Below are 288,358 nucleotides of genomic sequence, written 5' to 3' on the forward strand. Positions count from 1 at the left end.
ACCAATGGGCCCGAGACAGGTCCGTGGACATATCCATGGAGGCCATAACTCAGGTTATCCATGAATGTGACATCTGTGCCACCATAAAGCAAGCCAAGCGCATGAAGCCTTTGTGGTACGGGGGAAGGTGGTCAAAGTACAGGTATGGGGAGGCCTGGCAGATTGATTACATCACTCTGCCTCGGTCTCGTAGTGGCAAGCAGTATGTGTTAACCATGGTGGAGGGAAGCACGGGGTGGCTGGAAACCTACCCAGTACCTCATGCTACTGCCCGTAACACCATTCTGGGTCTGCAGAGCCACATCCTGTGGAGACACGGTACCCCAGAGAGGATTGAGTCAGACAATGGGACCCATTTCAAGAACCACCTTGTAAGCAACTGGGCAAAAGAGCATGGGATAGAATGGGTTTATCACATCCCATACTACCCACAGGCTGCAGGAAAGATTGAGCGACACAATGGTCTGCTGAAAACCACCCTGAAGGCTATGGGAGGTGGAACTCTCAGAAACTGGGAGAAGCACCTTGCAGAAGCCACTTGGCTGGTGAACAGCAGGGGATCAGTTAACAGAGCTGGTCCTGCTCAGTCTGCCCTACTGCCCATAGTTGAGGGAGATGGAGTTCCTGTAGTCTGTGAAAGGAATCTACTGGGAAAGACTGTGTGGGTTGCTCCTGCCTCTGGTGGGGGAAAACCTATCAAAGGGGTGGTATCTGCAGAGGGTCCTGGTCACACATACTGGGTGATGATGGAAACTGGTGTTATCGAGTGTGTCCCTCAGAGAAATCTCTCTTTAGCTGAAAAGGTTTTGAAATCTCAGAGTTGATTCCATGTGTTCCAGATACTTTCAGGTTATCTTGTATAATACTTGTATCATAGTTGTGCAATACTTGTATCATAGTTGTGCAATACTTGTATTATAGTTCATAAGGGGTTACAAGTTGTTTTTGTAGTTATACCCTCACCACTACACGGCGTCCAACAGAACCTACATCACAGCAGCAGCTATCCAGAGTCCTACAACATCGCATCACACCACGGCGTCCAACCAGAACCCTGCATCTGATTCGTCACTGATGCCCTGCAGTGAGAGACTGTTCCTGACTTCCCTCCAGAGGATGTCTACAGCCATCTCATCTACACCTGTTCCCCTGATGCCAGACACCAAGAGAGACTGTTCCTGATGTTTTCTTCACAGAGGGAAAAGACTTTCCTGAGTTCCAACAAGAACTGTTCCTGTTTCACTGACTTTTCTTCCGTTCCTGCCCTGCTCACATCTCAGCAACCTGCACCGGACCAGAGGAGCACATCGCCTTGGGATACAGCCGGGAACCAAGAAGGACTTTAAGAACTCTTAACCCATGGACAACTTTTTTTTTTTTCCCATCTTTGGAGAAGAAGACTGTTCTTAGGAAGGTGGAAGTGGTCTAACCAAGGGGTGGAATGTATAGGGTTAACACTCCTGGGGGAGTGACCCTGAACCTGACCCTAGGGGTCTTGGCCCCTCCTCAGGGGTGGGCCACACTCCAGGTGATGGTTAGCCCACTCCCCCCACTTCCTGTGGTATAAAAGACAGGAGTTCTCCTGTCTCTTCCTCTTTTCGCCCTCTTGCTCCCTACCTGCGTTCATGACCGCACACACACACTGATACTGCATACCAGCCACGAGGCAGAGACACCATCACACTACTCGGGTTGTATCCATCCCTGTTTTGTATTTTGCTGTTTTTCCCTTCCTTATCCTTTGTAAACTCCCCTACCTCCAATCCCTTTTTCTAAGTTATTGTTAAACTTTTCCTTTTTTAACTTCCAAATCGAGTGAGATTGATTTATTGGGGTGTCCCTACCTTTTATCTCTCTCCCTGTCTTTTGGGGAAAGGAGGGGGAGGAGGGGAGGGCACTCTATAAACTCTATAAATCCTATAAATTGTCATTGGGTCTACCAAATTTATAAGAGTCTCTGGGAACTTGCATTTGAACCCAAGACAAAAATATTTTGGTTAGCCTCAAACCAGCACACCAGATCATATATGGTTTCGGGATGAACTTTGTAGAGTAGGATTAATGGTTAGACTTGATCCCAGAGGCTTTTCCAACCTGAATGACTCTATGAATCTATGAAATACAGTGTCACATAAGCTCTGGCCCAGGACACGAGGGCAGTGAATTGGCTTCTACTGTTTCTACCTGCATATCAATTTAGGACAAAAATATTTAATGTTGGTTTTTGTCACAAAGCTAAGACAGAATTGTATATCCTATGGCAATCTGCATATTCTGGTATTTTTTTTAATGTTACAGAACTTGCCTTTATGTTGTTGAATGTTGGCTCTATTATCAAACAAGACACTGATTGTTCAAGACATAAAAATCACATTTCCATGTGACTTTTGAGCACTCCATTGTGGCAGCAGCATTTAAGTCTTTGTGAGGACTACATGAAGAAGGAATTTTATACTAAAAGTCAAATATACAGAGTTCTGTTAAGGGTTATGAAAAATAAACAACATTATTTTCTCAGACTTCCACCTCTTTAGGGAGGATGCCTTTTCTGCCTCTAATGAATATCATGTAATTATTGAAACTCTTATGATGATCTATCTACACTACTATAACATTCAGCATGTTCTTTATTCCAAGCCTGATATTACTTTATATATATTCATTCTATTTTTAAACCCAACTTTAAAGGAAAACTTCAGTGCTGAAAATGGTAAGCACTAAACTGTGTTGGTGTACACTTCAAACAAAGGAAAAAGTGGTTTCTTAATTTGCCTGGTGACTTCTTCATGCTGCCTAGGCGCAGTACTTCCTTCCCCCAAAAGAGTTGCTTTAGCTCTGATATAAATATAAATGCATGCTCGTGGTGAAAGAGAACAGCTACTGTCTATGCATATTCCTGGTACATGAAGGAGACCAGACATGTTGCAAACTTGCTGCCAATTTATCCCCATGCTTTTCAGAGAAAGGGAAATGTATGGATCCTCATCTGGTATGAATTATCAAATGTAGAGGAGGGAATGATGTTATAATCACTAACATCAGCCTTTATTCCTGTCTGTCTAGGAACTGTCTCACAGAATCACAGAACCACAGAATTTTAGGGGTTGGAAGGGACCTCCAGAGATATCAGATTCAATCACTCTGTCAAAGCAGGACCACCTAAGGCAGGGTACACAGATTGGCTTCCAAAGGAGGAGACTCCACAGCCTCTCTGGGCAGCCTTTTCCATCGCTCCATCACTCTCATCATAAAGTTTCTCCTCATGTTGAGGTGGAGCTCCCTGTGTTCTATCTTATATTCATTATTCCTTGTCCCACTACCAGATGCCACTGAAAAGAGCCTGGCCCCTTTCTCTTGACACTCACCCTCAGATATTTATAGGCTTTAATAGGATCTCCTCTCATCCTTCTCTTCCCCAGGCTAAACAGTTCCAGTTGCCTCAGTCTTTCTTCATTGGAGATATGTTCAAGTCCCTTAATCATCCTCAAAGCTCTCCATTGGACTCTCTCCAGCAGATACCACTATCTTATTTATCATCAAATTAGGATTGCTCTTTAAAGTTGAAGTATGCTCAATGAAGTAGTTTTTGTTCTGTTTTTTTTTTTTTTTAACTTATTATACCTGCAATCTCAGTATATCACAGTCTTTAAATCAGCAATGCACAGAGGCATAAAAGTAGTGTTTCTGAATGTGATGGTTTGGGGGTTACCCCGCCCCCCCACACTTTTGAATTTGCCCCAGCTAGCTCAGACGGACCCTGGGAATATAGATGAAGCAATTTATTTACAGCTAGCAGAATTTACAAGCAGCTATTTACAATACATACAGTTATATACAATTATATACAGAAATATACAAAGGATAAACAATACAAAAGCACAACTCCCCTCCCAGAAACCTGAGTCCCCAGGAGGGGCTCTCAAACCACCCCAACACCTCCCCCCGGCCCTCTCAACCTTACCCCAGTTCTCAGGAAGAAGAGAGGTGCAGCCAAGAGGTTAGGGAGCAAGGTTAGTAGGAGCAGGGTTAATGAGATGTGACCAGGTCTAAGGCCAAAGCAAGAGTGAGAGACAAAATGGAGAATAAGACTTTCTTCTTCCCAGAGTTCTCAGCGAGACTGTGAGAGAAGTTGACATCAATTGTTTTTCATTTCACTGCCTGTTATCTAGTTCTGTTACCAAAACACTCCAGCTTGCTTCAAACTAGCACAATCCACCCCTGTCTACTTCGCTCAGAGTATCGCTGAGAATTATCCAATCTAATCTAAACCAATATTTACACTAAAACAATATATACAAGTTCAGTTCACACTTCAATCAGATGTAGGTGATTCAAAAGCTCAGAACAGGGACTCCCAGGTGATGTTGGGTTCGTGCTCACGTACTGTAGATGCTATCGTAGATTCTCTCAGTGTTGGGCGCCGATGTTATCTAGAACAGAAAACTCCTAACAACTTGAATTTTAAATTCTCTCAGCTAAGGTTAAATTTCTCTGTGGAATACACTGGATTTCACCATTCTCCTGCATTACCCAGTATGTATGACCAGGACCTTCAGCAGAAACCACCCCTCGGACAGGTTTCCCTTCACCCGAAGGAGAAAATACCCAAACAGTTTTCCCTAACAGATTCTTCTCACGTACAACAGGAACTTTATCACCGTCTACTGTTTGGACCAATTGCAGTTGCTCTCAGGAGCTGAAGAAGTGACAGCTACTTTTCGGGCATTACTGCCTCTGTTTCTGCCACTCTGCAGATCCCTGACTCTCTTTGAAAGAGCTGAAGTAGGTTTACCATCCCATTTGTTCATGTTCTCCCCGTATGTGTCACGCAGAAGTATCCACAGTGACGCACGTGATTGCTGCTGTCTGGGTGGAATTTGTCTCCTCCTGGGCTGGAATTGCCTTGCAGGAGGTGGGCGTCTGTTCCTGATTGCAGAAACATTCACCCATTCAGATGATGCAGGAACGGTATCCTTTACCAGATTTTCGAGATCCTCCTTCAGTTCTTTCATGCCATTTCTAATGCCATTCTCAATACCTTCCTTAAGCTCTGTAGTCATAGTCTTTATGGCACAGATTATACCAGAATGTGACAAGCTATCCTCTATCTGCCTGAGCTGATCAGTGAATTCACCAACAGTGAAAGATCTTCCATTATCACTCCTTGCTAGAAATTTACTGGCCAAGATGTTAGCATAGGATGAAGGAGCAAGCTTAATCAGCTTCTTCATGAGACCTGTTCCCAAAGGAATATCATCAGGCTCATGAGTGCCATGATCTCCATAAAGCACTTCCTTCACAGCAAACTCCTTCAGAAGCTTAATTCCCTGCTCAATGGTGTTCCACTTCTTGGCAGCCCATGGCAAATCATCTCGGGAAGGATATCTCATAGCCACAGCCAACAGAAGGCGTGTCCACAAGCTAACCCTACCAAGAGGACTTGCTAGGTGTTTGTCCACTCCACTCTCCTTAGTGAGTGGTCCCAGATGCTTGGCAGACTTGTCTCCTACCTGCAGGGCATTAGCACCAATGCCACGGCATCTCACTAGCCAGCTTAAGATTGGCTCACCTGATTCCCTTGTGTATTCCTTCCTAACTTCCCTGACCTCTCTGAGTGGATCCTTGGAGCCTTGGATGTCATCTTCCTCCTCTTCCTCCTGTTGTTCTGGTGGTGCCGGGCCTAACACAATCTTCCTCATAGCATTCCTAAACTCATGGGAACCATCCTCTCTCTTGGCAGCTAACCTCACAGCACTCCTCTCACTTGAGTATTGTTGTCTCAGCACATCTACAAGGTCTCGTAGACTAACTGCCTCCTCTTCCTCCTCTTGCTGCTGATCACCAGATGTCCCCTGTCTTACATCCTCCTGTGAACCACTCTTTGTCTTAGCTTTTGCCTTAGCAGGTGCCAGAAGGGCCTGAGCAGCAACAGACTTGGATGTGTCTGCTGGAGGATTTGAATCTTTAGGAGTCTGACTTGGAGGGTTTGAGTCCTTAGGGGTCTGACCTGGAGCTTGTGAGTTCAAATCTGCCTTGCTTTTAACAGGAGGATTTTGGTTCTGGTCTGCTGGCTGGGGGTTCGAATTGGCTGAGCTGGTGTCATTAGGATTTGGACTGACTGGGCTAGCGTTACCAGCACTAGTAGTATTATTAACATTAGTGGGATTATTTGCCTGTCCTCCTGGGATGCCTGCCAACCCTGACTTGTTTTCATTTTTGCTAGGAACATTCTGATTTTGGGTATTTGCCTGTGCTCCTGAGGCTCCTGCTGAACTCTGCGGCTTGTTTTGGTTATCCTTATCATTGTTTACGTTAGTGGCGGGAACACTGGCTGTGTTCCCAGAACCTACAGAGGAGGGTGGAGAGGCTGGCATGGGGGAAGCCGATAACTGTGTTCCCTTGTTTTGCTGTGAAAGAGACTGCTTCTGAGACACAGAAATTTTCCTAGCTCTTACAGAAGCTGGTTTTGAATTTTTCACACATAATGCCAAAATTAATATGAATATTAAAATCATAAGAGCCAGATTACTGCAGACCAAACCCGTCACAATCTCTTTTCTGTAAAAATCCTTGCATGGACTTGACATTTCAGTTTGGGGCTGGATGACCCTCATGAGAGCAGTAGATAAAGCAGCATTTTGACTGATCGTCACATTATTGACAAAAACTCTTGTAATATCACTAGTAATATTCTCAGTGACACTAAAACCAGCATAACCAAGAATGAAATCACCCCAGCTCCAGAACATGTTTGAAAGCTTAACTTTAGCCTTCTTAAAAACTACATGAAGCAAGAAATAACCAATTTGATCTTTGATCCAGTTGTACACAAAAAACCAGAAAACAGGCCACACAGCAATCCCCACCAAGTACAATAGCTGCTTGATTAGCTTCATCTTAATTCCCAGAGCTAATTTCCACTCACTGAAATATCTAGCCCCACGTTGGGAAAGCCAATTAAAAAATGTGATGGTTTGGGGGTTACCCCGCCCCCCCACACTTTTGAATTTGCCCCAGCTAGCTCAGACGGACCCTGGGAATATAGATGAAGCAATTTATTTACAGCTAGCAGAATTTACAAGCAGCTATTTACAATACATACAGTTATATACAATTATATACAGAAATATACAAAGGATAAACAATACAAAAGCACAACTCCCCTCCCAGAAACCTGAGTCCCCAGGAGGGGCTCTCAAACCACCCCAACACCTCCCCCCGGCCCTCTCAACCTTACCCCAGTTCTCAGGAAGAAGAGAGGTGCAGCCAAGAGGTTAGGGAGCAAGGTTAGTAGGAGCAGGGTTAATGAGATGTGACCAGGTCTAAGGCCAAAGCAAGAGTGAGAGACAAAATGGAGAATAAGACTTTCTTCTTCCCAGAGTTCTCAGCGAGACTGTGAGAGAAGTTGACATCAATTGTTTTTCATTTCACTGCCTGTTATCTAGTTCTGTTACCAAAACACTCCAGCTTGCTTCAAACTAGCACACTGAATGTGAAGTTCAACTTCGGTTTATATAATCAGGAATTATCTGTCCTTAGCTCTTCTAGAGTATTCTTCTTAGAACAAAACAGGAAACTTTAAAATATTGGTATATTTATTTTAAAATCCAAGAGTAGCTATGAATCACAGCTCTCCATACTATGGCCAGCTATGGGCTAATAATTTATACATTAACCTCCGTTTGCCTTGCTATACTGACAGTAACGTGGAAATATGTGATTTAGGAGGCAAAGAAAGTTTAATCCATTAGAAGAAAAACACTAAGTCAAACACACCACACTGTGGGCTGAAAAATAAAAAAAACTCTTTCCCACTAGATTTTCATTTCTCTCTGGATCAAACGTGTCTGGCTACTAACTGTCCACACACAAAGATGATAAAGGATTGTGTCAGCGTAAATCTTAATGCAGATCTAGAAGAGAAGAAGGGATACTGGCATCTGCAAAAAGGGAAAATTTACTCAGAATGTAGATCAGATTTTTTTGTATAATTCAGTTTGTTTCAGGCTATTACCTAATAATTTGTACTGCTGTCAGAAAGATTATGGAGCAAACAGATTTTCTCAGGAGGATAGCCTAAACCATTCCTTGAGGCCCCTTTCCAACCCTATTTTTCTACATTCCTACAATTTCGGAAAGGTGTTAAAATTTTCATACTGTAGCTGGAATCTGAAGCAGAGTATTGCTTCACCACTCCAAATAGCAGAAGAGCAGCCTCAATGCCAGACCATCACAGCTGAGCAGCAAACTCCATGACATACAGCAGGGGAAACGTTCCATCCAACTCCCTTGTGTCCAAGCTGGAATTCTTGAAAATCCTGGCATTGTTTCCTACTTCAGAAAATCCTGCTAATACTAGGAAACCTCAAAAACCCAAAGAACCACACAGCAGTGTGATTAGCAGCATGCTTTATACGCCACACAATGAGTACTTAGGCACACATAGAGGAGAGGTAACCGAACTCCCTGGATTCCTGGGGTAACTTAGAGCAAGTCACTCAAGTCAAGTCTAAAATGCTACTTTTGTTACTTCAGATTGCTTTTGTGCTCTTAGTCAACGTCCCAAACCCATATCAAAGCAAAGTTCACACCCTCTGTGCCTTGCTGTTTCACAGAACCAGCTAGAAGGAGCATCACAACTCATTCCTTCAGGATAGCACTGTCCAGAGACATTGAAACTCCAAACCTGGAGGTCTAATAGATATCTTAATTTGAGAAACAGTACTAATTAGTCCTACTGTGGTGCTGTAACAAGACAAATATATCATCTCCAGGGCCACAGCAAATATTGCTAATGGCTTTAAGCTGAGTATTTCCACAAGACAGTTTAGCAGAGCTGTCTGGAGATCCGAGGATTGTTCTGCACTGCAGAAGGTAAATAGATCCTTTATAGTCTAATTCTTAATGAAATACAGGATGTGAATTCTCTACCTCATAAAAATGCAACTGCAATAAATATTCACTAAAAACTTTGCTGCACTCAGGTACTAAATTATTGAGAGTGAAGCCAGATACTGTAGGATGAGAAAGCTGGTATACAGGCATTTAAAAATACACTGTATTTGGAATGGGATAATAGCAGCCATTCTGGTAAGCTTCTGCTAATTAAAACTAGATACCAGTAACCACAGGAAGTCCACAGCACTACCTACAAGACATAGGAGCTCTCTACAAAAGTATTAAGAATGCCTCCATTAACAGAAGATAAAACAATCACAGAGGGGAGACTAACATAGTATCAAAGGAAATATCAATCATCATAGCCTTTGGTTAGCCAGTCATTGTTCTTTTAGTGCACTGAACAGTATGCCCACAGGTAAAGCTGTGTTTAGTCTACTTTCTGCCCCAGACTCTGGGAAAAATAAAAAGAGGTGGTATTTTCATTCCAGGTTTCTGGTTTAGCTCCAGCCAAAAAAACAAGCAAGCAAGCAAACAAAACAAAACAAAACAAAACAAAAAAGCAGGCAAGTTTCTGAAGTGGAGCAAATCCAGAAAATCCAACAGTCTGATCAAACTAGGCTGCCTCTGATCATTGTCAAAGCCATGTGAATTGAAACAAACCAATAAACAAGAAAACAAAAAACACCACCAATTAAAAAGAAAACAACCAAAGAACAAATGAGAGCAAACGCTAACGAACGGTGTAGGGCTTCGTACCAACCCATATCTCTCTGCTGCAGGGTTGTGAGCAGATCGATACAGCTCTGCTGGGATCAATTACACTGTGTGAATATACTAACATTTGTCAGAATCTCCTTGGACTTCAAGATGCATTTATCTGTAGTCAGACATCCCTCATAAACAAATCATCCCACCCCAACCCACATACTTCACTGATTCTAAACCACAGATATTCTTTGGTGTTATCATTAAGTGCAAAAAGAATCTTGCTTTATAAGAACTGATGCAAGACACAGAATGCTTCTTCCCAGCTGACACACTATATAGCCAGAACATCTCATTGATTTTAGAAAGAATTATGAATAATATGATGGGAGCTTTCAGAACATAATGCATCAATCAAGTTCTGCGTGAGTAATTATAATCATGTTTTATAACATCATTAATTTTGTCTGCAGGACATGTCTCATTTCTCAAATACAGGACTTCTTTCCCAAAGGACTTTAGCCCTCAGCGTAAGTTCTTGGTAAATTAATATGACTCTGCTGAGTACATCCAAGTAGTAGAGAAACATTTGTTTCTGGACTAGGATTTGGATGTTGAGGTCACAGAAGGTACTGTCTGCAAGCTGCTATTGTTCTTCTGTTGCTGTTTTGAAAGACTTTACAAATGTGTACAAGCTGTTAGGTGATGTCAGTAAGCATTACAATTCTTTTTTCCTTACAGAGTGAAGCCAGCTCACCTCTTTCTCCTTACTGCTACTTGAACATAAATCTATCAGTTTCTTAAGACCCTATCTTGGGGTTTTTAATTTATTTTAATGTAAGTATCATAAAGAAAGGAATTCATAATTTCTCTGCAGAAGTCAACCAGTCAAGTTGAGCTTCACTTTAACAAAACCCCCAAGAGAAATAAGTAAGGCTTACTTTCAAAGGGCAGAAATGGGAACTAGTTTCTCACAGATCACATAAACTGAGAGAGCATTCAGAAATTATTACAGAGGTTTGTATAAGCAAGGATCCCTCAAGTACTTCATAATTAGAGTGAGAAGGAAAATATAAACTTTAGAGAAAGGCAAGACAGAAAGAGGAAAACAGATGCAGAACTGAAATGGGGAAGGACTGGAGAGGAGACAAGGAGCGCATAACTTCTATCAATGACAGATCATCCATGGAGGATATCTCAGAAATATGAGATTGTTGTCAGTAACAGTATGACTCTAGGATAGTGTCACAGAAGGCCAAAATAGGCCTAAACATGTCCTGGCTTGTCCAGATGTTTTCTGCTCTCCCTTCTTCTGCTTTTGGGAGAAGCAGCCATGGGGAAAGAAGACAAAAGCCTGTTGCCATTGAATCTCTTCTTTCTTGTAAACAGGGTACAGCAGGTATTTATACACTTGTTTGTGTTCTGCCCTAAAAGGATAAAAGCAAATCCTGACTTTACCCAATATGGTCAAGTTTGGTAAACTGCCATTCTGATTAGCTAATCTGTGGCCAAGGAGCCATTAGTCTCCGGCTTCATTGATAAAAAGAGATGAGCAGGAAAACACAACGTTCTCTCTCTGTGTTCCTTTGCCATTGCTTCTGCCTTAGCGTGCTTCTGCCTCATTGCTCTCTGCCATTGCATCCTGCCATACTCTACCTGCTATGTACTAACAAGCCCTGATATTTTGGGTTTTTCTACCTGGAAACTTGCCCTGCCTCAAGTTTACCAGGGAATGGGCATTAAGTGCCTCACACAATGGGCTCACTTAGGCAGCATGATGTTGTGCCTCTCTGCACATCTGCCTGCACCTCCGTAAATCTCTGTGCCAAGTCTGGAGCCAAAGAGAAACCAGGATCAGATGAAACGTGGTCTGCCCCGTTCCCAGCATCCTGCTAGAGCCTGGGAAGATTCAGAAGTCTTAACAGCTATTAAGGCACTCCCTTCAAGTGTTTGGGCAGTGTCTGGAAACTGTAGTTAGCCGCAAGAATCTGGAGATAATATTTTGTGAGTAAATGCTTAAAGCCTCTCTCTAACTGAATCCAAGTGCCTTTTGCATTAAGCAGAAAGGAGCTTCTAGAGTCACTCTAGTGGGCAAGCAGTATAATCGACTGCAAGAACCTCTCTTCCATTTATAATAGTTTAATGTTTGTTATATTATCGCTAGTTATTTCTCAAGTGTTCTAAATCACTTCTGCTTTTTCCTCCGTGTAATGTTTTTCATGATCATGTGTAGTGGTTTGGGAATTAACCCACTCATACCAGCATCCCACCCCCAATTTCACCAGACTAGACTGAGTCAGCTGTAAGTTAAGGAATATTTACAGCTTATCCCAATTTACAAGCATATTTATATATAATATACACAGATATTTACAGTTATATATAAATTTAAAGTAATACAGAAACACAAAATCCCTCCTGAAACAGACAGACTACCCAGAAGGCTCCTGAACCAATCCCTCCCCCTCCTTCTTCCCCACCTCCATCCCCCCCAAGATGTAACCAGATCAATCTCCATATAGCTCGCACGATAAATCTGCAGAGATCTCAGGTGGGATGTCAAAAAGATGCCAAGCATGTTAGAGGAAAAGTTTAGATCAGATTACATAGATCATATGCAAAGGATCTAAGGCAGATGCAACCAGCCACAGACTGACAGAGAAGAAATAGTGGAAACTAAGCGAGAAGTGCGGGAGAAGTGAGTGCCTTATCTATATTTAGACTACTTGCATCTCTCAGCAGAAGAAGAGTGATATAGGTGTCACTGTTATTTTTCTTCTCACAGCTGAGGATTTAATTTCTCTCATTAAAATATTCCAATTTGCCTCAAGCCATCACACCATGCAAAGAACCTGATTAAAAATAAGTGATGCAGTGAGATCACATATATTAATAGCAAAATAATAAACTGCGTTAATTTTTACAAGGAAAATCTCGCACCAACCACTGCTAGTGATAGTTTTTAAGCAAGACAGCCATAGAAGGAAGCCTTCAGTTTTCTGAAATGAAGCAGGTTCTGCTTACTGTATCTGGGTCTGTCTTAACACATAAGAAGTATGATCAGGCTGACTAAGAGGCACTTGGGATATTTGTGAAATGGAATTCCTTTTTAATGAGGAGTCACGCTAAATCTTTTGTAAATTATGCCAACTGCAGTTCAACCAGCTCTGAATTAGCAATTTTACCAGAGTTAACAAGCCACACTTTACAAACCAAGAAACTTATTCTGCCTTATTTTTCATTATTTGAATGCAAAACAAAGCACATCACATGGCAAGAATAAACCAGATCTGTTGACAAGGAATTCAGTTCAAATACAATATTTGCTCTCTTGCAAGAACTGAAAATAATATACAGGATTATTATTGTCCTCAAATTCGTATTGACTTCCTTTCCCATCCATTCAGACTTGTTACCTTCTTTCTCGCTTACTGTTGCAATACAGCCCCAAGATACAGTATGGAACACACATTTATTTGGCAATGCATTAGCATGAGAGTGAAAAATTTAGTACATTTTTAACCTTCTTTATTTCAGCCACAAACTTTGCTGATGGCAAGCTGTGGTGGAGGGTTGCACAGGCCTCAAATGACTATGTTTACAAACCTATTCATGCCCGGATATGTTGTTCCCCCAAAGGGTGTTGCCCTGCCTAAACTTGGGGTAAACAAGTTAAGGGGGACAAAGGGACACAATAGCCTTGGTGCCTTCCAGTCTGGGTTGCCTCCTCGAAGGTTGAAGTAAACAAGTTGTGTAAGCTCACACGCCTAGGGTGGGGAATCTACCTGAGCCCTCTCCATATTTGGGGGTACCAGACCCTCAGACTTCACCTTATTTGGTATGTTTTGGCCTGTTGCCAAGCCCTTGTTGGACAGAATTGTGGCCCAAGGACCATCAATCGCGGGGTCAAAACTCATAAAAAGGGACAATTCAGTATCCCTGCTATCTCTCGCTCCTCACATCTCGCACCTCACTCCTATCCTGCCACCCTCCTCCACCTGCTGCCCCTAGCTGCTTCCAGATGCTTTTGGGGACCACCACCGCTGCATGACTCCAGCCCACAGCACCAGCCCAGGGAAACTGACCAAGGCACTCCCGGCCAGCCGCCACTCCAGCCGCCGCTCCCAGCTTGACTGTGCCCGTGGAAGCTCCAGGCAGCTCGGCCCAATAACCCCTGAGCTAATCTATTCAAACCCACAATATTTGGGACCATCGAAACTGACTCCAGCCAGTGAGTAACTGAGCAAACTTGATCTAAGCCAGCATAAACTCTCAATAACTTACCAGTGGCACTTTCATGCCACAGACTCTCTTCCTAAATCCTTTCAAACTTTTGCTAAATTCCCATTTTTGCTATATATTTGCTGTAATATTTGCTGACATTCTGTAATATAATCTCAAAACCGCATACAAAGAACTTGTGTGGGGTAACTGTAAATAAGTTTGGGGAAGGGGCAATTCCTTGTGTATATAATATTAAATTATTTAAACCCTTTTAAAATTTGGCCTCATATTTCATTCCCCCAAAACCCAGACGAACCCCTCCATGACACAAGCTTGATGGCTTATTAGGCATTTTTCTAGTAACTGTGAATGATCAGGGAGTTGGAACATCAGGCTGAGGGAGATGGGGTTGTTCAGACTGGAGAAGAGAAAGCTCTGAGAAGACCTGATAACAATCTTCAAGTACATAAAGAGGTACTACAAGAAAGGTGGGGAGAGACTTTATAATAGCCTGTAGTGATAGGATGAGGGGCAATGGCTTCAAACTAGAGGAGAGGAGATTTAGATTGGACGTTAGGAGGAAGTTCTTCACCATAAGGGTAGTGGAACACTGGAACACATTGCCCAAGGAAGTATTTGAGGCCACATCTATGGACATAATAAAGCTGAAGTTTGACAGGGCTCTAGGCAACCTGGTCTAGTTGGGGATGTCCCTGCTGTCTGTAGAGGGGTTCCAACTAGATGACTTTTGGACATTCCTTCCAACCCAGCCCATTCTACGATTCCGTGATTTCTGTTGCTATCTTTCTACTGGTTGTTTCACAGTCATGCATATATTGCTTGAGACAGTATTAAAATACTCAGGGGACAAAAAAGAAAAGCATCCTTCCATTCTGTACTTCTTCAGTCTCTCTACATATCACATAGAAATTCAGAAAATAAGGTTCATTTGCAAATGTATAACAAATATTGCTTCATGGAACAGTATGTCCTATTAATGCTGGTCACATGGAACCTATATCTGATGACTTCTAAGTCTTCTATGTTTTGTGTTAGTAAGGAGCACAACTGTCTGCCTTTCTTAGGTGTGGTGAAGCTGTATCATTACAAGTACAACATTTTAGAATAGTGAAGTGTTCAGCCCCCAGAAATCATAATGCCTTTCAGTTGTTCTCACTTGGAAAAATGGAATCAATAAACATAGCAAATATAACAACCAAATGCCTCCAAGTATTATTCTTCCCTCTGTATATCATTGATCGTCTTACACCAAAAAAAAAAAAAAAAAAGCCATTTAAATCAATTTTTAGCCATCAAAGAAGGATAAAAATCTCATTAGCATTCAGTTTTCATTTTTTGCATGTAACAGTTGGCTACTAGAATTACACACAGAGGAAAATGTACTTTTATTTCTGCAAGTCACAGCCTCTTCACATTGTCTGTCTGTTAGATTGGACATATGTAAGATTTGCCAATCTGACTTATTCCTTACTTTGTCTGTGGAAAGACCTTGGGTTGTGGTCTCCATGGCAATTCAGGTTGTTTTTAATTACAAGATTGTTAAACTACTTCCAGTCTGAAGTGTGCAATAGAAAAGGAAATTGACTTTGAAATAGAAAATGCTTGTGCTGAGAAGATTAAACAAATAGCTCTTATTTAAAAAATATAACATTCTCCTCCTCTTCATTTATAGTTGCTTTGGTTCTCTTGCTAAGTTACTTTATACAAATTTTATCTCTCACTTTTGTAGGTAAACCACAAATGGAACTAATTCCATCAATAAATCTACCTACTGGATATTGAAAAGCTTGCCAGGGCTTGAATAAAACTTGTCCACAAAGTCAGGGACAAAGTCTTTCATCTTGTCAAACTACTTAGTTTTGAATCACTTGTGAGCAATAAACCAATGCTAATTTCACAAATTACACCAGAAAGTGAAGGGGTAGGCTGCAGTCTCCTATTTCCAAAGGAGTATTAGTGCTGCTGTGGTACTCCTAAGTCACTGTTCACACTCCGTGATTAGTTAGTTACTCATGTTGATGGAAGCGGAACAGCAGAAAACAGAGACTTAGACCAGAATTCAGTCCAGGACATTAAATCAGAAGGTGATCACCTAGCATCCCAGAAATCTCTCAGACTAATCAATTTAGAGATGTCAGGCTAGTAAAATACAAAAAAAATTCACTTCACACAGCACAGTTAAAGTAAATACAATTGTGTCCTTGGAACATGCAATCCTTTCAATTTCAGCACATCCTGAAGCATATGGAAGGTCTCCCGATGAGACTTTTCCTCCCTCTGTGTAGGAGTCCCTCACATCAAAACAGAGTTGCCTCTTTCCTGTCGCTCATTGTTTCAGCCCCGTGGGGTTAGGAGGTGGTTTTGCCTAGCAGGGCACCTCTTTAAAGATATCCTTCTGGGAGATAGCTCTGCAGCATCTTCTCAAGGGCTAGACTGGGTGGGGTTTAATCAGGAATGGCTGATTTTGACGAAGCATTTCCCCTTCAAAAGAGCGCCTACGGCATATAAAAGGGAAGCACTTCAAGCTGTGTCTGCTTTTGTAGGCATGTGATTACCAGAACTACTGACTTGGCAAAGCTGTTTTCCTGATGCTCATACAAGCCTTTACTCTAAGTCATATACTTTGACAGGAGGAACTCAAGGCTTGCACTTAGAGATCTGGATTTAAATAAACATAAAAACTGGAATCACTGATCTAACAAAACTTCTAGAGATAATAGAGATCTCTTTTTAAGTGCTCACTTTGCCTTTTACCTAAACCTGGATTCCACAATTTCATAACTATGTCTTTTCCCCATAAATAATTAACAGCTTTCCTTTTAAATGATTTAACATCAAATGAGAGGTAGATTCTGTTCATCCATGGGTTTATACTTTTTTTTCCTGAATTTAAGTGGCTGGTTTAAAACCCATCTGTCTCAGCTGCAGAAACAGGTCAGATGGAAAATTGGTATGCACTGCAAGAGACTGAGTTTTGTGATGTCTTTACTGGATCCGCTCTAAACAGTTGCTTGAATTGACCATACCAAGATACTCCTGTACTTAAAAGTTTGTTTTTGCTGCAGAGTAGTGTAGAATCATGAATTACTCATGGATTACTCAAAAGATTTCTCACATTTCAAAAAATCTGCTTTTGAATTTTGTGTCTGTATGTTAAAAAAAACCCAGCCAATCAAACAAACAAACAAACAAACAAACAAAAAACCCAAATCAAAGCACAACACAGATATCTTTGCTTGTGGCTGGAAGTATTTCACAAAGCTGCACTATTTAATTAGGAAATGTAATCAGAAAGAGACCGTGTGCTTTAATATCTAGCTGTGCAATAAAAATTGCAGCCCATTTTTTGTGTTATGTTTGAAGATAAAATTGACTTGAAATGGTGGATCCTTGCTGAACCACTCAATTGTGTGCCCTTCATATGGTATGCTAACTTTAGAATACAGGTCCTCAGAGCAAAACCTTTATTGAAAATGCTTACCTGCCATGTAAGCAATATGGACAAAGTTTACCTTACAAAGTAATGACATCTAACAGTTGACACAGTGAAATATACTAGAAAAGCAGGATGCTATAATGGAAATCACAGAATCACAGAAGCATCCAGGTTGCAAAAGACCCTCAGGCTCACCAAGTCCAACCTATAACCCTACTCTACAAGATTCACCTTAAATCATATCCCCAAGCACCACATCCAAACGGCCCTTAAACACACCCAGGGTCGGTGACTCAACATCTCCCTGGGCAAGTCATTCCAGTCCCTGACCACTCCATGAAAAACTTTTTCCTACTCTAAATCTACCCAGTCTCCGCTTGAGGCCATTCCCTCTTGTTCTGTCTCCAATTACCTGTGACAAGAGATAAGCAGTAGCCTCTCCACAATGTCCCTTCAGGTAGTTGTAGACAGCAATGAGTTCTCCCCTCATCCTCCTCTTTTTCACACTTACCAGCTCCAGCTCCCTCAGTTGCTCCTCATAAGATTTATTCTCTAGGCCATTCAACAGCTTCACTTCCCTCCTCTAGACCTGCTCTAGCACCTCCTCTTGTATTGTGGTGCCCAAAATTGAACACAGTCCTCAAGATGTGGCCTCACCAAAGCTGAGTACAAGGGGAAAATCACCTCCCTACTCCTACTGGCCACAGTATATTTAATACAAGCCAATGCTTATATGATAGACATTATCAAGAAAAAAATGAGAAGAAAAAAAAAAGTGAAAAACATTCTTATCCCATTGACTGCTTGGCATAACCTTCAATGAAATAAGAGAGAAGCCAGTGGAGAACCTGCTGGTGAAAAAGCAAAATGTGTATGGCTATCATTGAGGTCAAAGATAATTCTTCAATTTTTTTGGCTTTCACAAGCAATATAAACCCATGTAGCTAAATAATGCTATGCAGTTCAGCATGAGTAGCCTTTAGGACTGGTTGTTGTGAGTTAAATATGTCTAGTTTTGGTTTTAAAGCACAGGTGAGCCTCAGAAAATTTAGAGGCGAACACAGGGAGATCAGCAAGAATTAGTGCTACCAGAACAAATAATTTCAATAACCAGCACAAGTACACTGAAATAATCATGGCCACAGTGCAAGCAGAGAGCAGCACTTGGAGCAAGGCTGGAAACTTTTGTGTCTGTAGTTATTTCACATACAACTGCAGGTATTTTCTTTGGAGCAGCTGAGTCAGTTCTCAGTGCACTACTGTCTTTGCCCCTTGGTCATTTCAGATGTGCTCAAGTTATTTTTCTTTCTCCCAGGAGAATGCAAAGAAAAAGCCTGTAGTCTTGCCTGTCACAATAGGAAATCATGTACTTGCTGCAGGCCCTTATTAGTGCCTTGCTGAAAAGAAGTGCAAAATGGCAGTACCACACAGTAATCAGATGTTTCACACAACCTTCTCATACAAACTGGCACTCTGGATACGTGGCCAAAGAGGGGTTCAAGGAGAATAGGCTGCTGAAGAGCCCCATTCTGAACCTATCAGCCATGCAGGACCAAACTCTATAAAACATGGTATGTACCCAGAAGCTACCAAGAGATTTTGAAGGATCAAACACTTCAAAGAATAGCATCCACTACTTGCAGAACTGCACTCTGAATGCACCACCTCTTTCAGAATTCTCTGGAACAGTAGACTCAGAAAATTCCTTTATTTGGGTTCTAACTTACTTTGCAGATTGCCTTTTGCTGAGCAAAGGTTCCAAACCATAGGGGATCAATGGTGCCATTTTCAGTCTCTTATTCAGAAAAACAAATAGTTCCAGGAAAGAGAATTGCAAGGCACGCATGATGATCTGTAACAATGATTTTGTTACATGTTGTTATGCATTTGGTAGGAAAATCATAATATTGCTTAATAAACTGCAGGCCAAAAACCACCACAAAGATATCCAGTGTTAACATTAGACACAATCTCTTAACTTCAAATTGCAACAGATTTTTTTCTAACACTCCAGATGTTCATATGTCTGCAGGGAAGAGAACAGGAGTAAACACAATCTCTGTTATATCACAGTAAAAAATAACATTAAGCGAACAGTGCATGTGTCTGGATTATTTCAAAGTGCAATTAACCAAGCTTGAATCTCATGGGGGTATATTTTCCAAATCCCTTTGATAAATCAGCCAAAGGCTTTAGTGGATACTCTTAATAACAACCATCAGCTAATGAGAACAATGTTTTTCTTTCATTCGTAAACCCCACCAAACTCATAACTTTGAACAGAAAAATGAGTTAATTCTTATGTATTTATTTAGAGAAACTACAGTTGTTACTTACTGTAAACTGTACATGATAAGCATTATCTTAATATAAATTGTTATTAGCTTCCTGGAAATGCCACAGTTTATATTTTCCCTCTAGTCAGAGAGGTAGCAAGAAGGCTGAAGAGAAACAGTTACAGTATTAACATTGACTAACTGCTACAGATATACTCTCCTCTAAGGTACTACAGAGATGCAGTTTTACAGGGTGCATTAGGGAATTAAATGGTCACTCTGAGATACTTAGTGACATTGATGTGCGAGCTTTACATCGGTAGAGAAAAACTGAAAAACTAAAATGATGTAATTATTACATGTAACTGATATAATCAGTTATAGGCATGGATCATTAATCACTAAAAGCTTTTAATATTAGGAGCTATATGATCAAGAAGGAAAACAATCTGCCAGAAGAAATGTGTCTGAGCTACATTCACACTGCAGCATATTCGATGCAGTGGCAGAAAGGTTTCCAGGAGTGCTGATAAATACAACATTTTAAACACAGTTTTCTGAAGCAAAAGAACTCTTTCCAGAAGCCAGCCCTTTCTCAGACCATTACTGTTTCCTGGCACATGTAGTTGCAACTTAAAGCAAAAGGCAAGCACTGATGCTTCCAGAGGCTGCCCAAATCCCACACAGGGCATGAACAGCTTGCTTAAGACTCTGGGCATCCTTCAAGGTAAGCCCTGAGTACAATTCTAAGCCAGCAACAGCAAATTACTTCAGGGGGACAGAGAGTCAGCTTAGTGCGTATACAGACCACCAGACAAGACCATGTATAATAATCATCTTTTATCCCAAAATGAACAGAAGTCAGTCTGCTAAAGCTGTTGTTTCCTATGATTTACACTTTCTTTTCATGCAAAATCATGCTTTAGTGAATTAGGTGAGGGGGTTTTTGTTGTTTTAAATAATTTTGAATCAGCACCCAAGATAAATCATTCATTACTTCCAAAGAGATGTTTGAGACTGTGCAGGTGTTGTGGAGGGCCTTTTGGCCCAAAAAGAGGCTTATTTATGCCTTGCCTTGCCTGGACATGTCTTTCTGCCAGGACCTCTGGTTGTAAACAAGTTGTGTAAGCCACACGCACCCAGCTTGTGTCTTCCTGGGGCAAATCCATGTGATCCCCATATTTGGGAAAGTCCAGGCAAGAGCCTTCTGCCTATTATGGTGAGGTTTGGCTGACTGCCAGCCTGATTGGTCATTCTAGTGGCCAAAGAGGCCATTAATCTCGGCCCACAGTCAATAAATAGGGGTGCACAGGGAAACAACGTCTTCTGACCCTACCCGCAGCTCAGCTCGGACCACACTGCAGCACCCTGCTGCTCTGACTCACCTGCATGGCTCAGACACAGCTCTGACCTTCACTTGCAGCACTCAGCCGCTCAGACCCCCATGCTTGGATGCCATTGCATAGCTCCGATGCTCAGAGGCTCAGACCTCATGCTTTGATTCAATTGCAGCTCACCTGCCTGCATACCTTTCTTGCAGAGCTCATTTAAGCCTGCACATAATATATATATAAGGAGCCTATAGCCTCCTAAGCCAGCTGTGCACATCTACACGCTATCGTGGTACCACCAGGATCAGATCCTGCATTGCTTTACCTACGGAGCTCAGACTCCTAGCAGCACACAGACACATGGCTTGAAGCCATGAACAACCATGCCAGAGACAGCATGGATATTCTCCTGCTCCTGAAATACTGACAGATGATATCCCTGGACACAGCATCCAGAAGAAGACAGCAGCACCACAGGCAGAGATCATCCCTCGCCAGGAGGAAAGGTTAGAGGAAAACCTATTTCCCCAGAAACTGGGAAGATTTATCATTTCCCCTCAAGCCGAGAAGATTCCAGCCTCAAAGAGTCCACAGGCAGAGACCCTGGACATTAGGCACAGTCTGTGACACAGCCCCGGAGGGTGATTAATAATTAATAACACTTGTGCGTAAAGCTTTGATACCTCTGTAAATATAAGTAACCTCTGCCGTAGAGCAGAATCAGTTTCCAGCCCACTCTGCTGGGCAAATAGCATAAAGATCCCAAACAGCATTAAGCCGCAGGGAAAACTCCTCTCTCTGTTTATAGTTTGAATGTTTACTAGTTAAATAACAAACCCCTGTACATATTTTATCCTAAATTGTTTTCATAACCATGTACTGAACTGAATATTAATATACAGTGGTTGGGGATGGCGAGAGTTCAAAATATTAAATTTAATAAATTATATTTTTATATAAAATTTATATCTCCCCAAATTAATTTCTCTCCTCCACTAAATAGGCATAGGTACTGAGAGCCCCCTCCACAACAGCAGGATGTACATTAGAAAACTTTGTTATCACCTATTCAGTCATCTTCAGCATTTCTAACATTTCTACTTCAATATGCTGAGGACCAATAGAGATAGAGCTGCTAGTCTGAGGAAAACACAAGAGCAGGGAACTCTGGTATCAACATCTCTGTTCAGCCTGGACAGATGTGCTGACAGGCACAAGTAACTTTCCAGTAGAAGGGATACCACATTTGCTTATACACCCTGAAGATAACACACTAGTTACAAAACCTAATTTGGTGGGGGATCTAACAGCCACTATGTGTAACAGCATTAATCTATGGCAGTGCATTGTTTATCCAAACAAAGAAAAGTCTGAAACAATTAAGAATCATAGAATCAGTCAGGGTTGGAAAGGGACCACAAGGATCATCTAGTTCCAACTCCCCTGTCATAGGCAGGGACATTCTACCCTAGAGCAGGCTGGCCACAGCCTCATCTAGCCTGGCCTTAAACACCTCCAGGGAGGGGGTCTCAACTACCTCCCAGGGCAACTCATTCCAGGCTCTCACCACTCTCATGCTGAAGAACTTCCTCCTCACATCCAGTCTGAACCTGCCCATCTCCAGCTTTTCTCCATTCCCCCTAGTCCTGTCACTCCCTGATAGATTAAAAAGTCTCACCCCAGCTTTTTTGTAGGCCCCCTTCAGATACTGGAAGGCCATAATAAGGTCTTCTCTGAGCCTCCTCTTCTCCAGACTGAACAGCCCCAACTCTTTCAGTCTGTCCTCATAGGAGAGGTGCTCCAGACCTCTGATCATCCCCGTGGCCCTTCTCTGGACACACTCCAGCACATTCACATCCTTCTTGTAATGGGGACTCCAGAACTGGATGCAGTACTATAGGTGGGGTCACAACAGAGCTGAGTAGCAGGGGAGAATCACCTCCCTCAACCTGCTGGCCACATTTCTCCTGATGCAGCCCAGGATCCGGTTGGCTCTCTGGGCTGCAAGTGCACACTGCTGGCTCATGTTGAGCTTCTCATCCACCAGCACCCCCAAGTCCCTCTCCTCAGGGCTGCTCTCCAGCCAGTCACTGCCCAGCCTGGATTTGTGCTTGGGATTGCCCTGACCCAGTTGCAGCACACTGCACTTGGTCTTGTTAAACCTCATGAAGATGGCTAATGCCCACTTCTCCAGCCTGTCCAGGTCCCTCTGGGTGGATCCCTTCCCTCCAGCCTATCTGCTGCACCACACAGCTTGGTGTCATCAGCAAACTTGCTGAGGCTGCACTCAGTGCCTCTCTCCATGGCGCCGACAAAGATGTTAACAAACAAGAGTGGTCCCAGGACTGACCCCTGAGGGACTCCACTTGTCACTGGCCTCCACTTGGACAGGGGCCCACTGACAGCCACTCTTTGGGTGCTGCCATCAAGCCAATTGTTTATCCATTTAGTGGTCCACCCATCAAACCCATGTGTCACCAGCTTGGAGACCAGGTTGTGGTGTGGGACAGTGTCAAAGGCCTTGCTCAGGTCCAGGTAAATGACATCAGTTGCTCACTCCTCATCTATGAATGTTGTGACCTGTTCATAGAAGGCCACCAGGTTTGTCAGGCAGGATTTGCCCTTGGTGAAGCCATGCTGATTGTAGCAAATCACTTCTTCACTATTCTGTCTCAGTAGTGCCTCCAGGAGGATCTGCTCCATGATCTTACCAGGCACAAAGGTGAGACTGACTGGCCTGGAGTTCCCCAGCTCCTCCTTCCAACCCTTTTTGAAAATGAGAGCTATGTTTCCCCTTTTCCAGTCAGTGGGGACTGTACCAGACTGCCATGACTTTTGGAACGTAATAGATCTACCAGTTCATCCACCAGTTCTCTCAGCATCCATGGGTGTATCCCATCAGGTCCCATGGACTTGAACACTTTCAGGTTCTTCAGGTGGTCATGATCCTGATTGGCACTTATGATGGGCAGCTCTTCCTTCCAGTCCCTGTTGCAGTGAAGACCAAGGTAAAGAAGTCACTAAGAACCTCAGCCTTTTCCATGTCACTTGTGACCATTTCACCTGTTTCCTTTCTGAATTTGCCTGCCTTGTAGATTTAGCAAGCTTTGAGGAAAATTCATACGAGCCAGTGGAAAAAAATTCTATCCTATAAATCAGAAATCAGCTCACCGAACCATTGTTCAACTGATTGTGAGGCAGCTTTTGGGCTGCTGTAGTAGCTCTTGAACAAGAATAATGAGTGGATGTTTGCATTTTCTTCTTTTCTTTTTTTCTTACTGTAGGATATTGATCCATTCTTACGTGCTAGTTTGAGGCTAATTCAAATATTTTAATGAGAAAATTAGATCATAAGCTGTGAAAAGGAAACAATGTTGATGATTACTTCACTCATGGACTTGCTGAGATGTATAAAAATGAGGACACAAAATATAGATACGACAGAGCAGGAGAGTCAGAGTGTGTGTCTCTGTCACAGTGGCTGCATCTGTGTAACTAATCCTTCTGCTTTCTAACCCCCCTTGCTGATCCTCCAGCCTCACCTTGTATGTAAGGCAAACTCTGGGATATGGTAGAGGGGTGGAAAACAGGTGGAAGGGTGGTTGGGAGCCCCTCCTGGGGACTCTGGTTTCTGTGACGGGTGTTATCTTTCTGTTTTACTTTTAACTTGTATATTTCCGTATATAGGTGTAAATATTGTAAATATCTGCTTGTATATTGTGCTAAGCTGTAAATATAAAGCTTCATTCCTTAACTTCCAGCCAGCTGAGTCTAGTCTGGGTGATTTCACAAGAGTGGGGGGGGCAGGTGACTTCCAAATCATCACATTCTTGTGACATCTGCATTCCCTTTGTAGGCTTCTCTTTCTGTTAGTTAGTGCTCTAATGAAAAATACATTAAAGAGAATAGCTGCTAGCAATTGAATTTATATACCTAGTATTCAAATGTGGTATTACAAAGAAAAGTCTTAATGAAAGCAGTCTGGTTAGAAGTCAATGTTTTATAGTCATGTCTAAAAATTAATTTTAAACAGGGTGCCTCTGTAAAATTGAGGGAAAAAAGGCAGTTTAGAAATTACTTTATGTTCCTATGTTGACAATCAACAGCCTGTTCTTAAATCAGCTTTAAGTTCCTTGGGCATCTTAGAAAGAATAAAACAGTAACCTTACACAAAAGACTCTCAAATTCATGTGGTCCAACTGGCTTCCATCCAGATATCTGACTGTTCCCTTGGGAACATCAGGAAAAGCTTTTCTGTAAGTCAGAAACCTCCTCTTGTGTCTACTGTAGCCTAAAACAAACAGTTGCTGCCGGCTGTAGCTGCTGGGAGAAGACTATTAGTGAAAGAAGCACAGGACCACAGGATCACAGGATGTCAGGGGTTAGAAAGGATCCAAAGAGGTGGTTGAGTCCAACCCCCCTGCCAGAACAGGGCCATACAATCCAGGTCAAGTCACAGAGGAACACATCTAGAAGGGCCTTGAATGGCTCAAGGAGACTCCACAACCTCTCTGGGGAACCTGTTCTAGTGCACTAGGACCCTTATAGTAAAGAAGTTCCCTCCTGTGTTGAGGTGGAACCTCCTGTCCTCCTTCAGAAAAGTAACTAGAAGGAAAGAAAATGTGCTTCAGGGAGATGGGAGCAACATCTAGATCTGGATTTCACTGTGTGAGGTTCAAGCACCTTCATCTAAGTAGTTCTAGGGCCTGGTCTTATGAATATTTAGCCTAAAATGAGCTTCAACATTGTCTGTCAGGACTGCATCCTACATTTCAGTTCTGCCTCATGCGCTATGCCAGACATGAGAGTCTTCTCATTGAAAACTGAGAAACACCAGCGAAGGAACAAACCTGAAAAAAATAATCTGTAATAGTCTTTATTTCATGTTTCCAGGAGAGAGATTAAACTGAATCTGCTAATAATTTATTCACGTGACTCTCATCTGTCACAGAAATTATTGAAAATTCACAGCAAGGTTGCAATGTCAAGAGAAACTCTTACTGATCCTTGCTTAAGGATCCTTGCAGGCAAAACAGGGGCCAAATAACACCCACAAAATGTAAGTGTGGTAATTAATATTAGCTTCCTTTGGATCCAAATATCAGTACACTATAGAAAAAAAAATAGAGATTTCACAAGGCCAAGTGCAGGGTTCTACACTTTGGCCACAACAACCCCAGGCAGCACTACAAGCTGGGGAGAGAGTGGACGGAGAGCAGCCAGGAAGCAAGGAACTTGAGGGTACTGGTAGACAGTAGGCTGAATATGAGCCACCAGTGGATCAGGAACAGTGTGGCCAGTAGGAAAAGGGAGGTTATTCTGCCCCTGTACTCAACACTGGTTAGGCCATACCTTGAGTCCTGTGTTCAGTTCTGGGCTTCTCATTTCAAGAGAGATGTTTAGGTGCTAGAACATGTCCAGAGAAGGGCAACAAAGCTGTAGCCAAGTGGAGTTGGTCTCTTCTCCCAGGCAACCAGCAACAAAACAAGGAGACACAGTTTCAAATTGTGCCAGGGAAGGTCTAGGCTGGATGTTAGGAGGAAGTTCTTGCCAGAGAGAGTGATTTGCCATTGAAATGGGCTGCCCAGGGAGATGGTGGAGTCGCAGTCCCTGGAAGTGTTTAAGAAAAGACTGGATGGAGCACTTAGTGCCATGATCTAGTTGTTTGGACAGGGCTGGGTGATAGGTTGGACTGGATGATCTTGAAAGTCTCTTCCAACTTGGCTGATTCTATGAAAAGCATAACTCGTGACAGTATCTAATGACTTTCTAACACTATAATGGCATAACTGGGCATAAAATACATATGTTTTATACAAATACATGATTGATGTGACTACCAAACTGGCAAAAACAGGGGAGTGAGTACATGCAGTATATGAGAGAGTGGGAATTAGAATCATATAATGGTCTGAATTGGAAGGGACCTCCAAAGATCATCTAGTCCAATCCAACTCCCTCTGCAGTAAGCAGAGATACCCTCAACCAAATCATGTTGTCCAGAGCCCTGCTGAGCCTCACCTTGAGTATCTCCAGGAATAGCAGATAGCATAAGAACATCACACACAGTCCAGAAAAATCAGAGAATAAAGCAGGGATTACCTTGATCTCAGAGATGAAGAACCAGCATGGATTTCATGATCAGACATATATATCTTATATATAGATGTATATACATCTATATATAAGATATACATATACATCTATATACAGATGTATATGTATATTGGTACATATGTATATACATATATGCCTATGTAAAATGAGCTCTGTAATGTTGTATGCTCAGTGCTGATAGAAATGCTATAAACCAACACTTCTGTATCATTAACAAAGTGTTAAGAATTAATCATTATCAAGAAGTGTGGTGGCTATGCATTTTAGTAGGGTTAGTATTCTAAATACTCACTACAGCAATCTGTCATTCCCAATTCTCTATCCACTTATATCCACCTGCAACAGCATTAAAGATACCTTAGGTGAGATTACAGAATTCAAGTATAAAAGTGCTGCAAATAACATGATTGGTTCTGTCAAATGCAGGAGAGTGACTTCTTTTAACAGGTGCAGCATTAGAAATTTTTTGTTATCATGGGAAGTTTTAATGTCAGATCTTAAATTCTAAGTATTTAATGTTTCAGATAATTGGGGGGGAAAAATCACTAGAACCATAGAACTGCAAGTGACATTAAAATTCCACCACATATTCACCTTCCATCAGTTAAAACAAATTAACTCTATCCAATACACAGAGCAGGTCTAAACCTATTAAATTTATTACCCTGGATATCTCATGCTGCTATGATCTTTTATGGTACACTTTGATGTCTCAGGAGTCCCATAACTGTAGAAAATCTATTCAAAATACCAAGATAAGAGTTAAGGAACCCATTCCCAAAGTTTATCCGTAAGCTTTCTGTTCAGTGTCAAGATAATACTTTCGTATCTTAGATTATCTCTTGTGACTTAATTTGAAGCACAGTGACTTGTTCTAAGCAGGAACAGCATGATGAACTGGTTTAAAGACAAAGTAGGCCCCGATTAGGCAAAAGTAAAATGTTGTGGTAGCAACAGAGAGGAAACTACCAAGCCCTGTCCAATTCAGCCTGCACAGGTGACAGTCCTCCTTAGAATTGGGAAGGAAAATAAGGAGAGTGGAGGCTACATCTGGCTGCATGTGTTTCATTTCTCAGCTGACAGGCCTGTTCTCCAAGTAAGCTCAACACAGGGACTCAACATTAGAAAGAGTTGGGGGACAGGGTCTGAAGAGTCATGAACAGAGAGAGTTACTAACTATAGCTTTAAATACTTCTGTCTACAGTAGCTGTAAAATGTGAAAATAACAATGTGAGAAGGTCGAAACAGTAGTTGTGTCCTAAGAACTTAAGGACAGGGAGAAGGAAAGGCATTCTTTTGATTTCTATTTCTTGCTACTTTGCTTTTTTTGGAAATTCTCCCAGGACATTTCGGGTTGGTCTCTTTACACTTCCTCAATTGGTCTACAGGGATTTCTAAAATCCAAGCTACAAATGAAGATGTGTATTTTATGAACACATGTAACACTGGATACTATTAATAAAGGAAAAGTTGATGTTCTTCTATTAGTCATGATCATATAATTCGGAGAGGCAGGCATAGAAGTTCACATGGACTAACAAACTGTCTTCTCTGTTGACATCAGGCAGATTAAAACGTTGAACACTTCTCACACTCTTTCATAGTATTTGGCAGAGGGCTGACTTCATAGTTTGAAGACTAAAAAGCAATCTCAATAAAAACTCTGCTGGTTCCTTCATATTTCCTCATGCCATACACAGAGAAGACTGAATTGGTAAGAGATCACATGAAGTCATCAAGCTTGCTGTTGGCTGGCCATGAGAAACTGTTCAAGTGACTAGATCTTAAAATAAATTGTTTCTCTGAAATGCTGAAGGTTGACAATTTTATGGTTTCTGCTCCTGGGAAAATGGGATAAAAGGCTGCCCAGGGTTTCAGAGCAGGTTTCTATATGTGCACTTCTAAAGGATTTTTTTCACCTGTAATCTTGACCATTGAATTCTTCAACTGCACATATCTGCTATCTCTCTTCTTACACGTAGATGCAAACTTTTTAAGGAAGGGCAAATCACTTGCAGTGTGTGCTGCTCTATGTGGCACAATGGATACAGGGTCCAAGTACCATGTTACTAAACACTGGAGAAACACCACAGAATCCTATCAACAGTCGTCAGTGAATCTGTGTCTCAGTGATGAACATACCATGTCAACGTAGCTTAAAATGAATGACACAACACAATCCAACTGAAGATTACAGCTTGAGAACAGTGCTTTGAGCCTTGATTCCAAAGCTGTGTTGGGATCCAGCGTGCCTAACACAGTGACCCCAGAGTTTCCCATGAAGGTGTCGATGCTCCATCACAATAGGAATGAATATGTATTGAATATATTCAATAGGCATTAATTCATCAAACAGCTTAGGGTGATTTTTTTCTGTTTCCTAAAGAAGGAAGAGGTCTTGAAAGGAAGTCACTCAGGCTGTAAACAAGAGTTTATCACATTCCACTTCCTTCAGAATTGTGTAATATTTTTCTTTTTGTGGTTACCTGATTTATGGCACCACACAAAGCTCAGCTGCTAACTAAAAGTTAATCTCAGCAGCCACACAGGCTCCTTCCCCAGATTTTAACTCCATTCTCACTGTGCCCCACAATGTCCACATAGCAAATGTTTGCAAAAAGCAAACTCAGCTCTATCTCAAATAAAGCTAATCACAGCACACAATTCAGCCTTCAGGAGCAAGACGTTCTCTTCCCACATTCTGAGGGTGTGCCTTCGCAATGAAACAGGAACAAGCCAGAGAAGCAGCACCTCTAATCCTTTTCTCACTCAAATTCTATGGTAGGAAGGAAGATACAGCTTATGCCAGTGTATCTAACATCTGAACTTTCAACTCGCGCTGATGTTAAGGCACCTCTAGCCTGATCATCTGTATTTTTGTCAGATAATAAGAACAGATGGTGATATTTGATACAAAATAATCAGCTAGCTTAGCAAAGTGTTGGGTATATCTTTTCATAACAAGGCATCTGATGAGGCTGATAAATGAAACTTCCCATGGGAGCAGAATTCTGGAAATAACACTCTTATAATAGAAATCCAGAATTAATTTTTAAAAGAGCAAGTGAAGGTACACTTAATTATAGAAACCAGAGTGCTCATAACCTTTCTGCTACTGGAATTACATTTACAAATCATAATTGTGAAAAGGTGACTTTCCCATGGCTAATAAATGTCAGCAGACAAACTGCTCTTGAGTGTACTGTTCTTTACTTGGAGAACCATTTTGCAGTGGTACAGATATTATCAAATAAGATAATCAAAATTAAAGCTGGTCAGGTTTTTTTTTACCAAGTGCTCCTCTTCAGAAAATAGTAATTTTTGTTGCCATTAATACTGAATTTTTGGCAGAGAAGGCTTGGTGGATTTCTTCTCCCTAATTTTCTTTTCATGAAGTATCCAATTTTTATGTTATCTTTCACAGAGAAAATGAACCCATTTCTCATTTCTTGTTGATATAAAAAAAAAACAAACCCAACAGTCTAAATATCTTTCAGCTAACAATAGTGAGCTAACTTTGCTTGCTGATTCCTCTTTATTAATTTTAGACTAAAACACATTGCAGAGACTATTTTCACCCTTCCTTTTGCATGTATTTTTACTGGAAAAGAAAAGTATTATATTTACTATAATGGCATTTCAGTTGTGCTGAAAATGAGGAAAGAAGCTTACTTAACAGAGCAGGATAACATAAAACTGGCTTAGTTTTGTCGGATGTGTGGCATATGAGAAAAGACTGGTTATAGACAGTGGGTCAGTAGTAAGCTCAGCTATACTATGAGTTAGCTGCTAACTGCACAGCTCAGAAAATAAAGTTTTGGGTTATTCTGTGCAGTTTTTAAAGGGGTTTTCTGAACTACACTGTATAGTCTGTATGATTCGTGGTATATATGCTAGTAATATTACATTCCAAAACTATTTAAATTGCTCTTACCATAAGATCATAAAATCATAGAATGGTTTGGAGGTCTTCAAGAAAAGACTGGATGAGGCACTTAGTGCCATGGTCTAGTTGATTGGATAGGGCTGGGGGATAGGTTGGACTGGATGATCTTGGAGGTCTCTTCCAACCTGGTTGATTCTATGATTCTATGATTAAGTCCAGTCGTTGACTCTACCAAGTCTAATGCTAAACCATGTTCCTCAGCACCACATCTCTGTCTCTTTTGAACAACTCCAGGAATGGGGAGTTCAACCACCTCCATGGGAAATCTGTTGCGGTGTTTGAGAACCCTTTCAGTGAAGACATGTCTTCTAATATACAATCTAATATCCCCCTGGTGTGACTTGAGGATATTTCCTCTCATCCTACCACTTGTTACTTAGGGAGAAGAGACCCACCCCTATCTTGCTACATCCTCCTTTCTGGTAGTTGTAGTGAGCAAGAAGGTCTCCAGTCAGCCTTATTTTCTCCAGACTAAACAACCCCAGTTCTCTCAGCTGCTCCTTAGCAGTCCTGTTGTCCAGACCCTTCACCAGTTTTGCTGCCCTTCTCTGGACCTGCTCCATGATATGGATCAAGGGACCTGCTCTAGGATCACAGAATAACATTGCTTTGGTGGCAGTGCAAATTCTCTGGGTTTTGATATTCCTGAGCCACACACTTCAGTGTGCCAGTATCACTCTGTTTGATTTATTGCTCAGATTGTACACAAGCCTCCCCTGCAATTAATAAGACTCCACACTGCAAGAGTTCTGGCAGTATGCAGACGATCAAAAGACAGCACAAAATCAGTAATGATGTAACAGGAGCCACAGCTGATGGGGCCACCTGGTCTTTTATCAAGCTTGCCTGTTTAGGAGTAACTATCTCCTACACAGATTAATAAAGTCACTCATGCTGGCAGGAACTTAGAGTTGTTATGTAGACCAACCTCATTCTCAAAGCAGGGCCACCAGAGAAATATTTGTACTGGTCAGATACAGACTTGCCTTAGAAGATGCAGAAATCGGGTAAATTCCCATGTTAATTTTCACTCTTCTAAGTTCTTTAATGTTTACTTGATATTAAAGGCAATAAGCAAAACTAACATCAGCAGTAGAAAAGTTGTTCAAACAAAATGCTGTTCTGTTTGGTAGCGTAGAACACCACCTGTTTCTTTGGGCTTATGTACTACTTTCCCAGCAGGAAGACATGAAGCAGAGGTATGTTTATTTGAACAGCTGAAGAACAGTGCAAAGAGTTTACCATGGGAAGGCTGTGACCTACAAGAATCTTCTCTGTTACCAGCTGCTTTAAAAACCTGTGTACATCTGAAACTCTATCACATATAAAACAGAATGAGAAATTTCTTACTTGGTAAAGTGAAAGATCCAAAGTCCCAACCTCACTTTTCAAACAGAAATTTAAAATCATATTAAAAAAAAACAATCGTTGTCTTTTGCCTCTGTGTGTCTGTTTCTAAGAGATAGTTATCCCTGCCAAAATAATAAGCTTTTAAAAGTCTTCTTCACATCTTTCAGCTAAGGAGCAAAGTCAGGATAAATAAACAACTAAGAAGAGGTAAACAGGATGCAGGCTGCAACTCATGGTGGACAGGCAGTGCCTACCCTCAGACTTTGAATTCTTGGTCATGGGAAACAAACACTGAAGAAAATACGCAGTTTCAGGCTGTGTTCTAAAGAAAAACATTGTTGGGGAAATAAAGGGGGAAATAATTTGAAAAATTCTTCAGTGGACAATCAATTGTTAATGTAAGGAAAAGCATTTCTGACATAGAAAACAGAACATGGCCTCATTTTACCGACAGGAACAGAACAGAATTAATGGCAGTATCCCATAGAAGTCCAATTATGAATTTGCATCATATCTGGGTTCAAAACTATGTATCTCATCTGAAATACAGAACATCATGATGGTCATTAGTAACCACTATATAGATTCATTCAAGTGTGGGAAAAAGAAAAGTGTGGGAAAATCCAAATGGGAGGAGTAATGAAACTTGTGCTGAACCTAGTTCAAAGTTCCCAAGAGTAAACACAAAGCAAATTGCAGCCTGCATTGTGGCAAGTTTTTATGATCCCTGCATTTGATCTGTGAACTTGGCTGTGCTCAGTAACAACAGTAGAAACAGATATAGCCTCTCCTTTGATTCTTTTGTGTTTTTAAGACATAACCCACTTTAATGTAAGCTTTTTTTTCCCAGTGCAATGCCCATGAGATCTTTTTTCTTTTATTATCTTTTTTTCCTGCCATATTTTTCCATTTCTGGTTGGGATCTTCAAGAGAATATCCAAGTAAACAAAACAAAGATGAAAGGAAAAAGCTGTGCTTCTTTTCAGGGACCATAATGCTGTTCCAGACAAGGATGCAGACGGTCTTGTGACTAGATCCTTTTTTTATGTGTTAACAAAGTTTAAAAAAATGTTCTTCCTGCCACTGCATCTATTAGTGCTATTTCTTAGAGTGAATGAGGTGAAAACCATTTCTCTCCTAAAAAATACTGCTTTTTGGGTTTTTGTTCTACTACTTTAATTCTAAGCAAACTCATGTAATAGATATTCTCAGGCTCTGGAAACATAAAAGGTACAAAACAGAAAAGGAACTAGAACAGCCTCGCAAAGCCACTCCTACAGAGATCTCCCAGAAGCGTTGCTGATCTTTTAGAAATTTTGAGTTGCTGACAGACATGCAAGATTTTAATTCAGTTCATTGCTGCATGGTAATATTTAGAGAGAGGTCCCCAGCACTCATGGTGCTTACAGGCAGGCACAACACAACCCAAACACAAAATGCAGATAATGGAGATATGAGTGAAAAAGTTTTTCTTAGAATTAAGGGCATATAAGCAAATACTTCAAAGAGGAATTACTACATTCTTCCTAGAATCAGAAAGGACAAGGAGGTTCAGATTTCCCCACAGACAGAAACACGATTTCTGCATTATCTTTCTTGCATCATAATAATTCATTATGGATTAGAACAGCCTTTGCAATCATTTACCACCGAGACAGCTCTTTTCTTCTCTAGGTGTGGAGAATAAACCTCTCTAAACCTTTTCCTCGCCACAGGTGAAGGACACCATATCCTCAGTCAAATCATCCTATTCCATTATGAAAAATGCAGGCTTAGCCATTTTATAGCATTTTTATAGCACTGTCTATACTTCCCTCCAAGCATTTCCAAGACTGTACTCCTCCTCCTGGATCTGCATGCTTGGAAGTGAATGAATGAGCCAAAGACATATAGACTCCCCTAACTTGTTAGATTCTTCAGAGATTATCCATACGGGGGGAATGGACTTAGAATTCTCTTCCTTTTCCAAAACCTGTTCAGAGTGAGGATTCTGAACCAACACAGTGATACTTGTCAGTCCACCACAAAACAAGGAGATCCTTTATACAAGGTGTTGCTATCCTACAAACAGCAGCATAAACAGGGGTAGTGTCTCAAGGAGACAAAGAATCATGATTTCATTTACTTTAGCCTGGCAAGATGATGACTTGCACTAAGGTAGGAGAGCCCTGCAGAGGGACCTGGACAGGCTGGATAGGTGGGCAGAGGCCAATGGGATGACATTTAACAAGGCCAAGTGTAGGGTTCTGCACTTTGGCCACAACAACCCCAAGCAGCGCTACAGGCTGGGGACTGAGTGGCTGGAAAGCAGCCAGCAGGAAAGGGACCTGGGGGTACTGATAGATAGTAGGCTGAAGATGAGTCAGCAGTGTGCCCAGGTGGCCAAGAGAGCCAATGGCATCCTGGCCTGCATCAGGAACAGTGTGGCCAGTAGGAAAAGGGAGGTTATTCTTCCCCTGTACTCAGCACTGGTCAGGCCACACCTTGAGTCCTGTGTCCAGTTCTGGGCTCCTCAATTCAAGAGAGATGTTGAGGTGCTGGAACGTGTCCAGAGAAGGGCAACAAAGCTGGTGAAAGGCCTGGAACACAAACCCTATGAGAGGCTGAGGGAGCTGGGCCTGTTTAGCCTGGAGGAGAAGAGGCTCAGGGGTGACCTCATTGCTGTCTACAACTACCTGAAGGGAGGTTGTAGCCAGGTGGGGGGTGGCCTCTTCTCCCAGGCAACCAGCAATAGAACAAGGGGACACAGTCTCAAGTTGTGCCAGGGTAGATGTAGGCTGGATGTTAGGAGGAAGTTCTTCCCAGAGAGAGTGATTGACATTGGAATGGGCTGCCCAGGGAGGTGGTGGAGGTACCGTCCCTGGGGGTCTTCAAGGAAAGACTGGATGAGGCACTCAGTGCCATGGTCTAGTTGACTGGTTAGGGCTGGGGGATAGGTTGGACTGGATGATCTTGGAGGTCTCTTCCAACCTGGTTGATTCTATGATTCTGTGATTCTGTGATGGCTCATTAATAGAATGAAGTTTCTCAGAGCAATTTTGTCTGAACTCCCATTTTATGAATTTCACTGTGCAGCAGTACAACCATGTCTGAGAATGTTTTCTACATCATAAATGTTGCAATTACATATTTGCCATCAAAGATCAAAATTGAAAAGACAAAACCAATCAGGAAAAACTGTGTTCTTCCTAACTGCTCATCTTGACCTGAATTTTTCAACAATTTTCTATTCTATTATTTTAAAGCACCACAGTTCAACAACAAGCCCATAATAATTTTTTTAATCCTCCCAAAACCCCCTCCACCAGCCGAAACTCTCTTTCCTCAGCACGACAGCTCTTAGAAATTGCAAAGAACTCCAACCCCCTCTTGTGACAAAGGCTCAGAAAACAAACAGCTTCATAACCTGATAGTGAGCCCTTTGATAGAGCTTCCATCCCGATGAAATTCCTTTAGGAAGACTGTGAGACTGAGATGAAATCACTTTGATTAAAATATTTTTTGTTGATTTCTTCCCAACATCCGAAGTCACATAGCGAAAAGCAGCATAGTACAGGTTCCTGCTTGCTGTCTGGGTTTGCTGTCTGCTTTTAGATATGATTCTCTGTCTTCACTTAGATAGATAGAAAGGTAGCCAGCAGATAAAGTTGCACACCACAAGAACAAGAAGCATTTATCAATCAGTCCTTCCACCGCTGTCACTTGAGAACTGTTTGTGGGCCTGCTATACCTCCAGAACAGGATGCAAAAACCCCACAAAACTCTGCTGGCCTTATGCCATTTAGGATTTTTTCCGTGCCACAGAAATCATCAGGCACAATCCAAAGGTCTTATGGATACAAAAAGCAATTTTGGTGCAACTTCTTGTTCTAGTGATGCATAATAAACATCACTTTCAGGGCCACCACAATATTATCAATTTCCCTTTAATTGAAGCACTTTTAATATAAAGTCATCACTAACATAATTTGGAGAAGGGGTAGAAACTGAAAATGGATGAACTAAAATGCCCACTAAAATTGGACTTGTCCTCTTAACATTCATCTAGATGCACATAGGAAACTACTCACAGACTTCGTTTCTCAAAAAACTACATTTCATCAGTGAACAGAATTCCACCTTATGCCCAACTGACTTAATGCCTCTACAAATGCATTTATTCAGTGACTGTATAATATACGTGCTCTGGGAAACCATCAGCACCAATTTTCACTATCAGTGGTAATTATTCAGAGGTTAGTTGATAATTCTAGCAGCAGATTCATCCTTGTCTCAGAGAATGTCAAGATTTTAGGACAAAGCCTGAAAGCACTTTGTTTCTGCTACAGGATCATCTGAGGTCCTGAACATAATCAGAGTTTAGAGCTCTAACAGGCTGTGCAAATTTACTGGTCTAAACTAGGATGCCTTCTGCTAAGCGTAACTGAGAAAGAGACTATTATTTCCAATAAACACAGCAACATTTTGAGTGCCTGTGCAAACCACTTTCAGAAGATTTTCAAGATAGAAATGAAATTTTTCCTCATGCACTGATTCTATCCCTGAGTTATTCATATAAACTTTCATAAAGTCTAGACAGAACAGTACCCTTACTTGTTTCTCCAGACAGATAGTTATGAAACTGCAGAGTCATCAGATGTATTTGAAAGCCTTTTTTTTTTTTCTTCAAAGCTTCTCCAATACCTCCAGTGTGTGAGTATACAGAGCTTCACTGGAGGGTACAGACATCTGTGTTAAGCAATACAAAGCTTTGAATAGTAGTTACAAATCAGTCTTCCAGAGTATCAGGACTAGAAGTGCTTAATGGCATCTCTATGGACAGCAAACAAAGATCACAAGGTTCTGAATAATTAAGATGATCAATTGTACATTCAAACCGCTCCTCTCCTCAGACCTTATGTAAACCAAATTACTGGATCTCAGCAGTTTGCCTCAAATTAGCACACTGATTGTCTCTGCTCAAAAGACTAAGAACTCCAAAATATTCAAAGCCTGTAGAAGAAAAATACCAGTCATGTTTCCTGTAGAACCACAAGCATGGTCCTCTAAATATCTCATCTTTGAGTGGGTCATCTGCTCTGAATGACAAGTTTAAATAACAAACAAGTAAGAGGTCTTCCTCAGTCCCATCTCTTCTTTGCCTAGTGTCACCCTAAATCTAATCCTGGGCATTTCCGCACAGACATCGTTTACATTTTAATCCATCAAGAGCACAGATTTTTGGCATTTGAATTTCAGACAAGAAAGGATGCCAGGTATGACTTACAGGTTGCCATAGTGATGAAGTTCTCGTTTTGAAATGGTGGAAAGGTATATTTGCTTTAGATTTACAATGATGTGGCCATACTATTGGCTAAACACATAGCTCTCATTTAATTTTTGCTTCAATACCCTATCTTCTATTCTGTTGTCTTCCCTTGTTCCTACCTGTGCTAGTTTGAAGCAAGCTGGAATGTTTTGGTAGAAGAACTAGATAACGGGCAGTGAAATGAAAAACAATTGTGTCTACTTCTCTCACAGTCACGCTGGGAACTCTGGGAAGAAGAAAGACTTTTTCTCCATTTTGTTTCTCACTCTTGCTTTTGCCTTAGACCTGGTCACATCTCATTAACCCTGCTCCTACTAACCTTGCTCCCTAACCTCTTGGCTGCACCTCTCTTCTTCCTGAGAACTGGGGTAAGGTTGAGAGGGCCGGGGGGAGGTGTTGGGGTGGTTTGAGAGCCCCTCCTGGGGACTCAGGTTTCTGGGAGGGGAGCTGTGCTTTTGTATTGTTTATCCTTTGTATATTTCTGTATATAATTGTATATAACTGTATATATTGCAAATAGCTGCTTGTAAATTCTGCTAGCTGTAAATAAATTGCTTCATCTATATTCCCAGGGTCCGTCTGAGTTAGCTGGGGCAAATACAAAGTGTGGGGGGGCGGGGTAACCCCCAAACCATCACATTTTTTATTGGCGCCCAACGTGGGGCTAGATATTTTAGTGAGTGGAAATTAGCTCTGGGAATTAAGATGAAGCTAATCAAGCAGCTATTGTATTTGGTTGGTGCATTGCTCTGGTCTGGTTTTGTTTTCTTGGCATTTAGTTGGTTAAAAGGTCAAATTGTTGCTTATTTCATTGATCTGGCTTATAATAAGGCTAAAGCTAAGGTTTCAGATATGTTCTGGAGCTGGGGTGATTTTATTCTTGGTTATGCTGGTTTTAATATCTCTGAGAATATTACCAAGGACATTACAGGAGCTCTGGTCAATAATGTGACAATCAATGGAAATTCTGCTTTAAATATGGCTCTAATGAGAGTTATTCAGCCTAAGACAGGAATTCCAACTGTTTGCATAGGTACATGCTCATGTAAAACTGTTTTGCTTCTCACAGTTTTTAATATTTGCCTCATGATTTTAATATTCATATTAATTTTGGCATTATTGGTGAAAAATTCAAAACCAGCTTCTGTAAGAGCTAGGAAAAATTCTGTGTCTCAGAAGCAGTCTCTTTCACAGCAAAACAAGGGAACACAGTTATCGGCTTCCCCCTTGCCAGCCTCTGCCCCTCCTTCTCCAAGTGCTGGGAACATGGCCAATGTTCCCGCCACTAACGTAAACAAAGATAACAAAAACAAAAACAATAACGGGCAGAGCTCAGCAGGAGCCCTAGGAGGACAGGCAGGTACCCAAAATCAGAATGTTACTAGTAAAAATGAAAACAAGTCAGGGTTGGCAGGCATCCCAGGAGGACAGGCAAATAATCCCACTAATGTTAATAATACTACTAGTGCTGGTAACACTAGCCCAGTCAGTCCAAATCCTACTGACACCAGCTCAGCCAATTCGAACCCCCAGCCAGCAGACCAGAACCAAAATCCTCCTGTTAAAAGCAAGGCAGACTTGAACTCACAAGCTCCAGGTCAGACCCCTAAGGATTCAAATGCTCCAAGTCAGACCTCCAATAATTCAAATGCTCCAGGTCAGACCCCTAAGGATTCAAACCCTCCAAGTCAGAATCCTAAAGATTCAAATCCTCCAGCAGACACATCCAAGTCTGTTGCTGCTCAGGCCCTTCTGGCACCTGCTAAGGCAAAAGCTAAGACAAAGAGTGGTTCGCAGGAGGATGTAAGACAGGGGACCTCTGGTGATCAGCAGCAAGAGGAGGAAGAGGAGGCAGTTAGTCTGCGAGACCTTGTAGATGTGCTGAGACAACAATACTCAAGTGAGAGGAGTGCTGTGAGATTAGCTGCCAAGAGAGAGGATGGTTCCCATGAGTTTAGGAGTGCTATGAGGAAGATTGTGTTAGGCCAGGTACCACCAGAACAACAGGAGGAAGAGGAGGAAGATGACATCCAAGGCTCAAAGGATCCACTCAGAGAGGTCAGGGAAGTTAGGAAGGAATACACAAGGGAATCAGGTGAGCCAATCCTAAGCTGGCTAGTGAGATGCCGTGGCATTGGTGCTAATGCTCTGCAGGTAGGAGACAAGTCTGCCAAGCAGCTGGGACCACTCACTAAGGAGAGTGGAGTGGACAAACACCTGGCAAGTCCTCTTGGTAGGGTTAGCTTGTGGACACGCCTTCTTTTGGCTGTGGCTATGAGATATCCTTCCTGAGATGATTTGCCATGGGCTGCCAAGAAGTGGAACACCGTTGAGCAGGGAATTAAGCTTCTGAAGGAGTTTGCTGTGAAGGAAGTGCTTTATGGAGATCATGGCACTCATGAGCCTGACGATATTCCTTTGGGAATAGGTCTCATGAAGAAGCTGATTAAGCTTGCTCCTTCATCCTATGCTAACATCTTGGCCAGTAAGTTCCTAGCAAGGAGTGATAATGGAAGATCTTTCACCGGTGGTGAATTCACTGATCAGCTCAGGCAGATTGAGGACAGCTTATCACATTCTGGTTTAGTCTCTGCCATACAAACTATGACCACAGAGATTAAGAATACCATGAAAGAACTGAAGGAGGACATTACAACCTCAATTTCTAATCTGGTAAAGGATACTGTTCCTGCATCATCTGAATGGGTGCATGTTTCTGCAGTCAGGAACAGACGCCCACCTCCTGCAAGGCAGTTCCAGCCCAGGAGGAGACAAATTCCACCTAGACAGCAGCAATCACGTGCGTCACTGTGGATACTTCTGCGTGACACATACGGGGAGAACATGAACAAATGGGATGGTAAACCTACTTCAGCTCTTTCAAAGAGGGTCAGGGATCTGCAGAGTGGCAGAAACAGAGGCAATAATGCCAGGAAAGTAGCTGTCACTTCTTCAGCTCCCGAGAGCAACTGCAATTGTTCCAACAGTTGCAGTTCCTCTCACAACACCACCAATCATTGTGTACACCCCACATGCCATGTTCAGCATTAGGGGTGCCCTGCCTCCAGCCAGGAGGAGGAAAGGGATAGTGGAGAGAACCGAATCTATTGGAATGTGTTCATTAGGTGGCCTGGCAGTTCAAGAGTTCGGAAATACAGGGCTTTAGTTGACACAGGTGCTCAGTGTACTTTATTGCCATCAAATTGCAAAGGGACAGAGTCCATTTCTATCTTTGGAATCACTGGTGGATCTCAAGAGTTAACTAAGGTACAGGCTGAGATCAGTTTAACTGGTAAAGAGTGGAAGGCACATACTATTGTAACTGGTCCTGATGCGCCTTGCATTCTGGGAATTGACTTTTTGAGACAAGGTTGTTTCAAAGATCCTAAGGGTCATAAATGGGCTTTTGGAATAGCATCTGTAGAGACTGAGGATGATAAATTGAAATTGTCCATTAGACCTGAACTTTCTGATGAATCTGCAGTTGTGGGACATCATGACATAGAGGACCTGGAAGTGCCAATTGCAACTCAAACTGTTCATCATAGGCAGTACAGAACTAACCGTGACTCTTTGTTGCCCATTCATCAGCTGATTCGTCAATTGGAGAGTCAGGCTGTCATCGAGAAAGCTCATTCACCTTTCAACAGTCCCATCTGGCCTGTGCGTAAACCTACGGGCGACTGGAGACTGACAGTTGACTTTCGTGCCCTCAACGAGGTGACGCCACCCATGAGTGCAGCTGTGCCGGACATGCTGGAACTCCAGTACGAGCTGGAATCGAAGGAGGCTAAATGGTATGCAACCATAGACATTGCTAATGCTTTCTTCTCTATTCCCATAGCAAAGGAGTGCAGGCCTCAGTTTGCATTCACCTGGAGAGGAATCCAGTACCAGTTCAATCGTTTGCCTCAGGGGTGGAAACACAGCTCAACCATCTGTCACTCAGTCATCCACAATGCACTGGAGAAAGGTAAAGCTCCAGAGCACATCCACTACATCGACGACATCATTGTGTGGGGCCAAACTGCTGAGGAAGTCTTCGAGAAAGGTAAGAAAATCATTGACATTCTGTTGTAAGCAGGTTTTGCCATTAAGAGAGACAAGGTCAAAGGACCTGCCAGAGAAATTCAGTTTCTGGGAGTGCGGTGGCAGGATGGTCGCCGTTACATTCCTCAGGATGTGATCAACAAAGTCTCTACCATGGCAGTTCCCACCAGTAAGAAGGACACACTTTCTTTTCTTGGTGTGGTGGGATTTTGGAGACTACACATTCCTGGTTTCAGTCAGATTGTCAAACCTCTGCATGATGTGACTCGTAAGAGAAACAATTTCGAGTGGGGACCTGAACAACAAGCAGCCTTTGATCAAATCAAGCGAGAAGTAGTCCATGCAGTGGGCCTGGGACCTGTGAGATCTGGTCCGGACATCAAAAACATTCTGTACACGGCTGCCAGTGACAATGGTCCAACTTGGAGTCTTTGGCAGAGAGCTCCAAATGAGACACGTGGTCGTCCACTTGGTTTCTGGGGACGTTGTTACAGAGGTTCAGAGACAAAATACACTGCAACTGAGAAAGAGATTCTAGCAGCCTATGAGGGAGTGAAAGCAGCTTCTGAAGTGATTGGAACTGAGTCACAATTGCTTTTAGCTCCTAGACTGCCAGTTCTTAACTGGATGTTCAAGGGCAAAGGTTCATCACCACATCATGCCACAGATGCAACCTGGTCTAAATGGATGGCTTTGATAACCCAACGAGCACGAATGGGTAGTCTTGACTGACCTGGTCTGGTGGAGGTGATCACCAACTGGCCGGAAGGCACAGACTGTTCCAAACCTCCAGAGGAGAAAATAACTCATGCTGAGGAAGCTCCTCCCTATGGTGATCTCTCTGATCAGGAAAAGAACTATGCTTTGTTCACAGATGGTTCCTGTCGTCTTGTTGGGAACAAGCGAATATGGAAGTCAGCAGTTTGGAGTCCAACCAGGAGAGTTACCGAAACGAAAGATGGAGAAGGAGAATCCAGTCAGTTCGCTGAGGTAAAAGCTGTTCAACTTGCTCTTGATGTGGCTGAACATGAAAATTGGCCTATCCTTTACCTCTACACCGACTCGTGGATGGTAGCCAATGCTCTATGGGGTTGGCTGAAGGACTGGAAGAAGAATGGTTGGCAGAGGAAAGGAAAGCCTATTTGGTGTGCTGATCTATGGCAGGACATTGATGCACAGCTGGAGAAAACTCCAGTGAAGGTGCGGCACGTAGATGCACACATGCCTAAGAGCAGAGCCACTGAGGAACATCACCATAACCAGAAGGCAGACCAAGCTGCTAAGATTGCTCAAGCTGATACCAACTCTGAACTTGACCTTGACCTTGATTGGAAACACCGAGGTGAGTTGTTCTTAGCTCGGTGGGCCCATGACTCATCTGGACATCAAGGCAGAGATGGAACATACCGATGGGCTCGCGATAGGTCAATTGACTTGTCCATGGACGCTATCACCCAAGTCATCTATGACTGTGACATTTGTGCTGCTATTAAGCAAGCTAAGCGAATCAAGCCCTTATGGTATGGTGAGAGATGGTCAAAGTACAGGTATGGTGAAGCCTGGCAGATTGACTACATCACTTTACCTCGATCTCGTTCTGGCAAGCAGTATGTGCTAACGATGGTAGAAGCCAGCACTGGATGGTTGGAAACCTATCCAGTTCCACATGCTACTGCACGTAACACCATTGTTGGTTTGGAGAGACAAATCTTGTGGAGACATGGAACTCCAGAGAGAATTGAGTCAGAAAATGGTACTCATTTCAAGAACAATCTTGTGAAAAACTGGGCCAAAGAGCATGGTATTGAATGGATCTATCACATACCCTACTATGCACCAGCTTCAGGGAAGATTGAACGCTACAACGGTTTGCTGAAAACCACCCTAAAAGCCATGGGGGGTGGAACTCTGAAAAACTGGGACAAACATTTAGCACAAGCTACCTGGTTGGTAAATAGTAGAGGTTCAGTAAACAGAGCAGGACCTGCACAATCAGATTTGGTCCAAACAGTAGACGGTGATAAAGTTCCTGTTGTACATGAAAAGAATCTGTTAGGGAAAACTGTTTGGGTATTTTCTCCTTCGGGCGAAGGGAAACCTGTCCAAGGGGTGGTTTCTGCTGAAGGTCCTGGTCATACATACTGGGTAATGCAGGAGAATGGTGAAGTCCAGTGTATTCCACAGAGAAATTTAACCTTAGCTGAGAGAGTTTAAATTCAAGCTGTTAGGAGTTTTCTGTTCTAGGTAACATCGGCGCCCAACACTGAGAGAATCTACGATAGAATCTACAGCACATGAGCACGAACCCAACGTCACCTGGGAGTCCCTGTTCTGAGCTTTTGAATCACCTACATCTGATTGAAGTGTGAACTGAACTTGTATATATTGTTTTAGTGTAAATATTGGTTTAGATTAGATTGGATAATTCTCAGCGATACTCTGAGCGAAGTAGACGAGGGGTGGATTGTGCTAGTTTGAAGCAAGCTGGAATGTTTTGGTAGAAGAACTAGATAACGGGCAGTGAAATGAAAACAATTGTGTCTACTTCTCTCACAGTCACGCTGAGAACTCTGGGAAGAAGAAAGACTTTTTCTCCATTTTGTTTCTCACTCTTGCTTTTGCCTTAGACCTGGTCACATCTCATTAACCCTGCTCCTACTAACCTTGCTCCCTAACCTCTTGGCTGCACCTCTCTTCTTCCTGAGAACTGGGGTAAGGTTGAGAGGGCCGGGGGGAGGTGTTGGGGTGGTTTGAGAGCCCCTCCTGGGGACTCAGGTTTCTGGGAGGGGAGTTGTGCTTTTGTATTGTTTATCCTTTGTATATTTCTGTATATAATTGTATATAACTGTATATATTGTAAATAGCTGCTTGTAAATTCTGCTAGCTGTAAATAAATTGCTTCATCTATATTCCCAGGGTCCGTCTGAGTTAGCTGGGGCAAATACAAAGTGTGGGGGGGCGGGGTAACCCCCAAACCATCACACTACCTTTAGCCACATTTGTCACTACTACAGTTACACATCCCACTCATTCAGTCCACACAGGCACAAGGTCTATCACATCATGTGCTCACACATGTGACAGCAATGTGCCCTGGTCACCAAGAAGGCCAATGCTATCCTGAGGTGTAATTAGAAGGAATGTGGTTAGTAGGTCGAGAGGGGTTCTTCTCCCCTCTAATCTGCCTAGTGAGGCCATATCTGGAATACAGTGTCCAGTTCTGGGCTCCACACTTCAAGAAGGACCTTGGAGAACAGATTCAAGGAGTCCAGTGCAGAGTCACAAAGATGCTGAAGGGAGTGGGACATCTCTCTTCCGAGGACAGGCTGAGGTTGATGGGGCTCTTTAGCTTGGAGAGGAGACTGAGGGGTGACCTCATTCATGCTTATAAAGATGTGAAGGGCAGTGTCATGAGGACAGAGACAGGCTCTGCTCAGTGATGCCCAATGATAGGACAAGGGGCAATATGTGAAAGCTGGAGTAGAGGAAGTTCCATGTGAACATGAGAGAAAACTGTCACTGTGAGGGAGACAGAACCCTGAAGCAGGCTGCACAGATTGGTTGTGGACTCTCCTTCTCTGGAGACATTTGAAACCTGCCTAGATGTGTTCCTGTGTGATCTGGTCTAAGTGAGCCTGCTCTGGCAGGATGGTTGGACTGGATGATCTTTTGAGGTCCCTTCCAATCCCTCATGTTCTGTGATTCTGTGATATTGTAAATAAAAACAGACATTTACACATGCACAGTCCATAGTAATGCTACAGGTCATAGTACAAAATCATGTGAAATTGTTTTAGTGCTCTCACTGATGAGTACAATGGAAGAGAGTGACGGGACCACAGCAAGACAGAGTAGAGGCCAGTTGCTTATGTTTACAGCAGTTACTCTACAGCAGAACAGTAACAGTTACTTGCCACAATGATCTGTTTCTCATAAGCCATGACTGAAAGTTCAAATCCTTCTTCTCCACCACAGGACAGTGACCTAATGTGCTGCTTACTGCCAGTCATCATTATGGACAACCTCTGATCCAAACTAGTTCCATGCTTTAGGTTAGATTAAATGCTTTGCTGTGGTCTCTGAGCTTCAGGTGCTGTGAATGCCCTGTTCCTTGCTCTTAGTGTCCCCTGCTGCATGTACAGCCAGATTAGGAACTCAGAATTTTAGCACTGAGTTGTGGCAGGGTCCTATTCACTCCTCTCTCCCATGTCTTCACCAGACTTTCATACCTGCTTTCTGTTTCCATTCACACAGCACTCCACAGTGGCAGGCACTGGCACTGGATGCTGGTTCTATACTTCTGGATAGCTAAAGCTCAAGTGTTCATTTCACATTTAAAGTAATATAATGATCTCAAGAGAGGAAGAAAAAACATTTTAAGATTCTTCTAAAAGCAGATTTAACTCTTGGAATAGCCACTGAAGTTGTGAAAATAAAGATAAAGGAAATAGTGGTAGGACAAATCACAGTAGGGCTGTTCACTGATGCAACGCTACACTCACTGGCACATCCTACAGATGTATCTGGATGTGTTATTTAAGAGGTGGTCTAGAACTTCCAGGTAAAAGCAGTATATCATAGGAGAGCTTCAACTGGTCTAAAGAGACAGGAGTTGGAACTCAGTATGCCTGCCTGACCTGGTTTGTTCTGTGATGAGCAAAAGCCAAAGGATGGGAACTCACACAATGTATTGGGAAGATTTTCCTGAAGCTGTAAACAATGAACCTGAAGCAGAAGACAAGCTGCAAGCTGATCCAAAATTAGCATTCATGAATGTGGTTCCAAGCTACTGGTTATCAGGGATGAAAACATAGAGCTTCTATAAAGCATATTTCAAACACCAAAATCACAGAAGTACAAAACTCACCTTTACCAACACTTAGATGTCCCAACCCATGTAATTTCATTCTGAGCTTCATATGTACTGTAAATCTTGACATATGATGTTTGTATGTTAAAATGGAGGAATCTAGACAAATCCTAAGGCAAGCCAGGTTCTGTTTATTCATTAGCAATGGGAAATTATATGTTCAGATGAATTTCACATTCAATTCATTGTCAGTTAATCCCACTGCAGCTTTGCTCTTTATGAATAAGTAACTATTCTTTTAACATTATGCATTATACAAAAGGTCTTAAGTGGGTACCTCTTCTTAGGTTATTATAATATTAAACTAATCAACAGTCAATAACCACCATTCCCTAATAGTAGCACACCAAGAGCTTATACAACAATGTTATTGGGCTATAGCATTATTAGCAGAACTCCATCAGCTTTTAACTAGCCTGACACTCTTCCTGCGTTTGTACTTTGTTGAACACAAGCAGGCTCACAGCTTCCTGTGTGATGGTGATAACATATGTTTGACTTTGTTGGTGGCAGCTGGAGAGAAGGGGAAGACAATGCCCTTTGACCTGTGAAAAGCAGTATAAAGCTTATCAGATTGTCTCCAGATATCAGTGAAGGAAATGGGCTGGAAGAGTTGGCCCCCTGTAGGAAATATATATAAAAACCTGTCAGGACTAATCTTTTTGTAATGTCATTGAAAATATACTTTGGCAAATCTCAGCCCCTGCTAGACAATGCCATCTACCCACACTGGACTGAATTAAAAATGGAGAAGAAGTATTATATACCACACATTAAACTTAGGTTCAACCACTTGGAATGATTCAGAAATATCAAGACTGATTCACTTTATGGTGCCAAAATAAAGTTTTCATAGTGATTGTTTCTTGCTGCACTTATGAAGTAGACCTTGAAAGTTCATGTGTCATATAAAACCATAGACACAGCTTCTCCCACTAACCAGTTCATTCGGGGGGTTATCTTCAAGGCCTTCCAGATGAACTCTGTTGAAGATCATGGACTGACCCCCACCAAAACCCCATACCTGATGAAAAAATTATTTGTAGCTTAGTGTTAGGATAATAATGTCCTTACACTTCTGAAGCCAGACACTGCTGGCAGCACTAGTACATCAAGCTTTTAACAAGATGCTGCTTTAAGTGGGTAAAACATCTATCCACTTTACCTTGCACTATATAGGTACAAAACCAGTTAATGGTTAGTGCTTATTAGTAGTAAAGCAGAAAACAGCTAACCAGGACTCCACTGTGTCACTATCAGTAAGCATTGAGAGAAGGTAGTATGTACTGAGAGCTCTGAAGTCCCTCCCTTAAAGGTGTGATGGACAGACAGCCTAAACAGATAAGGCAGGAAATAGGAGAAAGGAAGCATCCCTGATAGAAAACTGAGACACTGAGCAATTTTGCTCAAAGTCACTGAGAATCATAGAATGGTTTAGGTTGGAAGGGACCTCAAAGATCATCCTTTTCCAACCTCCTGCCATAGGCAGAGACATCTCCCACTAGAACAAGGCTTCATCCAACCTGGCTTTGAGCACCTCCAGGGAGGGAGCATCCACAACCTGTTCCAGTGTCTCACCATCCTCACTGTAAAGAACCCTTTCCTAACATCTAGTTTGAATCTCTCTTCTGCCAGTTTAAATCCATTACTCCTCATCCTGTCATTACAAGACATTGCAAATAGTCCTTCCCCAGCCTTCTTGTAGGCCCCCTTCAGACAGTGGAAGGCTACTATAAGGTCTCCTCGAGGCCGCCTCTTCTCTATGCTGCAGAGCCCCAACTCTCTCAGCTTATCCTCATAGCAGAGCTGCTGCAACCCTCTGAACATCTTCATGGCCCTCCTCTGGACTCGCTCTAACAGTTTGGCATCCTTCTTGTGCTGGGGGGTGCAGAACTGTACACACTTCCCTTGCCCTGCTGGCAACACCTGTCTTGCTGCAGGCCAGGATCTGGTTGGCTTTCTGGGCTTCAAGAGCACACTGGCAGCTCATATTGAGCTTCTCATTCACCAGCACCCTCAAGTCCCTCTCCTCAGGGCTGCTTTCCAGCCAATCACTGCCCAGACATATATTTGTGCTTGGGATTGCCTCGACCCAAATGCAGGACCTTACACTTGGCCTTGTTGAATGTCATGAGGTTGGCCTGGGCCCACCTCTCCAGCCTGTCCAGGTCCCTCTGGATGGGTCCCTGCCCTCTAGTAATTTGACTGTGCCACACAGCTTGGCAAACTTGCTGCAAACTTGCTGAGGGTGCACTCAACTCCTCTGTCCATGTTGCTGACAAAGATGTTGAACAGCACTGGTCTCAGCACTGACCCCTGAGGTATGCCACTTGTCACTGGTCTGCAGGTGGACATTGTGCCATTGATCACAGCTCTCTGCATGCAACCATCCAGCCAATTCCTTATCCACCCATCAAGTCTGTGGTTTTCCATTTTGGTGACCAGGATGTCATGTGGAACAGAGTCAAATGGCTTACTCAGGTCCATGTAGATGATGTCAGTTGCCCTTCCCTTGTCCACTGTTGCTGTGACTTCATCATAAGAAGCCACTAAATTTGTCAGGCATGATTTGCCTTTGGTGAAGCCATGCTGGTTACCATCAATCACCTCTGTTTTGTTTTCCATTTGCCTTAGCAGAGCCTTCAGGAGGATCTGCTCCATGATCTTGCCAGGTACAGAGGTGAGACTGACTGGCCTGTAGTTCCCAGGGTCATCCTTTATTCCCTTCTTGAAGATGGGTGTTGTGTTTGCCCTTTTCCGGTCAGCAGGAACTTCACCAGTGTGCTAGTTTGAAGCTAGCTAGAATGTTTTGGTGAGAAGAAATAGACCACAGGCTGTGAAAAAGAAAACAATGGTGATGTCTATTTCACTTACAGGCTTGCTGAGATGTGTAAGAACACAAAGGTAAATATAGATAACACAGTCACTCTCTGTCTGGGCTTTGGGCTGCACCTCTCTTGCCGTCTCTATGATTAATCCACCTACTTCCTAACCCCCTGGCCAAATCTCCAATCTTCTTTGGGCATAAGGCAAGATCTGGGGTGATGGAGAGAGGTGGGGTGAGGTGAAAGGGTGGTTGAGAGCTCTCCTGGGGACTCAGGTTTCTGGGAGGGCTGTTGTGTTTCTGTATTACCTTTTAACTTGTATATTTCTGTATATAACTGTATATATTGTAAATACCTGCTCGTATATTGTGCTAAGCTGTAAATATAAAGCTCCATTCAATTTCCAGAGCCGCTGAGTCTAGCCTGGGTGATTTTTCAAAGTGGGGGGAAGGGCAGGTTACACCCAAACCATCACAACCAGTCTGCAAGGACCTTTCAAATATGATGGACAATGGTTTAGCGACTTGTCTTGGGTTCAAAGGCAGGTTCCCAGAGACTCTTATAAATTTGGTAGACCCAATGACAATTTATAGAATTTATAGAGTGCCCTCCCCTCTTCCCCCTCCTTTCCCCAAAAGACAGGGAGAGAGATAAAGGTAGGGACACCCAAATAAATCAATCTCACTCGATTTGGAAGTTAAAAAAGGAAAAGTTTAACAATAACTTAGAAAAAGGGATTGGAGGTAGGGGAGTTTACAAAGGATAAGGAAGGGAAAACAGCAAAATACAAACAGGGATGGATACAACCCGAGTAGTGTGATGGTGTCTCTGCCTCGTGGCTGCCACGTGTTGTGCTGGTATGCAGTATCAGTGTGTGTGTGATCATGAACGCAGGAAGAGAGAAAGAGTGTGAGGAGCAGGAAGTGCTCCTCTTTTATACCGCAGGAAGTGGGGGGAGTGGGCTAACCATCACCTGGAGTGTGGCCCACCCCTGGGGAGGGGCCAAGACCCCTAGGGTCAGGTTCAGGGTCACTCCCCCAGGAGTGTTAACCCTATACATTCCACCCCTTGGTTAGACCACTTCTACCTTCCTAAGAACAGACTTCTTCTCCAAAGATGGGAAAAAGTGTCCACGGGTTAAGAGTTCGTGAAGCCCTTCTTGGTCCCCGGCTGTATCTCAAGGCGATGTGCTCCTCTGGTCCGGTGCAGGTTGCTGAGGTGTGAGCAGGACAGGAATGGAAGAAAAGTCAGTGAAGCAGGAACAGTTCTTGTTGGAACTCAGGAAAAGAGTCTTTTCCCTCTGCGAAGAAAACATCAGGAACAGTCTCTTGGTGTCTGGCATCAGGGGAACAGATGTAGATGAGATGGCTGTAGACATCCTCTGGAGGGAAATCAGGAACAGTCTCTCACTGCAGGGCATCAGTGACGAATCAGATGCAGGGTTCTGGTTGGACGCCGTGGTGTGATGTGATGTTGTAGGACTCTGGATAGCTGCTGGTGTGGTGTAGGTTCTGTTGGACGCCGTGTAGTGGTGAGAGTATAACTACAAAAACAACTTGTAACCCCTTATGAACTATAATACAAGTATTGCACAACTATGATACAAGTATTGCACAACTATGATACAACTATTATACAACTATAATACAAGATAACCTGAAAGTATCTGGAACACATGGAATCAACTCTGAGATTTCAAAACCTTTTCAGCTAAAGAGAGATTTCTCTGAGGGACACACTCGATAACACCAGTTTCCATCATCACCCAGTATGTGTGACCAGGACCCTCTGCAGATACCACCCCTTTGATAGGTTTTCCCCCACCAGAGGCAGGAGCAACCCACACAGTCTTTCCCAGTAGATTCCTTTCACAGACTACAGGAACTCCATCTCCCTCAACTGTGGGCAGTAGGGCAGACTGAGCAGGACCAGCTCTGTTAACTGATCCCCTGCTGTTCACCAGCCAAGTGGCTTCTGCAAGGTGCTTCTCCCAGTTTCTGAGAGTTCCACCTCCCATAGCCTTCAGGGTGGTTTTCAGCAGGCCATTGTGTCGCTCAATCTTTCCTGCAGCCTGTGGGTAGTATGGGATGTGATAAACCCATTCTATCCCATGCTCTTTTGCCCAGTTGCTTACAAGGTGGTTCTTGAAATGGGTCCCATTGTCTGACTCAATTCTCTCTGGGGTACCGTGTCTCCACAGGATGTGGCTCTGCAGGCCCAGAATGGTGTTACGGGCAGTAGCATGAGGTACTGGGTAGGTTTCCAGCCACCCCGTGCTTCCCTCCACCATGGTTAACACATACTGCTTGCCACTGGGAGACCGAGGCAGAGTGATGTAATCAATCTGCCAGGCCTCCCCATACCTGTACTTTGACCACCGTCCCCCATACCACAAAGGCTTCATGCGCTTAGCTTGCTTTATGGTGGCACAGATGTCACATTCATGGATAACCTGAGTTATGGCCTCCATGGATATGTCCACGGACCTGTCTCGGGCCCATTGGTATGTGGCATCTCTTCCTTGGTGACCAGAAGAGTCATGTGCCCACCGAGCTAAGAACAGTTCACCTTTGTGCTTCCAGTCCAGGTCAATCTGGCAGATGTGGGCAGCCAGGTCAGCTTGGTGGTTATGCTGCTGTTCTTCAGTGGCTCTGCTCTTTGGGATGTGAGCACTGATGTGTCGGATTTTAACTGGCAGTTTGTCCAGGCGTGCAGAAATGTCTTGCCAGAGGTCAGCAGCCCAAATAGGCTTCCCTTTTCTCTGCCAATCATTTCTCTTCCACTCCTTCAGCCCCCCCCAAAAGGCATTTGCTACCATCCATGAGTCGGTGTAGATGTATAGCATTGGCCACTGCTCTCGTTCTGCAATGTCCAGGGCCAGCTGGATGGCTTTCACCTCAGCATACTGGCTGGATTCACCTTCTCCATCTCTTGCCTCTGCAACCCTGCGTGTGGGGTTCCAGACGGCAGCCTTCCATCTTCGCTTGCTGCCTACCAGGCGGCAGGATCCATCTGTGAAGAGAGCATATGCCTTTTCCTCCTCAGGGAGGTCCCTGTATGGGGGGGCTTCCTCGGCACGGGTCACTGCCTTCTCTTCTGCTGGCTTTCCAAAGTCAGTGCCCTCTGGCCAGTTGGTGATGACCTCTACAATGCCTGGACGCTCGAGAGTCCCCATCCTAGCCCTCTGAGTTATCAGAGCCATCCACTTACTCCAAGTGGCATCTGTGGCATGGTGCGGAGTTGAACCCTTCCCTTTAAACATCCAAGTCAGGACTGGAAGCCTTGGAGCTAAAAGGAGTGGTGACTCCGTCCCAATCACCTCAGAGGCAGCTCTGACTCCCTCATAGGCAGCTAGGATTTCTTTCTCTGTGGGGGTATACTTGGTCTCTGAGCCTTTGTATGCCTTGCTCCAGAACCCGAGTGGGTGGCCTCTTGTCTCATCAGGAGCTTTCTGCCATAGGCTCCAGCTAGGACCATTCTCACCGGCTGCTGTATAGAGAATGTTCTTAATCTCTGGGCCGGTTCGAACTGGTCCCAAGGCCATGGCATGGACCACCTCTCGTTTGATCTGGTCAAATGCCACCTGCTGCTCAGGTCCCCACCCAAAGTTATTCCTCTTTCTTGTAACGTCAAAGAGGGGTTTCACAATTTGACTGTACCCGGGAATGTGCATCTTCCAAAAGCCCACAAACCCCAGGAAGGATTGTGTCTCCTTCCGGTTAGTGGGTTCCACCATAGTGGCCACTTTATTCACCACATCCATAGGGATGTGGCGTCGGCCATCCTGCCATCGAACTCCCAGGAACTGGATCTCTCTGGCAGGCCCTTTCACTTTGCTTCTCTTAATGGCAAAACCAGCATCCAACAGGATATTAATGATCTTCTCACCCTTCTCGAAGACCTCCTCTGCTGTCTCACCCCACACAATGATGTCATCGATGTACTGCAGATGTTCTGGAGCTCCACCCTTCTCCAGTGCAGTCTGGATGATGCTATGGCAGATTGTAGGGCTGTGCTTCCACCCTTGAGGCAGTCTGTTCCAGTGGTACTGGACTCCTCTCCAGGTGAAGGCAAACTGTGGCCTACATTCTTCTGCAATGGGGATGGAGAAGAAGGCATTAGCAATGTCAATTGTGGCATACCATTTGGCCTCCTTCGTTTCCAGTTCATACTGCAGCTCCAACATATCAGGCACGGCTGCGCTGATTGGAGGAGTCACTTCATTCAGGCCTCGGAAATCCACCGTGAGTCTCCACTCCCCTGTCTCCTTTCGCACTGGCCATATCGGGCTGTTGAAGGGCGAGTGGCTCTTGCTGATGACAAGCTGCTGCTCCATACGGCGAATCAGCTGCTGTATGGGTAGCAGGGAGTCTCTGTTGGTGCGGTATTGCCTGCGATGAACTACACGAGAAGCAATAGGTAACTTGACATCTTCCACCTTGTGGGTACCAACCACGGAAGGGTCATCTGACAAGCCAGGCATGATAGACAGCTGCTCTTTGTCTGCAGTCTCTACAGCTGCTATGCCAAAAGCCCACTTGTTCCCCTTCGGATCTTTAAAATACCCTTCCCGGAGAAAGTCGATCCCCAGGATGCAAGGTGCATCAGGGCCAGTTACTATGGAGTGCTTCTCCCACACATTCCCGGTGAGGCTTATCTCAGCCTGCAGCACAGTCAACTCCTGAGACCCCCCTGTGACTCCTGCAATTGTAACAGTTTCTGTCCCCCTGTGGCTGGAGGGGATCAGAGTGCATTGGGCACCGGTGTCTACCAACGCTCTGTACTTCTCGGCTTCAGAAGTGCCAGGCCATTTCACAAACACGTCCCAATATACTCTGTTATCCCTGGCCTCCGCCTGGCTGGAGACAGGGCACCTCTAATTCTGAGCAGTGTGACCGCATGAGGCACATGGACCTGAGTTACTGGCTTCACCACCCCTTGAGCGAGAGGGCTGCCTGCGGGACACTGGGGCAACCCCTCTTCTGGAGGAGTTATTCCCCGTGTTTGTCCCCTGCAGTTCCCTTACCCTGGCCGATAGAGCAGAGGTGGGCTGGCCATGCCATCTGTCCATGTTTTCCCCATGGTCACACAGTGTTCTCCAGAGTGACCCCCTGTGTGTACCCTGTCTGCTCTGGGCTGGTCTCCTGCGGGGAGGAGGAGGAGCACGGCGGCGTGTGTTCCTTACAGCTGAGACTTGCACCCATTCTGAAGGTGAAGAGCAGTCATCCTCTGCCTTCTGCATTTCAGAGAAAGAGGCTTTTAGCTCGTTCATTTCTTGGGTGAGGGTCTCTAATGTGGCAATTAAGGTTTTCCTTGACAAACTGTCTTCAAACTGTCTTAGGTCATTCACAAACTCCCTGATTGTGGGAAGGTTGTTGAGGTCTCTGCCCAGCAGCAGTGCTCCCAATGTGGGGGCATATGTAGAAGGGGCACACTGGGTCAGTTTCTTTAAGAGGGCTGGCTTCATGCGTACATCATCAGGGTCCGAGGGCATCTGGTCGTCTCCATAAATTATCTCTTGAACCAACATTTGCCTCAGGTATGAGATCCCCTGTTCCATATCTGTCCATTTAAGGGGATGGAAAATCATGTCATCCTTAGTCAGGTACCTGTACCTCACAGCTATCAGAAGCCTGGCCCAAAGTGAGTGGGTACCATCGAGCCTTCCCAGCTCCTTATCCACACCTCCATCCCTTGACAAGGATCCCAGCTGCTTTGCCTCCCTCTGATCTAGGTCCACGGTTTCTGCTCCTGCATCCCAGCATTTCAAAAGCCAGGCTAAAAGGGACTGTCCATTTGCCCTTGCATACTCCTGCCTTGTGTGCCTGATTTCCTTTCTGGGCGTGGAGCTGATAAGGATCACTCCATTATCAGGTCCATTTCCAGCTGGTTGCTGTTGCTGGGGGGTGCTGGTTCCCGAAGAGGTCCCTTGCCCTGGATCGGTATCTGCGGGAGGGTTTGCGTTTGATCTTGCTGGCCGCGTGGTAATTGGTGCCAGGTGAAGGGGGCTGGGCTGAGGGGGCAGGGTCCAGGGGCTGCCCTGGGCGGGACCGGAGGTGGAGTTCGGGGCGGAGCCGCGCTAGGGGCGGTGCCTGCGCTCGGGGCGGCCGGAACGGCCTGACCTGTCGCCCAACCCCCGCAGCTGCAGCTCGGGCAGTGAGGGCCACCCCTCCCCCTAAGCACCCTAATGGCGGCGCCCACCCGATATTTCCACGTGTCTAAGTTCACAGCTGCCTTGTTAATTCCCAAACCCACATTTACACACAGTGAAATAACAGCTATCCAGTACCATTTCTCCCCCAAAATATCTGGAGCTTCTGTGCTCCAATGCATATACTCAGATTGATTCCATGTTCCAGAAACATTTCTAAACACAGTGATATTACTAACAGAATTCAGGAAATAGGCATAGACTTGGACAGGCAAATGCTTAGAATATTCCCAGAGCATATCAATGACAATCCAGAAGACATGGTAACTTATAAACTTTAACAGCCAGCCCCACAACAGCCATGCAAAAGCGTTAATGATTAAGACTTTCAGAATATCCATTTTTTAACTTCCAAATCTTCTCTGAAAGAATTCTTTCTACCTAGCCCCACGTTGAGACGCCAAATAAATTGTCTTGGGTTCAAAGGCAGGTTCCCAGAGACTCTTATAAATTTGGTAGACCCAATGACAATTTATAGAATTTATAGAGTGCCCTCCCCTCTTCCCCCTCCTTTCCCCAAAAGACAGGGAGAGAGATAAAGGTAGGGACACCCAAATAAATCAATCTCACTCGATTTGGAAGTTAAAAAAGGAAAAGTTTAACAATAACTTAGAAAAAGGGATTGGAGGTAGGGGAGTTTACAAAGGATAAGGAAGGGAAAACAGCAAAATACAAACAGGGATGGATACAACCCGAGTAGTGTGATGGTGTCTCTGCCTCGTGGCTGCCACGTGTTGTGCTGGTATGCAGTATCAGTGTGTGTGTGATCATGAACGCAGGAAGAGAGAAAGAGTGTGAGGAGCAGGAAGTGCTCCTCTTTTATACCGCAGGAAGTGGGGGGAGTGGGCTAACCATCACCTGGAGTGTGGCCCACCCCTGGGGAGGGGCCAAGACCCCTAGGGTCAGGTTCAGGGTCACTCCCCCAGGAGTGTTAACCCTATACAGCGACTTCATCTGCCAGTTCCCTCAGGACCCATGGGTGGATCTAATCAGGCCCCATGTCTATAAAAGATCAATGATTAGATTATCCTCAGTCTTGAGCTGCCATTAAGCCACAAGGTCAATCCAATTTTTAAGTCTTACAGTACTTTATTTTTTTACACTACTAAGATAATATCTCTGAGAGGAGATACATCTTCTCCATTCATGCTTTGCAGGACACTGCAGAAATCTAACAATTCTTTGTGATTCTCCAATTCTTTGACCCTATGTTTCAGTTTTTTTAAAAAGTTTCTTTGGAATATAATTTCTTACTGTCCTGCCTCACAGTACTAAAAAGTTCCTGGGTTCAAGCGTCTGCGAAACACACTTTGGAAATAGATATAATGAATCCTTAAGCACAATGTAGTTAAGTACGTATAGAACAGAATCAAGGCATCTAAACCAGAATACCTGACCTCAAGGTGGGCACAGAAACCCTCTTCTCCCCAGAAATGGGAAGGTCAGTTCTTCACAATGAGTTTTAAAGAGATGAAGAGGAAAAGGAAGTAGTTATAGAGGCATTCTCCACCCACTGCATCCAACAGCTGCCACCATGTAGAAAAAATTTACAAAATCTGCTTGGAGCATAAAGCATAAAAATTAAAATGGAGATGCTTACCTGGAAGAGGCAATAGTTAAGACTACACACCTGTCTTCTTCCATGCTCATATTTCATTTAATGATGTGTAATACAGAGATGACTCAAAAAATCCTGTGCACAGAACTGTATATAAATTATCTGGCCAAATAAATCTTTATTTACAAGAGTAGAATTCCAAAAAGAGAGGAGCAGAGTTCCCTTTCATGTATGATTTCACATAGCTTAAACACTGGAATTCAGAGACTTCCCAGGTAGAAAAAAACTGGAGATGTGACCTCCTACAGAGATGGAAATTGATATTTTCTTCAACTTTCCAAATTATATCTCATAAACAGTCCACTGCTTCATGGTAATAGAATAGAGAGATGAAGACAGATGGATGATGCTCCCTATCTGTACCTCTTACAAAGTCATCAAAACATAGAAGTTCAAGAAGATTTTTATGCACTAATATTAAAGCTCCCACTGCTTTAAAATACAATAAAGCAAAAAAAGAGGCATATATCATCTGTTGTGGTAGCTCTGAATAGGCCAAAATAGGCCTGAACATCTACTGGCTTGCCCAGACATGGTTTTCTGCTCTCCCTCTCTGTTTTGAGGATAAGCAATCACAAGAAAAGAGGAAAAAGAACCTGGAGCCACTGAGTCTAAGGACTCTGGCTTGCCCAGACTTGTATTGCTCCTGTTTACATCCTGTGGTGAGCAGGGTGCACACACTTGGCTTGTTCTTGCCTCATACTGATAAAAAGAGATGAGCAGGTGTGCTAGTTTGAAGCAAGCTGGAATGTTTTGGTAAAAGAACTAGATAACGGGCAGTGAAATGAAAAACAATTGATGTCAACTTCTCTCACAGCCTCACTGAGAACTCTGGGAAGAAGAAAACTTTCTCCATTTTGTCTCTCACTCTTGCTTTTGCCTTAGACCTGGTCACATCTCATTAACCTTGTTCCTACTAACCTTGCTCCCTAACCTCTTGGCCGCACCTCTCTTCTTCCTGAGAACTGGGGCAAGGTTGAGAGGGGCCGGGGGGAGGTGTTGGGGTGGTTTGAGAGCCCCTCCTGGGGACTCAGGTTTCTGGGAGGGGAGTTGTGCTTTTGTATTGTTTATCCTTTGTATATTTCTGTATATAATTGTATATAACTGTATATATTGTAAATAGCTGCTTGTAAATTCTGCTAGCTGTAAATAAATTGCTTCATCTATATTCCCAGGGTCCGTCTGAGTTAGCTGGGGCAGATACAAAGTGTGGGGGAGCGGGGTAATCCCCAAACCATCACAGCAGGTAACACAACATGCTCTGCCATTATATTCGTGCTTGCTTGCCTGTTGTTGCCTGCTGCCATTGCTCTCTGCTTCTAGCAGTGTTCTGCCTTATTGCATCCTGAACTGCCTGGAAACTGCCAGGAATAGGCTCTAAATGCCTTCATGCAATCAGTCTGCATAGCTAGTGTGACATTGTGCTGAGACTGCACATCACAAGACATTCTGCCTCCACCTGAAAGTCTCCTTCCAACATGGGAAGTCCTGGAGGCACACAAATCATCCAGAGAAAACAAGACCAGGTCAGAGACAGTCTGCCCCTTTCCACAGCATCCTGTAAAGCCTGGGAAGAATCAGAAAGATCAGTGGCTCACAAGACATTGACAGAACCCTCTGCAAGTGTTTGGGTACTGTCTGAAGCTGCAGCTAGCTCCACAAATCAGGAGATAATTTTGTGAGGAAATAAAGCCTCTTGTAATTCGCCAATTGCCTTCTGCCATAAGCAGAAAGGAGCTCCTTGAGTCCATCTAGTGGACAAGAAGTATAATCAATTGAAAGCGGTATGTTGACAGCAAGAACCTTCTCTTCCAGTTCAATTAATGTTTATGTATTTTTGCTAGTTATTTCTAGATCTAGTTATTCCTTTCTATAATGTTTCCATCACCACTGCAGAAGAACTTAATTATTGTTAAAAATATAGTGGTCAGGGTGATGAGAGTTTTGAACACGAAAATTAATAACATTATTTTTGAAAAACACTATCTCACAATTAATTAATTATCCCTCCATTACACCACCTCAAAGAATATTAGGGAAAAAAAGGCACTATTGCACAACTGTTACAAAGGGGAAATTAATTAATATCAGATGATATTTTTCTCAAAATTAGTATTGTTTATTAATTTTGATATTCAGAACTCTCACCACCCCCAACCACTAATTTTAGTAATATTTAGGTTCTTACACAATAATGGAAAGATTTTAGACACAATATCTACATCTAGTAATAACCAGCAAGATATATAAACACTAACTGAACTGGAAGATTCCTGTGGTCAAATGCCACTTGCAGTCAGTATACCACTCGCCCACCAGATAGGCTCAAGGAGCTCTTTCTGCTTGTGGTAGAAGGCAATGGAGAATTACAAAGAGGCTTTTAAATATTTACCCACAAATCATTATTACTTAACTCGTGGGGACTAGCCACAGTCCAGACAGTGCCCAAATGCTTTCAGGGAACTCTGTCTTGTTGGCCGCTGAGACTTGATTATTTCCAGGCTTTTGGGGAAAGGAGGAAGACAATCTTTGACCTTTCTTCCTGGCTCCTCTGGATGATCTGTTTACCTCCAGGACTTCTAGTCTTAGGAGGACTTTCAGGTTCAAGCAGGATGTCTTGTGATGTGCAGTCTCAGCATGATGTCACACTGGCCATGCAGGCCAATTGCATGGATGCATTTAGAGCCTGTTCCTGACAAACTCATGACAGTGGAGCTTCCAGGCAAACAATGAGGCAGTATACAATAGCAACAGGCAATGGCAGGAATGAATATCACAGCAGAGTACAGCAGAACAACAGCAGAGCATGTTGTTTACCTGCGTATGTCCTTGTGGTGGTTTGGGATGTTACCCCCCCCACACACACTTTAGAAGTACCCAACTAGACTCAGCCGGGCTCTGGGAATATAAATGAAGCTATTTATTTACAGCTAGCACAACATACAAGCAGATATTCACAATATATACAGTTATATACAGAAATATACAAGGTAAAAGTAATACAGAAACACAACTTCCCTCCCAGAAACCTGAGTCCCCAGGAGGGGCTCTCAACCACCCCTGCACCTTCCCCCTGCCCCTCTCAACCTTACCCCAGTCCTAAGGAAGAATAGAGGTTCAGCCAAGAGGTTAAGAAGCAAAGTTAGTGGAGGGTGAGGTTAGGGAGCTGCAGCTCAGTCCGAAGCCAGAAGCAGAGTGAAGAAAAAAATGGCGAGAGTGTTATCTAATGTTTACCCTTCTTGTTCCCATACATCTCAGTGAGACTGTGAGGGGAGTAGACATCACCATTGTTTTCCTTTCACAGCCTATGATCCAGTTTTTCTCACCAAAACATTCTAGCCTGCTTCAAACTAGCACAGTCCTTTTATCAATGTGGGCCGAGATTAACTGCCCTTTGGACACACAATAGCCAGTCAGAATGGCAGATAGCCAAACCTTACCATATTAGGCAAAGGCATAGGCTTGCTTTACCCAAATTTGGGAAAATCATAGGGCTTGCACAAGACAGGCACAAGCTAAGTGTGTTTACCCTGTTTACCACAGGACCGAGACAAGTCTGGGCAGGCCACAGTCCTTAGACCATGACATGTCTAGTGGGAAAGAAAGAAAGAAAGAAAACAAAACAAAGGAAAAAAACAACACCAAAACCCACATCAAAGAAAGAAACAAAACCCTCAAACCAAGCCCTACACAAACAAAACAGTGAAATAGAACTTTTTTTCCCCTAAAATATTATTCAGGAGAGATGTCACTGGTGAAGACAAGGAACTGGACTCAAAGCTGACCCAGGAGATTTTACAAAATGTCTTTGCTACCTAATTAAGAGTTACACCACCTTGAGGTCTTTGAGAATGTTACACCAAGGGACTTTTTTATTGATCCTCTCCCAGCTCTCTACCCTTTAGCCTTTTCCTGCTAGCACAGGCTGAAAGAATTGTCTAAAAGGATAAATTCTGAGGATTATTCGACAGATCACTTAAAAACAGCCACGTCAATCCTTCTGGTTTGCCTTGCCTGCTTGAGTTGACTCTAGTCGTATACAACCAACTCACCTAACCACTGTTTCTTGTCACTGCATCGAGTCCTAATGTCATTAATGCCTTCCACACCACAGGAATGTTCTTCCCCACCCAGGTGTCAGGGTCCTCAGCTCTTTCTTTTGTGAACCTGGCATTCAAAAAAACCCTTTCTGACTAATTTTGTCCTCACTGCTCTAGATGAGAGTCCTGCAACTAGATTAGCTTTTCCTCATCAGCACTTCTCCACTACCTGGCATGGAGGTGAGTCCATTCTGATATGGCAGAGCTCCAGGCTCCTGCTGCCTTGCCATAACTTCATCTCAACTCCTTTGGCATTTGTGGGGCCACCTCTGCCCATTCCTCCTGCCTTTCTGGGAGCTCTGCCCCATCTCTGTCACTTCCCAGCAGGGTTTACTCACTGCTGAAATAAAAAATAAAAAGGGTGCATTAGAAGGGCTGTGGTTAGTAGGTCAAGATTGGTTCTCCTCTCCTTCTACTGTGCTCTGGTGAGGCTGCATCAGGAGTACTGTGTTCAGTTCTGGGCCCCCCAGTTCACAAAGGACATAGAACTGCTTAAGAGAGTCCAGCACAGAGCCACAAAGATTATGAAAGGAATGGAACATCTCTCTTATGAGGAGATCCTGAGGGAGTTGGGTCTGTGCTGCTTGGAGAGGAGGAGACTGAGAGGTGACCTCATCAATGTTTATAAGTACGTAAAGGGTGAGTGCCAAGAGCATGGAGCCAGGCTCTGTTGGTGGTGCCCAATGGCAGGACAAGGGGCAATGGGTGGAAGCTGAGGCATAGGAAGCTCCATGGAAACATAAGGAGGAATTTTTTCACTGTGAGGATGACAGAACCCTAGCAAAGGCTGCCCAGGGGGGTTGTGGAGTCTCCCTCTCTGAAGATATTCAAAGCCTGCCTGGATGCATTCCTGTGTGATCTGGTATAGGCAATGCTGCTCTGCAGGGAGGTTGGACTGGATGAGCTTTTGAGGTGCCTTCCAGCCCCTGACATTCTGTGATTCAGAGAAGCACATGAGACCTTGTTGTGACCTCGAAAAAACATAAATGGGAGTTCGAGTCCCACTGCCACATTCTGCCTGATTATATTCCACTTGTCCCAGGTTGGGTTAAAAATCCTCTAGGGACTAGCAAATTGTTATTCACTCCCATAATTCTGCTGTCCCTTTATAAACCCATGGTGAGGTTCTCCTTTCTTCTCCCTCCAGCCCTGTGTTGGACGGGAGCTATTGTGTCAGGACAAACGTGTAAGAAGTAGGCCTGTTGTGGGACCTCCAGAGGCTTTTATTTAGGCCTGTGCACGGCAGAGGCATTGCTCGGGGAGGATTGGAGCACTGAGGATTATAGATTTAGTTTTGGGTTGGGGAAAAATTCAAGGGGATCGCTATAGACTTTGTATCTGCTTTACAATTTCTGTATCTCTCTTTCTCCAATGCATCTGAGTGTTTCATCCTGTTGGCTCTTTAAAAACCACCACCACTAAAACCGACACGGATGTCTGTGGCGTTACCAAAAGATGTAACTCCCAGTTGTTTGGAGGCTTTTAAGGTGAAAATCGGCATATCTGTACAGACAGTGCAACGGTTCCCTCTAGTGACAGCAACACAAACACAGGCCTGGCTGCCCGCCTTGGGTCTTGGCTTCCACAACCATTTTGCCTGACAAAAAGCATGTCTGAGGGACAGTGAACTGGGCCCCTGTTTAAAAAGTTTGAGGACCCCTGGTCTAGATCATCTCTCCTTTGTCAATTAACAAAGATAAAGATTGCCTTTCTTAAACTCACAGGCTCAGACAAGGCGCCTGGACAAAAGCTCAGGGATGCAACTCAACAGAGAGTGCCTTTTGTGGACTTCCCGGGCCTCAGCCTGGCTTGAATGCCCAGGGAGTGCACATCTTATGTCAGCTCTCCCGAAGAGAAAAGGCTTATGTGTATTCGGGGTATAGACAGGTAAGCAGTGCAGGGAGGGAGTGGAGGCCCTCCCTGCTGCTTCCACCCAACCCCTTCAAATGTATGAATACAGAGGAAGATTTTCTGGGGACCTGCACCTGGACACTGACCTTAAAAACTGTATAAAAAGACATGAGCAATGCCTGCCAAAGTGTGGACCTCCACCAGAAGAACTCCTGATGAACTCCACAGAAGAACATCCCTGGGCCACGAACCTGTCTCTCTCTCTCCTGCCCATCTGTGGCTGATGGTAGTATAATCCCTGCTCTTTTCCTTCCCTGCTGCTTCTTTTTTTTCCATTGTTTTCTCTCTTGCCTTCTCTCTCTCCCTCTGTTTTGTCCAACCTTATCCTTTAATAAATAGTTTTGTGATGATCTATGGTCTCGCTTGTGCCTTAATTTCACAACACAGAAATCTATGAAAATAGATCTTGCTCCTCTGGATAGAGATATTGTTAATCTCTGTTCTATGGACCTTGACAAATGCCCAGCAAGTTGAAGGCAGTGACATGATGCAGGAGGAGCAGCGAGGCCAGAAGGAGCCCGCACTGGGCACAACAACTGTGGCAGAGAGCAGGCCATGGCCCTCGGGTGGGTGTGAGAGGCTTCTGGTAACGGCAGACACACCTTGCTGCTGAGAGGTGCTGGTGTGAGATGGTTTGGGAGTCACTCGCCCCCACACCCTCAAGAAAATCACCCAGACTAGACTCAGGTGGCTGGAAGTTAAGGAATGAAGCTATATTTACAGTTTAGCACAATTTACAAGCATATATACACAAGTTAAAAGTAATACAGAAACACAATATCCCTCAGAGTCCCTGGGAGGCTCCTGACCCAAACCCCCTCCACCCCTCCTCCCCTCTTTCCCTCTCCTCAGAAACAACCAGATCAACCCATGTATATCTCATGTGATAAATCAAGAGATCTGAGGTGAGATGTCAAAAAGACTACAAGAAGGTTAGAGGGAAAAGGGTTAGGCTGGATTAAAGAGCTAAGGCAGAGACAACCATACAGACCGACAGAAAGAAGGAACAGTACTGAAAGCCAACTGAGAAGTGTGTGAGGAGCAAGGGTCTTATCTCTATTTTGACTAGTTGTGTTTCTCAGCAGAAGAATGAGTGCTATAGGGCACTGTTTGGTTTTTTCCTTTCTTTCTTCTCACAGCCAAGGATTTAATTTCTCTCAACAAAATATTCCAATTAGCCTCAAGTCAGCACTGTGAGGGCAGCAATGTGTGTCACCATGGTGTCAAAACCAGCCACACAATCACAGAAAGCATCCAGTTGGAAGAGACCTCTAAGTTCATTTCATCCAACCTTCAACTCAACACTGAATGGTCATCACTAAATCATGTCCCTAAGCTCCAGGTCCACAGGCTGCTGAAACACCTGCAGGGATGGTGACTCCACCACTGCCCTGGGCAGACCATTCTGGAGTTTGAGAATCCTCTCTGTGAGGAAGTATTTCCTAGCATCTAGAAAGAACCTCCCCTGGTGCAGCTTGTAACCATTTCCTCTGGTCCTGTCACTTGCCACCAAGGAGAAGAGCCTACCCCCTCCTCCCTCCAGTGTCCCTTCAGGGAGCTGTAGAGAGTGATGAGGTCTCCTTTCAGCCTCCTCTTCTCCGAATTGAACATCTCCAGCTCCCTCAGACGTTCCTCATAGGCCCTTCTCCAGCCTCGCTGCCCTTCTCTGGACACACCCCAACACTTGATGTTCTTCCTGTAGTGAGGGGCCTGAACTGAACACAGCACTTCAGGTGCTGGGCGTAGGGGTTGATCACCTCCCTGTGCCAGGATGCCATTGGTTTTCTTGGACACCTGGGCACACTGCTGACTCATACATGAGTGACAGACAGAATCTCCAGGCCCCTTTCCAAGTCACAGCTTTCCAATCTTCCATGCCAAAAGGGTTATCAAAGACTAGAATAGGCTGCCCAGGGAGGTGGTTGGATTACCATCCCTGAACGAGTGTAAAAGCTCTCTAGATACAGTGCTCAAGGATATGGTGCAGTAAGGGGCCTGGTTGTGTTAGAGAACAGTTGGACTTCAGAACCTTGAAGGTCTTTTCCAACCAGAGTAATTCTGTGAAAACAGTTTCCTGCTGCTACTTTATCTCTTAGGGATGAATTACTCAGCTACAAGCCATGTACTTACAGAAATATATTGAGAAAAGCAAAAGTAACAACATGATCTAAGAGAGTTTGCTCATCCTCTGTCTGTACAGGTTGCACTTTGGCATGCTTGTAAGGGCAGCAGATGCAAATACATCCTCCCTTAACTTACCTTTCTTGTTTATGTAGATAATTTTGCAGTTATATTTCTATACACATATATAAATAATTTTGCTCTTGCAGTGGACAAAGTGATGCAAAAAGGCCCCATAGCAACTAAAAAAAAATTAGAAGATTTTGCAAATTCTTTGAACTCTGCTTGTCCAGGGCTTAAGCATAACATACCAGTGCCAGAATCTTCCCCAACCAAACTATTTGTACCTTACTGAGTTCTAAATTTTATCATCCATTATGCCAATCACTTCTGTCAATTTTTTTCCCCCAAGTAAGTGCCACATGAAATTCATTATGATCCCAGGCCTACAATTAAGGCATAAACCCCACAAAATTAAAAAGCTGTGAAAATTAGTATGTGCAGTTCTACAGACTGCTTGTTCTTTTATACGATAAATTCACTATGTAGAATCAAAGCAAAGTAAATCAGCTAATTCAGACTACTGCAACAACCATAGATGGATATACTTATGTCTTAGAAGTTCATTTTGCTCCCAATTTGTCTCTAGATTCCCACAAATGTCAGCATTTGAAGTCTAAGAGAGTTGTCTTCCAAATAACATCTCCAAGTTCTAGTTGAAGAACTTCAAGCAGATATGCTTTGCTCCAAGCTTTGCAGAAGTATTCATAAAAAAGTTCACTTAAGATACCTAAATGCATTTTCCACACCAAAACCAGTTAGGAAACAGAATTGTTGAATTGTTCTCAGCCCTTCTCTGTTTTGTTGACCTGGAAATAACATTTCTGGGATTTCTTTAGCTTCCTGTAGAAAGTTCACTCCATCAGTTTGGAGTTTGCAATGGTTAAAACAAACACAAAAAAAAAATCCATCTTCAGATTAGAACAACAAAAAAAAATCCTTGAGAGGGTTGAAAATCAAAATGTTATTCTATGAGAGTAAGAAAATCAGTTTACTGGAAGACTGTAGCTTCTCAGGCCATTTAAAGGGGTGATCATACAACACATGCAAGTGCCCTCCCTAGCAGGAAAGTGTTTGCAATGTGCTCACCTGTGGTCTTGCAGGGTTTCTGAGCAATGCTGAAAATGATGAAATGTGGCTTTTGTGAAGCTTAGGACACACTTGAGGAACACTAGTGTTAGACAGAATTAAGAACAGGACATTATACACTGCAGTGCTATCCAAGATCTTGTATGTCACAAAATTGGAATTTTTTCTATCTGGATTTAAGTACTTTGAGTTTATATATAGCTGCAATATAAGCCTCTGTCCTGGAGTCCTGTAGCCCTAAATTCCTCTCCTGCCTGGACTTCGGGGGGAAGGGGGGAAAGCCGCCTGGTTTCCCCCCCCCCCCCCTCGCCTACCATGCAGCCGTGAAGGGGGGGAGGACTACCCTGTGAGTTCCTGCGCTGGAGCCAGGCTGGGACTGGCCGTGCGCTTTCGCGCCTAAGGTGTGGTAACTCTGCCCTTTGTCTAGCGAAGGTTATAAATATTGGGGGTCTTCCCGCCTTTGGGGTTCCCGCTTTGGAGTTTGCCTGTGCCTGGACGTATGTGTCTGCCTGAGCTCCCCCACTCTCCTTGCCTTGGCTGCAGAGATCTTCTAAGGGACTGTTCCCCAGTTGACACCTTTGTGAGCCTAACGACCCATAATGACTTTTAACGATCCACCTGCAGCCTGAAAAGGTAGAAGAAAGACAGACCGCGAGCAAGTCAGCCTAATCATGGGTTATTCTTGGCTCAACTTTAGTAAGAAACTGCTATTAAGTAATAGCTAAAGCCTTTTCCAACTTCTGACTTGCAAAATAGTCAGATTATTGATAGTATCCCTGTAGGTAATTCTCATGCAACTGAATCTGCTAATTAAACTAAATTAATCTTTGTATATATAGTTGTGGGGGCGGGTTTTTGGGAAAATAAATAGCTATTTTTGTATAAAAGATTCCCGACTTGGCCACACATTAATTCCTGCCTCCACAACAGCCTCTGTGTTATGCACTGTGCAGGCATACAAAAAGAATCTCTTTTTTTTCCTCAGAGCCACAGAAATCCTCTAAATGAAAGAACAGAGAAGGGAGAGATCAGACAGAAAACAAGGCCTGAAAGAGATCAGACAGAACAACAAAGCCTGAAATAATATTATTCTCTGGGTGCACCTTTCCAACTGCAACAAAAATCAATTTCCAGAAGGAATGCTCTTAGCTGGACTAACCACTAACAGGACTTAGATTTAATGTGAATATAAAGGTCTTTCTTCAGCAGAAAAGGAACAGGATTGTGACTGAATTAGAACTGGAAAACTCACAGATAATAATGCTATTTTGTCATTGGTATTATGGTAATGACAAAAATGCACTTTTTTTAGGGAGAGTTAACAAGAAAAGAAGTGTTTGATTTTAAAGAGACTCAAATAAATGCTGAGGCACTGCTGGCTTTTTAAACCTTTTATTGTATTGCATAAGCTATAGACCATTTTACAAATCTTAAGTTACATTTTCAGCAACAGGTACACTGACACTGTAAGTAAATAGAGAGATGAAAAGACACCTCTGACAAATCATAAAAAAAGGTAGAAATACTTAAAACCAGGATGCTGAATATCAAGATTGTTTTACATGAACAATATCCATACTAGAGTGCTTCTGAAAACATCTGCCAAGGTAATGAAGTTGAATATAAGGCTCCGACATGCAAGGTGGTGAGCGGAGTCAGTTCACCCACCTTTCACCATCTCAGAGCCAACCTTTTTTATGAACTCCATGCTCTAGCAAGCACCAGAAGTGCCTTTCTACACAATAACATCTTGTAAAAATATTACTGTTCTAACATAGCCTGAAGTGCAACAAGTGCTTCAAAGGAATTGAATCAGTAAACCAAGGAATCAAGTACCAGTACATTTTAGGGAGGGGAAATGTAGGAATGTTCATAAGTCTTAAACTGACTGTAAAAAAAATGGTAAAATAATGTTGAAGTTGCGAATACTAGCACTGAAAATAATTAAGAGTTTTCTCCTGCCAGCCTCAAAAAAAAAAAAATATCTAAAGCCATATATTTTTGGTAACCAGAACACACTGAATACTGCTTTTAAATGAAAGCGAAGCTCAGATTAAAGTAATTTCAACCACTTTTCATAGAAATTCGTTTACACAACTGCAACTTCCTGCTGTTAAACATGTGGAATAAATTAGTGCAAACTAGTAGAAAAGGATGCTCAGTTTTATCTCTGAAGACATGGCAACTGTGTTTTGTGTAACTCCACTGAATTACATAATAATAATAATAAACAACAAAGGTAAAAGCTTGGGTTATGAAAACAAAGCAGGTTGGGCTCCAAATTGAGAGAAAAATGGTTCTAGAAAGTACAAACTTATTACCCATCTCTATGCACTTTCTGCTTCTACTGGCAAGGAAGGTTAGCAGCAGCGAAAAATGGGATTTTTATCATTATAATAGTTTTTAAATATAAACATATATAAATTTCATTTTTTAAGTTAAAATCTCAGTCAGTTTCATACCTGTAAATCCAGTGACTTCGAGATGCTCACTCTGGACTTGTGAGGTTGAATTGGATCCTATCTGTGCAGTTTTTAAAAGACACTAGTGTTCAGATTGCTAAAGATATATTTCTTCTTGAACAGAAAATACAACAGTTACCATCAACATGCAGGAGAGACAGTATTCCAACATAAAAAACACTACACCTGCTCTTTAAAATATTATAAAAGCTACTTAAGTATGAATTAAGCCTTTCTCCCTTTTGGCTAACAGAAATAAAACAAACAACCCATAATGTGTTTTTCGGTGTCCCACTGATAAAACAAGTCTGATGAAAGAGAAAGGCACTTCAGCAGGCTAATTAATTTTCAGGGTTTCCTACCAGCCACAGGATGTTGTGTACTGCCTTTTAACCTGCACACCTGATTGACTCTGGGACTTGTGTTAGGGTGGTGGCCCTCCATTTCATCCTCTTTGGTACAAATCACTGCATAAAAACAAGGCAGACAACTAAACATTCCTACATCCTGGATTCATATTTGAGCATCAGGGCTAACTCTGCATTGAAGAGGAATAACACCAGGCACTGGCACAGACTGGGGAGCTTCCTGCTGGAAAGCAGCCCCACAGAGAAAGACCTTAGAGTCCTAGTGGACAGCAAATTTTGCATGGGACAGCAATGTGTCCTTGTGGCCAAGAGGCCAATGGCATTCTGGGGTGCATCGAGAAGTGTGTCCAGCAGGCCTAAGGTTCTCTTCCCCTTCTACTCTGCTCTGGTGAGACCACAACTGAGGAACTGCATCCAGTTTTGGGCTCCCCAGCTCAAGAGAGAAAGGGATCTGCTGGAGAAAGTCCAACAGAGAGCTACAAGGGTAATTCTGGGACTTGACATCTATCTTACGAGAAGAGACTGAGACACCTGGGACTGCTTAGTCGTGAGAAGTCTCAGGAGGGATCTTATTAACATCTGTAAAAATCTCAGGGGTGGATGTCAAGGTGAAGCTCTTTTTGGTGGTGTCCAGTGATAGCACAAGGAACAGTGGGTACAAGCTATGAAACAGGAGGTTCCACCTCAGCATGAGAAACTTCTTTAAGATGTGACAGCACTGAAACAGGCTGCCCAGAGAGGCTGTGCTCTCTCCTTCTCTGTCAACTTTCAAAACCTGCCTGTATGCATTCCTGTGCAGCCTGCCCTAGGTGATCCTGCTTTCACAGGGGGGTTGGACTGGATGATCTCTGGAGGTCTCTTCCAACTCCTAACATTCTATGATTCTGTGATTAGGAAATCATGCCCCTAACCATCCAACCAGTTTTAGTTTCAGGTTTGTAAGAGTTCTTTTATTTTCTGACAGTAAGATTTTTTTTCCTGTTAATCAAATGGATTTTGCAAGTTATTTCCTTTTTTTAAACACTTCTGTAACATGTGACATTTGGTAACAATATGAAAATTATTGTCAACTAGCTTATTCTAGGTTACACATCCAGATGCATGTGCATAAAGCTGCATACTATTTAGCCTGATCCTTAATCTATAATACATCAAAGCTCTGACCTAAGCCATGTGAATTAATCTGCACATACAAGCTTTGTCTAACTCAATTACACACCTTATCAGAATCACGTAAGACCTGGAACTGGTACATCCTTCTGCAAGAATAACCCCAACAGCAGCAGTGGGGAAACTGTCCTACAGTTTATTAACTGCCTTTTGCTTAAATATATGACAAAATTTGGTCTTCAGTGTTCTTTACCTACCTGCAGGGAGTGCTCAGGCATTGGAATGGGCTGCACAGGGAGGTGGCTGAGTGGGTGACCCTGGATGTGTTTAAAAGTCATGTTTAAAAGTCATTTGGATGTGATGATTAGGGATAGGATTTAGGGTGCACCTTCTAGAGTAGGGATATTGGTTGGACTTGGTGATCCTGAGGGGCTTTTCAAACCAAATGTTTCTGTGATTCCGTAATACCTTTCACTTAGAACTGTACCATCCACCTATGCGGTTTTTCCAAATGCTGACACCTCAAGAAATGTCTTCTGAAGAACGGAGACACAATTCTTGCAAACATTTGTGTGCTTCAGAAAGAATTAGTTCTGCCAAAGCACAAATATGTATCCGTTTGGAAACAAGCACTAGAAAGCTCTACCTTCTCCAGTATTCCCACTCATTCCCCTCTCCTTAGAGAAGGCTTACTTGAAAGGTGCTTCAGGCATGGCTCACTTCTCAAGGTAATCAACCTCCAGCTCCAAAGAAAAAACTTTTGAATGTTTCCCTGGGCTTTCTAAGAGCAGTGTGCCATGAGTCCTTGTTACCTTCTTATAAAACCGAATTTTAGCACTAGCATTTCAGCATTCAGTGCTGCTGAGCCAACAGAAAAAAATCCTTTTAAAAAATACTCCAGTGATTCCTATAAATTTCTATGTTGAAAATCATGTATAAAAATATAGGAAAATATTAGTTTGACCACAAATTTTGTCTTTTATCCATGTTACACATTAGCTATGTCTAGAAGTCAGTGTAGCCAAGCTCCTCTTTTTAATGATCTAAACCCAAAAAGAACTCTAGTTGCTAATAACTAATACAGTTTTTTTTAAGCCAAGATTGAATGTTCGTGAGATGGCCTAGAAAGAATTCCCTGTCATCCTGTCATCAGCCATTTTTGGGGAGTACTTACCATTGCAGCTACAACTGCAGCAAATAATTTCTCTTTACAGAATAACTTCTCTTATTCTGACACAGGAAACAAATTATGCATTCATTTTTAATATATAACTTGACTTCAGGTAAGCCTTTTCAAGTGTAATTAGCAGCAAAAGACATTGCAAGTTACACACAGAAAAGCTGGCATGGGATACCTCCACAAGCAAGCAAAGATTGCTGTTGTTGGACTGGCATGAATAGAAGTAACAGCTAAAGGCAGCCTTGGAAATGCTATTACCAGAACTGCAGAAAGTGCACTCTAGAAAATCACTTAAATAGTTCACTAAATGCCCATACTCTCATTAAGCAAGGGAGGAAACTACTATTTAGCAGAGATACCAATCCTGGAGACAAACAGATGTCTAGACAGAACTTTGACTATCTTTCTTCTTACTACCAGGAAGCCTACCAGCAAGAAGCCCTTGCAAGAAGATCTGTTCCATTCTCATTTGCTTTGTGAGCTAAAAGCTGAAGTGCATTGCTGATGCAGAGCCTTCAAAGGGACCATTTTGCACTAGTATACACACAAGGTACAACTGGGACTAATCCAGACTGCCAACAGCTCCTTTAGAACGACGATGCAGATCCGAGCTCGCTCCTTGCTCTCAATCAGCACTAGCAGAGCAGATGAGAATCTGCACTACATCAGCACTCCTTCTGGCACCATTACTTTGAAGTCTCAGAGTAAAATAATCTTTTCAACATTTCTAATCCTTTTTCTTTAGTGATCAAGATTTTGTCCTGGAAGGCTAATAGTCCTATTAGATGTCCTGGCTTGCCTCACCCTCTTGCTGATGGGGGAAGGGCAGGCTTGAGGAAAACAAAGGCTTGGGCCATTATGTCCCCTCCCAACCCACAGGTGTACCCACAGGTGTTTAGGTACTTGGTGTCTTGCCCAAATAAGGGTAAGCAAATCCTGGTTTCACCTTATATGGTCAGTCTTAAAATGTTATTTTGATTGGTGAATCTCTGTGGCCAAAGAAGCCGTTACACTTGGGCAAATAATATAAACTGAGCTAAGTTGCAAGCAGTTGTGCTGCTTCTGCTTCACTGCTCTTGGACAAAGTGTTCTGCTCTGCCTTGTGCTTCAGACCAGCTTAGCCCTGGCATTTTGGGCTTGAACTACCTGGAAACTCAAGTACCTCAGGTTTCCCGGGAGAAGGCATTTAAGTGCCTCACAATGTGGCAAGAAGTGCCACCGACATCATGCTCTCTGCATCTGCAAGAGATCCTGCCTGCATCTCTGCAAACCTCCGTGCTAAGAGGAACCACAATCAGGTCAGAGATGTCTGCCTCTTTCCCAGCACCCTGGGAAGATCCAGAAGACCCTCAGTGGATGAGCAGTTCCAACAATGCCACAAAGAAGCCAGGGACTAGCTTGAAATATCTACTCCCCTGCAGTGAGTAGAACAGACTTTCCCTAGGGCTCCAGGCTACCTATCTGTAAGTGTGGCAAAGCCTTTTTGTGGCTAAACTTTTCCAATTTTTCTGATTCTCCTAAATGAATGAATTGCTCATAAGCATCCTTGTGAAGATTTCCCAACCGAATTAGAACCCAAAAATAAATAATTTGTATACAGTTGTGGGCAGAGCATTCTGGAAATAAAATTAACTACGAATTTTATAATTCCTGCCTCGTTAATTGTCCAAACTAAATCACAGATACCTAAACTGATGCAGAACAAGAACATTGGAGTGCAAAACCTCATTCCTTTGAACTCGCATGGACAAAACCATTTACAGTAGTCAGTAATTTCTAACAATAGAGACAAGCCTGAGGAATTAGATCTTTTTGGTACAATGAAAAAATGTATTGGAAAAATTAAACTCTGCAATATATTTAAGCTCTTGTAAGTGAACAAAATTTCTGGTAGTAATATATAAAATTAAACACCTCAAAGCCATAAGCTGGTTAGGGATTTTCTGCTACGTTCAACAGAATATTTAACTCTCTTTTTGATAAGAGAGCCATAAGAACTGACGCAACACTAAGAGCAGGGCAATATTGCACCTAGAAACCAAAACAGCTTTCAGAAGAAATGTGCTCTGCACAGAAGAAATTAGTTCATACCTAATAATGTATATAACCAAGGATGAAAACATTGGATCCAGATAGTTAAGTTACACATAGAAGTGGAACAGCATATAGAACAGTATTGTGAAATGTATTCAGTATAGGAAAACTGAGTTAGTTACCTAAAGAGAGTGCCAAAGGCATGCTAATGTGACAAGGCATCTTCACCTCTGAGTAGATGGATCACATAATTAAACCAGACTCTTTTGGATGATGCAATTACAAACTTACTTGCACATAATCATGTTGTGGCTGGGACTTAGTTTTCTTCCTAGTAGCTGCATTTTGGATTTGATAGAGAACAAAGTAGGTAATACACTGATGGTTGAGTTATTCTTAAGTAGTGCTTGTCTTAAATTAAATGCTTTTCTGTTTCACATACTCTGCCAGGACCACAAGAATATGGAAGGGGGCCAGGACAGCTGACCTGAACTAGCCAAAGGGAAATTCCATACCATAGTATGTCTCATGCCCAGTACAGGAACTGGGATGAATTGGACAGGAGAGGCAAGTTGCTGCTCACGCATCAGGCGGTGAGCAACTGCACTGTGCATCATTTGTCTTGTATTGTTTTTTTTTCTCCCTTTGTTATATTTCTTTTTATCACTACTACTATGGCTTTATTTCAATTGTTACATGTTTCTTATCTCAACCCACAAGTTTTACTCTCCTCTTTTCCAGTTCTCCTTACCATGCTTCTGCGGAGAGGCAGGAGTGAGTGGCTGCATGGTGCTTCCCTGTTGGCTGGTGCCAATCAACAAGTATTTTTTGGCAGGCAACATGGCGCACAAAGGGTTGAGATAACAACAGATCCGACCAGAGTGTGGTAGAATGACTTTGTTATATGCACTCATTACAGCAGTTTAGTAGCCACTGAGCACAACATTGATTTATTTGCTCTAAGTTGCTGTGCTTGTTCTCAGAGACTTGTTTTATCCAACACCTTGCTTGCTGTATACATTCCTTGTGCTGTTTAGCACCTCTAGGGCTGGGTTAAAGGTTGGTTACCACGTTGCTACACTTTGTTATACTGGCTTCTAAAATGAGGCTCATCTTGTGTCCATAATGGCACTGCCATCACCACCGTGCTTTGGGTGCTGGACACTATTAATAATTACCTTTGGAGGAGACATTTTCCCACACTTTCTCCTCCACCAGCTGGATTCCAATAGCACTTGATGGTTTTGAAATTTTTTAACATCCTTGGGATGTTCAAACCAGCATGTTCCTATTGCTAGGAACCAGCATGCTGCTGAATGTCTCGGGAGAGGGACCTTGTAGAGGGTCTCTTCTACATACTGTGCAACTGATGCAATGTAGAGCAAGTGACTCACACTGAGCACACACTGAGCTCCAATTAGAAGCTCCAGTTGCCCAGGAATTTTGGAAGTGATCATGGGCTGTCCAGAAGGCAAAGATTTCAAAATGCCACCAGAGGAGGAGGTGGCATGTACTGAAGAGCCCTCACTGTATAATAAATCCCTAGAAATGAGAAGTGATATGCTCTGTTTACTGCTGGGTCCTGCCCTCTTGTAGGAAAGCATCAGATGTGGAAGGGGGCTGTTAGAGTCCCCCATGACAAGTCATAAAGACTGCTGAAGAAGACTGCAGAGGTGAAAGCCAACCACTTGGTTTTAGATCCTGCTGAGTTGAAATAGTGGCCTCTGATTTATCACTATCCTGATCTATGGATAGTGACAAATGCCTTCTGAGGACGGTTGCAGCAACAGAAGCAAAGCAGCTGGGTAGCTACTGCAAGGTACTGCTGCTCAGGTACAGAACCCGGTGATGAAATTATGTCACATGAATGTCCATATACCAAAGAGTTGGACCACTTAATAACATCAAAAAAACCAGCAGGTGGATCAGGCTGCTAAGATTGAAACGGCTCAGGTAGATCTGGGCTGGCAGTGTAAGGGTGAATTATAGTCTCATGTGCTCATGACACCTCAAGGCCATCAAGGAAGAGATGCAATATATAGATGGGTTCATGATCAAGGGGTGGACTTGGCCACAGCCAGCATTGCAGACATTGTCCATGAACATGAAACATGCTGCACTCAAGCAAGCCAAGTGGTTAACGCCTCTGCTGTATGGAGAACGATGGCTGAAAGATATATATGGAGAGGCTTGAGAGACTGACTACATCACACTCCCATAAACCTATCAAGGCAAGCAGCAAGTGCTTACAATGGTGGAAGCAAACACCAGATGGCTGCAAACCTATCCTGTGCCCCATGCCACCATTCAGAATGCAATCCTGGGCCTTGAAAAGCAAGTCCTATGGTGACATGGCACATCAGAGAGAACCAAGTCTAACAGCAGGACTCATTTATTAACAGCCTTACAGACACTTGGGCCAACGAGCATGGCACTGAGTGGGTCATCTCCTGCACCACTCATCAACTTCCAGAAAAATCAAACATGATGGACTGCTAAACATGACAGTGAGAGCAAGGTGTATGTCTGTGGGGAAGATGACCTTCAAATTTTGGGACACACATTTAGAAAAGCCACCTGGCTAAATAACACCAGAGGATCTTCCAGTTCAGCTGCTCCTGCTCAAACCTCCTATGTACTGTACAAGAGGAGAAAGTCCCTGCAGTGCACATAAGATATGCCAGGGCAAACGATCTGGGTTATTCCTGCCTCAGGCAAAGGCAAAGCCATTTGTGGGAACATTCTCACTTGAGGACTTCAGTGCACTTTGGTAGGTAACGTGGAAGGACGAGGATGTCATGAGTGCACCTCAAGGAGATTTAACCTGGGGAGAGAATAGTCAATGAACTAAATTATATGATGCTAATTGCTTCTGAACACTGTATATTATCACCTCTGTGGTGTCTCTATGTCATGCTACGGGTGTGACAGTAAAACCCACCCAGATTAACGAAGGATGAACTTTGATGAAACCAAGCAAAGTGTGACAATGCTACAACTAGACAGGCACGGTGATGATGGAACCAGAACTGGCTTCAGCATGCAACAGTCCAAGATCATACCATCATTCCTGCCCTGTAAGATTGTTGTGACAGACAGAGCCCAAAGACATGGACTAAATGAGCACTTCACAGGTATAGCCAACAGACTAAAGGAGAGGTATGTGTGTCAAAAGACAGGAAAGGTGGTGAAGATTAATCTGGCTGCCTTGTACACTCTTCTAAAAACAGGACCAGACAATTAAAAATCCCAACCTAACAGACCTGTTTCACAGTGCTATTTCCTTGAGTAACTTTCCAGAAGCACACCTGCATAGGGTATTTCTCAACTCTTAAGTGTGCTACAGGGTAGACAACTGAGTGCACTTCACCCCATAATTCAGATACAGGCATTTTATGTCTGAGTCTTGATACAGAACCTTAACCAAGCTTGAAGGGAAGTATTTATAAAGCTTTTTAAGGATGATTTATAATCGCACTGCCAAAGCCAAAATGCTGGAACTTATTTCACCAGGGAAACAGCCTCAAAGCTACAGAAAGACATTCTATATGCTATGTGATGCACATGAAGGGGTGCATCTAATTTTCTGTTAGCCAAAGTTGGAGTGATCACTTTTACAAGATGAAGGTTAAAAATAAAGAATATTCTGATGGCCTTTTCCTTCCTCTATACATATCTCAGTTATATTTCATGCATTTATCACTTTTGGTAAATTTAACTCTTAAGATGAGTTGAAAGGAGTACTTATGTTGCATTATAGGCCAAATTTTGCCATTTGCTCTCTCATGCTCACAAAAACTTTTAAAGCTTGTTTAACCTCTCTATGATGCACAACCTAGACAAAAGCAACTCAGGCTGGCAAAATGTAGGCACACGAACCTTCAAGGAGTGTCCTATTTTCTTTCTTTTTTTAAACAAAATAAAACCCAACAGTGTTAGACTTTCCTGCTAAAGGAAACTATGTCAAAGGCATAAATTGCCTAAACTTGCATACTTTTTAATTATGGTCCAAACTCAAACTCCTAAATACACAGGGACTCAAGATTATCTTGTGGAACACAACTGGCTCACCAGCATGCAGGAGAGATTTTCACTAAGAACAAAGCCAAACCGAGACACATTTGGATTAGTAGTAGCAGCAGCTTCAAATGCTTCCAGAACCAGTCCTTTCTGCTGGATGTGGACACTTCATAGCAGATGTCAGTCTTCAATGTTCACAGCTCTTAACAAAGCAGACAGGCAGTATCTTAAGACAGAGAGGACCATCAAGTGCAGCGGCCACACAGTTTGTACACTTTCCCCTTCTGCCACTGCTCTAGGGAATGGCAACCTTTTGTACACGGGTAGGCACACAGGGAGGGCAGTAATGCTATAGAACTCTGCTGAGAAATCCAATCATCTGCTGGTGTTATGGGACTAACTGATCAAACATCTTCCATTATACAAAGTAGTAACAGATCCTTAGAAAAGTTCACATATAAAATACTGTACAGATGGTCACATGGCTCAGGAACAAGGCTGAGGAATGGCTTTTAAAGGTCTACCTAAGCATTAGCAACAAGTACAAAAAGAATGGAAATCTGTGCCTGCGTTTCTCACCACGCCTTCCTGGAGCTGTGCTCAGGGATGACAGGCTGATTAAAAAGTGGGCCTTCCCCACATTGCCAGCAAAACCAGGAACTGGAAAATTTTAATAGCAACATTTCCCTGTTTTCAATGGACATAGAATATCAATTGCCCAGCTGAAGTTTAGTAACATGATCTGTATATTAAAAACAAATGTAACTTTCTTGATACTAGAAAACAACATTTCCCGTGTAAACCTGACACTGCAGAAATTACAGAAACAGCCAAGAGGTCAAGAACCAGCAGGGAGAGCAACAACACGAAGCACATTGTGTTTTAATTTATAGGAATAAGAGGCCTCTCCTCTCTTTTCTTCCAGATATTGGTTTTGCTATCTCTTTTGGTGAGAGATGGCCTATCCCTTTTTTTAGCAGAAGGGATACCAGATTCCTGACTTCCTGATACAGTTTTCTTTCTTAGGCCTTCATCCTCCTGCTGTTCTATGACTGGCCCATTCCCTCCATCCAGAATGTGCCTCACAGCCTGGTCCTCTGGAGTGCAAACAGTGGTCCCACTTTCACTGCTACTCAGATCCAGATCTTCCAAGTAAAGGATCTTAGAATGTGGCATGTTTTTAATGAAAGTTTTCTCTCTCTCCAGTTTCCTGCTGGGATGGTGCTCATTCATGTCCACACCAGAGTCCAGACTGGTGTCGTTACTCTCCGTTTTCCTGCCCTTTTTCAGGTCTATGAAGGAGTGCCTCACTTGAGCGATTGGCTTTCCATCCAGGGAAACAAACCATGCCCGAGGGTGCGGAGATGGCTTTCCCTTAGAGAGCTCCAGCAAGGTTTGTTCTGAAATACCTTGAAGTTCAGAGGAAAAGGGAGTCATCACAACTGCTTCATTCAGTGTCCCAGGAACAGAAACAGACTCCAGCAAGCTGTTAGTGTAGCGGCCCCAGTTTGCCCCCTGGGAAGGCAAGCCCTCCTCGCTGTCCAGTGTGCTGCTTTCATCCCTGCAGACAGAAGGCTGGGGGTGAGAGTGCACCGGCACCTTGGGCAGTGTCTGCATGTAACTGTCACGATTTAAGGGCTCCACCAGGGGGCTGTACACCAACTGCCCTTTCCTTGGTAAAGTTGCTGATTTAGCAGGGTGCAGTTGTTCTGGGGAGTGGAAGAGGTCTGAGGTTTGAAGGATAGCAATAGGCTGATTGTAAATATGCATGAGATGTTCTGGGATATGGGAAAGCCCATACATGTCCTCTTTCACTGTAAGGTATCTGTTTTGGTCCTGAATGTCCCGAGGAGCCTGGGCAATAGTACTGCTGCTATGCTTTGGCTGCTGTAGGTGCCTAACTCCAGCACTGGGTTCCAGGGAATGCGCTGAATTTCTCGACTGCTCGGTCTGGCAGGATGACTGATAAGAAGCATCCTCTGTGTAGATTTTGAAATTGTCTCGTGATTTCCCATCTTCTGTGTCTATGGACATCCTCCTTTGGGGGCTGTAAGAAATCTTCGGTGTGTATAACTGTGACTTATCCTCCAACTTCAAAGACCCTTTGACAGCGCTGATGTGATTGATGTGAGTTGTTGATGTTGTCTGGTCTTTCTTTATGACCTCCAGCTTAGTTGTACTTTTTTCCTTCTTCCGTGTCCGACCACATTTACCCCTACGTAAAAGAGATGCAAGGTGACTGTAGAGCATGTAAAGAAACATTAGACTGTTGAGTTGAAGATAAGCTTTTGGTTAAGAAATTAACAGTGTAATACGATGTCAAAAAGTAACTGTAATGCTTAAAGAAATACTTTATGGCTGCTGGTAGCTTAGCTAAGGGAACAAGATGCAACTTCAAAAGACTAATTTTAATCAACCTTAAATTCCATTCACACTGAGGTCCTTAGAGCCTCTCTTTTTGCTTACCTGCAGTAACAAAGAAGAACAGCAAAAAATCCAACGACTATGACAACGGTACCTCCCAGTATGGCCGTAAGGAACACTGTGTGATAGGCTGTGATGTCCTTGGAAACCGCACTAATAATGGATTCTAGATTGTCAAACAAAACCAGTCAGGAATTAGTTCTCAGAAGCAAATAGTGCTGCTTGACATGCAGAGCTGTAGCCAATAAATTAAGATGCACTTTTCCAGCGATTTTTTTGTTCTTGTGGTACTATGTTCAGCCTTCCCCTTTCACCTTGCTGTTTCAGCAAACCAGAAACCACATAGAGTGGTTAGAATATAATCGGTCATTGCATGTACTAATGCCTTACCATGACATCTGCTTAATTCCATTCAAATTACACTTGTATTAGTTGTCCAAACTTTGAAACATGAGTTACATTTTCTGTGCAGTGCTTCTGTCACAAAATGCTGGCTTTTTACATCTTCCCACCGTATTTCTCCAACAAGAGTCCCTTCAAGTGAATTTGTAAAACTTGCAACAAGTCTACTTAAACCAGAATCCACTGGGACCATTTTACCCAAGACTAATTTTCTCACTTTACTTTCTGCTGTCCGCAGCAATAAGGCATACAGTCGTGCTGACTGCTAGATCTCTGTTGTCACAGTTCCCTTGCAGGCTTCTCCCAAAATATGGTGATAATACAAACACCTACATTCAAATTCAGTCTGGACTTTCCCCTGTGTAGCATTTCATAGAATCATTAAGGTTGGAAAGGACCTTTAAGATCAAGTCCAACCATAACCCAACATTCATGACCACTAAACTATATCCTGAAGTGACACATCTACACACTTCTTGAACAGCTCCAGGGATGGTGACTCTACCACCTCCCTGGGCAGCCTTTTCCAAACCCTCACCACCCTCTCAGTAAAGAAATTTTTCCTCATGTCCAATCTAAACCTCCCCTGGCACAACTTAAGCCCATTTCCTCTCATCCTATCGCTAGTTACTTGGGGGAAGTGACCAGTATCATCTGCATCTCAATTTCCTTTCCAGTGGCTGTAGAGAGCAATGAGATCTCCCCTTCACCTTGTCTTCTCCAGACTAAACAACCCCAGCTTCCTCAGACATTCCTCGTAAACCATGCCCTCCAAACCCCTCACCAGCTTTGTTCTCTGGACAACCTCCAGGACTTCAAGGTCTTCCCTAATCTATGGCACCCAGAACTTAACACAATACTCAAGCCGCAGCCTCACTAGGGCTGAGTACAGGGGATCCATCACTTCCCAGCTCCTGCTGGGCACTGTTTTTGATCCAGGCCAGGATGCTGTTGGCCTTCTTGGCCACCTGGGCACACTGCTGGCTCACGTTCGGCACTCTGTCCATCAGCACCCCCAGATAATTTCAAGTTCTAGGAAATGGTTATGTGGACAAAGGCAAACTATAAGGAGTCAAAGAGGAGTTATCCTCCAGCTGTTGTAATGGCACATAATTTTTCTCCAGACAAACCCACAGCCTTACGACATATCTGTACTTGGGGTACTCAGTAATTTCTCCCTTGTTGCCCTACCTCTTGTTCCAGGCAGTGGAGCTGCTATCCAGTAGCCCAAGTGTTGAGCAGTGTATGTCCACACTAACTGACCATCTGCTTCCTTTACCATTCCTAGCCCACGGCTGACCCAAGCACCTGGAAAAAAAAACAACAACAAAGGAGAAAATATTGCATAAAATACAGCACAAAGGATTATTCTATACCTCAAGCCATTGGCAATTTATTGACTAAGTTACACAAGGTCACCAGATAATCTTAAACTTCCGACCTACACATTATTTAGCTAAACACCAAACTTTGTGTCTTGACAGATGCACTGCAAATATCCCTGTGTGAATATTAACTCTGAAACAAAGCATCACCATTACTTGCCAGAATTTAATAGAATTAATTTTCTGTTAACAAATCTCTGGTGTAGAAATACTTGCAAATTATTTGAAAAACCCTGTTATAAAGATTAAGCATGTATGAAGGCCAAGACATAAAAAAAATAAAGGAGTCGGTAATTTAAGCATATGAATACTCATTTCACATTAGCTAGCAGCACGTGGTGGGAACATCTTTTAACATTTTTGAACATGTTTACTGATGACCTTGATGGATACATAGGTTTGCAATTGACCCCAAGCTAGGTGGCAGTGTTGATGATCATGACGGTAGGGAGGCTCTACAGAGGAACTTGGATAGATTGGATCCATGGGCCAATGTTAATGGAATGAACTTCAACAAGGCCAAGTACCAGGTCCTACACCTGGGTCACAACCACCCCAAGCAATGCTACAGGCTGGAGGAAGTGTGGAAGAAAAGCTGCCTTGCAGAAAGGGATCTGGGGGTTGTAATCAACAAGCAACTGAATATGAGCGAGCAGTGTGCCCAGGTGGCCAAGGAAGTCACTGGCATTCTGGCTTGGATTAGAAATGCTGTGTCCAACAGGATCAGGGAGGTGACTGTCCCCTTGTACTTGGCTCTGTTGAGACTGTATCTCAAGTGTTGTGCTCAGTTTTGGACACCTCAATACAAAAGGGATATTGAGATGCTGGAGCCAGTGCAGAGGAGGGCAATGAAGCTGGGGAAGGGCCTGGAAAATAAAACTAAGGAGCAACTGAAGGTGCTGGGACTGATTAGTGTGAAAAAGAGAAGGCTAAGGGGAGACCTCATTGCTGTCTACAGCTACCTGAAAGGACCTTGTGAGTAGGCTGGTGCTGGTCTTACAGGTAAATAGTGATAGAACAAGAGGGAATGGCCTCAAGCTGTGACTGGGTAGGTTTAAACTAGATATAAGGAAAAAAATATTCCCAAGAAGAGTGGTCAGGCATTGGAATTCCCAGGCGGATGGCTGAGTCACCAACCCTGGATGAGTTTAAAAGTCAACTGGATGTGGTGCGTGGGGATATGGTTTAGGGTGAGACTTGTAGAGTAGGGGTCTGGGTTGGACTTCGTGATCCTGAGGGGCTTTTCCAAACTGTATGTTTTTGTGATTCTGTAAAAAGATTTTAAACTAATAAGCTACCATAGGATAAACAATGTCTGTCTTGACTGTTTCTCTTGAGAGCTCTTTCCTGCCCCAAGGCACTAACAGCTCAGTTAGCCCAAGCAAGGTCTGTTGTTAGGGCACAGATTTCACACCATCTGCTTGGCAGTGCGAAGGACAGGTATTCTGCAATGCCAGCCTCTACAATTAATAAAGTATGCAGTAGGAGACAGAATTATACTTGATACAGATGATCATATTAATTACAGGCCATCTGTGAAACTCTAAGGACAGAAAATAACCTCATATAAACAACCTCCTCCTCTCTCCTCAGGAGGAGAGAAAACCACCAACACATTAAAAGTAACAATAACCAAAGCATGCAACAAATATAACTTCATTCATATTTTCCTCCAGGATCCTTCTTTCAGAAAAGCAAAAGGAAGTATCTACCAGATAGGAGGTAAAGAAGAAAACTGACATGCCACACGTGTGCACACAAAATACCATTTAGCAGCAAAACTTGCAGCCCTCTCCTGGTTCTTGTGATGGCTGGCACAGAAGAAAAGCAGCAGCAGCAGCAGCCAGCATCTTCAAAGAGGTTGTTACAGTTTAGGAGTAGGGTCCTAACTGTAATAAAGTTTTCTAAAGAATTCAAAGAGCATCCAGGGGCATGGGCTCTACTCTCAAAGGGGCTGAACAAAATCTAAGAGGTATGTTTATCCCATGCAACTGATCTAACAAAATTCTATATAGTTTGGAGCTCAGAGTGTTTTTGCTCTGTCTCCTATTTTCCTCCTTTGCTCCTCACAGAACTTTGCTTTACTCCTCTGCACCAATCATTCTTTGGGCTACCAGTAAGAAGAGAGAGGTAATACTGTGTTAGCTGGTAACAGCCCCTGGGCTCTGTCCAGAGGGGTCTCCTATTGTCTAGTTGTATATGTATATATGTATTTGTATACGTTTATTACCTTTTATATTTCACAGGAACACAGGATGTTAGGGGTTGGAAGGGACCCAACGAGATCATCGAGTCCAACCCCCTTACCAGAGCAGGACCATACAATCTAGCTGAGGTCACAGAAAAACACATCTAGATAGGCCCTGAAAGTCTCCAGAGAAGGAGACTTCACAACCTCTCTGGGGAGCCTGTGCCACTGCTCTGTGACCCTTACAGTAAAGAAGTTCCCTCTTGTGTTGAAGCGGAACCCCCTGTGCTGCAGCTTACATCCATTGCTCCTTGCTCTACCCGAGGGAGCAAGTGAGCAGAGCCTGTGCCACTTCCTGCTCCTGACCCCCAACCCTCAGGTATTTATAAACATTTATTAAATCCCCTCTCAGTCTTCCCTTTTCCAGACTAAACAGCCCCAGGTCCCTCAGCCTCTCTTCATAAGGCAGTGATTCAGTCCCCCAGTCATCCTCATAGCCCTCTGCTGAACTCTCTCCAGCAGATCCCTGTCCCTCTTAATCTGGGGAGCCCAAAACTGAACACAGTACTCAAGATGAGGTCTCACCAGGGCAGAGTGGAGGCAGAGGAGAACCTCCCTCAGTCTGCTGGACACACTCTTCTTAATGCACCCCAGGATCCTACTGGCCCTCTTGGCCACTTTCTGTAAATAAGCCTACTTTTGTAAATAATAATTTCATTTTAGTTCTAAATTCTGAGTAGTGTGGTAATTTAGTATTTGGGGGTAAATCCCAAATTCAAAGTGGTATAAAACAACCACAGAGGTGGTTTTCAGTTACCTGAAAAACCTTTTGTCTGGACTGAGGAGCAAGACAAGCAGTAAGAATTTTCCACCTCTAATTCTCAGATAGATGCAACAACAAGGGATCCTCAAATTCTCTGTCCTGTCAACTCTAAGGTAAGATGTCACTATACTGCAAAAACACTGCTTCACTGAATCACAGAATCATTGAGGCTGGAAAAGACCTCTGAGATCATCAAGTCCAGCCTATGACCTAACTCCACGACATCAGCTAAACCATGCCACCAAGTGTCACATCTAATCATTTCTTAAAGGCCTCCAGGGATGGTGACTCCACCACCTCCCTGGGCAGTCTATTCCAGGGCCTAATTACCCTTATTGTGAGGAAGTGCTTTCTAACATCCAACCTAAACCTTCCCTGGCACATACCCTCTTGCCCTGTCACTAGCTGCCTGGGAGAAGACCCTCAGTTGTAGGTGCCTGACAGATATCTGACTGCAATTTCCTTTTAGGTAGTTATAAAGAGTAATAAGGTCCCCTTTAGGCCTCCTCTTCTCCAGGCTGAACACTCCCAGCTCCCTCAGTCTATCCTCATCAGACTACTCCTCCAGGCCCTCCCCAGTATTGTTGCTCTCCTCTGGACCTGCTCCAGAACCTCAATATCCTTCTTGCAATGAGGGACCCAGTGCTCGAGGGGAGGCCTCACCAGTGCCAAGTACAGGAGCAGAATCACATCCCTAGTCCTGCTGGACACACTATTCCTGATACAGGCCAAGGTGCTGTTGGCCTTCCATGCCAGCTGGGCACATTGCTGGCTCATACTTAGCCAGCACCCCCAGGTCCCTCTCTGCCAGGCTGTTCTCCAGCCACTCATCCCCCAGTCTGCATGAGGTTATTGTGGCCAAAGTACAGGACTCCGCACTTGGTCCTGTTGAATCTCATACCATTGGCCTTAGACCATTGACCCAGCCTGTCCAGGTCCCTCTGCAGCATCTTCCTGCCCTCCAGATATCTGCTTGCAGGCAGATGAAAAAATGACATAAACCACCACATATAAAAGGTAAAAAGCATTCTGAGTCTTCAGAAGACCTAGGCACACTGAACAAATCTGTAAGTAGCAATACAATCTCTGCTGCTCTCTTCAGTAAATTTTACCTTCTCCCTTATGTTCCACAGCAAACAGCTGCTATTAAAAAAAAAACACTAAAATGTGATTTCTGAGTATGAACACATTCTCTGTGATGTGCTGCCAGTCAAACAGGAGGATCTGACTCTCCACCTAATGCTGCAATGCAAGCTTTCTCTTTTCTAACTCTACAGAAACTCCACAAAGTACTGCAGCTCCTAATGAGCTGAGGCATTTAGCAAGAAGGAAGCCACACTGAATAGACATCAGCAAATGCTGCATTTACAGCCACAGCAATATCATTACAAAAATTCATTTTCCAGGAGCAGTCTCAGGACTATCATAGTTTGAGTAGCCCCAGGGAACACTGGACTAGCAGACATGTGAAAATAGTTCCTATCTTTTTTTTTCTGGTGCATATGGATCAGTCTACACAACATGAAACACAGATCTCTTCCCTCAGCTCGATCAGTGCCGATTGATTACCACTACAGCATACTACCCAAGGACTTCAGAGTTTGAAAACCTGTATCAGTGTCTTGCTAGGGACATCTCACATTGCAGGACCTTGGGAGACCACTGCTTCATTATTCAGTGCACTAGTAGCCCTCCATAACTCTCCATTCAGCTGAGCTGAGAGTCTGAGGCTACTTATAATTGCTATCAAATGCTTGCTGGAGAGCTAAGGTTTTCAGCTGTCCTCGGTCATCAGAGCCTTGACTGTGGCATACTCGGTTAACTTAGAGCAAAGCTGGTTTGTATGTCAGATCAAAGACAAAGGAATAAACATCCAGAACAGTGAATACAGTTGCAAATTTTCTATGCAAAGAACATACGAAGAAGCAGATTAAAAAAAGGTGGAAGTCAGGTATGCTCCAAGTGCCCCTTTCCTTCTGTCCATTGTCCTCGTCTTCCCCTTAGAAAGCAGCAGTGAAGGCTCCATGCAAACACTGCACCTCAGTGAGCACCCATCACAATCAATTTACCTTTCCAGAACCTCTATCACAGTACATTCTACTGGAAGAGTTAAAAGACAACTGCTTTAAATGGGTCATTGTCCCACACTCCTGCTCTTGCTCCACCACCAAGGCCAACAAGTCTAAGTAGATGTGTTGAGTAGCCTACTCAACACCTACATATACCTTACAATGTTAATACTCTACCCTGACCCTGTGCCAGGCTGCTCTAGCTTTGTCAGCTTTTTGCTGCAATAGCACTGTTGACCTAGATTTCTGTTCAGTGAGTTAAAACAGCTCAGTACAGGTATAAACGAGCACGAGAACTGGCAAGAGTGGTTGTGGCAGCAAGGAATTAAAATCCCTTGTGCTATTTTATCATGTCAAACTAAATCCCTTTCATCAAAGAATGCTACCTTTTAACACAAGTTCCCCTTCTGATAGTTTCTAGGTCTAAAGACAGATTTAATCTTCCATGCCCAAACCTATTCTACTCACTCTTTTCCAAAGAGAAAACCTAGCCACTTTTTTAACAGCATGTTCCTTTTTCAAAGAATGAAGACATGGCTGTTGTTCTTTAAGATGATGTTGATTGCTCACCATTAAAACGATCAGTTCCTTCCCTGAACATGTAAACAATGCTTTCTTAGTTGGTGTCCTCTCCTGTACTTCCAACAGTAGGGTAACAGCTTTTTGCCTTAATAAGGCTTACGATACTTAGCTCTTCACTCCCACATTTCAAGGCAGTGTGATAGGAAGTGTGAGGCACAATGTAAGACTATCAGGACACTAACGCACACACACCTAATACAGGACATCTAAATGAGATAATTGTATGTAGCTCATTACTCCCTCTTGACTGAAATTAGACTTGAAGGGATGACAAAAGGTTTAGAATGCCTAATCCCCAGGCTTTTCTTACCATACATACTATAAGAACTCTGTTGTTCCTTCTGATAACTCTTATTTCACCTTCATTTCACTTACTGAATTGCTTTTGTTAACTGAAGTACTATCTAGTCCAGTATTACTGTGTGCTAGTTTGAAACTAGCTGAAATATTCCAGTGAAAGAAATTATAGGCTGTGAAAAGGAAACAATGGTGATGTCTAATTCATTCATAGGCCTGCTGACATGTATGAAAACAAGAACACAAAACATAGATAACACAGTTGTAGTGGTTCTCTTTGCAGCTGGTGTCTGTATTTTTCTCTCTGGCCTGCTTTCTGTGTAACTAATCCTTTGGCTTTCTAACACCCCTGGCCAATCCTCCAAACACACCTTGAAGATAAGGCGAAGTCTGGGATAAGGTAGAGGAGTGGAAAGAAGGTGGAAGGGTGGTTGGGAGTTCTTCCTGGGGACTATGGTTTCTGGGAGGGGTGTTGTGTTTCTGTATTACTTTTTAACTTGTATATTGCTGCATATATTGTAAATATCTGCTTGTATATTGTGCTAAGCTGTAAATAGAGCTTCGTTTCCTTAACTTTCAGCTCAGCTGAATCTAGTTTGGGTGATTTCATAAGACTGGGGGGCAGATAACACTCAAACTGTCACATAGTGTCAAAGGATCTTTAGAGCTATGTTTTAGGAAACAGAGCATCAAAACCTTCAATTCTGATTTGTGGTCTTTTAAGAAAGCAGTCACAAAATGTAACATCATCTAAAACTGATGTCCTTACCTCCTAGCAAAACAAAAAATAATCCATCATACTATGGTCTTGAATTTCATTACAGCTTTTAGCAGGATTACAGGATGTTAGAGATTGGAAGGGACCCAAAGAGATCAACAAGTCCAAAACCCCCTGCCAGAGCAGAACCATATAATCTAGTTCAGGTCACACAGGAACGCATCTAGATGGGCCTTGAAAGTCTTCAGAGAAGGAGACTCCACAACCTCTCCGGGCAGCCTGTCCCACTGCTCTGTGACCTGTGCAGTAAAGAAGTTTCCCCTTGTGTTGAGGTGGAACCTGTGCTGTGGCTTACATCTATTGCTCCTTGTCCTATCCCAGTGGGCGAGTAGAGTCTGTCCCCCAATTCCTGACCCCCAGCCCTCAGATATTTATTAAATCCCCTCTCAGTCTTCTCTTCTCCAGACTAAGCAGCCCCAGGTCCCTCAGCCTCTCCTCATCAGGCAGTACTTCAGTCCCCTAATCATCCTCGTAGCCCTCCATTGGACTGTCTTGAGCAGACTCCTGTCCCTCTTAAACTGGAGAGCCGAAAACTGAATGCAGTACTCAAAATGGGGTTTCACCAGGGCAGAGTAGAGGTGGAGGAGAACCTCCCTTGATATAAAGAAAGCATGGAAGTTACTTTGAACAATTCAGACTAGTCACTCAAAACCCAGTACAGAGCGTCTAGTAAAATATGTGGCTATTTACCATCACCTCTACCACTATTCCACATCATGTACACAAAACAATATGCACGTGCTAAAAGGCAGAGTAAGGAGTAACCTCACCCACTTACCAGTTTGCATATCGAACGTCCACGCAGGTACAGCGTCTCCTGATTTTACAGTACCAGAGGGAAGAGGAAGTGTGATCTGGACAGGACCGTTTACTTTCAGTTCTTTCCCAGTCAAAAGAACGTTCACGCATATTGCGGCAAGAGGAGCTAACTCCATGCTTTTGAAACCTGCAGGTGAGAAATGGCTCCTCTGTAATTATCCATTCAGAGTGGGGTTTTGAAAGAAACATGTATAATTATATATCCAACCACGTCCTGGGCTTCATCAAGAGAAGTGTGGCCAGCAGGGCAAGGAAGGGGATTCTTCCCCTTTACTCTGATCTTGTCAGACCCCACTTGGAGTACTGTGTACAGTTCCGGAGCCCCCAACACAAGAAGGACACGGAACTGTTGGAGTGAGTCCAGAGGAGACCACAAAGATGCTCAGAGGGCTGAAGCAGCTCTGCCATGAGAACAGGCTACAACAGCTGGGGCTTTTCAGCCTGGAGAAGAGAAGACTTCAAGGAGACCTTGGAGTGGCCTTCCAGTGTCTGAAGGGGACCTACGGGAAGGCTGTGGAGGGACTACTAACAAAGTCTTGTAATGACAGGACAAAGGGTAATGGGTTTAAACTGGCAGAGGAGAGATTTAAACTGACTGTTAGGAAGAAGTTCTTTGCAGTGAGAGTGGTGAAACACTGGCACAGATTGCCCAGGGAGGTTGTGGCTGGTACCTCCCCGGAGGTGTTCAAGACCAGGTTGGATGCAGCCTTGAGTGACCTGTTCTAGTGGGAGGCGTCCCTGCCTATGGTGGCAGATTGGAACTGAATGATCTTTGAAGTCCCTTCCAACCTAAACCATTCTATGATTTTATGATCTATCCTTGTTATAAGTTGCAGTGGTTTACCAGCAGGGCATTAGTTGTAAAAGAATAATGGTAAGGTTTGCTAAAAGGTAGAAAAAGCCAATGTGTAAACAATTCATCCTTCTTGGCTCCTGGGCACTGAGTCTCTTCAATTCTCTCTCTAATCTCTTTCACTGACCTTGGCTTATCAGGTAACATGTAAGCCTTGCTGGTTGTTTCCATCTGGAGAGAGAGAGCATGGCGTTGGGCCCTTCTGGGCTTTCTTTGTCTGGGAGGAATTGGATTCCTGTATTATTTCTAAATTGTATGTATAATTGTAAATACATGTACATATATTGTGTACAAATGCTTGTAAGTTTAGCTTTGCTATAAAATAGAGCTTTATCTTACAATCCGGCTCAACTGGTCAGGTAAATTTTAAATGGGGGGAGTAGGGGGCAAGGTTCCCAATCCATCACATAACCAAAGGAAAGTCCCCACTGACATCCAGATACACAGTCAGCTTTTCACCAAATAAAAAATAAAACAAAGCTTCAGTGTTTCTTCTCTTCAGGAGTTTTAAAGTCTAGTGACCCAGAGAGTTGTCTGAGAGTTGTGTGTCAGCCCCAGAGATATTCAAGGTGAGGCTCAACGGGGCTCTAGGTGACCTGATCTAGTTGAGGATGTCCCTGCTTGCTGCAAGGGTGTTGGATTAGATGATCATCAGAAGTCACTTGAACCCAGGCGAATTACAGAAGGTTAGGGGCTGGAAGAGACCTCGAAAGATCATAGGATCACAGGATTCCAGGATGTTAGGGGTTGGAAGGGGCCCAAAGAGATCATCCAGGCCAATGCCCCTGCCAGAGCAGGATCACCTATACCAGATCGCACAGGAATGCATCCAGGCAGGTCTTGAATATCTCCAGCGAGGGAGACCCCACAACCCCCTGGGCCACCTATTCCATATGATTCTATCACCTCTATACCAAATCCCTAAAAGAGAAACAGACTTAGTATATAAGTGTTGTTCAATGCTGACTGTAGTGCAAACAATTAGGCAAAACTTGGCTTGGGGGCAGGGGAAGAAGGGTTTTTCCCCTCAGATAATTTTTTTCAGAATAGCTAACCTGTGTGAAACAGACAACAATTCTTTTAGTATCTATAATTGCATGTATGGAACAGAGTCAAACTGAAGACACATGCAAATATATGACTGCTGCATTTCTATTTGGTTAAACAGTCCTCTTAAACTTCCCTGTAAGGATTAACTTTCTAATTTGGCAGTTATAATTAACTGAGTATTTAATCATGAGGCTTGTCAACAAACTCAAAGGAAACATTGCATACACAGAGCTTTTACAACGCTGTCTGCAAGTTTGTGTCTCTTGTTTTGCTCACACTAATTTGCAGCTACTTCAGAATTCACAGTATGACAGGATACTGAAAGCTGCTGAAACAGAATTAGTAAGTACCAGAATAATGTTAAAATCTATGAAGGCTGTTAGAAGCTGGTTGCAAGAACACTCCTGGTGCATCAGATACCAATTAGCTTCCACCTACCTTATAAGGAAGCCTATTCCTTTAGGAGTATATGAATTATTTAGAACACATGCCAGGCAGATTGAAAGGAAAGTTCAAAGGGGAGAAACACTGCTTATTCTCTTATGCTTTACTTTTGAAGAGGTGAAATACAGATAAGAAAGGTTTCAAAATATATAAGTCAATTTAGCAATATATATATATAATTTTAATTCAATGAAAATTAAAGAAGGGAGATTGACAAGTTCAAGTAAGCCATGTAGTGGTCTCTTCATGTACTGCAATGACTTTTAAAAGCCTCATGGCTTCAAGTCCACTGGGAATAGAAAGAAAAGAACAAAAGAAAGATGGAACTGCACAGAGTACAATCTGCCAGATTTATGCCAGTAAAAAAACCTAATCTGATCAGCTGACAAACATTAACAGATCCAACTTCATATGAGCAGAGTTATAGACTTGTGAAGCCACTTAATGCTTCCCCAGTGAAACAGATGCACAAAGAGCATCACTATAATTGTGCTCTGCATACATGGGGACTTCTTGATTTCCAACAGCCTTACAGAGGTTAACTGTCCCTGAGTTGAACTACAGCTTCCACACAACCTGTAATTACACTAAGTGGAAAGCTCCCAGAGTCAACCACTCTAGTGAAAAAGTAGAAAACCCCACAGTTGAAGTCCCCTGCTGCAGCTGCACTGAATTCTTTAGGCTTGTCTAGTTTACACTGTGGCCATAACCATATATTTAAGGTATTTACTAAACCACTGCCACGGCCTCATGAAATCCTGAACATACACACACAGGCATACATACGCATATAAAGTAAACTTTGAAGAATTGTTTCAGTGTATTAAGACATGTTCTCATACTACAAGGAAAAAGACTACATCAATTACTTACCTGAGTGTTTATAGCTTACTCCTATAGAACAAAGCTTTGTGATTTAACGCAGTAGAAGCAACTTCAGGCTCCTTTCCTTTAAGCCTATGTTTTTGTTAAAACTGTGCATTCAGATGTACTCTAATTTGAAGATTTCTTTTGAAAACAAAAAAAATCCTTAGCCAGCTTCTTTACATACCTGATTTATTCAGAAGAATTCCTGTTGTATAGAGAAAGCTGTCCACTTTCAAGAATTGTTCTGGCACTGTCAGGTAGGCTGTAAGATTTGTAATATGGTGATTTGTTGGAAGCTTGATTAAAAACTTTGGAAACTGAACACTTGGTTGAGATTTGGCATCTGTAAAAGAGTCATATTTTGTCTCAGCAATGGTAAAAATACACAAATAACAATTTTATTAATGTTGAGAAATCCATTTAGCATAACAATCCATTTTCTCCAGTTTATGTCTTTCTAAGTCTGGCACTTGCCACAGGCACATATACAGCTACATAATAAACTGAAAGTCTGGCTTTGATTAGACAGCTGTTACGGAAACACTGAGGTTGGAAAAGCCCTTCAAGATCACCAAGACCAACTCAGAACCCACCTCTATAAGGTTCATATTAAACCATATCCTCAAGTAACACAACCAATCGACTTTTAAACACACCTAGGGTCAGTGACTCCACCACCTCCCTGGGCAGCCCATTCCAATGCCTGACCACTCTTGCTGGGAAAAAAGTGTTTCCTAACAGCTAGTCTAAACCTATCCAGTCACAACTTGAGGTCATTCCCTCTTATTCTATCACTATGATTTACCTGTGAGAAAAGACCAGCAGCAACCTCTCCACAACATCCTTTCAGGTAGCTGCAGACAGCAATGAAGTCTCCCCTCAGTCTCCTCTTCTTCAAACTAGCCCCAGCTTCCTTAGTCACTCCTCATAAGATTTATTCTCCAGGCCCTTTCCTAGCTTTGTTGCCCACATCTGCACTTCGTCCAGCACCTCCACATCCCTCTTGTATTGAGGTGCCCAAAACTGAACACAACACTCAAGATGTGGTCTCACCAGAGCTGAGTCCAAGGGGACAATCACTTCCTTACTTTTGCTGGATATAACATTTCTAATCCCAAACAGGATGCCATTGGCATTCTTCACCACCTGGGCACACTGCTGGCTCATATTCAGTTCTTTGTCTGTTACAATCCCCAGGTCCCTTTCTGCTGGCAGCTTTCCAGCCACACTGCTCCAAGCCTGTAGCATTGTTTGAGGTTGTTGTGACCCAAGTGCAGGACAATGCACTTGGTCTTGTTGAAGCTCATACTATTAACATTAGCCCATGGATCCAATCTATTCAAGTCCCTCTGTAGAGCCTCCCTACCCTCATGATGATCAGCACTGCCACCTAACTTGGGGTTGTCTGCAAACTTTATATCAAAATGCTTAGGAGTTTGTGTATGTGTACAAATGGTTAGCACAATGTGCTTAGATTAATGGTCTGCATCCACCAAACTTACCAGACAGTTTTCCAGTTATTAAGACAGTATCTTCAAACAGCCATATATTAGCTTGGCTTTGTGGGAACAGGGACAGCGTCACAGATGAGTATACTGTGGAAAGTTAGAACAGCAGTTAACGATGTGCCACCACAAAAAAATCCTCTAAGATTTCCATTTCTGAAGGAACTGTGAATACAGCAATTAAAAAAAAAAACGGTGTGTGGAGATTGGACAAATAAAGTCACTTCTGTTGTCCAGAGCAGAAATTTTAGTGGTTATGCAGGAAGATTTCTGTTGTGTCTACTGTCTTATGCCTTCTATGGGTAATCAAGTATCTGAAGTTCTTAAAGAGTCCACCTCATTAGAAAAAAAACAAACCAAACAAGTTTAAGAGAATGCAACAGTTAAACAGGAAAACTCATAAGGAAATACTGAAGAAAGGAAGCAATACAACAGGTCATACCCATTAGGCAGGACTCAGAAGCTTTGGCACTCCAGCATTCACTCATGAAGCATGATTCTTATCAAAACACATTACCAGCCCTTTGCAAAGCCTAGATGAACAATTCCTCAGACTGCACTCACCACGCTGCAATATAACCTACTTGGAATTAAAAAAGGCTATTTTCTGCTTCACAAGAATTTTCACAAGTCTAAGAGATCATTCATGCTTACATCCACAGACAGGCACTACTTCTCTTGACTGGCTTCATTTGGCCATTTCAAGTTGACAGCAACTACCCAGACTGTTGAGGAAGAGGGACATTTAATTACCAACAGACACAGTTTAATAATAGGCCCCTAAGATGCTTACGTACTTGGCATCCTCCCAGTCTTCCAAGGCAAAGGCGTCAACATGTAGCCATCCTTGTAAGATGTAATAGTTAAGCTTAAGCCTAATTTGTATGGAACTTTTATTAACACTGCTCCATTGTTTCCCGTAAAAGTAGAGTTGGTCTTGGTGTAGTTGACAAACACCTCCACGACAGCTTGTCGCAGGTACTGATGACTGATGATGTCATTCACTTGAACCTTCAGCGTAAAAACAGACCCTATTAATAGCAGAAAGAAAAAACAGGAGGCATCATGCATCAGAAGCAAGGAGCATAACTGAAACATGCAAAGAAGTCCTTCAGTCTGTGCCTTAGCTATTCATCCACTGCACAATGGATGCCCACCCCAACAGAGGGGAATCTTTGTTCAGATGGAGGGCTCATCCTAACATTATACACCACAGAGAAGAAGAAAGTTAAAACCCCAAAACCTTAAGTTGAGGCACAAAGGTGTCAGAGAAGTGTTTACAAAAGTCAGCAAATACAATAGGTAAACAGTCTGAATAAAGAAAATAACCCACAAACCCCACCCCAGAACCAAAGCGCATCCCAAAACAACCAACCAAAGCCCCCAAACCCAACAACAAACCAAACAAAACAACCAAACAAAAGAAAACCCCAACCAATCAGAAACAAAGGAGAAAAAACAAAATTACGAAGCAGTTCTTCCCTTTTTCATTTACGCTTTAACAATGCATCCGTGCCGAGGTGAAATTCAATGTGACTTGCAAGTGGTCTGCAATATCACACTGATAACACAGATGGTCTTACTGTATTTTAACCTGGAGAAAAGAAGGCTCTGGGGAGACCCTATAGTGGCCTTCCAGTACTTAGGGAGGGACTCTTTACAAGGGCTTGTTGTGATAGGACAAGAGTGAATTAAATGAAGCTGGAGTAGGGCAGATTTAGCCTGGATATAAGGAAAAATGTCTTTCCAGCGAGGGTGGTGAGACACTGGATTAGGTTGCCCTGGGAGGTTGTGAATGCCCCTTCCCTGGAGGTGTTCAAGGACAGGCTGGATAGGACCTTTAGCAGTCTGGTCCAGTGGAAGGTGTCCCTGCCCATGGCAGGAGGGCTGGAACTAGATGATCTTTAATATTCCTTCCAATCCAAACCATTCTATGAATCTATCAATTTCCAGTTATGTTTTCTGTGTGTATGTGCATTGGCCTTCTTCGAGAGGGTGAGAGGATCTTTTCCTATAAAAGTGAAAAACAAACATTGCTGGAACACTTCAAGCAGTAGTGTGAGATTTTGCAGCTTCTGGGGAAGTGTAACCCTTGGGTTGGGTCACACATTTAAAGATGCACCTGGAGGTTTCTATAAAACAGAGTTCACATCTGCAGTTTGAGATAATACTCATTTTTTCTTTTTACATATGTAAAATTATCTTGAAGTAACCAAATGCATCCAGGCATCTTGACCATTTTAATCTATTGCCTCCCACCAGTTTTACACTTCTGGCCTACTTTTCACCTTTCTGTACTGCAGCTTCTAAACAGTATTTGATTTCTGCTATTGAGGGGATCTGACATTCCCTTTTCTCTTGCAGAGATCATGATTAATGTGACTGAAAATACAAAGTCCACTTCAGCAACAGCCCCAAGATGTTCTGAACTGCATTCGAGATACTGAAAGGTCACAGTAAGGTCACCTCAGAGCCTTCTTCTCTCCACACTGAACAGCCCCAACTCCCTAAGTCTCATAGCAGAGCAGCTATAAGAAGAAAACAATAAAAATGAAGTGGTTTGAAATTAGAGGAGATTTAGATTGGCTGTTAGGAATGAATTCTTTACAATGAGGGTGGTTGAACACTGAAACAGGTTGCCCAGGGAGGTGGTTGAGGTCCCATCCCTGGAGATACTCAAGGTGAGGCTGGAAAGGGCTCTGGGTGACCTGATCTAGTTGAGGATGTCCCTGCAGAGAGGTTGGACCAGATGACCTTTAGAAGACCCTTCCAACCTGGATGATTCTATGAATTAAATAGAAAATACACAATAATCTTAGACCAATATAATTTGGCATTTTCCCCGTAAGCATCATATTTCAAGATTAAAATTGCTTTTACATTACTGCTGCTAGAGGGTTTAAAATCATGTCATGAATTTTTTAAAAATTACACTATGTAAGCAAATTATGGGTACTAAACAGATCTTCCAGGCACTGACCCAGTCACATATATACCAGCATGATTCTAATGGTTTTCAAACTTGGAAGACAGGACATTGGCCCTTGGCCAATGACTATTTAAAAGGCTACTAAAGAGAGAAAACAGATTGCATACATTATTCTGATCCTGTCATCACTTGGAAGCCAGGAGTATCTTGTGCTACTGTGTCTAAAAAATACTAAATTCAGTACCACAATATGCAAGCTCATGCCAGTAGAAAGCAATTCCAGAAATTCCTGGTGCAAGCTAGTATTTAAATAGCTAGGATCAAGTCAGGAAGAAAAATGCCTACTAGTAACAGCTTAAGTCATAAGAAAATGAAAACCTAGCATGCACCCAGAAAGACACTTTCTCTCAATCATTTCACACCTTACTGTTTTTTTTTTCCATGTCTTGCTAATAAAAAGCCTAAATTTTGTGGGGTAAGGAAACGACTATATTCATCTCTAGCTGTTAGCATATTCAAAAGTTATTTAGTGCTAAAGTATTCCTTCCTCTCACCTCCTTCAGTTACAGCTACACTACTTTTTAAGAAGCTTGTGGTTGGAAAAAAAAAAAAGAGTGCAAAAATGTAGAAAGTCATCCAATTTTCACTCTCTCACAGCAAACTGGCAAATATCATTGGCTGCTCTTAGCTGTGCTCCACTTTCATTACTTTTTCTCCTGCGGGTTCCAAAAGTGCCACAGCCTGTTTCTAATCTCATCCTCTGGCCAAAGTGGTGTTGAGAAGATGAAGAAGCCTGGTTGTAAATGGAGGCTGAAATCTCTAGGGGGAGGGTACCCAGACAAAGGTCTCCCCTGTGAAAACAGACAATGCAAGGTCTGAAAGTGTAATTACCTGCATATTGCTGTCATGTATGAGTAGCAGTTATTCAAGTGAAAAATGCTCCCTTCACACCCGCTAATACAAAGATTGAAGGAGGCTCTGATTGCTTTTGACCTTATCCTTTGTGCTAACAGGAGAGTCCTCTTGACAAGTGTGCCAACGGGCTCGGAGTTGTTCCCTTCCTACAAGTTATTATATAAGCAAATAATTCAGGCTTTCTAATAGCAACCAGAATAAAACTCTGTCAACTTACTTAAAGTTTGTGTGCCATGGAGGTGTTCAAGGCCTGGCTGGGTGCGGTATGGGGGTTGGAACTAGATGATCTTCAAAGTTCCTTCCAATATAAACCATTCTATGAATCTATGACTTTGGAAAGATCTTTCTAAAATAATAAATCTTTCTGTTGCCTGGCAGTAACAGTGCAGAAGACATAAGCATGCAATATTATACCTCTGAATCCAAATGCTAGTGAAATGATGTTTAAAAAAAAAGGAAAAACAACCCACAGAACAAGAGAAAAAAAAAATCAAAAAAGCCAGAAGCCAACAGCAGCAACAATTTTCCTCCCCTCCAGCCACCACTCTCTATTGTTTTGTACAAAACAGTTTACCAGAGCATACTCCAGCAAGCCAGGTGTAACAGCATAATTAAAACGATCATGAAGTTTTAAGAGCTGGGACTGTGGATGCAGTGGTGGACTGTTCTCTGCCTCTCCAAACCTTTTATCCTTTGACCAACAACCCCCTGAAACCAACTCCCTCTCATCTATTTATTGTGCAAATTTACCAGACACACTTAATGGTGCCAAGTCATTAGCAGCGCTGTATTAACACTCATGACATCTAATCTGCAAATCAAATCCTACCTTTTTCTTCTTCTAAAGATCTTCATGTACAAGTCCTTAAGGACACTTTCAAGGCTCAAATATGGTCAAGAGTGTGGGAGGATTTTTTTACCACAAGGCAATGTACCGAAGAAAACATTTCAGACACACAATTGAATTTGTTTAACAAAACAGAAGCTGATAAACCATAGATTAAAGTTATGCTTTTTTCCCTGGTCACTAACACTTGCCAGACACAAGTGGGTCAGCTGTATCTCAGTATTAAACAGATTTGACAGAACTCCTACAATTAGAAGAAAGAACTCAGTCTTAGCTAATTTGATTTGTGCTGCCTCAGAGGAAGGGAGATTTGTCTCTTGGAAAGTCCATGGGAAATGCCAGCTTCTAGGACGTTTAAGCGTTTGATGGTAAAGGCTCACACCAATGCAGCAGCTACTTAGACAAAGGGAAACAAGGCCTTCTACCACATTCAGATACTTCACATATGTTGCAGCCAGTAAACTGACACCTCATTGCTTCTAGCAACAACATCTAGTGCCTGGAATTTGGCCTCACATCACTGTCCTGAGAAGCTGTATCACAGAATTAAGCCAAGAAAAAAATGCTTGAAATTACAATTTGGGCACAAAACAAATTAAAAAAAAAAATCTCTTTGTAATACCACTCTGTAATGTATTCTTAATTCACTACCTGCAGATAAACAGGTCACCTGGTTACCATATTTATCTGAGATTTAGCTAACGTTGTCACAAACAGAGACCTTAAAGGCACTACATGTATCACTGAGAGGCAGCAGCGAACACTGGGCAATGCAGGGCACCACAGGGAAGTATTCCCACACATCCTGCAAACAGCCCTAAGTTGTTCACTAAGGTCCTATCTTGAAGGAGGCAGTTGCTCTTCTCAAACACACAGACAACTTTTTTTATGTAGTGGAGGCAACAGGAGCTACAAATACATTACTCATTGGTTCTCCCCTCCAGAGAAGACTTTTCTCATCCTTGCCAAGAGATGTTTAAACCCATGTCAGGAAGGGCACCTGATGACATGTGTTCTATGGAAACTGCATACACCGTGTTGTCATGCTCCTTGCTAGCCAGAGAGATAAAACGTATGCTGTGCAATTTACTTGGTCTTAGCTGACTAAACAATCATCTTCCATACACAGAACACTGTATTTTTTGGCTTAACATAATTTGGGCTTTGAAAGGTGCAATGATCTGCAAAGAAGAAATGGCACGTTCTAAGGGTTTACTATACATGCAGTACTGCAGAAGATAACACTATGGAGAAAAAAAAAGGTAAAAAACAATGGAATGTATAATCTACACAGCCAGGTTTGGTAAAAACAAGGTTGTATAAAAGCAATCTGCCCACAGAAAACAATCACTGCTACTTAAAATTGCCATAAAACTACAGTAATACCAGTAACAAACTACACAAGCCTATCTATAAAAAGTAAAAGCCTATTATACCTTTAAAGCTCATTAAAAATCCATGTAGAGGAAGGTGAGGTCTGGCAGCAGCTAAGTGACAGGGGAATGACTTAATGCTGAAGTAAGTTGTCCTCACCACAGCACACCATCACTCTGCACTTATCTTCTGCTCCTTATTAAAGCACAATGTGCTGGCACGGTACAGAATCTTATACCTTGTGTTAGCATAGAGTATTAAAGTGGCAGAAGAGGTGACCCCTCAACTCCAGTAACTATTTTATAGCTATATTCTGACAGTTATTGTCAGATAGCAGGATAACCTCTCTGACCAGTTTCCAATGATGCTTCTTGTAGCTATTGAATAACCTGAAAATATCATTAACAATCCTGATATCTTAATGCAGTCTTCACATGCTAGCTAGCAGTGCTCTTTAATGCTGTCCTACTCCACATAGTCATTTACACATCCTACATACAGGCAAGCACAAAGACATTTCTAACTCTACACAAATAACCCCATATATGCCAAACTGACAACAGAATGTCTTATTCAAAAACTAATTATGTGACCTTCTATAAAGATGTTCATATGCTGCTTTTTTGATTTGAAATAACAGCATCAAATAAATGTATAAAACTATTTGGCCTCTTTAAAGAGAGACAGGAGTATCACTGTAACACAAACCACATTGCAAATGTTTTGTCTTGTGCAATTCTAACTCTTTTTAAACCAGTTACAAGTACAATCTGCACATTTTATTTTCAAGGCATTGTAACTGAACTGAGAAGCAAAGAACCTCAGGCAGTTCACAAAAGGTCTCAGGAAGTGGAGCAAACAGGCTTCCAACCAGCTTTAAAACTCACTTCCTGTGGAAAAGAGAAGGTTAGATTTAGGTAAGAACACCACAGCCACTCTAGGTGGATGAAAAGAGAGAACACCTGAAAGCCAACACTGAGCTGACACAGTTTCAACCTGGCACGCAGCAGTAGTAAAAGTTATAGAGCTCCCTCCAGAATCACTCTGGGAGTTGCAACTTCCATGGAGCTAGCAAATGGCCATGTAACTAACTATAACCAGCAAGTGACCTGAAAAGAACATGGGTGCATAAGGACACAGCAGCAGCAGAATTCTCCCCTTGTTTAGGCTGATCTTGAAGCAAAACAGCAGCGGGAGTACTCTAATTTTGAAGCGCATATGGACTGCTCCTTGAAAGGCACTTGGGAAAAAAGAAGATATTGACATTTTGCTGCCATGTGTCAGGGCTGCTGTTCAATATTGTTCAGCTGTAGAGACTCAGAGAGAACTGCTTTTAGACACCGCAAAGATATTGTAAACAAAACAAAAAAACCCTGGAGCCGCGAGTTAATCAACATTTGCTCCATCTGTACATGGCCAGCCAATCCTGCAGCTGCAATACCAGAAACAGAATCCATACTGTAGAGTTCTGTGGCTTAGCACTCCCTCAAAACATTTGAATGAAAAAAAAAAAGGAATGTTAAGATTTGTATTTAAAAGAACAGCCTTAGCAAGAAGTTTCTGCAGTGGTGTGGAATACACCACTGACTTCCAGTGACAACGCAACACAATGGGGTCTAGGAAAGTAGGACACTACGGTATTCCCACCAATTTCCAAACAAGCCATCAATAAGATTCCATCTTATCTGAGGGAGACCATCAGTACCGCTGGCATATGGAAAAGCTGCTATAATTATTTTACAGGAGGCAGTTTCACAGAATCACAGAATTAACCAGGTTGGAACAGACCTTTGAGATCATCGAGTCCAATCTACCACCTAACACCTCTAATTAACTAAACCATGGCACCAAGTGCCTCATTCAGCCTCCTTTTGAACATCTCCACTGATGGTGACTCCATCACCTCCCCGGGCAGCCCATTCCAATGCAAATCACTCTTTTCATGAAGAATTTCTTCCTAACATGCAGCCTGAATCTGCTCTGACGAGGTTTGAGGCTTCCTCCTCTTGTTCTGTCACTTGGTGCCTGGGAGAAGAGACCATCCCCACCAGGCTACAACCTCCTTCTTTCAGGTAGTTGTAGAGAGCAATGAGGTCTCCCCTCAGCCTCCTCTTCTCCAGGTGAACACCTTCAGCTCCCTCAGCCTCTCCTCACAGGACTGTGCTCCATCCTCCTCACCAGCTTTAGTGCCCTTCTCTGGACACATTCAAGCACCTCAAAGTCTTTCTTAAATTCAGAGGCCCAAAACTGGACATAGTACTGAAGGTGTGGCCTAATCAGTTTAACCCAATCCAGTCAAATCTAAGTGTCTCCAGCCAAGCACTTTCTCTGCATTCCAGAGAAACTGTAATAGATTAGAACTCAGAACACACTGTTACTTAAGCAGGGGAACTGTCACTCATCAGGCTACTCTGGTGAGCTTTTGCTGAAAAAAACAAACCAAAACATCAAAGAAATCAAAACACCACCAAATACCTTCAGAGAGCTTTTCAAGCATTTTCTTTTACATTAACTTCAAATAAAGTGTTATTTCAGGTACAGAGAAAGACTTTCAGTAGCTTATGCTGTGCCAGGCACATGCAGATCAGTGTCAGTTTCCACAAGCATCTGTACACTGGTAAGAATAAAATAAATTTAAAACAGAAGAAATTGTTTACTAGAAGCTCATTCATGTTGATAGGTGTGTTATTCCAGCACATAGTACAGTCCTTCTTCACACCTTTCTGGGGAAAACCCAAAAACCAGTAATTCAGAAAACATATCCCACACTATCCTGACTCCTCCATTCCAAATCAAGCTTATGCTCCATCTTCTGAAACAAATGGATACTGGTGCTGAACCAATCAGCACTGCAGGAAAGATAAAAACTGAACAATCTACCATAATCTCAAATAAAAACATCTCATCCTTGCTCCCTCCTCTTTCTGCTCATTTATTGCTGTCTGCAAGCTAGCTTTTCCAGTTCCTATTTCCCCATACCTTTCATACTGATCTTTTCTAGGTCAGCTCTGCTCAGCATTCACCCTCTCCTGGAGTAACCTCTCTGATGACCATTGCCCATAATATTTTATCTCATTAAATCAATGATCATGAAGAAAGATCAATACTTTTCTAAAGATGAGGCTGTTTTGCAAGCTTCATAAACCAAAAAGAGAATGATAAATGCATTACATGAAATGCACTGAATCAAACCCATCAGGATGTGCACTTTAAATGGTGGCTTCTAATCTAGCAGACTGAAAAACTACAGGGGATTGCCTGTGGCAAATCAGCACATGATCCAGAGCAAATATCAAGGTGCTCTTCAAATTAGTAGGTCAAAGACTAATTATTCACTTAGTTCAAAACCCAGTTTCATGTTGTAATGAAACCTTACACCAGACAGCAGAGAGAATCTGACCATCTACCGAAACATTGGAAGAAGGGCTAACATATTTTACAGATGAAGATGAAGATTCTTTTCTTTCTAAAAGGGATTTTGGTAGAAAGAAAAATAGTAAATAAACACATAAATGAACATCACACTACTTTAGAAATTAACTGTTTTTCTCAGTCATACATTCCAAGAGCTTTTTCCAGCAACACTATTTACAGGCTTAGCATCATGTCTTTCCATACAACTAACACTAAATTTTTCCTGAAGCTTTGGCAAAAAACAGGTCTTCACCAAATTTATTTACTCACAGTAATTTCATTTCACTGTCGTAGAACAATTATTTTCCTTTCATACTAACAAATTTCAGGGATTTTTGGTTTGTATGTTTGTCTGTGCAAATATATACACAAACTTTAAGCCAACTACAAAAGGGAAAAGAGGAGGGCTTGTTGGTTTGGTTTTTTTTTCTTTTTTTGCTTGCTTGGTTTTGGTTTTGTGCTTTTAAAGAGGGAGGTAAAGAAAACTACAAAAATTCTCAAACTAATGTTTAAAGTAAGATTGAATGTTTCTGTTAAGTTTATGCTTCTTTAGTGCTTCTGCACTGAAATACTTTGCAGAGCAGTGAACAGTCATCAGCTTAGTGTAAATCAACAAACAGATTTCCACACAGCCTTTGGAACCGGTTCCTCCAAACCCAGAAGCAACTTGAAAAAAGAAAAAATCTAATCAGGACTAAATATGGCCACACCAGTGAGCTTCAGCTATCATGTTTTGATAGAGGATGTACCTTCCTAGCATGAGCTTATCTTTCGAAGGAGTGGCAGAATTTAGAAACTTGTCAGCATTTTTCAAAGAGATACTACACACCACTCCAGCTACCTACCTCCACGCACCTTACACAGATCCTGCAGCACTACCTTGAGTCCAGGTTTTAAAGAAAATAACCACACCTCACAAACATTCAAACTTCTAGTAACTTTAGCCAATTATTTTATTGGGCTTGGATTATTTTGTGATCTGGATGGCCTTGGCCTTTGGAATCTGTGCTATTGCATAAGGTAAATTAGCATTTCAGCTTTTTCAGTGATAAAGACTTGCTGTATCTAAGACTGAATTAATGAGTTAAGTAAATAAAACAACCCTTTGCTACAGCAAACAGCTGAGGAATACCATTGTAAGTAGTTAAACTTCCAAATAACATCTCAGATCAGATGCATAAAGAAACTGAGTAAGCATAACATTCATTCCACAGTGGTTGGCACAATTCAAATATTGACGAAACTAAGGTCCTTCAAAATCAATAAAACAAACCAGATCATTACAGGCTGCATTCTTCATGATTGCTACCACATAATCAATGAAACACCTTTCTGGAATGATCAGCCTTGTAAGAACTATGCAAAAATATCATCAGACTAATCCATAAAGCTGCTAACAACTCCCTCCTCTGTCCAGTGGGAATGTACTTCAAAACACTTTCAAGAGCATCTGAAAAGATATATATAAGAAAGAAAATAAGCAATCTCCTGTAAATAGTTTAATCAGCTACCTAAGCAAGAACTGTGAAAGTCAGACATGAAAGCAGCTATGAAACTGAGATGGGATTTTCCCCCCCCCCATTCCTTTAACACTGTGTGGGTGTGCTTAGGTCATCAAAGAAAATTCATAGGAATATTCTGCAGTGCATATCATGTACAGCCATAAGGTACTCATTTGGTAAGCAGTTACATGATGGTTTTGCCACTTAGATATTAAAATCAGAATGTCTCACCACCTGAGACAGAACATGACAGCTCACAGGATACAATACACCAGAATTCTCATTACAGAATTACATGGAATACATCTTGCTGTACTGGTGTATTGGAATAAATAATAAGTATTTCAATAAAATTTGAAAGTGTCACCTGCAAGTGGAGCTATGACAATTACCACAGCAACTTCCCAGTTTTATTTGCTGCTCTTCTGTTGCATCAGCCAGTCTGGTTCTCAGAACTCATTACCATGGAAGATGGAAGCTGAGAAATTCATCTTCCTGGGGCAAGGGAGTTACACAGCACACAAGATGAAACCCTGCAGTCTGCAGAGCTTCACTTCTTTAGCATTCATCTTCTGTAATCTTATCTAAGTGTGATAAATGATTAATATTACCAGACCAAAAATCTTGAAAAAAATCCCCAACTTATCTTTATTTCATAGATACATTTCAAATGAACAAGTGAATACTGGCAATAGAGCACATAAAGCCTACAAGATAGAAAGCCTTTGCCCGAGCATTTCAGAGGCCATTATCATATATTCTGTTTTCATCCACTTATTCACTGGCTAATACTAAAATTGTGATGCTGCTCTTCTGGTTTTTTTTTTGGGGGGGGATAGTTTTTGTTATTGATGATGTTTTGTTTTTTTCTAATGACCTTCGCATCATTGCATCAGACTTCAGGGAATTTAAAAAAATAGTATTAAAAATTCAGACTTTGGTACAAAGTAGTAGGAGAAAAATACAGAAGGAAAACATCAAAATCTGCAAAATATTCTGCTTTAAATATGCAGTCTTAAACACCCATGCTATATTATATACCCTCAAGAAAAACAGGAAGGAGCCTCTTAGGTAAACAGAGGGGATTTTTTTTTTTTAATCAATCGTTCAGCATCATCTCCTTTATAAAATGAGAATTTTACAATGAAGGATTTCTAATGATAGGTCAAAATACCTGGACAGAGTAAGAATACTCCAGTAATCCTGTAGCATGAATCAGCTGGATTTGTCTCACATAGTTTTTAGTGGTGACAAGTGAGTGGAATTAGCTAAAGGAAAAATAACCATGTAAGTTCAAACATTCCCTTTCAGAGAAAATTCAGAGTGAAGTAAAGCAGTACCCTTTGCAAATATGACACTTAATGCACTGAAGGTTTTAATCTTAAAATAGATGTATCAGTAAAACTCAGTGGTATAACATCTCACAAACAAGTAATTCAAGCATCAGTGCGTGTTACTCCCTAATCACACATGAAAGCTACCAATGTCTTTAGTGCCATTGTTCAACAACACTCTGGCCACTGCTCTATGCTAAAAATCCTTTTCTTCTCCCAAACTTGCAAAATCTCACACTATTGCTTGAAGAAAGATATTTGCAGTACTCCAGTGATGTTTATCTTTCACATAAAAGATCCTCTCACCCTGTGGAAGAAGTCATCATGAAAGAGAGAAGTTGGAAGTTCAGAGTCAAAGAACGGTTTAGGTTGACAATGACTTCAGAGATCATCTAGTCCTAAACCCTGCCATGGGCAGGGACACTTTCCACCAGACCAGGCTGATCAAGGTCTCATCCAACCTGGCCTTGAACAACCTCCCTGGGAAACCTATTAGAGTGTCTCACCACCCTCACTGTACAGAAATTCTTCCTAATCTCCAGTCTAATTCTACCCTCCTCCAGCTTCAATCCATTCCCTCTCATCCTATCACTACAAGCCCTTGTAAAAAGTCCCTTCCTGGCTTTTTATAAGATAGAGACGAATATAGTGACAAAGGATGAGGAAAAGGCAGAGGTGCTTAACACTTTCTTTGCCTCAACCTTCAATAGTGGGACAGGTTGTCTCCAGCACAACTGGGCTCCTGATGTGGTGGATGGAGTCAGGGACCAGTATAGTCCCCCTCTAATCCATGAGGAAGAAGTAAGGGACCTGCTGAGACATTTGGATCCTCACAAGTCCATGGGACCAGATGGAATCCATCCTAGGGTGCTGAGAGAGCTGGAAGCTGAGCTGGCCAAGCCACTCTCCATCATTTATCAACAGTTCTGGCTCACTGGAGAGGTTCCTGAAGACTGGAAGCTGCCAATGTGATACTCATCCACAAGAAGAGTCGTAAGGAGGTGCCAGAAAACTACAGACCTGTGAGCCTGACCTCAGTGCCAGGCAAGGTCATGGAACAGGTCATCTTCTCTCAGGTGGCCAGCACCAGAACGAGGGGACACAGCCTCAAGCTACGCCAGGGGAAATTTAGGTTCGAGGTGAGGAGAAAGTTCTTCACCGAGAGAGTCATTGGACACTGGAATGGGCTGCCCGGGGAGGTGGTGGAGTCGCTGTCCCTGGAGCTGTTCAAGGCAGGATTGGACGTGGCACTTGGTGCCATGGTCTAGCCTTGAGCTCTGTAGTAAAGGGTTGGACTTGATGATCAGTGAGGTCTCTTCCAACCTTGGTGATACTGTGATACTGTGATCTTGAGTGCCATCACAAAGCACCTACAGGATGGCTAAGGGATCAGGTCCAGCCAGTATGGGTTTAGGAAGGGCAGGTCCTGCCTCTCCAATCTGATCTCCTTTTATGATCAGGTTCCTGCCTGGTAAACATGGGGAAGGCAGTGGATATAGTCTACCTGGACTTCAGCAAAGCCTTTGACACTGTCTGCCACAACAAGCTCCTAGCCAAGCTGGCAGCTCATGGTTTGGACAGATTCAATCTGATATGGGTCAAGAACTGGCTGGAGAGCTGGGCCCAGAGAGTGGTGGTGAATGGTGCTACATCCAGTTAGCAGCTGTCACTAGTGGTGTTCCCCAGGGATCAGTGCTGGGCCCAGTCCTGTTCAACATCTTTACTGATGACCTGGATGAGGGGATTGAGTCCAGCATCAGTAAGTTTGTAGATGATACCAAGCTAGGAGCAGGTGTGGATCTGTTGGAAGGTAGGAGAGCCCTGCAGAGGGACCTGGACAGGCTGGATGGGTGGGCAGAGGCCAACGGGATGAGATTTAACAAGGCCAAGTGCAGGGTTCTGCACTTTGGCCACAACAACCCCAAGCAGTGCTACAGGCTGGGGACTGAGTGGCTGGAAAGCAGTCAGGAGGAAAGGGACCTGGGGGTACTGATAGATAGTAGGCTGAAGATGAGTCAGCAGTGTGCCCAGGTGGCCAAGAGAGCCAATGACATCCTGGCCTGCATCAGGAACAGTGTGGCCAGTAGGACAAGGAAGGTTATTCTTCCCCTGTACTCAGCACTGGTCAGGCCACACCTTGAGTACTATGTCCAGTTCTGGGCCCCTCAATTCAAGAGAGATGTTGAGGTGCTGGAACGTGTCCAGAGAAGGGCAACAAAGCTGGTGAAAGGCCTGGAACACAAACCCTATGAGGAGAGGTTGAGGGAGCTGGGGTTGTTTAGCCTGGAGAAGAGGGGGCTCAGGGGTGACCTCATTGCTGTCTACAACTACAAGGGACATTGTAGCCAGGTGGGGGGTGGCCTCTTCTCCCAGGCAACCAGCAACAGAACAAGGTGACACAGTCTCAAATTGTGCTGGGGAAAGGATAGGCTGGATGTTAGGAGGAAGTTCGTCACAGAGAGAGTGATTGGCATTGGAATGGGCTGCCCAGGGAGGTGGTGGAGGCACCGTCCCTGGAGGTCTTCAAGAAAAGACTGGATCATAGGATCAACCAGATTGGAAGAGACCTCCGAGATCACCCAGTCCAACCTATCCCCCAGCCCTATCCAGTCAACTAGACCATGGCACTAAGTGTCTTCAAGAAAAGACTCAATGGGTCACTTGGTGCCATGGTCTAGTTGACTGGATAGAGCTAGGGGATAGGTTGGACTGGGTGATCTCGGAGGTCTCTTCCAACCTGGTTGATTCTATGATTCTTGCAAGCATCCTTTAGGTATTGCAAGGCCCCCCCAGAGCCTTGTTTTCTCCAGGCTGAACTGCCCCAATTCTTTCAGTCTTTCCTTTCAGGGGAGGTTCTCTAGCCCTCTAATCATCTGCTCCAGCAGCAATATGTCCCTCTTATGCTGAGGGCACCAGAACTGGACTCTCACAAGAGAAGAGAGGAGAATCAGCTTCCTTTTCCTGCTGGTCACACTTCTAAGTTTGCAGGTGAAGATTTCCTACCTGTAGTTCTACCATTTAGGACAGAAATTTCTTATTGCACTAGTTAGGAAATCCACATTGCAGCATCAAAACAAGGGCACCCAAGAAGCTGTTCTCTCTTTCATATATAAATGTTTATTAAAGTTGAGTTTCATCCAGTGAATGATTAAAAATCATAAAACAACAATAAATAGGACACTACAAAAATGCCTGAGATTATAATTATAGCAGATTCCTTTTAATATTAATTACATACAATTCCACGGAAGCTATAAAGAGAGTTTAAAAAAAAGAGAAGGATCTATCAAATCAAACCACAGGATAAAGGAAAACCAAGACTGCCCTTCCCAAACCCCAATGAAACAACTCCTCTGCACATGTGGATGCCATCAAGGTAAGTGGAAATGCTGAACTTATTAATGATTCAGCCACTGGCACTCTGCATTGTTATTGCCACTCTGCAACCAGCACAGCACAAAGTGCCCCAGGATCCAGCCAAAGGACAGCTGTTAGAGATGAATATACTCCCCACCAACTGTGTCCCAACACAACCACCACAACATAGACACACAAGTTGTTCCTTCACTGCAAGGGGCTGAATTCCTGCAGGGAATTACTGGAAAACAATGTAGTATCATAGAGACCTTTCTAAGATGTTAGAAGCAGTTTTATTGACATCAAGACTAAAAATGGGACAGACAGTAAAAACCTTTTTTTCCTCCCCCAACAAAAACACCCAAATTCATTCAGTACCTCTGATATTATGCCAGCTGTGCTGACAATCTGTTCCACTCAACACTGAAGAATCCAGAAGACTGAATTGCTGAGGGAAAGGTTTTCTTTATTCTTAAAAAAAGTGGAACAGGAAAAGGAACCTGACAACTAATTAAGAGGCAAACAGCCATGACAGATTCTTCTGCCCAAGAAAGCACCAGAACTGTGCAGTACCTCACAACTGGTTTGCTGCCTTCTAATTCAGTCAACTTAATTAGAGGATTTTCTCAACATCAGTGCTCCACAATCCAAAAGAAAATCCCTCCTTCAGCTCAGTAAGTTTTCTCCTTTGCTCTCAAACAAAATGAAAAAAGCTCCTGTGATATTTATCAAAAGACATAATTCATGTTACTAACAGCTTTTATTGTTCCAAAGACAAACTCCACTGACGTCCTGCATTTTCCCAGCATAAGACTACTTGTTTCTTCTGTTTAGTTACTTAATGAGAGCAAAAAGTATTTTCCACAACAACATGAAAAAACTTTTTATAGTTCCATTAGTGTCTCTAACAGCTGTACAGGGCAAGCACCTCCTTATTTATTATTCCAGCGAAATAGCCTCTATTTTTCAATATTCTGACATCACTTACCCTTTTTTTAGTTTAGCTCACAATAGCACAAGCAAATTATCAATCACATTCACTATCTCATAGAAAAATACCTTGGAGGAGAATGTTCCAATCAGTTTTAGTCAAAAAAATAAATAATTCTTAATAAATTTGGCATCTTGCTAGATTTTATAGCCAGAAGTCCAATATCCATTTCAAAGCCAACTGCATACAGTGCCAAAATCTGCAGCAGAGGAGATCATTCATCCCTCTTCTAATTTTTTCTAATGCTTTAGAGGAAAATATTCCACCCAAAATGAAATGCAGAAATTTCAGGAGAAATGTTAGCAGCTGACACATTCTACAGCCACAAACAGGCCCAAGTCTGACTTGGAAAGAGCACAAAATGCACCCTCAAAATCTGTGCATGGTAGTGAGCTGAGGACACAGTCCATGTGGCCCAAGAGAGCTAGACAGAGATAGGGGCAACAAGGACCTCAAGAAATTCAACTCAGACAAACAGAGCATCATGCACCTAATTCCTTCCAGCAGACTGAATAGCAGGGCAGTCCTAGTGAGCAGCAAGCTAAACATGTCAGGAGTGCAGCCCAGAAGGACTAAGGGCACACCATCCAGGAGAAGCAATTCATCCGTCTTAGCTCTTGCTGAGCTGCCTCTGGGAACTGCACTCAGTTTTCAACCTTGCAGGGGAAAGGCTTTGAGAGACCTACACAAGCAAGCTTCCAACACCCATGAGCTTACCAAGTTCTCTGTCAAGACACATGGCAGGATAATGAAAGGCAACAGTCACAAACTGCAGGAAAGGATTCGACTGTACACAAAGGATGTTTTTTCAACTGAGCATAAACAGGCATTGGAATAGGCTGTCCAGCAGCATCTCCATTCTTGCAGGCTTGCAAGGCCTCACCAGAAAAAGCTCCCAGGTCTGAATTCTGTGTCAATTTTGCTTCAAGCAGGTTGGATTAGAGGGCTCCCAATATCCCCTCAGGACTCAGTATCTCCCCAGCTCCAGATCCTTAGAGTCACTTTCAAATCACAGAAAACACTGAAAGAAAATCCCACAGACAACAGACATCATCTTTGCTTGATTCTGGTTTACTTCTGGCTGGATGCTTTAGTGGGATTCCAGCATTCTGTAATGATTTGGAGCTCACAATCTGATGTGAGCTCTAAGCTTTATTAAGGAAATGGGATGAAAAGATATATTTTATCTTGCAGAGCCTTGCTAGATACCACTCACAGTCAAGGAAAGCAGAGACATGGATGGTTCTGAATGTAAAATCAGCTTGACTAATCAAAGGGTTGCTTAGACCTGCAACTAAAATAACCTATGACACAACACCCAAAAGCTACCTGCACACTTCAATCATCAGCCACTAAATACGGGCAAAAGACTAAAATTGTCAACCAGAAAAGATTACAGAAGAGGCAGATTAATTATTAATGACCATTTAGAAAATGCAAACCCACCTAAATTCATCTCTTTCCTCCAAAATAAACAGCATGGTGAAGGTTCAGTGCTCCAATTTCTGCTGCTACAACCACAATGCATAGCAAAAGCACTCAAGCAAAACCATCTGTACAGGCTAAAGCACTCATTAATCGAGTGACACTCCACAGACCTTAGACCACTTTTGGGGTGCAGTGCCTGTGTCAATGTATTTCAACAAGAGTATGCTGGGGATGTGTTGAAACCATTCTGAATTCCTCTGTATTTTGTTGTTTCATCACTTCCTAATGCACACGGCTCAATATGCGTCTCATACTCATACCTCTAAGTGCCACCTAATATTCAACACAAAACCCCTATTCCTGCCGCAGTCAGCATTTGGCCCACAATTGCAGGTTACCTTGCCATAGCTGCCAGTAGTTCAGGGAAGATACACATCAAAATCACCACATTTGTCAAAATAGAACAAGGAAAATCAGAAGGTAGAACCCCAAGGTTTTTGTTCTTTAACACAAGAGCCACAATTGCTTTCCACCTGTGCTAGTTTGAAGCAAGCTAGAATGTTTTGGTAACAGAACTAGATAACGGGCAGTGAAATGAAAACAATTGATGTCAACTTCTCTCACAGCCTCGCTGAGAACTCTGGGAAGAAGAAAGACTTTTTCTCCATTTTGTCTCTCACTCTTGCTTTTGCCTTAGACCTGGTCACATCTCATTAACCCTGCTCCTACTAACCTTGCTCCCTAACCTCTTGGCTGCATCTCTCTTCTTCCTGAGAACTGGGGTAAGGTTGAGAGGGGCCGGGGGAGGTGTTGGGGTGGTTTGAGAGCCCCTCCTGGGGACTCAGGTTTCTGGGAGGGGAGTTGTGCTTTTGTATTGTTTATCCTTTGTATATTTCTGTATATAACTGTATATATTGTAAATAGCTGCTTGTAAATTCTGCTAGCTGTAAATAAATTGCTTCATCTATATTCCCAGGGTCCGTCTGAGTTAGCTGGGGCAAATTCAAAAGTGTGGGGGGGCGGGGTAACCCCCAAACCATCACACCACCTCATCTCAATGAGAGGCCACTTCTTGAACTTGTAGGACTGCACTGTCTTAGTACCTGACACTATCAACAGTAAATCGAGAAGGCTGAAGGAAGAAGGGTGAGGTGGAAAGCCCAGCAGAAGGATCTCACCCTGCAACTCATCCCCTTCAGATGTCTCATTCCCAAGTTGTGAAGGGTAACAATTGTGCCTTCAAGTCTGACTTATCTTTCAGTCAGTGGAGACTTTCTTTGAGATCACAAGATGAAACACAATGACAACATCTGGGAAGAGAAAGGACAAGAAATTGAGAGGGAAAGACTAAGGACAGCATGGGAAACCGACAGGATTCATGCCTGCACTTGGTGGGCCTTGGGGGACTTATGTATGCACAGACAAGAAAGAACATGACTCCTCAGCACTGCCAGTCCCCAGCTCCCACAAATTACATCAGGTAAGAACACACCACCAGGGTTCTGCCATGCACGTACCACACAATGCAGATCTATCCGTGTTTTCTTTACAAGCACACACCATATGCTTGCAGTCAGAGGGCAAGCAGCGTCATTTGGGAAGTTAAAGCAGCTGATTCAGCTGAGATAGGAGATTTTCTTCACACCATCTACAGAGTGCTGACAACTGCTCATGGAATTCATAGCACACAATACAGTTTTTGCTTTGGTTCTTTTTTACTTAACACAACTGCTGATGTCACACCTTAGCCCTGCGTTCTGCTGAGAAGATGTGTTTACAGTAAGCAGTGCTTTATAAATGTCCTCCACACACACTGGACTGTGTCTGCCAGTGTTCACCTCTTAGTCACAAGAATCTGCTCACACTACAGTGTGGATATGCTCTCTCACATGAAAGGTCTAAGCATCATCTCTTCTTGATCTATGTGCCTCCCAGAATGACAGAGCAAGACGTGCACTAAAGGTGGCCTCTCTGTACAGACAGTCCCTTCTGTGGGGATGTGAAAGGGAGATGTGATGGGGCTGTAGACGCCCTGTCTATGTCTGCAGCCTCAGGCATGACTTGGAAGGACACAGCTTTTCTGCTGGATGGATCTGCAGTGTCTGTTCCAACTGAAAAGCTGAGTTACAAGTTGAGTAAAGTCTCCCCTACTAAACACCTAACTTAGGGACAGAGGGTAGTTCTAAGGATCACAGAATTGACCAGGTTGGAAAAGACCTTCAAGATCATTGAGTCCAACCTACCATGTAACACCTTCTAATTAACTAAATCATGGTACCAAATGCCTCATCCAGTCTCCTTTTAAACACCTCCAGGGATGATGACTCCACCACCTCCCTGGGCAGCCCATTCCAATGGCCAAAACTAATTCTCTTGAGCTATCCAGCCTTAAGTTCCTGAGTACAGGTTGTTTCAGCAAACATACTCTTATATTCCTGATCATGAAGCTGTGTATACTCAGATGAAACACATGCTAGCATGACAACTGTTTGCAAGCCTCATGTTTTCTCCACTACAACTAGTGCTAGAAAAGCAAAGCAAGAAACACAGTAGCTGCTTTGCAGCTTGATGAACACAGCTGCCTGTAGGTATATGTGAAAGATGACAGCTTAGGAGCACACACGAGGAGTGCTGGAACACTTCTGGCAAGCCAGAGTCAGGTAGGAAGAGACAGATTTGGTAGCTTCATCCTACTGAACACAGAAGCTCCATAGTACACTAACCTCTGGAGTGCAATAGAAATTCTTCATCATAAAATCTGGGTGCTCTTACAGCTAGATGTATGAAATAGGTATTAAATGCAGCAAAAGTAGTAACACAGAGGCCTCACCTGCTCAGTGTCTCAAACCTCCTTTTGTTACAGAAGAATGCAGTGAACACAGAAATGTGCAAGTTGCAGGACAAAGCAACCTGTGCTCCTTGTCTAAGTTCTGACATGCCAAAAAATTAAGTTTATTTTGAATAAGCCTCCCTCTCAGATCTCTGCCTTCAAAGACTTCATCTACTGAGCTAGTGTGTAGAGAAAGCATGCTACAGATCCCCAGTGACCCAGATAGCTGCTGCATTCCAAATCCTGATTTTCCTCTCAGTCTGACAGCAACTGCGTGAATGCTTTTACACATCAGTCGGCCTTTGATGCTGTGCGGTCTGCCAACAGACTGACAAGAAGTAATGAAACTTTAACAAAACAAACAAGAACTGCAAAAGCTCCCACCTTGCCATAGGTAGCTTCCTGCCCTCATTCTTCACTTTTCTTTCCTGCCACTTCTCACCCTGCAACTGAGTCCTGTTTCTGTGAATGCTAAAACACAGCTCTGCCCTTGTCTCTCTCGGTTCTTTTTAATGAAAGCTGCTATCAAAGCAAGGTTCTTGAAAACAAGTTTTCTGCAGTACAGAGCATGATGTTGTATAATATATTACAAGCTTCAATAAAAGCAACCTTTCAGCCCAGGAGCACTGCCTGCCTCATCAGAGCTCCCCAGTACCTTTGGCTTATATTATTTCTCTTCATGAAACATAAAAAAGCAAATATTTTTTCATTTCTGTCTTCCTATGGAAAGCCCCAAAACTCCTCTTTTTCTTGTATAAGCAACCTGGTGACCAAAATCATGGACACAGAAATGAAGTTAGCTGTGAATATTTCTTTTTCATTACCCATTTCTGCAGATGCTTTGTCACCTCTGTGTCCTAACGCCCTTCCTGATATTTTGTTGCACTGCTAAGCCTTAGATCAGCACATAAAGCTAGGTCACTTAAGAACATCAGCTCAAATAAATCAAGACCTGAGTATTACATTCTTTCTCTACTGTCTCACCTAGCTGAGAAACCATTCTTGCAAATCCCATAGACTGTGAATGCTGAGAAAACCGTACAGCAAACCAAAAGATGTTTTCTGAGCTTATTTCCATGGGTTTGCAAGGAGTGTCCATGTAGTACTTCTGTGGTTCTAGCTCACAATGAAATAGTGGGGTTTTTTTTCCCTAAATTGTAAGTCAGCTTTCCAAAGCTCCATAGAATTGTTTTGGTTCGAAAAGATCTCCAAGAACATCAAGTCCAACTGTCGACCTAACATCACCATGGCCATTAAGCCATACCTGTAAGTGCCATATGTACAAGTTTTTTTAACACCTCCAAGGATGGTGACTCCATCACTTCCCTGAGCAGCCTGTTCTTTCAGGAAATTTTTTTTTCCCAATACTGAAATCATTAACTTTCTTCACATAATAAACAGCTTCCCAATAAAAGTTTACATCTGATACACCTGGCTGGGCCCAGTCCTGTTCAATATCTTTATTGATGACCTGGACGAGGGGATTGAGTCCAGCATCAGTAAGTTTGCAGATGACACCAAGCTAGGAGCAGGTGTTGATCTGTTGGAAGGTAGGAGAGCCCTGCAGAGGGACCTGGACAGGCTGGATGGGTGGGCAGAGGCCAATGGGATGACATTTAACAAGGCCAAGTGCAGGGTTCTGCACTTTGGCCACAACAACCCCAAGCAGCGCTATAGGCTGGGGACTGAGTGGCTGGAGAGCAGCCAGGAGGAAAGGGACATGGGGGTACTGATAGACAGTAAGCTGAAGATGAGCCAGCAGTGTGCCCAAGTGGCCAAGAGAGCCAATGGCATCCTGGCCTGCATCAGGAACAGTGTGGCCAGTAGGACAAGGGAGGTTATTCTGCCCCTGTACTCAGCACTGGTCAGACCACACCTTGAGTACTATGTCCAGTTCTGGGCCCCTCAATTCAAGAAGGATGTTGAGGTGCTGGAACATGTCCAGAGAAGGGCAACAAAGCTGGTGAGGGGCCTGGAGCACAAATCCTATGAGGAGAGGTTGAGGGAGCTGGGCCTGTTTAGCCTGGAGAAGAGGAGGCTCAGGGGTGATCTTATTACTGTCTGCAACTACCTGAAAGGGCATTGTAGCCAGGTGGGGGGTAGCCTCTTCTCCCAGGCAACCAGCAATAGAACAAGGGGACACAGTCTCAAGTTGTGCCAGGGTAGGTATAGGCTGGATATTAGGAAGAAGTTCTTCACAGAGAGAGTGATTTCCCATTGGAATGGGCTGCCCAGGGAGGTGGTGGAGGCACCGTCCCTGGGGGTCTTCAAGAAAAGACTGGATGAGGAACTTAGTGCCATGGTTTGGTTGATTGGATAGGGCTGGGTGATAGGTTGGACTGGATGATCTTGGAGGTCTCTTCCAACCTGGTTGATTCTATGAAGCCACATCTAAAACAAACAAAACCATCTTATTTTAAAGACTACAAATCATCTCCTCTGTGTCCAAATAGAAAATGCTCACTACAGTTAAACTCACAAGCTTTGACATGTCTAAAGGAAGCCTCTTCCCTGACACTGATGATGCTCTAATAGGTACTGGATAAGAAGGCTGTGCTGCTGGTTGTTAACTAACTCTAGCAATGATCAGAAGTCACAGGACCACAGGGTCACAGGATGTTAGAGGCTGGAAGGGACCCAGAGATCAGTGAGTCCAACTCCCCTGCCAGAGCAGGACCATACAATCTAGCTTGGGTCACACAGGAACACAACCAGACAGGCCTTGAAAGTCTCCCTAATCATCCTCATAGCCTTCTGTTGGCCTAGTCCCTAATCAAGACAGCTGTGCCTCTCTGTGCATGAACTGTATCCAACATAATCATTCAGTCACCAAAATAACTGAATTTCCTTCTTGTAAGAATGCTGCAGCATCTCCCACACAGCTGTTAACTGCTCATTCAGTGTAGCTGAGGTCTGTATTTCTGACATAAGCTCCAAAACAGAACTGAATTTATCACTGCCATACTAATCCCCTATCCAGTGACCACAAAGACAGCAAACCACAAAGGTCATTTCACCAAATGATAAACAAGTCATAGAATCAACCAGGTGTGAAGAGGCATCCAAGATCATCCAGTCCAACCTAGCTCCCAGCCCTATCCAATTAACTAGACCATGGCACTAAGTGCCTCATCCAGTCTTCTTGAACACCTCCAGGGACAGTGACTCCACCACCTCCCTAGGAAGCCCATTCCAATGGCAAATCACTCCCTCTGGGAAGAACTTCCTCCTAACATCCAGCCTAAACTTTCCCTGGCACAATTTGAGACTGTGTCCCCTTGTCTGTTGCTGATTGCCTGGGAGAAGAGACCAACCCCCACCTGGCTACAACCTCCCTTCAGGTAGTTGTAGACAGCAATGAGGTCACCCCTGAGCCCCCTCTTCTCCAGGCTGTACACCCTCAGCTCTCTCAGCCTCTCCTCACAGGGCTGTGTTCCAGGCCCCTCACCAGCTTCATCACCCATCTCTGAACAAGTTCCAGTATCTCAACATCTCTCTTGAATTGAGGGGCCCAGAACTGGACACAGTACTCAAGGTGTGGCCTGACCAGTGTTGAGTACAGGGGAAGAATAACCTCCCTTGTCCTGCTGGCCACACTGTTCCTCATCCAGGCCAGGATGCCATTGGCTCTCTTGGCCACCTGGGCACACTGCTGACTCATCTTCAGCTTACTATGTACCCCCAGGTCCCTTTATCCCCATCTGCTCTCCAGCCACTCTGTCCCCAGCCTGTAGTGCTCCTCAGGGTTGTTGTGGCCAAAGTGCAGAACCCTGCACTTATCCTTGTTAAATCTCATCCCATTAGCCACTGCCCACCTATCCAGCCTGTCAAGGTCTCTCTGCAGGACTCTCCTACCTTCCAACAGATCAACACCTGCAAACTTACTGATGCTGGACTCAATCCCCTTGTCCAGGTCATCAGTAAAGATATTGAACAGGACTGGGCCCAGCACTGATCCCTGGGGAACACCACTAGTGACAGCTGCCAACTGAATGTGGCACCATTCACCACCACTCTCTGGGCCCAGCTCTCCAGCCAGTTCTTGACCCATTTCAGAGTGAATCTGTCCAAACCATGAGCTGCCAGCTTGGCTGGGAGCTTGCTGTGGCAGACAGTGTCAAAGGCTTTGCTGAAGTCCAGGTAGACTACATCCACTGCCTTCCCCACATTCACCAGGCAGGAACCTGATCATAAAAGGAGATCAGGTTGGTCAGGCAGGACTTGCCCTTCCTAAACCCATGCTGGCTGGACCTGATCCCTTGGCCATCCTGTAGGTGCTTTGTGATGGCGCTCAAGATGACCTGTTCCGTGACCTTGCCTGGCACACAGTATTTCAGGTATTTTTTTTTTCAAAAGTGCATTGTGAAGCATTAGTACTCAAATTTGCTGATGACACCAAACTGGGAGGACTGGCTGCCACACCAGAAGGCTGTGCTGCCATCCAGTGATACCTGGGACAGGCTGGAAGGTTAGGCAGGGAGAAATGTAACAAAATTTAAGGCAAGCGTAGAGTCTAGCACCTGTGAAAGAACAGTCCCAGGGATCAGTATAGGTTGAGGATTGAACTGTTGGAAGGCAGCACAGGAGATAAGGATTTGGGGGTCCTAGTTGATGGGAAGTTGGCCATGTGCCAGCAATGTGCTCTAGTGGCCAGGAGGCTCAAATGCCATTCTGGGGTGGATTAGAAGGGCTGTGGCCAGTAGGTCAAGACTAGTTCTCCTGCCCCTCCACTGTGCCCTGGTGAGGCTGCATCTGGAGTACTCTGTCCAGTTCTGGGCCCCCCAGTTCAAGAAGGACACAGAACTGCTTGAGAGAGTCCAGCACAGAGCCACAAAGATGATGAAGGGAGTGGACCATCTCAAGAGGAGAGACTGAGGGAGCTGGGGCTGTGCTGCCTGGAGAAGAGAAGACTGAGAGATGACCTCATCAATGTTGATAAATGGGTAAAGGGTGATGTAAAGGGTGAGTGCCAGGAGGATAGAGTCAGGCTCTGCTCAGTGATGCCCAATGACAGGTCAAGGGGGCAATGGGTGGAAGCTGAGACATAAGAAGTTCCATGGAAACATGTGGAGGAACTTTTTCCCTGTGAGGGTGACAGAACACTGGAACAGGTTGCACAGGAGGATTGTGGAGTCTCCCTCCCTGGAGATATTCAAAACCCACCTGGGAGCATTCCTGCATGATCTGGTGTAGGTGATCCTGCTCTGGCAGGGATGCTGGACTGGAGGTCCCTTCCAGCCCCTGACATTCTGTAATTCTGTGAAATTCATACCCAGATTAACAGAACAAGCTGGCAATACCCAAGTACCACCTACATTCCAATAAACAAGCCATTAGGAACAGTATTGCACTTCTAGAAACATTGAAAACAAAGTCCAGTGACAAATGGTGTGCCCCAGGGCTCAGTACTGAGGGCTGTCTGCTTTAATATCTTTATTAGTGATCTGGATGAGGGGACTGAGTGCACCCTCAGTAAATCTGCAGATGACACCAAGTTGGGTGGCTGTATCGATCTGCTAAAGGGTAGGGAGGCTCTGCAATCTGGACAGGTTAGACTGATGGGCCAAAGCTAGTTGTATGAAATACAGTAAGGTCAAGTGCCACTTGGGTCACAATGTCCCCTTGGTAACCTACAGATCTGGGAATGTGTGATTGAAAGGACCTGAGGTACTGGCTGACAATTGACTGAGCATGAGTCAGCATTGTGTCCAGGTAGCCAAGGCGGCCAACAGCATCCTGGCATCCTGGCTTGGGTTAGAAACACTGTGGACAGCAGGAGCGGGGAGGTGATCATCCCCCTGTGCTCAGCACAGGTGAAGCCACTCCTTGAGTATTCTGTTCAGTTCTGGGCCACTCAATACAAGAGGGATATTGAGGTGCTGGAGTGTGTCCAGAGAAGGGCAAGGAGACTGGTGAAGGGCCTGGAGCACCTGGGCTACGGGAAGCGTCTGAGGGAGCTAGGGGTGTTCAGTCTAGAGAAGAGAAGACCTTACTGCTCTAAAACAATGTGAAGTGAGGTTGGACAGAGAAGGGGGATAGCCACTTCTCCATGGTGACAAGTGACAGGACTAAAGGCAATGGTTAGAAGCTGCACTAGGGAAAGTTTAAGGTGGATATTAGGAAATATTTCTTCACCGAAGAACACTGAAATGTCTGTTCAGGGCAGTAGTGGAGTCACCGTGCCTGGAGGAGTTCAAGCATCATGTGGACCTGGTGATTTGAGACATGGTTTAGTGCTGACTCTTGAATACTGGGTTGATAGTTGGACTAGATGACCTTTAAGGCCTCTTCCAACCAAATATATTCTGTGATTAGAAAAGTACTAAGTCACACAAAGAGAAATGTCAAGAGAAACGTTTCTGTTCTTGCAGCTCAAATAAAGAAGTAGTAGAAAGCTGTGTCCTTGAACAATCAAAAAGAGTAAGGCAATGAACAAGAGTTTAGAAAAATCTTAACTAGATGCCCTTTGTCTAGAAAGCTGCTTTGCATAAGATAGCAACACACCATCACATGCAGCTAGACAGTATTGAGAAATTGGCACAGAATCAAATTCCACAGGCAGCATATTTGTTTCCAATAGGTTCAAAAGTAATCTCTTGTTTTCTTCTGAGTTTGCTAAGTCCCACCTTTATGTCATCTCATCGGTTTCAGCAAACAGAACTGAGTAAATACAGACAGCAATTCCAGTTCTCTCCTCTGGTCAGGATCTCTATTGGCTCTTATCCTGCAAAAACTAGACTCATCTTCCCATCACAGACAAAGCCAACACCCTGAACAAAAGAAAAAAAGAAGTGCAACTAATTTATTTTCCTTTTAATTCTGGCACATGAGGCAGATTGAGGATGGTCTACAACAAACCAACGGTAAATCTTTTCTTGTTTATGCTGAGATCACAAAAGGCATGGAGAGTACCCACAGCACAGAACATGCAGTTAGATGGCAGAAGCTTGGCTAAATCACACCTATTTTAAAAATATACTTCAAGTCTTATTGAAGGTTTCAACATGGAAGATAACTCCAAGGTGAAGATGGTGTACATCACTCTACATGCTGTCTATACACAATGTGACAACTTCTGTTTACATAACTGCTGCTCTTTCCAGAAGAATCTTGTTCATTCAGAAGATTTCAGAACTGACACAGTTAGGTATTGCTTATTCAATTAGTGGTCTCTGCTGTGTTTATGGCCCAAGGTCTGCACCATAAAGAGAACAACACTGTGGACATTAGGCAACACAACCTGTACCTCCTGTGAAGAATGCATCCCAATAAAGATAAACAAGAGGGAACATGGAAACCAAACCAGATCAGCCTGGATCAAAGCTGGGACTATAATTTATAGAATCCTGTTCTCAGGCATGCTGACTTCAATGCTAAGTATTTGAAGCTTCCAGTAACTTCTCTTCTGCACAACAAACCCCCAGATTTCTAAACTACTGCAGAGACAATGGGAAAATTCACTATGAATAACAAGGAACCAAGACAGGCTCTCCAGCAATCATCACACTAACTCTCTCTCCCTCAATATTTTTGTTCTAAGACTTGGAAGAATAATTACATCCATTAGAAAGCATGAGTCAGAGTAGCTCCAGGAATCACAGAAGGTCAGGGGCTGGAAGGGACCTTGAAAGCTGATCCAGTCCAATGCCCCTGCCAGAGCAGGATCACCTATACCAGATCAGACAGGAATGCACTCAGGCAGGTCTTGAATATTTCCAGAGAGGGAGACTCCACAATCCCCCTGGGCAGCCTGTTCCAGTGTTCTGTCACCTTCACTGCAAAAAAAAATTCTTTCTGATGTTCACATGGCACTTCCTATGCCTCAACTTCCACCCACTGCCCCTTGTCCTGTCCTTGGGCATCACCAAGAAGAGCCTGACTTCATTCTCTTGGCACTCACCCTTTACATACTTATAAACATTAATCAGGTCATGCCTCAGTCTTCTCCAAGCTAAAGAGACCCAGCTCCCTCAGCCTCCCTCTTGTGCATGTCATCTCCACCTCATCTTTAGAATGTACTAATATCTTGTGCCAGTCTTCTTTTCTTTTGTTTTCAAGGGAGAAGAAAGGAGGAGTGAAAAAAAATCCTATTCACCCATGATGTGCAACTACCCTTTCACTGCTACACTGCATACACTGTCGGCAGTAGAGTCTGCACCCCAAACCCCCACACACAGCTGTGCTGACTTTAGCATCTCTTCCCAGACAGCACAATAATTACACTGGCAGAAGTCTGTTAATCCAGGAGGGAATTGATCTGTAAAACTGCATAATTGGCTTTGACAGAACAGGGACATCGATACAGGAACATCAAACGAGAAAAGGTTGTGAACTCCAACCTTAGCTCTCCAACCTCTCTGTTTTGGGAGGAGAAGCTTCCTTTGGTCTAACAACACTGGGGTCACAAACAGCATAATTTAGCCGTGCTCCTCCTTACTTCCAGAAGCCACCTTCCCCCGGCAGTTCCCAGCACTGGTCATGCAGCTGCTGCAGGAGTGGCCTCTTCAGAGCATTCCCCTCAGGGATCACTAGGCTGCCAGTCTTCATCTGGAAAGGCAACAGCCGCTTAGCCTGCCTACTTTTTTGGTGTAAACCATCAAAAGATAATGTCACAGAAAAAGACATTAGGATCTGATAAATACGTATCTGGACTCAGGATCTTCCTTCTTCAAATCTTGAAAATATTGATACAGCAGAAATTGCTGACATGTTTTACCGAAAGGAAGTACCACACGGAAAACAAAAGGTGCTTAGCAGCTTCTTCAGAGCAATGGAAATTTCGTAGTGGTGATTAGTTGTCTTTTAATTAAAAGATTAATAACTATTGTTTTTTTCCTCTTTTTTCTTTTTTATGACAGAAAAAAAATAATCCTGATCATTTAGAAAGCCAGCCAAAGATAACAGAAACAAATGCTGGGGATCAGATGAAACGATCATTTTAAATACTGATAAATTTGGATTGATGAGGAAAGGTGCACACTTCAAGGTGCTTTCAGAAGAACCCTCAAAACCTATGAAGCATAATAAGCAAATAAAAGAAAGGAACAGAAACCAGGCACGTGGCTCTACAACAGCAACAACAGCAAGCCAGTGGCATCAGCATCAAATCAGTACCAACAAAGATTTTGGCCAGGGCTGCTGATGATAAGGCAACAGCGCTTCTTAAAAAGAAATCAATATCTGAAATCAAAGAGGGTTGCTGAATTACAAAAAGTATCCTTTTTTCCCCCCGCCACTCAATTTTTAATGAGCAAAATGTTTGCTGCACAACTTAGAAATGCTGCCAATGCCTTTTAAGTGAGGCTTGCTGCTGATTAATGGGATATTCCTCTGAAAGCAGAACAGACAAAATCATGAAAAATCATCAGTTGAAAAGGAAAATCAAGAACCAGGCTGTTTATTGAATACCCTTCTTCAAAGTCCTGCCGTAGAATTGTCCGGAAAACAAAACAATACAAAAAACCAAAACCCCAAACAAAAAGAAACAACCCCCTCCAAAAAAAAAAAAACCACACAAAACTCCAAAAAGCTAATTAAGGCATTTTGAGAGTCTATCAGGAGAATTTAGGAGCGTTCATATTCTACAAAGCCTGTTTTGCTGTTCCACATTTTGGAGAAGTTACACGCAAAGACCAAAATTCAAGATTTTTGCTCATATTTCCTAATTAACCTGCATGCTTTGCCAGCTTCAGAAATTGGCTTCGCTTCAGCAAAATATTAAGCATATGCCTAAAAACTAAGAACATTTTATGCCTTTTTGAAGTCAACTGGAAATAGAAACATTCATACATGTTAAAAATGAAACATACATACATGTTAAAAATGAAACATACACTCTAGTGTATGTTTCCCAAACGGAGCCTTAGTGCTCAAAGGGTCTTAAATAATTCATGTTTGAAACCATTTTGAAATTCTTTGGTGAAAGGCAGTATGTCAAGAAAAATACCGGGTTTAAGCTAACTGAAGTCACTCGGGCTTCAGAATAAACACCTATTTTTTTCAACTAGGTACCAGGACAAACACCTTATCGCTTGCCTCTGCCTGGCAAAGGGGTAACCTAACACATCTGACCACAAGACCAAGGATCAAGGCCTAACACTGAAATAAGCATCTCATGTTCATACTCTCAGCTGTTGGGCAATCCACCTTATGGCCTCATTCTGCAGAGAAGATGCAAAAAAATAATGAGCTCATCAGCCCCATCACTCATTTGATGACACCTGCACATCTATTAGCTTTTATTTGTTTTTATACAAATACTGACATACATATATTTTCTTGCTGTATATTATACATGTACACCTATCTTGCTCTGGTGACTCCTGGCAGTAAGCAGGACCCCACAGAGTCAAGCTGCCCCCGAGACCCTTCTCTGCTTGGCACTTGAGGAGGCATCCCCAAATACGTCGGGCATCGGCTGCGCCATGCCCGGGCTGTTTTTCCCCTGCCGGTGCCACACTATGGCAGCCGCATACAGATTCCTGCTATTAAAGATGGATCCTGCTCGCCCCGCTCAGCCGCCACGGCTGCTCTACCTGCTTCAGGGAAACGCCGCGGCTGCTTCTCCGCGTCAGGAATGCCGCCCGACCCTCGCACGGCAGCGAAAACCCCGCGATGACGGACTCGCACCGACACCGCAGCAACGGGTTTAGCCGAGACGCTCCTGGACACCCCGGCGCGGGGAGCACCTGAGGACGACACCGCCCCCCACCCTGAGGCAGAGAGACGTGGCGGCACGAAGGGGCTCCCGACGGCGCGCCCTGGGGAGGCGAGACGAGACACCTCCACAATGAAGGCGGGAAACAGGGGCGGCGATGGAGGAGAGGGATCAGTACCTGAAGTCCCCGTGGCGGCGGGGGCTTCCCCCGGCAGCGCCGCCCGTTCCTGCTGCGGGCGGGTAGCGGCGGCTGCGGCGGCGGCAGGAGGTGACCGCCACATCAGCAGTAGCGAGGCCGCCAGCCCCAGGAGCAAGGGGGAGAGGCGCCCGCAGGTCCCCGGCATGGCGAGCAGCCCGAGGGCAGCGGAGGCATATTGCGGGCGAAAGCGCAGACAGAAGGCCGGGACCAGCGGCTCCGGCGGCAGCAGCAGCGGCACTGCGGCGGCGAGCGGCGGCCGAGCGCCCGCCCCCAGCCAGCGAAGAGGCGGGGCCTGAGCGCGGGCGGGGCCAAGGTGCCGCTGGGGCTGGTGCCAGGAGGCAACTTGAGGGGTTGGTACCTACAGCTCAGGGCCGTGCGGTGTGGCGAGGTAGCTCTGCTGCCTGTCTGGTGCGGCCTCGAAGCCCGGCGGAGGGTACCCCGCAGGAGCTTCGCCTCCGTCTTGTCTGAGGGCGGAGTGTGGCGCACCCGCGGTCCGGCAGAGATGAGGGAGAGCGGGGCCGGCCCGCGCTGCGGCTTTAAACTCGGTTATCGAGGAAGTTAAACTGCGCCCTGTCGGCTCTCTTTCAGCCCTCCGACCCGCCAGCATTTCAATCGATTATAACACTTGTTGAAAGTATTGAAGCGCGTTCGGTAATCCCTGTGCAGCACCTCCTGCTACCGGGCAGACGATGGGGGTCGCCAACTCCAGGGTCGCCTTCACTCAGACACCGGTTAGTGGCAGTCAGGTTGGCAGACGGAGCTACTTCCTAAGCTCTGATTCTGGAGAAAAAGAGGCTCGGTAGGGATCTCGCTCTCTACAATTCCCTGAGAGAAGGTCGTAGTGAGGTGGTGCTTGGCCTCCTTTTCCAAGTAACAAGTGATAAGACATGAGGAAAGGCCCTGAAGCACAAAGGCAGGAGGGGGCGGAATAAAAGCCAAAGAATCATTTACTCCATGTGGAACTCCAGCAGCTCACAACAGGTTCTTTGGAAAGAGTGCGTTCAGTGCCTACTGGTTTAGTTAACATCTCTCAATCAGCTTCCTATTACAACCTTTTACCTTGGCACTGCAAAGAAAAAGACCCAAAACTTCTGCTGGACTCGTTTTGAAATTCTCACAACACTTAGTGTGCTCAGGTGAAAGAAAAAGGGGCTACAGAAGCAATTGCTCTAAGCAATTTGCTTCTCTGAATGCTTTTGCCTGATGAAATGAGTCTGAGGTACTGGGCAAGTCTAGATCCTGTATGTGCTTATTTCTGAATGTACAGTTGGGGTTTTAGAAAAAGAAATTTGTTGGGGGAGAAAGATTTGAAGCCACTTGTTAGCTGTAATCTTGTATATTAATATTGATATGGATATGCACATTCTGTAATACATTTCTGAAACAAATGTGTTAAATGTCTGACAAAAGTTTGATTGAAAATGGCTTTTAGATCGTTACTGAGGTAGGGACTAGAGTACGCAGTAACACCCATTTCAGAAAAACAAAATCGGGATTAAGGAGGTTTTTCACCAAATAGATGAAAGTTGTTAAAAGAGCAGCTCACAGACTTGTCAAACAATTACCATCATTAATAACTGATGGGATGTAACATGGATTTTGATATTTTGTACACTAGTAACACAGAAATGTAAATGCTGATAAAGTTTGCCAAAATCTCTGAAAAACAGCAGTCCACAGACATGGTCTCCACCTGAAATTGTAAAGACTAACAATGTGGTATTTCACTGCCTACTCCACATTTGGAAGGTCTGTGTAGTACATGTGTGTCCTGCAAGCTTAACCTTACCACTGTCAAGAGAAGTAATGATTCTGCACCAAATTTGTAACTCTATTAGATGAAGTAGAAGAGATTGATTGTGCATTAGCTCGTGAGAAGATAGGTGGTTGACAGCACTAACCCAAATTCTTCAGGTACCTTCTTCACACATATATGCATGAGACATCACACTTCTTAAGAACAAAAAGAAAGGCTACATTTTTTCACCAAGCTCTTACCATCACACGAGCTGGCCACTAACCAATAGATGAATGTATCAATATGTAGTAAAATATTAATGTGTTCATTATTTATTTACAAATTTGCTACTGAAGGCATACATTTAAAGATCACTGATGTATGCAGTGTCCGAAACCTAGACAAAGTAAAGCAGCACAGCTCAAGTGAAGGCAGAGGAGTGATGTAAATAGCTTCAAGCCATGGGCCATCGTTTTGTTGAAGGTGAAAATCCAGTCATGCCTGGATGCTGTAACAAGGCAGCTGGTGTCACTAATGTCTCCATAATGCATTAATCCAGAACTGCTAAGCAGCTGCAGCGATCCCACTGTGCTGATAACTAACCGAGGGTATCTTATTTCACAAAGCCCGGGCCTGTGCTGGCTGCAGTGTGCACTGAACAAATGGTCAGTGCTGATTTGACTGCTGCTGTGATCTTATGCACATTAGGTACAGCTACTCTGAGTTCACTGCCACTGTAGCTGAGAACGTGACAGTTGTGCAATCCTGTCATATTTAGTAGATAACTGTTGACAGTAAACATATACAAAAAATATTTTCAGATGAATTAAGCACACTTAATATAAAAATAAACCCTGAAACAAAAACCAAATGAACCCCCACCCAAACAACAGAATTCCTATTAAGAGGTATTTTATTCCAAATTCTAAATATCAGAAACAACTCAATATTTAACACTTTTCAGTTTACCCAATCACAACAGTTTGAAATTGCATACATACATAGAAAAATACAACTTCACAAAATCAAATTTGAATTAGGATTAAAAAGGAATGAGCTGGAAAGAAAACCATAGCTGAAAAGCTACATGTTTGTTAGTACAAAATGTACATGTTATTAGTACAAAATTGCTCTGCCACAACACTCGCTTCACCCCCCCAGATTTATAATTTAATAAAAATAAGGTGACTTTAGATGCATATTGCTCTCCTTAAATGTACCGAAGACCTCTGAAACAAGTTCATACTTACTGAAAATACTGTAATGTATCTTAACAAGTATTTGCTACATGATTAAGAAACCCCAAATGCAGCACTCTCATTAGTATGTTTATTTTCTGCTTGTGCAAACAATGCTCTACTGATTTAACGCACGAGCAAAACCAAAACAAAACAAGCAAAAAAAAAAATCTATTAGGAAGAAATAAAATATTACCATTGTCAATATATTTGTGTCACAGAACATATAGGTTTCCTTCATAGACTAGAAAGGGCTACCTAAAGCTGTAAAAGTTTTCTTAGGATTCAAACACTACATTAAATCTTTATTTACTTTGCAAAAGCCAAGGGCCAAGTAATTCAGCCTTTATGCAGCATAGTTGGAGAAGGTCGTTGCATGAAAGGTTAGAGTTTCTGTGTAATATAACATATTCCATATGTTGGAAAAAACAGACTGAAATACTAAATAGGATAACCACATGGATCAGTAGTTGCACTACAGACTCAAGTCCATTATTGTATAGTCTCTAGTCAAATTTTCCACAGCGGACTTAAAAGAATATTGTATCAGTAACTCCAGAGTTAGTAATGGATGCTTTTTACATTATGTTTCACCCAATGTGGGTCATCAAAAACTTTCTATGCTGTTGTTCATTTATCACCTCAACACAACACACTGTTTTTGTTAATGTCTTGAAGAACACTGACCACTGCAAGTCAACAACTGTGACATTCCTTCTTAGGCAAACAGAAATAAACACATGACTTGGCAGTGAGCTAGATCTGAGCACTTGGGAATGAGAAGCCAGAGATTCAGTACCAAGGAGTTCAGATCCCACCCAAATCAGTAAGGGTTAGTGGAGCTCACTGTATCATCATGACCCAAATGGTGAGATGTGTTTGTGACAGGAGACCACTGCTGACACACAACTGATAGTTTTTTTCCCATCGTGGGCAGAGACACAATAATCTCTTTGATGTAAGGCTCATCTCAGGTCTGACATCATCTTTTTATTTTCTGGCTCTCCATTTTCCTTTTTTCAACTCCTGGTTTGGTTTTTTTCACGACAGCCAGCAGCACTGAACACAGAGGGTTGCTTCTAAGGCAGTAGCAATGAACGTCAGGTTGTCTGTGTCATTATTGGCCTGCGTAACAGGCTTTCATCTGGACTGAAGGCAGAAACTGACTAGATTGTTTTTGCCAGGGTCATGCTGCTCTGTGAATGTTCCTGAAGGTCTAAGAAAAAATCCTGCAGGGCTTAAGCCAAGTTAACTCACAGCAACCCTCAAATGTTGCAAACATTTAAATGCAGCATGAATCCCTCAAATCACCCAGGACACCAGTTATTGCTGAAACACTTTCAAAATACCCGTGAGAGTTTACCTTGGATTACTGAAGCACAGACACAAGCCTAGAGATAACTCAGTATTAAAATTATTTTCTTGGAATAAATGTTTTATAAAGAAAGAGCATATACAACAAACTTCCTTGAAGCTCCCACAAACATCACATGAGTCAAAGATCAATGTGTATAGATCAACATTTAAGACAGGAAAATGGGAGAGAGAAAATTCTATACCTGCTACTGATAATCTGTGAGCATTTACTCAAAGATCTGAATTTATACTGACAGATGCAGCGCATTATTTGACTTCGCAGCCATGCTTATGCGAAAGCCATCTCCACCATATCATAGTCTACTGACAGAAATGTAAACCTATAAATAAGGTTCCTTGCTTTGTGTTTTCTAAATATTGTGAAATACGTTAACAGATAAACATGCATTTCGAAATAGAAATCACTTCTTAATGTTGATCATGAGACACTGTGAGAAATGCGAGCTGGAGTACTTAGAGAATTTCATATTTCATTATAAAAGATATAGCTCCTTTTAAAATATTTTCACTAAATAGTTACATAGCTACTGATTTTATAGTCATGAAAAATATGCTTCTGAAACACGATTCTCAAAAGAGGACTACATTCTGTTACTGCACTTGTTTGTTTTTTAATGCTTGCAGTATGCATCTTATGCACATTAGTTTTAACTCAAAGGCATTATCTGCATTCCAAAATGCATATTTCAAGTTTCTGTAAATATTTTAACATCATTCTACAATATTTGCTCTAAGAAAACATTAATGCCTGTAAGTCAGTATGAACTTTATACTGGACACAAGTGTACATACACAGCCTGTAAACTTACTGAGTATAGAATGTGACATCAAAAGTTTCCTGCATCCTTGTTCAGAATTATTTTCAAACACAAATATTACTTTAAACTGAATTTGGAGCCCTGGAACAGGCTGCCCAGAGAGGTTGTGGAGCCTCCTTCTCTTGAGACTTTGAAAACCTGCCTGGATGCATTCCTGTGCAGACTACCCTGGATGATCCTGCTTTGGTGGGGGGGTTGGATTGGATGATCTCTGGAGGTCCCTTCCAACCTCTAATGTTCTGTGATCCTGTCTATGCCCACTAAGTAATCTGTATACTTAATTTAAATATGCTACACTTTATTTCTAACCAAGCTGGAAATTAGTGGACATGGGAGAAGCACCTATGTGATTTTATTCTCCAGTAGAATGCAAGAAACTAAGAATCACTTAAATAAATCTTACTTTATGTAACTTCAATAAACGGAAGAAACTTTCCTCAGCTACAGTAGTTGTACCAATAAAATGTACCTTTTTATCCTGAAAATCAGCCCGAGTTTCCAGTTGCCACAGCATAAAATGAAGCTGCAGTTAACACTGCCATTAACACCACTGCAGTATCCCTTCCCTTCCAGCTGAAGAGATCTTGATCGTGCTATTGTACTGTAATTTACTTTCATCTCCTTACAATGTCTAGACATGCAAGTAGTCTCATAAATTTCAAGTCAACACTGTGTACATGTAATGAAAGCACACATGTAAGAATTAGAGCTATAATCTGTCTGACAGTCTCTTAAATCTCTTAACCTACTAAGATTAAGACTGGATAGAAACAATCTCCTTATATATAGATAATCAGTCAACAAAGTGTGTGAGTTAGGAGCCCATGTAAGTAGCTGAAACAGTATTTTATAAAATCACATTTTGAGGCCAGAATCAAAGGCTGACTCCTGATTCTCTACTATATTACTATTAACAATACTGTAAGTAAAAGCAAAAAAATACAATGCTGGCCACACTGAAGACCATGAAAATTCAGTGAAAGCAGAATTACACCCTATACCCTCTCACGTAATCTCATCCTATCTAAACAAACTGTCTAAAACAGAAACATGCAAATGGATAAATATGCAAGCCTGTATCTGATACACGTACTGGCCCCCACAGACTTTGTGCTGTCTCTCTTAATGACTCAAATGCCACCATGGTTCAGCGAGTAAGAATGGGCTTAACAACAAAAGCCATTTGTGGACAGGATGAAGAAATGAGAGTTGAATCAAACTGTTCATCATTTCAGATATTTCTGGGTTTACTGGGCATTGCAGTGTTTGTGGGAGAGATGCAGCTTCGAACAAACACTCCCAACATACAAAACCAAACAAAACCAGAAGTTCTGTTCTTCTAAGAGCTTGCCTACAGAGAAATCTCACTGCTATAATTACAGTAGAAGCCTTCCTTTCTGCATATGGCTGCATACAGGGAGTTTAGAAAGTAAGTTATTCCTTTTTTGGAACAGAGAATAAACAAATCTCATATAAGGCACCTTTGTAGCAGTTTAAGTACATCCACACTAAGATTCGTGTGACAAAGCTACACGAGGTTCAAGCCAACCAACCTCTTAATCTGCATTTAACATGCCTATGAAATGCATATTGACAGTGTTCTTATGCTCTCTTAAGGCATCACTTAACCACACCAGTGCAAGGGCAGTAAGTTAAGAATGACATAAACACATGGCTTTAAAGCGCTGAACTTTTGGTATGTTTAAACAACCAATGAAATAAAGTATCTTAGTGTCTGGTAATGAAATGTCTGGAACATAACAAAATGCCTTGTGTGCAATGGAATGTGTTTTGTGCAATGAAATGTGCTATGAATGAACAAAATGAAATAAAGACTTGACTTGTGAACAGAAAGGCTGTGGGTTTTCTTATTGGAGATGGGGGTTGGCAACCACAGTTTATCACCCTGTTTTAGGCAGTACCTGAATGAATCTAGGGAACCCACAAGAAGGCTGGGCAGGGACTATTTACAAGGTCTTGCAATGACAGGACAAAGGGTAATAGGTTTAAACTGGAAGAGGGGAGGTTCAAACTAAATGTTAGGAAAGGGTTCTTTCCAGTGAGGGTGGCAGGACACTGGCACAGGTTGCCCAGAGAGGTTGTGGATACTCTCTCTGGAGGTGTTCAAGGCTGGATGAGGCCTTGGTCAGCCTGTTCTAGTGGGAGGTGTCCCTGCCTATGGCAGAGGGTTGGAACTGGATGATCTTTGAGGTCCCCATTCTATGATTCTAGGAGTCCATGCTGCTGAGAATTCTGTGGAGCACCTGTGTCCTGCTTCATAAAAATACACAGCAGAGTCTTTGGATCTAACTGCAAATCTTTTCACTAGGCCCCACAAAAACAACACCATCCTCAGCATTCTACTGCTCACTCCCCTTTCTGTAAGCCCTATCTCTGTAGTAAGAGACCTAGGATCTGGAGAACAACAGTTGTAAAGTCTAGAGGGGAACCACAAGCCATATGACCAAGGAGGAAAGGAACAGCCATGCAGAACAGGTATCGGATGTGAATGATTCCACTGAGTACTTCTCAAGCAGGAGGAAAATCATCATCAGAGTTAGTGGGTCAAAAAACATTCTTCAGTTTCATAGGACAAGCTGCATTCATTTTTTTTGTGCAACTTGCTTTCAGGAACTAGGAAATGAAGTGTAGTGTATTCCAATAAAAAGTATCAACTAAAACTAAACATGACATCCAGCAAGTATCTACGGAAGCTGTTGGCTTCAGGAGCAAATGTGAAATCTGTGTAGCAATTCATGCACAGTTGGTCCAGGAATCAAGAGAGAGATGGTGTTTCCTACATCCCAACAAGCAAAATCGTGGCACTACATACTACTGATTTTTTTCACACACAGATCAGTGCAGATGTGTTAGTCACAAGAATGAACAGAATGCATAAAGGATTTAAATATATTGCTCTTATTGTGTACGTGCTGATACCTTCCAAGACCAGCAGCTCTGCAGTCAAGAGTCTTTCTTCCTTAAGAGGGAAACCAATAGTTGTAACCAAGACGTAGGCATTGTAAAACTTCAGTGTTTTACAGATAAAACTCTGCTTAAGCTTCTGAGGTTCCTTCCCCATTCTCATGTGGTTGTAGTTGTTCTCTTTCTTGTTCTTCCTGAGGTGGTCTCACACGTTTGAAAAAGCCCATCTGAGATGCAGAGAATAACAGGGAAATTGCAACATGATTTTCAAATAATAATAGATGATGAAAAGGCTGAGAGCCCTGGGGCTGGTTAGTCTGGTAAGGAGAAGACTGAGAGGGGATCTGAGCAATGTCTATAAATATCTCAAGGCTGGGGGTCAGGAAGGAAGGGACAGACTCTGCTCACTTGTGCCATGGGATAGCACAAGGGGCTATGAACATAAGCTACAGCACAGGAAGGTCCACCTACAACACGAGGAAGAACTTCTTGACTGTAAGGGTCACAGAGCACTGGCACAGGCTGCCCAGAGAGACTATGGAGTCTCCTTCTCTGGAACCTTTTCAGCCCTGTCTAGATGCATTCCTGTGTGACCTGTGCTAGGTTCTCTGGTCCTGCTCTGTCAGGGGAGTTGGACTGGAAGATCTCCAGAGGTCTCTTCCAACACCTAACATCCTGTGATCTTTTTTTCCTCTTGTCTTCATCACATCTTAACCAATTAGTTGATTTTTTCCCTCCTGCTTTTTTTTCCGTATTTTTAACTTCCAACATCAACAAATATCAGCTGAAAAATTAAACTGAGTAATTCAACACAGACATCTCCTTTTACTCAGTTTACTTCTGAGAAAGGGGAGAGGTTCTACAGTTAGCCTAAAACTTAACTGATACAGATAATGAGGAAGTTAAAGTATTTCTGCAAGCTGCTGGTATTATTTGAAGGACTAGGGATCATCCTCATGGAGAGCAGCCCTGCAGGATCTGCAGAGGGAGACCTTGGAGTTCCGATGGACTGCGAGTTCTCCATGGGACAGCAACGTGCCCTTGTAGCCAAGAGAGCCAATTGCATCCTGGGGTGAATCAGGAAAAGTGTGGCAAACAGGTCTAGGGCTCTCCTCCCTTTATACTCTGCCCCGGTGAGAGTACACCTGGACTACTGTGTCCAGTTTTGGGGTCCCCAGTTCAAGAGAGACAGTGTTCTGCTGGAGAGAGTACAACAAAGAACTACTAGGATGATTAGGGGACTTGAACATCTCCCCTATGAAGAAAGACTGAGAGAGCAGGGGCTGTTTAGTCTGGAGAAGGGAAGGCTAGGGTGGGTTCATATCAACATCTATAAATATCAGAGGTGGGTATCAAGATGAAGGTGAGGATCTCTTTTTGGTGGTGCCCAAGTGACAGGACAAGGAACAACAGTTGCAAGGTAGCACACAGAAGGTTTGACCTCAAAATGAAGAGACACTTTACATCACTAGCAGTGAAAACAATACAGACCCCTTAGAGACAGTACTTACCCTGTACATAACAAACACTAGAACAGCCAAGAGCAGTAATCCTGCTAGGACAGCCAAAATTATAACCCACACTGGCACGGGCATAGGCTGTGGTTGAATGCCCCATGTAATATTTGTAGTAACCTAATAGAAAAACAGAATAAATCACACTTTGCACAGCAGTGACACATTGAGTTCATTCCTACAGCCTAAGGCTTGTATATTTTTATTCTATGGTGTTTAAAATAGTTCATCATAAATTACTTTCTCTCTCCAATGAGAGTAAACAGCTTAGATTAATAATGGCATAAAGGCTTTGCTGATCCAAATTTAGTAGCATTTAAAAAATTGAATAAAAACACCACAATACAATAATAGGCATTAGAAACTGTATTACAAAAAAACAAAAAATCTATCAACCACACCCCTTTTAATACCTTTTCTTAATATCTTTTCTGTTACAGTGCTCACCAAAAACTTCTAAATTGGCAGCCCAAATATCTGGCCTTTACCTTCCTTTCTGTCTGTGCTCTGTCTCCATTTTTGACACCTTCTAGTACTCACATGATCTTTTTGTTCCACATTCACATACTACTCCTGCTACTGTATTAAAGGTGCATTATTCAAGCTGTAAGTGCTAGCACAGGGGAGGATAATTACCAAATGAAAGATTTCCTCTAACCTCAGTGACACTAACAAGTACATTAGGATTGCTCACCGTCATTTTTATTCATTTAAGTCTTTCAAGCTACAGATACTGTTTACTGGAGTTTCAGGATCTGTGGCTGTAGCTAGAGAACTGAAATTAATCTATGAATCAGGTGTTTGATAACTTTACAGTTATACTAAGCCACAAAAAAAGCCAGTCACAGTCACTGGGCTTGTATTAATGTCAAAGTCATTATGCAGGGTAACTCAAACAGGCCAAGAATGACTTACTACTGTAGAATTGTGGATGTCTTCAAAGGAAAGGTTCTTATAGGGGAACTCTATAACATTGAAAGCAGCAGAGGATTTGAGAGAATAGGAGTGATTCTGGTTTTCTTTCTGTGTAAAGAAAAACAAAATCAGTATCGCAGAGAGACACAAAAATCATTTTCTGTCTTTCAGAAGCAGGGACAGAATATTCAGGGTCACTCACATTCATGAATGTTTGGGTCCAAAGGCGTGATTTCAAGAATAATATTGCACTCTTTCCCCTTTCCAGGTGACCAACTTGACAGACTATCTTCAAACAATCAGCAGTCCCACAGCCCTGCACACAAAAATAGAAAGATTCCAAATTCGAACACACTTGAGAAATCATTAATGGCATTTTTTCCACAGCTTCAGATTGCATTGGGTTGGAAGGGACCCTCAAAGGTCATCATACACAACCCCCCTGCAGAGACACTTTCAACTGCATCAGGCTGCCCAGGGCCACAACAAGTCTGATCTTGAATGTCTCCAGGGACAGGGACTCAAGCACGTTCCTGGGCAGTTTGCTCCGGTATTTCACCACTATCATTGTGAAGAATTTCCTCCTGATGTCCACCCTAAATCAACCTGACAGAGGTTAACCCCAGTGGTTTTCTTTCCCTTCCCTTTTCTCCTCCTGCCCTTGTCCCCTAATGGTGGGAGAGTTAAAAAAAAAACAAAAAAAAAAAAGTGTAGAACTTCATTTGAGTTACACAAAATGATTTACTACTCTGTTGCAGAGACACCAGATTACACCAAACAGAGCAAGGAAAGGGAAAACAAGAAGAAAAACACCTGACCCACATTTGTACAGGACAACTGCACCACACAGAAATGAAACCAGAGAGTGAGCTCAGCTCCCACTCCCCTGACTCCAACATCATCTCATCAGTGCTACAGATGTCAGCCAGCAGTGCTCAGAACAGTGTAGGGATATATATAATGCAGCTCAAACCATCAAATTCTCCACCTCTTATCTCACATTATTCAGTCATGCTCAACAGAAATGAACATCACACAATATATCAAACTTCCTGTGTACGCTCACCCAAATCAGGTATAGATCACTCACAGAATCACAGAATGTTAGGGGCTGGAAGGGACCTCAAAAGCTCACCCAGTCCAGTCCCTCTGCCAGAGCAGGATCACCTATACCAGATCACACTGGAACATGTCCAGGTGGGTTTTGAATACCCCCAGAGAGGGAGACTCCACAACCCTCCTGGGCAGTGCTCTGTCACCCTCACACTGAAAAAAATTCCTCTTCATGTTTAAATGAGACTTCCTATGCCTCAGCTTCCACTCATTGCCCCTTGTCCTGTAATCACGCATCATCGACCATAGACTGGCTCCATCTTCCTGGCACTCACCCTTTACATATTTATAACAGATCATCTTGAGTGCCATCACAAAGCACCTACAGGATGGCCAAGGGATCGGGTCCAGCCAGCACGGGTTTAGGAAGTGCAAGTCCTGCCTCACCAACCTGAGCTCCTTTTATGATCAGGTTCCTGCTGGTGAATATGGGGCAGGCTGTGGATGTAGTCTACCTGGACTTCAGCAAGGCCTTTGACACCGCCTGCCGTAAGAAGATCCTGGCAAAGCTGTCAGCTCATGGCTTGGACAGATTCGCTCTGAAATGGGTCAGGAACTGGCTGGAGGTCCAGGCCCAGAGAGTGGTGGTGAATGGTGCTACATCCAGTTGGCAGCTGTCACTAGTGGTGTGCTCCAAGGGTCAGTGCTGAGCCCAGTCCTGGTTCAACATCTTTACTGATGATCTGGATCAGGGTATTGAGTCTATCATCACTAAGTCTGCAGGTGACACCAAGCTAACAGCAGGTGTTGATCTGTTGGAGGGTAGGAGAATCCTGCAGAGGGACCTTGACAGGCTGGATGGGTGGGCAGAGGCCAACGGGATGAGATTTAACAAGGGTAAATGCAGGGTCCTACACTTTGGCCACAAAAACCCTGAGCAGCACTACAGGCTGGGGACAGAGTGGCTGGAGAGCAGACAGGGATAAAGGGACCTGGGGGTACATAGTAAGCTGAACATGGTACAGCAGTGTGTCCAGGTGGCCAGGAGAGCCAATGGCATCCTGGCCTGCATCAGGAACAGTGTGGCCAGTAGGATGAGGGAGGTTATTCTTCCCCTGTACTCAACACTGGTCAGGCCACACCCTGAGTACTGTGTCCAGTTCTGGGTTCCTCAATTCAAGAGAGATGTTGAGGTGCTGGAACATGTCCACAGAAGGGCAACAAAGCTGGTGAGGGGCCTGGAACACAGCCCTGTGAGGAGAGGCTGAAGGAGCTGGGGTTGTTTAGCCTGGAGAAGAGGGGGCTCAGGGGTGACCTCATTGCTGTCTACAACTACCTGAAGGGACATTGTAGCCAGGTGGGGATTGGTCTCTCCTCCCAGGCAACCATCAAGAGAACAAAGTGACACAGTCCCAAGTTGTGCCAGGGGAGATATAGGCTGGATGTTAGGAGGAAGTTCTTCCATAGAGAGTGATTTGCCATTAGAATGGGCTGCCCAGGGTGGTGGTGGATTTGCCGTCCCTGGAGACGTTCAAGAAAAGACTGGATGAGGCACTTAGTCTAGTTGATTGGATAGCACTGGGTGATAGGTTGGACTGGATGATCTTGGATGTCTCTTCCCACCAGGTTGATTCTATGAAGGATGCCATTTACCTGGATCTGAGCAAGGCCTTTGATAGTGTCCTGCACCATATCCTGGTCTCGAAGCTGGTGACACATGGGTTTGATGGGTGGACCACTAAATGCATAAAGAACTGGCTTGATGGCCACACCCAAAGAGTGGCTGTCAATGGGTCCATGTCCAGTTGGAGGCCAGTGACAAGTGGAGTCCCTCAGGGATCAGTCCTGGGACCAGTCTTGTTCAACATCTTTGTCAGTGACATGGATGTGCACCCTCAGCAAGTTTGCTGACAATACCAAGCTACATCGTGCAGCAGACACGCTGGAGGGAAGGGATCCATCCAGAGTAACCTGGACAGGCAGGAGAAGTGGGCACAAGCCAACCTAATGACATTCAACAAGACCAAGTGCAAGGCTGAGTTGAGGCAATCCCAAGCACAAATCCAGGCTGGGCAGTGACTGGCTGGAGAGGAGCCCTGAGGAGAGGGACTTGGGGGTGCTGGTGGACAAGAAGCTCAATATGAGCCAGCAGTGTGCACTTGCAGCCACCTGGAGGGCCAACCAGATCCTGGGCTGGATCAGAAGTGTGGCCAGCAGGTCAAGGGAGGTGATTCTCCCCCTCTAGTCCACTTTGGGGAGACCTCACTTGTAGTACTGCATCCAGTTCTGAAGCCACCATTATAAGAGAGATATGGAATTACTGGAGCGTGTCCAGAGAAGGACCACAAGGATGATCAGAGGGCTGGAGCACCTCTCTGATGAGGACAGACTGAAAGCATTGGGGCTTTCTATTACAGATTACTTCCAGTCTTGTTTAGAAAGGGCAGGTCCTCCATATGTTTAACTACAAAATCTTCACTGATCAGGTAGAAAACCTGTGCTGTGAAAACTGTAATTTGTGGCAAAGGTGGCGGCTGCTTCACTCACCGGCTTCCTCTCATTTACCCTATTTTACAAGCTCTCCTCTTATCATTTTCATTGAATTCAGAGAACAGCACAATATAGAAAACTGACAGAGAATGAAGTGCATTGACCTTTGTTTTTAAGGACTTAAAACACCACAAAAGTGTAGGCATATGCCTCACTGGTTGACCATCCTGAGGAAAACTGATGCATAAAACATCTCCATAGCACAGAAGCAAAGAATTGTCAGGGTTGGAAGTGACCCCAAAAATTATCCAGTTCCAAGTCCCCTGCTGTGGCCGTTTGAGCTGATTTTCTAGCTCAGACATAGGGGAAAGATGAACACTCCAGGGATAGGCCACATAATGGCAACAATAGATAAATTAATATAATTTCGTTGGAGCATCAAGAGCTTAATGTCTAGAAGCACAGCTTGTTCTCCCTCTTCTTCTGCTGGCTTCTGCTGCTGCAGCTTCGCCTATCATCCTCAGCTGCTGTTTTGGCTACTGCTGCTTCTGCTGCATCGCCATTGCTTGACTCCTCCCCCATCTCCCTTAAGGTTATTGTATTTGTTTCTTTTTCTTCCTTCTCTAGTTATTATCTCTCTTTACATTGTTATACTTATACTATAAGAAATACAATTTCATCTTTCCCTGACTTGCAAAAAAAAAAATCTGTGTTGTGGTGAGTTTATTTCTCCCCGGGGGAGGGATCTGCCCTAACCCGGGATACCTGCCATGGGCAGGAACACCTCACGCTAGATCAGGCTGCTCAGAGCCCCCATCCAGCCTGGCCTTGAAGACCTCCAGGGATGACTTTGTTAACCATTTAAGCAGAGAACATGGATTTTGTGAATGATTCTTCATCCCATAGAACTTTCACAACCATCTTAATTTTTTAAAACCTGAAAAATCCTATCAACAGATCAGCGCTGAGAGCTTACCAAAGTCTGCACATCTCCTTCCATTGCAGTTAGGTCCCTTCGACTGATACGATGATTGTGGTTATCTTCCCTGCTAAGCGTTTCGTTCCTGTCATCATCTTTAGAAGCAGAAATCTAGGACACACCAGGAGAAAAAAGAAGAAAAAATAATTCTTGCATCTAGATATTTGCAGACTTCAAAGTTAAGGTCAAGAAAGCACAAAACTTAACAAGTTTCTTTCTATCCTAGGCATTGTTCAGAACCTGGCTTTACCTACTGTGATGGTTTGGGTGTTACCTGCCCCCATTTTGGAAAAATCACTCAGACTAAACTCAGCAGCTCTGGAAATTGAATGAAGCTTTATATTTACAGCTTAGCACAATATACAAGGAGATATTTACAATATATACAGAAACATACAAGTTAAAAGGTAATACAGAAACACAACTTCCCTCCCAGAAACAAGAGTCCCCAGGAGGGGCTCCCAACCACCATTCCATCTTCCTCCCACCCCTCTAACTTACCCTAGATCTTATGTTTAAGGCAGCTTGGAGGGTCAGCCAGGGGGTTAGGAAGCAGATGCATTAGTCACACAGACAGCAGGTTAGAGAGAAGTTCAGTCCAAAGCCCAGACAGAGAGCGACTCTTAAACTCCTCAGAACCATCTTCTTTCTTGGCAGCCAATGTCCTAAAGCTCTTCTCATCAGAGTACTGAGATCTAAGTATGTTGGCAAAATCTTGAAGACTGTACTTCTCTTCCTCCTCTTGTGCACCAGAGGCCCCCTCCCCATAATCCTCTTTTGAACCACTCTTTGTCAAATGTTTTTTTTTGCCCGGGCTTTTGCCGAAGCCAAAATAACTGGAGTTGAAATGGATGTGGATGTGCCCTCTAGCGGGTCTGAATTACTGGGGGTCTGACCTGAGGCCTGTCAGTTTGAATCTGGCTTAGGTTTAGGGGTTTCTGCTGCCTGGGGATTCGAACTAGGTGAGGGAACATCAGAAGCTTGAGCAGCTATCTTGGTTCCTTGGCTGCCTGCCATGTTATTGTCAACAACTGGGACTTTGGCAGTTGTCCTAGAATCTGTGGGAGGTAGGGGTAGTGGTGGCCTCCCCTTGCTCTCCCTCCAAGCCGACATTGGTTACATTCCCTGTACCGCTTGTCTTGGACTCTCTAGGCAGGGACACTCATCTTTTTCTCTGGTTTCTTAAAGAAATATTTGAACTTTTCATACATAATGCCAGAATTAATATAAAAATCAGAATTATAAGACCTAAGATCACACATAACAATAAATAACTGTATCACGTGAATAAAATTTGGCACAGGGATTAGGTAATTGTGTTTTAGGCAAAATTATTTGCGTTAAATCTGTTGAATAAATTTCAGTAGATGTATCATTTCCTGACTTATTAACAACAGATTTGGTAATAAAAGTTGTGATGTTGAATCCAATCCATCCAAGGATATAGTCCCCAAAATCAAAGAACATTCCTTTAATCTTCCTCCAAATTAGATTAAACAAAAGGTAACCAATTTGGGCTGTCAACCAACGGTAAAAGAAAAAGCAAAACTGGCCACACAACAGCCCACACTAAGCAAAATAGCTTCATTCTGATTCCCAGATAAAATTAAGAATCAATCAAATGTAATTTACCCCACGTTGGGCACCAAAATATGGCTGTGATGGTTTGGCTGTTACCCACCCCCTCCACACTTGTGAAAATCACCCAGACTAGACTCAGCGGCTCTGGAAATTGAATGAAGTTTATATGTACAGCTTAGCACAATATACAATCAGATATCTTATATATATATAAATATACGAAAATATACAAGTTAAAAATACAGAAACACAACAGCCCTCCCAGAATCCTGAATGCCCAGGAGGGGCTCTCAACCGCCCTTTCACCTTCCTCCCACCCCTCTACCTTACCCAATGCTTTATGCTCAAGGTAGCATGGAAGGTCGGCCAGGAGGGTTAGGAAGCAGATGGATTAGTCACACAGACAGCAGGTTAGGTTAGAGAGAGAATTTCAGCCCAAAGTTGAGACAGAGAGGGACTCTGTTATCTATGTTTGTGTTCTTATACATCTCAGTGAGCCTATGAGTGAAGTAGACATCACCATTTCCTTTTCACAGCCTGTAATCTAGTTCTTCTCACCAAAACATTCTAGCTAGCTTCAAACTAATACACCTACAGCTGTAACTGTGACTCCTGTCTTTTCTAGGCCACTGATGCAAACTCCTACTAAAAACTTGTGTATCTCAGTTTTTCAATTTCATGATGAAAAAGTTTTTCAGCTGCAATAAATATTTCTATTTTGCAGTCTCTAAAAACAGAAAAATCTTTAATTGAGTCTGAAAAAATAGCACTGAAAAGCTTTTGTGTATGTCTGAATATGTGTGTACGGAGATGTACATACATCTAGACACACACAGAAGCTTTTTGTCTTTTTGAGAAAGGGCTTGAAAATAAAATAGGTTTAATAATTTATTTCAGTGAGCCTTTAGAAACTCCCAATGTAAACCTGCAAATTTACATATTGGACAAGGCAGAGACATGCTGCCTGTCCTCTATATAATAGATTTATGTGAGAAAACCAGAGAGCTGTAAAAAAGAAATTATTACAAATAGCATAGCAAAAACTCAGGAAAATGTTATTTATGCATCCACTAAAGTTGCTTTATTAAAGATACATGAGTATTCATTGCTGTTCTATGCATTAAGTACCTTCCCTTAGTGGTTTCATGTATGTTTGCTTAAAGTACTCCAGAATACTATCATTAGTTTTGCTACTTGTTCTAAATTGCCTTAGAATTCTTCTTTCTCTGCTCAGACTTTCTGGTGTTTCTTTGTGTTCTCTAATCTAGAATAAAAAGGAGTTTATTCTCCTCTGTGTCCTGCAAGCTGCATTTTTTGCTTGCTGCGACAGCATTCTTTTGAGCCCCACTGAAACACCCATACTGACTTTTGTGGCATTTGGATGAGAATCTGGATAAATAAGACAGTAACAGAAAGAATACTGCCACTTTATTCCAAGAAATAAAACCCCAGAAAAACTGCATAATCAACCCAAGAACATCTGGAATGGTTTTGTTTGTGACCATGTGCAATATAATACCATTGTTTGAGACTCAGAATTCATACAATACAGTCTTCAATTAAAAACAAAAAGGCAACAAAAAGACAAATTAGTCTTTGGTTTAGAATCTTTTGCCTACCTTTTATTTCACCTGCTACATACACTGACAAGTACTATCAAACAGTGCAGGCCTATTTGTTCCTCAGCCACAAATGAAAACTCAAGTATTTGAGTGTTTCCAAACTCAAACATTTCATTTCACATAAGAGGCAAGCCCTCCTTACCTTGATTTTCAAGGGATTGATTTCCATATCAGAAGTGCAGTTCATGGGGCCATCAATTTCATATTGAACAATATACAGCAGTGTGTCATTTTTGTATTTGTAAGGCCACTGCAGAGTCATCATCACCTTGCTGAATGCACTTGGACCATTGTTTCTCAGCTGTTTATAAAAATAAAGTTAATGTGTAAAAAAACAACAAAACAAAAATGCCAGATCAATGCTGCCTTGTTACATGCAGGTGGTTGGTATTTCATATTTGAGCCATAAATGATACTGCTGCTACCCCTACCCCAAACCACTTTTGGCATTGGCATCAACAGCAGCTAAACTTCAGTCCTCCAATAGGCAACATTTAAAATTATTTCTTTAATATGAGAAAAGTTTTCTTCAAAGCCATATGGCATTAGGGTTTCTGACTTGAAGACACAGAGTTTCTTTTCCTTGGGATTAAAAAAAAAAAAAAAAAGTATATTTTAATAGCTTACTGCATGAATCACAGCCACAGTGCATGTCTTAGCTAAGATACTCTGAGCACAGATACACAGATTGTCATGGAAGGTCAAAATAGGCCTAAACATGTCCTGGCTTGTCCAAATGTTTTCTGATGTTCCTCCTTCTGCTGTTGGGAGAAGCAACCACAGGAAAGGAAGACAAAGCCCTGGTGCCACTGTGCCCTTTCCAAAGTTGTAAACTGGCAAGCCCAGACTTTACCTAATGTGGTTAAGTTTGACAAACTGCCATTCTGATTGGCTAATCTGTGGCCAAAGAGCCATTAGTCTCACGCTGAATTAATGAAAAAGGATGAGCAGGCAAACACAATGTGCTCTCTCTCTGCTTCTGCCTTAGTGTGCTTCTGCCTCATTGCTCTCTGCCATTGCATCCTGCCATGCTCTCCCTTCTACATAATAACAAACCCTGACATTTTGGGTTAGCCTACCTGGGAACTTACTGTGCCTCAAGTTTACCTGGAATTAGCATTAAGTACCTCATGACATGGCGTGAAGTGCCACCAACACTGTGCCCATGCCGGTACCTCTGCAAACCTCTGTGCCAAGTCTGGAGTCATACAGATGGAATCAGGACCAGGTCAGATATTGCCTGCCTCTCTCCCAGCACCCTCTTAGAGCCTGGGAAAATCTAGAAGCCTTAACAGGTGTTAAGGCACTGACAGAACCCCCTTCAAGTATTTGAGTACTGTCTGGAAACTGTAGTTAGCCCCGGGAATACAGAGATAATATTTTGTGAGTAAATATTTAAAGCCTCTAACTGAATCCAAGTGCTTTCTCCCTTAAGCAGAAAGGAGCTTCTCGAGTCCCTCTAGTAGGCAAGAAGTACTGCGAGTACCTCTTTCCAGTTCTAATAGTTTAATGTTTGTTGTATTTTGCTAGTTATTTCTTAGGTGTTCTAGATTGCTGCTGCTATTTCCTCTGAGTTATGTTTTTCATGACCATGCAAGGAACTTGATTAAAAAGAAGTAATGTGTCAAGATTGAATATATTAATATAAAAATAATACACTATATTAATTGTGAAATAAATTCTGCCCATACAGTTACACACACCTGAAAGTTTCAGTAGATAAATGGTCTCTTAAGTTCATAGATCCATAGAATGGTTTGGATGATCTAGTTCTAATCCCACTGCCTTGGGCAGGGACACCTTCCACTAGACCAGGTTGCTCAAGGCCTCAACCAACCTGGCCTTGAACACCTTTAAGGAAGTGGCATCCACAACCTCCCTGGGAAACCTGTTCTGGTGTCTCCCCACCCTCACTGTAAAGAATTTATCCATAATCTCCAGTCTAAATCTGCCTTCCTCAATCTTAATGCCATCCCCCCTTTGTAAGAAGTCCCTCCCCAGCTCTCTTGTAGGCTGCTCTAAGGTCTCCCTAGAGCCTTTTCTCCAGGTTGAACAGCCCCATCACCCACAGTCTCTAGAACAACTTTAAAACTATTGTTTAAAAATCTTACTCTTAGTAATATTTGTTCAGTTAAACAAGCTCTATTAAATCTGAGATCAGTCTTTAAAGGAAATTTTAAACACTTCAACAATTTTCAAGACTTTACAGTAATGATTCAGAAGCAGCTGGAATAGAAATTATGATAGTGAATCATTGGCAGCCATGAATCATTTTTTTCTAGCTTTCCAAGGGGTAGAAAATAAACTATATGTAATAATGTTAAAAAATCAGCCTCTGTTATTTAGCCACTCCTGTGGCTAAAAAACAGTTACTGATGCATCATGAGGACAAAATCCCCTTTCCTTCAGCAGAAAGCTACACTGGAAGATTTTGTGTAACTGAAACATGTAGTAATTGCACACCTCATAGATATGCTGAACCAAAGGCCCAATATCCTCTTCTGTTTCTGGATTCTCCTTTGGCTGCCAGTTTGCAATGGGAAGGAATATGTGATCAGGAGATGACACGCTGAGGAGTGGAGCAAACAAGTTGTTAATAAAGTGTGAAATGATAACTCTCCTTTTCTAGAACACCTCAAGAAATAAGCATGTTTAAAATACAATCTCCTATTTTTCATCCTCAGTATATAAAGATATAAAAAAAAAGAGAGGTTGAGTGGCTTGTGTAGTAAATGTTCAGTCTTCTCCGCATGAAAAAATGAACTTTGTATTTACAGAATCACAGAATGAACCAGGCTGGAGAAGACCTCTGAGATCTAACCCTTCTAATTAACTAAACCATGGCACCAAGTGCCTCATTCAGCCTCATTTTAAACATCTCCAAGGACAGTAACTCCACCACCTCCCCGGGCAGCACATTGAGGGGCCATTATTTTATTTCCTTCTTCTAAAATAGCCTCTGGTTATATAGGTTTGCCCAACATTTCTTTTTGGAATTAATTTTGTAATTAATTATAATCACTTAAGACCTGAACATCCAAAGGGTGGCTAGAGAGAAACATATTTTCCTTACAATTAAAAACTTTAGCAGACCTGAAGGAAAGGTCATTGAATATAAAGGAGCAAATATGTAAAGCTCATTTAGGAAAGACTTCTTTCAGGAGTATCAATGCTTACCCTCTAATGTCAACAGCTGCTGAAATAGCAAGGTCAGCCTGATAGTATGCTACTGGACTCAGATTGTCATACAGGTTGGAGCTGCAGAGAATATATATGCAAATGTCTTAAATGAAATAAGATAAGTATTGAAATAAGTAAAAAAACCCTCTTAAAATAATTGCATGTAACATTACAACATAACTTCTAAGCCACTGCGGGAGAGGACAGTTACTAGAAACTAAGGAGCAGATTCCAGCAAGTTCTCACTTAAATGCATGTCAGTCCTATCCTCAGCACAGTTGAGAGGTCTCTCAGCAGGAAGAAGCTGATGAAGGACTCAAAACTAATGCTGACTCTCTGTTCTTTAGCTGCCACATGTAAGGAAATTCAAATACCAGCATGGAGGGATAACATCCACTATGTAACTAGCAGAGCCTTAATTTCCACCTTAGGACATCTGTTTTGCTTAGGGACTTGTTGGCCTCAAGCAACCCCCAGGGCAGAAAAGTACGCATGGCTACTTTTGCCAACCGCTCCTCAGAGCATTTAAACCAGTAAATGAATCACATAGAACCACAGAACGTTAGGGGCTGGAAGGGACCTCGAAAGCTCATCCAGTCCAACCCCTCTGCCAGAGCAGGATCACCTAGACCAGAACACACGGAACACATCCAGGTGAGTTTTGAATATCTCCAGAGAGGGAGACTTCACAACCCCCCTGGGCAGCCTATTTCAGTGTTCTGTCACTCTCATGAGAAAAAAATTCCACCTCATGTTTAAATGAAACTTTCTGTGCCTCAGCTTCCACTCATTGTCCCTTGCCCTGCTATTGGGCATCACCCAGCAGAGCCTAGCTTCATCCTCTTTTCACTCACCCTTTATATCTTTTTAAACATGAACGAGATCACCTCTCAGTCTCCTTTTTCCCAGGCTAAAGAGCCCCAGTTCCCTCAGTCTCTCCTCATAACAGAGATGTTCCATTCCCATCATCTTATTCGTGGCTCTGCGCTGGACTCTCTCAAGCAATTTTATGTCCCTCTTGAACTGGGGGGCCCAGAGCTGGACACAGTACTCCAGATGCAGCCTCACCAGGGCAGAGTAGAGGGAGAGAATTCAATTAACATGCCATTCCTACTCTTCAGATACAGTAAGAGATGACAGATACTAAGGTATGTAGAGTCATTGATACATGCAATTTCTTTGGACTTGCTTCCATAAATAGAGGGGAAAAATAGACTCCTCATTTTTCTCAAAGTGGAGCTAGGAATAGAATCATGATCTTCTTAGATCTGATTATTCTGCCTACCTAAGCAAACTGTTTCCTTTAGAAAGATCTTTAATACTTTCATCATTCTTCACTGTATTTGTAATTAAAAAATATATATATATGCCACAATGTTCTCCCCAACCTGTAAATAATTCATTATTTCAGAGACAACAGTTCTGCTAGAAACACTGCCAGCTTCAGGAATCTTTATGAGTTTAAGACAACTATTGTGAGCTCTAAAATTTCATCACGGTAATAATTTGATAATGCCTGTGATTACCATAGTCATAGAATGATTAGGTTTGGAAGGGACCTTAAAGATGATCTAGTTCCAATCCCCCCACCATGGGCAGGGACACCTTCCACTACAGGAGGTTGCTCAAGGGCTCTTCCAGCCTGACACTGAACATTTCCAGGGAAGGGACATCTACAACTTCCTGGGCAACCTGTTCCAGTGTTTCACCATCCTCACTGTACAGAATTTCTTCCCAATATGCAGTCTAAATCTGCCCTCTTCCAGCTTCAATCCATTCCCCCCTCATCTGCTCACCACAAGCACTTTCCTGTTTTCTTCTAGCCCCCTTCAGGTACTAGAAGGCCTTCCTGAAGCCTTCTTTTCTCCCAGCTGAACAACCCCAGCTCCCTCAACCTGTCCTTACAGGGGAAGTGCTCCAGCCCTCAGATCATTTTCATGGCCCATCTCTGGAGTCTGTGATTGCATTTCTGCTCTAGCATTCAGAAGTCACATAAGGGAATTCCTTCCATAAAAGGTGTACTGTGTTACAAAAACTTCCTTTCTCTTCCATCAGAAAGAGAAGCAGCATGACTTAAGTGACCTTACTGACTGTTTTTTCTTCCAGTAAAAGGTACTGACTGCTCTTAGGCTAAGGAAGATGAGATATACCCCAGAAAAGATCACTTTCTGAAAAGAACTGGGGTTGCCTGCTGCTGCTGACACCACTTAGCAGCTGACAGAGAAGAGGAGAAAAAACTGAACAGTGAGCAATGTGAGATCAAAGAGATACTGCATGATGCCAAGGCATTTGATCAGTATGGTAAGCCATGTATTATTAAACTATAATAGAAAGTTTAAACTTATTGAATACTTGTAGATGAAAAATTCATAGGTGGATGACAAAAAAAGTGCTTAAATGGAAGGTAAAAAAAAAGCTTAGTTGTATTTGTACTGTCCATTAAGTAATATAAAACTGTATTGGGTAAAGAAATTCCTACTGATCATATCTCTAAATTTCAGTATCTTCAGTAGGAATAAATTCCTATTGGTATCTCATAAAAGCACTGTGCTCATCAGGAACACTACAGCTTTGTTCCACTGAATTTTAGACCCTCTTATGCTTTACCATGAGGGTTGCAGAACACTGGAACAGGTTGCCCATGGAGGTGGTTGAGGCTCCGTTCCTGGAGATATTCAAGAGTTCTGGGCAACCTGATCTAGTTGAGGATGTCCCTGCTGACTGCAGAGGTGCTTGGACTAGATGACCTTTGGAAGTACCTTCCAACCCAGACCATTGCTACTGTAAAACACTTTGAATGGTTCACCACATGTTGCTTCTGCTCATACCATCACATGCTTTGTCTTTTCTGGAAGACTTGCATCTCTCCTTCTCAAAATACATAGGATTTGAAATTCTAGCTTTACATCAGAAGGAACTAAAGACTTGAAATATCAGTTTTAAAGCAGGGCCAGAAACCCAAAGACACAAATCACTGCACAAGTGTCTCAGGATCACATGCAGGTACAAAGTTACTCTTGAAACACTTTCATCTGTTTTGTTCCTCTTTCTTTGTATTTCACTTGTGCTATGGCCTGTCCAAAAGCTGTAAGCAGATGAAACTACAGTTAAAGTGTTCTTTATTTTAATTTTTGCCTCTATTTCAGCAAAGACAATTCACTTTTAAAAATCCTTCTCTTGTAAACAATTACAGGGCACAAACCAGAGAATCAGTCCACTCTGATGAGTTCACAATCTGTTAACTTTGCACGCTAGAACTGTCTACCAGCTAAGGTACACACTCAGAGATCTCCATACCTTCGTATCTGCAAGTCAAACTTGACAGAGGTATCCATTTCAGACTGCTGGTGCACGCTGAAACGCAGGCCAGCTAATAGCTGCAGAAAAAAAGATATCACCACATTTCAGTGGAAGCACAAAAAACTCATGATAAAAGCTTCATGATACTATTATATTGTAATAAAAATCACTCGAGGCTTGTTGTCATAACAGAACACACACAGAAAACCAGCAAATAAAACTTACCCAGGTGATCAAGACTAGAAATGTACCTTAATGGACCCTGTTCTGTGGATTTTGGCATCACTGCAAGGTTTATATCATGTTCACCCTCCCTTGATTCAGCCTTTTTACACACAGCTATGTGCTGCATAAAGTACTATGGTCTAAAGAACAGGCTACACTTGAGCGATTTTAGGTTCAGCTCCCATGGTTTGTTACCAGCTTAGCTTGACATAGTTCAAAAGACTTCAGAAGCAGCATTTATACAAAATGTCTCTTCAAAGGAAAGCAACAGAGTGTTTATAATTTAGACTGACTTTCACTTGATTTCCTCAGGTATGACTTACTATATTGTGTCATCTTAATATCCGACAGGTCCACTATTAGGCTTCTAATTCTTCCAGTTCCAGCTACACCTAATGAAGTGCAGAGGTCTCACCTAGACAAAACTCTCTCTGGAACTGCACAGAACTAGGGAAAAGCAGGAAGCATGATTTGGTTTCCAGTAAGAGAAGGGTGTGTTATGAGAGAGCTCTGTGTATACTGAAAAACACATCCAGATAAATCTAAAGACAAAATCACAAGGGACCAGTTCATTAATTTCTCTGTTTAATTAATTACTCCTTTTGAGTGACATCCAAGGACTCATGAACACTCCTTTCAGCCTTTAACTGAGCTGAAAAGTTGAAACCAATTATCATTGAAGTAACTAAATGTGTGGGTAGCCCAGCTAAATGCCTGCTAGATCTAATCTTAAACTCCTGTAAGCCTCCTGCTCAATCACCACTGTGATTAATAAAAAATGCCAAAGTGAGCTGCCAAGCACCTGCCAAACCGAACCTTACCTTAGTTCCTGCTTTCATGGGATTTCCCAGGTCACAGACTACCATGCGAGTTTGATTCTCTGTTTTAAATGCACATGACAGTCTTGCTAAAGCCTGCAATAATGCAGAGAGAAGCATTAAGAGGTGTCATTTGTTACATCTGGATACCTGGGTGGAAGCCTGGAGACAAAGTCTAGATATGCTGCCTTAATTTTAATATCATTTCTCATTCCTGAAACAGTCAAGCACTAAAAGTAAATGAAATCTGAGCCTGAAGCACTCCATGAAGCAAATATTTTTCCCACGAGACAGATGCTCTTCCCAAGGTTATAGAAAGAGAAATTCAGTACTTTCCTATTGGTTAGCACTGATGGTTTTTTTATGACCTAAGGTATTTCTCACAGAATCACAGAACCCTAGAGGCTGGAACGGACCTCCAGAGATCATGGAGTCCAATCTCGCTGCCAATCAGGATCACCTAGGGGAGTTTGTGCAGGAACACATCCAAGCAGGTTCTGAAAGTGGGCAGCCTGTTCCAGGGCTCTGTCACCCTCACTGTAAAGAAGTTTCTCCTCATGTTGAGGTGAAAACTTCTCTGTTCCAATTTGTAGCTGCTGCTCCTTGTATTATTGTCTGCTGACCAGTGAAAAGATATTTGCCCAAGCCACGTGACACCCACCTCTCAAATATTTATACACATTGATGAGATCTCCTCTCAGATTCCTCTTCTCCAGACTAAACAGCCCCAGGGCTCTCACTCTCAATTTGTAGGGGAGATGCTCAAGTCCCCCATTCACCCTTGTGGCTCTCCACTGGACTCTCCCCAGCAGGTCCCTGCCTCTCCTGAACTGAGGAGCTCAAAACTGGACACAGTATTCCAAGTGTGGTCTCACTAGGGCAAAGTAGAGGGGGAGAAGACCCTCCCCAGACCTTCTGGCCACACTTTTCTTAATACACCTAAGGATGGCATTGGCTCTCTTGGCCACAAGAGCACATGGCTGGCCCATGCAGAACTTGCTGTCCACTAGCACTCCAAGGTCTTTCTCCACAGGGCTGCTTTCCAACAGGGCAGCCCCCAACCTGTACTGGTACCATTGGTTATTTCTCCTTACAGCTCTTTGAAACCTGCACGAAGAAACATTGGCAGTTGGGCAAACTCTCCGCCGAAAAAATAAAGATTGGAAGGCAAGGTAAGATGAATGTTTGCTAACTTACTCAAAAAAGTGGTTGTAAAGAAGCTGTCAGACTTTGGATAAAGCCACATCTCCAAGTTCTGGAGTAGGTAAGGCAAACTAGAGAAACAAACCAAGGCATGGTCTAACATATATGAAGGATGTGGTATCAAAGTTGAAATCCTTTGATATAGGGGGAAAATAGTTTCCCCTTAACATTCTGCAACTTTCTGCAAATATATTAGTTACACAGAGCCATAATGGGCTAACCCAAAATTTGGACTACACCCACATCTTCAGAGAAACAGAACTGATAGAGACATTTGATAACACAAAGTAAAAATCAGGAAACAAATGTTAATATTTTGTGTAGTCAGGATAACTGACACTCAGCATTTTCTACATACTAAGGTGGATAAGAATAGTAATACCCAACATCACTTTTTGCTTTACAGGTGTCCAGCATATGACAGAGGCTGAATTTAAGTAAATTAACAAGGGCACTGTTCAAATAAAGACTTGTATCAGATAAACTGTGTGTCAAGCTCCACCACACAGATGATTCTCCTTTGTTCCTAGCAGTAGGCTCTTAAACTGGAATCAGGCAGCCTTGGGACTTGAAAGAATCTTACCATTTCTTTGATGTTTTGCCCTTACCACAAACTTCCATCCAAGCATCTGAAATGTGACTACTCAAAGGAAAAAAGTGTTTGGAATTTTACCTCATTGTTACGAACAACACCAATGAAATCTGCCTGGGGTGGAACGATGACAAAGAGTTCTGCTTCATAGGCACCTTCCCCTTGATTCTGAGCATTGACAATTAGTGTCAAGGGATTATCATCACCAATATAGATCTGCTTCTGATCACTGGGAAAAACAAGTATAAAAATGCAGGGTTTAAAGTGTACTGAAGTAGTTGAACTTATAGAAACGAGACACTGTGAAATTGGAATGAGACAATGGAGAAATCTAGAGGTAGTATCTATGCTTCAGGAGCTCTACACTATGCTGAAATCAAAGTCCAATTCTATAAACATAAAATGATGCAAATATGACATGCTTTTAAAATGAACTGTACAATGAAGCACTGATTCCTTTTTTTTAAATCACAAACAATTATGAACAGCTGCGGTGGAGGGCCCATAGGCCTAAATAGGCTTATTCATGCCTTGCCCTGCCTGGACATGTTTTTCTGCCCATAACCAGAGGTAAACACATGAAACGAGCACAGAAGGCCTGGTGCCATAAAGTCTGGCCTGCCCAGGACCCCTGGTTGTGCAATGCGTTGTGTAAGCACCACATGCCCAGCTCGTGCCTGACTAGCGTTAAGGCCCATGTGATTCCCATATTTGGAAGGTCCAGGCCTGTGGCTTTTGCCTATTACAGTAAGGTTTGGCTAACTGCCAAGCTGATTGGTCATTCTGGTGGCCAATGGGTCATTAATCTCGGCCCACATTTAATAAATGGGAGTACAAAGATAAAGTGCTTAGGCTCCCCTGCATTGCTCCCTCGCTCTCATTATTATGCTGAAGCCTGCCTGTATCTACGGAGCTCAGTCTCCCGTGCAGCTGTGAGCCTGTTCACGCCTGCTGCCTTTTCATTGCCTGGTAAACTCTACTGCTGCCGAGTTACCAGGAAGCAGACCCTGGACTGTCTGCACGCGATCAGCCTGCATGGCCAGCGTTACATTGTACTCCCTCTGCACCTGAGGTCCTGCCTAAGAATTCCTGGACAGAGCGTCCGGAACAAGCCAGGAGACAAGGGCAGAGATTGCATCCTTCGCCAGGAGAACAAGGCCAGAGACTGTCCTTTCCCCAGAAGCAGGGAAGATTCTCCTTTCCCCTGAAGCCGGGAGGATTCCAGCCTCGAAGTCCGTGGGCAGCGTCAAGGCAAGGTTGGACGTGGCACTTGGTGCCATGGTCTAGCCTTGGGCACTGTGGTAAAGGGTTGGACTTGATGATCTGTCCGGTCTCTTCCAACCTTGGTGATACTGTGATACTGTGTGATACTTGTAATAGGCTCTGACATAGCCCCAGAGGGTGATTTATAATTAGTAAGAATTTGTAAGTAAATGCTTTAATGCCTCTATAATTTCTATTGCCTCCTTCTATTGCAGAAAGAGCTTCAGCCCATCCTGCTAGGCAAGCAGCATATTGACCCCAAACAGCATTATGCCACAGGGAAAGTCCTCTCTCTGTTTATAGTTTGAATATTTGTTAGTTATTAACAAGTTACTGTTTGATATATTCCTATAATGTCTTCCATAACTGTGTAGATCCCTATTAATATTAAAATACAGTGGTTGGGGGTGGCAAGAGTTCAGAATATTGAAGTTAATGAATTATATATTTTTATAGAATATCATCTGGCACCAATTAATTTCTCCCCTCTGCCACAATTGGCGTGGGCAGCAGAACACCCCTCCGCGACAACAGCTAAATCATTCTGCACATCTGGAGTTACATGTCTACTTAGCAGAAGTAGCAGCATACATTCACAGAATCACAGAATGCTAGGGGCTGGAAGAGACCCCAAAAGATCAAGTTGAATGCCCCTGCCACAGCAGTATCACCTATAGCAGGTCACACACAAACAAATCCAGGCAGGTTTTGAGTGTCTTCAGAGAAGGGGATTCCACAACCAATCTGTGCAGCCTGCTCCAGGGCTCTGTTGCCCTCACAATGGAAATGTTAACATGGAATGTTAAAATGTTCCTCATGTTAACATGGAACCAATCTCCTGTGCTCTGGCTTGCACCCATTGTCCTTTATCCTGTCAGTGGGCACCACTGAGCAGTCTGGTTCTATACTTCTGACACTCACTCTTCACATCTTTATAAACATGACTGAGGTCACCTCTGAGGCCCCTCCTCTCTAAGCTAAAGAACCCCAGCGACTTCAGCCTGTCCTCACTTCAGCATCTTTGTGGCTCTGTGGTGGACTCTTTCAATCAGTTCCCTGAGGTCCTTTTTGAACTGAGGAGCCCAGAAATAGACACAATACTCCAGATGTGGGCTCACCAGGGTAGAGTAGATAACAAAAATAACCAAATTCATAACAAAACTGATAGAAAGCTCAATTACAGAATACATCCAAGAGCTCTATGCCGTGTTTGATCCAGATACCAAAAGAGTAACTTTCCGAACAATATATTTGGATTTCAGGAGCTACAGGGGACCCTACCTGTACCACTACTGACATCAAATGTTTCTGAAGCATCTGCCCCAACTAGGATGTGTGCAAAGGGCACCAAGGCATGAAAAATCCCATATGAGATCATGCACTAAGAATGGCTTTTAGATATACACAGCACAAAAAATTCAGGCTCATGAAAGAATTATGAATTAAAACTTTCCTTTTTCCAGGTTTAATAAAAGACCTGACCAATACCAACAGTATTGTTCATGTGCAACAACAGATCACTACTCTGCCCCTCACTGGGGATAAACTCATCTGTCTGTCCAGTATTAAATAAGCAGTTGTACAACTGTCATGGAAGGCCAAAATAGGCCTAAACATGTTCTGGCTTGCCCAGACATGTTTCTCTGCTCTCCCTCCTTTTGCTGATGGAGGAAGCAAGAAGCAACTGTGGGAAAGACAGACAAAAAGGTGCCTCCAAGTCTGTCCAAACTTTTTTACAGGCTATCCACACACATTTACACGCTTGTTTGTGTTCTGCTCTAAAAAGGTAAAAGTAAGCATTGAGTTTACTTAATAAGGTTAAGCTTGGCAAACTGCCATTCTGATTGGCTAATAAGTGTCCAAAGGCCCATAAGACTTGGGATATATTGATAAAAGAGATAGGTAGAGACAACGTACTGCTGTCATTGCTTTTGCCTAACGTGCTTTCTGCTTCTGGCAGTGTTCCGTCTCACTGCTGTGGCATCCTGCCATGCTCTGCAGCATTATGTCTGCTAAGCTGTAAGCTAGCTCTACTGCATGATGAATCTTGATACTTTGGGCTTATTTATCTACCTGGAAACTGCTTTGAGTTTACCAGGAATAGGCCCTAAATGTCTTCATGCAATAGGTTCACTTAGCCAGCTTGATATCGTGCCAAGATTGCACATCCACGAGACATCCTGCCTGCACCTGCAAGTCTTTTGCCAAGACAAGGAGCCCTGAAAGGGCCACAGGTCATCCAAGGGGGACCAGGACCAGGTCAGAGATCATCTGCTTCTCTCCCCGTACCCCCACTAAGAGCCTGGGAAAGGTCAGAAACCTCAGCAGCTGACAAGGCACCAACAGAACTCCCTGCAAGTGTTTGGGTCCTGTCTGGGAACTGTAACTGGTCCCGGGACTCCAGAGATTAATATTTGTGAGTAAATACACATAAGCCTCTTTAGCAAATCTTTAACAAAACTCTGTAAGAAATTCTTCAGTTGAATCCAAGACTTCTGCCTAAGCGAAAAGTAGCTGCCTGGGTCCTCTAGTGGGCAAGTGGTACAACTGACTGCAAGAACCTCTTTCAGTTCAATTGAGTTTAATGTTTCTATTATTGCTAGTTATTTCTTAAGTGTTCCAGGTGCTGTTACTCCTTTATATAAATGTTTTCATGACCATTGTGAAGAACTTGATATTATTGTTAAAAATTACTGGGCAGGTAGCAAGAGTCCTGAATATTCAAATTAATAAACAATATTAATTTGAAAAAAATACCATCTCACATTCCATTGATATCCTCCATAACAACAACTGCAGCTAACAGCGGTGAGGTTTAAGCTTGCTCTCCACGTCCAGCTTTGCAAATCCGCAAATAAATGCTGTGTACTTATAGTGGGGAGCGAGGTGAGACTGGCAGTGTGTGTTCTCCCTGTATTAAATGCTAAACAGATTCGGTTACAAAACAGAAAATGGGTTTTCCTTAAACCAAGTAAGCATGAGTTTAGACTGTATACATTGAGGAGTCATCCTTATTTCAAGACATCCTTTTAACAAAACTATTAGAGGCTCCTGAAGTTTAAGAATTCAAGTAGGGAAGTTTAGTTTCCCTGAAGTATTTCTCTTATGCATTTACCTTTCTACTGATACCTCCAGCTTTGGTTTGCAGATATTATCCTCACCACAATCCAGCAGAATATGTGCCTGTGTAAAAATCAAATGCATATTATTGGAACAATTCCTGCAGCTGTTCTAACACACATTTGGTGCTGTTTCAGCACTAAATAAAACATTTTCTGCATAGCTGGCCTTGAGATATCTTCATCTCGTCTGTTTCAGAAGAGAACAAATGGGTTTTGATTAGGAGGGGCACTGTGCCTCATCCTGCCATACTGCAATTCCAGGATTGATGTCTAGACATCCTAATCCTTCTCCCATACTTTGACTAATCTGTTGTTCATCTTGAGCTGCACCTCCACTATCCCCTTTAGAAATACGTGTAAAAAAGATGTGTAAAGGGCAGAAACAGAAACATTGTTACCTTAAGAGAACTACAGGTACAAACATCATAGAGAGAGAGCAGTATAGAATGGTCAACAGAAGAAACAATCCAATCCTTCAATACAAACACCTTCAATACTATCTAACTGCTTTTCCCCAGGACAACAGGATGTTAGGGATTGGAAGGGATCTCTGGAGATCTTCAAGCCCAACTCCCCTGCCAGAGCAGGACCACATAATCTAGCATAGGTCACACAAACACATCCAGACAGAGCTTGAACATCTCCAGAGAAGGAAGACTCCAAATCCAAAAAACTATGAATTAATAGGAGTGAAAAGGAAGTCCAGCACTAAGGAATAACATGTCAAAACATAAATTTGACACAGAAAGGAGGAAAAACAGAGATGACAAACATGCAATACCCATCAATATTTCCCCAATTTGAAGACTAAAGCCTCAGTGTGTACTTTTCTGTCATAATTTTTCAGAAGTTCTGAGTATTGAGTAAGTAGTGGAAGTAGGAAATATTCCAGGTGGTCTCAGCACAGCTTGTGTAAGAAGGGTACCTGTCTGCTCATATTAGCAGGAGTGAACTGGTTGAGGATAGGGTGCAGCCCTGTTGCATCTGCAGCTGTTCTGTAATCCAGACGATATTCCATGAAAATAGTGATGGGAGTTAGTTTGTCTCTAAATTCAGATTCATCCTGAAGAAACCAAAGAGTTGAAGTGTAATTAAAACATGTGAATAAAAGCACAACCAAACAAGTATCCTTCAGAAGTCTCTACAGGCAATCATTCCAAGAGCAATACTGAGCTGCGTTTTTATTTATTGCTCATGCTGTAGTAGGAATGAGGAAGTCAAAACAACATTAGAACTTCTGAGCTGTTTTCAAAACAGAAAATCTCATCAGAAAACCTGCACTGGAAACTTTGAAGATGGACAACTTTAGCAGTAAGATGTCTAGTTTACAAATGGAAAAACGGAGAAGTATTAAGTCAGAGAGGGAGAAAGCTAAAGGGTGATACAATTCCATTTCTTACCACACAAAGCACACTATGCTTTTAACAGCCCTCACAGATATTCACCTTCGGATTGGTGAGTTTTCCTTCCTAAAATTAGCAGTCTGCATTTGGAGTTGCTGACTTTGATATTGTTCGTTTCAGTCTCAATCTAGCTTCTTCCAGCTGGAAGCCATTGTCCCTCATCCTGTCACTAGATGCCTTTGTAGTTCATCCTCTGACAGCAATGAGAACCCAGGACACGTAAATTTATGGTTTCAGAAATTTTATTTCTAGTCATTGGGCATGCAGTTCTCTAGCATTTTCCACTGACTTATTTTTAAACAGCTAACACTTGCAATAGACAATGCACCAATTATCATTTGTCCAGAAAGCAAATGGCTACTTACCCTCAAAAAAGCATCAAGCTCTTCACAGTTCATTTTGCCCCCCTTGGTAATGGTCATGTTCTTAGAGTGGCTGGGCTGCCTGCTGTGAAGAAAGAGAGCTCTCCTTATAGCTCCTTTCTGCTTCAGTTTATCCAACAGCAGCTCCACTTGGAAATCTGTCCAGTCCAAAGCATTTTAGTTAGAGATTTTCCAATTCATTAGGCACAGTGCAAACTCCCTTCAGAAACGGAGCTAAACCCTCATTTCAGCTTAATGAAACTCAGAACTTTTAAATAATTCCTTTCTGTCAGTATAAAAATCTGTTACTAGATTAGTTCTCAAAAATTAGCTAGCAAGCACTGTTGTTCTCCTAAACTGGACTCTGCTTTGTCCTTAAAAACTGGCAATATGTAAAATAACATTTTTATAATTGCTAGAGCTGCAAGAACAAAAGTCAGTATTTTAACCTCCCAAAAAATTGAAACAAGTTTGCTCATAACATTTATACTATTTACCTGTATTGCTAATCCAGTTCCTACGAATATTTGATACAGAGAAGAAACATAAAACATTTAACAAATATTTCTGTGATTCTCCCCAGATGATATTACCTCTGTACATGCCATACTAAAAACAAAGAAAGGCTTTAATGATCAGAAGACAAAACCTGAATATATTGGGCTGTCTGCTGCACTCCAAAATCTCTTAAAGGCAACTTAAACTGTTTGAAACAATATCTTCCTGATTCTGATGCAGGAAATCTGATGAAAAAATATTAGTGCTGTTAATCAGAAGGTCATGATTTTGACAGAAATGTGGAGAAATCTCTCATGGCATAGTTGTACTTTTCAGGCCTAACAATCCACATATTTGAATGTTCTTCTTTATAAGTCCCTTCAGTGAGAGTTGACCTCAATTCTGTAAAATACAAAGGACTTTCCAATACTAGTTCCACCAAATGGTTAAAAATATGTTTAAAGCCACAAATATGCTCAAATCTCACAGACTTTGACCTAGGGCTATCTGTTGACAGCCAACTAAATATATGAGCCAGTAGGGTGCCCAGGTGGCCAAGGTCAACAGCATCCTGGCCTGCATCAGCAATAGTGTGGCCAAGACCAAGTAAGTGATTGCCCCCCTGTTCTTTGCACTGGTGAGGCCACACTTTAAGTACTGTGTTCTGTTTTGGGCTTCTCACTCCAAGAAGGACAGTGAGGAAACGGAGCATGTCCAGAGAAGGTCAAAGCTGGCGAGGGGTCTGGAGAACAGGTCTTAGGAAGAGCAGCTGAGGGAGCTGGGGTTGTTCAGTCTGGGGAAAAGGAGGTTGAGGGGAGACCTCATTGCTCTTTACAACTCCCTGAGAGGAGGTGGCAATAAGGTCAGTCTGCTCTCCCAAGCAACAAGTGACAGCACAAAAGGAAACAGGCTCAAGTTGCACAGGAGAGGTCTATGTTGGGTACTAGGAAAAGCTACTTCACTAAAAGAGTTGTAGATCACTGAAACAGGCTGCCCAGGGCAGTAGCGGAGTCACCATCCCTGGAGGTATTTAAAAGGTGTGGTGCTTAGTGATGTGGCTTATGGGGGTGACCTGGCACTGTTGGTTTAACGGTTGAACCTGGGGATCTGAAAGAGCTCCTGCAACCATTCTATGACTTCAATACAACTTCATCAAAGAAACTGCTGATGAGTCCCAAGGTGTATATGGTTACTGAGCTGACAGGATCACGCTGTAAAGGGTAGCCAACTGTATGAAAAACAACAATGCCCAGAGCTCGTGTTGGCAAACAATGTAAAAAGACCTTAAGGTTTTTCAATTAGCAGAACTTACTGAGTGAATTTGGGAGCTTTCCTTTGCCATCCGCTTTTAGACAGAACTTTACTTTGAAACTGTTTTGGAGGAAAAGAGAATGTTCAGGTCAGACACTTTTTCTCATTGGCTTCTACAGTTCTTTACTAGTTTTCCCAGTTCAAAGGTATTCTTTCTGAGGCTACAGATCACACCCCAAGAGCTTATTACTATTGAGATCAGAACTATAACCTATTAATAAGCAGACAGCAGTTTTTGGTGGGTTTGTTGTTAGGCTTTTGTTGTGGGCTTTTTGTTTTGTTTCTGTTTTTTTAAATAGTTAGTACAGGAAAGCTAAATGCAAATGTCTGAGGAAAAGCATTTGAAACAGATAGGAAATGGGAAACTCAAAACCAAATGAACAAAAAGCAGCTGTGGCTGAACATTTAGCTGTAACCAAAGATCAAAAAACTATAATAAACCTTCTTGTAAATGCAGCTTTTGATAGTTTTACTCATCCCTTACTTTGTCCCCCTACCATACAATTATTTGCATTCTACTTTTGAAACAGAGCAAATCCTTGGAGCCTTGATTCATGTAGAAACAGTCACCTGCAAATAGTGTTTATTCCTGAAATCTGGTGTGGCTCCTTCATTTTTCAAGCTAAATTGAGCTGAAAATGAATTTAGCAGTAAAAAATGAAGACTAGAGTTGGATAATAGTGGAGGAACAAGATCCAAAACCAGTTTGCAGAGCACAGGTGTCTTCCCTAACAACCCCATCTCTAAAGTAAGTTAATGAGTAACAAGCAGTGCGAAAGCCAGGTGATGCGTTACAATCTTAGAAAGATCTTAGTCTATTCAACAGAAACAACTGGCAACTTCTGCAGATAGGTTGTAACTTAGGAGTCACTCTAGCATCTATTTGAAGGCAACAGTGCTTCTCCCACTGTTATCAAATTTGTTATTCCATATTGTCTGTTCTTTCAGAAAAAAAAATCTGTGTTTGGCAGGATTTCTGAATTAGCAGATTGGACTCAGGAATTCTTTCAAAATTAAAAGCTTGTGAAAATAGAAACCAAAAAGTCACTCTCCTCAAAGAAAACAAAGATAGTCTGCTTACCAAGACACTTTGACACCTGACAGCGAACAGGCTTTGTTTTCTGGGTTTAGAATAGTTGGATTGACTTCCAAGGCAGCATTTACTCGAATAACTGGTCTAGCCCTGCAAAGAAAACATCCTCATGAACAGCCTTCAACACCATTATACAAAACACCCTCCATAAGAAGGACATTGAACTGTTAGAGTGAGTCCAGAGGAGGGCCACAAAGATGCTCAGAAGGCTGCAGCAGCTCTGCTATGAGGACAGGCTACAAGAGTTAGAGCTCTGCAGCCTGGAGAAAAGAAGGTTTTGAGGAGACCTTAAGGAGGCCTTCCAGTATCTGAAGGAGGACTACAGGAGGGATGGGGAGGGACTATTGACAAGGTCTTGCAACAACAGGACAAGGAGTAATGGATTTCAACTGGAAGAGGGGAGATTTAGACTAGATGTTAGGAAGAAGCTCTTTCCAGCATGGGTGATGAGACACTGAAACAGGTTATCCAGGGAGGCTGTGGATGCTCCCTCCCTCCCTGGAGGTGTTGAAGGCTAGGCTGGATGAGGCCTTGAGCAAACTGTTCTAGTAGGAGGTGTTCCTTCCTATGGTGGGGGGCTGGAACAGGAGGATCTTTGAGGTTCCTTCCAACCTAAATCATGTGATGATTCTATATCAACTGTGAAATAGGGCCATGAGGATGATCAGAGGGCTGGAGCACCTCTCCTACAAGGATAGACTGAAAGAGTTGTGGCAGTCCAGTCTGGAGAAGAGGAGGCTCTGAGGTGACCTTCTTGTGGCCTTCCAGTATCTGAAGGGGGCCTACAAAAAAGCTGGGGAGGGACTTTTCAGGCTATCAGGGAGTGACAGGACTAGGGGGAATGGAGCAAAGATGGAGGTGGGGAGATTCAGACTGGACATGAAGAGGAAGCTCTTCACCATGAGAGTGGTGAGCACCTGGAATGGGTTGCCCAGGAAGGTGGTTGAGGGCCCATCCCTGGAGGTGTTTATGGCAGGGGAGTTGGAACTAGATGATCTTTGTGGTCCCTTCCAACTCTGGCTGATTCTATGATTCTAAATACACACATGCATGCTTGGACAATATTTAGTGAAACCTCGAGAATAACAAATAATTACTGAGCAGATGAGGGAAAAGCAGGAATCTTTTCTGTGCCTCTTGATTATGGTCAGAGTCAGGACTAGGACAACTGTGTTAAGAGGAAGTCCTATCTATTACTAGCACAGACAAGTCAGGTAGGTTTTTTTTCCCCAAAAGGATGTGTATATTGGGATTGCAGTGTAAGAGCTAGCAGCACCTTGTATGTTTCAGAAGCCAGGAAACTCACTCAGAAAGCCTTGAAAGATTATTTTTATTTTCTATTAACTTGAATTTATTAAGGAGATAAATAATAGAAAGTAGACTGCAGATTTGCTTGGTGTAAAGACGACCAATGACAGGACAAAGGGCACTGGGTGCAAGCTGGAACACAGAACATTCCATGTGAACTGTGAAGGTGACGGAACCCTGGAACAGGCTGCCCAGATTGGTTCTGGAGTCTCCTCTGGAGACATTAAACACCCACACAGATGTGTTCCTATGACCTGCTGTAGGTGATCTTGCCCTGGCAGGTGGGTTGGACTGGATGACCTTTCAAGGTCCCTTTCAATCCCTAATGTTCTGTGCATTTGTGAAAATAGCAGTAGAAGCTTTTAATACCTCCAGCAATTTGTAAAGGTGGAGTGGCAGTTTCAAATTCCCTGATCCTGCTCTCTTTTGTAGCTCAAGAATGACGCTGAGCTTTCACTCCTACTTGCATGTATGTAAGAGCAGAGGGACACTTACCTGTACAAAACAGCTGTATCAACACCAAAGGCTCCAACAATCAAGTCTAGGAAGAAAGGAGAAATGTTACATATGCCAATTTATGTTTTTTAATATGCTGTCAGAGGTGGGACTACTATGAAATTATTCTAGAGTGACATTTAGAGCAAAAGACCTGGATATCCATTTATATCCACATCTGTGGCTCCTTTCAGCGAGTACCCAAAGCTGGGTGGCATAGTGCGAGCGGCCCACTGCCCTTCAAGGATTTGAGATGGGACTGCATTCAAACCATATGGTCTTCCATTGTAGATATAGACCAGTCCCCTCTTGTCCTCTCCACCATATGGTGCAGCAAACGCAATATCTGTAAACCAAAAGAACAACTGTCACCTCCAGCCACAGACCACAAGAAGAGATTTGCACTTGCATCCATCAGTCATTTCTGGTATTACAGTTTCAGTGTGTGTCTACTAATAAGGAGGAAATTAAACTGGCCTTTGAAATGCTCATCAACAACTTTTTTGTTTTGATTGGATGCTGGCTTGTCTAGAAAACATCAATGTTCAATGAAAACATTTATCATAGACTTGCCTGGCGGGGGAGGGGGAGGGAAAGGAATAGTTCCGCAGACACTTCCGCATTTCAGTGACTGACCTGCAGCCAAATTGCAGAATCATAGAATGGTCTCAGTTGGAAGGGACCTCCAAAGGTCATCCAATCCAACCCCTCTGCAGTCAGCAGGAACATCCTCAACTAGATCAGGCTGCCTACAGCACTGTCCAGCCTCACCTTGAATATGCTCAGGGTAGGGCCTCAACTACCTCCCTGCACAACCTGGGCCAGCATTCCACTACCCTCACGGTAAAGAACTTGTTTGTGACATAGAACCTAAATCTGCTCTAGTTGGAAGCCATTACCCCTCATCCTATCACTCCAGACCTTTGTAAACAATCTCTCTTCATCCTCCTTGTAAGCCCTCTTCAAGTACTAGAAGGTCACTATTAGGTCTGTCCAGAGCCTTCTCTTCTCCAGGCTGCACAACCCCAGCTCCCTCAGCCTGTCCTCTTATCAGAGGTGCTCACAGGGATGGGTGTCAACTGGCTGGAGCCAGTCTCTTTTCACTGGTCAGCAGCAATAAGGATCAACAGCTACAAACTGGAACATAGAAGGTTTCACCTCAACAAGAGGAGAAACTTTACAGGGAGGGTGACAGAGCTCTGGAACAGGCTGCCCAGAGAGGTTGTGAAGTCTTCTTCTCTAGAGACTTTCAAAACGCACCCAGATGCATTCCTGTGTGAACTACCCTAGGGGATCCTGCCTTGGCAGGAAGGTTGGACTCCATCTCTAGAGGTCCCTTCCAACCTCTAACATTCTGTGATTCTGTGCTCCAACCCCTTGATCACTTTTGTGGCCTTTCTCTGTTGCTGCTCCATCAGATCCACATCCTTCCTGCATTGAGATGATTTTGAGACTATTAAACATCCAGAATTAGTCACTGTTGGTACCAAATCACAAAACTACATGGAACTCTCTGCCCAGCCCATTCACACATTGTGTTCTTCCAAAGGCTGTGACATTTCACTAATTCTGGAAAATTCAATACAGCCTAAAAAAATGGTAAAGATCAAATTCCTGATCAGGGGTTGGCAGTATGTTTTACAGAAAACTGTCAGGGCAGACATGTTCTCTCTTAAAACTTAACACATTTGAGAGTATTCATTATCAGATTCTAACGAACAGCATCCCTTTTTCACCAAAGTTTCGTGAAAAGAAAAAGACCTCAACAGTTCACCATTCTGTACTTTTCTTTATGGTCTTTACGAAAACAAGAAGGTGGAGGGCGCTTGCGTTGTTCAGTCTAGAGAAGAAGAGATGCTGGGGAGACCACAGAGATGCCTTCCAATACCTCAAGATGGAGATTATAGGACAGTTGCAGAGGGACTTTTCATAAGGGTGTCTAGGAGCAGGACAAGAGGGAAATGATCTTAAGCTGAGGAAGAACAGAGTTAGACTGGATCTTAAGAAGAAGTTCTTCAACATGACAGTGGGGAGACTCTGGAATAGATTGCCCAGGGATGTTGTGGATGCCCACTCCCTGGGGGTGTTCAAGGTCAGACTGGATGAGGCCTCAAGGAGCTAAGTCAAGTTGAGGGGTGTCCCTGCCCACGACCAGAGAGTTGGAGCAGATGATCTCTGAGGTATCTTCCAACATAAGCCATTCTCTGATTCTATGATGAAATTCAAATCTTGTACAATAGCAGGATGAAAAACATTTTAATTAGCACAGAAACAGAGCAGGAAAAAGCCCAGACTGAAAAATAGACTGAATAATGTCAAAGCAATTAAAGAGAGGCACTTTTTGCTATGATTTTCTCATCTGTGGTGTATTTCAGAATGAAGTATGATGGAATCAAAACGTCAGGACAAGGGGCAATGTGTGGAAGTTGAGGCACAGGAGATTCCATGTGAACCTGAGGAAGAATTTTTTCCCTGTGAGGGTGACAGAGCACTGGAACAGGCTGCCCAGGGGGGTTGTGGAGTCTCCCTCTCTGAAGACATTCAAGAACTGTCTGGACGCATTCCTGTGTGATCTGCTCTAGGTGATCCTGCTCTGGCAGGGGGGCTGGACCAGATGATCTTTCAAGGTTCTTTCCAGCCCCTGACACCCTATGATTCTAAAACTTTTTGAATAATCACATCAACAGACGAGAATTTTGGCTACCCAATGTGACCACTCCAATGTCTTCTGTAAACAGCTGCAGTGATACTACATCTTCATGCTAATTCTGTACACTATTAGCAAATAAAATTGTCCCTTCCAACCCACATTATTCTATGATTTTCTGTTTTCATTTAAAGAAACTTAACTAGTGCTACCTGGTAATCTGAAATACTAGCCTATTTTTATTTTTGATTGGTCAGAAAATACAGAGCTTGAAAAGAGAATGCAAAAGCCAAAAAGTAACAGTATCTGTGGAACTCTGATTCCTACCCACTCTTATGGAAACACAGAATCACAGAACTGGAAGGCAGCTGGAAAGCTCCTCCAGTTCAACCTCCCCTGCCAGAGCAGGATCATCTATACCAGATCACATAGGAATGTGTCTAGGCAGGTTCTGAATATCTCCAGAGAAGGAGACTCCACAGCCCCCCTAGGAAGCCTGTTCCAGTCTTATGTCATCCTCACAGGGAAATAAATTCCTCCTCATGTTTCCATGGAACTTCCTAAGCCTCAACTTCCACCTACTGCTCCTTGTCCTGTCATTGGCTCCATCCTCTTGGCATCCACCCTGTATGTATTTATAAACATTAATGAGGTCACCCCTTAGTCTCCTCTTCTCCAACACTGGAGTAGAATTTGCAAAACAGTGTTCTCAGAAGTAAAGAAACAAGAAGCACCAGCAACACGTTTTGAAGTCCACAACTCAGATGCATCATACTTAGATCTCTCATCCAATTAATTAAATGGACAGAGGTCAACGGTGCCAAGTATTGCAGCTTGGTCACAACAACCCCAAGCAACACTACAGGGCCTGGGGCAGAGTGGCTGGAAAGCAGCCTGGTGGAAAAGAATCAGGGGGTGCTTGTGGACAGTTGGCTGAACACGAGCCAGCAGTGTACCCTGGTGGCCAAGGCCAACAGCATCCTGATTTGGATCAAAAACAGTGCCCAGCAGGTGCAGGGAAATGATGGTGCTGCTGTACTTGGCCCTCGTGAGGCCACACCTTGAACACTGTGTTTGATTTTGGGTGCCACAGTATAGGGAAGACCCTGAGGTCCTGCAGGTTGTCCAAAGCAGAGCAGTGAAGCTGGTGAGAGGTTGAGAGAGCATGGTGTACGTTAAGTGGCTGAGGGAGCTGAGGTTGTTTAGTCTGAAGAAGAAAAGATGGAGAGATCTTATTGCTCTCTACAGCCACCTAAAAGGAGGTTGGGCTGAGGCTGATGTTGGTCTCCTCTCACAAGTAACTAGTGATAGAATGAGAAGAAATGGACTTAAGCCATGGTAAGGGAGGTTTAGATTGGATATGAGGAAAAATTTCTTTACTGAGACAGTGGTGAGATGTTGCAACAGGCTGCCCAAGGAGATGGTGGAGTCACCACCTCTGGAGCTGGTCAAGTAAGGTGGAGATATGGCACTTCAGGACATAATCTAGCGGTCATGGTGAGTGCATTACAGTTGGTCTTGATAAGCCAAAAGGTCTTTGCCAACCTTAAGGATTCTACAGTACAGCTGGCTGTAGCTGTTATGTGACTCTTCCATTTTGAAGTTAAAAAAAACCCAAGCAATGACAAAAATCCAGCTACAGATTTTTTTCTCAGGAAAATTTCTTCTATCAGAACATCTGCAACCAGTTCTCTAGAACAAAAGCTTCTCTGCAGTCATCACTGAGTTTGTGAAGAGGAAAATTGGCTTTAAGCAATGGAAACAGAAAAATGCTAGTGAACATGTCCTAACAAGTGACAGAGGAGAGTCAGGTATTTCATTGACGTTTCTACTGTACAGCAACAAGCTGACGAGTGTAAGAGCTAAAATAATCCATTCTGCAGTGTAAATGGTATAGTCTCTGCTCGATGCCTACATGTAACTCCTGTTAGCATTGTTAGAAGTAGCATACAAGCATCGAAAGGAGTCTAAACCTTAGTGTCCAACATTCAGTCATGGTTGGAATGCCTCATGTTTGTGTGCAGAATCCACAGCCAGTGTGCTTTCTAGATTTCATCTATGAACAGAAAATATTGATCAACAAATAATGTCCTACCATTGAAGCCATCCTGATCTAGATCCCCTAGAGGTGCAATAGAACTGCTGAATCTCGCAAATATCTCAAAACCATTCAGCTTTGTGATCTGAAACCCTCCAGAGGCTCGCTGAAGGCAAATCGAAACCTGGCCGACCTCCTGAAGTTTCCCATCAGAACCTCGGTCCATAAAGAGAGGGGCTCCAATAAATAAATCTGTGTAACTGGACCAAAGAAAGAGAAGATTCTTCAGTAACAGCATGAAAACTTGGTTTCATCCTCTGAGCATTCACTAGTAGGACTAACTCACACTGAACTCAAAGTGAGAGTTACTTACCTTTGAGCCGCAAGTGAAGGCAAGCATTTATTGCCCAAGTAAGCACAAACATGCCAGAAGGGAATGCATTTACAGCATGTGAACACACATGGGCATTACATCAGTAAAAACAACAACAAACCTATAACTGTTAAATGCTCACTGCCAGCCACAAAGTGTGTGACACAGGTAGACATAACACCAGGAGCAAGGATCAAAACCTGTGTTGTAGAAGAGACTGTGTAATGAAAACTTCCTTTTTCCTTTCCAGAAACAAGCTGGGTGGCAGTGGAGTGCAAAGGGCACTTACTTGTCCCCATTGATATCTGTGGCAGCCACCGAATACCCAAAATATGCAGCCATCTGGAAAACAAAATTCAAACCCAACTTTTTTTAATGATAAAACACAGACAAGCTTACACAAAGCTGTATAGAAAAGATGTTAGCAACATGGAAGTATGTACCACACGACTTTGTTGCCTTTCTCCTTAAATTTTCTTTTCGTTACTCTTGTTAGAAAACAAACTGATTAGTTAACTTTCCTATTCCCCCTTCCACAATCCAGTCCTCTTTCCCAATTCTGATAACTGACAGCAATTCAGAGAATCACACAGCTTTAGAGGTTGGAAGGGACCTCAAAAGATAATCCAAGTCCAACCCTCCTGCCAGTGCAGGATCACCTAGAGCAGGTCACGCTGGAACGCATCTAGGCAGGTTTTGAATGTGTCCAGGTGAGGAAACTCCACAACACCCCTGGGCATTCCATCCTTTGAGTAAGATTGGTTTTCACACAGCAATACAAGATGAGAACTTGCGGAATGGACACGTTTAGGATTCTTACAGATTTTATAATATGTCCCAGATGCTAATAACACACAGATTGTTGTATATGTTAGTACCCTAAATCCTGCCTCAACATCTCATCTTTCTTTAGGAATAGCCTGCTCACCCACCACAATGAATAAAGTCACATACCTGTTCCCCAGTGAAGTTGTACATGGAAGACATGTTTTTCCCATTGTAAATAGACACCTGCAGATAAAGAAATACACATTACAGCAGAGCAACATCATTCGTATTTGTTACAAATTCATAGAATGGTTTAGGTTGTAAGGGACCTCAAAAATCATCAAGTTCCAAACCCCCACCATAGGCAAGGACACCTCCCACTAGAACAGGTTGCTCAAGGCCTCATACAACCTAGCCTCAAACACCTCCAAGGAGGCAGCATCCACAACCTCCCTGGACAACCTGTTTCAGTGTCTCACCACCCTCACTAGAAAGAACTTCTTCCTAACATCTAGGTGAAATCTGCCAGTTTAAACCCATTACCTCTTGTCCTGTCACTACAAGACCTTGTCAATAGTCCCTCCACAGCCTTCCTGTAGGCCTCCTTCAGATACCGGAAGGCCACTACAAGGTCTCCTTGAAGCATTCTCTTCTCCAGGCTGAAAAGCCCCAACTCTTGTATAGCCTGTCCTCATAGCAGAGCTGCTCCAGCCCTCTGAGCATCTTTGTGGCCTCCTCTGGACTCGCTCCAACAGTTCCACATCCTTCTTGTGTTGGGGGCTCCACAACTGCACACAGTACTCCAGGTGGTCTCAGGAGAGCAGAGTAAAGGGGCAGAATTGCCCCCCTTGCCACACTGCTCTTGCTGCAGCCCAGCACACAGCTGCTGTCTGAGCTGCGTGTGCACATTGCCAACTCATGTTGAGCTTTTCATCATCCCAGACCCCCAGGACCTTTTCTCTTTTTTATGTATTGTAAAAATTAACATTTCAAATTCCCTACCATGCCCAGAGTCCTTGCGGCTCTCGGAACTCCTGATACAAAGTCTGAAACACAAAGCAAAAAACCCAGGTCATGTTCAGCAACTAAAGCATCCTGACTGTTTGAAAAGAGCTTTTTCCTGGTGCTTTATGCATTTTCCTCTGCACTGTATCTCTGAACTGTATTGTTATACACCATTTATTTGAAAGACCTGCCCTAGCCTATTCACATGTGTTACAACTTACCTTCAATGCCATCACCACTGAAGTCTCCAACAGCCACTGAATAACCTGATCAACAGACAAAAATCATTAAGTCACTTTAAAAACGTTCTTAAAAAAAAGTCTTCATCTCTCTTTACACTTTTCCTAGGTCTCCAAGCACAGCCCTCAAATTATCTTAAAATGCTGTGGAATAAGTAACGCCTCTGAATAGCTTAGGCTATGAACAGCTATATAGAACCATTGAACAGTCTAGGTTAGAAGTGATCTCCGAAGGTCAAGCCCCCTCTGCAGTCAAGAGGGGCATCTTCAACTAGATCAGGTTGCCCAGAGCCCTGTCGAACCTCACCTTGAATATCTCTGGGGATGGGGCCTCAACTGCCTTCCTGGGCAACCTGTTCCAATATTCCACTACCCTCCTGGTAAAGAACTTGTTCCTCATATCCAAACATCTACATGAGTAGACTGGAATTCATCAGCATCCAAGAATCTGAGTTCAGAAAATGAAGATTTAAAAACTACCCCTCTGGAAGTGTCCTGGTCCACCCTCACTTTTTTTTTTCCCCTGGACCCAGTTAGACATATATGAAGCTAAATGATGATTTTCCGCTCCTCTAAGGGACTCTCTTCATTATTTTTCTTCCCAAATACAATTATTTTTTTTCTTTTGGTGTATTATTTAGTAACAGTTGCTTTTCAAAAAAAACCAAACAAACAAACAAAAACACAAACTAACTTCTCACATAAAAATCCTACCTTGGCCAGACCCATATTCAGCCTGAATCACAGAGTACATAAATTCATGCAATATTTCCATTTATTTTGTCATCAGAAGCTTTCTGAATCAAGCTTATGGAAAGGTAACTAAGTTTCCCTCACACATACACCGCTACATTACCAGGGAAGTAGCTCCTTAGCTGTCAAATATGAAATTAATAGTAATGCAATTTAGACTTAAATATGAATAGCACAAGTTGAGTTTCTCCAAGTACTGGGAGGTTCTTTCCCTTTTCAAACTACGCACCCAAGTAGCTGTCATCAAAAGCAGCACTGGCAGGTCTGGTTGCTAACTGGTCATCATACTTCGTGCTGTAGACTTTGGAGTCATATTTAGCCACAATTTCTGTCACTCGATCAGAAATAAGTTGGCCTAAAGATTAAAAAACAAACAAACCACAGCTTAAAACCACAAACAGAACAAGTGCACTCATTCATAAGCAACAGGACTCATTCACTGAATGCTTGCTTCTAAAGCAACAACTCTTCCACAACATTGACCAGATAACAGCCTACAGCAGCAGAGATAGAAAAGGCAGAAGGGAAAATGTGGATCCTACTTCAGCAAAGATTTATGCACGTATTTAATCAAAAGCACATCAAGAGGTCTCACTGAGAAAAGAAGGCACTGCTAAATGCATGCCAGGACTTACATGGGACTGTTCATTTAGTTAACACTGAACATATGCTTATGGGACTGCAGAGCTGAGTCTGAACCAAGATCTTAAGAACTCCTTGTCTGAACATTACAGTATGAGAGCTTAACATGTCAGACAAGGAATTAATAAAACAAGCTCAGCATGTTCCAGGGTTCTCTGCTTTCCCTTCACTAGCCACTAGATGATGATTACATTCTTCTCTTTCCTTCTACTACATCTTGTATCACAGTATTTCTTGCAGAAGAGCACATCACATACACACTCATAGCTGCATCAAGTACAGGGAAAACTACTACTCCAGCATCTCAGAATGGCAGAATACAAATCTGAGGGGGAAATCTAGTTTATACAAATATATTATTTTGTCTTCTGTCCAGTGTTGAGATTTCTTTTTTCTCCTTTTCAGTAGCAGTCGAAGTCAGCAAGGCTAGTTCAACAGATAAGATGTCACTTTTGCCAAAAAGCAACAAAATGGATACACGAATATCACCTGTATTACACTGTATCTCCAGCTTAATTTCAATCATTCCACTTCTATCAGTTTCGAACACAGGACTGGAAATGAGCCCCTGTGCTGCTCCACCTGCACATAGACTGGCTCAAGCCACAAAATTCTTCCTAAACATGAGTATCTATGTTAAAAAACAAGCAGCAATGTTTGGCTGCTGTGTCTTGGTTGTAGCAGCACCATCTTGTGAACAGAGAATTAAATGCGGGATGATCCTGTGAGCAAATACTGATTGAAGCCCACATTAGCAAAATAGATAGGTAATACTCTGTGTAAACAGCATAGTCAGAGGAAAAACTGCACCATGGCACAAACAGATCAATATAGGACAAGTGCAGTACATCTTTGCCATCAAATAATAGATCTCTTTGCAGAGTACATCTATCGTTGAAATTATATGCTTCATAGGTCTGCCAGAAATTAAAAAAACATGTAGCTTCTGAAACAACAAATAACACATCCCACAGGAAACTTCATCTGCTAGTGGAAGCAAATTCTACGTTGCTGGGAAAATGCCTTTACAATGATCACAGGGTTTATTGAAAGACAAAAAACATAGTTATAAAATGACTACTTCAACTTTAATCTGTGACTGCCTTGGTTATTCAGGAAATATTTTAAAGGATGAAGAAAAAAATCAGAGAATCCTTAAGGCTGGAAAAGACCTCCAAGTATTTTTTCTTACTAGCAGAGACTTTGCTAGTGGTTGAAAGACAAATGACTAAGAGGATAAAGAGAAAAATAAGAGAGAACAGCTTTCTTTGCATTTTAAATTATGTGTCTCACCTTGCCAGTAAAAACTTCCAGGTCCTCCAAGCAGCACTCTGTCCCCCTTGGAGAGGAAAAGAAAAAAAGGACCTTAAGCTCATCTAAAGAGGAGAGAACATGTCCTATGTTTATAGGAAGCAATGCCACACGTGTGTCACTGTAGCTTCACTAACCCCAATGTATTTTGTTTTTTGAAGGAACAATTAAAAATGCATCTTGCAGAATGCTAAGATAAACAATATACCTTCAGTGACTTCTCTGTTTCACCCATTTCAAACTCTAGGGAGAATTCTGCTGTTCCAGCAGACCCTTCCACCCACAGAAATCTAAGACAACAAAAGGACAAGTAGGAGAACACTTTGAGGCGCCTACAAGGAAACCATCACACATTTTTAGGCCAGTATTGAAAACCAGCTTCAACTTCTGTCCCTGCCATTTTCTCTAACTTGCCTTTAGAAAAGTTTAATTGAGAAAAGCTACGATGTAACTCCCTCATTCCATATTCCTTGGTGCTACTGCCATCCATTTGATGAAACCACAACCACATGAGCTATCCCAGTGCTGGGAATTTTCTTCCGAAGTATTGAATTGGTCCACAGGCTTTGCTGCGTAATTAAGCCACTCTTAAAAAACTCACATATTCACCACTCAGAAAAATCTTGGTCAGAGATTTGGAGATGTCTTCCACCCAGGCTTGCCCACTCAGCTAGGATTTTGGATTAGAGCCCAAGGTTGGTTTTAACTGGGGCTACAGTCTGCACAGTAAGCCTGAGGGGTACACACAAAGTAAGTCACTCACAGTCCTATAGTGAACTTGGTATATTTCCTCTGTCTTCAGGCAAAGAGGGAAGGGATATGACCCAATCACAACATGTGAGGAACCAAAAGAACTGCCACATCACCAATAGGACTTGTGTGGTCTTATCATCATGTCCAAACCACACTGAAGAATATAAAAAACTACAGTGAACTCTCAGATTTGTGCACGGTGGTACTGTGCTTGGATTTACAAAGCAGTGGTGAATTAAAAATCAACAAATAAAAACTCACAAAAAAACCCCAAACAACTGCAGAGAGCAGGGAGAACATGGAAGTAGAAGAAACATAGACAGTAAAAAAAGGAAAAGCCTACTTCTGCTAGCAGAGGAGGGAAATAAAACATAGTTCACAAAAACATTGTTCACCAGGTCTTCAGCAGCTCAAGAAGTAATGCTCTCTGTGCACCAATCCCTTGAAAACACATCTCTAAAATCCTGCCTACTGCAGTTTGTTTCACTCGAAGCCTAGCTACAACAGCACTATGGCATGAGGCTGGAAAACCAGATCATTTGTTCAAGTGATGATTCCCACAAGAGGTGAAAGCATGTCGCTGTCAAAATGTAGGAAGAAAGAGGTTCATAACACCCAAGTGATCTGAAGTTATTGTTGGTTATTTACAAGGATGTGTTTGAGCTGAGGGAGCTGGGGCTGTTTAGTGTGAAAAAGAGGAGGCTGAGGGGAGACCTCATGGTTGTCTACAACTACCTGAAGGGACATTGTGGAGAGGCTGCTGCTTGTCTCTTCTCATAGGCAACTGGAGACAGAAAAAGGGGGAATGGCCTCAAGCTGTGACTGGGGAGGTTTAGATTGAACATTAGGAAAAAGTTTTTTACGGAGAGAGTGGTCAGGCACTGGAATGAGCTGCCCAGGGAGATGGTGGAGTCACCCACCCTGGATGTGGTGCTTAGGAATATGGTTAAAGGTGAATCTTGTAGAGTAGGGTTACAGGTTGGACTTTGTGATCCTGAGGAGCTTTACTGACCTGGATGTTTTTGTGATTCATAGGGATTTTTTTTTTTTTCTCCCCAGGAATGGTAGCTCTCATTTACTGCCATAACAGCTATTCCAGTATGTGGTCTGCATCAGGGTGTTTGTTAGCTAGCAGCTTTCTGCTACCTGGTAGGACTTGAGAAAGACTCACATACCTTTGTAAAGTCAATGCTGAATCCACCTTGACAAAACCCCTGTCCATCTGCATCAATAGTGGCTACAAAACACAATTGAGAGAAAAGTGAGAGAGAAATAAATAACATAAACATTATCAATAATAATTCTGTGGATACTTTCCAATGCATCTCCCTAGATAGCCTTGTACTGCTCAACTTGAAACTCAGAATTTTTTTATCATAAACCAACATTTCCCTTTATGAAGAACTCACAACCAGATGCTGTAACAATTTTAGGGTTAGCTCTGGAGACTTTCAGAACCTGCCTGGATGCGATCCTGAGCAACCTGCTCTGGCTGTCCTTGCTTTAGCAGGGGTTTGAATTGGATAATCTCCAGAGTGCCTTTCCAAACCCTAACATCCTGTGGTCCTAACACACATATGACATGAACATATGTTCTAACCTAATATGAAGTCAACAGCAACTTTCTATTCCTTTGTATTTAATTTTTAAGAGTTTGGAGAAAAATATTTGACTTTATCCAGGATATGAGTTTTGGTATGGAATAAAAATCCGAAAGATACACAGCTGTAACCTGTTTCAAATATTGGCTTAGAACAGAAGAAAAAGTCATCTCTGGCTGAAAAGTTGTCAACCCACTGAGACTCACCCTAGCAAAAACTGTTATGGCTGAGTTAATCTGACACAGCTCCAGAGTGGAAATGTTGAAACCATCTTACCTAGAAGTACGGCAGCTTAACTAGCATGATTTATTTTAATATACATTTAACTACTTCTTGTGTTGGACTGTGCTGTAACTCCTTCCTGCTGTTCACCAAGGATTTTCAGCAAATAAAAATAATAAATAAGCCTGGCCTCGACATTGAACTTTTAGACTTCTATATTTTAAAACAGGGTTTACGCCTGTGAATAATCCACTGACTCAACAACATGATAGGAATGCAAAGTGTTATAAAATGAGGTTCAAAATGCTCAAGCACAAACTACTACAACTACCTGAAAGGAGGCTGGAGTGAGGTGTTGGTCTCTTCTAACAAGAAACTACTGATAGGATGAGAAGAAATAGGCTTAGGTTGTGCCAGGGGAGGTTTAGGTCAAACATGAGGAAAAATTTCTATCCTGAAAGAGGGGTGAAGCATTGGAAAAGGCTGTTCAGGAGGTGGTAGGGTCACCATCCCTGAAGGTGTTCAAGAAGCATGCAGATGCGGTGCTTCAGGATATAGTTTAGTGATCATGGTAGCAGGGTTATGGTTGGACTTGATGACCTTAAATGCTTTTTCCAACCTTAACGATTCTATAATTAAACCAAGACATTGCTACATACACAAGCATATATGAAAATCAGAGATCCCACTTGTGCAAAGCCTTGTCTTCTAAAATGAGCTTTCCCTTTAAAGAATTTGAATAACAATAACTAAGTTGCAGAAAATTCTTGAGTTGGTCTTTGAAGAAGCCCTTGCTACATAGTTTTGCTCAAGGGATTACTACAGTAACAGTGCACTCAAAAACAGAAATCCTCGATTCAAATGATATTTAGCTCTAAGATTTTACCCTGGCCTGAAGTAGAGGAAACAAGGTCTGCATCCTGAGCAACAGGTGATGGAGAATTCAGATGTTTGGATCTAGCTTTGGGGCTTTTCTGTCTGATATGAGGCTACACATGGAAAACAGAAATCCCTGCAGAACGTGCTGCTTCTAACATACACAAAATATAACACATGAAAAATCCCAAAGAGAAAAGTAATGAAGTGCTTTACACCTACTTGACCTGCAGGGTGCATATTCCACAGATTTTGATCCAGCAAGCAGGTAACAAGTTCCTACAGGCTCTCTCTCTTGTTTCGTTTCAGTTCTCCAGTGGTACAAGGGGGCACAGGCCTAAGGAAGAACACGAGACAGTGAGGAAACAAAGTCTTCTTCAAAATGCTCGGGGGCACAGCATACTACAATGGCATTCCAATTTTCCATAGAACAGTAACAGAACCAAATCTTGGGAGATGTGTCACGTGTTATTAGAAAAGATTTGTACTATCAGTACTGGGGCAGGAGTATCACCAGTTTGCATTTTCAGAAGTACCCTATTTATCACAAAAACTTCAGATACAATATTTTCTTAAAGCAAGAGCTAGAAAGAGTTCATCAAGACTTTATGATACTTTCTGACAATCTCATTCTACTACTTTCCTTAAAGCCAGAAAGAATACTACACCCCTTGTCTGCAAACAGCTAAGACAAAGCTTAACCAATACATTCCAAAGAGAAGTCACATTCAGACTTTGTTTAAATTCTGAGTTACCCAGATCTTTCACATCTTCTCCACCACAGTATCCCATTATTGAGACATCTGAAAGGCATTGAAAACCTACCAGAATCTTATCATTTTTTGATCTCACAGAAGCTCCAAACCACTGATGAGATTTAAATTCCAGTGGATCATCGGGAGCAAAATCTCTGTTGCCTAGAAAGAAATTAAAGAAAGAAAAATAGTTGCACAGGAAATTGTACACTAAGAACAAATAAACAAACAAAAAAAAGCTAAGTCATTGGTTTAAGTGAGTACAAAATTTAGCACAAAACAGTGACAGGGAATGTCATGCAAATAGGTTTTGAAAAAGATTCAGTATATGCAAAAAGAGATGGACAAACAAATATTTCTGCATTAGTACAAAACTGATTTGTTGTAGGAGAGCAAAGTTTATAGCATCCTTGACAGCAAGACAGTAAATGGCTCATATTTCAGATACTTGACTTTCACGTCAGATTACAGCACCACTCAAGAATCAGTGCCAAAGCCAAGCTAGGACCAGTGCTTCTGGAAGAAACACTGCCCTGGTTAAATTATGTGAGCTTGGGCTACAATCAAGACAGAAATTCTTCTACTTTTTTACCAAGTATTACCATCTGTATTCTGAATGTCACTGGAGTCACAGAATTCTGCAACCTGCATGCTGACGAGCTAGTCAAGTGAAAGAGCATTTAGGAACAGGAATAACGGAGAGTTTTCCATACAGAACAGTAATGATAATCTGCACTGGTGTCTGCATGTCAACTGTTCAGTGACACAGGCTGCGAGAAGCAACCTACAAGCATTGTTTCTTCAATTGCAAATGTTAAAATCTCTGAATTATCCAGTGTCTCTTAGGAACTTTCCTTGGAATAATGAGGGAGACTTTGCCAGCCTAACGAGAAAGTAGATGTAACACCCTGGAAGACAGCTTTCAAAAGTCACCTAACTTGCTGGCTTCCAGTGCTAATGCTAAAGGAGTCAGTATGGTCAACTTCCATACCTCCCTGCCACAGACTGCTGGGGCAATCCTCAAACCCCACCCCACTATGAATCACAGACCTGTGGCCACTTGAATCAACACTTACCTGCTTGTCTTACACCTTGTAAAGAATTGTTTTGTCTTGAGAAACTGTGTTACTTCCCTTAGGAAAATCCCATGAGAAGGATGACAAAAGCTGTTCTTATCTGCAGAGTCAGCCAAAGCAACTACCTGGGCAATTTCTGTCTTAGATTAGAGAGCTATAAAGAAATCAAAGCCAACTCCACAGTGTCAAAGAGAACTATTGTAGTTTTCTTCTAATTTCATCAAAGCTAAAAGTCCCCACTTCCTTCTGTCACTCCCTCCTCCACTCTCTCAATGAACCGGTACTTGATAAGGAGCATATATGCACAGATTTCTGTATGCTACAAGGTTTACACTGTTACCCTTGCACAGAGAGAAATGTAGTTGAAGACCTCCAAGTCACCTTCTGATGGTACAGAACACTAACACAGGTCAACATGTTGTCTGAGTAACCAACTGTCTCTTGCACACTCCAAAAACCCCTGGTTTATCATTGTGCTTGTTTGAGGCTAACTGCAATACTTTAATGAGAGAAATTAGATCACTGGCTGTGAAAAGAACGCAACAGTGATGTCTGTTTCACTCATTAGTTTTGCTTAGGCGTATAAAAAACAGAACACAAAGATAAAGTCAGTCTGTGGCAGTCTGCCTGTGGTATTAACTCCTCTGCCTAGATCTGCATAGCTCAAACTAATCAATCTTTTTCTAACACCTCTTGCCACCCTTTTCCAGCTCACCCTGCACATAAGAGCGATCCCAGGATAAGGGAGAGGACTTGGAAACAAGGAAGAAGGAGGGGAGTGGGTTTTGAAAGCCCATGTAAGCACGTAATCATGCAAAGCTATAAATACAGTTTCATTCATTAACTTTCAGATGACATAGTTTAGTCTGGGTGAATTCCTAACCTTGGGGGAGGGTGGGTAATTCCCAAACCAGCACAGTCATCATCAGCTTTGACTTACTCCACCCAAAACCAGTTCTGCTCAAAGGATGAATTTGCGTGGCTCGAGTTAGGTTCAGATGAAGGCTCCACAAAGAGAGGCAGCAGTTCATGTTTGCTCCTGTCTGTGCGTTCCTCCTGACTGTCTCTTTCCTTGGCACTACCACCTTTGGTTACGTAGTCACATCAGGAACAAATTAAGTATGAACCTTATTTAAAAAAAACAAACAAACAAACATTCAACTGGATCGGAGACCAGCCCAGCTGACTGCATGTGAAGGGAAGTAGTGCTGACCTTCTGAGAAGACACAAACATATGGCTGCAGAACTACATCCCTTTTGGCAGCATCAGGGACTTAAAATTGGTTCACTCTGCTAGTACCCACACCCAAAGTTACACAGCCCAGAAAAACAGACTTGGTTTCTACCCTCTATTTGTGTAGCTACTCTCCAATACGAAGAAATCTCTCAGCTTTCCTTACCAAATAAAGGCTTAAATATAGAAGTAAAGAACAGTTATAAGATGGCATCCTGCACCTTTCTCTGCTGTTGGATACTAACATCTAGCGACAGGACTAGGGGAAATGGATCCAAGCTAGAGGAGAGTAGATTTAGATTAGACATTAGGAAGAAGTTCTTCACCAAACACTCAAGCAGGTTGCCCAGGGAGAAAGAAGCTGGTAGAAGCCCCATCCCTGGAAGTTTTAAGGCCAGGTCGGATGAGGCTCTGGGCAACCTTATCTACTGGAAAGCGTCCCTGCCCCTGACACTGGGGTTTGAACTACATGATCCTTGAGGTCCTTTCCAATCCTGACAATTCTGTATCTATGACTAAACTGAGAGGCAGTGTAGCAATTTTATAGTGTAAAGCAGAGTCGTGTTGTGCTAGCTACTCTAAAAGCACCTAGACTTCAAACTCTCCATGTAAGTTTAAAAGAGTAAGCAGGAAGTAGAAAGAACAGTCATGTTGCAACAGCAGGAAAGCAGCCAGAGTGGTCAGCAATCTCATTTTATCACAGGGTTAAGGAAATGAGCTCCTTTGGGTTTTGGCTGAATGCATCAGCTGAGACAGCACAAAGCAATAAAACAAGACAGAGCACCCATCGCTGGTGCTATGTGCCTACAGTCCATGGTGACTGCACTGTGGAAGAGGGGAAACCAGTAGTTTAACCAACAGATGCTGCCAAAACAGCCCTTCTCTGCTTTTGCCCTGGGCATTCTTGCGCTGCAAGCACTGCTTCCTCCCCTCAAAGAAGAATTAATGTCCAGGACAGCAGCAATAAAAAAGTCTTCCTCAAGTTTAAGGGAATAAAATTGTATCCACAATAATGAAAAAGGGCTGGTTCAGCAACAAATTGAGGATAACTTTAGAAACCTGTCTTTGACTTTTAACAGGTAAACATCTAGGCGTTAAGATATAGTCAAAAGCTGGCATGTAAAACCCCCCAAATCTCCCAATCAGAAAGCAAATGAATGCGACCCCAGGTTAAGTTCCAAATGTAATTTATTAATATTCCAAAAGTAGTTCAGTAATTTCCAAAGGTGACGACTTCAGAAGTTGTCATAATTTCTGAAGGCTTAAATAATAAATTAGAAATGCTTATCCTTAAAAAAGCCCCACCACCTACTAAAACAAGTCCCAGGAAAAGTCTGGCTAAATAAATCTCAGTGTACATTACTATAGCAAAAATATTTTATAAACATAAATATTTTATAAACACAGTGAAATTGTGTAACATCACTGCAGCTGCACATGAATGTAAACCACAATCTGCCACGAGGTTAATCATGCATACAAAGCTTCTGGAGACTCTCTAATTAGGGAGTCTTGAGAATAACAGAATCACAGAGACATTCAGGTTTGAAAAGCCCTTCAGGATCACCAGGTCCAACAAAGAACCCTACTCTACAAGGTTCACCCTAAACCATATCTCCAAGCATCACATTCAAATAACTTAAACACATCCAGGGTTGGTGACTACACCACCTCCCCGGGCAGCCCATTCCAATGCCTGACAACTCTTGCTGGGGGAAATTGTTTCCTAATGTCCAATCTAAACCTACCCCTCAGCCTCCTCTTTTTCACACTAACCACCCCCAGCTCCCTCAGTCACTCCTCATAATATTTATTCTCCAGGCCCTTCCCCAGCTTTGTTGTCCATCTCTGCATTTGCTCCAGAAGAGGAGCAGATGCTGTTCAGCATGCAACTGGCTGTACCAACGCAAAGTGCATTTAAGACATAAAGGCTAAGAGCCCTGGGGCTTGGAGAGGAGAACACTGAGAGAGGTCTATAAATATCTCAGGGCTGGGGGTCAGGAAGGACGGGACAGGAACAGCCTCTGCTTGCCACTTGCACCCTGGGACAGCACAAGGAGCAATGGATGTAAGCTGCAGCACACAAAGTTCCACCTCAACATGGGGAAGAACTTCTTGACTGTAAGTGTCCCAGAGCACTGGCATAGGCTACCCAGAGAGGCTGTGGAGCCTCCTTCTCTGGAACTTTTCCAACCCTGTCTGGATGTGTTCCTGTGTGACCTGCACTAGAATTTCTGGTCCTGCTCTGGCAGGAGAGTTGGATTCAATGATGTCCAGAGGTACCTTCCAATCTCTAACAGATGTGATCCTGTGATTGATGAGAAGCTCACCATGAGCTGGCAGTGAACTCACACAGCCCAGAAGGCAAACCATATCCCGGGCTGCATCAAGAGCAATGTGGTCAGCATGTCAAGAGAGGTGATTCTGTACCTTTTGAGACCCCCATCTTGACTATTGCAACCAGTTCTGGTATCCCCATCATAAAAAAGGCATAGAACTGTTGGAATGAGTCCAGCAGAGGGCTACAAGGATGATTGAAGGGCTAGAGAACCTCTGCTGAAGTTTTTCAGCCTGGAGATGAGGTTTTTCAGCCTGGAGCTGAAGGAAAGTAGATTTAGACTAAATTTTATGAAGAAGTTCCTCAGTAGGAGGGTAGTGATACTTTGGAACAGGCTGCCAAGAGTGGCTGTGGACGTCCCCTCCATGGAGGTGTTCAAGGCCAGGTTGGATGAGGCTTTGAGCAACCAAGTCTATCTGCCCATAGCAGCAGGGTTAGTGTAGATGATGTCTGAGGTCCTTTCCTGCCTAAGCCATTTTATGTTTTTTTCAGTAAAAAAAATGGGAAACCACAACTAGACCAAAAAAACACCTTTAGTCATTCAAGGTTCCCCAAGTAAACAGATTATTAGCCTTTCCCTTAGGTCCAGAAGCAAAACTAATGTTCTCAGAAAATCTGGAAAACACCCTGTCATCAAAAATTCCCTTGCTTTAAGTGAGAAACCATTTGGGTTTCTCTTCCTCACTGGAAAAAATAAACATAAAGAACACTTAGAAATGAAGCAAATCAGAGTTAGCTAAGGTTTTAGCTAAATAAAAGTAGATTTGTTACAGGATGATACAGGACTGACTTCAGCATTTCTGTGTTTTGGCACAAAGAAAGAACTCAACATTATTATCACTGGATCATGGTATAATTTTTCAGTGGTAGTTAAAAAAAACAAACCTTAGAATCATAGAATTGTCAGGGCTGAAACAGACCTCAAAGATAGTCTAGCACCAACCCCCCTACCATGGGCAGGGACACCTCACACTAGATCAGGTTGCTCAGAGCCACATCCAGCCTGGCTTTAAACACTTCCAGGAATGGGGCTTCCACCACCTCCCTTGGTAACCTGTTCCATTATCTCACTACCCTGATGGTTAAGAACTTCTTCCTAACATCCAGTCTAAACCACAGAATAAAGAAGGGACCTCCAGAGATCGAGTCCAACCTCCTTGCAAAGGCAGGATTCTCTATGATAGTTCACACAGGAATGCATCCAGGTGGGTTTTGAAAGTCTCCAGAGAAGGAGACTTCACAGCCTCTCTGGTTTTGCTCTATTCCCCCTAATCCTGTTACTATCTGACCTTCTAAAAAGTCCCTCAGCAGCTTTCTTGTAGCTCCCTTCAGATACTGGAAGGCCACAACAAGGTCTCCTTGGAGCCTGAACAGCCCCAACTCTCAGTCTGTCCCCATAGGAGAGGTACTCCAGCCCTTTGATCATTCTCATGGCCCTTCTCTGGACACATTCCAGCATGTCTAAACCTTCCCCCACACAAAGAATCATAGAATCAACCAGGTTGGGAGAGACCTCCAAGATCATCCAGTCCAACCTATCCCCTAGCCCTAACCAGTCAACTAGAACATGGCACTAAGTGCCTCACCCAGTCTTTTCTTGAACACCTCCAGGGACAGTGCCTCCACCACCTCCCTGGGCAGCCCATTCCAATGCCAATCACTCTCTCTGACAACAACTTCCTCCTAACATCCAGCCTATACTTCCCCCAGCACAACTTGAGACTGTGTCCCCTTGTTCTGTTGCTGGTTGCCTGGGAGAAGAGGCCAACCCCCACCTGGCTACAATGTCCCTTCAGGTAGTTGTAGACAGCAATGAGGTCACCCCTGAGCCTCCTCTTCTCCAGGCTAAACAACCTCAGCTCCCTCAGCCTCTCCTCATAGGCTTTGTGTCCCAGACCCCTCACTAGCTTTGTTGCCCTTCTCTGGACATGTTCCAGCACCTCATCATCTCTCTTGAATTGTGTGGCCCAGAACTGGACACAGTACTCAAGGTGTGGCCTGACCAGTGCTGAGTACAGGGGCAGAATAACCTCCCTTTTCCTACTGGCCACACTGTTCCTGATGCAGACCAGGATGCCATTGGCTCTCTTGGCCACCTGGGCACACTGCTGGCTCATCTTCAGCCTACTATCTATCAGTACTCCCACCACGGCATCAAGTGCCTCTATTAAACAAAGCAAACAACAATACAAGCAGGGCTTAAACATAGAGGGATTTATAAAATCAGGCCAACATTTTGCTGTGCTATAGGCAGCCTGTAACAATTTTCATAGCCACTGCTGGGTTTCTCTAAATTCTCAGAAATGCCTTTAAATCAGTGCTGTCCATTTTAAACAGGCACTCCAACAGATGCATCCAGGCAATACATACTCTGTTCTGACTGGAGTTATTGAAGAAAACATAGTTTTTATACAGTACTGTTTGCCAGGATAAAGTGCAGGCACCGCAGGGACTTGGACTTGATGGGTCATTAATTCCAGGATTATGTCATTTGCCCATAGGGTATTACTTCCTATCTGTAAAAAGCAGCTTATGCCATGTTTTTTCCTTTACTCCGTCTCACTACTGCAGACATCACATGGTGATTTTCACTTAACTCTTTCACTGGGGAAAAAAAGGCTGAGGTGTCAAGTAAGCAGTGCCTTGTCTGGCAAAGTACTTTGCAGATGGGGTGGTCAAGGCTTTAAAATTTTAAACATTCACTACACAGGTGTGCTGCTGCTGGACCAACAGAACATCACCACTTCACTGTTTACAGTGCCACATGGTATTTAAGCTTATAAATGGAAATTAGAGAGGGAAAGATGAGTAGAACTCCCAGTAGAAACTGCAGAAAAAAGGGGGGAAAACCAGTCCAAGTTACCTTACAAGTATAATAAAAAGATGAAAAGTTCTTCCAGTGCTGAGTTTCTTTCAGCTATCATCTTTGGAGAAATGGCACCTTCTTTTTCCAAAGTAAACTGGCTAAACTAAGGCAATGTGGTCTGTATGATCATGTAGTGAGGTGAATTGGGAACTGGACAAAGAGAAGAAGCCAGAGAGTTGTGGTCAATGGGATGGAGGTCTGTAACTAGTGGAGTCCTACAGGGGCCAGTACTGAGACCAGTTCTGTTCAATATATTCATCAATGACCTGGATGAGGGCACAGAATGCATTGTCAACAAGTTTGCTGCTGACACCTAAAGGTTGTGCTGCCATTCAGTGAGACCTGGACAGGCTGGAGGGCTGGGCAGGGAGAAACGTGATGAAATTCAACAAGGGCGAGTGTAGAGTCTTGCACTTGGGGAAGAGCAATCCCAGGGACCACTACAGGTAGGGGACTGGCCTGTTGGAAGGCAGCAAAGGGGAAAAGGATCTGGAGGTCCTAGTTGAAGGGAGGTTGACCACAAGCCAGCAATGTGCTCTGGTGGCCAGGAAGGGCAACACCATCCTGGTCTGTATTAAAAGGGCTGTGCCTAGTAGGTCAAGAGGGATTCTCCTGCCCTTCTACTGTGCTCACATCTGGAGTACTGTGTCCATTTCTGGGCCTCCCAGTTCACAAAGGACATAGAACTGCTTAAGAGTCCAGCGCAGAGCCACAAAGATGATGAAAGGGAATGGAACATCTCTCTTATGAGCAGAAACAGAGGGAGCTGGGGCTCTGCTGCTTGGAGAAGATGGACAGATGACCTCATCAATGTTGATAGATATGTAAAGAGTGAGTGCCAGGAGGACGGAGCCAGGCTTTGCTCGGTGATGCCCAATGACAGGACAAGGAGCAATGGGTGGAAGCTGAGGCACAAGAAGCTTCATGGAAACACGAGGAGAAATTTTTTTCCCCTGTGAGGGTGACAGAACACTGGAACAGGCTGCCACGGGGGATTGTGGAGTCTCCCTCTCTAGAGATACTCAAAACTCAACTGGATGCATTCCTGTGTGATCTAGCATAGGTGATCCTGCTCTGGCAGGGGGGTTGTATTTGAAGAGCCCCTGACACTCTGTGATATGTTCCCAGTTACAGTGACAATGATGTTACCACACCACGACTGCAGTCGAGGTATAACTTGTAAGCTGCCTGCTTGCACAGCAATGAGAGAACTGAACTAAAACATTTGCTCTGATCTTTAGTGCCAGACTTGACGGAGATAATCACAAATTCAGGCAGTGAACTGATGAAGCCTGGTTCAGTGTCAGCATACTGTGAACATTTAGGAAGTTGCAAAATTTAAATAGTCACCCAATTTGCAGAATTTTCATTAAAATAAATGTCTTTGTAACTATGTCAAAGTAAGTGATGTTGACTCTCCTAGGTAAATTTCAAGCAGCTAGCTAAAAGAAAGACAAACTTTGCTGTTTTCCATTTGTCTTCCACCCAAAATCTGAGTGATTCCAACCTTTGTTAGCGAGGCAAGCGCCAACAAGTACAAGCTTATCTTGACTTGAAATTCCCCATGCTGTGAGGCAGCTGATGGTTTAGCAACCTTGGTTTAGCCACAGTGTTTAGTTAATGACTCAGTGAGAGGGGCATACAGAGCTTCCTACTATTCCACTTCATACCTACAAATCCTGCTTTTTTGCCTGGATGGTGCTGGAACAAAAGCATTTGTTCCTTTGGCCCAACAAAAGAATGATGTTTGGTTATTTTTTTCCAACCCATCATACCGTTGAGATCCAGCTACACACACGCACACACAGTGCCAACAGTATCCATGCAGGAGCCTACCTAATCACAGAAGCATGAGCAATTTTCCACTGTCAGCTATAGCAAGATCTGGAGGAGGTCTGATACATTCTGCCGTCCTCATCTGTGTTCAGAGCCCAGGGCAGGCTTCAGTTACACCCACAGTGATAAGGATAATAACCAAACTCCAAGGGGACTGAAGTAAGGATGGATCTAGTGAAAGAAAAATTAATCCCTTCTGCTGCAGCTCTAGATGCACCGCTTTACTGCTAACTAAATCCATACCCTTTGAGATGCAATCCCCATGCAGACTGCATCCCAACATCAATGAAACAGCTACCTAAAAATAAACCAGCACTTTGCCAACACATGCTATTCTCACTAAATACCAACCTATCCCACACCTCCTTATCTGTCTCCTTGTTCCATAAATGGAAGAGATTGAGCTATGAGCAACTGACTCATTTGGGCGAGTGATCAAAGCCTCCAAAAGGCAAATAGTCTCATGACACCCACTCCAGCCACAGCTTCCCAACATCAGCACATCTTATGCTGTGCAGTGCTACAGCATGAAGATGCACAAGGCAGTTAAAATAACCACTTCAAATGAAATAGGTCACAGGTGTAAATAACAATGCCAAACTGGTGGTTAAAGCTTCCATACCAAAGACTCTTATTATCTAAAATCACCCACTTGGAGATAGAAAAAAATATGTGCAAGCATACGGAGCAATCAGGAGAGCATTTTTGTAAGCATTTTCCTTTTCAGAATCTTCTTTCTGCTTTTAGAACAGATCAAAATAACCAGTCTCAAAAGAATTTAATCCAAAAACATTTCACAACAAATCATTGCTCTAAAATTACTGTGGCATGTCAAAACACATGGGAAAGGGTAAAGAGAATGGACAGTACAAGTGTCAAAGTGATACGGCTTCATGCATCTGGAGACTACACTAAATTCTTTTTCCAAAGCAATCAAAACACCACACAGAGCTGAAAACATTTGAGATGCTGTTAGTTTCTAGTATTCATCAGCTTCTGTATGTTTCCCCAGTCATGAATTCTGAGATCTGATAGATATGAAAGTAGCATGGAAAGCTTTTAGCAGAAGGGATGACAACATAGCAGAACATCAATCCCTGACGCTACATGTCTGTGAAGAGCAAAACAATTCATTGTCTGAGAAAGCAGATCTTTCTCTGCTGAAAATGAAATTCTGCTCAAGAAATCTGCAGTTCATCAGCAGAGAAAGTTTAAGTTGGTTTCTGAGCATATTTTCCTTTGTAACAGTTCACAGAGCTGTCTGTGTTGCACCAAATGATTCCAAAGGCAGGAGCTCCTGAAACAAGTCTCAGAACTGCCCTTTTTAATGCTGACAAAGAGCTGCATTTTCAGGCATCCTGTGCTGGAGCAGATAGAGGCTTTCTCAAAGTTTTCCTTAAAGAATTGTCAGGTTTTTGCAAGAATAACTTTATCATCACAAACCCTCCTCTTTCATCTTTATGAAGATTCATAGGAACACGAAGAAATGCTCTTTCCACCAACCCACTTCCCACTGATCTTGACTGATGAAGAGCCAGGACCCCATAGATGAAAAGTAAAAGAATACAATTATGCAGATTGCTTCCTTTTGGAAAACAAGCACACAGGAAACTCATTTGTTTTACATTAATTTGCTACATATTGTTCTCATGTACAGCCTGATTAACTCCAATTGGCTACAAGGGTCTCTAAAGATTTTTTTGCTGGTCAGAATGACAATAAAATATCATTTTAGAGTGATTCTGGTCTCAAATTCCATAGCTAAGTAATGGAGGTATTTATCTAAGTGTCAGACAATTAGCTAAGGGTACCCACTCTACTGTTCCAGGTATGCAAGCTGTATAACGTATAAAGAAAAACATATAGATGACTTGTTCTGCTAATAAACACATTTGACCACCCACACCACTCATTGGTTTTGTTTTCTGGCTCAGTGGGCTTTTGAGCCTTCCCCTGCAAAATAAAACCAGTAATTTTAAAAACACAGAAAAAAATAACTGAACCATCATACAAACTAAGACTAACATGAACTTTTTCAAGAACCTTTTTCCTGAGCAAGACTATAGAAACACTTTCAGCAATATGCAAGCTTTGCTGTGGTAGTCCACAAAAGGGTGTGGAAGGAGAAAAGAGGAGGCAGATGTGCCTTTAAAAAAGGCACTTTTGTCTCAAAATTTATCAGAAACAGGAAAAGAACTGCTATATTAACTGCATTCCTTTTACAGTTTACCCACAAGATATATGTTTTTCCTGGAAAAAGCTGCTAAGTAGCTGGCAGATGAAGCCAACTGCTAAGCTTTCCAAGACAGGAACCACCTCTCCAGTCAGTGTTGAACAAAGAGCAGTATCAGGGCTCAGCAAGGTGCACGAGCAGTTTGCTCACCATTTCTTTCCCAGAATATGCCCCTATTGCTACAGATTAAAACAACAATAAGAAACTAAACTTCCAGTCACTAAACTATCTGGAGTGGAGAAGGGTTAAGAATGAAGACAAATATTTTCCCACCCTTGTGGGTTTTGGTCATTTGAATGTGCAACATAAAACACCTTGCACAGGAAAAGATTTACTGATATTGTTTATGCTTGGGACAATTTCCAGGACTACAGTATCTTGAGAAAGTGAATTTCTCCTGCTTCTTTTCCTGGAGAAATGCAGTCTCCTACACATTCCAAAACTGTGACAGTTAATTGACACAGAAAGGAGGAAAAAATCCCAAGTATTTTATATAATGCAACTGAAATTGTGGCAGTGCTGTGGCAACTGCAGCAAGAAGTCAAGATAGACAGGAGCACAAGTACTAAAAACTTTGGTTCTGTGACAGTGGCAAATTTAGCTTCTGAATTAACAAAGCAAACAGGAATAAGGAACTTTTTTATCAGATCTAATTCCATCCAGATTTGCAGGATAACCCCTTAGAGTAAGAGACACAAGCAATAGTGTGTGTGTGAGTGTCAGCAAAAGCTGCATGCAAATGAACTTGCTCTGGTGGTTGGGTCCTTTTTCAACTTTAACCTTTACGTGCTCCTAAAAGCCAAAAACCAGCCTGAAAGACACTCAAAAACCTTTCCAAGTAAGTTTCCTCTAAATTCTGGCCACACATGCACAAACACGTGCAGAACATTGCTCTTTGCACCCCTGAATCCAAGGGTGGTTTCTTCCACATGCATTTGTTAGGCAGTTCTCATATAGTCATAACTAAGTTAAATCAAAGCCAACTGATGTCAATGCTAAATGGCTCCAAAGCCAAACAGTGGAGCATCTTTACACTTGGGAAGTGTTAATGTGTGATATAAATATTTTGCCTTCCAGAGTCACCATGTATACCAGAACATCAAAAGCAGCTAGCATGATATGCACTGAAACATACGCAGAAGGGCAGAACCCCCTTCTCCTCTGCAAATAGACTGCCCTTTGAAATGAGAATATATGCTGGAGAGCAACAGTGAGAGAACACTCTCTGTTCTGGTCAACAGGTTAAAAATTGTCATTAAAACCCTTTAATAAGGGGTTTTGAGTTACAGGCTGGTTGGGAGGGCATGCAAGGGAGAGGAATACATCTATTTTCAGTATGAAAGCTATGCAAGTTCCACCAGTGGACTCCTACTGCCCAGCTCCCCTCCTGAAGGAGCTGAGCTGTCATGCACAGGAAGAAACAAACCAGTAAGTTTGGTACTATCAGAAACTCTAAGCTTCACAAGTTATCACTTTCCTCCAGAGAAGCTGGGGTGAGGGTAAATGCAAGTAACAAGCAACGCTGCAATAAAGCAAGGTCTTGAGCAACATCACAGATCACCATAAAGCAGCTCAGTACCTTCTCTCATGGCCTACCTAATAGCTGTTGCATTTGTCTCATATAAATGACCACACTTTTGTGCCAATGCAGTATTTAAGCCAAAAGCAAGTGTTGGAAAATAAAACCCAACTCCGTATGTAGTCATTGCTGTGCAGCTGAGCTCAGTGTGGCCTTTGTATAGTGAGGAAAAGAACCCATAAAGCCTGAACAAAACCAAAACTAAAAATGCTTAATAAGAAAAAATAGTAACAGAGAGGGAACAAAACCTCTTGCTTCCTGGATGTCTGTAAAACTCTCCTCACAGCTATTTGTGATACAGCCACAAGAGGAGCAGAAAAACACAGCCCCACACACTCAGAACAAGACTTGTCTTCCCTCCATTCCCTTGCTACATTGGCAGCCCAGAAACACAGCCTCTTCTTTGCTCTCAGATTCTGAGCCTTGGCCTGGTCCAGGACCTGCCAGCTATGCTGCATGACACAAGGAAGCAGGAGAAAGGAATAGGAGTCTGTCTTATAGGAGTTACAATTTTGCAGCTCCACACAGGGAGTTTGGCACCCACAGGTAAAGAGAAAAAACACAAGCACTAGTGTTCTCATGATTGCCACAGGTCAGATTTGTCACTAGCTGTAAACAATCAGAAAAGAACTCTGAAGAAACCCATCTAATTAACTATGTAGAACCTGTGCTACTTTGCCTATGAACAAAACAGCTAAATAATCTAGGAGGGAAAAAATAATAATCTGCCTTGTATTGCAAGGCTAAGCAGTACCTCTAGAATTACAAATCACATGGCACAAGTCTTGAGGTAGTGATCTAAGAACCTGAAATCTTGCAGAGGTTCTGTTTAGCCATCTACACAACACATTTTCTCATCAGCACCACCAATGAGCACTCAAATCTTCTGCTCCCTATACCCTGCCAAGGAAAGCACAGGTCTCCCCTGACCCCTGTTAACCTTATGAGGTAGGTAGGATCAGGAAGAAGGGGGAGTTTACACTGTACTGGCAGTAAGGCATTGTTATAACAACATATGGCATCAAACATTGTATTATGCATGAAGAAAAAGACATTTTATATTGTCTCAGTGCATTTATTATTTTATTATGCTGCAGTACAATGTCCCTTTTCACCCAGAGAATAATTGACAAATGCATTACTTCCCAATTCATTGCCACAAAGCTGGAATGAGTTAAAATGCGCCTGAAAGAAATCCTCTTAAGCCATCAGGTCCTACTAGTTTTACTGTTGCATTTCAAGTGATTAATGTGCCCAGTACTTAAAGGCAAATGATAAGCAAAACAGTGTTTGTTTTCCCAGTTACATATACCTTGAGCACAGGCATGCAGCAACACAGCATGGACCCTATTCTGCCTGGCGTATGTAAAAGCTTCACACAAATGGGCACCATATAAATGGATACATACACTGCAATTCCCACTGCAGGACACACCTAGAACCTCCCCAGGGTGGATCATCTTTCCCTATCAGAAGTGTTTTGATTATTTTATAAGTAGCAATCATTAATTAGGGGCAACTAGAATCTTTTGAACCAAACAAACACCGCATTTGTGTTCTAGTTAGCAACGAGTCTGAAGCAAAATAAAAAAAAAATAATTAGAATTAAAACCAGTTTTTGCTGTCATGCACTGCTGCAGACACTTTTAAGCTTAATAGATATCTTAAGTAATCTGGCAGAAAAGTTCCTGCTGAGCAAAGTAGAGTCTGATGACAAACTCAGGTTGTGTGCCAGAGCCAGAGTATCAGGGGTTGGAAAGGACCTTGAAAGATCATCTAGTCCAAGCCCCCTGCCAGATCACAGGATGTCAGAGGTTGGAAAAGACCCAAAGAGATCAAGTCCAACTCCCCTGCCAGAGGAAGACCACACAGTCTAGCTCAGGTCACACAGGAACACATCCAGACAGGCCTTGAAAGTCTCCAGAAAAGGAGACTCCACAACCTCTGGGAAGCCTGTTCCAGTGCTCTGTGATCCTTGCAGTGAAGAAGTTACCCCTTACATAGATGTGGAACCTCCCATGCTGCAGCTTCCATCTATTGCTCCTTGTCCTAACCCAGGGAGCAAGTGAGCAGAGCCTGTTCCCCCTCTCCTGAGACCCCCAGCCCTCAGATATTTATAAACATTTATTAAATCCCCTCTCAGTCTTCTCTTTTCCAGATTAAACAGCCCCAGGTCCTTCAGCCTCTCCTCATCAGGCAGCACTCCAGTCCCCTAATTATCCTCGCAGCCCTCTGCTGGACCTTCTCCAGCAGATCCCTCCCTTAAACTGGAGAGCCCAAAAATGAATGCAGTACTGAAGACAAAGTCTCACCAGGGCAGAGTAGAGGGGGACACGAAGTGTGCACCATTAAATACTTTGTGGGTTGTTTTGTTGTTTGTTTGGTTTTTTTTTTTCACACCAGAGAGCTGCCAACACAATGTTTTTCAGAAAAACAAATGGAGATTGATTGCAGAAATCTGGACTCCAGCATTTTGTGGTATGCCTTGACAATAGAAGAAATTCTCCACTGTACCACATGTGACATGCAAAAGCTGCATAAATCTAATAGCCTTTAGACTGCCAAGTCCAAATACCAGCAGAGGCAAGAATGAATTATAAGCAAATAGACTACAAAGGCACAGGTGCTTCCTTTCACCTGCCACATGGATCTTGCTAATCAACTCCCATGACACGGAAAGGTTTTTCCACTGCCCTGAAACATGCTGTGGAAAACAGGATTCAGCACCAAATGGCTGAAGCAGGAAAGCACATGCAGGGCACTCTCATACGACCTGCCACAGCCTGTGGAAATCACTGTGTGTACTAGAGCATGAAGGCTGAGGGCAGCGCTTCACGTCAGCATTGCTGCTGCTCAGATTTAGCATACTTCAGAAATGGGTAATGCCTCTGACCTGAGGCACCCTGAGTGCTGCCCTCATAAGCGTTCACAAATACTATGAAGCTACATCCGAGGGGAAGAGCAAAAAAACAAACCAAAAGAAAATAACCCGCAGCCAAAACCAAACCAATCAACCAAAAAAGGCATTTTTAATTCATTCTGAAGATTATCATCCCTTTTCCAGGTTCAATTTCTGATTATTTCTACCTATTCCATCTTTGCTGATATTAAAAAGTATCTTGCCTCCCATGCCAAGTTCTTAACAGGCAATAAACTCCTTGGAGGTTTATTGAGAATTAGAATATTAAATGTTTCAGGATTGCTGAGTAGAGGAGACATAATAAATAGGTGAAAATAAAATAAAGACTAATGTATGATCAATGCAGGCTTTCAAGCACATACCAATGACAACAGAAATCTGAAAGACAGAACACAGGGGAAAAAAATTAAAAACAACAGAAAAGCAGATCCTGATTAGCTATGAGTCTGAACCCAGCTGCATTCACATCAACCAAGAATCAGAATCCCTTCTGCTCTCACAGACACAAATTAGAGTACAGACCTCATCTCCCCTTGCAGCAAGTTACCTGTGGAGTCAAATGCAATCGGCTGGCAGTTTCTGTTTGAATTCCAGCTACATTTTAGCACCTGTCCTCCTTCTACGATGTTGTGCTGAGTTGTGTTTGCTTTTGGAGCTCCCACCAGAAGAGATACCCTGCAGAAAAAAAGAAGAAATAAGACAGAGGTTTTTACAACTGAGGTACAGGTGTTACTTTATGACATCAGAAGAGTTAGCGAAGCAAAAGTCTCACCTACTCAAATCTAAATCTGACTAGAACTGCTTTGACTTTCGAAGAAAGTTAGGTTTTGGGTCCTTCTTTCCTGCAAGCAAAAGCAGGCAACCCCCCACACCATTTGCCACAAAGAAAAGAGAAAACTAAATCATTCTGTCCTACTAAAAACTGTATTTAGAATGAGACAAACATCTTTTACATTTTCCTTTTTTCATTCAAAACCACACATGTACTCAGCGGAAGAGGAAACCCTGTACTTCTGCAATTGAAGAAAGTCAGCAGCTGGCAGAATTTCTGGTTAATTTTGTAAGCAAGAGCAATTCAGGGAAGTGGGTCAAAAATGGAAACAATACATAAACAAAGCATTAGTGCCCCTAAGCTCAGGATGTACTAAGTGGTGAGTCAGCCCAGTTATTTGAGTCAGCAGATGCTCTTTTAAAAGAATCTCCAAGTACCCAAATGCTGTCAAACGTGGGGTTTACATTAATGAATCTTTACTGAAATTCAGTGTACAATAAGCACTTTCTTATTAAGATCTGTTGTGCTTTTATAGATTTCTGATTGTAAGGACATGTTGAGTGAAGTCTCAACAGGAACTGCTATGAGATTATGTCCATGAGGTGGTAAAATTCAGATGCTACAAAGTAAGAAATAGGATGAATAAGAAGCCAGATCCACCAAGGATCTTAGCATCTTCCAACGAGGTTTGAAGACTGGTTGGAGCAAACGGCTATGGTAGGTAAATCAAGAGTCAAACTTGCTCTGCTTTTCACAGCCATCTCCCAGACTTTGCTGTAGTCCAGAGATAAGTTTATATTTCTTAACATATAGCACCTCATGAAAGTTCAATTCATGTGAACACCAATGTAAGCTACAAGTTTTCAGCCTGTGTGAGTTTTTGGAACCTTAAAAATGTCCTGGTGTGGACCTTGACAGAAAACTCAGGGTAGTTGAAGATCCATTTGCTTTCCTTAGCTGCCTTTCACAGACTCTCTAGATTCCCAAATCAAAAATTTCAAATGCTGCCATCTACTAAAAAATGTTCTCTCCAGTCGTTAACACAAATGCTTAAAAATAAACATCATAATGCCAAGTAAGAAAACACATTAATTGTATAATTGCAATCCATTAAATAAGCAGTAACTTTCCTCCCACTTTGCTCTTTTATCACTAGCTCTTGAGAAGCCTCCTAAATGATATACTTGTTACCAAAAAAAACCCCAAATCATTCCCATTCTAATCATACATTTGAAATCTTTCCTAAGATCAGCTTTGTGATGAAGTTCACTACCAAGATTACTAACTAAGGAATCATTCTGAAGTGCTGTAATCTCTTTCCCCAAAGGGTAAAAAAATGTATTTTCATAATTGTAGACTAAAATAAGCAGATTTTGTCATGGGTCTTTAATAATAGCATACAGGTTACTAAAACAGAAGTCTCTAGTCCACATACTTTGGAAGAGGAGGAATAAAGGGAAAATCAGCATTTTTATAGGAGTACACCAGCTGTGCTTTGATACTGCCCATCTCCTAGGTGATGCAACCACTTGACCCAAAACTGAGCCACGGACACGACTGGGAGTGCACCAACAGCCTCAGCAGCTCAGCCTCCATAGGTGTTCTTGCAGGAACAATCACTTGCCAGTGCTTTGGATGTGTCTCCAAAGGCAATTCTTCTAAAACACTGCGTGGATGAGAAACCTTTTGCAGTTGTTTTGAAGCTATGCACAGCCACTCATTATTACAGCTGTGCCTTTTGTCAGGCACCACGTCACACCCTGCCTACCACTTCAACTCCTAGATTAATTCTTCACACTGGACTTCAAGATATGCTTTATTTTGGTGTCCAGCAGGTCAAAATAGACTATGAAACAGCAGCTTGAGCATTCAAGAACTAATAATACTCCTTCCTTGTCAGGCTAGTCAACCTACATAGCTGTAGTTCAACTAAATTTACTTCCATTTCTCGTGCTTCTGTAAATGTCAGGTGACAAAAATTCAACAAAGCCACAAGAAAGGTGTGGGAACCAAGGAACACATATGACACTCAGCATGCATCAAGGTTCATTTCACTAAACAACTTTAGCAATCAAGCTTTGGAGAAGACACAGATCTGTGTCTGTATGCAAGAACTTTGGGTTATTTCAGGATGTAAAATATCTGTCTCCCTAGGCAGTAACTCAGAATTTAACAGCACTAAACCTTGTTCCCGTAAAAGTTGCACAGCAACTTCCTGCTGTGAGCTTAAATTTAAGATAAAGTACAGTATTAGGGTTTAGCTTCACAGATAGGGCTTAACTTGTCAAAAAAAAAAAAAGAAAATTCTCTTAAAATTAAGGATTCCTCCCTACTGACCTTAAGACACTAGCAATTATCAGACAGGCTTTCTCTTACAGCCATGCACTCTGGTGCCAACAATTACTATAAAATAATGGAAAGGTTCCAAACGGTGACTTCAGTGAGAGCTGGGCTGCACCATTCCTTATCACAAGAAAGTAAGTTTACTATGTAGCAGTTTCCCAGTAACTGCCTCAACACATGGTGAGCAAAAAAATGAAAGGGAGGGACACAAATAGAACCTTGTTTTTCTTTTAGTTGTAAGATTTACAGGATTAAGATAGCACCAAAAGATGTTGCAACACAAGCAAGTTAAGACAGGATGGCGTCTAATATTTGCAGGCAATACAGAAATGCAAACAAGGGTCACTAATGCACCACAAAAGGATTTACCAAAAAAGGACTTACTCAATAGCTACAGAAATAGTTTATAAAGTTTTACAAGCTAAAGATCCAGTGAGTGAGAAAATCCCTCCAGCATAATGGAAGCCAGCCGCTTTTCCAGCCTTACAATCCTTTTTTAAGATGGGAAAGGAAAATGTGGCAAAAGCCGGCTCTTCGCGTAGTCCACACTTGCCATATTCAGAGTAATTTATTCTGGCAGCACCACAACTTTGAAGTCAGTGACACGACTATACAAAAGCCTGGTGCACGCCAGTCACTGCACACTGCCTAACCGATGTTCGTAAACGAGAAAGAAGCGCACCTCCGAGTAGCACACGTGGAGAATGTTTACGTGGAACTTTTTTCTTCTGTTTTCTTCAGCAGCTCTGTGACCGGCACAGATAAAGCCTAACTCAAACACGGCACTTCTGCTGACAGCAGCCAGGCAAGAGAACAGCAGAGCCTCCCCAGCTCCACGGGACAACACCGCAGATGCCACCACACCTTCATCTCTACGCTGCACTTAGCATCACCATGACCTGCACACGCCGCAGACCCGGAGGGCTCCCCTGGGAACCCAACGATGCGGAGTTCACGCCGCGTTAGTGAGAACACCGACCGCATGGCACCCAGCCTCGCTCCTTGTGAAAGGGTCCCAGCAGCCAGAGCCTACCCTGGCCAGAAACGAGGTGCCGTCAAGTATCCGTGCTCGGCGTGGCTTCGCTGCCACGGTGCCGCTGCCTGCGCCTGCCGGGGCCCCGGTGCGGGCCCGGCCCCACTGCCCCCGGAGCCGCCAGCCCGGCACCTCCCGGCTTCATCAACACTCAGCCGGGCCGGGGCAGGCGGCTTCCATCGATAAATCACTTCTCCTCCCAGAGCCGTCCGCTCGGATGCTCACACGGGTGCTGTTCCCGGCCCCTCCATCGCCATCCTCCGGGCCGGCCGGACTCTCCCACAGTGCCGGGACGACCCCGCCCTCGGCCACTGACCTGCCACCAACGAACAGAACGAAGGAAGGACCCATCAGGACGAGACCCCCCCTCCCCGGGAAGCGGCAGCCCCTGGCCACCTGAGCCGGGACGGGCGAAGCTCCTGGGGGGCACGACGGGGCGGGGCACTTACGAGGATGGGTCGGGAGCGAAGAAATCCACCGCGAAGCCGAAGTAGCTGCCTTCGGGGCCCGAGTAGACAGCCGGGCGCTCCACGTCCAGGTTGAAGGCACTAGCGGCCGGGGCCAGCGCGGCGCCCAGCAGCAGCCACAACCCCGCCATAGCCCAGCCCGGCCCACTGGGGACAGGGGTCGGGAAGCAGGGGCTGCGTGTTTCCCGCGGCGGGGCGTGGAGCGCAGTCACTTCCTCCCGCCCTGCGCCCAGTTCCCTTTTCTCCTCGGGACAGGGGCGGCAGGAAGGAGCAGCGGCATCATGTGGTGCGGAGGCGGGCCCTGCTCCGCACCGGGCCGGGGCCGCGCCGCCGCTCCCCGCTCGCCTCGCCCTTCCGCCGGCAGAGGCCAGGCCCCACTCGGGGGAGGCTGCGCCCCGCGCCCGAAGGCTGGGCTATGGCACAGTGCGATTGCAAGTGGATTCTCCCCTCGGTTAAGGCACCTGCGTTTTAAAGCAGTGTCTGCTCGACCCGAAGGCATGAGGAGGTCAAGTGTCTTTGAGAAGCGCCGTGCTTTGTCCTCAGAGTGTTTCTCGGTGCTTTTCTTACCATTGGGGACCGTCTGTTTCAGGAAAGCTGTCAACACAAGCAGAGGCTAAACTAAGTGTCACTTATCCATGGAGGAAAACCACCCAACGGTTTAAAACTAATAGGATAGTGAACACAGATGTGGTGCTGAGGGACAGGGTTTAGCGCCAGACTGTACATGTAGTTAGAGAAAGGCTTAGACTCGATGATCCCAAAATTGCCTTTTCCAACCCCAGCAAATCCTTGACTCTATGTGGATGAACGATTGTCGAGTCCCGGGGCCACAGCGAGCCCGGCAGCACCCACGCCAGCCACAGGGATGCCAAGCAGCCGGTGCGGGGCTGTGATGAGCTGGGTCTGTAAAATCTCGATGAAGATACCACCTCCTGCTTCACCACTGTGCTACCCATCACGGGCCAGTGTCCAATCTGAACCTCTCCAGCCACCGGTTGTATGTGGCTTTGTATTGTCTGTCACTAAAAAGATTTTAGCACTGTCATCAGCGTAACTCAGCCAGGTGCAGGCTGCAAATAACACATCACTCACAGCCTTGCCTGCATCAGCCTATGGCTGAGTTCGAGATCTGCTTAGTGTAGCAGTGTCCCAGGAAAAATAAAATATTCTGAAACATCTTTAAAGGGGACATCATATTAATTCATAAAACTCAATACTATTACCATGCAATGACTTTCACAATATTGTCACTAAATGCCTGGCCTTTCCACTTTGCTTTTCTCACACAAGCATGATAAAGTAAAGGGAACATGTAAGGATGTCTTGAACCCATATATACTTGCTAAGGGATGGATTCAGAGTTAAGGGGATTCTGAAAGAAAATAATTTATAAAACAAGCTAATAAAAACCTGCAAAGACATACAAGAAAAAGCCTCATAAATTGTGTCATGTTGTAGATTATGCTGAGGCATCTTTAACAGAAGATGAATTCTAGTACCACAACAACTGCTGCAAACAGTTGAAAATCCTACCTCGAAGGGCTTGTTTGATTTAAAGAGTGGAAATTATATCACTGTCTTTCTAAAGTACTGGAATAACTCCCCTCCAAACCTTTGAACTGGATATCAGAAACCACTGGTGAAATTTTGGACTCAGATTCTACGGGCATTATTTTACTAAGAAATCTGTTAAATTGATTCTAAGTGGACTTCTACAAAGTTCAGCTTTAAAAAGAAAAAAAATAAGCTGTATCATGTAGAGTTCACAGGATTCAGAGCAAATGAAATTAGAAGCCATTTACTGAGAATGTTTTCAATAGAGAGTGATCATCATAGCAAAAGTAATTAAAATTATCAGGAACACTGGTAGACAGCTTAATGCAGTCAGAAGCAAAATGCTTGCAACAGAGCTACTGAAGAGAGCCATGACTTAATAATCCTCATTAGAGCATTTTGCTTTGATTCAATGTAAAGTACGTTCTAAAAAGTATTAATAACTTTGACCTAGGTTCATTCAACACTGTCTTCTTTTCCTTGTAATGAATTACTCATTTAAGGAACCCAAGGACCTTTCACAAGAAAAAAAGAAACAAGGGAAGGAACCCAACATTGATATTGGGTGACCATTTAAATTTGTCACTAATTGAACAGAGGAAGTTGCTTTACAATTAAATACATTAACACTGTCAGAATTTATGTTGACTTGCAAGCTAAATTACTTAGTCTTGAAGCCATCAGAAAATACCAGAGACTAAGAGAAAGAGGCTGAGTAATAGCAATCTTTTAAGAGCTGGATGTAAGATACACAAGCTTTATACACCATGGATACCTGACGAACTTGCTGCTACCTACCTACAGTTAAAGGTTAGTTTGGAAAAAGTATCAGTATGAGGGGAAAAAACAAATCAAAGATCGCGAGAGAGGATTTCACAATAAGTTGAGAAGGGGTTGCGAGTTAAGAGCTTTCCATTTTACACATGCTTTATGTCTAAACTGTTTCCTCCCATCTAGAGACGCATGTTGTCTTGACACTTGCTCAACCCTGCAGTGCTGTTGCTCCACTCTAAGCAGTAAAACAGAAGTATTTTTCAGTCATATGTATTAATACATCTGACAAGTATTTTAAGTACAGGTTTTCAGCAATCTCATGGTCTACATAAGAGCCCCCTAAACATTTCCATATATTCATTCTCACAACTTCCCTGTCCGCGGCAAAGTCTATCACAGCCTGGCAAAGAGCAGCACCCAGAACCTAAGTGATTTGTTCAAGTAAATCCATGTCAGAGCCAGAAAGAAGATCCTGGTAATCCTGTGTTCCAGTCACTTGTTTGTGCTACTGAGTGATAATGATAATTCTTTAATGAGGCAGGCTTGAAAATTGTTCTTCTATCAAGAAAAGGGAGAGAGTTCCTATCCTTAGACTTGATCCTTGTTGCTTGTTGTCCTAACTTTGCTGCCTCCTCATAGGTTAAAAAACTGCATCATTAATAAAGCTTAAATTTTGTTATTTACTCTCTTGTCACAGCTGTTACACTACAGACCTGATCAGAGCAAAACCACAGACGAATTAGTAAGTTCCCAAATTGTAGCAAATAGGGCAGTAAACTAAAAGAAACAAGTGGTTTGTGTGTCCTTTGATCACTAAGTCAGTAGCTTAGGGAAAAGGAGGATTTATTTTCTCTACTTGATTGCATAACTGCACAGCATTACAGAGGCAGTGAAAGATAAGTTACTCTTAAGAAACTAGAACTACTTAACCAAATGATAAATTCTGGCTTCCTCAGGACCAGCTGTGCAGCACTACTGCTTGTGGTCAGCCAGTTGGTAACTGAGAAGCCAGAAGAATAGCTCAGACTTTGCGTCAACTCAGGGGTTACTCACACGTGGGAAAATCGTTTTCCAAACCATCTCCTCTAATCAAGAGAACTTTTCCAACAGCTGTTGCGTGCTTATCTGCTTTCTGCCATCATTTAGGTTGAGGAAGGTGCAGCAGCCTGTCATTCTCCTGACCCAGCACTGAGTGCCTTATTCCACTCCCGCTGACTTTAGTCATCAGCTGCAAGTGGAAACAGTGGTGTTGCTGCTGTCTGGCTTTAGTCTAGACAGCCTGAGAGCATAGCCACAGCTCCCTGTATGGTATCATATACCACTTAGCCTCAACATGGGGGGCAAAATGGAATGTGCAGGCTTGGGACTATACTTCTAAGCAGAGCCAATCTAAAGTAGATGAAGGCAACTTTACTGCTACATCACAGAAGAGATGAAGTGATTGATACCTTGGCTTGCAATGAGCTGCTGTCTCTGACAGAATGATGCACAGAGGAATGAAAGCCTAAAACAAACTTCGCTAGTAACATAAAACAGGAAGTACCCCTACAGTGAATATGTGGTTTTCCTTTACTAGTGTGTTTAGTTCTTAGCACAACCAGAAAACAGATCAAGTCCATCTACAGACATCATCATATTGCATAATGTAAACACATGAATTAAACATTTCTATATTTATTGTCCTGTTTTTGGTTTGGTTTTTTATTTTTTTGGGGGTTGGGGTTTTTTGTGGGTTTTTTTTTTGAGAGAGTGTCTAAAGAACTGCTTCTCTTATTTAATAAATGAAACTAATTTTTTGTTACAAGTTAACTGACAAGACTGTTTTCACTCACATAAGAAGTTATCAACACTGATATATAGCTTTGCAAAGCCCTTGTACTCACTTTTGTGCTATTCCTGAATCTCCAGCCTGTAACATTTACAGAAGGCTTCAGAATATTTTTCCTTGCAATTATGTCTCCTTCTCTCCATGACACTCATCAGCAAGAGATGGTCAGAATCCTGCAATACGGTTTCAACCATGGACTTGCAGGCCACCATGGTCCTACTTAAAAGGCTCAGCAAGATGTTCTGTATGCAAGTGATAAGCTTCAACCTCTTAGTGGATCCAGTGCTTCACAGTATCAGTAGTTTTAAATATCTGAAGCAAAGAAAGGATTACCACTGATGTATTATAGATACTATTATTAGTGTTCTAGAAAAGCCATTATTCACATAAGTTTAGTACATATTTTGCTCTTGAGCTATCCAGACATTTGGACTTATGAAGAAGCTCAGTTGCCTTTTGAAGAATTAAGTTGGTTTCTAACAAGGCAGTAGAAAACAAACTTAATGACCAAAAAATAGATGTGATATATTATTTTGGTTTGGTCAGTGATGCCTTCTCTTCCATTTCTTGTTTAATATTAATGTTCTTTTTCTTGGAAGAAAACCACATTAAATCTGTAAGCTGTGGAAACATTACTGTGTGAGAAACACGAGGAAGCCACTCCTGTTGTGTTGTAGGCTTTTATTGCCCCTCTGAGCAATTTGCCGCATCAGCTTAAACTCATCAAGCTGTCCTTAACCCAAGGCTATAAGGCAATGTTTTCTTTAGGACAATGAGAATGCGGTTAGGTTTTTTAAATCGGCTTCTAGCTGGTGAAAAACATTGTGTGAAGTTTGAAATCTTCCACTTCCAAAGGAAGTGAGTCTTGCTAGGATGGTTTTTCCCCCCTTATTTGTTCAATACTTATAGTTCTATTACTTCAGTGTTAGTCAATGTCTTTCTACCGCCCCCTTTTTTCGTGTGTTTTGTAGAACACTTGTTACTCACCAGGCCTTTAACATGAGGATTTCATAGCACCAAGTTCAGGGACAGCTCTGCTTGATTTACTACAGGATTCAGTTTTTTTTCAATCTGACAACATTAGTCATTATAAATCACACTCATGTCTCAGGCTTTGATTCACAGAGCACTTCTGCAGATCTAACAAACAAATGTATCCAGATGTTGCTCAGTAACCTCCCAAAGACTGAGACATATTTTTAAAAGCTATTTAGATGCTCCGAGGGCTGGAGCACTTCTGAGGACAGGCTACAACAGCTGGGGCTCTGCAGCCTGGAGAAGAGAAAGCCTCGAGGAGACCTTGGGGTGGCCTTCCATTATCTGAAGGGGATCTACAGGAGGGCTGGGGAGAGATTATTTCCAAGGTCTTGTAACAGGATGAGGAGTAATGGGTTTCAACTGGCAGTGGGGTGATTTCAACTAGATGTTAGGAAAGGATTCTTTCCAGTGAGGGTGGTGAGACACTGGCACAGGTTGCCCAGGGAGGTTGCAGATGCTCCCTCCCTGGAAATGTTCAAGGCCAGAATGGATGAGGCGTTGAGCGACCTGTTCTACTGGGAGGTGTCTCTGCCTATGATGGGGGGTTGGAACTGGATGATCCTTGAGGTCCCCTCCAACCCAAACCATTCTATGATTCTTAAACAGTATTTTTACTCTAGAGAAAAGAATTGACAGGAAATTATGTAAAGGAGGAGAAAAAGAGCAGGATAAAAAAAGACCAACCCCCTTGTAATATTCTCTAGGCAATTTCCATAAAAATAGTCTCACAATATCCATGCACGTATGAGGTGTAATAGACAAAGTTAAACACCACCCCACAACATGACGGGGTGTGGGAACACACCAGCCCACAGAGGAAAGCCTGGAAGTCAGCCTCCAGAATCAGAGCAGCGCTTCAGCTAATCATACTGAAGGACCTTTCAAGAGCCAGGCAGGAAGAAATGGGAGCCTCCTGTCTCTTGGTGGGATAGTTGTCTCTAGAGATTTCTGGAAGGAGATGAGGAGAATTGCTTATCTAGAGTACAGTGGAGTTGACTTTCTGCTTTTGGAGTAGGAAAAGAGAACAGATGAAAGAAAACACCTACATCACAGGCCATCCTTGCTTTGATTACTTACATGGAACACATGTTGTGTACACAAGGTGTTTCTGTCTTCCTGCTTCTCCTGCCCTGCTGAAGAGCTGACCTCACAGAGCAGCTATCTAGCCCTCTAGACAAAAAAGCTCTGTCTGCCTATGCTGGTCACTGCTGTTGTGGCCAATTCCATCAGACAGAATGGCTTTGCTTCCTGATCCACCCTTCCATTTTGATTCCACAGAGCTAGTAAATACACAGCAGGCAGAATTAGTACAAAAGTCCTAATATTACACTTGATTAAATAATCATGCCTACTCTCTGAAGCACTGTCACTTCTGCCCTACTTTCCCAAGAAGGGAAGTCACTCACTGTATACCATGAATTGAACTCTACTATTTTGCATTCAGAGAAGACTCTCTAGAACACAGCTTTTATATAAGCATCTCCCCAAAAGTGAGGCAGGAATAGTTTTGTGTCCATCATCTTATTCTTAACTACATTCACATTTCTGGAGCCCCCAACACAAGAAAGACATGGAACTGTTGGAGCAAGTCCAGAGGAGGCCTCAAAGATGCTCAGAGGGCTGCAGCAGCTCCGCTAAAAGGACAAGCTACAAGAATTTGGGCTCTGCAACCTGGAGAAGAGAAGGCTTCCAGGAGGCCTTGAAGTGGCCTTCCAGTATCTGAAGAGGGCTACAGGAGGGCTGGGGTGGGACTATTGACAAGGCGTTGTAATGACAGGATGACGAGCAATGGATTTAAACTGAAAGAGGGGAGATTTAAACTGGATGTTAGGAAGAAGTTCTTTCCAGTGAGGGTGGTGGATGCTCCCTGGCACAGGTTGCCCAGGGAGGTTGTGGCTGCTCCCTCCCTGGAGGTGTTGAAGGCCAGATTGGATGAGGCCTTGAGCAACCTGTTTTAGTGGGAGGTATCCCTGCCTATGGTGGGGGGTTGGAACTGGATGATCTTTGAGGTCCCTTCCAACCTAAACCATTCTGTGATTCTTTCCAGAAAACCTTTTCCTTCTTTTGCCTGTTACTGTTTTGGTACCATTTTAAGTACCAACATTTCTGCCACAACAAGTGTGTCCAGAACACACATCTCCATTATTTATTTAGAAAGTGGAGGTGACTTTTTTCCATCATGCATTTTCATGCTAGGAGCAGGTGTTGATCTGTTGGAGCACAGGAGAGCCCTGCAGAGGGGCCTTGACAGGTTGGATGGATGGGCAGAGGCCAATGGGATGAGAATTAGCAAGGATAAGTGCAGGGTTCTATCCTTTGGCCACAACAACCCACAAGTCCTATGAGAAGAGGCTGAGGAAGCTGAGGTTGTTTAGCCTGAAGAAGAGGAGGCTCAGGGGTGACCTCACTGCTGCCTACAACTACCTGATCTTGGAGGTCTCTTCTAACCTGGTTGATTCTATGATTCAAAGGAATCTACTAATGCTCAGTCTCCAAAAGCAGCCTGCTTTGCTTTTTATTTTACTGTTCTAGAAAGATAATGTCACATCTTGCTTTGAAATATCTCTCTTCTACTGCTCCTGTATTACAGTGACACTTTTATGTTCCCACTAAAGGATTTAGAACAAAACCAAGTTTGAAATATCAGAATTCCCTGGTTGGCAGTAAGTTAGTAATAAGCTGAAACTTTAAAAATATTGAAGAAGAATTCGATGGCAAAACGGCAGGATGCAGAGCAAGTGGAGTTTAAAGACAATAGGGCAAAGTTGAGCCAAGCTCCTTACTATCTGATACTCTGTTCTTTCACACTCAAGTACAAACCCACTTAAAATTGGAGACCAACTGACATGGAAAAAAGCAATCTCCCTCCCCCTCTCTCTCCAAAAGTGTTTCAGGTGTTTGAGACCAGATGTCCCAGGCCCTGAAAAACCAGATCAGCTATCAGCTGTAGCCTCGACTTCAGACGACAGGTTCCTACCATCTTAGAGAATGCCTCAGAATTCAAACTGCTTTGCCCCACATCTGCAAATCCTCTTTCTCCTCAAAGGACACCAATTCACCTTCACTTTAAAAGCCATTACATTTTGATGCTCTGTATCCAAGGAATACTGTCTGGCATTAAAGGAAAGCATGTAATTATCTACAAAACAATATATTGGTGACTGTCTTGGTTCAGTTCAAGGATCAATATTTATACCAAGGAATGAAGCTACAGAAAATGGACCAAAATAGACTATAGACTTAGTTCCTTAACCATTCTAACTGAGGGTTTGGCGGGGGGGGGGGGGGTGGGGGGTGGGGGGGTGGGGAGGAGGGGGAATGCAGGGTGGTGTTTGGTGGAGGTTTGGTTTTGGTTTACAAGTTTGTGTTGTTTTTCTCTAACCCCCCCTGGCAGGGGGGTTGGACCAGATGATCTTTTGAGGTCCCTTCCAGCCAGCTCCTGACATTCTAGGATTCTATGATACTAGCCTGCAATTGCCAGGAGGTTTTGTTTTAGTGGAATCCCAGTTGGGTGGTTCTGGCGAAAGAACTTTTTCTGTATCTATCAGAGAAGTCTGCCAGTTAAAGCTGAGAAGAGGTAGAAACTGAAGACGCTTCAATGCTTCAAGAGCATATTTGAAAGCTTTTGCCTTTTGCTGTCTTGGGGGAAGATTCTTCATTTCACTTCTCCCTGCTTCCCCATACATACAAAACAATGAGTGATTATTTATGTATAGCAAGTGTTCTGTAGAGCTGTAACTTGATATTTCTGTGTGGAGGACACTGTGTCTATTTATAGAATACAGGCTTTTTGTATTGACAAGAAAAGACTGGAGAGCTTGTGGTGCAAGGCTGATACCACTAGCACAAAGTGCAGTTAGACATCTGTTAGGTTCTCAGCCAGAGTAAATGGTCACAAAGTTGAGGTGACAGCAGTTACTTTTGTTTTGATCCCTTATAGTTCATCCCCTTTATAGGCTGGCAGATATTTGAAGAGAGATGCTCTTTCTGACCAGCTTTCCTAATCCTTCTTCTCTCCATTTCATAAACAAAGCCCTGGAGTGTTTAGAGCACGCTCCTGGGCACTATCATGCTTTACATGAATGCAGCCCAAAAGGAAAATACAGCCAATTGATTTACACAATCATTAGTATGATAGCTGATATACACTGGAGAGGTCTGTCAGAAGAGCCTCCCTTATGTGGTGTTCTGTGGGAACCAAAAAAGGGAGTAAGCTAAACGTGATGAATGATATATGTTTGGAGCGCATCGCTGTCTATCCTTGATGCAGTCAGATTGAGGATAGAAACATTGTGAATTGGTATTCTCACCTTGTGTAACATTCGCATAGAAGTGACATAACTTAGAACAAAGAACTGAAAAAAATCTGTGTTAAAATAGCTAACATCTTGCTATTACTTCACTGTTATCCAATAAAAATGTTGGGAACAATATTTTATCCAATCATTGTATTCCAGAACTTATAGAATGGGATAGAAAAGCCTGTGAATATAGCAATAAACAGCCTTTGGCTTTTGGGCCTTGGCTTTCAGCTTCAGCTTTGTCTGTTGTGTCCCTATTTTGTCCGTCACCAACAAATATATACAGCAACAGTGTTCAGAGTTGGAAGAAAAAGAAGACAAAATAAAGTAAGGAAGACTGAAGATTAAAGGTTTCTTCTCTACAACCTTTGCTGTTAGCTAATTTTTAAGGAAGCATTAAGATGCAGCTAGAGAATTTTTCAAGTGGTGGTTAACCTTTAGAGTAGCCACAGAATTGCCTAAACTAGAAAAAAACCTTTAAAAATCATCAAGTCAAATAATTAACCTGGCACTAACAAGTCCTTGACTAAACCATATCCTTAGGCACTACATCTACACAACTCTTGAAAATCTCCAGGGATGGGGACTCTACCATCTCCCTGGGCAAGCCTTTCCAAAGCCTGAGAACCCTTTCAGTGAAGAAATTCTTCCTAATGTCCAACCTAAACTTCCCTTGCCACAACTAGAGGCAATCAACTCTTCTTCTAACACTTGTTACTTGGCTCCATTGTTTCCAAACTAGATCTGAACAAGGGAACACATCAAACATTAATAAGGTTGGTAGAAAACACTGCAATGGATTTATGTTATTGTATAAAGACCAAACAACTGGAATGTCTTTGGATCCAGTCTTTACATGTAATGTTCAGAGCAGGAGATGGACAGCCTTAGCATCAGAAGGTAAACCAGGGAATAAAACCGGAATGGAAAGGAGACGTTAATAGCATAAAAGGTCTCCTAGAACAGGAAGCCTGCTAAAATGTATTAAATGCCAGATAAATGTAAGGTTTTAGCTGATTTTCTACAACTACAGAAGATGTGCTGCACTGATCATAGGCTGAAAAGACAGTTTCATCCCAACATGGTCCCAAGGATGCATCATATGTAGAACCCCAATGGCTGACTGCACAAAGAATATTTTTTTAGCCTTACCAGCCTTCTATAATAATTTCCTCTTCTCTTCCCTTCAGGAATGCTCTACTTTCTTTCCATTCACATTTTTGAATGGAAACCCATGATGCCTTTCCATTGTATCTTGCTTTACACAGAATCACAGCACATTAGGTGTTGGAAGGGACCTCGAAACCTCAGCTAGTCCAACCTTCCTTTAATTTAGGAAACATCTCATACTTCAGAAACATCTCCTGAGTTTTAAGCCAGGCTTGCTCAAATTTATGTCCAAATGCATTCCATCACAAATGTAAAATAAAGAGGCTCCCTATGAGGTTTCTTGAAATTAAATGCTGCTATTTTTTGATTGAAGGCACTGATTACTTTTTGTCATGCATTTCACTAACATGCTATCAGGGGGTCTATTGTGGTCACATATTAATGCTATAACATCATAAATGAATAAAACATCTTGACCTTATTGCTAATACCAGCAACAGGCACTCTCTGTAAAAAGACAGAGCATCTATTGAAATGAAGGAACTGAAAGTGACCAACTAAGACAAGGTCACTTCTAAGCCTCTAGTACTAGTGCAAGAGGAAGAGAGAGGATGATTTGCAGATATCACTGTAAAAGCACTTAAAAGTGATCATGGCCACACCGAATATACCCAGGACAGAAACAGGAACAAAGGCTGCCCGCTCCTTCAAGATTTTACAGATTAAGGCTCATTTGTAGAACAGAATCAAGCACCTTAAAGAGAAAGTTTGTGATTTTTTGTCAGAAGTGCTTCTAGCACTGAAATACATCAAGAGACTGTACTCTTCACAACCACAAGATGTCAAATCCCTTTTGATACCCACTTTCTGTACTTGGCATCACATCAAAGCAAAGGCAGACATAGGATGTAACTTTGTCTTTATGTATTTTTCCCTGGAGACCTAATAATACAAGCTAGGAGGAGTCACATGAAAAACAAGATGTAGCAGAGCTATGGCATTACTGTTTTTCCAAAAGGTAATAAAAATCTGTGGAGATTCAAAAGGAGAAACAAGGAATGTACTTGGGAGAGAAATCCATCACATGCTACATCTAGTAGAGGAAATCCTCCACACTAAGAATTGTCAGAGGCTCCATGTAGCAGGCATCCTCAAGCGTTATGTGGGGTCACCCTTTTCTTACCTCTTTCTTCCCCATGAGCCTGGGTTTTGGAACGTGCTAAATGCTCTCTTGGTCTGATACAGTGCTGCTGTTTTGCAGTTCCTTTGGCTTTTCCCGATCTCTTTTTTCCAATTTTCTTCCTGCTCATATTGCTGTCATTCCGGGGGTAGTCTTCCTGAGATGCTTCCGCTGAAACATATATAAGAGATATTTGAATACAAGAGCCATCTCATTCTCTCAGCTTAGGGCTGTAACAATTTCACTGTGAGGGAAACAAAGATGTAACTTTGTAACACTTTGAGTCGAGTCACTCTACACTCCAATCACAATCACTCCGCAGTTTCAGTAAAGCATTAAAAAGCAGCGCACAGAACACCACCACCACAACAACCACTTTGTGAACTTTCCACGTATGTTAGTTGCAAGATACACAAGCTCACCAAATGTTTAAGTATAGCATTGCTTACCTTATCCAGGTTCTTTTTAAAAAAGGGCATAAACAACATTGCAACACAGGTAGAAATGAACATTCAGAAAGGCCAAGATGTTTTTTTGACACCTGTTCCACACATCTGCCTGAAGCACTGCCATGTCCATAAAAAATACAGTTATTTGTAGGTGCACATTTCATGTTCAATCTGCTAAAGAAACACAACCTATTCTGTCAATTTGGAACTGCCAAGTTATCACTGCTGTGGCCAAAGTTTATCAGCAGTAAAACCTCCCCTTGATAAAGAGCAGCTGGAGAGAGTGCCCATTAAATAATGGCAACATTTCTGTAACAAGTGTCTGATAGATAATTTAATATTTAAGGTCAGGCTTTCCATTTAATTTTTCTCCTTGTTTTTTCCAGGACTTTAAGACAAGTGGGGAGCTCTGCTTTAATTAATGAAACAGTGGCAAGCAGAAGATTAAATCACCAGTCTCCAAAAATCCTAGTATTTACAGCTAGCTAGTTTAAGCAGCTTTTTGTGTGTGGTGGAAGTGAGATATGAGAGTACATTTAAATTAATCATACAATCAGTCAGGGTTGGAAAACACCACAAGGATCACAGAAACACAAGACCATCTAGTTCCAAACCCCTGCCATGGGCAGGGACACTGCACACTAGATCAGGATGTTCAGAACCTCATCCAGCCTGGCCTTAAACACCTCCATGGATGGGGCTTCCACCACCTCCCTGGGCAAAGCTGTTCCAGGGTCTCCCCACCCCTCATGGGTGAAGAGCTTCCTAACATCCAGTCTGATCTACCCATTTCTAGCATTATTCCATTCCCCCCCCCCCCCCCCCCCCCCCCCCGTCCTATCACTACCTGATATCCTAAAAAATCTCTCCCCAACTTTCTTGTAGCCCCCTTAGGATACTGAAAGGCCATAATAAGTTCACCTCAGAGCCTTCTCCTCCCCAGACTGAACAGCCCCAAATCCCTCAGTCTTTCTTCATAGCAGAGCAGCTCCAGCTCTCTGATCATCCTTGTGGCCCTTCTCTGGACAACTTCCAGCACATCCATATCTCTCTTGTAATAGGGGCTCCAGAACTGAACCATAGAATTAACCAGGTTGGAAATGACCTCCAGGATCATCCAGTCCAACCTATCTCCTAACCCTTCTAATTAAACCATGGTGCTAAATGCTTCAATCTCCTTTTTAGCACCTCCAGGGATGGTGACTCCACCACCTCCCCAGGCAGCCCATTCCAATGCCAATCTCTCTTTCTGTGAAGGACTTCTTCCTAACATCCAGGCTGAGCCTGCCCTGGCACAGTTTGAGACTGCGTCCTCTTGTTCTGCCACTGGGTGTCTGGGAGCAGAGACCAGACCCCACCTGGCTACAGCCTTCCTTTAGGTAGTTGTAGACAGCAATGAGGTCACCCCTGAGCCTCCTCTTCTCCAGGCTAAACAACTCCAGCTCCCTCAGCCGCTCCTCACAGGGCTGTGCCCCAGCCCCATCACCAGCCTTAGTGCCCTTCTCTGGACACATTCAAGCACCTCAACATCTCTCTTAAATTGAGGAGCCCAGAACTGGACACAGGACTCAAAGTGTGCCCTAACCAGTGCTGAGTACAGGGGCAGAATGACTTCCCTTGTCCTGCTGGCCACACTCTTCCTGATACAGAGCAGGATGCCATTGGCCTTCTCGGCCACCAACACCCCCAAGCACCACATCCAAACCCCCTTTAAACATATCCAGAGTTGGGGACTCCACCACCTCCCTGGGCCACCCATTCCATGCCTGACCTCTCTTGCTGGGAAAAAAAGATTTCCTAATGTCCAGTCTAAACTCACCCAGTTGCAGCTTGAGGCCATTCCCTCCTCTTCTATCACTATTTACCTGTGAGACCAGCACCAGATTCTCCATGATATCCTTTCAGGTAGTTGTAGACAGCAATGAAGTCTCCCCTCAGCCTCCTCTTTTTCACACTAAATAGCCCCAGCTCCTTCAGTCACTTTTCATAAGATTTATTGTCCAGGCCCTTCAGCAGCTTTGTTGCCCTTCTCTGCACTCAAGAGTCCCACAACAGCAAGCACTAGGACAGATAGCATGCTGCACTTGTTAGATTTGTCCACACAAGTGCTCAGTAACCAAGGTGCTGAGAAGACAGAGTACTAGCATATTTCCTCAAGAATCATCACAGTCATAGCCACCTTACACCTCTCACCCAGCACTCAATTAGGAGATGATGCAAACAACAGTGAAAGCTGAAAGGGACAGGAATGAAGTTACTGCAGAGGTATAGAATCATTAAGGTTGGAAATGACCTGCAAGATCAAGTCCAGCTGTAACTCAGCTACTATGATCATTGACCTATATCCTTTACAGCCTGGTATCAACCCATTAAGCGTCTTGGACTAAGCCTTCCTGCTCTCCTCACAGTGAAATACTGTATTTTTGACTCATAGAAACTGGTTGGTCACTACAGTGAAGATACAGCTATTTTAGGATTCAGTATATCTTATTTTCCCATAACTGAGTCACTAATTTCAGGAACCTTTCATCAATAAAAACAACTCAGCAGTAAGTCCCATCCAGGTGGACTCCATTCTGTCACACTGTTGATTTCTGAAGTATCAATCTGCTCTAAGAAAGGCCTTTTCTTTCATTTTAAATCAAGAATTCATTGACTGGAATGCCCTGTCAGCGGCAAATGGAAGCTTAACTCACAGGATTGAGAACTTCTAATAGGCTACATTCAAGCCTATCTTCAAGGCAAAGGAACAAGTAGCAGCATATCACTACTAATCCTCCAAGGTATGCCTGAGTACTATACTAACAAAGACTTCTTTAAAAGCAGTCACTGCTTCCATGGCTGGAAATCTAGACACATCGACCAAGCCAAGATGCTAGAATAAGTCCAGTCAGGAAAAGTGCCAGAATAAGTCTAGGTGAAAAAGAAAACCAAAAAGGCACAGCCAACTGTTTCTTGACAATGTCAAACGATCAGTCAATAACTAGTGCCTAAGAAAACAAAGTTTTCCTTCAACTAACTTACAGATATTCAACTTATTTAAATACTATGGAAGGCAACTGTCCTAACTAGACAGATTATAGAATCATAGAATCAACCAGGTTGGAAGACACCTCCAAGCTCACTCAGTCCAACCTATCACCAAGCCCTATCCAATCAACTAGACCATGGCACTAAGTACCCCATCCAGTCTTTTCTTGAACACCTCCAGGGATGGCAACTCCACCACCTCCCTGGGCAGCCCATTCCAATGGCAAATCACTCTCTCTGTGAAGAACTTCCTCCTAACATCCAGCCTAGACCTCCCCCAGCACAGCCTGAGACTGCACCCCCTTGTCCTGTTGCTGGTTGCCTGGGAGAAGAAACCAACCCCCACCTGCCTACAACCAGGTCCCCTCCAACTCCTACCATTCTATGGTTCTGATGTTTAAGTGATGCATGGATAAAGGAGTTTTGCACCACAACTCTTTCTCTCTCCATTTCACAGAATCACAGAAAGATCCAGGTTGGCAAAGCCCTTCAGAATCACCAAGTCTAACCTATAACCCTACTCTACAAGGTTCACCTTAAACCATATCCCTAAGCACCACATCCAAATCACCCTTAAATATATCCAGGGTCAGTGACTCCACTCCCTGGGCAGCTCATTCCAGTCCCAAATCACTTTCTCTGTGAAAAACTTTTTCCTCATGTCCAATCTAAACCTCTCCAGTCTCAGCTTGAGGCCATTCCCCCTTGTTCTGTCTGCAATTACCTATGAGAAGAGACTAGCAGCCCCCTCTCCACAATATCCCTTCAAGTAGTTGTAGACAGCAATGAGGTCTCCCCTCAGCTTCCTCTTTTGCACACTAACCAGTGTTTCATTATCTGAAATCTGTGTTAATTACCCTGTGATCCTGCCACTGCAAAACGCACTGTGGCAAAAATTTAACATATTTAGATCAGTGAAACAGACCAATATTACAGAAATCAGTATTATGTCATCTACCAGCCACTAAGACAAAATATAGAAAGCCAATTTTTGTTTGTCCTTGATGTTGATTATTTTATTCCTATTTAAAATATACAACTTTGAAAAAGGATGCATCATACATTCAAATACGAATTGCATTCTCATGTGTCCTGATATCCAGGGCTCCTATTGCTGACCAATATAATACAATGATCTGTCAATACTGTTTATTTACAGCCACAGGAATAAAGTCTCCGTAAATATTTTGATCTGATACTGCAGCTTCTGCTTAAACACTTACATTTAGAAGTAGATTTCAGCAGGCCTTTCTCCCAAACCCTGCTTCTTGTTTCTAAAGGAGAAAACATTTCACAAGGTTCCCCAAAAGGGCAGAGTATGTCCCAGTCAGCTATTTAAAAAACAGCATTCAAGACTCCAGAGTTGATTTAGCAGTGTCAGAAAGAGCCATGTAAAACCAACATTACCACCCAACAGCAGACAGAGAAAGCTCACCAACACTGCTACCAATCTTAATAAAGGTCCTTCAGTAGTAGTTTGAAAACTTTAGAAAACAAAAATCACTACAAAAAGTATGGTTAGTAAAGCACTACTGTTGCAGATGTCACTAGTAGTATGGCAAGAAGGAATGACCTACAGCCCCCTTCAAAAAGCACTAGGGAGAAATCTGTATAGCAAGCATTTAGTGGCTTTAAAGAGAACCCAGTGATTTCATTGCAGCCTGGCAGCAATTGCCTTCTGCAGCCAACACAACCCATCACTCTGAGGTAACTGACTAGTGTAAAACTTTGTGTTATTAACAGAACACCAAATACATCACAGGTGGCATTTCAGACCATAACATCCCTGCTCTGCAAAGCTGGAAGTCTTACCTAATATACTGAACACAGTGAGGAAAGAATGAGACTGAAATAGAAATGAGTGACCTACAGTATGTCTTGAATCAGTTAATGGATGGGCAGAAGATAAGAACAGTAAAGAAGTCAGCTGCAGAATTTTACACTGCAAGAATCATGGGGGAAAATACTCTGCAATGGCAGTTAGCCCTAATTTAACTAAAGCCAACACCACCACTGCAGTATCTGGACTGTCAAGATAAAAATGGGTTTACCACTGTATTAGAAAATGGCAATTAGTCACAGTTTGATCTGAGATCCTAACTTAACAGAGAAAAATCAACACAAGCGTTTTAAAGTTGAGAGTCTTTATTTACAATTTTGTTGGCAAAAGGTGGTGGGAAAGTTTAAAACATTATTTAAACAGAGGGCACCATACTGCACTGCATGGTGTACCACTTCACAATCTTCAGTATCCAGCTGATCAAATAAAGCTAACCATCACTTAAAGAAGCATAAACTGCATCAGCTCCATTCGAGTACACTGCCTAAAACTCACTTCAGGCAGTTTCTAAAATCAACACAATCTCTAGTAAGAATGCAGTTCTGGTGAAGAATGTATACTTGGATGTATATACTGTACCTGGTATCAAATTGCCCACTCATGCTTGCGTACTGGCAAAGCACACTTCCTACTTTTAGCTGAAGGTATAATCTCATTTTCTGCAAATTCAGCTGTCAGGTAATTCTCAGCTACTCTGAATGTTTTACTGTCATCGTAGTCAAGATGGGAGTAGATGAGATGGAAGGAAAATACTCCTAGTATATGACGTGCCCCTTGGAATCAGCTGGGTAACCACAAACCTCCCATTTAAGAATTTCTAGTCAAAAGGAGAAAAAAGATAGTCAGTTCTTCCACTTTGTCACATGGATTTAAACTCCTCACTTGAGCTTTTCATTTATTCTTCTAAATCAAGAGTGTTTAGTTCTTCTTCTAGTTCATCCAAGTCCTCTCCAGTAAAAAGATTTTCATCAACTGGAACCGCATCAATTACTCCATTTTCCAACTCCCCATCTCCATCATTATCTTCCTCCAAATCATTTTGCTCACTGTTGTTTATATCACCACCTGAAGCTTCACTCAATTTATTATCTGAAAAAAAAGAAGAATTTACAAGAATTTATACATATTTCAGCAGCAGAAGTTGAAGACATCACTAACTCACAATCCTACTAAACAGTTTTGAGGCTATAAAGAAGTTACTTCTTTTGAAATTTATGTAGACTTACAGTGGCTAAATTGCATATACTTGATTAATACACAGGTCTGGATCATAAACTATAAAAGAAAGCTAAAAAAGACAACTCAAACTCCCAAGTCTTTGAATTCCAAACTTTGAGCCAAATCTTATGAGCTCCTCCTACTTAGTTTGCACTTTACAGTCTTAAAGATCAGGATATGCTTTCCATAAGCCACCGAGATTGAGATTTTGCTCTAACAAATTACAAGGTAACTTAAACTAGCTAAGAGATACAAATAAAAGCTTGGAATTTTATTGATGTAATTTATTCAATTTAATAAATCTAGAACAAAAGGGAAATTGCCAAAAGAACATTTTAAGTATTTACCTGAAGCAGCCATAACACTATCTTCTACTTAAGCAAAACAGTAAACGCATAACATTTACAACAAGGCTTCTGTTTAGTAACCACATTTATTATTGCAAGTAATTTCACTCTCCCACCCTTCCTTTTTAAACAAATACTTCTCCTTAGCAGATGACCAAAGGATTTCCAGCTATCTTTTGGGAAGCTAGTATAGTTCAATCCTGCATCAGCCATGCCTCGATAGTGAGGGACTTACCATCTTTCTCTGTGGAGCTGTACGTGCTGAATCGCTCAGGACTGGCCACAGTAATGCCAGTCTCATCTACAGCCTTTGGGACATACAGGTTCAAATCTACATCATTTATGCACACAGGGTCTTCCATCTGAAAGATAAATCAAGATGCTCTGCATGATTTTTTTTCCATAGAAGTCTTGTTTTCTGCAGGATTTCTACAGGATGTTTTTATTCTTCCTTTTGACATCAGAATTTCAACAAGATATACCCTGCAGCACTATTATGAATCATGCTTATTAACTGCATTGTAAGAGCTCTCAAATTCAAACTTCACAAACTTTAATGTCACTTATTACTCAAGTAAATACTGTTCTTTACCTCATCATCCTCTCCTGCTCCTTGAACGTAATGGGTGTCATCTGCCTCTTCATCATCTGCATCAACCAACTCTGGACGGAACTCAAATACTTCGCGTCCACTGATCTGTTCACAGAAAAAGAAATCATAATTTGTCACTTCATATAATTGATACTGCAAAAAACCCAAACCCAAACTTTGAAACAAGCCAAAAAAAAAAAAAAAAAAGGCAGTCCTTCAAGGCCAGTTACCTTATTATAAAAACTTACTCTTCTTACGTTACCATTTGGATTCTGAAACGTACCACCAGTGCTTTGCCAGCTTTAAAATCTGCTTTCCTCCTCTCCATATCTTGCTCAGCCTTATCAATTTTTTCTTGTCTTTTTCTTCTCTTCCATGCAATAAAACACTCTAGAGTAATTTTGGTAACGTTTGGTCCTAAGGCAGCACGCTGTAAAGTAGAGACCAGTTAATGCTAGAAATTGTTTCCAAAGGCTACAACAAATTAGATTTAATTACTCTTTACCAGAAAAAAATTAAAGCATTTATTTCTAATTTCTTCATGTTCACCTTTCTTAAACATTCACCATCAACTTAAAGATTGATTCAACAAACAATTTCAGAGTTAGTAAGAGTTGACTTGAAAGGTCATGTGGAAAGCAGAGGAGAAGACAAACCAGCAATAAAAGCTCAGGTTCTCCTCAAACTGACACTACCAGGCAATGGTGACAGAAGTAAGCAGAGCAGCAATATAACACCTTCAGAAGGCCTTGTTGCTTTGGTGCTGCTTCCTCAGTGTTCTGTAAGAGCTAAGGAGGCAGTGAGGAAGGCCTGTGGGCACAGCTGCCACAGGTACAGGAAGAAAACAGATGCCTCCTAAAAAAGAATTAGCACCTCCACAAAGTATGCAGCTGTAGATTCACCTATTCACTAGTTAACAGTTTCTAAACAACATGAAGCAAATCTCACACATCCTTTACCCTAGCTTATACAGCTATAAAAACACTCTATACTTTTCTATTATTAGGAATTTATTTACAAGTGTCTCTTCAGAGTAATGAAAACAAACACCCCACCAAATGGTACCTGTCTCACAACTTTACCTCTTTTTCTATTAGATCTTCTAAAGAAATTTCATCTTGTTTCTCTTCCTTCTTTTTGTCCTTTTTTAATACAAAACCAGGAGGGAGAGCATGGCGATACATGCAGTTGTCTCCTCCACCTGGGCAGACCCAAAACCATCCATATTTGTTGTTTTCAATGGCATCAAGGAAATATTTGCAGACCTGTGTAAAACACAATAGTTCTTAGCACCACATCCTCTTTCCACTCCCAGCAATTTACACTCCATGTAAAGCTACTATGTATCAGAACTACTGGAATTCAAAGCCAGCTGTGCTGAAAACTGAAAGAAACATGTGAAATGCATTGCTACTAAACAAAGAGCAGACAGAAGTAGTACAACCAATACATCCAACACCAGAGATACTTGGACAGGCTAGAGGGCTGGGCAGGAAGAAACGCAATGGAATTCAGAAAGGGCAAGTGTAGGGTCCTGCATGTGGGAAAGAACAACCCCAGGGACGGGTATAGGTTGGGAACTGACCTGCTGGAGGGCAGCAGAGGAGAACAGGATCTGGGGGTCCTAGTTGATGGGAGGTTGACCATGAGCCAGCAATATGCTATTATGGCCAGGATGGCCAATGGCTACTAGGTCTAGAGAGGTTCTCCAGCCCCTCTACTCTGCCCCAGTGAGAACACCTGTGGAGTACTGTGTCCAGTTCTGGGCGCCCCAGTTCAAAAGGGACATACAGAACTGCTTGAGAGAGTCCAGCCCAGAGCCACAAAGATGAAGGGAAAGGAACATCTCACTTACAAGGAGAGACTGAGGGAGCTGAGCTTCTAGCTTGGAGGAGACTGAGAAGTGACCTCATCAATGTTAATAAATATGTAAAGGGTGAGTGCCACGAGGATGGAGCCAGGCTCTGCTCAGTCATGCCCAGTGACAGGACAAGGGGCAATAGGTGGAAACTGAAGCACAGGAAGTTTCATCTAAACATGTGGAGGAATTTTTATACTGTGAGGGTGACAGAACACTGGAATAGGCTGCCCAGGGAGGTTATAAAGTCTCAGTCTCTGGCAGGGGGGTTGAACCAGATGATCTTTGGAGGTCCCTTGCGGCTCCTGACATTCTCTGACTCTCTGTGATTCTGTGTTAGGTTGGATTTGATGATCTCAAAGATCTTTTTCAACCTGGTTAATTCTGTGATCTTATTTTTTCTTAGTTTTAAGCAATTCAATAAATCTTAAATTTCTCTAGTCAACAGCTTTTTCTCCTTAATACTTTAATACTAAAAGACAGGATGACTCCAAGACTGGCAGCTGTGTACTAATGCAAACCCAGCAGCACACATAAAAGCCTGTTGATGGTGTATCTCTCCCTGTTACCTGCATCAGTGTAGTTTTATTCTAAATAAATGGAACTTGCCCCGATGTTAAAAACCCTCCAGCTCCTGATCCTGAGCTAAACATTCTATTCTGGAACTTTTAACACAATCACAGGTTGTTAGAGATTGGAAGGGACCGCTGAAGACCTTCAAGTCCAACCACCCTGCCAGAGCAGGACCACAGAATCTAGTGTAAGTCTGGGACACATCCAGACAGGCCTTGAAAGTCTCCAGAGAAGGAGACTCCACAACCTCTCCGGGGAGCCTATTCCAGTGCTCTGGGACCCTCACAGTAAAGAGGTTCTTCCTCACGTGGTTCACATTTTTGCTCCTCGTCCTACCTGAGGGTACAAGTGAGTAGAGGCTGTCCTTGTCCCTTCCTTCTTGACCCCCAGTGCTCAGATATTTAGAAGATCCCCTCTCAGTTATTTTCAGACTGAACAGCCCCAAGCCTCTCAGCCTCTCCATATAAGGCAGTGCTCTAGTCCCTTAATCATCCTTCATAGTTCACACTTGGCCATATTACAAGTTTAGGAATTATCAACTGAATATTTACCTACTTGGCATTGAAAACAAGGTTAAAGTACCAAAGACTGAAAAAGGGATTAAGATATTGCACCATGTAGTGCACAAACTATAGGATATTCTTGCAGTTAGAGGTTGGAACTACTAGTGACTAATTTAGCAAACTCTGGCTTAAATGAGGAGATTCAAATTTCTATGCCTCTATGCCACCCAGTATACAGAGAAGTCAATATATATATATATGGCAGTCACTGGAATGGGATGACAGGGCTCAATAATCACAATACTTGACTCTTCTAAGCAAGGGAGCATACACCAGCCAGTAATGTGCCACTGTGGCCAAGAAGACCAATGGTATCCTGCGATGTATTAGAAGGGCTGTGATTAGCAAGTCAAGAAAGGTTCTCCTCCTCCTCTACTCCACCCTGCTGAGGCTGCATTTGGAACACTGCGTCCAGTTTTAGGCCTCTCAGTTCAAGAAAGATCTCAGGGAACTGCCTGAAAGAGTCCAGCACAGATCCACAAGATGCTGAAGGCAGTGGAACATCTCCTTCCTGAGAATGGACTGAGGGAGCTGGAGCTCTTTAGCTTGGACAGGAGACTGAGGTGACCTCATTCATATTTATAAAGACATGAAGGGTGTCAGGAGGACATAGCCACGTTCTTCCCAGTGATGTCCTATGACAGGACAAGGGGCAGTGGATGCAGTATAGAAGATTCCATGTGAACATGAAGAAAACTGTGGAGGCAACAAAACACTGGAACAGGCTACTCAGAGAGGCCATGGAGTCTCCTTCTGCCTGACCAACCTGATCTCCTTTTATGATCAGGTTCCTGCCTGTTGAATGTGGGGAAGGCTGTGGATGTAGTTTACCTGGACTTCAGTACAGCCTTTGACACCGTCTGCCACAACAAGCTTCTGGCCAAGCTGGCAGCTCGTGGCTTGGACAGATTCACTCTGATATGGGTCAAGAACTGGCTGGAGAGCTGGGCCCAGAGAGTGGTGGTGAATGGTGCTACATCCAGTTGACAGCCAGTCACTAGTGGTATTCCCCAAGGATCAGTGCTAGGCCCAGTCCTATTCAATAGCTTTACTGATGCTCTGGACAAGGGGATTGAGTCACCATCAGTAAGTTTGCAGATGACACCAAGTTGGGAGCATGTGTGCATCTGTTAGGGGGCAGGAAGGCTCTGCAGAGGGACCGAGACAGGCTGGATAGTCTAACGCCAGAAGTTTTAAGAAGGCCCACTGCCAGGTTCTGCACTTTGACCACAACAACCCCATGCACCATTACAGGTTGGGGACAGACTGGCTGGAGAGCAGCCAGGAAGAAAGGGATCTGGGGGTACTGGTAGATAGTAGCTGAAGATGAGGCAGCAGTGTGCCCAGGTGGCCAGGAGAGCCAATGGCATCCTGGCCTGTATCAGGAAGAGTGCGGCGAGCAGGACAAGGGAGGTTATTATTCTGAACTCAACGCTGGTCAGGCCACACCTTGAGTACTGTGTCCAGTTCTGGGCTCCTCAATTCAAGAGAGATGTTGAGATATTGGAACATGTCCAGAGAAGGGCGACAAAGCTGGTGAGAGGCCTGGAATACAGCCCTGTGAGGAGAGGCTGAGGGAGCTGGGGTTGTTTAGCCTGGAGAAGAGGAGGCTCAGGGGTGATCTCGTTGCTGTCTACAACTACCTACAGGGAGGCTGTAGCCAGATGGGGGTTGGTCTCTTCTCCCAGGCAACCAGCAACAGAACAAGGGGACACAGTCTCAAGTTGTGCCTAGGAAGGTAGGTATAGGCTGGATGTTAGGAGGAAGTTCTCTTCACAGAGTGATTTGCCATTGGAATGGATTGCCCAGGGAGGTGGCAGAGTTGCCATCCCTGAAGATGTTAAAAAAAAGACTAGATGAGGCATTTAGTGCCATGGTCTAGTTGACTGACAGGGCTGGGCGACAGGTTGTATTGAATGATCTTGGAGATCTCTTCCAACCTGGTTGATTCTATGGTATTCTCTGATGACCCTGCCTCAATGCAGTCCTGTATGACTTGCCTAGGTGATCCTGCCCTGGTAGGAGGGTTGGACTGGATGATCTTTCAAGTCTTAACATTTGATCCTAACATTCTGTGATTAGATGCATTACTTATAATCATTTCAATTTTGAAAGCACTTCATCTACTATCCATTTTAGTTTACATGAGAAAATACCTTGTAACTGAAAGAGCTTTGGGATGGGGTTTTACTTAGCTCTAAACACATTATTTAGAAGTACTCTCACCAACTAGATACTCAGAATATTCTTCTAATATTCCATTTAAAAAACCCCTTTAGCTAACAATAAACACATCTAATGCAAGTCTGCAGTTAGTTCTCTCTATTACACCTCAATTAAAAAAAAACAAACCAAGAAAAACAAGACATACTATTTGAGTTTTGGGTTTTTTCTTTTCCGCCTCACCATGCTTCTTGTTCACAACTTCCTCCAGCTTCTTCTCATCCCAGTTATCCATTGTATCTAGAAAAAGATAACAGATGGTTTCACAAAAAATCCAAATACTAAATAGTGCAGTCAAGTTGTTTTTCTTCCTAGTGACAGTTTAAATTGCAATTCTTACTTTCTAATTAGCCTATAGAATCGAAAATAAATTCTGGCTTATTACAGTGTTCAAACTTCCCTGTGTTGCTCACAGGAAAATTTCCTCAAAAGCCTTTCTATTTTGATATGTATAAAATGTGCTTCAGGTTAAAGACAAAAAAAAAAAGTGTCCTTACAGTACACTACCAAGTGCAGACAAGAGAAAAGAAATGGAAGATGACTGAAGAGAAAGCTGTGGAACAATATCCAGAAATCCAGCTAATGTAACCTTTGGATTAAGAGACAACACCATTTTTTTTGCATTCAAATTACAAGAAGGTTCTATCAAAAGGAGAGAGATCACCAAAGGTTAACAGCAGCAGTGAATCTATATGGGATCATAGCAGAGTCATTTAGGATGACAGAGGCTAAAAGTCAAATAAAGATCAAGACATGATGAGTTATGGAAAAATAAATCATTTTGACTATAAAATCTCTAACCAGAGCACTCAGCCAACAAGTGATTTGGGGAAAGAAGAGAAAGTCACCAAAAAAATCAAAAGTATCCTGACTTCTATATCTGTGCACATTTGGCAACCACTAATAACAGGTCTAGGAGACAACTGGTTGCTCATTACACTTCTTCCATTTCCATTTTATAGAACTTAGAAAACTAGCAGCTGCAAAACAGACCAATTACTGCACAACTTGCTGCTTGTATGACCTAATACATTACATAGCAGAATGTGAAAACTACAATCCAGTATCACTAGGTCATACTTGTTTCTTTTAGTTTTAAAGAACATCTCAGGAATACCTGTTAACATGTTTCTTAAAGTGAGTTTCACTGTTGGACATAATTTTAAACATAACAGCAATCACTTGCCTTGGTCTTTGACCAGGCTCTCCAAGGTCATGAACACAAGAAGACTCTAAAATCTAGTTTCAGAACCATACAAATTCAGGGGTCATTTTCTAGAAGTACTTTACCTTTTTCAAGGTCTTCATCTCTTGCATCGATGTAGACACTTCGTTTCTCACCCTTCCTTTCCAAAGACAAATCATGGGAAAACTTGCACTTGTCTCCTTTAGTGCATTGCCCTTGCTTGAAAAAAGCACAAACTACAGACTTGGGGTCAGCACCTGTGTGGAGAAAGATTTTAATACTGTTTTTAAGCAAAAGCTGTACATGAAAACCTGAGAACAATATCTAGGATGATACAGTATTTAGGATCTATGGAGGCTGAAAACACATTTTTAAAATTAAAGTTGATGTGACATTTACCACATAAATACTGTGTACTAAACACATCCACTTTACCTTGTAGGGCATAATATTTGTGCTAAGTATCAAACCTGGCACTTGACTATTTACAGAAAGACTGGTAGCAGTGTGCCTGAGTCAATTACAGAATCAATCAGGTTGGAAAAGACCTTTGAGATCATCAAGCCCAAGCTATCACCCAACACCATCTAATCAACTAAACCATGGCACCAAGCGCCACATACAGTCTCCTTTTAAACACCTCCAGGGACAGTAACTCCACCACCTCCCCATTGGCCTATTCCAATGCCAATCAGTCTTTCTGTGAAGAACGTCTTCCTAAAATCCAGCCTAAACCGGCCCTGGCACAGCTTGAGACTGTGTCCTCTTGTTCTGTCACTGGTTGCCTGGGTTGTCCCCACCTCACTACAACCTCCTTTCACATAGTTGTAGACAGCAATAAGGTCCCCTATGAACCTCCTTCTCTCCAAGGTAAACAACCTCAGGTCTCTCAGCTACTGCTCATAGGGCTGTGCTCCAGCCTCCTCACCAGCCTTGGTGCCCTTCTCTGGACACATTAATAGAATGATAGAATCAGTCAGGTTTGAAAGAGACCACAAGCATCATCTAGTTACAATACACCTGCCCTAAGCAGGGACACCCTAATCTAGATCAGGCTGCCCAGAGCCTCATCCAGCCTAGCCTTAAACACGTCTGGGGTGGAGGGCCTCAACCACCTCCCCGGGCAACTCATTCCAGGCTCTCACCACTCTCATGGTGAAGAGCTTCTTCCTCACATCCAGTCTGAATCTCACCACCTCCAGCTTCGCTGTGTGCCCCTAGTCCTGTCACTCTCTGATATCCTAAAAAGTGCCTCCCCAGCTTTTTTGCAGGCCTCCTTCAGATACAGAAAGGCCACAAGAAGGGCACCTCAGAACCTCCTCCTCTCCAGACTGAACAGCCCCAACTCTTTAAGTCTGTCCTCATAGGAGAGGTGCTCCAGACCTCTGATCATCCCCCCGGCCCTTCTCTGGACCTGCTCCAGCATATCCACATCCTTCTTGTAATGGGGGCTCCAGAACTGCATGCAGTACTCCAGGTGGGGTCTCAGCAGAGAGCAGCAGAGGGAGAGAATCACCTCCTTCAACCTGCTGACCACACTTCTCCTGGCGCAGCCCAGGATCTGGTTCACCCTGCGGGCTGCAAGTGCACACTGCTGGCTCACACTGAGCTTCTCATTTACCAGCACACCCAAGTCCCCCTCCTCAGGGCTGCTCTCCAGCCAGTCAATGCCCAGCCTGGATTTGTGCTTGGGATTGCCTCAACCCAGATGCAGGACCTTGCCCTTGGTCTTGTTGAACGTCATGAGGTTGTCTTGTGCCCACCTCTCCAGCCTGTCCAGGTTTCCCTAGATGTCATCCCTTCCTTCCACCATGTCTGCTTGCTGAGGGTGCACTCAGTGCCACTGTCCATGTCACCGACAAAGATGTTGAACAAGACTGGTCCCAGGACTGATCCCTGAGGGACTCCGCTTGTCACTGGCCTCCACTTCGACATGGAGCCACTGACAGCCACTCTTTGGGTGCAGCCATCATTTGAGCATTTCAACATCATTCTTAAACTGAGGGGCCCAGAACTGGACAAAGTACTCAAGGTGTGGCCTAACAGCACTTCGTACAGGGAAAGAATGACTTTGCTAGTCCTGCTGGCAACACTATTCCTGAAATTGTTAATTTGTATAATGTAATACACACAAAATACCACTTGGTACAACTTCTTCCCTTTATAAGAAGCTTTTTTTGCTTCCAATACACAGCAAAGCCTTTTTAGGATGTCAGTCTTCCCTTATAATAATCTAAATTGCACTCATTCAGACTATTTCCTGTAGCAGTAGAAGTAAGATAATTGTTCACAAACCCCATAATAAGGAACTCAGAATGACAGACTGGTGAGGTTGGAAGAGACCTCTGAGGACCAACTCCTTGCTCAAGCAGAGTGACCCAGGATTACCAGGAGGGTTCTGAACTTCTCCTGAGAACAAGACTCCACAAACTGTCCTGGCAGTCTGTTCAGTGTTTCAACATCCTCAAAGGAAAAAACGTTTTCCTTGTGTTTAGGTGGAAATTCCTGTGTTCTCATTTGTACCCATTAATTATTACAGCATGAACTACTCCATCAACCTAACCACAGCTTCAGTATCACCCCACTAATGGAATTACTTGCCCATTAGGTGAGAAAATGAAAGCAGGTAAAAAAAATATTTACATGACACCTAAACCAGAAACAATTTAGTTGTAATGTCGATAAGTACTCCTGAAGGATTTTACGGTGAAACTTTTCACTTACTGATTTTATGGTTGGTGTCAGTCACCAGTGTCTTCTAGAGCAGGCACAGCAACACCTGGTTAAAAACTTCACTAAAGTCTAGTTCTTAACACATCAGGGATCCCTGGAAGAACTTCCAGTAACATGCTCTCCTTGTTGGCAGTTTCAATAGCAAGTTTTAATTACAACAGTGTTAATGTTCTGAAATATCTTTAAGTTAAGAGTTACTTCATTTGGAGAAACTGAGCACTGCATATCATAAACAGAGAACTGGCTTTTCTTCCTCCTAATTGCCACAATGAGCAAGCGTCAAGATTTCTTTAAAGAAATACATGGAATTTAGTAAAAAAGTATTGTGCAGATTAATAAAGCAAAGCATTGCTAACATTTGCTTCACTTCTAAAAATAGTTTTTTTCCTCCCATATAGCACCCAATAGTAGAGACACTCCTACAAGTGTCAAAAACATGTAAGCTTAAAATTCATCAAAAAACCCAGTTTGTTCAGTAACTGATTTCAAGAAAGGACACATCTGAAACCAAATCCTACTGTTAATTGTAAAGTGAACAAGAAGGAATTGGAAAATTTTTACTGTTTTAAAACAAGCTTCCAGGGAAGATAACAGTTAAATTATATTCCTTGTAATTCCTGGATGTTGTGTTTCACAGAGTCACAGAATTACTGAGGCTGGAATAGATTTCTTCCCAGGGGACAGAGGCTGCTTTAAATAAAATCATCATGCCACTCATCCAGAAGCATCTAATTCATGAAGCTGAAAACAGCAAAGCATCTCTACCTGTCCTAACAACACCACGTTATCTTTTGATACTCTAATCATCCAGTACCTGGGTTGAAAGGGTTATTTTAAACTTCAGTAGATATATGAATAAGAGACACACAATAAGCAAAGAGCATTCAGTTACTCATACCTTTGCTAATTTTCTGTGCAGCAACCACAGGCTTGAAGAGTTCATTTAATTCTTGTAATTCTTTTTTCTTATCTTCTTTTTTTAACTTCTTCTCACTTTCTGTTTGAGCAGCCTAGAACAACCCCAGATTTGAAGTCAGGCAATATACAGTTAGAATGACATTACTCACTTCACATGAACTGTACACTGAAATAGCAAATCATTCTAAGTTAACACATGAGAGAAGGACAAGAACCTGCGATTCCTAAACTTCTCAGACTTCCTGCCCTGCCTGCACAAACGGCCATTGCCATCTAGTGGTACTGACTTTAAAAGAGATTCCAAATTGAATAGAGATGCAAGATGCTGGTAGGATCATGGTCATAAGATCACTAAGGTTGGAGAAGACCTCCAAGACTGAGTCCAGCCTTTAACCTAGCACTCACGACCACCACTAACCTATGTCTCTAAGCATCAGATTGAAATGTTTTCTGAACACTTCCAGGGACAGTGATTTCACCTTCTTTCCCAGGCAGCCTCAACTCTTTTCAGTGAACATGTTTTTCCTAATATCCAACCTAAGCCTCCCCTGACAACTTGAGGCTATTTCCTCTCATTCTGTTGCTTAACTGGGAGAAGAGGCCAACACCCATCTCATGCCAATTTCCTTTCAGTGAGATGCAGCCCACAGTCTTATTTTCTCCAGACAAACAATCCTAGTTCTCTTAGCTACTCCTTGAAAGGCTTGTGCTCTAGACCCTTCGCCAGCTTTGTTGCCCTTCTTTGACCCTGTTCCAGAATCTCAATGGCCTTCCTGTAGGGAGGGACCCAAAACCGAACATGGTATTGAAGGTGAAGCCTCAGCACTGCTCAGTACAAGGAGACTATCACTTCCCACATTCAGCTGGCCACACTATTCCCGATACAGAAAAATGATCCAATAGTAGATACCATTAGATGACACAGTTATCTCTATCTACTCCAATATCAGTTAGGAAATCAAGATAATTGAGTCCAGGAGAGGAGTAGTTGCTCTTTTGTAACACACAAGCAATGCAGCTATGCAGTGCAGTTAATTCGAGACTCATGCAAAATGTCTCTATCTTTATCTTTAGTCCCCTACATGCTACTTTGCTCTTTCTCTTCAGGTGTAGGAATAGCAATTGCATCAAATCTGCCTATAGAAGATGGAAGACACTTTTAGAACATGATTTCATAACAACATTTAATTGATAATCAGTAGTTTGAAAGCCAAGAACATTTGTTTTATAGGCACTAGGGGCTGAGGGCTGAAAAACAGGCTCATCTAGGAAAGTGTAAGTTTGTGGATAAGAAAAAAGCCTGACTGCTTTACCCTTTCTGCATAAGCCAGAAAGGGCCTGTACCTATAGCAGTGTGGTAGACAGGGATGAAGACAGATGAAAACAGATGAAAAAGGACATAGGAGAAGCATTATGAGATTGACTCTTACCCTTTAGGGAAGCTAGTGAGAGGAACACCACTATAAAAACATGTGAGGTCCTTCAGCAGAAAAATACAGAGTAATATTTAACAAGGAGCTCTGTTCTTATGGTGAAACTGGCAAAAACATACTCAATTGTTTCACAAGGAATTAGTTCAATTGGTTTTCATATTGGAAGTTTAAACCACTTTTTTTATATGATATGCAGACCTACGCAAGTCAACTACAAAACTCAGCACTTGAAGAATACTTTTGTTTCACCCTAGAGCTCTAACAGCATGAAAATAAAGCTTGACTCTTAAAAGAAAACAACAAAAAACCCCCCACCAAACAACCAGAAACAAAACAGAAGACCCTCAAAAAAAAATCCCAACAACCAACCAAGGAAACATTAACACTACCACCACAAAACCTCAATAGCATTTCCATTTTTATATCAGGACACAAGAAAACTGCTTTGAAGTGTCCCTTCTCTCTCAGGGACAACCTTAACAACTATTTCACAAAGTGAAAAACATATAAACAGGTCTAAGAAACAGAAGAATCCAAAATGCATCAGTCAACAGCTACAAGCATTTGAGAAACAGATTTGTTCACATTGACTAATTTACATGCTGGTATTCCTATTAATCCTCCAGACTGAGGGACATCACACAGAAGTATCAGAAGAGACTATTTGATTAGCATCATGTTTTTAAAGTGACATCAAGCAGCCCTTGCCACGACACAAAACTACTACATCTAATGACCCAAATATCAACTTGACATTTAAAGCTGCACTGTACATTTGTTAGCTCATTCTTATGTAAGGAATTGGGAAAACTACGACATCATGGATTTAGCTGACACAAATACAAGTATTTTACAGGTTTATTTGTAAAGCAGGAAGATGTTCAAGTGCTTAATCAGCTTCCCTAACACTGCAGGAATAAAAGACCTGGCTCACTTTCATTATAGTTTATTTCTATAATGCCCATGATTTTTGCTTAAATATAACTTAAACATTATATCTCAGCTACATCACGTTTTCCTTCATCTTAGAGAAAAGTAGAGAGGGTAAAAAATTTCACTTTCTTTGACCTGTTTGGAAAATAGGAGCAGGCTTATCAGATTTGTTTCCCCATAAAATGATCACAAATACTTCCATAAGCATAACAAGCAGCACATAACGGCTTAAGCTTTTTTAAATATTTTTCCAATTCCAGTATTAGTATTTGCAATCATTAATTATTATTTTAATCTGTTTAGTATTTGATTAAGTAGGAATTAAAATTAAAAAAGATAAATAATTACATACCATTATACAGGCACATAACTCTTATCTAGACAAACTCTGAAAGAATATTATTGGCTAAATGTCTAAATGTGTACAAGTCACAGTACAACTGGCAAGTAACAACGCAGTTTCTTTCTACTTCAGTATTACATCACAATCTATATGTAGTGAAAGATGACTCAACTCTACAGTGGGCAAATATTACAGAATAAATGCTTACCTGACGTGGATTTTGCTGACCAAATTTAACCTGGTGTGTCACAGCCTTGATAAATTTCTGCTGTTTTGCACCTTTTTTATTCTTTAGGCCAAATGTTTTATCCTGAACCAAGAAATAAAGACAGACACATTAATCAAAACGGATTCAATACCAAAAACGATCTACCACTCCTGTCAGGTATTCAATCAAAGACAGACAAGCAACCCAAGCCACACAAGCAACCCAAGAAACAGTATGGACAATATTTAGACCTTTCACATCATCTCTTAAATTGGCTTTTCAAAGAACCTACTAAATGATGCCTTTGTGCAAGCTTGCTTTTATCACCTCTTACTTGTGTCCAAGTACTCAAGTAAGCTTATACACAGTTTTTTAAGTCCTTTTAAAGCAAAGGGACATGAGGTTCTTAGTGTCTAACCAAGTAACATCTGAGGACAATAGGCAGATCAAATAGTCATATTTTTCCCCCAATCTACCTGAAGTCACTTATTAGTTTTACCCATAATATACATATATAAAATGTTGTATTTGTTATACAGATGACTACTACCACATGCAACATTATTTTTTATTTTGGAAGAATTTTAAGCTTTCCACTGTCTAACTGTACGAATTTGAATTTAAATCCTTCCCCTATGTCAAGTCCACACAAGTCTTTGCACTTCTTAAACTGCACGGAGAGAAGTCTGTTTACTGCCTGAACTAATCTTTCCTCTGTATCTCCAGTTTAATTGTTAGAGGTATGTTTCTATATCAAAACTGTTAAAAAAAAATCACAGAATCACAAAATGTTAGGGGTTGGAAAGAACCTCAGAAGATCATATAGTTCAATGCCCCCTGCCAAAGCAGGATCACTTAGGGCAGGCCACACAGGAAAACAAAGAGATGAGTTTTGAAAGTCTCCAGATAAGGAAGCTCCGCAACCTCTCTGGGCAGCCTTCTCCAGTGCCCTGTCACCCTCACAGGAAAGAAGTTTCTCCTCATAAGATGGAACTTCCTGTGATCCAGTTTATACCAGCTATTTCTTGTCCTATTACTGGGCAGCGCCAAAAAAAGACCACCAAAGACCATAATCCTGACACCCATTCATAAAAACTCACGTGGAAGTGGGCTGTCTTTTGGGTTTCTGAAGTAGAAATACCACCATTACAAATCTACCTATGCCTCTGACTTGATATCAACATCTTTTTCCTTTCAGGAACAAGTAACAGATGTTCATCCACTGATAACACCACAGTTCAAACATACTTTTGGAAACTGTAACAATCCAAAAACATTTTAACAGAATTGCAGAATGAACAGTTCCAAGTTTCCAGAAACAACCTGTTTTCATTTACAGTATATCCCCTATCAACAGCAACTAGTTCTCCATTACTTCATACTAATTTAAGAAGTATGCAATTTGTCAAAATGATTGAGAAACACAGATCATTCATATGCTTGATTTCCATGGCAACTGCCACATGGAGAATATTATCACTCTTTATTTTAGTTATGCAATAAGTTATTGTTAATAAATCACACAAACAGTATTAAATGCGAAATGGTAAGGGGGAAAAAAAAAAGGCACTCCCATGTGCACCTTCAGACCTGGCCTGAAAACGTGGAGGCTGAAAACTCAAACCTCAGTCTAAGAAGCCCAGCACCCAACAGCACAGATTAAAGTGCGACAGTCTACCATTTGACAGATTCGGGCCGCGGAAAGAACCAGCATTTCCCAGATCGCTGCTTCTGGCCTGCGCCGCGGCCCTACCTAGGCGCGTGTGCATACTCCCCCTCCACCCACGCAAAGTTTTTGGTTTTATGACAGTTTCATTGTCCGCTTCAGCCGAAGAGACAGCCTAGGGACCCGCCCGCGGGCCATGACGGCCGCCTCCCGCGGAGGCCGGCTGCCACTGGCATCAGCGTCCGTGTTCTCCTAGCAGGGGGACTGACAGAGGAGGGCGCAGAGAATGAGCTGCCCGCGTACGAAGGGAAAGGCAAGAAGAAACAGGTGCAGGAAGAGGGCCGCGGCGTGAAAGCGACCCCTTTGGTTTCGGATGCGGCTCCTGGGCCCGGCGCGGCCCTGCTCGCCTTACCTCGATGATCTTCTCCTTCTTTTTCTGGTCCGCTTTCTTGCTGCCCCCCGCCGGCTGCTGCTGCTTCTTGGGGGGCATGGCGGGGAGGGGGGAGCGGTCTCAGCTCTCGCTCGGGGACTTCAGGACCGCGGTGAGGGCGGAGCGGAGAGGAGCGAGACGGAATCGCCGGCGCCTGGGAGGCGCAACGGAGCCCCCTCGTAACGCCGGCAGCCGAGGGGCACGCTGGGAAGACGGCGCGGGGCGCGACGGGAGCAAGCAGCAAGAATCGCGCGGGAGGCGACGGGCGCGCCGATTTGGCGTCAGAGCGTCGCGCCCCGCCCCCCGCAGGGGGGTTTGCCCCGCGGGCTGAGGGGCGGCGCTCGGCGGCTGTTGGGTCCCGGTGGTAGGCCCCGCTCCGCGGCTTGGAGACACTGCGAATGCTTCTCCACCGGTCGTAAGAGGCGACTGTGGGCAGAAACAGGCTTGGACTCCCTCACCGTGTTTTCTGCGAGGATTGTGCCAGGTCCACGGAGGAAATGTTTGAGAGAGGGCGGGTGGTGTTCTTGGAGGACGCTTACCACTGAGTCTGTGTCCAGTAGCGAAGAGTCACCTTGTGATGTTCAGAGAAAGGCTCTGCAGTGAGAACGGTGGCTGGTTCTCTCAAGCGGTGTTTGGATGGGGCAGCTTACTGCCACCAGCTTCAGGGACAGTGCTCTGTTAGCGAGCAGAGCCTTGAGTCCAGACTGAACTCAGCAGCAAACATGATTCAGGAATGCACACGAATTCAGGAATGATTTTGATCAGAGGCAGAATGGAAAGTATTCTCGGGCATAAGCCAATGAAGCTTTGTAGTCGTTGTGACCTGTCCTGTCTGCTCCTCCCCGAAGCTAGTACACCCAAACATAGTACACAAGCTTTAGCAGTGACCTTGGTCTTCATAGGAGCAAGTGTAAACAAGAGCTATTCTGCACACCAATCCTTGCTAGCAACTATTCAAGTACTACCTTCAAGTACTGTCTCTTCTGGAAGCCGACACTGTCTTCAAAAATACACCTCTAAGTACAAAGTGGTGTCACCTGGAAAAGACTGAGCTGAAAAGTCAAATAATCAAATCAGTTATGTTGTAGTTCAAACCAGGGCAGACTCACCAAGAATGGCACAAATCTTTCTGTAGAATGGGTGAAATAATCGCAAATTGACTCCAATTACTTAAGTAGGATTGTGGTCTAGTACACAAGTTCTGTGGAGTTTCTTAGCTTGGGCATGCATCTGTGATCTGCTCTAGGTGGTCCTGCTCTGGCAGGGGAACTGGACTAGATGATCTTTCAAGGTCCCTTCTAGCTCCTGATATTTTATGATTCTATTATTCTCTGACTGTCAGCAGTATAATTTTTACTTCAGTTTCACCAGATAGATTTTTGAGGCTCTTCCCATATATGGAGTTCCTGCAACAGGAAGCAATGCAAAATCTTGGTACTGTGTTTGCTGTTTATGAGTAGTACCTGTCTCATCTAGAATGACTAGGAAAAAATGCTTTGAAAAAAGGAGGAATGTGCAGGAGGATGTGTGCTGTCCAGCTTTGCCAGCTTTTGATTTATGGAGAGTCATCCATTATCCTGATTATAAATTTGAAGATCCATCTGTTTCAGCCACTATAACAAAAATTTCCTTTCTCATCCAGTGCAGAGTAGCTTCATACTTTGTGCAGTAAGTGTTGCGGAGAGCAGGAATTAATTCCTGGCCGAGTTGGGAATTTATCAAAAATAGTTATTTTTTATTTTCCCAAAGACCCGCCCCCACAACTATATATACAAAGATTAATTTAGTTTAATAAGCAGATTCAGTTGCATGAGAATTAACCTACAAGGACACCATCAATAATCTGACCATATTGGAAGTCAGAAGTTGGAAAAGGCCTCAGCTATTAATTAATAGTGGTTTCTTACTAAATTAAGCTAAGCCAAATAACTCGCTCAGGCTGACTCGTGCGGTCTGTCTCCCTCTTCCTTTCAGCGGCTGCAGGTGAATCGTTAAGAGTTGTTAAGGGTCGTTAGGCACACAGAGGTGTCAATAGGAAAGCGAATCCCTTTGAAGGTCTCTGCAGTCCTGGCACAGGGGAGTGTGTGAGCTCAGGCAGACACATACGTCCAGGCACAGGCAAACTCCAAAGGCGGGAAGACCCCCAATATTTATAACCTTCGCTAGACAAAGGGCAGAGTTACCACACCTTAGGCGCGAAAGTGCACGGCCAATCCCAGCCTGGCTCCAGCGCAGGAACTCACGGGGCAGTCCTCCCCCCCTTCACGGCTGCAGGGCAGGCAAGGGGGGAGGGAAACCAGGTGGCTTTTCCCCTTTCCCCCCGAAGTCCGGGCAGGAGAGGAATTTAGGGGTACAGGACTCCAGGACAGTAAGTAAAGACTTTTGTCTTCCTCACCAAATTGAGTAGTTTCTGGTACAATACACACCCAAAACTATTTTAATAACAAGGCATATTTTTAAAATGAACTAATGGGGTAGAGGTCAGCAAACCTGCTTTTCTGTAAGCATGAAACCAGCTGTTCTTACAAGCCTTTTAAGCAACCAAGGATCTGCAATGGAAAACATCCACATATTTCAGTAAGATATCTTAATTTTAAGAGTGCTTAACTAAGTCTTATACCAGCCACTTGTTACACATTCCTTGTGTGCTCAGAATGGATGGAGTCATTTGGTTTTGCAGTTTTGGTTATACCAAGCCTGCATAATATAAAAGAACAAATTCAGATTTTGTTTTTAAGGCCAGAATCCCAAAGCACAAGGCAATGGAAGGTCTAAGAGGCTAGTTGTTTAACATGCATGCTTTATTACTTTGGGTTAGGTTTGTAGTAACTAATGATGTCATGGTCCATCAGAAAATACATAGCACAATTAATACACAATAGCTGGAAGCTAATGAAGGAGGTATTCACTCTAGAAGTTAATATGTTTTGTTTGAGCTATTAGGACAACTTGCTGCCTTAAGTCTGTTAAGCTTCATAATGTCATTACTATTCCACTGTAGGAGGAGCCAGGCCATAATATCTTCCTCTCCCATCAAATGCTTTGCATTTGCAGCAAAGTTCATTGTGTCTTCTATCTTAAAGGAAAAAAATAGTCCCATGTTGTTGCCTTTTGTCATTGTGATCTGGAAGGATTAGTGGGAATGATTTTCATAATTATTTTATTTGATATGGTGTATGAAAGCTTGCTTTGTGGTCCAAGTACATACAACCCTTCAGTTAAGTAGTACTTGTCCTTCATTGTTGCAAGTTCACATGATTAATTTTGTATTTTCATCTTTTGTTCAGCTCATAAATAATTAAGACAGTTCCGAGACTCAGAATCAAAGAAACAAACCCCACATTTTACCACTCAGTAGGGCCCAATTCCGTACTAACATACACAGAACTGCTATAAATTGTGGTGTAAGTTCCTTTTTAGCAAAGGCTGCAGATCCCTATGATCTGGTTCTTCAAATAAATGTGAAGAGCAGAAAGAGCCTCTTGCCAATGCTATGTGGTAGATTGATACCTAATTGTCTGAAAAAGGCTATTAAAAAGAATAAATTTATATGTATTATGTATGGGGGGGGGGGGGGAGGGGGGGAGAAACCAGTATAAATATATCTAAAAAAAATGGTTTAGGAAGCAATGATAACCAGAATTTTCAGTATTGGGTGTGGTATGTTCAGTTTAGCCATCTATGCCAGAAGAACAGTATTTTATTTCTGGTTTCTACAAATTTATGCAAGTTGGTTGTAGTTTACATCCAATATTAGACTTAGAGCAAGCTGATGATAGAATTATGAGTAAATACAGCTCAGGAGAATCTAAAATACTTAGTTTTAAAAAAGCTAATTGCAGGAAAAGTAACAGGCTTAACATAACTTGAGCTTCCTGATTCTCTTCCTCCCTTTCTTTGCTATACCTTCAAAGGTAAGGTGATTATTTTACTTTTATCAGCATTAATTGCTTTACAAATTAAGTGAGCAAGTAATTAAGGTGCTTCTGGGTAGTTCAAGAGCCCATTGTCCTTTACTAACTGTTCTGTTTCACTATGTCTTCCACAACTGAAATAAAAAAATAGTCAAAGTGAAATATACTGGATTGTTCTTTCCACAGAAATAAAAATCTAGCCAGATCCCATCTAGGCTGGGATGCACTTACCATGAGCCTGTTTTAACTGCATTGGCTTGGAAGGGATCTTCATGACCAAGCCCTCTGAAGTCAGCAGGAACACCTCCAACTACATTAGGCTGCCCAGGGCCATGTCAAGTCTGATCTTGAATGTCTCCAGGGGTGAGGCCTCAACCACATCCATGGGTAACCTGTTCCAGTAAAGAACTTCCTCCTTGTGTCCAACCTAAATCTGCCCTGCTCCAGTTTCAAACCATTGCCCCTTGTATCACTACAAGCCCTTCCAAACAGTCTCTCTCTGGTGTTCCTGTAAGTTGCCTTCAGATATTAAAATATAGCTATAAGGTCTGCCTTCTACGTCTTTCTCTTCTATGGGCTGAACAGCACCAATTCTTTCAGTGTATCTTCACAGGAGAAATGCTTCTGCCTTCTGATCATCTTTGTGGCCCCCCTCTGGATGTGTTCCAGCAGGTCCTTGTCTCTCTTATGGTGGGGGCCTCATAGCTGGACACAATGAGATCTCACCAGAGCAGAGTGGCAGAATAACCTTTCTCAGCCTGCTGACCACGCTGCTTTTGATGCAGCCCAGGATACAAGGCTGCAAGTAATTGTTGACTCATGGCCAGCTTGTTTTCCACCAGTGCCCCCAAGTCCTTTTCTGCAGGGCTGTTCTCAATCTGATCATCCCTCACCTTGAATTGATATGTAGGATTGCCTTGACATAGGTGCAGGACCTTATACTTTGCCTTATTTAACCTCACAAAATTCTCCTCAGCCCACCTCTCCAGCCTGTCCAGGTCCCTCTGGATGGCATCCCATCCTTTGGTCTTATCAACCATACCACTCGGCTTGGTATCACCTACAAATTTGCTGACAGTGCACTCAGTCTCACTGTCTATATCACCGATGAAGATACTGAACAGCACTGGTTCCAATACAGTCCCTTAATGGACACCACTTGTCACCTGTCTCCATCTGGACATTGAGCTATTGACCACCACCATTTGCATGTGATCATCCAACTGGGGGACTTGAGCATCTCCTCTGTGAAGAGAGACTGAGAAACCTGGGGCTGTTTAGTCTGGAGAAGACTGAGATGAGATCTAATCAGTGTGTACGAATATATGAGGGATGGGTGTCAAGTGACAGTGGTCAACAGCAATAAGACAAGGAGCAATAGCTACCAACTGGAACATAGGTGGTGTGCTAGTTTGAAGCTAGCTAGAATGTTTTGGTGAGAAGAACTAGATTATAGGCTGTGAAAGGAAAACAATGGTGATGTCTACTTCCCTCATAGGCTTGCTGAGATGTATAGGATCGAGAAATAAAAACATAGATAACCACTCTCACTTGGGCTGCTGGCTGAGCTGCATCTTACTCTCTAACCTCACCCTCCATTTTGGACTAATCCACTTTGCTTCCTAACCCCCTGGCCAAACCTCCACGCGTTTGTAAGTCCAAAATCTCCATTACACATTTCTATGCTCAATGCATTGACTGCTTCTTCCAGTGAGGTCAGTTTTCTCCTGAAATAGATTCCTAAGTCTTAGGTACTTTTCCCTTTCGGTTGGGGTAAACCCAAAAGTATGTGCCTGTGTTCTAGTTTAGAGCTTCCTGGAGACCGAAAGGCTGACAGAACAAAATTAAATATAGGATGCCTTCCCTCTTCCCCCTTTGAAAAGAAAGGAATTGGGTAGAAAGTGGTAAAACACCCAAAGAAAACAGACTACAACTGATTTCTTGAAAGTTAAAAAAACCCAACACTTTTAACAATCAATAAAGGGTATTCCAGGTGTGCTAGTTTGAAGCTAGCTAGAATGTTTTGGTGAGAAGAACTAGATTGCAGGCTGTGAAAGGAAAGCAATGGCTACTTCACTCATAGGCTTACTGAGAGATACAAGAAGAAGAATCAAAACATAGATAAGGCACAAGTACTTCTCCTCCTGGGGAGCTCTGAGCTGCATCTCTCTAACCTCACCCTCACTAATCCACTTTGCTTCCTAACCCCCTGGCCAAACCTCCATTTTTCCTTGGGACTGGGGTAATGTTGAGAGGGGTAGGGGGAAGGTGAAGGGGCAGTTGGGAGCCCCTCCTGGGGACTCAGGTTTCTGGGAGGTGAGTTGTGTTTCTGTATTACCTTTTACCTTGTATATTTCTGTATATAACTGTATATGCTGTAATATCTGCTTGTATATTGTGCTAAGCTGTAAATAAAAGCTTCATTCAATTTCCAGAGCCGACTGAGTCTAGTCTGGGTTATTTCCAAAAGTGTGTGTGGGGGTGGGGGGCTGGGAACACCCAAACCATCACACCAGGTAAGGGAGCTTACAGAGGAATAAGGGAAGGGAAAACAGGTACAAAAATATATACAAAACTGGATGGATGACAATGGATGAAGGTAGATTGAGGAGGCAGCTGGTCCACCACTGTCATGGAAAATACGTGTCCTGGTTTGCCCAGGCATGATCACATGGTCCCCTTTCCTTTCCTGGGGCTGGAAGCAGAGCACAGAGAGAAGACAAAAGACTTGGAGACACCCACTTTGAGGGTCCAAGTCTTGCCCAGACTTGTTCTTCCCAAATGAGGGAAAGCAAGCTCCTGCTTTCACCTAATGTGGTCAGGTTTGGCAAAGTGTGTGCTAGTTTGAAGCTAGCTAGAATGTTTTGATGAGAAGAATTAGATTACAGGCTGTGAAAGTGAAACAAATGGTGATGTCTACTTCACTTATAGGCTTGCTGAGATGTATAAGAACAAGAACCCAAACATAGATAACACAATCACTGTCTGGGCTTTGGGTTGAACTTCTCTCTCTCTCTAACCTAACCTGCCGTCTGTGTGACTAATCCACCTGCTTCCTAACCCCCCTGGCCGACCTTCAAAGCTACCTTAAACATAGGGCAAGATATAAGGTAAGGGAGAGGGGTAAGAAGAAGGTGGAAGGGTGGTTGAAAGCCCCTCCTGGGGACTCAGGTTTCTGGGAGGGGAGTTGTGTTTGTTTCTGTGTTACCTTTTAGCGTGTATATTTCTGTGTATAGCTGTATATATTGTAAATACCTGCTTGTATATTGTGCTAAGCTGTAAATAATAAGCTTCATTCAGTTTCCAGAGCTGCTGAGTCTAGTCTGGGTGATTTTCAAGAAGTGGGGGGGAGAGGGGCAGGTAACACCCAAACTATCAGAAAGTACCATTCTGGTTGGTGAATCTCTGTGGACAAAGGAGCCATTACATTCAGGCAAATAATAAATAGGCTTCTGCCAAATGCCTGCTTTTGCTTTCACTTTTGGCTTTGGCTGCTCTGCCCTGCCACATTATGCTCTGCTTTGCCTCCAATGACTTTCAAAGCACCGACAGAACTCCCTTCAAGTGTTTGGGTACTCTTTGATAGTATTTTATGAGTATAGTCAAAGCTTCTTTACAGTTTTAAGATTAATGTTTGTATTTGCTAGTTATTTCTTAAGTGTTCTAGTTTTGCCTCTTCCCTGTGTGTATAAATGTCCAAACTGAACGTTTTGAACAGTGTAAATATTTTTTTCTGGTGAGATTTAATGTTAATAAACATTTTTTGTAGCTATTAACAATCTTTGCCTGGATATCAAAATTAATATTGATTACTAATTTTGCCAATTCATAAGAACTACATGGTTGGCTGGGCACATGGCAAAGCTGTAGCAGTAAGGGTGTTGCTTTCCAGGTGAGGCAAGCAGAGAGAGAGAAGCAGGAAGTCTGCCTGCTTTTATAGTGTTTCAGGCAGGAAGTGGGAGTGGCCTCACCTTTGCACCTGGGGTCAGGTTCTAAGCCACCTCCTAGGAGGAGCCAGGGGGACCTGAAGTCAGGTTCCAGACCACCTCTCAGCCCCCTAGAGGCTCAACCTGTAACAGCCTGCCATTTTGCTGCACCTTTATCCTTGTTCATTTGGATTTGATTTCAGAAAAGGCCTGGAAGAGGGAGACATTTTCTTTTCTGGGATCAGCCTGCTGCCACAGGATTCCTGGATATTGTGCTAGTTTGAAGCTAGCTAGAATGTTTTGGTGAGAAGAATTAGATTACAGGCTGTGAAAGGAAAACAGTGGTGATGTCTACTTCGCTCATAGGCTTGCTGACATGTATAAAAATAAAAGCAAAACATAGATAACACACTCTCACTCTCTAACCTCACCCTCCTTTTTCTTTTCTAATCCATTTTGCTTCCTAACTCCCCTGGCCGAACCTCCGTTCTTCCTTGGGACTGGGGTTGTATAGGGTTAACACTCCTGGGGGAGTGACCCTGAACCTGACCCTAGGGGTCTTGGCCCCTCCTCAGGGGTGGGCCACACTCCAGGTGATGGTTAGCCCACTCCCCCCACTTCCTGCGGTATAAAAGAGGAGCACTTCCTGCTCCTCACCCTCTTGCTCTTTCTCCCTGCGTTCATGATCACACACACACTGATACTGCATACCAGCACAACACGTGGCAGCCACGAGGCAGAGACACCATCACACTACTCGGGTTGTATCCATCCCTGTTTGTATTTTGCTGTTTTCCCTTCCTTATCCTTTGTAAACTCCCCTACCTCCAATCCCTTTTTCTAAGTTATTATTAAACTTTTCCTTTTTAACTTCCAAATCGAGTGAGATTGATTTATTTGGGTGTCCCTACCTTTATCTCTCTCCCTGTCTTTTGGGGAAAGGAGGGGGAAGAGGGGAGGGCACTCTATAAATTCTATAAATTGTCATTGGGTCTACCAAATTTATAAGAGTCTCTGGGAACCTGCATTTGAACCCAAGACAATTTATTTGGCGTCTCAACGTGGGGCTAGGTAGAAAGAATTCTTTCAGAGAAGATTTGGAAGTTAAAAAATGGATATTCTGAAAGTCTTAATCATTAACGCTTTTGCATGGCTGTTGTGGGGCTGGCTGTTAAAGTTTATAAGTTACCATGTCTTCTGGATTGTCATTGATATGCTCTGGGAATATTCTAAGCATTTGCCTGCCCGAGTCTATGCCTATTTCCTGAATTCTGTTAGTAATATCACTGTGTTTAGAAATGTTTCTGGAACATGGAATCAATCTGAGTATATGCATTGGAGCACAGAAGCTCCAGATATTTTGGGCGAGAAATGGTACTGGATAGCTGTTATTTCACTGTGTGTAAATGTGGGTTTGGGAATGAACAAGGTAGCTCTGAACTTGGACACGTGGAAATATCGAGTGGGCGCCGCCATTAGGGTGCTTAGGGGGAGGGGTGGCCCTCACTGCCCGAGCTGCAGCTGCGAGGGATGGGCGACAGGGCAGACCGGTCAGACCGGTCAGACTGCCCCTAGCGCGGCTCCGCCCCGTTCTCCGCCTCCGGTCCCGCCCAGGGCAGCCCCCCGGACCCTGCCCCCTCAGCCCAGCCCACTCTACCTGGCGCCAATTACCACGCGGCCAGCCAGATCAAACCCTCCCGCAGATACCGATTCAGGGCAAGGGACCTCTTCGGGAACCAGCACCCCCCAGCAACAGCAACCAGCTGGAAATGGACCTGATAATGGAGTGATCCTTATCAGCTCCACGCCCAGAAAGGAAATCAGGCACATAAGGCAGGAGTATGCAAGGGCAAACGGACAGTCCCTTTTAGCCTGGCTTTTGAAATGCTGGGATGCAGGAGCAGAAACTGTGGACCTAGATCAGAGGGAGGCAAAGCAGCTGGGATCCTTGTCGAGGGATGGAGGTGTGGATAAGGAGCTGGGAAGGCTCGATGGTACCCACTCACTTTGGGCCAGGCTTCTGATAGCTGTGAGGTACAGGTACCCGACTAAGGATGACATGATTTTCCATCCCCTTAGATGGACAGATATGGAACAGGGGATCTCATACCTGAGGCAAATGGCGGTTCAAGAGATAATTTATGGAGCCGACCAGATGCCCTCGGACCCTGATGATGTCCGCATGAAGCCAGCCCTCTTAAAGAAACTGACTCAGTGTGCCCCTTCTACATATGCCCCCACATTGGGAGCACTGCTGCTGGGCAGAGACCCCAACAACCTTCCCACAATCAGGGAGTTTGTGAATGACCTAAGACAGTTTGAAGACAGTTTGTCGAGGAAAACCTTAATTGCCACTGTAGAGACCCTCACCCAAGAAATGAACGAGCTAAAAGCCTCTTTCTCTGAAATGCAGAAGGCAGAGGATGACTGCTCTTCACCTTCAGAATGGGTGCAAGTCTCAGCTGTAAGGAACACACGCCGTGCTCCTCCTCCTCCCCGCAGGAGACCAGCCCAGAGCAGACAGGGTACACACAGGGGGTCACTCTGGAGAACACTGTGTGACCATGGGGAAAACATGGACAGATGGCATGGCCAGCCCACCTCAGCTCTATGGGCCAGGGTAAGGGAACTGCAGGGGACAAACACAGGGAATAACTCCTCCAGAAGAGGGGTTGCCCCAGTGTCCCGCAGGCAGCCCTCTCGCTCAAGGGGTGGTGAAGCCAGTAACTCAGGTCCATGTGCCTCATGCAGTCACACTGCTCAGAATTAGAGGTGCCCTGTCTCCAGCCAGGCGGAGGCCAGGGATAACAGAGTATATTGGGACGTGTTTGTGAAATGGCCTGGCACTTCTGAAGCCGAGAAGTACAGAGCGTTGGTAGACACCGGTGCCCAATGCACTCTGATCCCCTCCAGCCACAGGGGGACAGAAACTGTTACAATTGCAGGAGTCACAGGGGGGTCTCAGGAGTTGACTGTGCTGCAGGCTGAGATAAGCCTCACCGGGAATGTGTGGGAGAAGCACTCCATAGTAACTGGCCCTGATGCACCTTGCATCCTGGGGATCGACTTTCTCCGGGAAGGGTACTTTAAAGATCCGAAGGGGAACAAGTGGGCTTTTGGCATAGCAGCTGTAGAGACTGCAGACAAAGAGCAGCTGTCTATCATGCCTGGCTTGTCAGATGACCCTTCCGTGGTTGGTACCCACAAGGTGGAAGATGTCAAGTTACCTATTGCTTCTCGTGTAGTTCATCGCAGGCAATACCGCACCAACAGAGACTCCCTGCTACCCATACAGCAGCTGATTCGCCGCCTGGAGCAGCAGCTTGTCATCAGCAAGAGCCACTCGCCCTTCAACAGCCCGATATGGCCAGTGCGAAAGGAGACAGGGGAGTGGAGACTCACGGTGGATTTCCGAGGCCTGAACGAAGTGACTCCTCCAATCAGCGCAGCCGTGCCTGATATGTTGGAGCTGCAGTATGAACTGGAAACGAAGGAGGCCAAATGGTATGCCACAATTGACATTGCTAATGCCTTCTTCTCCATCCCCATTGCAGAAGAATGTAGGCCACAGTTTGCCTTCACCTGGAGAGGAGTCCAGTACCACTGGAACAGACTGCCTCAAGGGTGGAAGCACAGCCCTACAATCTGCCATAGCATCATCCAGACTGCACTGGAGAAGGGTGGAGCTCCGGAACATCTGCAGTACATCGATGACATCATTGTATGGGGTGAGACAGCAGAGGAGGTCTTCGAGAAGGGTGAGAAGATCATTAATACCCTGTTGGATGCTGGTTTTGCCATTAAGAGAAGCAAAGTGAAAGGGCCTGCCAGAGAGATCCAGTTCCTGGGAGTTCGATGGCAGGATGGCCGACGCCACATCCCTATGGATGTGGTGAATAAAGTGGCCACTATGGTGGAACCCACTAACCAGAAGGAGACACAATCCTTCCTGGGGTTTGTGGGCTTTTGGAAGATGCACATTCCCGGGTACAGTCAAATTGTGAAACCCCTCTTTGACGTTACAAGAAAGAGGAATAACTTTGGGTGGGGACCTGAGCAGCAGGTGGCATTTGACCAGATCAAACGAGAGGTGGTCCATGCCATGGCCTTGGGACCAGTTCGAACCGGCCCAGAGATTAAGAACATTCTCTACACAGCAGCCGGTGAGAATGGTCCTAGCTGGAGCCTATGGCAGAAAGCTCCTGATGAGACAAGAGGCCGCCCACTCGGGTTCTGGAGCAAGGCATACAAAGGCTCAGAGACCAAGTATACCCCCACAGAGAAAGAAATCCTAGCTGCCTATGAGGGAGTTAGAGCTGCCTCTGAGGTGATTGGGACGGAGTCACCACTCCTTTTAGCTCCAAGGCTTCCAGTCCTGACTTGGATGTTTAAAGGGAAGGGTTCGACTCCGCACCATGCCACAGATGCCACTTGGAGTAAGTGGATGGCTCTGATAACTCAGAGGGCTAGGATGGGGACTCTCGAGCGTCCAGGCATTGTGGAGGTCATCACCAACTGGCCAGAGGGCACTGACTTTGGAAAACCAGCAGAAGAGAAGGCAGTGACCCGTGCCGAGGAAGCCCCCCCATACAGTGACCTTCCTGAGGAGGAAAAGGCATATGCTCTCTTCACAGATGGATCCTGCCGCCTGGTAGGCAGCAAGCGAAGATGGAAGGCTGCCGTCTGGAACCCCACATGTAGGGTTGCAGAGGCAAGAGATGGAGAAGGTGAATCCAGCCAGTATGCTGAGGTGAAAGCCATCCAGCTGGCCCTGGACATTGCAGAACGAGAGCAGTGGCCAATGCTATACATCTACACCGACTCATGGATGGTAGCAAATGCCTTATGGGGGTGGCTGAAGGAGTGGAAGAGAAATGATTGGCAGAGAAAAGGGAAGCCTATTTGGGCTGCTGATCTCTGGCAAGACATTTCTGCACGCCTGGACAAACTGCCAGTTAAAATCCGACACATCAGTGCTCACATCCCAAAGAGCAGAGCCACTGAAGAACAGCAGCATAACCACCAAGCTGACCAGGCTGCCCACATCTGCCAGATTGACCTGGACTGGAAACACAAAGGTGAACTGTTCTTAGCTCGGTGGGCACATGACTCTTCTGGTCACCAAGGAAGAGATGCCACATACCAATGGGCCCGAGACAGATCCGTGGACATATCCATGGAGGCCATAACTCAGGTTATCCATGAATGTGACATCTGTGCCACCATAAAGCAAGCTAAGCGCATGAAGCCTTTGTGGTACGGGGGACGGTGGTCAAAGTACAGGTATGGGGAGGCCTGGCAGATTGATTACATCACTCTGCCTCGGTCTCGTAGTGGCAAGCAGTATGTGTTAACCATGGTGGAGGGAAGCACGGGGTGGCTGGAAACCTACCCAGTACCTCATGCTACTGCCCGTAACACCATTCTGGGCCTGCAGAGCCACATCCTGTGGAGACACGGTACCCCAGAGAGAATAGAGTCAGACAATGGGACCCATTTCAAGAACCATCTTGTAAGCAACTGGGCAAAAGAGCATGGGATAGAATGGGTTTACCACATCCCATACTACCCACAAGCTGCAGGAAAGATTGAGCGACACAATGGCCTGCTGAAAACCACCCTGAAGGCTATGGGAGGTGGAACTCTCAGAAACTGGGAGAAGCACCTTGCAGAAGCCACTTGGCTGGTGAACAGCAGGGGATCAGTTAACAGAGCTGGTCCTGCTCAGTCTGCCCTACTGCCCATAGTTGAGGGAGATGGAGTTCCTGTAGTCTGTGAAAGGAATCTACTGGGAAAGACTGTGTGGGTTGCTCCTGCCTCTGGTGGGGGAAAACCTATCAAAGGGGTGGTATCTGCAGAGGGTCCTGGTCACACATACTGGGTGATGATGGAAACTGGTGTTATCGAGTGTGTCCCTCAGAGAAATCTCTCTTTGGCTGAAAAGGTTTTGAAATCTCAGAGTTGATTCCATGTGTTCCAGATACTTTCAGGTTATCTTGTATTATAGTTGTATCATAGTTGTATCATAGTTGTGCAATACTTGTATCATAGTTGTGCAATACTTGTATTATAGTTCATAAGGGGTTACAGGTTGTTTTTGTAGTTATACCCTCACCACTACACGGCGTCCAACAGAACCTACATGACAGCAGCAGCTATCCAGAGTCCTACAGCATCGCATCACACCACGGCGTCCAACCAGAACCCTGCATCTGATTCGTCACTGATGCCCTACAGTGAGAGACTGTTCCTGATTTCCCTCCAGAGGATGTCTACAGCCATCTCATCTACACCTGTTCCCCTGATGCCAGACACCAAGAGAGACTGTTCCTGATGTTTTCTTCGCAGAGGGAAAAGACTTTTTTTTCCTGAGTTCCAACAAGAACTGTTCCTGCTTCACTGACTTTTCCTCCGTTCCTGCCCTGCTCACACCTCACCAACCTGCACCGGACCAGAGGAGCACATCGCCTTGAGATACAGCCGGGGACCAAGAAGGACTTTAAGAACTCTTAACCCATGGACACCTTTTTTTCCCATCTTTGGAGAAGAAGACTGTTCTTAGGAAGGTGGAAGTGGTCTAACCAAGGGGTGGAATGTATAGGGTTAACACTCCTGGGGGAGTGACCCTGAACCTGACCCTAGGGGTCTTGGCCCCTCCTCAGGGGTGGGCCACACTCCAGGTGATGGTTAGCCCACTCCCCCCACTTCCTGCGGTATAAAAGAGGAGCACTTCCTGCTCCTCACCCTCTTGCTCTTTCTCCCTGCGTTCATGATCACACACACACTGATACTGCATACCAGCACAACACGTGGCAGCCACGAGGCAGAGACACCATCACACTACTCGGGTTGTATCCATCCCTGTTTGTATTTTGCTGTTTTCCCTTCCTTATCCTTTGTAAACTCCCCTACCTCCAATCCCTTTTTCTAAGTTATTGTTAAACTTTTCCTTTTTAACTTCCAAATCGAGTGAGATTGATTTATTTGGGTGTCCCTACCTTTATCTCTCTCCCTGTCTTTTGGGGAAAGGAGGGGGAAGAGGGGAGGGCACTCTATAAATTCTATAAATTGTCATTGGGTCTACCAAATTTATAAGAGTCTCTGGGAACCTGCATTTGAACCCAAGACAGGGGTAAGTTTGAGAGGGGTAGGAGGAAGGTAAAGGGGTGATTGAGAGCTCCTCTTGGGGAGTCAGGTTTCTGAGAGGGGAGTTGTGTTTCTGTATTACATTTTTATTTCGTATATTTCTGTATATTTCTGTATATACTGTAAATATCTGCTTGTATATTGTGCTAGCTATAAATAAATAGCTTCATTCATATTTCCAGAGCTGGCTGAGTCTAGTCTGGGTGATTTCTAAAGTGTGGGGGGGCAGGGAACACCCAAACCATTACAGATCTCAAGGCTGAAGTTTTGGTGAAGGTGATGTTGCTGAGACAGGAGAGAAATGCTATGATAGCAGTTATGTGAGAAAGTCTCAAAGAACGCCCCTCTGCTGTTCGCTGTGGGGGCAAAAGGTGCTCAGTTATTCTACTGCTCAATTAGGTGTATAAAAAAAACAACCCAAAGATACCAATCATCTGAGTTTCCAAGGCAAATAATTCTAACCTGTGCTAACATTTGTTTGGTACATGCATATATGACCTTTTGTGCAGAATTGCACATCTGATTAGAGGCATTAATTTACAGGAGACAGTGTGTGAAAAGACTGAAACACAGACCTGAACAGTAGCTGAGATCTCTCATGGTGCCTGTTTGATTGCAAGCCTGTTCTTAAATCTTACTTGATGAGAACACAGCCTTTTTAATTTTCCCCACATCAAAATTCTTAGGAATTGGAGTTGAGACTTAAAAGAACATCATGTTTCTACATTGTGACAAAGTGTTGGACCGTTAAAATGAGCCATGCATATTAGAATACCCTTTCTTCTTGCTAGACCAATATTGTTTTTTCTGCAAGAGCCGATAGCCAAAGAATGCGTCTATCAAAAAGAGTGTTATAGCAATAAATTGCTTTCATGGTATATTGCACTTTATAAATGACGTATTTCAATGGTGGTTTTTCTCATATGATTGTTTTTTTGCTTTAAAGTGGGTAGAAATAAAGCAGAAATATTCTTTCATTTGGGGTGAAATCCTGTGAAAAGGTGGTGCTGGGTACAGGCAGGCTTGACTTTGGTCAAGTGTGCCTTCCAGGCTAGGATGCAGTATAATAATAGTGTTTCTTATTTGACTTCATTTCTAAAACATCTAAACTCCCTAGCAACCAATACATAAGACCTAGCATTTGTACGAATATTTAGTACTAAGTCTGTAATAATCTCATTCTGTTCATTAACTAGAAATGTGAAGTTTCTAAATGCATTTGCTCGAAGTATGCTTCAGTAAGTATTATTTCTCCCCCGTGCCCCCTCCCACCAGATGTTATATTTAATGTACCTTCCTGACATTGAACAAGCTCTGGTATCCTTTACTGAATTTCCCTGTTGAAAATCTTGCGGTCACTTCTGACATATATATGGCCCTGAACTCTGTACGTCATTCTGACCGTCTCCAGGAACCTCACACTTTGGAAAAAAGAAATTTGGGGCCAGGCCCTTTCCTGTAGCTTATAACCTCAAATGTGCCCCTTTTTTCTGCTCCAATGGGTGAAAAATGGCTCTGCCTTAAAAATGCTTATATCTGAACCTGGATGACTGCAGGAAGAAGTGATAATAAGAAAAATCAAGCAATGCTGGTAAAAAGGTCTCATGGACCAGATGCTCATTTTGAGGGTGTCTGTGACAAACCCTAAAATGCCAGACTCTGCAGAGATGTTTGTTTATAGTAATCCATTGATACTCTGCAAACCTAAACAAAGGCTACTGTAGGAGTGTCTGCAGCTACTCGTTGGAGATCTGTGATAAGCAATCTTGTAAAGACCCAGGCCTGCAGTGACTAAAGAAAGCAGGAAGGAGATAAAGGAGAAGCAGGGATATCCTGACATCAGCAAGAGAGAAGGGTCTGCTTAACCAGAGATGAGAAAGACCCTGGAAGGAAGACTGTGTGGGGTGTTCATCACGAATAACCATTCCAGACCACCAGGGTTGGAATTGTTGGAATTGGGGTGGAGAATGGGAAAATACTTATGTTAATGTACTCCAAGAAATAATTGTAATAACCCTACCTCCTATTATGAATATGCATGCTCTTGTGACATAAACTGTGGCGTGTGCCAGTATGGGGTATTTAGGATTGATGGAGCAATCCTGCCTGCACCCAGCGCGGTAATAAAACATACCTTACTTCATAACTCTGCATGAGTTTTGGGGTTCATTTTGCAGGTCAGAAGTTATTCCCTAGTTAATCAAGATTTGCTTTAGGGAGGTGTAATCTCATAATATCAATACTAATTGCATTATTAAGCAAAATGCTGTTGGAAAAAACATTTATTTTTACACGAGTAATAGAATTATTTTTTATGTCTAGAAACAGTATCCCTTAACCACAAAATTGCTGGAGTTAATTCTAGGGAAGGCATTTGGGAGAAATTATTCCACTGTCAATAGCCCACAGTTGGAGTAATTTATGCTGATTATGATCTTGTAGCTAACTCTATTCGTTAGCACGTTACCTAATTAATTTGCAGGGTTTTACAAAGAGGTTGGCATCTCCAGGGGTTTGCTTTGTATTGTCTGTTTCTCAACATGGGCTCTTTTAAATCCATGTTGTCTTCCAATTAAACATTGTCATAGTATGGCCTCTGCCTTTAAATCTGAGTCACAGAACTTTTTTCCCCTATCGGGATGCCTCCTTACCTGTCTCATCAACTTCTTAGAATCATAGAATCAACCAGGTTGGAAGAGACCTCCAAGATCATCCAGTCCAACCTATCCCCCAGCCCTATCCAGTCAACTAGACCATGGCACTAAGTGCCTCATCCAGTCTTTTCTTGAAGACCTCCAGGGATGGTGCCACCACCATCTCACTGGGCAGCCCATTCCAAAGGGAAATCACTCTCTCTGTGAAGAACTTCCTCCTAACATCCAGCCTATACTTCCCCCAGCATAACTTGAGACTGTGTCCCCTTGTTCTGTTGCTGGTTGCCTGGGAGAAGAGACCAACCCCCACCTGGCTACAATGTCCCTTCAGGTAGTTGTAGACAGCAATGAGGTCTGCCCTGAGCCTTCTCTTCTCCAGGCTGAACAACCCCAGCTCCCTCAGCCTCTCCTCATAGGGTTTGTGTTCCAGGCCTCTCACCAATTTTGTTGCCCTTCTCTGGACACATTCCAGCACCTCAGCATCTCTCTCGAATTGAGGGGCCCAGAACTGGACCTCAAGGAGTGGTCTGACCAGTGCTGAGTACAGGGGGAGAGTAACCTCCCTTTTCCTGCTGGCCACACTGTTCCTGATGCAGGCCAGGATGCCATTGGCTCTCTTGGCCACCTGGGCACACTGCTGCCTCATCTTCAGCCTACTGTCTATCAGTACCCCCAGGTCCCTTTCCTGCTGGCTGCTCTCCAGCCACTCTGTCCCCAGCCTGTAGCGCTGCTTGGGGTTGTTGTGGCCAAAGTGCAGCATAACCCTGCACTTGGCCTTTTTAAATGTCATCCCATTGGCCTCTGCCCACCCATCCAGCCTGTCGAGGTCCCTCTGCAGGGCTCTCCTACCTTCCAACAGATCAACACCTGCTCCCAGCTTGGTGTCATCTGCAAACTTACTGATGCTGGACTCAATCCCCTCGTCCAGATCATCAGTAAAGATGTTGAACAGGACTGGGCCCAGCACTGATCCTTGGGGAACACCACTAGTGACAGCTGCCAACTGAATGTGGCACCATTCACCACCACTCTCTGAGCTCTGCCATGCAGCCAGTTCTTGACCCATATCAGAGTGAATCTGTCCAAACCATGAGCTGCCAGCTTGGCTAGGAGCTACATGTGGCAGACAGTGTCAAAGGCTGTACTGAAGTCCAGGTAGACTACATCCACAGCCTTCCCCACATTCACCAGGCAGGTAACCTGGTCATAAAAGGAGATCAGGTTGGTGAGACAGGACCTGCCCTTCCTAAACCCATGCTGGCTGGGCCTGATCCCTTGGCCATCCTGTAGGTGCTTTGTGATGGCACTCAAGATGACCTGTTCCACGACCCTGCCTGGCACTGAGGTCAGGCTCACAGGTCTGTAGTTTTCTGGCTCCTCCTTACGACTCTTCTTGTGGATGGGCATCACATTGGCAGCTTCCAGTCTCTGGGGACCTCTCCAGTGAGCCAGGACTGCTGATAAATGATGGAGAGTGGCTTGGCCAGCTCACCTGCCAGCTCTCTCAGCACCCTAGGGGGGATCCCATCTGGTCCCATGGACTTGTGAGGATCCAAGTAGCTCAGCAGGTCCCTTACTTCTTCCTCATGGATTAGAGGGGGACTATACTGGTCCCTGATTCCATCCACCACTTCAGGAGTCCAGCTGTCCTGGAGACAACCTGTCCCACTATTGATGATTGAGGCAAAGAAGATGTTAAGCACCTCTGCCTTTTCCCTATCCTTTGTCACTATATTCCTCTCTCTATCTAATAAGGACTGGAGGTTGTCCTTGGCCCTTCTCTTGCCATTCATAAGTTTAAAGAAACATTTTTTATTTTCCTTGACAGCCATGGCCAGCCTGAGCTCCAAGTGGGCTTTTGCCTCTCTAATTTTTCCTCTACAAGACCTAGCAACTTCCTTGAACTTTTCCTGGGACACCTCCCCTCTTTTCCAAAGGTGATACACTCTCTTTTTAATCTTTAATTCCTTCAGCAGCTCCCTGCCCATCCAGCCTGGCTGCCTCCCTCGTCGGCTCATCTTCCAGCTCAATGGCACAGCTGCTCCTGTGCCTTCAGGAGTTCTTTCTTGAAGCAGGTCCAACCTTCCTGGACCCCTTTGTTTTCAAGGGCTTTTTCCCAAGGAACTTTCTGAGTTAGTTCCTTAAATAGGCTGAAGTCTGCCCTTCGGAAGTCCAGTGTGGAGGTTCTGTTGATGCCCCTCCTGGTTTCTGCATATATTGAAAGCTCTATAATTTCATGGTCACTGGACCCCAGGCAGCCTCCAACCACCACATCCCCTACCAGCCCCTTTCTGTTTGTGAGCAGCAGGTCAAGCAGGGCTGCCCCCCTGGTAGGCTCACGTAACAGCTGGGATAGGAAGTTGTCTTCCACACATTCTAGAAACCTTCTAGACTGCTTCTTCTCTGCAGTGTTTAAGTCCCAGCAGATGTCTGGTAGGTTAAAGTCACCCACCAGAACAAGGGCAGGTGATCTTGAGGCAGCCTCCAGTTGCTTAAAGAGTAATAAATCAACCTCTTCTTCCTGATGGGGTGGTCTATAACAGACTCCAACCAGGATATCGGTCTTGTTGGCCTTCCCCTTAAGTCTCACCCATAAGGACTCAACTTGATCATTCTTGATTTCTCCCCCGATGAAATCCAGAGCATTCCTAATATACAGAGCCACTCCTCCACCTCTTCTCCCTTGCCTGTCTCTTCTGAAGAGTCTGTAGCCATTGATCACAGCACTCCAATCATGTGAGCCATCCCACCATGTTTCAGTGATGGCAACAAGATCATAGTTTTCCTCCAGCACCAGAGCTTCCAGCTCCTTTTGTTTGTTACCCATACTGCGTGCATTAGTGTACATGCACTTCAGATGGGCTGCTGCTTTTACCCCTGTCTCTAGCCTACCATCCTCAATTCCCTTTGATTTATCTCTGGTGCTGTCATGTTTAACCCCCTCCCCCTTCCACTCTAGTTTAAAGCCCTCTCAACAAGCCCAGCCAGCTCATGTGCCAGGGTCCTTCTCCCCTTCTGTGACAGTTGTATCCCATCTGTTGCTTGCAGACCTGTGGCAAGATGAAGTTCCCCAGTATCAAAGAATCCAAAGTTTTGTTGGAGGCACCAACCCCTGGGCTACTTGTTAACCAAATACGCTTTTCTTTTCCTCTCTGTATTCCAACCTGTGACTAAGGGTATAGATGAGAAGACTACTTGTGCCCTTGCTCCCTCAACTGCTTTTCCCAGTGCCTTGAAGTCCCTTTTGATAGCTTTTAGCCCTCTATTATCAACCTCATCATTCCCTGCCTGTGTAACTAACAAGGGTTAGTAATCAGAGGGCTTCACTACAGTAGGCAGCCTCCTGGTAACATCCCTGACCCGGGCCCCAGGGAGGCAGCAGACCTCCCTGTGGAAGGGGTCTGGCCGGCATATGGGGCCCTCTGTTCCCTGCAGAAGGGAATCACCAATAACAAATGTCCTCCTCTTTTTCTTCTGGGTACTGGTTCTGATGCAAGGGGGTAACTGATTTGTTTCAGTTGCCCTCCCAGCTGGTGATGGTTCTGCCTGCTCCAAAACCACCTCATCCTCAGCCTCTAGTGCCCTATATCTGTTGTGTAAGGGCAGCTGAGGATGTGAGGATGGCTGGAAGGGTTTACCCTTGCCCCCTCTGGCAGGTACCTGCATCCATTCTCTTTGGATACTTAGTTCATCTCCCTCTGGCAAGGGGGACTGCAGACCATGGTGCTCTCTTTTACGTTCCCTTTCAGCCTTGAGGCGCTCCACCTCTCCCTTGAGTTCAGCCACTAGGTGTGCCTTTTAACTTAGTCTAGTATCCAGAACACCTACTTCACTATGCCTTGTGACATTAAACAAGCATTTTTTCCCTCTAGATATTAACTTTTCCTTAGAATGTCTTTTCTCACTGCTTACTTCTTTATGATTCACAGATCAGGTAGCTGCCTTTACAAACAGTCTGCTTTTAGTCCTTTGTCCATGTGGAACAAGGACGATATGGTGTTTTGGAAAGCTGTGAGGTTAATAAATTGGCCTTTACCATGAAAAAGACTTTATTCATGCATTGTTAGGTGAAATGCATTACTTTATATTTGTTTATTTATATATAAATGTAATTAAACCTTTTTGCAAGCAAGCCTGAGTGTATGCCACCTTTCCTGGGAGGAGCTGTGCAGCTGCCTGATTGTTTTGACAATGGATCATGTGTCATACTAGCCCTTTCTTCTTTCCCTTTCTTCAGGTGATTGTGCAGCTAGCTGAGAGGAGAAGGAAAAGCCTCAGAAGTTTTCAGAGGGATTTTGGCAGTTTTGCTCAAGAGTAAAGTCCTGTGTGTTGATCCCTTTGAGATCAAGCAAAAGTCAAAAGGAAAAGGATTCTGGAATTGGGAATACAGGGTGAAGCACTGTTCTGTTTCTCTGGTGAAACACTGGTCCTAGCTATATCCCTTGGTTATGGGCTAGCAATTGACTTTAGAATAAGCAGTCTGCTTGATGGTTATTTAAACTATTAGTGAGAGGTACTGCTTACACCTTGTGCAGAGATGTGATTCTCAAGTACTGCATATGCACTTGCCTTACATGCTGACTTGGTTTGGAATGGCTGTGGTGAGACAGATGCTAATCAATGCATGGCACTCTTTGTCATTGCTGCCAATAAATCCAGTATATCAGAAATGGTAAATAAAGTCAGTTACAGATGGGGAGTCAAGAAGTGGGACAGAAACGATCATAAGACTAAAGTCTTCAGTGGAAGGACACAGATAATTTTGTTTGCACCAGGGGACTTTGTGCGTGAGCTAAGTTAGAATACAGGAGTCTGAATAGCATTTAAGCTGCCCATTTTGCTTCTGATAATGCTGGGGCCATGCTGATTCAGGACTTAATGTAGGTCATATACTAGAACGGCCATAAGGTGTCAGAATTTCCCCACGTTAGAAGTGAATTGCGCAGGAAATGGTGTGGCTTGCACAGTCATTCTGCTGTCCTTGGCAGAGTAATTAGAGGGGTTCACAGGTTGCAAGTTAAGTTCCCCAAAAATCAAATGATTGGTATATATATATATATATATATATATATATATATATATATATATATATATATATAATGTTCTAAGTAAATTTTAGCTTTAAAAGGTCTTTCCAGGCTAGGAATGAGGGACAGAAATGGCAGCATATATCTTCCTGTTACACGACAAAATATCTGAGAATTTAACAGAGTCATTTCAAAGACTGCAAGATTCAGAGACAAGTCTACTGGGGAAGATCCAAAGGGATGGAAACCTGCACACCATTCTGCACACTATTCCCTGTGTGTTTCCATGTGCTGTTGTCTTGAAATTACATATACTGTACCTGAAATGTGATTAGTGCCAGTACAGAGAAGTGAAGGAGAGGAGAGGTATCTGCAAAGGCAGCATCACTGTTTTCTCTGCATTTACACTAGGGTAGCATCAACTCCATGTCTGCAATAACCCTGTTGTGACCTGAATCGTATCAGAGAGATAATATAGTGGATGATGTTGCCTTTCTGAGGTTTGTGCCTGGGAAGGATGCTGTAACCTTTATGTCTAATTATTCTGTATCTTCCTAGCCAAGGCTGTGGTATTGTGAGTGTTCTCTATGTATATTAATTTGGGTTAGGATTCTCAGAGCTTGCATTGTCCATGCAGAAGAATGCTAGAAAATTCAAAATTATGTCAGAGGAGATGAACATTCCCTAAACACGAGACAATAGATGATTAACAGGGTATTTTTAATAGTTTAAACTATGACTCAAGTTTAGGAATGAAATGGATGCTTTTGTCTAAGATTCACATATTACAAACTGTTTGCCTGCTCCTCATACCAAAGTTATTTTGAAACACCTGGTTTAAGTGTTGTTAGAGACAGCAAAGTCAAATGCTACCAGAATTACGGTGACACACTGTCAGCGGTATTTGTTTTATAAGCTCTTTGTAGGACTACTATTTATAAGCTAATATTAGGTGAAGGATAAGGTACAATCCAGTGGACCTGGACAGGCTGGAGAGGTGGGCTGAGGAGAATCTCATGAGATTCAGTAAGGTTCTGCATCTAGGTCAGGGCAATCCTCAGTATGCAAGGAGATGATGAAATTGAGAACAGCCCTGCAGAAAAGGACTTGGAGGTGCTGGTGAATGAGAAACTGGACGAGAGCTAACCAGCACTTGCAGTCCATAAGGCCAATCTCATCCTGGGCTGCCTCAAAAGCAATGTGGCCAGCAGGTCGAGAGAGGTGATTCTACCACTCTACTCTGCTCTGATGACACCTCACCTAAAGTACTGTGTCTAGCTCTGGGGCCTCCAACAGAAGAGAGACAAGGACCTGCTGGAACAGGTCCAGAGAAGGGCCACAAAGATGATCAGAAGGCTGGAGCACCTCTCCTGTGAAGACAGGCTGAAAGAACAGGGGCTGTTCAACCCATAGAAGAGAAGGCTCTGGGGACACCTTAGAGCTACATTTCAATATCTGAAGGGGACCTACAGGAAGGCTGTTTAGGAGGGCTTGTAGTGATTCAACAAGGGGCAATGGTTTGAAACTGGAGCAGGGTAGGTTTAGGGTGGACATCAGGAGAAAGTTCTTTACAATGAGAGTGGTAAAGTACTGGAACAGGCTGCCCAGGAATGTGGTGGAGGCCCCATCACTGTAGACATTCAAGTTCAGACTTGATGTGGCCTGGGGCAGCCTGGTCTAGTTAGAGGTGTCCTTGCTGACTGCAGGACAAGATAACCTTTGAGGGTCCTTTCCAACCCAATGCAAAATATGAATCTATGAAAATTAGAGATAGTAACAGCATTAGATGTTGCAAAGAAGGCATTTTAATGAACACCATGGATTTGGGGGGGGTGGGGGGTGGTGAAATCTGATATTTAAATATTTTAAAATGTGTTTTATTAATTTACATAAAGTCTAAATAACACATGATTTCCTCATTTTACAAAGCTGAAACCACTCTTGTACTTTCTCCTACATTAAATGTGTTAAGAACTGACTAAGAAGAGATCACAGAAGTAGGTGGCTGTGGGGAAACATGGTCGTTTGCCAAGACCAGCAGAGGACCTCTTTGACTATTTTCATTGTTGAACTGCAGATAATTATACCATTTTTATGATAAATATTATGGATGACAGAAATAAATGGCTTGGTAAATGAGAATGATGAAGCAGTTACACGGAATAATTGGACCATTTAGTGAGCTGTGCTAATAGAAAATATTTTCTTACTGCCTAGTGTATTTTTTTTTCTGGAAAAAAGAAAACTGGCAGTGAAAACAGGCGTTGGTTGCAAGCTAAGTGCTGAATAACACTTCAAAGTGGAGTGACACTTGAGCTCAGAACACTTAAGTGATACTAAATGTATAAGAAACTGAGAACTTAGTTGTAACAAGTAGGACATTTGGTGTTAATATCAGTGACATACCAATAAAATAGTCAAATCATTTGGGGTTGTGATCAACAAGCGACTGAATATGAGCAGGTAGTGTGTCCAGGTGGCCAAGAAAGCCAATGCCATCCTGTCTTGGATTAGAAATGCTGTGTCCAGCAGTGGCAGAGAGGTGATTGTACTCAAGGGGAGTACACCCTGGAGTATTGTGTTCAGTTTTGGGTGCCTCAATACAAGAGAAATGTCTAGGTACTGGAGCAAGTGCAGAGGAGGACAATGAGGCTGGTGAAGGGCCTGGAAAATAAATCTTATGAAATGTGACTGAGAGAGCTGGGGCTGGGTAGGGAAAAAATAAAGGAAATATGACCCTCTGAAGAGCACATCTCCACTGGCAACAGAGTTGGAGGTCTTTTTGTTGCTTGTTTGTTTTTGTTTGTTTTCCTGTTTATAGTGTACAAAAATAAAAGGATCTGAATGCATTATATACTTTTTTAAAAAAAATTTTTACATTCTATGTATAAACATAAGATGGAAGTCATGAGTACAACTATGCTTTATGGAAAGGCTGGAAATTGGAGCTAAACTAGTCTCCATAACTAATTCACAGCTAAGGAAAAACCCACCTAACATTTAAGATCGAGGTGCAGTGAACTGTTTTTTCAGTTAAATCTCTATATCATTTGGTGAACTCTAAGTTATTTATGTGCAGGTTATTTGGCTACATGATAAGAATAAGCTGTAAGAGCCTGTGATGTAATCAAGGTCATGCTAATTGATTTTTTCCCTCTTACTCAAAAGGTCAGAGAATCTCTGAGCATGGAAGCCAGACTTTGTGTCCTACAGAGCAACAGCTCTGAAATGAGCTCTAACACAAGAATTGTAGCCAGCAACACTAATCTGTAATCAGTATAGTTACCTGAAGTTTTTTTAGTACAATAATATGTTCATGGTCCTCTTTTTGCAGTAGTTCATGGCATAGGAGGATTCTAGTCTGAGCTGTGCTTCTTATTTCTGCCTAAGTGAGCTGTCACAAATCTGTAGTACATTCAAGATCAGACTCAATGTGGCCCTCGGCAGCCAGATCTAGTTGAAGGTGTCCCTGCTCACTGCAGGGGGGTTGGAGAGGATGACATTTCAGAGTCCTTTCCAACTCAATGAAACCTATGAATATGGAAATACTCCACTAAATTTACCTGAATTATTTTATGCCATATGAACCCATTTCTGTGCAATTGAGGCCTGTATTGGTAATACTCATATTAGTCACTGAACTTCTAAAAGCATTCAGAAAAAGCAGCAAGAAATCATAATCAGGTTTCAAAATTCTGGAGACTAGTTTGTTAAGCTGGAATACAGAAAACATAATGCATAATTATATGTATAATTAGTGTATACACACTTAGCTACCAGCATAAATTAATAATTGCCCATAGCAATTATAATTCTACTGCTCTCGCATAGAGACCTGGGGTAGCTCCTGGGTTTGAATTTATTAGCTGTTATTAAAAATATATTAGGACGTGCTTCCTCTACTTTGATTTATCATTTTAGTCACTTGCAGATCTTTCTCCTAAAAAGATAAGCAAAACAAACAAAACCTCCAAACAAACCACACAACAAAAAAATGAAAACATTTTACTGATTCTTCTTGCAAGACAAACTTACTTGCAATCAAGTAAGGAGTCTTCGTTGTCCACTTTTCTGCACCTTCTGCGTTCTACAGCTCTTGTGTGGTGTAGGTGGTAGCTGGGAAAAAATGTGGTGCAATCTTGTGTAATATTTTACTTCTATCTTATTTGGCATATGTGGCTCTTTGTATTTTGGCTTTGGTTGTTTTGGCTTATTTAGTGCAGCAGAAATATTTCATACTGTGTATCTAAAATGAAAGTATTAAAAACTTCTTTTTGTGTCAGGTTTGTGAACTAAATTTCTGTCAGGAAATTCTGCAGAGCTTGATGCTATTGTGTGAATAAGTTCAAAGTTTTATCATCTTTAAAAACAACAAAAAAAAAAGAGAGAGAATCTCAATTGTATTTGAGATAAGGCTGGCTTAAGGAATGTCATAAGTACTTTACGTGCTCTTATAGGATTTCTGACATTCCTGTGGTTTGACTGTTAGAAATAACAATTTGTATAATTGACTTGAAAATGAAAAAATAATGTTTTGAGTTCTTCAGATCTTTGGTATAGTTTGAGATTTTTTTTTTTTATAGTGGAAATGCTTCACCCAGATCTAGTTACCAAGAAGAAAAAAAGGCAGTTTGCTTTGGTTTTATTGTACCTTTAGTAGATGACATTTGATTTCCTCCACCTTCGGAAATTACTCTGTCCATACTGTAAAGAGCAGTGTCTTATAAGCCAAGAGAAACGGGCACTCCTGAAGGTGGCAGCAAGCACCTCTTCTCTAAACGAAAGGGGAGTTCAGACCTAGTGCAAGATGATGCAGCAGTTACTGTCTAGTTCATTTTGTCAGTACAAGGATACTAACACTAGAAGAACGAAAACACATATGCAGATACACACATCACCACACTGTCAGTGTTACTCAGAGTGCTCTGTGGAGTCTTACTCTGTCATTACATACATAGTGTCTCTGTGTTTATCTTGATTAACTTCTAACTAAGTGGCTACAGAAGTAGGAAAAACAACGAGTTGTACTAATAAGAAAATGTCTACTCCTGAGAAAATCTTAGCATGGAAACACGCTGATTCTTGGGTGACAAATTTTTTGTGATGGTATTACTTGATCTGCCCATGTTTTACAACAGTAGGCAGCATAAATATCCCTCTTCTACAAACAGATATTTATGGTACAGAAAGAGGCAGTGACTTGTGCATCCTAATCCAGCAGGCTGATGAATGAGTGTGCAATCAAAAACCCAAACACGGTTCCAGCAAAAGGTGCTTTGTCTTGTAATCTAATGCAGTATTGACTATGCCATCCTGCTCTGCTTTTAGAAGAACCTCATTTTGTGTGCATTAGGGCATGTGCTAAATTACAGCTTTATCAGGTCCTCTTGGACATGTTCTGTAAAGGGCAGAGCTCTGTATTTGCTGGAGAAAAACTGCTGTAACTCAGGAATTACTAAGGAGAATTTCAGTGCCATAAATGGCTTCTGAAATAGATCTTGTCTTCACAGAAATGAGGACAATTCTTTTAACTTTAAATGAAGCAAAACATCTTTAAACTGAAGTACATCCATGAACAAAGCTCGAGATTAGACTGAATTCTTATGCATAGAAAGATAAGGGGAATTGTTTGCTTGACCCTAGAAATGCTGCAATAATGCTGCAGTCTCATTTAAGAAAATGAGCAAGATCTGCAGTAGCACAGTGTAGACACACATTCATACTGAGTACTCTGCAGTCTCTTTAACGTTGTATCTGGATGGAGTGAATCTAGATGGTTTTGTAGCTCATTTAAAAAGGAAATAAAAGAGCATTTTTTGCTTTGATGTCCTTTTGGACCATGCTATCAAATACCATTGTTGACTGTGTGTTTTAAGAATGACTTGAGAGACCTAACAGCGAGTTAACATCTGCTTTTTGTATACTTTCTACAGGTTCATCCAGTCAACAGCATTTTGTGTTACATCTTGATACATGTATGTAGATGCTGTGTGTATGCATATGCATACATATGCACATACACATGTATGTATATATACATGCACATATATACCTGTCTATCTATGTATATGTATATACATGTTTATATACATATTGATCTCTGTCAGAAAAAAAAAGTGAAATGTGCACACTTTTTTTCAAATGTATTAATCCTAATTATGTCATGCATACATGCATTGAAACACTGGAATAAGCCACTAGGCTCTCATTTGAGATGTTCTATTTTGAGCATTTGTGAGAATCAGCTTACTTGAGAACATGAATTAGAGTAGCCAGTTACCAAGTAACCATATTCTAAAGCAAGTTGCATTCTGTTGCTTATAATCATTTTGCATCAGAGGAACATTAATTTTCAAGCAAGAAGCTTTTTAACTGACTCTTCTTTCATCTCAATATTAGAACAGTAAAATAAATAGTCATAAAATTGATCCTCTTCAAAGAGCTTGGAGCACTTGTTCTATATACTGTTGAACAGATGCTACAGATTCCTCCACACTTGCTCCATTCTGCCCCTCATGTCATGCTTAGGCAGATCATGAACCCACTATATGGATGTGAGTCATGAATCCCACTGTATTTCACACAGGGCTGTGGGACCTGTGTAGATTGTAGAGTCATAGAATCATAGAATGGTCTATGTTGGAAGGAGCCTCCAAAGGTCATCTAGTCCAACCCCCTCTGCAGTCAGCAGAGACATCCTCAACTAGATCAGATTGCCCAGAGCCCTATTGAACCTCACTTGATGTCTCTAGAGATGGGCCCCAACCACCTTCCCAGGCAGGGGGGTTCCTAACATCCAATCTAAATCTGTTCTTCTCTAGTTTGAAGCCGTTACCCATCATGCTATCACAGTGTGATGGTTTGGGGGTTACCCCGCCCCCCCACACTTTTGTATTTGCCCCAGCTAACTCAGACGGACCCTGGGAATATAGATGAAGCAATTTATTTACAGCTAGCAGAATTTACAAGCAGCTATTTACAATATATACAGTTATATACAATTATATACAGAAATATACAAAGGATAAACAATACAAAAGCACAACTCCCCTCCCAGAAACCTGAGTCCCCAGGAGGGGCTCTCAAACCACCCCAACACCTTCCCCCGGCCCTCTCAACCTTACCCCAGTTCTCAGGAAGAACAAAGGTGCAGCCAAGAGGTTAGGGAGCAAGGTTAGTAGGAGCAGGGTTAATGAGATGTGACCAGGTCTAAGGCAAAAGCAAGAGTGAGAGACAAAATGGAGAATGTTTTCTTCTTCTTCCCAGAGTTCTCAGCGTGACTGTGAGAGAAGTAGACACAATTGTTTTTCATTTCACTGCCTGTTATCTAGTTCTTTTACCAAAACATTCCAGCTTGCTTCAAACTAGCACAATCCACCCCTTGTCTACTTCGCTCAGAGTATCGCTGAGAATTATCCAATCTAACCTAAACCAATATTTACACTAAAACAATATATACAAGTTGAGTTCACACTTCAATCAGATGTAGGTGATTCAAAAGCTCAGAACAGGGACTCCCAGGTGATGTTGGGTTCGTGCTCACATACTGTAGATTCTATCGTAGATTCTCTCAGTGTTGGGCGCCGATGTTACCTAGAACAGAAAACTCCTAACAGCTTGAATTTAAACTCTCTCAGCTAAGGTTAAATTTCTCTGTGGAATACACTGGATTTCACCATTCTCCTGCATTACCCAGTATGTATGACCAGGACCTTCAGCAGAAACCACCCCTCGGACAGGTTTCCCTTCGCCCGAAGGAGAAAATACCCAAACAGTTTTCCCTAACAGATTCTTTTCATGTACAACAGGAACTTTATCACCGTCTACTGTTTGGACCAAATCTGATTGTGCAGGTCCTGCTCTGTTTACTGAACCTCTACTATTTACCAACCAAGTAGCTTCTGCTAAATGTTTGTCCCAGTTTTTCAGAGTTCCACCCCCCATGGCTTTTAGGGTGGTTTTCAGCAAACCGTTGTAGCGCTCAATCTTCCCTGAAGCTGGTGCATAGTAGGGTATGTGATAGATCCATTCAATACCATGCTCTTTGGCCCAGTTTTTCACAAGATTGTTCTTGAAATGAGTACCATTGTCTGACTCAATTCTCTCTGGAGTTCCATGTCTCCACAAGATCTGTCTCTCCAAACCAACAATGGTGTTACGTGCAGTAGCATGTGGAACTGGATAGGTTTCCAACCATCCAGTGCTGGCTTCTACCATTGTCAGCACATACTGCTTGCCAGAACGAGATCGAGGTAAAGTGATGTAGTCAATCTGCCAGGCTTCACCATACTTGTACTTTGACCATCTCTCACCATACCATAAGGGCTTGATTCGCTTAGCCTGCTTAATAGCAGCACAGATGTCACAGTCATAGATGACTTGGGTGATAGCGTCCATGGACAAGTCAATTGACCTATCACGAGCCCATCGGTATGTTCCATCTCTGCCTTGATGTCCAGATGAGTCATGGGCCCACCGAGCTAAGAACAGCTCACCTCGGTGTTTCCAATCAAGGTCAATGTCAAGTTCAGAGTTGGTATCAACTTGAGCAATCTTAGCAGCTTGGTCTGCCTTCTGGTTATGTTGATGTTCCTCAGTGGCTCTGCTCTTAGGCATGTGTGCATCTACGTGCCGCACCTTCACTGGAATTTTCTCCAGCCGTGCATCAATGTCCTGCCATAGATCAGCACACCAAATAGGCTTTCCTTTCCTCTGCCAACCATTCTTCTTCCAGTCCTTTAGCCAACCCCATAGAGCATTGGCTACCATCCACGAGTCGGTGTAGAGGTAAAGGATAGGCCAATTCTCACGTTCAGCCACATCAAGAGCAAGTTGAACAGCTTTTACCTCAGCGAACTGACTGGATTCTCCTTCTCCATCTTTCGTTTCGGTAACTCTCCTGGTTGGACTCCAAATCGCTGACTTCCATCTTCGCTTGTTCCCAACAAGACGACAGGAACCATCTGTGAACAAAGCATAGTTCTTTTCCTCATCAGAGAGATCACCATAGGGAGGAGCTTCCTCAGCACGAGTTATTTTCTCCTCTGGAGGTTTGGAACAGTCTGTGCCTTCCGGCCAGTTGGTGATCACCTCCACCAGACCAGGTCGGTCAAGATTACCCATTCGTGCTCGTTGGGTTATCAAAGCCATCCATTTAGACCAGGTTGCATCTGTGGCATGATGTGGTGATGAACCCTTGCCTTTGAACATCCAGTTAAGAACTGGCAGTCTAGGAGCTAAAAGCAATTGTGATTCAGTTCCAATCACTTCAGAAGCTGCTTTCACTCCCTCATAGGCTGCTAGAATCTCTTTCTCAGTTGCAGTGTAATTTGTCTCTGAACCTCTGTAACAACGTCCCCAGAAACCAAGTGGACGACCACGTGTCTCATTTGGAGCTCTCTGCCAAAGACTCCAAGTTGGACCATTGTCACTGGCAGCCGTGTACAGAATGTTTTTAATGTCTGGACCAGATCTCACAGGTCCTAAGCCCACTGCATGGACTACTTCTTGCTTAATTTGATCAAAGGCTGCTTGTTGTTCAGGTCCCCACTCGAAATTGTTTCTCTTACGAGTCACATCATGCAGAGGTTTGACAATCTGACTGAAACCAGGAATGTGTAGTCTCCAAAATCCCACTACACCAAGAAAAGAAAGTGTGTCCTTCTTACTGGTGGGAACTGCCATGGTAGAGACTTTGTTGATCACATCCTGAGGAATGTAACGGCGACCATCCTGCCACCGCACTCCCAGAAACTGAATTTCTCTGGCAGGTCCTTTGACCTTGTCTCTCTTAATGGCAAAACCTGCTTGCAACAGAATGTCAATGATTTTGTTACCTTTCTCGAAGACTTCCTCAGCAGTTTGGCCCCACACAATGATGTCGTCGATGTACTGGATGTGCTCTGGAGCTTTACCTTTCTCCAGTGCATTGTGGATGACTGAGTGACAGATGGTTGAGCTGTGTTTCCACCCCTGAGGCAAACGATTGAACTGGTACTGGATTCCTCTCCAGGTGAATGCAAACTGAGGCCTGCACTCCTTTGCTATGGGAATAGAGAAGAAAGCATTAGCAATGTCTATGGTTGCATACCATTTAGCCTCCTTCGATTCCAGCTCGTACTGGAGTTCCAGCATGTCCGGCACAGCTGCACTCATGGGTGGCGTCACCTCGTTGAGGGCACGAAAGTCAACTGTAAGTCTCCAGTCGCCCGTAGGTTTGCGCACAGGCCAGATGGGACTGTTGAAAGGTGAATGAGCTTTCTCGATGACAGCCTGACTCTCCAATTGACGAATCAGCTGATGAATGGGCAACAAAGAGTCACGGTTAGTTCTGTACTGCCTATGATGAACAGTTTGAGTTGCAATTGGCACTTCCAGATCCTCTATGTCATGATGTCCCACAACTGCAGATTCATCAGAAAGTTCAGGTCTAACAGACAATTTCAATTTATCATCCTCAATCTCTACAGATGCTATTCCAAAAGCCCATTTATGACCCTTAGGATCTGTGAAACAACCTTGTCTCAAAAAGTCAATTCCCAGAATGCAAGGCGCATCAGGACCAGTTACAATAGTATGTGTCTTCCACTCTTTACCAGTTAAACTGATCTCAGCCTGTACCTTAGTTAACTCTTGAGATCCACCAGTGATTCCAAAGATAGAAATGGACTCTGTCCCTTTACAATTAGATGGCAATAAAGTACACTGAGCACCTGTGTCAACTAAAGCCCTGTATTTCCGAACTCTTGAACTGCCAGGCCACCTAATGAATGCATTCCAATAGATTCGGTTCTCTCCACTATCCCTTTCCTCCTCCTGGCTGGAGGCAGGGCACCCCTAATGCTGAACATGGCATGTAGGGTGTACACAGTGATTGGTGTTGTTGCGAGAGGAACTGCAACTGTTGGAACAATTGCAGTTGCTCTCAGGAGCTGAAGAAGTGGCAGCTACTTTTCAGGCATTACTGCCTCTGTTTCTGCCACTCTGCAGATCCCTGACCCTCTTTGAAAGAGCTGAAGTAGGTTTACCATCCCATTTGTTCATGTTCTCACCGTATGTGTCACGCAGAAGTATCCACAGTGACGCACGTGATTGCTGCTGTCTGGGTGGAATTTGTCTCCTCCTGGGCTGGAATTGCCTTGCAGGAGGTGGGCGTCTGTTCCTGACTGCAGAAACATGCACCCATTCAGATGATGCAGGAATGGTATCCTTTACCAGATTGGTAATGTTTTTGAGATCCTCCTTCAGTTCTTTCATGCTCTCCTTAATGCCATCCCTTATCTCTGTACCTAGAGTTTTTATGGCAGAGACTAGGCCAGAGTGTGACAAGCTGTCCTCAATCTGCCTGAGCTGGTGTTGCGGAGGGCAGTAATAATTCGTGGCCGAGAAGAAAATTTATCAAAAATAGATATTTTTTATTTTTACAAAACCCGCCCCCACAACTATATATACAAAGATTAATTTCGTTTGATAAACAGGTTCAGTTGCATGAGAATTCTACGAGGATACCATTAATAATCTGACTATATATATTTGGAAGTCAGTTTTTGGAAAAGGAGTCTGCTATTAATTAATAGCGGTTTCTTACTAAATTAAGCTAAGCCAAATAACTCACTCAGGCTGGCTCGTGCAGTCGGTCTTCCTCCTCCAGCGGCTACAGGAGTCGTTAAGAGTCGTTAAGGGTCGTTAGGCAGACAAAGGTGTGCCTAACACCAAGGCAAGTCCTTTGGTCTCTCTGCAGTGCAGGCACAGGAGAGTGAGCGAACTCGTCCAGGCACAGGCAAAATCCAAAAGCGGGAACCCCAAAGGCGGGAAGACCCCCAATATTTATACCCTTCGCTAGACAAAGGGCAGAGTTACCACACTTTAGGCGCGAAAGCGCACGGCCAATCCCAGCCTGGCTCCAGCGCGGGAACTCACGGGGCAGTCCCCGCCCCCTTCTCGGCTGCAGGGCAGGCGAGGGGGGGGGGAAACCAGGCGGCTTTTCCCCTTTCCCCCCGAAGTCCGGGCAGGAGAGGAATTTAGGGGTACAGGACTCCAGGACATCCCACCCCGGTGGTAATGAGCATCTTTGTCTAGAACTTGAGTGAGAGGTGATCCCCCTTCAATTTAGGAACCTATTAATATATATATATGGCTTAGCCTTTTTCAACATTAACAATATGTAACACATTAATCGCCCCAACAATATTTAACAATACTTAACAAGGCTTAACAATAGCCCAAACAGTATTAATAAAGCTACACAGTCCATTTGAAGATTGCTCTGTTCCTGGTAGAGCAACCAAGTTCATGGCAGAGCCTTGGATGCTCTGAGTCCATGGCTGGAGGTCACAGTCCGTGGGTCCGGATGCCATCATCCACTGGCCACCCCGGTGATATGACTCCATCTCTCGTGTAGCTGGTTCTCCTTTTCCCAGGTGCTGGTCAGGTGGTCAGGAACTGGTCCTCTGCCTCGACCTTAACCTGTAAGGAGACAAAATCTGCCTCGGCCTATAAAGGCCAGGCTTGACAATTAATAATTGGGGACGATCCACCGTGCACTGATCCGGTGGCCTTTTGTACTGGGGCAGGTGGTCAGTGACCACGTGGCTCACCTAGGCAGCAGGTCTTTATTCTGGGGGCTTCTGTAGCTCTCCCCGTGACTGCTGACCATTAAAAGCTGCCGAGCCACTATTACACTAATTCAGTGTTTTGCCTCCCGTGTGGGAGACGAGAAAGGGTTAACCTTTCTGTCTGGGGACGAGCTGCAGTTCCCAGCGGGGGGGCTGCCGCTTCTGGGCGAGCCGCTCTGGGAGCCACCGCTGGGCGTGCCGCTGGCCCTGGCGCGGCTGCCTCTGGATTTTGCAGCCGATTTCTGAAGGCACCGCACTAGATCCTTCAGCTGCCAGTCTGCCAGCTGCCTTAAAACAGTTTTTGGTACCCCTAAAGTCAGGGCTTGTCTATACCAACTGTTCTTTCCTCTGGGTCTCCAGTCACTCTGTGGGTCTCTGCCCCTTCCCCTCGGGGAGAAGCCTGAAGGACCGGTCCCCCTGGGGGGGCAGTCCTGCACTGGCCGGACCTGCCTGTGCAGAGTCCTGGGATTTTCTGGGGGAGAAGCACGAGACTGTCTCTCCCCAGCCCCTTTTCCTTCAGGAGACCCAAACCCAAATTGCAGCCCGTGGGCATTCAAGTCAGTTAACAGTTCAGCCCAAGTCATTACGTGCTCTTTAGCACCATCGTTCTCTGAATTCTCTGCAATCACACGTTCAATCTTCTCAACATTCTTCATTAGTTGGATTTGCAGAGTTGCTGGCAAACCCTTCATAATAGGGTGCAGTCTCTCCGGGTCCACAGGGGCATAAAACGGGCAATCGTAATGTCCCTTATCATAGATAGCCTGGACACAGGCAAGTCTGCGGAGAGCAGTGATGAGCTCAGAGGAGCTGGTGACCTTTAGTTCCGTCGGCTCCCCCCGGTAGGCTGGACGGACACTGCTTGCCCAGTAGGCTATCCGAGCGGTGAGGCTGTGTGTCCCCTCGGGTTCCCGTGTCAGGAACACATCGTCCCCCCAGTCTCCAGCAGCTTCCTGCGAGTCTAGAAGGACCCGGTCCCCACCGGCTCGGGACACTCTATACACATAGTCAGCGACTGAGTCCCCAGGATCTCTCGCGTATTTGACTTGTAAGTCACTGAGCTGTGCGTCTGTGAACTGTTTTTTGATCACGGAGGTCCCTGCACCGCCTTTTCTGCCCTTCACGGACTCAGTTCTTATAACAGGCAACACGTGCACCGCGGCGCCCTCCTCACCGGAGCTCTCTTCTCCGCTAGCTACGGGAGAGTCCGGTCGGGACCTGCGCTTTCTGCGTGGCTTTGAGGCTTTCTGCCGCGCAGAGGCATGTGCAGAGGAATTCTCTGCGTCTCTGGCAGAGTCTTTTGTGCCTGGTTTCGGGGAACTTCTCTCCCCCGAAGAGCCCCTCGGGGCATTCTCTGCCTTTCTCCCCGATTCCCGCGAATCACTCCATTCAAATTCAGACACGGAGACCGAAGAGGTGGTGTCTGCAGGCGTTACAAGCCTTTCTTTCATCTGGGCAGTCAGTGCCGCGGTCAGGCTCTTTGTCTGCGCCAGCATGCTTTCCCAGATACTTTGGCATTTAGCTTTTTCGGCTAATAAATCCTTTTCCAAGGCCTGAATTCTTTTTTCATAATTTTCAAATTCGGCCAGAGTCTGGGTCACGACTGACCCCAGAACAACAGAGAAATGCTCCGTTGGAGACTCAGAAATCACAGGGTCTGAGCGCTCAGCTAATTTCTCCAGGATTTTCTCCGGATTTTTACAATTTTTCTGAGCCCAAATTAAATCAAGACCTGTGATTAGGCATCCCTTTTCTTGTAGAAATTCTATGATTGAACTACCCTGCATACACTGCGCCATAATGTTGCGGAGGGCAGTAATAATTCGTGGCCGAGAAGAAAATTTATCAAAAATAGATATTTTTTATTTTTACAAAACCCGCCCCCACAACTATATATACAAAGATTAATTTCGTTTGATAAACAGGTTCAGTTGCATGAGAATTCTACGAGGATACCATTAATAATCTGACTATATATATTTGGAAGTCAGTTTTTGGAAAAGGAGTCTGCTATTAATTAATAGCGGTTTCTTACTAAATTAAGCTAAGCCAAATAACTCACTCAGGCTGGCTCGTGCAGTCGGTCTTCCTCCTCCAGCGGCTACAGGAGTCGTTAAGAGTCGTTAAGGGTCGTTAGGCAGACAAAGGTGTGCCTAACACCAAGGCAAGTCCTTTGGTCTCTCTGCAGTGCAGGCACAGGAGAGTGAGCGAACTCGTCCAGGCACAGGCAAAATCCAAAAGCGGGAACCCCAAAGGCGGGAAGACCCCCAATATTTATACCCTTCGCTAGACAAAGGGCAGAGTTACCACACTTTAGGCGCGAAAGCGCACGGCCAATCCCAGCCTGGCTCCAGCGCGGGAACTCACGGGGCAGTCCCCGCCCCCTTCTCGGCTGCAGGGCAGGCGAGGGGGGGGGGAAACCAGGCGGCTTTTCCCCTTTCCCCCCGAAGTCCGGGCAGGAGAGGAATTTAGGGGTACAGGACTCCAGGACAGCTGGTCAGTGAATTCACCAACAGTGAAAGATCTTCCATTATCACTCCTTGCTAGAAATTTACTGGCCAAGATGTTAGCATAGGATGAAGGAGCAAGCTTAATAAGCTTCTTCATGAGACCTGTTCCCAAAGGAATATCGTCAGGCTCATGAGTGCCATGATCTCCATAAAGCACTTCCTTCACAGCAAACTCCTTCAGAAGCTTAATTCCCTGCTCAACAGTGTTCCACTTCTTGGCAGCCCATGGCAGATCATCTCGGGAAGGATATCTCATAGCCACAGCCAATAGAAGGCATGTCCACAAGCTAACCCTACCAAGAGGACTTGCCAGGTGTTTGTCCACTCCACTCTCCTTAGTGAGTGGTCCCAGCTGCTTGGCAGACTTGTCTCCTACCTGCAGAGCATTAGCACCAATGCCACGGCATCTCACTAGCCAGCTTCAGATTGGCTCACCTGATTCCCTTGTGTATTCCTTCCTAACTTCCCTGACCTCTCTGAGTGGATCCTTGGAGCCTTGGATGTCATCTTCCTCCTCTTCTTCCTGTTGTTGATCTGGTGGTGCCGGGCCTAACACAATCTTCCTCATAGCATTCCTAAACTCATTGGAACCATCCTCTCTCCTGGCAGCTAACCTCACAGCACTCCTCTCACTTGAGTATTGTTGTCTCAGCACATCTACAAGGTCTCGCAGACTAACTGCCTCCTCTTCCTCCTCTTGCTGCTGACCACCAGACGTCCCCTGTCTTACATCCTCCTGCGAACCACTCTTTGTTTTAGCTCTTGCCTTAGCAGGTGCCAGAAGGGCCTGAGCAGCAACAGACTTGGATGTGTCTGCTGGAGGATTTGAATCTTTAGGAGTCTGACTTGGTGGGTTTGAATCCTTAGGAGTCTGACCTGGAGCATTTGAATTATTGGAGGTCTGACTTGGAGCTTGTGAGTTCAAATCTGCCTTGCTTTTAACAGGAGGATTTTGGTTCTGGTCTGCTGGCTGGGGTTTCAAATTGGCTGAGCTGGTGTCATTAGGATTTGGACTGACTGGGCTAGCATTACTAGCATTAGCATTAGTGGGATTATTTGCCTGTCCTGCTGGGATGCCTGCCAACCCTGACGTGTTTTGATTGTTGCTAGGAACATTCTGATTTTGGGTACCTGCCTGTGCTCCTGAGGCTCCTGCCGAACTCTGTGGATTGTTGTTGCTTTTGTTATCATTGTTTACATTAGTGGCGGGAACACTGGCTGTGTTCCCAGCACTTGGAGAAGGAGGGGCAGAGGCTGGCAAGGGGGAAGCCGACGACTGTGTTCCCTTGTTTTGCTGTGAAAGAGACTGCTTCTGAGACACAGAATTTTTCCTAGCTCTTACAGAAACTGGTTTTGAATTTTTCACCAATAATGCCAAAATTAATATGAATATTAAAATCATGAGGCAAATATTAAAAATTGTGAGAAGAAAAACAGTTTTACACGAGCATGTGCCTATACAAACAGTTGGAATTCCTGTCTTAGGCTGAATAACTCTCATTAGAGCCATATTTAAAGCAGAATTTCCATTGATTGTCACATTATTGACCAGAGCTCCTGTAATGTCCTTGGTAATATTCTCAGAGATATTAAAACCAGCATAACCAAGAATAAAATCACCCCAGCTCCAGAACATATCTGAAACCTTAGCTTTAGCCTTATTATAAGCCAGATCAATGAAATAAGCAACAATTTGAGCTTTTATCCAATTAAATGCCAAGTAAACAAAACCAGACCAGAGCAATGCACCAACCAAATACAATAGCTGCTTGATTAGCTTCATCTTAATTCCCAGAGCTAATTTCCACTCACTGAAATATCTAGCCCCACGTTGGGAAAGCCAATTAAAAATGTGATGGTTTGGGGGTTACCCCGCCCCCCCACACTTTTGTATTTGCCCCAGCTAACTCAGACGGACCCTGGGAATATAGATGAAGCAATTTATTTACAGCTAGCAGAATTTACAAGCAGCTATTTACAATATATACAGTTATATACAATTATATACAGAAATATACAAAGGATAAACAATACAAAAGCACAACTCCCCTCCCAGAAACCTGAGTCCCCAGGAGGGGCTCTCAAACCACCCCAACACCTTCCCCCGGCCCTCTCAACCTTACCCCAGTTCTCAGGAAGAACAAAGGTGCAGCCAAGAGGTTAGGGAGCAAGGTTAGTAGGAGCAGGGTTAATGAGATGTGACCAGGTCTAAGGCAAAAGCAAGAGTGAGAGACAAAATGGAGAATGTTTTCTTCTTCTTCCCAGAGTTCTCAGCGTGACTGTGAGAGAAGTAGACACAATTGTTTTTCATTTCACTGCCTGTTATCTAGTTCTTTTACCAAAACATTCCAGCTTGCTTCAAACTAGCACACACAGCAGGTCTTTGTAAACAGTCTCTCTGCAGCCTTTTTGTCAGCCCCCTTCATGTACCAGAAGGTGGCAATTAGGTTTCACTGGAGCCTTCTCTTCTCCAGGCTGAACAACCCCAGCTCCCTCAGCCTGTCTTCATAACAGAAGTGCTCCAAGTCCTTGATCATTTCTGTGGCCCTCCTCTGGACCCACTCCATGAGATCCATGTCCTTCCTGCACTGAGAGCTCCAGAGCTGGACTCAGTAGTCCAGGTGAGGTCTCATGCTGGTTCTTAATGGGTTACAATCAGCTTTTGATGACAAGAGAAAATAATGCCTGTGTTTAGTTCCTGCCTTCAGTTTACTTTGTTTGCATTATCTTGCATACTAGGAATTAAACTGTCTCCTTCAGAGAGTCAATTTTTCATTTGTTATTGCTGTGTCTGATCTCTGTACATGGGGATTCTCAGTGGATGGTTGTCTAAATATGTATTTGAAAATTACAAAGTACCAGAGAAGCTGTTGGAGGATTGTTATTAACTTAATGCTGATGTGCAAGTGAAAGATTGTGTTTCTGAATATTTGTACTTTGTGCTTAGGTGTAAATGCTTTCATGCCTTCTTTGCAATGTTTCTTATGCATGAAGTAATTTGGAATGGATTAAGTGGTTTTATTTGCATATAGCTCTTAGGAAAAATGTCCTTTCCTTTTGCTTAACCACTTACAATGTAAAGCTTAGTTTGCTTGGTTTTTCAGTAAGGATAAATGAAGAATTAACACAGACTGTTCATTGAAAACTGATGCAATAGTTCTCCTTGTGTGTGAGGCGAGTGCTAAAAAGCGTGTGATGGAGCTGCTCATAAAGAGTTCCATTTTAAGCATCATCAGGGTCTAAGTAAGTCAGAATGCTGCTATCTGGTAAATTAGCTGTGTGAGAAAATGATGTGTTGAAAGTAGGTTTTGTTTGGTTGTTGTTGTTTTTGGTTGGGTTTTTGTGTTTGGGTTTTTTTGGCACTGCATCTGGTAATAGAGACAACATGGAGCAACCATGTACATATCTTGTTAGATCTGTGTAGCAGAGCACACTTAGGTGTGTGTTTTTAATTTTTTTCACAATAATTATAGACTTGCCTCAGCCACCAAGGCATGTATGGTCTGCATATATGTCTAGCTGGCAGCATATGGATGCTGCTCTTGCAAGTCCTCCATGCCTCAACCTGCGAGGCATGTATGGTCTGCAAATATGTCTTGCTTAAACCAGTAAGCTCATTTAAATGCTAAATGACTTGATCACTTTGAACTGAAATTTTCTTAGAAGAAGGAACATCAACTGAGGAGAGTAACTCTCATAATTTTCTCCTATGGGAGGGGCAGTTGCGCACACAATACGATGCATGCTGCAAAATAAAGCAGTTGTATTCTGCTTGCATATCTACAGGTCATGATTTAAACATTGTACAGAAATAATTTTATTTCTAAATGAACTATGAGGCATACTGAATAATGTAACTTAAAATTGATTTCATTTATCAGTCTAACCAGAAAGTATTAAGACTGTCAGACTGATGTATAGCACCTAATCAAGGGAAGAACACCCAGTTTCAGATTAATATCATTAACACTTCAATGTTTCAAGTGACAATAAATCCTCAATTCAGCCTAAATTATTCGATATTTTGGGGCAACGATAATCCTCCAATGGATTTATTATGATAATTTAATATGCTTTTCTTCCTGAAGATTTTTTGAAAGCCAAATTATCATTGTTATTAATGCTGGCATTAAAAAAAAAAAGAAGTTCTGAAATGTAACACTATTTTGATGTTATAAACTGTTTCACATTAAGATCAAAAGGGAAGAAAGGCAAAGCAACATCAAGGGCTGGTGACTTTTTTCTTATTTTAATGAATTACTTCCAACCCCTGGGTTGTGGATGCACTTTATTATTTTGTTTTAGCAGAGATTAACTGTTCTGTTGTTAGATCTCTGTCCTTGAAGGCTTTAATTTGGCGCAAAGCATACTAGCTTTTGATGTTTCTCTCTACTCCTAAGGACACAGTGCATCCTTGGTTTTCATGATTTTGCAGTTCTGATTCCAGCCCCAAAGTCAGAGATTTTGTGCAACATGGGGTTGCTCTGGCTCAGTAAAACCAGCACTACAGTGTAAAGGGCCATTTTCCTCCTCCTTCAGAACCATTTGAATATCAAGAATCTGCTTGGCTCTAGTCCTTACTACATTCTGAATGAGTCTGAAATCCTAGAAGAGCTACATAGTGGAAAATACTAAGATCAGAGGTACTCATGATACCTGTGGTTTGCTTGAGTGCATAGCACAGCCCAAGGTTTAACATTCTAGTTAGAGTAACTCTTCCACTGTTTACACTGGTAAGACCCCCAGTTCAAGTCTGTATACAAATTGTTTTCCTAGTAAAAGTATTTTCTGTGAATCTAAACCAAAAGAATCATTATAGTTTCTGTTTTAGAGCAACTTCAGATACTCATAAATATGTTTGTGTGTTTCTTTTGTGTTTTTTAAAATTATTTTACTTTAATTTGGTCTATCTCCCATCGAAAATTCTTTGAGTTCTGAGAATGTCATGCAGTTTTTCCTACAAAAATAAGTTGTCAGTCCATCCAGAGCTGACATTTTGAGTAAGGCTTATACTTCAGCTTTTGGGAATAAGCTTTGTCCTCCAAATCTGCCACCAATGATCCTAGCAATCAGGTTTTTTTTCAGCCTCACTTATGACAAAAGTAGATAAACAGAATTTTTAAGTGGAATGGTGTTTTCCAAATTTTGCTTTATATATGCTGATGCAAAGTAGATTTGATCTCTTATATCACACTTCAAAGGCTACATTTTAAATGCTGTGTTAATAATGGATTTTAAATTTAGACAGAATCTGGAGATGTAAATTTTATGTACACAGTGTGTTGTTTTCTAATACTTAACACACAACAGTAGCCTTCAGGTTATTTTCTTAACAGTTCATATAGCTTATTCAAATTAAAAAATAGAGAGATGAAAGGAAAGTACCAGACAAGTTTCTAAATTCTCTCTTCCTCAAACTATCTCAATTTTCTTTCCATGTCTTTTAGGTTAGACAGATGCTTTATGAAAGTACACTTCCTCTTTGGTTGATTAAACCAACATGACTCTGAAACAGCTGAAGGGAGGAATCTTAAGCTCTGGCTGCTTGTGCACAGCTAAAGGTTGTCCAAAGGGTGTACTCAACATGGTGCTGAAATAGTCAAATACTATAAATCTGTAAGTCCTTTGGTACAGCACATTCATGTATTTTTACTCATATATCAGTCATGAGGAGGTATTGCAGAGGCAGTAACAGGCTTTTATTAGCCTTTTTTTTTTTCCCATTAGAAATATTAATATCCTGTGTCATGCCACTGCTCAAACCTTTTTTGCAGATAATTTTTTCCTCATGGTCTTTCTTTCTCCAATCTCAGTTCCATTATAGTGGAATGAAAAGTAGCAGTTGATATGCCGTTCAGAGTGTCTTAGACTTCTGTGCACTTAACAGTGTAGATATTGATGAAGCATCTGATAAACTGGAATGTGACCTACAAAGGTAATTTTCTGCCTTTGAAGTTTCAGGTTGATTCTTCTTTTTCCCCCTCTTCCCATTTGACCCTCGTTGTTTATCCAAATCAGTCTGAAGATACAAATAAATTTAAAGGGGAAGCTAGAAGACAGTGTGCCTTTAAATTAGGTAGTGGTGAAATGCAGCACATTTGTTTTATGAAAACCAACCAACCAAACCAAAACCCCACATAAGGTTAATGATAGGTGCTAGTAACACCTTCCCCCCCCTAACATTTCAACATTTTGCACGAGGGATGAAATTAAAATGTGAAGCATAATCAGAGAACAAGAATGTCTCAGATGGGAGATGGGAACTCGGGAACTCTGTCTTTTTATTGCTTCCCTCACTTCTCCTATTTCTTATTTTTGCATTGATTTTGCATTTTCTGGAAGAGAAAGTCTTGACTGCTTGAACAAATAGGCACAGAGTGAAGTATTGAGTCTTCTGTACTGAAAGAGACAGATTAAAGCATGAAGACAAGCACAAGATTAAAATTTTGAGCTATGCATTTTTAAGACTCAGCCCTCTTTTGTCACTGCAGTTCTCATTGCAAAGTTGGCCTAGGTGACGTTCCTTTTTTTTTTTTAATTCTTTTTGTGGAAAATGGCAAGGGAAGAGAAGAAACAGCTTAATTTTGATGGCAAGACCAGTGGAACTGTAGAGATAGGAGTGAGAAACACACTTCTCTTTTTATGCTGAATGTTACAGAAGAAAGAATCAGACTTTTTTTTCTTTTTTCTTTTTTTTTTTACAGAAAACGGCAGAGTGAAACCGCAATCTTAGTGTCTTATCTTGCTGAAATGCCTGAACTAGATAGCTGTGATGGTTTGGGGGTTACCCCGCCCCCCCACACTTTGTATTTGCCCCAGCTAACTCAGACGGACCCTGGGAATATAGATGAAGCAATTTATTTACAGCTAGCAGAATTTACAAGCAGCTATTTACAATATATACAGTTATATACAATTATATACAGAAATATACAAAGGATAAACAATACAGAAGCACAACTCCCCTCCCAGAAACCTGAGTCCCCAGGAGGGGCTCTCAAACCACCCCAACACCTCCCCCGGCCCTCTCAACCTTACCCCAGTTCTCAGGAAGAACAAGAGGTGCAGCCAAGAGGTTAGGGAGCAAGGTTAGTAGGAGCAGGGTTAATGAGATGTGACCAGGTCTAAGGCAAAAGCAAGAGTGAGAAACAAAATGGAGAAAAAGTCTTTCTTCTTCCCAGAGTTCTCAGCGAGACTGTGAGAGAAGTTGACATCAATTGTTTTCATTTCACAGCCCGTTATCTAGTTCTTTTACCAAAACATTCTAGCTTGCTTCAAACTAGCACAATAGCTTTAAACCTAATCATAAGAGAATGATGGAAGACACTGGGAAATATATTCATTAAAAAGTTGATTCCACAACATGGGGGTAATGACAGCAGACAAATTAGAACATTAATTAAAGAAAGCTTTTTTTATGATAGACTTTTGTTTCATTGAGGACTTGGGATTTGTTCATTCACTCATAAATGCACTGTTTGCTCTTAGGGGACTTTAAGACCAAATGCAATGAATGATGGTCAAAGGTGGAATGAGGACTGCAGAGAGGGACAAATGATGCTATTAAAAAGAGGAAAAAGCCCACCAAGCATAACTATTCAATGGGAATAGGATTGCAAGCTTTCATCTAAGGCATTGTTTGGCTACGTTCTACTAACATATCTATTTTATAAGTATAAACACAATTATTTCATGGTGACCATTCTGAAGGTAGTACATTAACTTATTTTTCATTCATTAATAAGAGTAGCTCACTTTCTAGTCTGCTTTCCACTAATGCTGTTCTTAGATTCCTGTTTACTGTTGGCGTTCCTAAATCTTGCACTTAATAAAGAGGCAGTTTCAGCCTTTATAAAGGGCATGATTGTGTCCAACAATTAATTAAGTAACTAATAGTGATAGAATTTCATGTATCCAGTGGGAATCAAAAGGTTGCACTGTAGCATGAGGCAATGTGGAAAACAAAAGTTAGAGCACATTTTTCTCCAGATAGTTTCAAAAGATTGTGGTATTAGAGCTGTCTAAACCCTGTAGAATGCCTTAATGATCTTATCCTGTGCAAATATGAGTTAAGGTGAGCTCTTTAATTAAGTCAGTGGAAATGGGAGACCATGGCTAGCTTGCCAGCTTGCATACAGTACAATAAGGAGATTGATAAGGTTTTAGTTAATCAAAATATATGTTGCATTTCACTTTGGACTTATGCTGTTGATACTTGGTAAACAAATAATGTTGACAAAAATAATGGATGCAAAATTGTAGACTTTAGATTCCTAAGCATATTGTCTACCTTTTGACTTCAATTAAGAAATGTCATCCACAGGATGAATCTTTCTAAAGTCTATTTGGAGGCAGTCAGAATAATTTATAGCCTGTAAACTTCCTAGTTCTCTTTGGATAAAAACAGAGATTGTACTAGTTTGAAGCTAGCTAGAATGTTTTGGTGAGAAGAACTAGATCACAGGCTGTGAAAGAGAAACATTGGTGATGTCTACTTCACTCATAGGCTTGCTGAGATGTATAAGAACAAGAATGTAAATATAGATAAGACATTCAGTCACTGCCTGGGCTTTGAGCTGCATTTCTCTCTCTAACCTTAACCTGCCGTCTCTCTGATTAATCCACCTGCTTTCTAACCCCCCTGGCTGACCTTCAAAACTACCTTATACATAAGGCAAGATATAAGGTAAGGGAGAGGGGTGGGAAGAAGGTGGAAGGGTGGTTGAGAGTCCCTCCTGGGGACTCAGGTTTCTGGGAGGGGAGTTGTGCTAAGCTGTAAATATAAAGCTTCATTCAATTTCCAGAGCCGCTGAGACTAGTCTGGGTGATTTTCAAGAAGTGTGTGTGTGGGGATAACACCCAAACTATCACAGAGGTCCTGTCACTTCTCTCTCTGAATTACTGTTTTGTAGAACTTTGTAAGTTATAGAGTGTGTGAGAACTAAAAAGTAATAGAATAGGTATGATGCCATGATGATAATACAGCAATATTGTGTTTGATAATGAGCTCCATGATTTTAGAAAGGGAAATTCATAACTTATAATAATAATCTTTCATATTATTGTTAAATAATGCATTAAACAGTCATGGCTGTGGTTTATTAACCCTAGATGCCTTACAGTGTTTGGTAAGGTATACATATGTTAGACTGTAGTGATTCTGCTCAGCCCACTTAGTTTTCTCTGAAATCCTTTTGTAACACCACTGATGATAAATATGGTGGAAGTTGCAGGAGCTCACAATACATCAGCAACATTTCCTGCTTTCTGTGATGTGACAGAGAGAAAACAGCTCCACTGAAAGGGTTGCAGTGGGTTAGGACTTGTCTGAGTATGAATTTCGTAGCACATCTGATCCTACCTTGTGTTCTCTTGTATATACCTTTCCTCCTTGCAGCCCTTACTGTGAAATGATGCTTGTTTCATGACTGGGAAAGAATAGCACTTCTCCCTTATATGTGGTACTTCATCACATTCACTGAACAGTCAGTGGCAGAATCTGTGTTTGCTTCCATGGGACTAGAATAAGCTGTAAAAAGCTGATCCAGCAAAGAAACTTCCATTGATCCTCCACAAAGGGTACCTGAACAGACTCTCAGTAAGCCCCATCTTGAACTCAAATATTCCTTGAATAAAAGAGGAAACTAACTAAACCCCTCACTTTTTTCTAAGCTGTTTTCTCAAGAACATTTTTCATCGTAGAACCACAGAATGTCAGGGGCTGGAAGTGACCTCAAAAGCTCATCCAATCCAACCCGCCTGCCAGAGCAGGATCACTTACACCAGATCACACCGGGACACACCCAGGCAGGTTTCAAATATCTCTGGAGAGGGAGACTCCACAACCCCCTTGGGCAGCCTGTTCCAGTCTCCTGTCACTGTCACAGTGAAAAAAATCCTCCTCATGTTTAAATGAAACTTCCTGTGCTTCAGTTTCCACCCATTCTGCCTTGCCCTGTCATTTGGCATCACTGAGCAGAGCCTGGCTCCATCCTCCTGGCATTCACCCTTTACATCTTTATTAACATTGATGAGGTCACCTCTCAATCTCCTCTTCTCCAAGCAGCAGAGCCCCAGCTCCCTCAGTCTCTCCTTGTAAGTGAGATGTTCCATTACCTTCATCATCTTTGTGACTCTGCACTGGACTCTCTCAAGCAGTTCCATACCAAAGTTTGTACTGCAGATGATAAACTTCAAATTCAGGTCTGGTCCTATTAGGGAGGGTCACTGTTAGCTGGAAAATAATTATGGATTGCTAATAATATAACCTCCAAATATCCTCACAATACAGAGCCCGGTCACCAAGCACTTAGGTATAGTCCACAGTTCCAACTTTTTCTTACTTCATTTGTCAAACAAAGTGAGTCTTTGTGCATAATGGGTTGGAAGCCTCTTCCTCTATCAACAGAAATAGTGCAACCTTTATAAACAGCAGCAATAAAATCTAAAGATTCTTGTGATTTACATAACTAGGCAATGAGTCATGTAAAAAATGTACTAGGAAATAAGTGGTGACTATAATATGGAACATTTTAAAGGCTACTAAAAAAACAGAGGTGTATTGGGTGTATATAGCCATTTGAGGTGCTCTAGGATATCCAAGACATCCACTGTGGGAGATAGAGCACAAACTTCTGGAGACCTGTGTGCTTATGGAATGGCAAGTGAGCATGAGACAGGACTGGGCTGCAGCAGTACTAGATGCTGATAGCTGTGCACCTGGATCTTTCTCAGATCCATTTATCCTGTGTACAGGCAGTGGCAGGTTGGTTGTTTTTTTTTTTTTTTTTCTCTGTGTATGGCCCTCTTGGCTCATAGAAAGATGGAAACTAGATGCCAGAAAAGTTCTCTTTTGCCAGTGATGACATATTTGCATATTTTATTACTTTTCTGTGCATGCCTACTCCATTTTGTTTAAACAGATTTCTGAAAAGTGTGATTTTAGAGTCAACCATTATGCCAGTTGATGGCCAGTCACAAGTGGTGTCTCCTAAGGCTCAGTGTTGGGACCACTTCTGTTTAACATCTTTATTGATGATCTTGATTGTGCTGCTTTAAAGCTAATTGGAATATTTTAATGAGAGAAATTAGATTATAGGCTGTGAAAAGAAAACATTGATGATGTCTACTTCACTCGTAGGTTTGCCAAGACGTGTGAAAACCAGGACACAAACGTAGATAAGGCAGTCTGTGTTTCTCTGTGGCTTCTGATGTATTAACTGCTTCTAGATGGATCTGTATAACCCATCTAATCATTCTGCTTTTAATCCCCTTTGCCAGTTCTTCCAACTCACCTTGCACATAAGGCAGATTCTGGGATAACAGAAGGGTGTGAAAAGAAGGTGGAAGGGTGATTTGGAGCCCCTCCTGGGCACTCTTGCTGGGTGGGAGGGGTATTGTGTTTCTGTATTACTTTTAACTTGTATATTACTGTATATAGCTGTAAATATGTGTAATATATTGTAAATATCTGCTTGTATATTGTGCTAAGCTGCGAATATAAAACTTCCAGCTGGCTGCGTCTAATCTGGTGAATTCCATGGGGGGGTAGGGTGGCTAACTCTCAGAACCACTACATTGATGATGGCATAGAGTATGTCAGCAGTAAGCTTGCAAATAACATGAGGTTAGGTGTTACTGTTGATCTTCAAGAGGATAGGGAGGTTATACAGAAAGCCAATGGCATCCTAGCTTGTATTAAAAATGCTGTGTCCAGCAGGAGCAGGGAGGTGATTATCCCCTTGGACCTGGCTCTGGTGAGGTCACACCTCCAATATTGTGTTCAGTTTTGGGCACCTCAATAAAAGATATGCGGAGGTGCTGGAGGCAGCACAGAGGAGGGCAACAAAGCTGGGGAGAAGCCTGGAGAATGAATCATATGAAGTGCAACTCAGGGTGCTGAGGCTGGTTAGTGTGAAAAGGAGGAAGCTGAGAGGAGACCTCATCACTGTCTACATCTGCCTGAAAGGACTTTACGGAGAGGCTGCTGCTGGTCTGTTCTCACAAGTAATTTGTGATAGAACAAGAGGGAATAGGCTCAAGCTGTGATTGGGTAGTTTTAGACTGGATATTAGGAATTTTTTTTTCATAGCAAGAGTAGTCAGGCATTGGAATAGGCTGCCCAGGGAGGTGGGTGAGTCAACAACCTTGGATGTTTTTAAAAGTCCTTTAGATGTGGTGCCTGGGGATATGGCTTAGGGTGCACATTGTAGAGTAGGGTTCTCAGCTGGACTTGGTGATCCTGGAGGTCTTTCCAACCTGTGATTTTGTGGTGCTGTGAAATAAAGACCAGAAAGCAAGGATACTTTTAAGAAGTGTGAGAAATGTTGAAATACATTTGGAAAAATAATTTATTTAGATTCTGTTTATCACTCAGAATCATTCATCAAGAAGATACTCCATATTTTATAGTGCTCTTCTCTCTATGATTAAGAGACTTGGATTAATTATGTTGCAAATTGATTTCTTCACTTTTATCTCCCTAATTGAGATTGTGACATGGTCAGAAAAACATCTAAGAAGATGTAATGATTTTGTATCAAACTAAATATGAAAATTAGAAAATTTTATGAGTAGATGGTAATTGATTGAAAATAAAGATACAGAAAATGCTGCACTCTCCAAAATGATTGAATATCTTTAAGGTATTTGAATATGTAGAAGTTAAAATGTGTCTCTTCAGGTGAGACTATAATTAAAAGTGCACATAACATCTTAAGAACTTCATATCAAAATTTGAATGAGGATCCACATAATCGATTGTTTAAATACAGGAAATAAGAGCCTGAATATGTCACACAAAATGCAAACCAGTGGAGAGACATCTGCTTGTGAATGGAATACCTAGAGTCTGAGGTGAAAGACCACCTCAGACTTAGATCATAACAATTATTTACAAATCTTAAAGTCTTCTTCCTTGAATTAGTCAATTCATGGAATTAGTCAGTTCTATGGTCTGCCAGGGAACCTGCATGGCCTTAAATGTTGCTGGTGGGGGTGGTTCTTGAGTCATCTTGTTAGATGTAAAGATGCCAAGAAGATTTTCGTAACAGTTCTAGTGAATGAAGTCACCTTCCTGTCCTTGAGTTCAGTCATCTAAACTAAACTTAAATTATCACAGTATCACAGTATCATCAGGGTTGGAAGAGACCTCACAGATCATCAAGTCCAACCCTTTACCACAGAGCTCAAGGCTAGACCATGGCACCAAGTGCCACATCCAATCTTGCCTTGAACAGCCCCAGGGATGCCGACTCCACCACCTCCCTGGGCAGCCCATTCCAGTGTCCAATGACTCTCTCAGTGAAGAACTTTCTCCTCACCTCAAGCCTAAATTTCCCCTGGTGTAGCCTGAGGCTGTGTCCTCTCGTTCTGGCGCTGGCCACCTGAGAGAAGAGAGCAACCTCCTCCTGGCCACAACCACCCCTCAGGTAGTTGTAGATAGCAAAAAGGTCACCCCTGAGCCTCCTCTTCTCCAGGCTAAACAATCCCAGCTCCCTCAGCCTCTCCTCATAGGGCTGTGCTCGAGGCCTCTCACCAGCCTCATCGCCCTTCTCTGGACACACTCAAGCATCTCAATGTCCCTCCTAAACTGGGGGGCCCAGAACTGAACACAGTACTCAAGGTGTGGTCTAACCAGTGCAGAGTACAGGGGCAGAATGACCTCCCTGCTCCTGCTGACCACACCATTCCTGATGCAGGCTAGGATGCCATTGGCTCTCTTGGCCACCTGGGCACACTGCTGGCTCATGTTCAGGTGGGTATCAATCAGCACCCCCAGATCCCTCTCTGTCTGGCTGCTCTCCAGCCACTCCGACCCCAGCCTGTATCTCTGCATGGGGTTGTTGTGGCCAAAGTGCAGCACCCTGCACTTGGAGCTGTTGAACGCCATCCCCTTGGACTCTGCCCATCTGTGCAGGCAGTCAAGGTCCCGCTGCAGAGCCCTTCTGCCCTCCAACCCAGCCACATCTGCCCCCAGCTTGGTGTCATCTGCAAACTTGCTGATGACTGACTCCATGCCCTCATCCAGATCATCTATGAAGATGTTAAAGAGGATAGGGCCCAGCACTGACCCCTGAGGGACACCACTAGTGACTGGCTGCCAGCTGGATGTGGCACCATTCACCACCACTCTCTGGGCTCGGCCCTCCAGCCAGTTCCTAACCCAGCACAGAGTGTTGCCATCCAAGCCATGGGCTGACAGCTTAGCCAGCAGTTTGCTGTGGGGGACAGTGTCAAAGGCCTTGCTGAAGTCCAGATAGACCACATCCACAGGCCTCCCCACATCCACCAAGCAGGTCACCTGATCATAGAAGGAGATCAGGTTGGAGAGGCAGGATCTGCCCTTCCTAAATCCATGCTGGCTGGACCTGAGCCCTTGGCCATCCCTCAGATGCGCAGTTATTGCCCCCAAGATAACCTGTTCCATCAGTTTCCCTGGCACTGAGGTCAGGCTGACAGGTCTGTAGTTCCCAGGTTCCTCCATCCGACCCTTCTTGTGGATGGGGACCACGTTGGCCATTTTCCAGTCTCCTGGGACCTCTCCGGTGAGCCAGGACTGCTGGAAAATGATGGAGAGCGCCTTGGCCAGCTCATCTGCCAGCTCTCTCAGCACTCTGGGATGGATCCCATCTGGTCCCATGGACTTGTGGGTGTACAGATGGCTCAGCAGGTCCTGAACTAATTCCTCATGAATTTCCAGGGGAACACACCGCTCCCCGACCCCATCCCCCAGTTCAAGAGGCCACTTGCCTTGAACTCCTCCCTCCTTACTGTTGAAAATTGAGGCAAAGAAGGCATTCAGAACCTCAGCCTTTTCTTCGTCACCAGTTATAGTGTTCCCCTCCTGGTCCAGCAAGGAGTGGAGGCTCTTCTTGCCCTTACTTTTAGCATTGATAAATTTATAAAAGTGCTTTTTATTATCTTTCACGGAAGTGGCAGCCTAAGTTCTAGCTGGGCCTTAGCCTCTCTAATTTTTCTCTTACATAATCTGGCTACCTCCTTAAACACATCAGGAGAAGCCTTCCCCTCCTTCCAGAGGTGATACACCCTCTTTTTTTCCCCCAATTCCTTCAGGAGCTGTTTACTCATCCAGGCTGGTCGCCTTTCCCCGCCGGCTCATCTTTCGGCACATGGGAACTGCCAGTTCCTGTGCCTTCAAGAGCTCCTGTTTAAAGTAGGTCCAACCATCCTGGACCCCTTTGTTCCCAAGGACTGCTGTCCAGGGGACTTTGGAAATAAGTTCCTTGAGCAAATTGAAGTTTGCCCTCCTAAAGTCCAAGGTGTAGGTTTTGTTGTAGTGCCTCCCTACCTCCCTGCATATTGAAAACTCCACTATCTCGTGATCACTACACCCCAGGCAGCCTCCCACTGTCACATCTCCTACCAGCCCTTCTCTGTTGGAGAGCAGCAGGTCAAGCTGAGCTTGACCCCTAGTGGGCTCACTTAACAGCTGGGTCATGAAGCTGTCCTCCATGCACTCTAGAAATCTCCTGGACTGCCTCCTCTCTGCTGAATTAAGTTCCCAGCAGATATCTGGCAAGTTAAAGTCACCCACAAGGACAAGATCTGATGATCTTGAGACAGCCTCCAACTGTTTGTAAAATATCTCATCTGTTTCCTCATCCTGGTTGGGTGGTCTAGAACAGACTCCAACCAGGATGTCAGATTTGTTAGTCCTCCCTCTGATTTTAACCCACAAGCTCTCAACCCCTTTGTCCCTCACCTCAAGCTCAGTGGCAAGGAGTGACTCCCTAATATACAGGGCCACCCCTCCTCCTCTTCTCCCTTGCCTATCTCTCCTGAAGAGGATCTATCCCCCCAGTATAGCACTCCAGTCATGCCTGTCATCCCACCAAGTTTCTGAAATGGCAACTACATCATAGTCACCCTGGTGGACCAGGACTTCCAGTTCCTCCTGCTTGTTACCCAAGCTGCGTGCATTGGTGTAGATGCACTTCAGCTGAGGTCTCGGTTCCTCAATTGTCCCTAGTTTCCTTCCCACTCTCTCCTTCTCAGAGAAAGTAATTACCTCATCCACCCCCTTCAGACCTAGTTTAAAGCCCACCTAATGAGCCCTGCCAACTCCATTGCCAGGACTCTCCTTCCCCTCCTAGACAACTGCACCCCATCAGAATCAAGCAGGTCTGGCTCAGTAAAAGTTCCCCCAAGGTCGAAGAACCCAAAATGCCGCCGCTGGCACCATCCCTTGAGCCAGTTGTTGATGTCATAGGTTCTGCTGTTCCTCTCTGTGAACTCCCTTGCCACAGAGGGAACTGAGCAGAACACCACCTGTGCTCCTGCCCCATCTATCAATTTCCCCAGGGCCTTAGATTCCTTTTTAATTGCCCTGGTGCCCTTCTTCTCAGTTTCATCCCTGCCAGCCTGTATTACCAGCAAAGGGTAATAATCAGAGGGCTGGATTAGGTTAGGGAGTCTCCTGGTGATGTCCCTAACCTGGGCACCAGGAAGGGAGCAGACCTCCCTGTGAGATGGGTTGGGATGACAAATGGGTCCCTCCGTCCCCCTCAAGTCTGAGTCCCCAACAACTATGACCCTTCTCTTTTTCTTGTTTTTTGTGGAGCTAGTCACCACAGTTGGTGGGGACTGCTCCACCCTAGGCATCACCCTGGTTGGATGCTCCTCAGTGCTCTCATCCTCCCTGCCCTCTGCATGCAGAGCCTCATACTTGTTGTGCAAGGGCAGTGGAAGAGGAGGAGAGGGCTGGGGTGGATTTCCCTTGCTGCCTCTGACAGGGATCCGTACCCATCCCTCACTGTTTCCAGAGGCAGTTCCCTTAGCAGGGACGATCTGCAGTGTCTGCTCCCACAGATCCAGCTCCCTTTCGTTCTCCCTTATTGGCCTGAGCCTGGATACTTCATCCTTCAGCTCAGCCACTTCATCTTTCAATTCTGCCGCCAAGGTGAGAAGGAAGTTCACCTGCTCACACCTGGTGCAATTGTTCTCCCCTTCCCCTCCTACAGCAAGTGAGAGGCTCCAGCACTCCCTGCAGCCAGTAGCCTGGGTCGAGTCTGTCTGGGTGCACACGCTTTTCCTGCCTTTCATTGTGCGAGTGACAGCCATGGTGCACAGTGGTATTGACAGTCAGGAGAAAAAAAAAAAGAAAAAGAAAAAAGAAAAAAGAAAAAAAAAAAAAAAAAAAAAAAAAAAAGCAGCAGCTCCCAGCCGCAGGAGGCTCTGCAGCCAAGCGGCGTCGTGCGCGGCACCCAG

General features: G+C 43.2%; 3 protein-coding genes across 3 annotated transcripts; all 3 read right to left on the reverse strand.

The window, feature by feature from the left end:
• Nucleotides 1–77,596: 77,596 nt before the first annotated feature.
• Nucleotides 77,597–126,118, reverse strand: FAM171B (family with sequence similarity 171 member B). The gene is made up of 8 exons (XM_064158192.1): nucleotides 125,887–126,118; nucleotides 94,928–95,161; nucleotides 94,128–94,220; nucleotides 92,810–92,968; nucleotides 89,371–89,538; nucleotides 81,662–81,778; nucleotides 80,111–80,234; nucleotides 77,597–79,859 (listed from the first exon to the last, which is right to left on the reverse strand). Exons 1-8 carry the CDS (start codon nucleotides 126,050–126,052, stop codon nucleotides 78,527–78,529), a joined length of 2,394 nt encoding a protein of 797 aa, XP_064014262.1. The 5' UTR covers nucleotides 126,053–126,118; the 3' UTR covers nucleotides 77,597–78,526.
• A 2,422-nt stretch (nucleotides 126,119–128,540) lies between these two features.
• Nucleotides 128,541–199,376, reverse strand: ITGAV (integrin subunit alpha V). The gene is made up of 30 exons (XM_064158201.1): nucleotides 198,993–199,376; nucleotides 194,943–195,070; nucleotides 178,384–178,475; nucleotides 177,781–177,895; nucleotides 176,035–176,096; nucleotides 174,089–174,134; nucleotides 172,383–172,508; nucleotides 171,383–171,427; nucleotides 171,159–171,202; nucleotides 170,343–170,399; nucleotides 169,678–169,730; nucleotides 169,073–169,275; nucleotides 164,485–164,676; nucleotides 164,331–164,376; nucleotides 162,516–162,617; nucleotides 161,436–161,494; nucleotides 159,629–159,783; nucleotides 158,786–158,923; nucleotides 157,854–157,921; nucleotides 153,557–153,704; nucleotides 151,684–151,776; nucleotides 150,635–150,714; nucleotides 147,335–147,415; nucleotides 146,621–146,726; nucleotides 144,300–144,458; nucleotides 140,952–141,065; nucleotides 136,635–136,748; nucleotides 136,433–136,540; nucleotides 135,515–135,637; nucleotides 128,541–134,230 (listed from the first exon to the last, which is right to left on the reverse strand). Exons 1-30 carry the CDS (start codon nucleotides 199,139–199,141, stop codon nucleotides 134,135–134,137), a joined length of 3,102 nt encoding a protein of 1,033 aa, XP_064014271.1. The 5' UTR covers nucleotides 199,142–199,376; the 3' UTR covers nucleotides 128,541–134,134.
• A 17,025-nt stretch (nucleotides 199,377–216,401) lies between these two features.
• On the reverse strand, nucleotides 216,402–233,578 carry ZC3H15 (zinc finger CCCH-type containing 15). Its single transcript, XM_064158206.1, has 10 exons — nucleotides 233,321–233,578; nucleotides 231,243–231,344; nucleotides 228,306–228,417; nucleotides 224,779–224,931; nucleotides 223,637–223,728; nucleotides 219,354–219,536; nucleotides 218,555–218,701; nucleotides 218,272–218,376; nucleotides 217,915–218,041; nucleotides 216,402–217,203 (listed from the first exon to the last, which is right to left on the reverse strand). The coding sequence occupies exons 1-10, from the start codon at nucleotides 233,396–233,398 to the stop codon at nucleotides 217,010–217,012; spliced, it is 1,293 nt and encodes a 430-aa protein (XP_064014276.1). The 5' UTR covers nucleotides 233,399–233,578; the 3' UTR covers nucleotides 216,402–217,009.
• Nucleotides 233,579–288,358: the final 54,780 nt, after the last annotated feature.

The sequence above is a fragment of the Pogoniulus pusillus genome, chromosome 2 (assembly GCF_015220805.1).
Source record: "Pogoniulus pusillus isolate bPogPus1 chromosome 2, bPogPus1.pri, whole genome shotgun sequence".
In the NCBI taxonomy this organism is placed as follows: Eukaryota; Metazoa; Chordata; class Aves; order Piciformes; family Lybiidae; genus Pogoniulus; species Pogoniulus pusillus.

Excerpts from the sequence above, each read along its gene's own strand:
- ZC3H15 (XM_064158206.1), bottom strand. The coding sequence starts at position 233,398 with ATGCCCCCCAAGAAGCAGCAGCAGCCGGCGGGGGGCAGCAAGAAAGCG. Across the intron at positions 219,537-223,636 it reads AAAAACCCAAAACTCAAATA|GTCTGCAAATATTTCCTTGA; the intron begins GTATGTCTTGTT and ends TGTTTTACACAG. Across the intron at positions 217,204-217,914 it reads CAGCTCCACAGAGAAAGATG|ATAATAAATTGAGTGAAGCT; the intron begins GTAAGTCCCTCA and ends CTTTTTTTTCAG.
- FAM171B (XM_064158192.1), bottom strand. The coding sequence starts at position 126,052 with ATGCCGGGGACCTGCGGGCGCCTCTCCCCCTTGCTCCTGGGGCTGGCG. Across the intron at positions 94,221-94,927 it reads GAAGACTGGGAGGATGCCAA|TATACTCATCTGTGACGCTG; the intron begins GTACGTAAGCAT and ends AACTTTCCACAG. Across the intron at positions 79,860-80,110 it reads GTTCTTCTTTGTTACTGCAG|GGGTAAATGTGGTCGGACAC; the intron begins GTAAGCAAAAAG and ends TCTTTTACGTAG.
- ITGAV (XM_064158201.1), bottom strand. The coding sequence starts at position 199,141 with ATGGCGGGGTTGTGGCTGCTGCTGGGCGCCGCGCTGGCCCCGGCCGCT. Across the intron at positions 162,618-164,330 it reads GATACAGCTGTTTTGTACAG|GGCTAGACCAGTTATTCGAG; the intron begins GTAAGTGTCCCT and ends TTTTCTTTGCAG. Across the intron at positions 146,727-147,334 it reads GCAGCTGTTGACATTAGAGG|CGTGTCATCTCCTGATCACA; the intron begins GTAAGCATTGAT and ends TCCACTCCTCAG.